The 287,251-nt window shown below is 40.2% G+C and overlaps 3 protein-coding genes, 1 long non-coding RNA gene and 3 other non-coding genes across 18 annotated transcripts in view; 5 read left to right on the top strand and 2 right to left on the bottom strand.

Annotated features, from left to right (window-relative positions):
• Positions 1 to 2,932, top strand: part of LOC113951863 — a 5,647-nt gene extending 2,715 nt beyond the window's left edge. For 2 of the 4 annotated variants that reach the window (XR_003529304.1, XR_003529303.1), the window contains exons 2-3: positions 2,261 to 2,419; positions 2,607 to 2,932. This is a non-coding gene — a long non-coding RNA (uncharacterized LOC113951863). Of the gene's footprint in view, positions 1 to 2,075; positions 2,184 to 2,260; positions 2,420 to 2,606 lie in introns of those variants that run through there. The other 2 variants (XR_003529301.1, XR_003529302.1) reach the window with 2 other exon arrangements.
• TRNAD-GUC lies at positions 1,653 to 1,724 on the top strand. Its single transcript has one exon. It is a non-coding gene; the product is annotated as a tRNA-Asp (tRNA).
• On the top strand, positions 2,120 to 2,193 carry TRNAI-AAU. The gene has a single exon. It is a non-coding gene; the product is annotated as a tRNA-Ile (tRNA).
• TRNAD-GUC lies at positions 2,468 to 2,539 on the top strand. Its single transcript has one exon. It is a non-coding gene; the product is annotated as a tRNA-Asp (tRNA).
• A 256-nt stretch (positions 2,933 to 3,188) lies between the features above and the next one.
• CPOX (coproporphyrinogen oxidase) lies at positions 3,189 to 12,069 on the bottom strand. Its single transcript, XM_027653401.1, has 7 exons — positions 11,659 to 12,069; positions 11,429 to 11,572; positions 10,644 to 10,754; positions 9,552 to 9,693; positions 7,208 to 7,426; positions 5,343 to 5,447; positions 3,189 to 3,504 (listed from the first exon to the last, which is right to left on the bottom strand). Exons 1-7 carry the CDS (start codon positions 12,059 to 12,061, stop codon positions 3,417 to 3,419), a joined length of 1,212 nt encoding a protein of 403 aa, XP_027509202.1. The 5' UTR covers positions 12,062 to 12,069; the 3' UTR covers positions 3,189 to 3,416.
• Positions 12,070 to 43,907: 31,838 nt separating this feature from the next.
• ST3GAL6 (ST3 beta-galactoside alpha-2,3-sialyltransferase 6) lies at positions 43,908 to 102,209 on the top strand. Of its 7 annotated transcripts, none has more exons than XM_027653402.1 (13): positions 43,908 to 44,188; positions 63,414 to 63,480; positions 64,186 to 64,285; positions 65,054 to 65,122; positions 66,410 to 66,487; positions 68,579 to 68,682; positions 70,004 to 70,067; positions 76,279 to 76,374; positions 76,770 to 76,956; positions 77,560 to 77,697; positions 81,112 to 81,264; positions 101,329 to 101,408; positions 101,646 to 102,209. In XM_027653402.1, the coding sequence occupies exons 3-13, from the start codon at positions 64,197 to 64,199 to the stop codon at positions 101,716 to 101,718; spliced, it is 1,131 nt and encodes a 376-aa protein (XP_027509203.1). In that variant the 5' UTR covers positions 43,908 to 44,188; positions 63,414 to 63,480; positions 64,186 to 64,196; the 3' UTR covers positions 101,719 to 102,209. The 7 variants fall into 7 exon arrangements, with proteins under 7 accessions (XP_027509203.1, XP_027509204.1, XP_027509206.1 ...); XM_027653405.1 differs by lacking the exon at positions 43,908 to 44,188 and adding an exon at positions 44,938 to 45,004; XM_027653404.1 differs by lacking the exon at positions 43,908 to 44,188 and adding an exon at positions 53,330 to 53,490.
• COL8A1 (collagen type VIII alpha 1 chain) lies at positions 89,849 to 177,198 on the bottom strand. 3 transcript variants are annotated; one of them, XM_027653398.1, is made up of 5 exons: positions 177,098 to 177,198; positions 160,414 to 160,540; positions 122,064 to 122,179; positions 93,725 to 94,040; positions 89,849 to 91,941 (listed from the first exon to the last, which is right to left on the bottom strand). In XM_027653398.1, the coding sequence occupies exons 4-5, from the start codon at positions 94,035 to 94,037 to the stop codon at positions 90,035 to 90,037; spliced, it is 2,220 nt and encodes a 739-aa protein (XP_027509199.1). In that variant the 5' UTR covers positions 94,038 to 94,040; positions 122,064 to 122,179; positions 160,414 to 160,540; positions 177,098 to 177,198; the 3' UTR covers positions 89,849 to 90,034. The 3 variants fall into 3 exon arrangements, with proteins under 3 accessions (XP_027509199.1, XP_027509200.1, XP_027509201.1); XM_027653399.1 differs by lacking the exon at positions 122,064 to 122,179; XM_027653400.1 differs by lacking the exons at positions 122,064 to 122,179; positions 160,414 to 160,540; positions 177,098 to 177,198 and adding an exon at positions 118,514 to 118,682.
• Between the last annotated feature and the right edge of the window lie 110,053 nt (positions 177,199 to 287,251).

The following is a 287,251-nucleotide window of genomic DNA, read 5'->3' as shown; positions in this document are numbered from 1 at the left end:
GAGACACTTAATTCAGTAATGTTGTTTCTTTAGAAACAGAATAAATAATGCCCAAATACTTGGCATTTCTTATGTCCCGATATGTGAGGATAAGGATGAGGATGATCTCATGCAAAAGACTGCACAGGGAGATCAAACTCAGCAAAAAGCAAAAGTTTTAGATTACATCTGTTATTTCATCTGCCTATGGCATGCAAGATTACTGGAAAGCACTGTGTTTTATTGAAGTTGCATCACATTTTGTGGCTCCTGGCACACAAATTTGCAAATGCTCTTTCTTTACTGAGCAATCTCCTGCTTTGAAGGTCTTATCGCAGTGGTTCTGAAATTAGTTTACAATGAGATGAAGTCTACTCACAAGAGCAGAAACATAAAGTAAACTTTGCAGCTTCTCTCTTCTCTGACTAATGTTTTTGTTATGACACTTCTTGGTCTCAAAATTCTAACAAAATCCATCAGAAGTGTGTTTCTGAGCGAGCATAAGAGAGAGTTTAAAATCCATATTCTGCTTACAACAGGCCTCTTTATCTGGCCTCTGGAGTGGTTGTATTGCTTCAGTACTGTTTCCCGGAATCTTTTGATCAGCTTCCTGAGGGCTGTGGTCTCTCTGATGCAGAAAAACCTACAGTCTTGGAGTCCCACAGGGTTAGTGACCCAGCAGTGCTGCTGAGGGGCCACAAAAGGAAAACACCGCCTGTTGAATTTGGAGCACGTCAGGGTTGCTTTTTTAGGTATATGACTTTTTGCAGATTCTTCTAGGTCTGTAGCTAATAAAATAATTATTTTATGTGGATTGCCCACAATTTTTAAAGCCACTACATATCATTGGTAAATAATGCTTTTTCAATTTAGAAGCCGTCATTGTGTGGGTTTCTGTTTCTTTCTTGTTCGTGCACATCTGGGTTTTTCTGCTCTTTTTTTAATCAGATGTATCCTGTCCTATTTCTTCCTAACTAAGTGCATATTTTCTTGCACTGGATCTATGACTGTCTCCTCCTACCACATATTTATTGTTGTTGTAGTGGCAGCTTTGGGATCTTTTCTGTGGAGAGGGTGGGAATGTCTGTGTTAAATGTTGCCTGGTTTTGAGGCAGCTCTTGCATTGTCACGATACATTTATAAATGCTTTCTCTATGCAGACACTTGCCTTCTTTTTGGCTTCCTAGTGGTTTTTATTATTGTATTTTATGATAGGTGGTGTTAGTGGCAAACGAAACAGCAAAGGAGAGGATACTTGAGGAGTTCAGCTTAGCACTCGTACTGACAGTTTGCGAAGGAAAGGGCTTGGAATTTGGTGATGTCCTCTTCCTCTACAACTTTTTCACTGACTCACAGGTATTTGATTCCTAAGTATTTTCTACATTTTTTAATTTAATGTCTTGATTTTACAAGTTGTCCAATTGACTTACCACCTGAGGAGGGGTTCAGTTTCCTCTGAGAACAGGTGGTTTCACCACAGTAGAAAACAGGGCTCCCCATAAGTTTAGGAAATGTGCGTGTCCTTCCTTGGTGCAGCATTTTCCTCGCGATTCGTTATCGCAATTTTAGGGAAGGTCTTGGAGCGCCGGGGGCGGGCAGGGGTCTCACAAGGTGCGGGGGGTGGCGCAGGTGCCTGTTGGGGTGCGTGGGGAGGGACAAACCCACCACCGCGCTCCTCGTTAGTATAGTGGTGAGTATCCCCGCCTGTCACGCGGGAGACCGGGGTTCGATTCCCCGACGGGGAGGTGACATCCGCTTTTATCCCCCGGGACCGCTCCTGCCTCCTCCGGACCCCGTCCCGCGGCGTGCGAGGGAGGGAAGGTGGGAGGCGGCTCTTTTCGGTGGGGCTTCCCCCGCGCTGGGAGCTTCGTGTCCGTGCAGAGGGTGCGGCCGCGGACTGGAGGAGGGAGAGAGTAGTGAAAAACGAAAGGTTTTGAACTCCCCTTTTTTTTTTTAGCAGCACTCGTCGCCCCGATTAATGCCCGTGCTGCTTTGCCGCGGCTCCCTGGAATTACCCGCCGACGCGGAGTTTAACGAGAGTGGTCGTGGTAGCGCCGCGGATCCGGTCCCGGCAGGAATTCCACCCGCGCCGTGCCCGTAGTAGCGCCTCAGGTGCGCGCACAGGGGAGGGGTGCACGAAGGCCGGTTAGCTCAGTTGGTTAGAGCGTGGTGCTAATAACGCCAAGGTCGCGGGTTCGATCCCCGTACGGGCCACTTCTTTTTCTCCCTTAAAAATGAGGAGATGGCCGATTTAGCAGAATACTACTTAATTTTATTTTAGTGGCGGATGGTAACACGGAAGTGAACGCGGTGGCCCCCGGCGGGAAGCTTGACTTGGGCGATCAGACGGCGACAGCGACCTTGAGCCGACGCGGGACATGTCCCCACGCCGCCCGGGCGCAGGGACAGCCGTCACCCGCAGCTCCGGAACCCGCGACAGGTGAGGTCGTACGCCGTGGTGGCAGAAGGGGAATCTCGGGCATCCCGCTCCTCGTTAGTATAGTGGTTAGTATCCCCGCCTGTCACGCGGGAGACCGGGGTTCGATTCCCCGACGGGGAGGTGGAGCTGTCGTTTTTTTCCTCAGGCAAGGGGAAATTGCACTCGGCCTCCCTTTGCTTTTCCCTAGACGTTCCTCGACGAGGTTTGTGCCGGGAGTCAAAAGAACAATCATTCCGGGGCTGGGAACAGTGTGAAGTGCTATTTAGAGACCCTCGGGGCAATGGGCAACATGCTTCCTGATCCATCTCTGACCTCCTCGGCAAAGGAGCTGATCTGAGGCAGGGGTGTTATCCTGTCGTGACCACAGCTGAAATGCTCAATGCTGAGATTTTCTCCTCAAATGGACAGCCAGCCTTCCCCTCAGGTAACACGGTGCCCCAACCCGGATTCTCCCAGCTACTCATCGGCCAAGTCGTGCTACTGCAGCATCCAAATACATGTGATTAAGTACCACCTTTTCCACAGCTTCCCGAAAGCAGAGTTTAAGGTTTAAAATCTTATCAAATATTCCCTTTATTCTTTACAAAAATGTGTTTAAGCATCCAAACATTTTCTAAGGGTAAGCAGTGCTATTTAGGCACAGATAATGCTTTCATTTCACCGGGAGAACACTTCACAGTAATTTGCCATTTTGCAGTCAGTCACATGAGTTGAGAAAGTCCTAAAACATGCACAGTAGCCCTGTGGGGCCATCACCAGTCCCTTCACAAGGCAACAGCAACAGGGGGTGACAATATTAACCCATCAATCAATCGAAAAGAGTGAGTTCACGTATTTGCAAGTTGTAACAAGTCTACAGCATAATTAAGGCACCAGGCAAGATATAAATAGACACAATGAGACGCCATGCAACAGCAGTGCCAATGAGCTGGTTTGCAGGCGTTCCCGTTCTCTCAAATGGCTCAGTGTGAGCAATCCATCTTCTTCATGATCCGTGTCAGTGCACCCAGTCTTTGGGATTTCGCAGAACCTCCAGGATTTCTGCTTCTTTGGAGCTCTCTGGCGGGGTGTGCATGTACTCCCACCTGCAGGGAGAGGGGAAACTCACTCAGACTGCCCAGCTGGCTGCCACCTCTCCTGGACCAGGTGGTGTTTGGACTAGAGTTGCCTTTTTTGGGCATGCAAAGCTAAATACACAGTTGATACTCAGCTCAGGAGACATATATGTAAGTTCAGTAAAAACAAATATTATCAGCACCGGGGTACATAGGAAAAATGTTAGCTTCCAACTTCTGAAAAAGCTGGAAGAACAAGGATAAAGGGAAGAGCAATGCCCCCTTGCCCCAAAATGCATGCAGGTTGATTTGCAAAAATCTTCTAGCAGTCTCTTGTGACCCACTAACATCACAAGGAAGATGAGTAGCAAAGGAACCCACAGAATTTTCACAGTGAGGACACAAGATTTAGGTTTTCCGGAATATGGACTGGAAGCTCTACAAGTCCTTGTTGAATCTTGGTTTTAAAAGCAAAGGTGATGAAAGATCACTTTTTTATTGAAAAGGCAATTAAAAGAGGCGTGACAGAGAAAGCATCAGCAGTCAGAGATGGGTACACCCTCTTTCCATTTTTTTCACCAGTAAGGAACCATTCCTGATGTGAAGCAAGCTATTTACACTGATGAGAACAAGCAAAACCAGATCATCCTAGAAACGAAATCAAACTGGTGCTACACTTCCAGGTCAGGGACTCATGTAGTGTTGGCAGTGGGATGAAGGTATATGGTGAGAACAGGACTGCCTTCATGGTTAAGGGGCAGCAGGCAAAGGGAGGAAGGAGGCAGAAGGAGGTCACTAGTAAACTTTATGGAATTCATGATAGGGTCTGTGCTACTCAGTGTTACCTAAAAGCAACCTGAAAATGGGGGTAAACAGTAAGTGACTGAATTTGCTGATATTGCAAGAGTAAGCAAGATGGGTTAAAACAAAAAAAGCAGTTGAAAACATTTAGTATTGAGCCAAGCAACTGAGCAATAAAATGGCAGGTGAAATTCACTGTTGATTGGTGTGAAGTGATGGACACAGAAAAAGCTGTATACAGATTGAGTTAAATTTGAGTTCAATTTTATTGCCCAGAAAAGACTCTCACATTGTAACAGTTCTATGAAAAAGCCAGCTTAATGCTGAGCAGCAGTCAAAACCAGCAAACAGAATATTAGGACTATGAAAGGAATAATGAATTAAAACTTCATTATGCCACTGTATGATCTTGGATACACAAATGTATCTTATGGTGTTGGTTCCTTATCCCTAGTTCAGAAAGGGCACAGAAAACTTAAGCCTAGAGAAAGTGGCAAATGTGATCAAAACAATGGAACAGTGACTGTGCAAAGATTAAAAATACCAGGAATCGTTAGCCTGGAAAACTGGCAATGAAAAAACAGAAGTTTGTGAAATAAGCACAGTTATGGAGAAACACAACAGCAAGAAAATCATGTTACTCAGTGAAAAATCAAATGAAGTCATCAGAGGCAAGTTGAAAACGAAGAGGCACTTTTTCATACAACACACAGTTAAACTATGAAGCTCCTTGTCACACTTTGTCAGGACTGCCAGAATCTCACATGATTTCAAAGAGCTACTAAACAAAAATCCATGGAGCAAGGAGAGAAAAATCTATCAAGAGGTACTAAGCAGAAAAACCATCCATTTTTTTGTCAGAAAATGTCTCAGCCACACACTACTGGCAACTAGCTGAGTATAGGAGATCAGAGAAGCATCTGCATGTATTTGGGCAGTTCTTGTATCAGGCATGAACTAGCCACTGTAAAGTGATGGGACACCACGACAGACCTTTGATTTAATCCTATTAACTATTTTAATAAGAACAGTAACCTACCTGCAGTCCCACATAGCTACAGCCTTACCTTGCAGTCAGGGGCAGAGACATAAGAATGCTTTCAATCCTTGATCCTGGTGTCAGGAGGCCAAACTTTGTACCTCTGTCATAAACCAAGTTGAACTCTACATACCTACGGGGAGTGAAGAGATGCAAAGAAAAAACAAGGTTATTAGCAGAGGTTGGTTGTGCCTTCTTCAACTAGCAGATATCAAACAAAACTGCCTATCTTTCTGCTGTGTTGGGTGTCAGAATGAACCCTGTTTTGGAGTGAACTGTTCTTTAGCATCCTCTGCAGGAATGCAATTATCACCTTGCCACTCCACAAAGCACAGGGAGTAGTGACCTTGGCAAACAGACTAGAGCAGACAAACTGTTCAAAGGAGAGCATTCTGCAGGCTGCTGTACTCTGCTATGCTTCTCCCAGGCCTCAACCCTGCTGACAAGCTCGACACCATGTTTACCTTGGTTATTCTCTTTTGTGTGGTGGCATCAGACATAAAGAGGGGCCTTAAAGGAACTAAGAATAACCAGAGAAAGAATTCTACTGTGCAGTCCTCCATGCTGAAGGACACATAAGCAGAAAGGTCTGAACAGTATTTTTTGTTTCTTGGGGAGATCTGGAAAGAAGCAGATGTCAAACAGCTTCAGAATGCTGGCTGGGAGTTGTAATATCAAAATATACCACTTTTCTGCCCACAGTATAGGAACAGAACAGTGACAATTCATCAGGGATTATCTTAGTACTTAGTAAAGACATGTTAGTATTTAACAGAGATACAGGAAGGGAAGAGTTCTTACCTATCTGCAAAAATGGAAAGCTTTACCTAGCCAAACAACCTGCAAACAGACACAGGGAAATAGGCAGGCCTCAAGAGCTGGTTCTGGCTGCAGCTTAAAGAAGCTGTTCCCCCTTATAAACTCAGCAAGTTTGCTAAATCCCATCCACAGAATGGATCCTGGAAGCCCCACGTTCCCAGGAACAGTCCCACCAAATTAAGTACGCTTGCCTATCTGACTAATGGCTGCAGGCCAGTGATCTTAACTTAAATGCTTATACTCTTTCCACGCCAGTATCACAGATTTCACTGCAGAAGAGACAGGAACTGAAGACCCTACTTCTGCACAAAGTGTGTGTGTTCTCATTTCTCCATGTGCTTACACAATCACAGGATACAGGGAACAGAGTACAACTGTATTGACCAGTGTACTTAAGCTTTTGCAACATTAACAGTTGGTCACATTAGAAGCATCCTCCAAAGTCTTTTAAGCTACAGCAACTTTGGACCATGCCAGAATAAAAAAAACCAACCCTCTGTATCTTTACTCCTTTACAGAAATCCTCATTTCAATGCCAAGATCAGATGGAACAAATATGTGTGTAAGAAGATGAAGGTACTTGAGCACTGTTACTTCTTGACTTTGGGAAGTTTTCTTTCATTACTGAATAGGAAGCACAATTCCCTCACCCTCAGGCTCCTCATGTGACAAGGGTAGTCCTATATCCCATGTGATTGGGCTGCAGGAGAGGTCTGGATTCAGGACACCAAGCACACCCATACCCCTTTGCCTGTTGCACAGCAGCAACTTCTCTTGGTTTTTGAAAGAGCTGGAGAGAAACCGTGGCATTTTGTTTGTGTTGCTTGTATTCTAACATAGGAAGGTGGGAAATACAGATAAGGGCATGCTACTACCTGCTTTGCACCCCTTTTGGCAACTTAGTATTGGATTTCAAAATCAGTTCTGTGCACAAAAATGCTGAAATTCTCTGGTGAGCTTTTTTAGCCCACACTACAACAGGACATTAACCTGTAACCATGAAGAACTAGCTCAGTTTTTTTCTTGCCAGCATAATCCACCTCCTGTGTATTCTTTAGCTCCTTCAGTACTCACCGTCCTCTCCGAAGCTGCTGCCATAGCTTTTCCTCTGGTGTGAAGGAGTCGTGGCGGTGCTTTTTCACAATGGGAATGTAACAAGGCACAACAGCTTTGGCACAGCTCTTCACAAACTGGAACACTTCCTCCTTGGAGGGAGAGTCCACGTCGTCAAAGAATATGCCTCCAATCCCTCTTCGCTCGCCACGGTGCTTGATATAGAAGTAGTCATCACACCTAGAAGAAGTACCAGATATTTATTAATATGGTCCACAGTATTCAAAGCAATGAACAGAACTCCAAACAGCTACGTGGCTCAGGACTAGCACTGACCAGAAGTCAGTTCCTGCATTGCCCAGTGCCCCACTGTTTTACTGACTACCGAGAGCCAGGATGGTGCAGCACCCTCTGGAAAGCACTCCTGTGTCACTTACAGGAAAGCTCTGATTAGACGGTCTCTGCAAAGCTACATGTCACCACACAGTCACTGAACAGTCACACTCAAACACCATGGCAGCTGCACCCACATGGAGTGATCCAATCCATATCCTCTACCTACTCAGAACAGGGTCACCTGATCTCAAAACTTCGCCCTAAGAGCTCTTGCTAGATTTCATTCCCAGCATTATATGCAGATACCAAATTATTTGTACAGCTTTCAGTTTAATTCAGACTTGGAAGAGAATTTCTTTATTATTTTTGCCATTCTAGTAAAAGAATTGATTTTCTTCATCAAAACAAAAGGAATCTAAAAACCTAAGACCAGATAAGAAAGCAAGTGTCATGGCAGCCTTCTTTGGAAAAAGGCTTTTTAATAGTTAAAACTTGTAAGATTGAGTCATCATAGCAGTGGCTTTTCATGGCTCATGTCCAAGTATATAAATGTGTAAGGGCAGTTTATTCTACAATAGAAAGGCAATTAATCTCTTTTGTATTTACAGGGAGTATGTAGCTGTGCAATTACTATATATAAATGACTAATTGTATCCACACCCTATCTTGCTTATAGTTGCTTTATTGGGCAGTCATGCCCTGCAAGTCTTCACATGGAAAAGAAATGGAAGGAAAATAGGAAGCAGAAACCATCAACATTAAGAACACCTTCCCTTTTAGAACTAGTTTTCCATACATGTGTCCATCCTCAATTGTTCTCAAGCAATATATATGGCATGGCCAAAGCAGAAGAGACATGGAGATGTAACTGATAACCTAAGCTATTTTTTTATTCACTGCGACGATCAGCTTTTTTATTTTATGGCAGCAGGAAGAGTTAAGTAAAAAGGCTGAGTGAGAAATGCAAAAAGAGAACAAGCCTGACAAAAGTCTTAAACCTAGATCAGGAAGACAATGTGGTAAATGTAACAATAGCTTTTATCTTTGAGAAAGGTGGGAAAAGGTCTCTGACCCCCCACAGCTGGCATTACTAGCCTACTTAGGCTGCAAACAACCTGACCTTTAAAGCACATAATCTGAACTACCATGCAAAAACTCCTCAGAGAACAAGACTGTAATCTCAAGGTTCTAAGATGTATCTCCCTACTAAGTGGTTGCCACCCAAACTATAACACCCACTTTATCTCCTGTCCTCAGACGAGACCTAGTGCCTTACAAAAGGGTATCCCCTCCTTCCTGGATACCACACCCTGTGGCAGATAGGATTATCAGACACAGAGCAGCAAGCCTCTGCTCACTAGTGAAGGATCAGATCACTTGTATCTCTTAGCTCAAGAAGAATATTCAAAGTTTTTGCATCTTAGAGATTATGCTGTTGAACTCACAGTGAATTTGTCACCGGGGAAAAAACTACAGCATCTAAATCATGAAGCTTCTACATTAAGGACAATTTCCTTTACTTACCCAGAAAAAAACAGAAAAACAAAATAGGCCATGATGGTCAGAGTGAAGACAGAAAAATCTGAGTGGGATTTTCAGAACTGCAGCGCTGGCCCAAGAGCTCACACTGAATCATGCACATTTACCATGAGCTCACTGTAAGCAGGATTTGTGCAAGTCCATGGGGAAAAAATCTTGTCCTGGTTTAACACTAGAGGTTAAAAAGAATTTTTAAGTTACCTAGTGAAGTCTGTGTCTTACAACCGCTCTTGTAGAGTCAGCCTGTTTTTTATTTGGGCTATACACTTATGATCCTAGTTGTCAGCCCCCTAATTTGAAAAACTCAGGCTTCTGTAAATAAGAGATTTCTTCAGACTACATTCTGTCCCAGTACACTTCTGCTAATTTTTCTTAGGGTTTGCTGATACTTTTTAAAAGGCAGCAGAACCTACAGTTCTTAGAGTACACTTAACTGGCAACATCTAGTGCTGCTTTCTACTCCCCCCCAAGTGCATCTCTCTCCACATACCATTTCTTGTACTTGGGATACAGCTTCAGATCGTGCTTGTCACAGGCTTCTTTCAGAGTCTTGTGAAAATGAACGGCATCCTCTTCATTCAGGTAGGTTGGAGTGAGGTCAGTCCCACCACCAAACCACCACTGCTTAGTTCCTATAAGAGAGGAAAACAGCAACATTTTTCTTTTACGCTTCTAAACAGCAAGGTTCATGAAGCATTAACAACTACTTTTAAAATACAAAACAAAATCATTATTCAGTGGTGCCCCTAAGCCTCAATCATGAAAAATTTGACTTCAAGGTAGTGAACTTTCATTTCCAGTGACTAAAGGAAAATATGAAAGAAATTTCAAAGCAGTTAAAACCATTCATTCAGTATTTTGGACCACTGATCCCGACTACAGAATATCAGTTTCACAAGATGGGCTGGCAACTCTTATTCAAGAATGCAGAAACATTTTACTGTGTGCCAAAGAAAGGGAACATCGTTATTACATCCAGGGAAGTAACTGGCTAGAAATGATCCATAATGCTGTGGCAAAACAACTGAATGAAAACTCTCTTTGAGCTTCTGACAGTACATACACTGTCACAAGATACAGATGGCCCTTCAGTGTTTGACCACCTAGACAGGGGTCCCATTTCTGACAGTGCCAAGTTGCAGAAAGTTGGGGAAATAAGGCACAATGCAGTTAGTGATCAGTGTTTCTGACAGTACGTCCTTCCAGCTGCTGAGACAAAGGCACATCATGACCAGAATGTTTATCAGCCCTTCACAGACATTTCTTCTAAATTCTAGGATTGCTGCTCTGAATGTATTTCACATTAATTTACAACCTCCTACATTTTTAACTTCGATCTGAAACCCCTGGTATACTCTACAAAAAGGAAACCCCTTTTACTCTACCACATGCACTCATTACGCTCATTTTACAAATTCACAAAGGCCAGAGATAAGGAGATCCAATGCTAAACAACAGATTCTTGGCACAGCTGGGAACAAACCTGGACTGGTTCTTAACCTCTTACCCTAGCCATGCGTTCACGCTTCCTTCATGTGGAGTCATACATTTCATACGTGCTTCATTGGATTAAAATTCTTACCATCTGCTTCTTCGATTTCAAAGTATCTGTAGTTGAAGTGCATGGTTGGAACATGAGGGTTCTTTGGATGGATAACGGAGCTCACACCCATGGCACAAAAAGGCAGCTTCCCTAGATAAAGAGATGCACCATGAAAGCCCTTAGTTTTTCAAGAAACTTCATTTACTATCATTTAAGGAACATCGCTATTTTTCCTTAGGTTTCGTGACAGGAAAACTTCTCATAATTATTAGTAAATGTGCAATTCACTTCTCATTCATGCTCTTCTGGGCACCTTTTTTTTGGCATTAGTCCTAAAATGCAGCAACATGTTAGAGAACCCATTAAATGAAGACCATTTAAAACATAAGGCACTGCTAAGGGTTTCGACCACCCCCAGTCCTCACAACTGCCCTTTGCTACACAAACATGGGTTGAGTGCTCTTTACCCTTCAGGTGGTGTTGGTTCCCTCCCTTCACCTCTTTGGTACATAACTCCTGCACTGTTTCACTATTAAGCTACAGTGTCATTATTGAGAAATCACCCGTGCCTATAATACATTCCTTAAAGCAGCGAGACGGAGGGAGAAGCACTCTGATACATGGCTTTTTAGGGATACGAAAGTCCACCTGTCAGGCTTACCGGTTCGAAATCACCTTGATACAAATGAAACCCTTCGAGCTTTGATCAGTCTGGCCTTCCTCAGGTTCAGCTCAAAGGCCAGACTGCTTTCAGAGTCCCGCACGGGAATACTCAGGTGAACGTGTCCCGGTTCCCTACCCCACCTCCCGGCCGGACACCTTACCGTCCTTGGCCTTCAGAGACTTCCCCCTGCTCCGCATCTGCCGCGCTGCCTCCTCGGACAGGAGCCCGGACACGACGGACACATTCACACCCGCCTTCTCGAAGACCTCGCCGTCCTGCAGTACGCAGCTGATGCCGCCTCCGCCTGCCAAGGCCAGGGGCAGGGTCACCGCGGGGTGACCGAGCCCGGGGGGTCGGTGCCCGCGGCGTCCCCCGCGGCTTCCCCCGTACCTTCCTTCCTCTCCCAGGTGTCGACGGAGAAGGAGGCGCCGGGGTCCAGCGCGGCCAGGGCGCGGCACACCTCCGCCTGCGTCTCCATGATGAGCAGCTCCATGCGGCTCCGCAGCTCCCGTCGCCGCCGCCGCAGCTCTCGCAGCCCGCTCACCGGCGGCGCCATGAACCGCTGCCGCAGCTCCTTGTCCTCCTCGTCCTCCCGGGACGCCGCCAGCGCTGTCTGCCGCCGCCACAGCCCCAGCGCCAGCCCGAGCCCGCCCAGCGCCCCCGCGGCCGCCAGCGCGGCCCGCCGCCCTCCCCGGCCCGCCGGCCCCGGCGGCGCGGAGCTCAGCGCCCGGGCAAGAACAAGGGTGGACGGGCCGCGGACAGCCCCGCGGAACAGCCGCGCTGCCGCCGCCATGACCGGCACCGCACGGCGGGCGGGGAGGGCCGGGGGCCGGGCCGGGGCGGGGCGGGGAGAGGCTGCGCGCCCTGTCTGTGTGGGGAGTGGATTACGTGGGAAAAGACCTCTAAGATCATCGAGTGCAGCCCGTGACCCAACACCACCATGTCAACTAGACCATGGCACTAAGTGCCACATCCAGTCTTACCCTAAACACCTCCAGGGACGGTAAGTTCACCACCTCCCTGGGCAGCCCATTCCAATGTCCAATCACCCTTTCTGTGAAGAAATTCTTTCTAATGTCCAACTTGAAGCTCCCCTGGTACAGCTTAAGACTATGTCCTCTTGTTCTGTAACTCGTTGCCCGGGAGAAGAGGCCGACCCCCACCTGGCTACAACCTCCTTGCAAGCAGTTGTAGAGAGTGATAAGGTCCCCTCTGAGCCTCCACAAGCCTAACAATCCCACCTCCCTCAGCTGCTCCTCATAAAAATTGCATTCCAGCCCCTTCACCAGCTTTGTTGCCCTTCTTTCGACATGCTCCAGCACCTCAATGTCTTTCCTGAATTGAGGGGCCCGGAAATGGACACAGTATTCAAGGTGCAGCCTCACCAATGCACAGTAGAGGAGAAGAATCACTTCCCTAGTCCTGCTGGCCACACTACTTCTGACACAGGCCAGGATGCCATTTGTCTTCTTGGCCACCTGGGCACACTGCTGGCTCATACGTGTCTGTACAGGGTAGCCTGCCCTCACTGGGTGCCACGGGGCAGTGCGAGTGCCCTGTAACCATTCCGGCTGGGTGCCCCCGGAGCTGGGCTGCCTGCGCCGTGTGGATGCTGTGGCAGGGAGAGGCACCTGTAGAGAGAGTGCTGAGGTACTGCAGCCCGCCCAGCGTGGCTTTGGGAGAGCAGGTTATGCTGTGTTTGTGCCCATGAAACATTTCTGCGTACTGCTTTCAAATAACTCGGTAGGACCACTGCAGCTACTTGGGGCTGCATAGTCACTGTGTGAGTAAAGGCTTGTACAGGGCCAGGCATGGCTGGAATAGGGGCAGAGATATGTTTTATTGAGCTATCCTGTGAACCATGTGGAATTGCTCCCCTGTGTGTGGCATAGCTGGTTTTAGAAATTTAGAAACAATTTTTAGAAATTTAGAAACTCACAGTTTTTAGAACCTGACTACTTTGCGGGACCACCAGTTTAGTGCAATGGGAATATTCCCCATGGATCTTAGAGGGTGCATGCTTATACCTTCTTTGTTTTCTCTAAAGTTGAAGCATGTTTTCTTTCCTAATAAAATAGAGGAACTAGAGATATGTGTGCAGTCATAGGGCTTTGATCTCATTGTGATTACAGAGATATGGTGGGATAGCTTGTATGACTGAAATATTGTCATGAAGGGCTACACACTGTTTAGGGGAGGCAGACCAGGCAGGTGCAGTAGTGGAGTTGCCCTCTGTGTGACGCTTGGAATATATCGAGCTCTGTCTTGGGGTGGACAACGAGCAAGAGCTTATGGTTTAGGGTAAAGGGGCAGACTAGTAAGGGTGACATCATTGTGGGTGTTTGCTACAAGCCTCCTGGTCAGGAGGAGGAAGTTGATGAGGCCTTCTGTAGGCAGCTTGAAGCAGCCTCGCAGTCACTGGCCCTGGTGGGGGACTTTAACTACCCTGACATCTGCTGGAGAAGCAAGAGGCGACAAAAATTATTAAGGGACTGGAGCACCTCTCTTAGGAGGAAAGGCTGAGGGGGCTGGGTCTGTTCAGCGTCAAGAAGAAATGGCTGAGAGGGGACCTCATTAATTTATATAAATATCTAAAGAGACGGTTCCAAGAGGATGGAGCCAGGCTCTTCTTGGTGATGCCAAGCAGTAGGACAAGAGGCAATGGGCAGAAACTGATGCACAGGAAGTTCCACTTGAATATGAGGAAGAGCTTCTTTACTGTGTGGGTGCCTACACAGTAGACCAGGTTGCCCCGAGGGGCTGTGGAGTGTCCCTCACTGTAGATTTATTCAAGAACAATCTGGAAGCAATCCTCTGCAATGTGCTGCTCTAGGATGACCCTGCATGAGCAGGGAGGTTGGACCAGATGACCCACAGTGGTCCCTTCCAACCTGACCCATTCTGTAATCACGTGAAAATAAGAATTCAGAATAATAAAGAAAAGGGCTATGTAGAGCCAGATGTTGAAAGGTACTGCATAAAAAGGCCCAGGCCTGCAAGGTTTGTACTCTGGTATGGGACTGTTCCTTGGACACAGTGAGCTTCTGGCATTTCAGGACTGATTTGCACCTGTAGTACCCAAGAGTGGGTCAGTTTCAAAGGTGGCTCTGTGGAAGGCATGGAGATTGATCCCTGCTGCAGATCAGGGCTTCGTTATCTGCCTCTTTTCATTGTAGGGTAACTGGGGGGAGTGTCTGTCTGTATAAAGCGATAATGTTTGCTTGAAGGCTTGGTCTGTTTTCTCATTTCTGATCTGATTCTGCTCTTTGGCAGCAGAGGATGCTGCAAAGCTGCTGAAGCGCTGCAAGGAGGAATGGAAGATCTCTGAGTTGTGCTCTCTTCTGCCAACATCTGGAGGACAGGATCCCTGATGAGCCAGGAAACCTGACCCACTGGAGGTAGGAGTGAAGGAAGGAATGTGTTGTTATTTGCAGAAGAGATCTGTGGCTAAGGGAGAAAGGCACTACCATCTTAGGAGCTTTGGCTGCTCTAAGCAGGTCTTTCAACCATTCTTTATCCAGGGCTGTCTGTGATAGCTCAGTTTTTTCTTGAATTGCATCTAGTGGATTTATCAAAACACTTTCATGATAGTGTGCATTCTGTACTTCCTCTGCTACTTACTGTAGTAAAGCTCTGCTCTTTGGCTGTGGTTCTTAGATGCTACGGAAATGAAAAAAATAAATAAATGCTGAGGCCAAGACATGTAAAACACATTCATGCTGATTTAGTGTGTTGGTAGTTTTTTTCTGTATTAGACTGAATGCAAGCTTTGATTGATAACATCTGGTAATTCAGCTGGATGGGACCTCTGGAGATCTGTAGTCCAACCCCAAGGGTTCAGAGTTCCCAGGCTGCATGATGTTGCACAAGACTTTTCTTGTCCAGCTGCATTTAGGAAACCTCTTTTCCTCGTTTTTTTCTGGGCTCCTGCCTCAGCACTCCACCACTCTCCCTGGGAAGATTTTTTTCTCATATCTAGTAAGAATTTCCTTTGCTGCAAACAGGTTGTCAGATCAGCGTCTTGCTCTTGCTGCTGAAGCACAACTTCTTTACAGCCTGGTCAGGCTACACTCACTGGTGGAGGTGAGGAGGAGTGACAGAGTGTACGACACTCCTACTGTTTCTGTGCTGAAGCCTCTCACATTAGCTCCTTGTGAGGATCTCCTCTATAACAGCACCTTAAGACTGAAACTTCAGCCAAATGCCATGTGCTTTCACTTTGCAGCACTGGAGAAGGTGCAATAAGCAGACAGTGCATCAAAAATGGCACCATGCATAGGAGATGGTTTTTGTAGCCCTATTTATATGTGTACAACCAAATTGTTCTTGCAGGTGAAAAATAGCATTGTAGAGAGTAGTTCAAGCCAAGTTTTTCGCTCTTTGAACTCAATGTGGTGCTTCACCACATTATTTCTGGTTACTTCTGTTTAAAGTACTGAGAATAGGAGCATGTACTGATGTGTGTGAGATGCTCAACAGTGATATGAGGCAAGAAAATGACATCTTGCATTTTGATCTGCATTTGCAGTGCATGGTGTTGGTATGAAGGGTGGGCCTTTCTGTGGAAATAAAGGAAGAGGAAAAAGACACTCAGAGCCAAAAAGGAAAGCCTGGAATTCCTTCTTGCACTTAATTGAACAAGAATTGAATCTGAGGAATTGTACCTTGAGCTAGGTGAAATTCCAAGGTCTTGACCTCCGTTGAAATCTCTACGTCAGTTTTTAAAGCCTGACTGAAAATTTGCACGGTGAAATGACTTTGAATATTGTATCTCTCCATTTGAGTATTGTATCTCTCCGTTTTCATACCTGTATGTGTAGCGAGGATCTTGTGGTAGGTTTTCTTTCCAATGACAATGAAGCGATTTAGATTTGGTTTGTAGCCAAAACCTCTACTGATGCAAATGTGATTCTAGAGCAGGTTGTAGGTGTACAGTGATTTCAAGAAGATTTGATGAACTATACTTTTATCTACAGTTTTATGTAAGGTGACCTCCTATGAAGAAAAGAGTATTGTTAATTTTATTTCTTCATTTTTGTTGTCCTACCTATACTTTAAGAGAGCTCTGAAGCTTCTCTGCTGCTTGTATTTAGGTGCTGTCTACTTTTGTTTTCTTTTTTTTTTTTTAATGAGAATTTATGCACAAAGAGGATATTAACAAAAGAACAAGAGACAGTGCATGTTACAAGGTAACAAAGCACAATCAGGCCTGATTCAGACTGAGACAGGCACATGCTTTCACTAAGGCTGTTTGATACTTTTATTTTGAGCACTAAATCAATGCAGTTGCTTACCAGAAAATGGGAAGAAAAAGATGCGTTGAGAACAGGAAAATTCACCATCAAGTTGGCATTTCTGTTACTTTTTAAGTTAAAAGAACCAATCTCATCCAGTGTATTCTACCACACAAAGCATTTATTGTGACTTCAAAAAGATTTCGAGGGCTTGCAAAGTTAGACAAGCACTCTTGTTTAACAGAGGTCATCTCTAAGGTTTTGCATGGCATTACAAGCTGAATTAATTTATTATCTCAGTATGATTATAGTGAGATAGAAGTAAAAGCTTTGGTGACTGAGCTGAAACAGTAGGCGATGGGAAGGTTATAAGAGGAAGAAGAAAACCCTTCCTTCTACATCTGTCATCTCAGTAATTTGTGTGGAGGCAGGTTCATAAGAATCCCTCTTTTATTCTTTGGTTTTTTTAATCTGGGATTGATTCTCCTGGGTGTATGAAGGAGGGAAAGGACAGCTACAGAACAAGAAGCTGCTGTGCTGGAATTCCTTCAGGCTACCTCCTGGAAGGCATTGAGTTATGCAATGCCTTAGGAAAACCTTTCTTCTTCTAATGATTGATCACCTTTCCACAGTTAATAAAAGAGAAGTGAAAAAGTGAAATGTAGCATTGCCCAAAGACAGTGGGTCTCCTAAAGAGGTTTGCACTAACAATCAGGCTCCAAAATACGCTGTCTGCAGCGTATTTTGGAAATGTATTAGCACTCCAGATCAGGTACTACATCTTCCCAGTGATGAGAGATTTGCCCACTGTTTCCCAATTCTTCTGTCCCCTTCCTTCAGCTCTGTCTTCAGATTTACTGTTACATAGCATCATATTCATAAAACATCAGGTTTCCAAAACCGTATTGCAAACATACTGCATATGTGACTTCATCTAGGCTAAAAAGCCGAAGCACAACCTTCTCTTCCAGACTTCCAAGGAAAGGGAAAGAATGAGCAGGAGGGATCTGTTGGAGAGAATTCTTTTCTCGTACCAAGATCCAGGTCAAACACACTACTCCCCTGCCCTACTCCCACAATCTTTTTTTTTTCTTGCAGCCACTGTAGCTGTTTATGCACAGTAAATGCAATGTTTACCATAATGAAAGTTCATCCAGAAGCCAAAATACACACCCTTCCATTTTCTCTGGAATAATAGGTACATATTGTATGGTTAAGCTGAGTTAGCTCACAAGAGACGTGTCTGCAGCTCTACAGGGCTCCAGAGATTTATAGTCTCTGGAAAGCTCTTGTACAACTACAGAACTGAACTTTGAATTTGTAGATTTAAAATCATGTGCTTATGCTTCCCTAATTTAGTAATGCCCACCAAGAAGCCTTGATTCTAAGGGTGTCAGAAAGAACTACTCATTTCATTATGGTGTAAAATAAGACCTTTCCCACTGTTGCAAGAAAGATGCTAAAACTTTTCTCTGTGGTAACTGCAGCAACTTGGGTTACAAGAGCTGCAGTGCTGTCTTACTATTTTGTCTGTCCATAACTTTTCCTGGTGTAAGACATGGTGGCACAATGAAAGCTATGTTTTAGGTTCTAGTTCATCTTTAATCAACTGGACTAAATTTTTATCCCACCAATAAATTCTAAATTTCTTTTGTAGACTTTGCTGTGGTTTTCAAGATTTTTAAATCAGAGAACTTCTCAATCTGCACTTGCTGATCAGATTTCTGTGTGACACACATAAGTGAACGTCACATAGTATTCAGCAGGGTTTTTTAATAGTTACAGTTATCGAAGTAGAAATCTTGGGAAGGAAGTAGCTGTATTGGTGCCACTGCCCAACACAGGATTAGCAGGAAGACAGTGACAGGGAGGGTTATGATTCATATGTGGAGAATCAACAGGGGGCTTTAGGACAGGAAAGCAGTTTCCATGGAAAAAGATACTATGGTCACCCTTGCTGACAAGGAAGATGACCATTGTGAGAACTGTGGACAGTACACAAGACAGGTGTTGTGGTCGTTTTAAATCTGGCAGTTTGGGACTAATGATGGTCCCTGGCTGAGGCATTTTTAGCCTGGCACTGTGGGACTAGTTTACCACCTGGTGGAACTCCAGGCTTATTGCACCATCTTAATCTCACCCTTACACTGTACTGCAGGGGTAAGGTCGGGCAGGAATTTTACAGAAAAGAAGATAAGCTGTTTTTCCTGCCTTGCCTCCAAAACACTGATGGTAAGGCCTGTTTAGTACATTATTTGCTGTCAAGATACTCTTTCCTCATGCTGTTAGTTCAAAGAAGTTATAACTACAGGTTTTGCCATGGCCAATATTCAATTACCAGTTCTAACTATCTGTCCTGACTAAAAGCAAGCCAAATCCAAAAGCAATATGCCAGATGACACTTCTGCCAGATACTTTCCCAGACTATGCATGTTTTCACTTTAGGAATTTCCTGAACCTGGTGTGATTGATCTAGTTAGTGACTATAAACAGGTATCTTCTAAATGCTCGTTCAGTCTCAGTTGAGGATTTTCTGCACCTAGAAAATCCTCAGGCAAGGAGCATGGTGGTCTGTAGGGCTGTCTAGAACACAGCTTTTCTTAGCATCATTGATGACTCCTCATTCTTGAATATCTGAAAAGACAGTGAAGAATTTTTCCTACACATGCCATCAGGTCTCCCAAAGGTCTCTTCACCAGGATGGAGAATCCTAACCCTTTAGCTCCTTGAATGGTGACCACTGTCACCTTGTGCAAAGTATGTGTCAGGAACACATTGCTTACCTATGAAGTGCATGTATTTCCCAAGTGAAACACTGCAGATCTGCGTCAGCAGGTTAGGGGACTTCTAAATTAACCCATTGTCTTTAGTAGCTTTTTCTTCTCTCAAAACTCTGAGAAAGAACAACGTTTTGTTAATGCCTGGTTTGAAAAAGGGCACCTTAAAAGGCCAGTTGATGAATGTCTTGGCAGCACTCTGATTTCAGTCTTGCCTAAGAGAGAATCATCGTCTGTTGAATCACAACTTTCACTTCCTTCGTTTGCTGAGTTTCTTAATCTTTCATCTCACATTGGTCTAGCTCTGTGGATGGGGAAATGTCACCAAAGCAAAATAGCACACCAGAGATGAACCCAGGGACTGTAGAGGCAAGTCTAGGCAGGAACCTGGGGACTGGGCTGGAGTGGAGAAATGGAGCAGGCCCCATACAGATGAGGGTATTTTGGAGGAGAGCAGACAGCAAAGGCAGAGAGCAGAAGTTTCTGGGGGAAGTTTGTGACAGTTAGTTTGGAAACGACTAATGTTTTTTAAAAGTTAGTTTTCCAAAGTGGGCAACTACCGCAAGGGAGCCCTCTTGGGTAGTGTGGTTTGCAAGGACTGAAATGGATTTGAGTCAGTGTACTGAAAAACACAGAATCAATTCTTTACTGTCTGTCCAGAACTTACTCTGTACAGCTCCCTAGCAGAGATCTCAAAAATGCTGATAAGGTGTAGGATGTTGTAGGGCAGCTGCACCATCTCAGCATCAGACTTCCTTTTTTGTTTATTTATGTAACTTGGCCTTCTTGCCAGAGCACGCCTTGTCATGAGGCATTTAATTGTCTTTTCAGCTTTTAAATGAGTGTCCGAAACAATACTGGATCTCAGCACTGCATTATTTTCCCTTTTGGGAACTTCTTCAGTTTCATTCTTTTTCAGTGTAATAAAACCCAGAGCCCTGTCCTGATGCCTTCCTTCCCTGTTCTTCAAAACCACCTTGAAAATCCCTGGCTAGACTTATCACATGCTCATCACTGGTTTTCCCCAAGGGTCCTGTATCTTGTAACACAAGCCCTTAGGGTTGTTGTCTGGAGAGTACTTCTCATAAGAGAGCTGTTTTCTTCTCATTCTTGTGTAAAACTCCTGCAACTTTTCCTCTCCCACAAGTGTCAAACTTTTCCTCTCTTCTGGAGCTGAAGGCATGATGCACTAGCTGAATAGTTCCATTGCCTCACTTTGGTATTAGTCTAATCCTTCTCTATCACTGTGGTCTGTTTTGTTATATTTAGCTGTAAGAACAGATATTGGACAAACAATATTAAACTGTCTTAGAAGTGTGCATCAAGTCCTTGTGGAACATTATTTGCACTGTCCAATGTAACAGAAAAGTTAATTATTTTTAATACTGCTGTAACATTTCTCTAGATAATTCAAAACCGTAGAGAGTGTTAATACTCTCTATTAGTACTCTGGAATTGTGGAAGATACTGCTCTAAAAACATATTGACTCATTCCTGTTACGTTTTCATGGCATTTTTGTCAGCTTCATGAAAGCATGAACATTTTAGAGAGCAGACAGCTTCCTCAAAGAATAATCTTGGAATATAGAAAATAGGCAAAATTTTTTAGTTCTTATAATTTTTAAACTGACTGATTTCTTGCTAATTTGAAGTCAATTTTATCTGTAGCTCAGTTATTTCAGTTGCACTTTTGTAAAAGACAAATTACTTAACTGTTCACAGTTTTCTATGTTTTAAGTTTTGCTGCACACTTTCTTGTGTAATTTTTTGACGAGTTCTCCATAAACTCAGATGGCAAGTTACAGCTTGCATTGAACAGTTTGATATATTTAATTGACTTGTTCAGCACTGAGGAATTTGAATCTTGAAAAATGTCTCCACTAGCATGTTTTCCAGCCCTTCCTGGAAGTACTGGAAGGTGAACTCTAACAGCTGTCATTCATCAGCTCGAGCAGTTTCTTTGTTTAAAGTACAAAACCCTGGGCTTGTTCTGCAAGGAGACCTACTGGATCCTTGAAGGGTTTGGTTATTATTTAGTAAGTTCAGAAACTGTTAAGATTCCATGAAATTCTTTTTCTGAAAGTTTTCCCAGTAATTTGTAGGTGTGGTGATGGCAGAAGATAAAACCTATGTTTTATCTTATGTTCTTTGTTTTGTCTCGGTATTTCCTTCTGTGTTTCTACATCTAGTCCCTGCTCCACCAGAGTGTTGTGGGAGAGATAGTGGTGATAGTGGTTCTACTGCTGATGACCTGGTATTCAGCATATGGTCTGAGGGTGATTAGGGAGGGGATTATTCTATCACAGAACAAGAAGTCCGAGTGCCTATTGAAATTACCAGGCAGCAGGTTTAAATCAAACACAGGCAAGTTCTCTTTATATAGCACGGTAGAAATAAACCAAGACTGATAGGAGCAGGGTGTTACAGGCGTGCAAATGGACTTTAAAAAGGAAATAAACAGATCATAGAAAGGCTTTTAAAGGCACAGATGCAAAACCAGCCTCTGAGTCTGGCTGTCCCTGAACACCAAATTACCAGATCTCACCAGGAAGAGTCAACCTTGCTCTGATTTTTGTACTCTTTCCCAAAGTACCCATCCCTGGCCACTGGCAGAGGAAGGAGCTTGGCTTTTTATAGGTTTGGTCTGATTCATTGTGGCTGTCCTCATGCTACTGACCCCCTATATCTGTGAAGCAAGAGCGGAATTCATGGTTGAGTACACATCTTCTAGTGTGCAAAAAAAAAGAAATGAAAGTTGTCCTCAGTCACACCACAACCTGTTCATGCTTTTTTAATATGCAAGGTTAATGAGAATAAACACATCTCTTGACCTAAACACATTCCCTAGACTAAAAGTGCAGTAGATCCTGGGATGGTTTGAGAAGAAAGAGTAAAACAGCATCAAATTACTCTTAATTCTGCTGTGGTCTTATTTGCTTAGCTCACAAATATTCAGGGATAGCAAGAAAAAGTCTGGCTTCCAGTGCAGCCCAGTGCCAAGAATGTAATCCACAGTTTGTCCTTAATCCCAAGAGGATTGTCTCAAATGTTTCCAGTGCTTTTGGCAGGAATATTAAATTACAAAATCTAGGATACTTGCCAGAAATAGACAAAAGTAGGTTCACAGTAAAGGCAGTGCCCCTGCTCTATGCTTCTGTAGGAGCAAAATGGCCTGTCAATATGGACTATTACTTTGAAAATAAATTAAAAGGCCAACTTCTCATAAGTGTCTTACAGCAACCCATTCCAATTAGTTCCTAGTACTAAAATATGCACTGTTTGGTGCCTACTGATGACAATTCAAGGAAGTTAAGTGAAGCCAACCATCTTGTGAGTATATTGAGCTTTTCTTTTGAGCTAAAAGCACTTATCTGTCTCATTTCTGACTCAGGCTGGGACCTGAACTCCAGAGCCTGACTTCTGCTTTCTTTGTTGGTTGGAAGGAACTTGCAGAACACAATGGGGTGTTTCAGATTCACTCTGATACAACCAAGGCCAGAGTTCAAAAATTGCTGGTTTTGTTGAATTTACCATAAGAAGGTATTTATACTTTTGTAAAATAAATCCTGGACTATACAAGGAATTCCAAGAAGAGAAAGCTGGAGAATGGTAAGGACTTGGTGTATGTATGTCAAGCCTCCTTTGAGACTTTGAGGCATGAATTACATGCAATCAATACTTGCTTTATTTGTCAAGGTGAAATCCCATTTGTCTTTAGAGAGTGAACTTTTGGTTCTCATGAAATTGTTATACCAGAGTACTGGCTAGGGTACAAGCCCTCCACTAGCAAAAAGGACAAATTATAAACTCTTTAGTCAGTTGATATTGGAAAATTTTCATCTGACATCAGACATGTTGACTTTGACACATTTTCCTTATTTCAGAGACACTGGAACATTTGCACATAGAAGCTGTGGATGCCCCATTCCTGGAGGTGTTCAAGGCCAGGTTGGATGGGGCTCTGAGCAACCTGGTCTAGGAAAAGGTGTCTCTGCCTGTGGCAGAAGGGGTTGGAACTAGATGATCTCTAAGGTCCCTTCCAACCCAAGACATTCTACGATTCTATGATTCTCTCTGTCCCACGTGGCTGCTTTTCAGGGTCTGCAGAGGAGTGTCTGACATTCTCATCCCTTCTTGACTATCCTCCAGTTGTTTCTGCAAGAGATAGAAACACCAATTATTTATTTAGTAATACATTTGAGTTTTATTACTTTATTTGTATTCTCTTCCTCATGCTTTATCAAGAACTGTCCTTAAGATCAGCTAGTGATTTAATTTAGAAATTCCAGCTGTAGCTTACCCAAAACAAACATCTTACAGAATACCAAAAGTGTATAAATGCCACTTTATTGGCTATTATTTTAACATAAGAAGAGTCTGAGCTTCAGCCTCTAGATTTTTCACAGTGCCTACCCCATTTAGGTCCCCTGATTAAACAAAACATAATGTAGTTACAGGAAGCTGGTAACAATATTTTATTGCCACACTATTTAGCACCAATGCTAAGAAGTCTTCATGGACGGTGCTGTACTTTGCTGGTGCCTCCTACTAGACAAGTCTACTAACTCAGGCATGAACCCTGCAGAATCAGTCTCATATTCTGTCAAGAATGGAGTGGCTAAAAAACACTTTCCTCATTTGTATCAGACAGTTGTGGTTTTTTGTGGTGGCAGGAAAGGGCGGAGAGGAAGAAGTGTTGACCGCAGAGCTGCTTTCATGCTTCTCTTTCTTGCTTTTTTTGGTCTGAGGGATATTTATGTCTGCCAGCTGGGGCTCACCTGCAGATGCATGTCTTGTCTCACAAAGCTGATTGACTTCTTAGGTGCTTAGAAGACCTCTACATGCTGTTGAATTTGCACCAGCTATGTTGGAAGTCACATCCTGTCTTACATGCATACTTGCAGCCACAAATGGAAAATAGAACAAATTTTACACTCATTGCTCAAGTTTTGATAGATGTAAACATGAGACAGCATCTACCTTGTTATTTTGATCCTTTTTACAGCTCTGTTCAGATGAAAGGGTTTGAAAGAATGCTGAAACTAGAGGGAAGGTGACAAATACGTGGAGGAGCAATGCACACTCTCCCTCTCTTGTGAAAAAGGTTATGGAAAGCTTAGTAGGCATGAGGCTTGTTAAACCCACATGTTTTTCAGAGAAAGACAGGCATGCATTCAAGGAAATGTTGATGGCAACATTCAAGTTGCTTAAAAAGATAACAGCACTGCTTTCTAAACCTAAGTTCCTCTTCATTTTAGTTATAAAACACTAGTTTCTTTCATCAAAGGAAACTCTAAGATACATTTTTCTTGTTAACCATATACCTAGTGATATTTTTTTTGTCCTATTGAAGATTGACTTGACCCTTTGTTAAAACAATACCACAGGTAACTTGTTAGTGTTTAGGAGAAGGGAAAAAACAGTAGTATTGAGAGAGAAGAAAACTGAGGCTTCCAACTTGTTATTGTCAAAAATGTATGAGACCAAGTGACAGCCTAGTCATCTAAATTCCATACAGCGGTTATTTTGCTTTGTGCCCTCTGTTTTCAAAACCTTGAATGCTTAAGTTAAAGTATATGAAAGCAAGTTATGTACATAGGCTGAAAAAGATAGCTGTCAAAGGCTTTTGGCAAGGCATTTGGACCATCATGCAAACTCCAGTTCTTCAGTTGCAGTGTTTGCTGAGCATCTGTGAAGGAGCATCAGCTGCAGAAACAGCCATTTCATGTGCCTGTACTGCAGTGGTATGTTGGCATTGTAATGTGAGGGATTAAAATACATAAAAAATTGAGTGCACCTGAGAAAATCTGAGGCTAAAGTAGACCCACTAAACATACTGAATAATTAGCTTCACTGTAATCAGAAGCAAAATACCCAGCATTCAAACAAGAAATGCTGGCCTCTTTTCTGTGCACCGACAAAAAACGAAACAAAATTAACTGGAACACAATCTCAGATAGGCTTGGAGTCCTAAATGAAAGAAAGAAAAAGGAAAAGGACACAAATTCAATAACTGAATTCAAAGCCTCCAGTAGGTCCCAGACTCATCATGGGAGGATCCAGGAAGAGTGGAGCCCAAACCTCTTTTTGCAAATAAGAGGAGTGCCTTATTGAAGGAAAAGAGGGTTAACATAGCGGGTTTGCTTGTGTTAAAACATGTCTTTGAACTGAAGTTCTAGTTGACTTCAGTGGAGTTTTGCCAAAATACATCTGTATTAGGCACTGAATAGGATTTCAGGACTCCAGGTTCATTGATGTACTTTATACATCAGCCCTTGGGAAATTGTCTTAATCACTTATCGTCCTATTAAGAAATGACTCTGTAATGATACTCTCTGCTTCTTACTTTATGTTGTGCAGAGTTGGTAAAAGCCTTCGCACCCCAATTTTTAGTGGATGGTTGCACTGCTTAGTGCTGGCATGAAAATAAATAGCAGCAGTTTGGGACTCACGCTGCTTTTCTTTTTGTTTGTTTGTTTGTTTGTTTGGGGTTTTTGTGTTGTTCATGTTTGCTGTTGTTTCATTATAACAGCCTGGATAGTATGTGGGGTACTTTAACTGAGAAAAAATTGGCCATTCATACGTTTCTTATTAGCGTTCCTAAGGCATGTTGGTCAAATCGTACTAACTGTAAAGACTGAGCAATGATTAATGAACCCTTTGGAGAATGTAGATGAGTTCTGCTTCACATTCTGCTGAGCACAAGGACAGCTACCAGCATTTTCAGAATGTTTGCTAATGCTGTGAGCTTCAATATCTGGGACATTTTCTAGGCCCTATTAAAACAACTTGGTTTGCTGCTGGCAGACTGTATGCCGTAAACAAATTATTGCCAACCAGAAACTCTGTCCACAGGATCTCAGAATGCGTTCACTTCTCAAGCCTCATATTGAGGGATGCTGAGGACCTGCAGCCCTGGTTCTTATTGCTGAGAGCTATTTCCCCTTGGGACTTCTGAAAACTGGCATAATGTGTGCCAATGAGGATCCAAAAATGACTGTGTGATATTCGGTAATAAGCACCCTGGGGGCTCGACCAGTCTTCCTATTCTGCATTTCTGCAGTATGTCATATTATAGGGGTCTGAATCCAAGTGTCTCACGAGCTATGCAATACACTAGATAATAATAGTAGTCATAACTAAGGAATATAGTTTGGCTGCTTTCATCGGAGCCACATTTCAAATCTTGCAGAGCTGAATGTAGAAATCCAGAGTTTCTAGATCTCACCCTTTGTTATTTGAGCAGCAGGCCATCCGTTGCAGTAGTTACTCCCTTCTATACACAGCAGTTCCTCATGAAGTGAAATAAAAACAATGAGATGGAAAAAAGATACTTGATGCAATTTCTGTTGTTTTGTTTGCTCTCAAATGGCCTTTACAACTCTGCAGAGTGCAATTGGAAATGAGGCCTCCTACTGCCAGCTCCTGTGCAAGCATGCTGGAAGGAACCATCTTTTCCACACAGTTCTCTTAAAATGATATTGCCTGTAAAATTTGTATTTGGGCACTGAGATTATCAGCAGAGCTTAAGGAGAAGTTAGGAGATGCCACATTAACCAAGTGCCATCCATTCAAAGATGACTCAAAGTCACAAGATTTATTTAAAACATGTTATAACTTAGAGTTCTTCTCTATTTGCCATCTTGCCCAGGGATTCAGATTTTATAGCTTTAGATCTTTAACCATGCTGATGGAAAGACTACTTTTATAGAGGGAGATAAAGGTCATGGGTAGTCATGTGGTTGCATGAGTTAACCTTCAGACAGAAACACCAGATATTACAGTATTTAGCAAGATGGAGTAGAATTATTGTCCTTTTAAATTGCTTTTCAGCACCAGCACCATGGTATTCCTCGTAATTCTTCCTAAGAATATGAATGGGCCCCATTGTTGCTGTAATCTCAAGAAATAATAATGAGTCTTCCTTATAGCCTTAGGGTGATCACATTTTGCAGCATGTGGGGGCTAAAACTTTTCTTAGAGCAGCATGCTTGTGAGTAAATGAATGGTTCCTTAACAGTAAGCCCATGTTTGTTCACAAGGCCACATGTGTGTCAAAGCAGGACACACTCATGACACTGAAAAACTAAAAGTGAATGTTGCTGAGAACCATAAGGAAGAACATTATGTAACCATCCTCTTTTTATTCTATTCTTAATGGTTCATCCTCTGTAAGCAGCAGTACTATAATTTTTCATGATAGTAAAAATGGAGTCTGAGTGAATTGATTCCAAAATCTCCTTGCTGGCCTCGGTGTAGCCTAAAAGCCACACATATCTAAATGGTAAAATGCAAAACCTCTGTCAGCATTTCCCCTCTGCTGAGCCTTGCAGTCAGCACAAGTGGACCTCACAGCAGGTCTACAACCAGTCATGCTAGTGGCTTACATACTCAAAGGCACATAAGTCCTGAGTTCAAAGACTTGAACTTACATGAACCTTACTTATATAGGGAACGAGTATCATGACTGCATCTATGCTTTATTTCTATTCCCCAGTGTGCAGGTTAAACCAGTCTAGTATCAGAAGATGCTAGATTATTTAGATTAATATACTTTATTTCTCCTTATCGAAGTGAAAGTTGCATGCATACATCATTTATCACTTTTTTATCATTGCCCAAAAGATAAAAGTTACATTTATGCACCAGAAGGTGCCATATGATGAAATTACGTTGGCATGTACCTAAAATAACAGTGAAGACAGATTCCAGATAGAACTCAGTATAAGCATCTTTTGTTCAACTATGATCTTGTCTGTAAATTTTAACTACTGTAGCCAACCCAAGTTGCACTGGCTTGATGGCTGTCTTAACTCAAGATCCCCTTTGGTTTTGCAGTTTGGGTATGGGGTTCTGGGGTGGATTTTTTTTGAAAGGTATGTTAAAGAATCTAAATTGCTTTCATTCCTTATGGACAAAAGAAAAGCAATAGCAATTAAAAAAAACAAGATGGAGACTAGGAAGATAGAGAAAGCTACAGTTTTAAGGATGGGGAAGCTTGAAATCAGGGTGACATAACATTCTTGAGGTCACATCAGAGCCCCCAGCAAAGCAAGATCTCCTGGCCACTTTTCACAGTTTATTCATTCCTACGTTTGTATAAGTCAGGAAAAAAACATGCATGAAGGCGACGAGAGAGAGAGGAGGCTGTTGTATTCTCGAGCCTGTGTGACTATTCCACAATCAGTCTGTGGCTGTGCCTCCAGATGTTCAGATACACAGGGCTCAATTCTCCCTTTCAGTAAGCAGAATTTAGATCTAAGCCTGAGGATGTGTATGTTCCCAGACATATCCTAACCTTGGACCATGCATTGGTACATAATGCCAGATCACACAGGCAATCTGAAGGGATGTAGGGACCTCACCAATTGCAGAGCCTATGTGGCATAACCTATTCCCTGCAATGGTGAGCAACAGGCAGCCATGATGGTGGTAATGGCAGCAGAAAGCAGCCTGTATCCCAGGCTATCACAAGTGAAAAGTGAAATTGTTTAGATCTGCAAATTGTACTGACAGTTCCAGCCTAATAATCATTTGGGTGATGTGTTTGTTATTTTTGTAGCCATTCAGGTAGCAAGCATTATTATTGGAGAAATTTGGGAGTAACTTTCTGTTTTCTTCTCTCGTTTCAGTCTTATTCTTCTAATACATCTTCAGATCATGCACATTTTCCTCTTATCAGATTTTTCTTCCTTTGCTGTATCTCCTTCTGTCACTGTCTTTTCCCTTCAGCTTACCTCTGTTCACTCTGTTCTTTCTACTCTCCTGCCAGATCAGTTTTCTCACTACCATACAATAACCTGAGTATCCTGGGATGTACTGCAGGGATATGGCCATAGCATAATATATGGCAATATGTGAAACCATACGGTATGATGGAGAAACTGTGTAGAACCACGTATTTATTTTTGTTGCATGTATGTTTATGATAATACTGTGAGGTCTCACGTAGAAAACTGTTTTAACCCAGACATGTAACACTCACCTAGTTGTCCATCTTCTAGCTCTGCCATTATTCAGATTTTATTGATGCGGACAGACTGGAGAGTGCCTAGATCTGAAGGAAACCTCATTAAATATTTTCTCCAGCCGTCTGGTTGACAGTGAAGCAAGTTTATAACCCTAGTTAATGAAATCACACAAAAGCAGGCTTTCTCAAACAGTTAGGCTTTAAGTATAACAGTTTTTATGCCTTCTATCTCTGTTCATTCCACCTTGTCATAATCTCTTCCGGATTATCACCACATGCTGTCTAATTAGAAAAGTCTTCTTAGAGAATGGTTTTATCTTCATTTTTCCAGGAAAAATTCTATGTCATGGCCCTTCTTAAATAATACAGGATTGAAAAACCAGGAGGAAGATGATCAAGGAGTTGCACTGGTTTGACTCAATCAAATTATTTTAGTCAATGCAGGTGCCATTTGTGGGTATTATCCTAAGTCATAAACAGCTGAAGATAATTCAGTCCATTATCTGTTGTTAATTTAATTTCAGATTGTCAGTTTAGCTAAATCAGTACAACCTAGTCAGAGTAAAGAGAGTGAGTGGATAGACACAAATCTTGGCATGAGGATAATTGTTGAGATTCTGAAGGTAAATAAATGCATAAAGAATTAATCTTTTCCCATTCAGTCAATGACAAAAGCTACACTGATCAAAATAGAATGGCAGAAAAAACAACAATGGATTAGAACAATTGTGCAAAGACAGATCTCCTTCTCAGTCATTGGCTTTGGGAACAGCTTGTTGCCTTAAAGGTATGTTTTTCTCCTGTTTTGTTTTTTTTTCCAGGACCATCGTGGCTGCCTGTTGCTGTGTTTGGTACTTTTTATAAGACTTGAAATGTTATAGTTAGAGGAGATGTGTTTGATCCACTGATTCAGGAGTTGGGAATCTTCCTGACTTACTACGTCTACAGTAGAATATCTAAATTTATTATGAAATATTTCATAATGGCAAAGTATCTTTGGAAGTATTGTGTGGCTAAAAGGACTTATGGGTACTTTTGTTCCATTGACTAGAAGTGCTCCAAGTGGTATTACAGGACACTGCAGGAATAAAGCTAAAAGCCAACTGAGAAAGATATAGAGGATTTTCTTATGTGATATTTAACCATGTTTTTCAAACTTGCATGTGATAATTATGTTTGAATGCTAAAAGCCTTATTTTAATACTGCCCTCTGTTCCCACATTAACTCAGAAAAGGGCATTTGTCCCCACAGTTTTACAAGAAAGCCTACAAAGCAGAGAAAAAGCAATCCTTATGAAATCAATAGGAAGTTTTATCTGGTAAGAAAAACAAGAGCATGGTACAGTAATATAGTACTTGCATACTTGTGCATATATAGATCTGTCTTATCTCAAGGTGACTATGGCTAGGTCTGTGTTAATGAGTAGCACAGCACAGTGGGAATGGATTTGTGGAGCCAAACAGTGCTGAAGACTGAGTGTTTACACTATCTGCTTTTTTAAGGTAGTTAATTTGGACTGGCTCTGGTCAGGTCCCACGGGCTGACTGCCCTTTAGCAGCTGGAGTATCCAGGTTGAGCTCATCAAGAATGTCTTCCAATTTCTTTTTTGTCCAAAAGAAATTCAGTCCATGTGCTCTGGGGCCATTCTGTACCATGAACCAAAGTGCTGAATGTGGGAGCTATTGGGACACTGTCTGAAAAGCACCTTCCTGATTTTAACAGGAATGCTAATGTAGGCACCCCTCCTCAGCTGCCAGCTGATGCTTTCATTTAATTACAAGGCACATTCATCAAGGTCCTCACAGGAGTATTGGGTGAAATTCCTGTTTGTGATTACTGTCAAGGGCTTCACTGTTGACTAATTTCCCATTTTTCAGCCCAGGTGAAATATTCTTTAAAGATGTATTGCGAACTTTATACTTTGTACCTTTGTATCTTATTTTGTTCCTCTTTGTAAAGCCTAACGCTTAGTCCACCTGAGGACTGAGTGTTTCAGCGGCTTTCAAGAGACTTCCAGTGGTTTAGATCAAGCTCACAGGTTCTACACCATACAACAAAAACATTTTCAGAATTCTTTAGCATATTTTTCTCTTTTGTATCAAAGGGCTTTTTTGGAGGGCAGATCCTGGGATCAGGGGAGTCTCTTTCCAAGTGGCTGAAGAATTGGACAGAAATCAGGGACATGTGTGGTGAAAGGAGGACTGAGGAGGGAAGGAAGCCTTTTGTATGTGTGTTATTCTTTTCATAGGGAGAAAAAAAAAGATGATACTAAAGGATAAGATGCTTGAGAAGAAAAACTAAAGCATGGAATGGACATGCTTTAGGGCAGAACAGAAAGGAGGGAGCGTAGCAAGAAGATATGGAAGAGAACAAGACTACTGAAAGGGCATCCATGTAGAAAACAGTCACCCAGGACAAGAGGTAGATTGCATCTTATGGATGAGTAAATACAGAAATCATAGATTTGAACAAACTGGTACATCATGAATGTAGCTCTTAATTTGTGGAAATTTGTGGAATAACTTTACTAGACTTATCTGTTGGTTTTATCTTCAACTGCTAAGAAATTTGTGGCATACCAGCTGAACCTTAACCAAGAGATCTGATTTAAAACCCAAAATGGCTATAATGAAGGGAGGAGAGGGAATACTGGGTGTATGTGTGTGGTTCCTTAAGTGTGTAGTTGACTGTGTCCCATGATTGTGTCTTGTGGTTTTATTATAGAGAGCTAAAGTATGATCCAGTAGAGAAGGTAGATCAAGAAGAGTTTAAGGCTTTTCTAGATAGCTTAACTCTTTGTTAAAGGTGGCCACTTACTGTGTAGAAACCTTCAGAGCTTGCATTCCATGAGTGAAGGGAGAATGTTAATAGCCAGACTACTAAGTTTCAGATTTAACAGCAGTTTTGTCTCTGTTAGTTCCTTTAAACTTTGGCCATTCAGTCATCTGCTGTAGATGTTACTGGGAGATCCAAGCTCAAACAGAAATACCTGGGCTGTGAAGCTGTGCTGGCCAGTGCACCAAGGCTACAACAGAGAAACAAACTCACTCTCTCTTTTTTTTTATTTTTTTCTTTTCAGTTCATTGCAGTTTTTCCTCTCTTGAGGTGTGTGTGGGAACACCCAATAAGAAGCACTCTAAAAGCTGCTGGTGTTACGGAGATGGTGTTTATAGACTCTCACTACGATATTAGCAGCCAGCTGGGTCAAGTGTCACAGACCATACCACTCTTGTTTCCTGAAGGTGTTTTCATTTGTAGGAATCATTAGTGCAACTTTACACTCATTGAGTAACTCAAACAGTGAAAACTTGGACTGGTTTTGTAGCCACTTACATTAACAATGTCTTTTAGTTATTTCCTTCTCAGGACTTTAAGGAAGTGTGACAAATACTTGGTAGGTCACCCTAGCAATGCTTTCTACTATTGTTTGGCAGCTCTTGAAAATCTGAGTCATGTCCTTTCCTGTTTCCAATTTTCACTGGGGAACTCCCCCTTGGTACTTGACACTTCACCACACCAACAGTACCCATGCCTACTTGCATACCACAAAACATTTCTCATGTTATCCCAAGTGATCTACCTCTGCAAATATTTCAGTATTATAAACAGTCAAGGCCCATTTTTTGAGCAAAACTCTAACTAAATACTGAGCTTGCCTCCCTTGTTTTTTGGGGGGGGTTGTCGTTGTTTGTTTTTTTAGTGATTACATTCATATGAGCCAACTTAAATCAATTTTGAACCAAGACGCTGCAAAGAAAAGTCCATTGACTGGATACTAATCATTGTTTGTTTCTCTTTTTTTTACATTGTTAATTGCATTTTCTGTTCCTTTTTGGCAGGTATAATTATCAAATACACTAATCAAATGTCAAAGTGGAGATCTTTCATCCTTAATTTTTTTGCTTTACAAAAATAAGGGTTGCCTAAAGTTCGTAGTATAGTATTTAAACACGTGTGGGAGTAGAATTGTTTTAGACCACACCACAGACAAATACCAGAATGGTCAAACCCTGCATTTTGTTTGCCCAGACAGCTTGGCTGTCTCTCTGTTGTCTCTGAGGATTGTAGATATGCTTCATCTTAAAGATGCTGGTAAAGTAACTAATCTGATTTCATCTCTGTTGAATTCCAGTTTATGGTATTTGAGTTTAAGAAGTTATTTCCTAGTCAAAGCTATGGGTTAATTGTTGTTTTATTCTTTTCCCCTCCTGTTGTATAGGGAAAGCTGGTTTTGCTCAGTCTAATCAGCTCAACAGTCAAACATTGAATCTTCCACATTTTCAATAAAACTGATCCCTAAAAAAAGTGCTAAAGTAATAAGGTGAAACCAGTTGTGGCAGTGGTCATTCTAAATATAGTTTTGCAAATCTCCACATGCAGTTTTCTCAATGTAGTTTGAATATTTTTTTTCCTTTAACTATCTTCTATTTTCGTGGCAAATATTTTTGGAAATGAATATTTTTTTAAATAAAATTTTAAGCTAATAAGAGGCTTTTCCTCTTCAAACTAGCCACTGCAGTATCTGCAGACAATTATTAATTATCTCTTCTTCAGACTTCCATGTCTGTCTTTCCAAAGACACAATTCTGACACTTCCCAAACCAGAGGCAGGAAGGGAGAACAGTCAATTGCCATTGCAGATGACTCTGAAAATGAACTATTCTGTTTGCATTCCAAACTGCCAATGAAAGGTAATTGCTAAGCTCTCCACAGAACAGCAATCTGAAAAATGTTGGCTTGCTAATTTCAACAAATTGGGCCTGGGGAAGATTAAGAAAAGGTAGGCTTCCAATTTCAAAAGCCCCTGAGTTTGCCATAGAAGCTGGGGCTTTTTTGTTCCTTTTCAGCCCATGTAGTGGGATGGCAGGAGAGGGAGGGGAGCATCTGAGATTCTTTGATTTCTAGACTATGGGGACAAGGAATCTGAAAATCCTGGACACTCCTTCCCTGGAGGGCTCCTAATATTTCTGATTTTGAAAAAAAAAAAATAAAAAATCTGCCAAGGGGGCTGACTGTAGGCCAAGACAGCACGGAAGCACTCTCCAAAGTCTGTCTGCTGAACTTCTGAGATTTCAGTGAGTAAATCAGCAAGAGTTCAAGCAGGATCCCAAGGGAAAAGTGCCTCTTGACTTTGATTTAAAATGTATTCCTTAAAAGTTCCCTAACAACTTTAGTAGTAGATGAGGAAAAGCAAGCACTCTGCGTAACAGTAGCTGAACATCCCAGGGAACATTGCCAGCAGTGACTGGCTGCAGTCAGATGCAGCTAATACAAGCCTCCTCACAGAATTTCTGCCTCTTGGTGTCTCCCAGTGACATCACATCTGTACTGGCTTAAAACTAAACTGATCCCCTTCCTTAGTTTTACAGCTACAGCTTGTCCTGATCTTCTTATTCCTAAGCTCTGAAATGCTTTCAGAGTCATCTGACAGTTGTCCACAGGACACACTGATCCCAGCAATTGAAAACTGATCTGGATCACGATGTGTCTGAACTGAACTGCAGTATTGGCTCAAACTCTCCTTTTTCAAGCACTTTGGACATAGAAGTTATTGTCAAAACACAGGTAATGTTTGTTGAAAAATTAACTAAACTGTCAAAAACCCACCCTTTTCGACAATTTTTAAATCATGTTTTTCTTTCCCTTCATATAGCCTTGTCTTCTTCCTCTGTCTTTGGAAGACCTGAAAAATCAAGATGTATGTCATCACTTATGTGGCAGCAGTTTGGTGTCTTGCTTAAGACGTGACTGAACACGTTTTGAAGAGGGTAGACAAATCACCTTTTTTGTTTATAGAAAGCAAAAAGTTTCCACTTTGAATGCCATGATGTGCCACTCTGTTGCATTCACTTTGTAGAAGCTTCTTAACACTGAGAGACATTTTCATAAACTTTAAGAGAGCATTCTAAAAATATCAGGTAAGTTCTATTAACAAGTGATAAGTTAGTATGAAGGTTTTAGTAATCATCCACTTTGCAGGCATTTGAGATGGAAGAAAATCTGTTCAGAAAGCAAGCTGTGTTACCCACCACGCATGCTGAAACACTGTCTGTTCACAAGAAGACACAGCAGTGGATGAATCCCTTTTGGGAGAACAGCCTGTTGGAGTAGAGAACTGGAAACATTGGAAAGAGTAAATGAAGAAGCTCTGTCTTGAAAAAGGTAGTCTTACGAGTCCTCTTCTTTCTTAAAATATATATTTAATCCTTGGTATGATTTCTGCAAAGACCACCTCTGGTTCTGTCAAAAAAATGAAACTACTGCAACTGTTAGCATCCTGATTCTGTGCTATTCACCTCTTCTGGAAAGGTCAAGGGATCCTTCTTTCCATTAAAGTGGACCTTCTGACTTGCAGCACCACTGATTCAGATTCTGCTCTCAAATTGCTCTGTCATTATCTCTCTGTTGTTGTCTGAAAACAAGAGTGGCATGATAGTACTGGAGTAATTGTCATGTTTGTTCCACATGGTCATGACACTTCAACATGAGAGGAGTTACGAGAACATGCCCACCTGTGGGATGTGGACTCTACTGTTGATGTTGGATCAATCTTTGTGTCACCTGAAGGTAGATGTTCACTTTATAAAGCATTGTCTGGTTTATCAGTTCAGCTTTAAGTATATGTTTAAGCAAAACTTACTGGCAACACTCCACCACAGTTGTTTGCTGTCGGATACGTCCTGACAGCTCCTACCAAGCACAGTAATGGGAAATCCTCAACAGAGCCATTTATTTAATTAGAATTATTTTGAAATAACTATAATGTATGTACATTAGAGTTGATTTAAGTAGAGACTTATGACCATTCCATATATTGTGTTACCCAAGTTGCTCTAGCTCGTGGGACAACTGGATAAACTGGCAAAGTGAAGCTGTTTGTCACAGGCAATTTAATTCTGTAATTAGCTTTTCCTTCTTCCTATATGCTTGCAGGGCAAGAATCTGCTCTGGTTTGGTTACGTTCACAAGAAAGTGAAAAGGTCTTTTGGAAAACTGAACTGCCCAATTACTAAAATAGAAAAGACACAAAACTAAAAACAAACACACAAAGAGTCTTAAGAAGAAAAAAAAGAGGTTGTTAAAATAGGCAATGAGGTGGATTCTTTTCTTAGCTATATTGATTTAAATAAAAGTTATTTCAGTGACATGAAATCTAAATGTATATAAGAATAACTGAAGTGCAGCATCTGACTTTCATTGCCTCTGTTGCAGTGATAGCTGGGCTTCACTTGTGCTTGCTGGAGATAAAATACTTCCCCATGGTCATACCAAGTTCAACAACCAGCTCAAAAGCACAAGTAATGATGCAAGCATCAGCTGTGCCAGGGAGAGAGTAATATAACTGAAAGCTATTTACTTCTAGTGATATTTCTGTAAGAGAAAATGTGAGTTTGCAGCCTTTTCTTAGCTGGGTTGCTACAAACACTGTCCAGCTACAAAAATCTTTTTTTGTGTGTGTGTATTTGTAGGCATTCTGACTTAGTTCTTCCATGCTTTTCAGGGGAAGAAGGAGAGAGGTGAGATGCCACAGGGCTTCAAATGACGCCAATTATGTGGGAAGAATCCCACTCTATGAGGCATAGCCATGCAACTTTGCATGTTGAGTTTTTTGTTCAAAAATGTCCATAAAACATTTCCTTCATGCTTCACCAATTTATGTTGTGCCAAGGGTCCTTTCCGAGCTTTACAACAAACTTGAGGCTTGTAAGAAAAGGCCAAAGAGCCAAGGAATAATGTGCTACAGACAGAGGGGCAGAAAGCAGAACAAGGGTACCAACAAGTCTGCAGGTTTCTGTTATGCCAAGAAATGTGTTAAATTCACAGCCAGTTTGTATCCCTTTGTTCTCCTGCCAGCGTTGTTTAGCTGCTCTCACATGACAGACTGTCTATTCTCATCGTAACCCTTCTCTGCACCTTTGCTAGAACTGTTTTCCTCTCCAGAATGGTTTTCCTCTCAAGTGTGAGAGCACAAATCATATGCTGTGTTCTGGGGGAAGCACTAGAGAGCGTTTTGTACACTTGTGTTAGTGCTTCCCTGCCTCTACTACCAAAATACCATCTAAGGCATGTTTTCCTCTTCTCTGAATGCCTGAAGATTTTATTCAATCATCTTTTGCGTGTCCTAGCTCATTTGACTTTTGACAAAACCGGCCTTAATCCTATGCATCTCTATCTCTACACAACAGCTATCTTTGTTGACCAGGATTATTTGCTATTTCTGACTCCTGAGAACCACTCTATAGTGAAGTTTTTTTCCACTTATTCAGGCCTAAAATATTTCTCAGTAAGATTTTTTTTTTTTCTCGATGGGAATAGTTTTTATATCTTCGGTCTAGATATATTCCAATCTTCCTCCATATTCAAGTCTTTCATCTCTTTAGTCCAGGTAAATCTGCTAGTGAGTTTCCTTAATTTGACAGTTTGTCCTTTTGAAGCTGAAATATTTTATTACCAACTTGCTTCTCTTTGTTATTCTGTCCATAGAAATGCAAACAGTTGCTGAGTGCTCAGCCCAATGGAGTTTTTTATGACCAGTTCTTTTTTAGTGTCTTCATTACTTACTAATTTGGGGTTGTCTCTTTTTGTCTCAGTGACTACTGAGAAGAAATCTGGCAGCTATCACACACATGGCTGTCTGGGCCCAAGTTTATTATTAGAACCATGTTTCCCAAATAGGGTATCTGGGAAGTTAAAGTTGACCATGGCACAATTCCCAGTGGTGTTTCTTTAATAACATTTCAGTGACAGACTTCTTCTTGCACCATTGTATTTTAGCTGCAGACAAGAAAGGCCAGGTTTCAATGAAGTGTTCAAATCAAAAACAACCACTCCCCAAAAAGCAGAGGCTGTGAGCAGGTGGCTTGGGCTTCTGGAAGTGGAGCTCCCTGTTCCCATACAATGGGGAATTTTATGGTGAACGAAATGATGATGAGTTAAGTGACAGATGGCTTTTAATAAAATGCAAAGATCACTTGATGTTTTCCACTTGTGTGGATGAAATGGCTAAACACTTAAATAGAAGAAGTATTGTACTAAGATTGCAAATTACTTGGATATTGGCCTATTGATCGTATCCACATGGGTCAGGTCTGGCTTCCATTTGGAACAGGAGCAGAGCAGTAAAATACAAAAGTTTGATCCACAAGCTATTGTTCTCCTGAGTTACAGAGACCAAGCCAGCCTTTTCTGCCATAGGGTTGCTCTGTTCAGCCTGGAGTCCCATGGAGGGAGGATTCCTTCTCCCATGCCACCAGCTCAAAATTGAGTGGGTACCTACTGATTCTTCCGACCTGTTGCAAGTGACCATTTGCTCATTAGCAATGGGCATTACCTGGCAGAAGTTGTAAGTGGATAAGTCAGTCATGGGAAGAAATGCATTTAAAATTTTTGCACATTTTGCCTACATCCAAGAGGTTGAGTGCAACTTGAACTCTTAAATGTAAGAAACATGCAAAGCACTCTTCTTCTCAGTCCATGTCTGTGTCTCACTGAAATTATCCTGCTGTTTACATATGACAAGGCTTCTAGCAGCTTGTCATAACATTTCTGACTTATAGTGGTTCATCTAGCCTTCTCACTCTCCTTCCTGGAATCTAATCATAGCTATTTGTAACACTTTTATAGCCTGTTTTGTGTTCTGACTTGCTACATCATATTTTCAAGTAAAGACCCAAACTGAAGAGTACCTGGCAGAAAAACTGTGTACCTGTTCCAAGATCTTAGGCTGCGAACCAGTAAAGGAATCCAGGCCAGTTAACACTGGCCAAAATTCGAAGTGGAAAGGTTATATATCTGAGAGCTGCAGTAGCTGCCTGAGTACTTGTAATAATGACTTGGCTGTACAGGTGAGGCCAGCAGGACACAGGACAGAAACTTGGGGCCAGAATCACAGGCTGTGCAATGGGGAGCCAGCAGGAAAAACAGGGACGTCTTTTTCATAAAATGCATAGAGAAAGAAATAGGGCATTAAGCTGTGCTTTAAATGGCAAAGGCATCTTACCTATTGGCCTCTACTTAGAAAGGAAACAAGGAGAGTGGATTCTGGCATGGTACTGTAGGAATAACAGAGCTATCATAAAAGGACAGGTATTTCATCTTCTAGAAGCAGCTTATGTCAGTCATCTGAGCACACAAGGCCCAGTGGGTAGAGACCCAGAGCCACAGGATCAAGGGCTTCTTGTTCTCTCTGAGCTTGGAGCCCACCTGCATTTGGCACAGGGGATGTGACCTAGCAGCAGACTGCAAATAAGGGTCTCCCACAGCCCTGCCACCTCCCAGCTCTGCCCCGTGCACCCCCTCACCTCTCTCCTCACAGTCTTCCCTCGTGGCCAGATGCCACAGCCAACATCCTCTGTGAACAGCAGTCCACTGCATGCCTGTGAGCTACAGGGAGGAGCTGTATCCCATGCAGATGGGTAGGAGAACTGGATCTTGAGGGGTCTGTCTCCTGCCAGGGGAGGAAGCACCAGCTCTGGCCTGCTTTGCCTGAAGAAAGGGCTGCTTTCAGCACTATGAAGCTTCAGTTTGGGTCACCCTTGGATGCACATAGAGGTGGAGTCACACCAGTACACTGGCATCCATTGGGAGGATGAGGGGGCAAGTGGAGGATTTAAGTTCCATATGACACTGTAGTTAAATGGAAACAAGGCAACAATTGGTGGGGAGAAATCTGAGGTTTAATGTTGCTTTTGACCTAGTGAAAACAACTGGCTGCTCAGGACACATTTTCTCTATTTTTTCAAACCCTTTCCCCTTTTCCTTCCTGCTGTTTTACTTGCAACGCTCTTCAAGTGCGTGTGTTTTGACCTATTTCTTCTGCTTATGCCTAACAAAGTACAAGCATGCTTAGTGCCTATTAGATAATGTATTTCTTCATAGGTTTGCAGATGCTCTTATGTATAGACACATGCCCTGAAGGCTTCACTTTGGTTGGCAAATAGCACTTCCTAATGTGCTCACCACTTAAGATTGAGTTTGACTTGCTGGCAGGGAGGCTGTCTCAGCCTACCTGGGTTACCTCTGCAACATATTTTGCTGTCATATATTTTGTTTGTTTGTGTCCTGTCTCCCCGATGGAGTAGAGGACCACTGCACAGCCTGAGGCAGGAGAAAGCACCCTGCAATTCCCAGAAAAGGCAGTCCCTAAGGGACTGTGAAAGCAGTCACAGCCTAATGTAGTTCTTTGGTTGACCTGGTCTTGAAAAAGTGACCTTAAAACTAGGTGGGGGTTGCATGTTGTGAGCTCCAAACACTGTGGGTTCTGATTAGATGTGCTACAGCTACTCACCAGATTTTTTTTAAAGCTCCTGGGACAGGCAAGTTGTCTCCTGGCAGAGTCTCTGGAAGAAATATCATGCGACCACAAATCAGTCACTGGTGCTTACTACTACTGGGGCAGTAAGTGCAGCGGAGACCAGTCCCCAGTCACCTGGGGCAAGGGGATTGAGAGAAGGTCTACAAAACAGAGTTGTGCTCAGATTTTGGGGCTCAATAGCAGAGATTTGGGCATGTATGGGACTCAGGGCAGCAGTCATAGTGTGATGTAAAGATTAGGATCAGACTGTGATGGTAGATAGTAAAGCTAGAAGACGAGTGACAAGGGGATGTTATTGCAGTCTGTATTTCTATAAATGCATTCATCTCCCAAAGTAATTAATGAACGGTGTCAGGTCTGTTGCATTTTTAGCTCTAAGACCAGAGGTGTATGATAGACTGCATGGTGCATTGCCTACACAGACCTTCATTAGTCATCTTGCTTATTGGATTGTTGGGGAAGAAATCAACTTTCCATTCTCTTTATTCCTTGTTCTCCACTGTTTTGCTTTTCCTACGTTCAACAGTTTTTCCTGTAATTTACTGTAATAAATAAACAAAAGATACAGTATTTTATTTGTCTTACTGCAGTATTTTATTTTATTGTACTTTATTGTCTTTGATTTTGCAAGCTGGGGTAGAGGCTGCAACATTTTCTTAATTTAGTAGTGACTCAGGATGTACATGGTTTCTCCTGGAACTAAAATATGAATACATTTTATTTAGATTTATTTTATTTATTGCTTCACATTTAAAGGTTTGTGTGGCTTTTATGTTTGGTTTAGGGAGAGGTTTGTGTCTCATGAGAGTTGATTTTGACCCGAAAGAGCAAATCTGTTAACTTTTTGGTCACATGCATTGTTTTCACTTGCAGGAACATTCATTTGACTTCCTGCTAGTCATCCGTTTCCAAAGCATTTTGAAAGGTTCTTATTGTTGTCAAATCATTTGTGTGCAATAGACTACATCCCAGTGATTCCTTATGCTTTCCTTTTACTGTGTGCCAAATAAAGTCATTGGTGTTGCAGATTAGTTATTAACTTCTTGCTTGTACAGATTATTTGGAAAACACCTAGGAACAAAACTTTTTTTGCACTGTATCAATTATTCAAATTGCTATTTGAATCCTTGAATTTAGTTCAACATATTTAAATGACAACAAACATCAGCTTTCCTTCTGTTGCTGGTGTGGGATAGCTACAGTTGCCAGAAGAAACTGAAGTGAAATTACATTACTGCAAATTAGATTATTATATTACTTGACCAATATGGTGCACTTTATTCCAGATAAAGATGTAGTCAGCTATCTTAGATGCAATTCTTTGTATTTTTTACATGCACTGCCTTTAATGAAAGGTAATAAAACTGTGAGTAAACAGGTCCACTGTATCTCCTGTGGACTTTGGGCTGCAATTGTGAATGTTTAGCTCTTCCTAGAGTTAGATGCCTTGTGCAAGACTCCCAGAAAATGACAAGCACATAACTTGCAGCCAGCTATAAAATCAAATGGCCTCCAAGTCATCACATAGCATCACCATAGTAAAGAATATTGCATCTGTCTAACTAGCTTCAGAGATGCACTGGTAGCTCGAGTTGGCCTTTCTGAGCCAGTGCCTCAGTCCTGCCAACAGTACGGTCATGTTTTTCACCCGTGCCTTTCAGCCTGCCCAAAGGTCCATGCTAGACTGTTATCAATACTCAGGTATTAGCTCATGCCCGTGAACTCATGCACTAAAGATGCAGCTGCAGCACACATATCCTGTCTGGAACAGAGGCAGGAATAGCATCCATTTCCTCAAGGTTTCCTACACTCATCTGTGGTGAATAGTTCCAACAGCTTGCTCTGCAAAAATGTGGCACATCCTGAGAATAAGTCCATCCTGTATACTAAACAAAGGCAAGGCTTTGCAAAATAAAGCGAGGCCAGAAACAAAATAATACCAGACTATGTAATTTTAGACTGTCCTGAAAGTACAAGCAAGGGGACTGACATGAAGTCACATAATCAGTCTTCTGGTATTTCATGACTTCTAACTCCTTTGTTGTGGAACCTTAGTGATTTTTAAAAAAATTGGTTTTGTGCCTATTATACTTAGGTGAACCAAAGGGTAAGGACTGAAGAGATGAGAGCTAGCAGCAAAAAGGTATAGCAGAGTTAAATAAACTAACTTTAGAAGGCAGGTAAACTACGTAGGTACTTGGTGACAGCTTGGGTCTGTAAAGGCCAGGATGTGAAGAGGGAAGACCTTGGGAACCTCTTGGGAGAAGGGGAAAAGTACAAAGGTATTTTTAGCTCAAGGGAAGACAAATTACAGAGGACTGAACTTTGGTTCTTAGCCCAGAACACACTGAAAGCCACCTCAGCAGACTACAGAGTGGGATAGTCCATTAACAGACAATATTTCCAGGCTTTCAATCTGTTATTTTTACTACATGTACTCATAGGCTGTAGAAAACTGCTGCTGAGAATAGACTCCACCTATGGTCATTCCCAGTGATAGCCATCAAAAAGAGGAGTGGCTCTTCCAATAAAGGAAGCATCTTATTTGATACAATCCTAAAAACATACTGTAAGCTCACTGAAGCATCATATAGAAAACTTTCAGATTAGAAGTGATTAGGATTTTAACAATTGAAATAGGAGAGAATAACTAAATTATTAACAACACCTCAGATTGTTTTCCTAGCATGATACACTCCTCTACGTAAAATACAGCGTTGATGCAGTACAGAATTCCTAACAAACTGATTTTTTTCATCACTAGCAGAATTGTTTATTAACTTTCCTTTCAAATAGCAAGACCCAGCCCCACGCGGTTGGATCCTGAGGTATGGAGAGATTTTCCAGGAGCCCCATGACTCGCTCCTGCGTTGATCATAAAGTGTGAGGCTCCATTTTGCTCCTGACAGCAGCTCTACAAGGAGGTAGTTCTTCTTCCCCTGAAGGCTGTCCCTGGGGCTTGATGGCAGGGGGCAGAAGTGCTCGAGGAGGGAGAATCCTGCCCCTGAACGAGGTACAGTGGCTCTCAGCTTGCTTGGCTCACCCTCCCCCGCACCCCACACCTCGACAGGCAGCCGGTGACAATCAGTTTGTTAATTAGATGGTAATTCCCGGAGGCCGAAGAGGGGCTGGCGGGTAGGGCGTTGTTCGCTGCCCCCTGCTTTGCGGGACTCCCACGCCTTCTCGGGCCGTCGGAGGCGAAAGGCCCGGGGGGGGGAGGAGAAAGAGGAAGAAGCGCGTCTGCTGCTCCAGCTAGAAGTTGGTCCGAGACCAGAAACTCACTACTGAGAGTAAGAGATAGCAGCGCTTTATCTTTCTTCGCGTGAGTCTCTCCACCCCCTGGAAGGTATTGGTATAAACGGAGGAGGAATTTGAGCAGGCTCGAGCCAAGTAATATTTCTGTCTAAACACACAACGTGCTTCCTCCTACGTTTTCGCTTCCAGATGGGGCTCAGCTGAACCAGCCCTCCTCTTCAGCCCAGTCGTAAGCACCACCGTGTGGGAACCGGGCTGGAGCTGCTGGAGGCTGTAGCAGCAGCCTGGGCGGTCCTGAGCAGAAGCAACGAGCTCTGCCCTCTTCTCTGGGATCATTTAAAGATAAAATACCTGCTCTGTTGACGACCGGTAAGTGAACATCCCTGCTTTATAAAGTCAACCCTTGCACAGGCTGAGAGGGTGCTTGGATGGTGTCTGAACCCATAGGACTGGGTGCGGTGGAAGTGCTTGTTCCCGAATTCGCAGGACGTAGGATGGTTGTTGTGAGACGTTCGACGCTTGGGGGGTCTTTCCCAACCTCAACCATTCCATGCTCTTCTCACTAGGCTCTCGCGTCATTTCAGACGGGAAAGCTTCCTGTTTTAACCTCATGTAGAGTCTATATGCATGCTTCTAATTTTAAAACCTGCTTCAGGTGAATACTGGGTGGCAGCATCTGCCAACAGCATTGCTATTCAGTGTAAATTACCGCGTATTCAAAGGCAGAGCTGCCTATTCCGATACCTCAGCGTGTTCCTGGATGAAAGCATTCAAGGAATTAAATTGAATTTCCAGAGGGATGAAGCCTGCCTCTACAAGCCTCCTTTGAAGAGAATACAATTTTAATCGGCTTGAGAGCTGGTGAGATGAGACATCCCAGACCTTTCCCAGAGATTCCTGGGAACTTTCTGGCTAAAAGATTTTAACACCGGGGCGCAGCGGGGAGCCGGCTCCCGGTGGGGATGAGCCCGAAATAAGTCGAAGCGCCGCCGCCCCCCGCCTTCCCGGCGGCTCTCGGATGCACTTGATGCCGCGGGCGGGCGGCCGGGGCCGGAGGGCGAGGCCGGGCTGAGGCGCTGCCCGGGGCCGCATGTGGAGCCAGGAGTCGCCCCCGGCCGGAGCGGGGCCCCCCGGCGGGCGGCGGGGGAGGGTCCGGCGGGCGGCCGGGCGCCTCCGCACGCACAGGTAGGCGGCTCTGGAGGGCCGTGGGTGAGGGGAAAAAGGGCCGCGTTTCCCCGGCTGCTCCCGCCGTGCGCGGGGCGCGGGAGCCGCCCGCTCGTCCCCGGCCTCTCGGAGCAGCCCCGCTCGCAGGCCGGGGCGGCGGGAGGAGCCGCCACGGGGCCCCCCCGTGGGTCGCGGCGGGAGGCGAGTCCGGGGGCGGGAGAGTAAGGGGTGGCGGGGCCCGGAGCTCCCGGGGTGGGTAGGTCAGGGCAGGGTTGGGGGAAAGCGGGTTCATGCGGGCAGGACAGCCCCGCGGAGGGGGAGCCTCCAGGCGCTGCTGGCGGCGGTCCGTAAGTAAAATTTGAGGGGAGATTCGCGGCTTCTGCTAAGCTGCTTGGGTCGGGTAATCCCACCCGTGTTGCCATGGCTGCCGGTCAGGCAAGTTCGGATAAAGGGTTGCTTCTGGTGAGGGTACCCTTGGAAATGCCGAAGGCCTCAGGGAAGGAACAATGGCTCTGTGGGCAGACTCGGCTTTAAGCTATGCAAATCTATTACTTGTAGTTCAGGGAAGAAACAAACCTTGGAAGTTTCATGTTCTCTGCTTTTTTTTTTTAGTTATTATTTTAAATTATTTGGATTATTATTTGGCAGTCGGGGTGGTGTTTTCTATTTTAGGTACAGCAAGCTGTGAGATCAGTCCTGGTGTCCTTTCTCAAATTAAAGTTTACAAGGAGATGAACAGCTGATCTATTGGGATTTGTGGCTGTTGTGTTCTTGTTACCCAACTGAAACTTTCTGTCCAGATTTCTTTCATTTTTGTCTCTCTCTTCTTCACCCACGTTATGCTGAGCTATTCTTGCAGACAGTTGGGTTGCAGAACTATTAAAAGGATAAACTTTGTGATGGGATGAGATTACTTGTTTTAACCTGGTAATTCTGTTGCAGCTGAACTATGTAAAAATGTTATACATAAAAATATCTCTTCTGGAGGGTGCCATGGTAGTAGACTGGTCACTCCTAAACTCAAAACACTGAACTTTAATTTACTCACAGTAAATTAAAGTAAAAGGAAATATGTATGGAGCGGGGCTTCCTACCCATTAACAGGCAGTACTCTTATCTGATTAGTCTCAGAAGTGATATTTATGAAACTAAACCAACTTTCCTTTCCTACGTAATGTTGCACCAGCTGTATCTTTTTTTCCTAACTACATGAAATAAATCTGTGGATCTTTTTTCCCCAGCGTGATGCAGTACCTCCGTCTTTAGCACATCTGTCTCTGCTAAACTGAAGCAGTCCATTAAGTTACTCTTTAAGCTTACAGCTGTTTATTTAAGCAGCAGAGTGAAAAGTGGGTAAGCCTCATGGGCTCCCTGAGGGTCATCTTGGCTTTAGACGACCTTTCCCTCTTGTGGGATGTATAAATGATCCTCTGAGATTTCTGGAGGAAAAGTTCTCTGTAGAAGCAGTTGCCAGTTGGGGAAGTGCCCATGGGAGCAGCTGCAGAGTGTACAGTCACAAGAGTAAAACCTGGAAGCTGGCAGAAAAATCACGAGTCCTGAGTTATAAACAGGTGGGGAAATATGTGTTAGACATGGTAGACAGGGTGATTGGCAAGACATTATGTTGATGTGTACCGTGTGCCCTGCTAAGTAATGACTTAAATGATTATGAAGGGGAGTTTCCTCCCTGAGAAGGGAAATACAGCGGCTGATTTGGTGACGGATCCTGTTCACAGCAGGAAGCGCTTGAGATGCTTCTCCTTCACCACCTTCTCAGACTCTTGATAGCTTAACAGCAGAGACAGTTTTAGAGGATTTGTTATGATTGCTTTCTTCCTTATGTGATCATTTTTGGATCCTTCTTACGACAGCTTATTTGTGCCATTAATGTTTTTATCTGAGGCTTGTTTTCTTTGTTAGTTTCTGGGCACACCATGATTAGTGCCTTTCCATAAAGATTTGATCCATTCTCCCATGACAGGTTTGGAAAGGTTCTCATAAACCCACTTTGGCTGATGTGTGGTTTTCTGCTTCTCGCACGTTGCTTTGTAGTCTCTGAACCAATATCCAGGATATTTTGGCCTGGAACAGGATGCAATCAAATGGATCCTTTGAAAATAAAACTTGAGACCACCATGGGTCTCCTCAAGGCAGTCTATACCATTGACTCAAAGGTGATTCTGAGGAAAGGCTCTAATTTTTTTCCTTCACAGTATAGCTTGAGGTGTAGCACAGAATCTTGGTTTGTCTTTGTTAACATTAAGGTTGTTTTACTTATAAGCACAAAATGTTGTTTTTACTGTGGTATGATGTGGAGTACTCTGCTGTGGCTGCCTAGTTAAGTGCAGTTTAGGAATGATCTCAAGGTTAGTTGAAATACCTCTTTCTACAGACATCTTTCCTTACAGATGTTTGCACTATTTTAGCTAAATTGTTTGAAATGTGCCCTGTGTGTTGAAGAGGAGATTAATTTATCAGACTTAATGAAATCTACTTTGTAATTCATTTGAATAATTTGTTCATCAGTTTCCCCAGCTTCATAGAGGAGTTAGTAAATAATATTGGGAAACACATTTATAAGGTAACTGAATCTACAGGATTTTTTTCATAGTCTCTGTTTTCTACCATCTAATTACTCAAAATACCAGGAAGAGAATAACCCCCCCCGAACTTCTTTGTTAATCCAGTTTCTTCTAGTTTTGCTCTGTTTCGTGTGATTACGTCTGTGTGTATTCATAGCCTTCAAGGGAAATGAAAATAAAGCTACTTTTATGTATTATTTGTTGTGTGAGCTTCCTAAAGTGTCAAATCTTTCTTTTATCATACTTCTACAGGAGAGCCTCAAACTTCAGCTTTTCTTGATGTATACTGAGGCTGGGAGGAAAATATGATGTGCAGGCTGTTGTTTTCTTTATAAGTCACCTTTCAATAGTGTGTAGAAACTAATCTGCTCTCACTTTGCAGTTCAATGTATTCATCACTGGTAGCAGTAGCTGCTATCTGTACAGAAAAGGTAATGGACAGTGTGAAGCAAAAAGGGGTGAAGTGTAGCTTGCATGCAGTGCTCTTGAAAAATGGGTTGAAAAATGCAAGTGCAGAATGTGGTAAAATATTTTGCAGCCGTGCTTCTTGCTGCGTTCTGTACCTATCATCTGAAAATACCACGTCCTTTTAAAGTTGGTTTTGTTCAGGTGGATTGGCTCTTCAGTGCTCTAGGTTGGTCATCCTTTGGTCTTGAAGGCAAAAGTGAAGCCTTGGTATCTTAAGAGAAAACACCCTTTACAGTTCTACCACAGAGTGAGCAAATTGTGTCCCCCTGGTAATACCCAAAGTTTGTGTGTAGTGTGTTACCTCTTCTCCTGGCCCCTGCAGCAGCGTGGTGTGCTAGACCTGTTCTTTACATTCCAGTGTAAGTGGGGAGTCAGGAGAGGCAAGGCAAGAACTTGAATATCCTTCATTTGCCTTGGCTGAGAAGGAAGGCTGGAAAACTTCAGGAACCACAAAGCTGATCCTCCCTCCTGTTAGGAGGGCAGGAATGGAGCAACCATGGAAATGGTTTTAAGAGCAGCAGGAATGAAATGAAGATCAGTCTTAATCATTAAAGCTCTTAACATCTGTTGATTTTAAAGTGCAGGTTTTCATTCCCCTAGGAGGAATATTGCTTTCTTTTGGGCCACTAGCCAGTAGGAAACCTTATTTGTGAGGTATGTGGCTAGCAGTCTTAGATTTCCACAGACTCTTCAACTCACTTTTAAAAGAACAGTTTCTAGCCCTTGTGGGTACAGGTCGTAAACACTACAATAAGGATTAGCTGCTGCAGAGCTCAGAAAAGTTCTTTGTTAGGCTGGATCTGCAGACTGACCCAGCACAACAGTATCCAGACACTGCTTTCTGCTCCTGCTCTTCAGGGTCCTAGGCCGACAGTGAAATGAGAATTGTATGAGGGACATGTCATCAGCTTACCCAGAGCCTTAGGAGGGGAAATACACCCATGTGATGGCCATTTAATGGTACAAAACATGCATGTATAAAATACAAATGAAATTGTATATGAGATGGGGGAGAAGTCCCTTTCCCAGGATAAGAAAGGAGTTGAAGTTATGTTTTTGCCATTAGCTTTTTTTCTTCCCACTCCCGGTTAATGTAGGTCCCTCCTGGGCAGCTAATTTTTGCAGGTGTGTAGTGCTGACAGGGTTTTTCGGCTCTGCAATGACCTGTGTAGGAGAAATGATCTGTTTAGGGAAAGGAGCATAACAGCATTAGCACAAGAGACACTGTGGGGAAGGAACCTGTGGAGTTTTCTCACTGCAGTGAAGAGAGAGGAAGATATTTGCTGCTCAAGAGCTGTTGTTGCTGAATGAAACCTCGGTTATCATTTGGCAGTTAAAGTTGATATTTCCTGTTTCTTTGAAGTTCTGGAACCTGTCAGTCTGTGTCCTCTACCAGTGTCATATCTGAGCACCCCGGAAACATTATCACCTCTATCTTTACAGTGATTCAGGTAGTCTGAAGTCCTCCTGTGGGACTGAGTTCAGGAGGAGTTTAGTGGTGTAGGTGGGAGACAGGCTGTGGGATTTGTTTGAACGCAACATTTGCACAATGGAGCCACAATATTAAATCTACTTGGTGAAGCACAGGAACAAGTTAGGATTTGTCCAGATTGCTGAATGTGCACAAGCCTTGCTAGCGTGTAGTAGCTAGTCTTGATCGTGCCCCTTGTGTAGACAAGTTACTGCCTTCTCATTTGATTATCTGGGAAAAGCCTGAGGTTTTTTTGCTGGAAACAGTTAAGGGAAGACTACAGGTAGCTCTGCTTGCCCAAATGTTTTGCAGTATTTAACGAGGCAGGGTGACTATTACTTGCCTCACCTGAGAATCTGGAAGGCTATGTAAGCCTATCCTTCAATACACCCTCCTCCCCCCAATTTTATAACCACCCATGGCAGTTTTAATTCTCCATTTTCAGAAAGTTGAGGGCCCCAGGCCTGTGTCTGCAGTGAAGGACCCCATGGTTCAGCAGCTCTGATGTAGCAGAACCACTTCAGTCTCCTTTTGTGGGTTTTCTGTCCTTTTTTGTGCCCTGGTTCCACCTCGGTAGGTCCATAAAGGGATGCTAAAAGGAGCAGGCAGGAATGCTGTCCTCCAGCTCCTGTACTAAACAATTGTAGGTGCTGCAGGGGTAATGTGTGGAGGAGGGGTATGAAACATAAATTGACCATAACATGCTGTTCCTAAAGAACATCTCCCACTGTCGCTGCTGGAGACAGAACTGGGCTGGCTGGACACTGGTCTGACACAGCACAGCGTTCCTTGTACCTTCGTGGCTCATCTTGTGCTATGGAGCGCAGGCCAGGATCATAAACTGGGGTTTTGAGTAGCCAGATGATTAAAATACTGATTAATGTAAATACCATTTGTACTGTTTCTCAAGATTGACTGCCTTTTCTTGCAATACATGTTGAGGAAGTACTGTTACTTCATTTTCCTTGGAACCATTTGAATGGAATAGTTATTTTAATTCGTTCGTTCTTTTGTGCAAATAGCACACCGTAATTTGTTTTCAACTTGCGATGTTGGTTCTTAGATGGCTTAGCCTCAAACTTTAGGTTTTGTGTTAAAAATTTCTAATCTAAATTGAAACTCTTGTTTCAGAAATAACTGTAAAGTGAGTTAGAACATAATCTCATTCAGTTTTCACAGAGAATATTTCCTGTAATAAATACTGGCTAGCGTTGGAGTGACTTCTTTTGAAGCTGGGTAATTGAAGTCAGCTAACACTGTTAATTGACTGAAAAGGATATTTAAAATGTTGAGCATCATACAACCACTTTGGGGAATTTGGATACTTATATGTTTGTGCAAGGCTTTCAAAAATTTTAGCACTTTTTTTTTTCCGCAATGACTAGAGACTTTTATATCTCTGTCACACAGTCGTGTGACAAGATAGAATGAAAATGAATTTCTGATGTTTTTCTGCATGTACTTTCTGACCTTTAATGAAAAATGAGCTTATAGGCTTTCTTAATTCTACCCAGTCGGGTGTTTATTTTTGTAAAACTTGTGGAAGTCTCAAACGCAATAAGTTCCTAATCTCCTCTCAAATTCGACCGAAATAAGCCAAAGGGGTTCAGAAGTTCTGTAGGAAAGGAAAGAAAGGACATGCACGCATCCAGGGTGTGATTGCAGAAATCTCATTTCATGCTGAGACCACATGTGATGGAACAGAACAAAAAGCCCTTTACTGTATGGTATTTCATGCTCTAATGGAGTTCTGCATCGTCTGCGGCATGAATAGCAATCTGATAGGACATGGTGATGCTGGAGGCTGAGCTGGATTTGGCGTGGTCAGGGTAGCAAGGAAAAGATGACAACAGGCAACACAGCAGGTGCAGCTTACGGCGTGTCTTGCTCTAGAGGACTTCAAGTTTTGTGCTGAAGCAGATATCAGACTTTGTGTTTTATCACTGCTGCAGCATGGGCCAGTTTGGTTATAAAAGAGCAGATCTGTGTCACGAGGTCCATTGCCCTTCCGTGACTCACAGGGAGGTGAGTCCAGTCTTGTCTCAGGGTTTACTGGTTACTTTCACATGCAGCCCTGAGCATATGCAATGCTCAGCAAAGATCAGGTAGAGGAGGACGGCTAATCTGTTTAAAAATACTGCAGTCCTGAAGAAACTCCTCTTTGTTTTGCTGTAGCATTTAGGGACTGTTGAAACTGAGAATCAAACGGCAAGAAGTAGATGCTCTGTTTCACCAACAGCGAACCAGACTTGGCTTGCAAAGGAGCAAAGCAAACTGGTGGAGGGAGCTGATGATGTGCAGCCCAGAGGTACTTTGTGAAGTCATCACTGCAGCAGAGATTGGGCTTCGTGTCTGCAGCCTACCCCTAGTTACCTGCCAATGCCTCACTGCTCTCAGCTGGGCTTGGAGGCCTTTTGGCAACTGCAGTAGGGGGTCTCACCCCGAGTGAGGATGTGTGGGTGAGGTGACGTGCACCTTTGACTCCCCTCAGTTTTAGACATGACTGTCCTTTTCAAAAAACAGATGAAGACTGTCCTTTTCAAAAAAAAGAAGAAAAAAAACACCAAGAAAAAAAGTGATAGATCAATATTCAGATTTGGGGAGGAAGTGGGTTGTGATTAACCGTCAGTGAGGGTTGAAGTCTGAAAGTCATAAATAGTGTTTCTGTGTGGCACTGAGAAAAGCGTAGAAGCTTTCCCAGCATGCCATACTGACTAATGTAAGGCAGCTTTCCTGACAGACAGATGGCAATTGGAGATTACCATCAGATATAATTAGCTTTCCTCTTGCATAGGTAAGGAAAGTAAAGTGCATAATTCGGGGCTATGAACTCCAGTATAGGATGAATACCCACTAAAAGTTTGCACAGCAGTATGGACTGTTGTTTGCACAGAAGTATATAAATGAACATGTGCCAACTTTTCTGTAGGGAGCTGCATTCTGTTACAGCAACTAATAGTTGCTCTGTGAAGAATTCCAGTTCTGGTTTTACATCTTCTAGCCTGCTCCTTTGTCCTGAGTTTTTGTTATGTTTGATTTCAGCTTTGTTTAAATAAACACAGTTAATGATACTCTGAATGCTGAAGTCAGATACACCCTCATCTTTGTTCTCCTTGGAAAACTTACTACCTTACAAACAATGGTTTGGTTTTTTGGTTTTTGTTTTTTGGGTTTTTTTAAACACATGTTTCACTGGCAACCTTTCCCATTCAGAAAAGATGTCAGACATGCTGTGTTAAATATTCTTCAGGACTACACTTTTCTACTGTGCTCTGCATCTCGTAGCACTGAGTCCTCAGAATGTACTCTGTTTTGATATTGTGTGTGATGATTTTGTTTTTTAAATTTGAATACAGGAAAAACTAAGCACTAAAACTCTTTAGGGGATCAGGTACAGGCTCTGATGCAATCTGTACAACAGTTCTTTGTGAGCTCAAAAACATCCTATGTCTACAAAGCATTCTCACAGTTACAAAGCTGCTTATTAGACCTTTTCTTATGGGTGATTTTGTTGTTACTGTAAATAATGAATTTGAGCTTTAGTGCTAAGAAAACAAAGCTGTGCATAAAGAAAACTTTTGAAAGTAGCTTTAGTGTGTACAATAGTCAAGGTTTTCCAGTTTGGCACTGTCAGTTTGGGATTAGTTTTCATATGTTAGTTAGCACTTAAGTTGTGTATTCTGATTGATTTTCATGATCCAAAGGCAGTGTGAAATCTAAGACATTAAAGTTACCAGAGAAGCTGCTCAAACTGCTGGTGTCCTGCAGATTTCTTCTGAGCTGGCAGGGTTCCTGCCCTGAGAAACTTCCAAAATTTAGAAGTAGTGTGGGGTAAGTGGTACCACTTATCTCCATTTTTCTCCCTCTCTGAATTAATTTGTCTTTACACTTTTCACTGACTTGTTTTGCTGCATTCCTGAGAATCCCAGAGCTCTGCTTGGCACAGATGCATTGCAGGAGATTGACTTGCAGAATTTGCTGTTGGGGTGAATTGCATCACAGACAGCTGGGGGCTCGGGGTTTTTTTGGTTGTTGGTTTTGGGGCTCTGACTACAGACATGCTTTGCATGTTATTTAAATGAAAATTAAACTGTTCAGTTTCATATGCTGGCCAGGAGCACCTTCACACCTATTTTCTGGGCCTCTCAATCCACACAAACCTGAATAATGTAACCTATTGCTTTTTAAAATGGAGTCAAATATGGGCATTAAAAATTACCATAAAAGGAGCTGTGCCATCAGATGTTGGCAGACCCTGTGTGTGTGAGATTTATTGTGACTGGGGCTTGCAAATGCTACTGTGAAAACTGGTCATACAAAAAACACCTGTGTCTATTTAGGGACAGATTCTGACACCAGTAGAGATCAGGATTTATACTGTTGTGACTAAGTGGCAGAATAGTCTGATGGACTTGGGATTTGCTGTCGATGTAGATGGGGGGAGCATTTCATTCTCCAGGTGCTGGTAGAGAAGCTAGTAAATCAGCTCTCTCAGTTATCCTTAAAAGAAAAAGGCAACAAAAAAACCACAACAGAATATTATTCCCTCTGCACTTGAGAGCCCTAATTTTGTTCATGAGTAGGTTTTAAGTTTTTTGGTGTGCTTTCCTCTTTTTTTCCCTTTTGGTTGTTGTTTTTTTTGGGTTGTTGTTGAGTTTGTTTTTTTTTTTTTTCTGTGATTTATTTTAGTCTGGTGTTGAGATTTTTCTTTATTTTCCCTGAACTGACGGGTAGATTTGGTTTTGTAATTCCTAGCCATTTTTGTGAGAGCTGAGGTTAAATCACTAGCTCCAAATCAGCCAGAACTGGGTGTTTTAGATATCCTACACATTGTTAGAAGACAAAGAGTGTGCCTTGTTTTAGAGGTAAACTTAATGCTGTTGTGAATGTGCACATATTAAATACAGATCAAAATCATGGTTCTGGAGGAAGAACCTGAACCGGATATGGTTTGTAACTGAACTGTTTTGAAACCTGACTAATTTGCCTATTTCCAGCCATTTCTCCTTCTACTTTTTTCTGTCTTTTTTTCTCTGGGAAACCTAAGAAGGATTGCTTGTTTGACCTCAAACCTCTGACTCTGCAGGCACTCACGGACAAAGAACAGTGCTTGTGAATGAGTAACTGATGTTGTACTGGGATGCATATCTTTGTATTAATTTTCTGTTTTTTCAAGCATTGTGTAGTATGTCCGTGGTCTTTGTTGTTTTAAAAGGAGGTGGAGAATCAAAACAATTCAAAACCATGATGCTCTTTTCCTGCAAGTTGACAGAACCCTTTTCAGTTGTGCAAGTCAAAGTACAAGAAGGAAATGACCTGAACTCTGACCCCCAGAACATGTTGCATGGCTTGTTTATATTCCAGTCTTTCTGGAAGAAGAGTTCTTTCAGAGAGAAGGGAGAGGGGAAACAGACTGAGAAGGAACAGTGTTGTCACCACAGCATGCAGGAGGAGCTGTGTGGATTTATAGCACTCATTTTCTGTTTCTTTGTTCTATTATGTATTATACTGACACCTATGATGTGTAGTGTATAAATAGCAGTCCATCTTAGGCTGGCTAAAGCTTTAAAGGTTAATCTGTGAGAGTACAAGAGAGCAGGGAAAAAAATCTAGTAGCTAAGGTTGTGTTACTGAATTTTGAATTTGTGCAGGTTTTTTATATTTTTTTTTTAAAGGTGTAGTTAGAGCTGTACGTGTTGTTTGTGTTTGGGCATGGAGGAAGCAGAGCTATCTGTGCTAAACTCATACCTGCTTTTGACTTTGCATGCACAGGTTAGCTTTTGACCAAACCCAAAATAGTTGTTTGTGTACTGCACTGCATCTCCATGGCCGCTGGCTGTGACAGGAACTGCTGATCTGAGTTCATGTGCATGGGAGGAAGAAAGAGGAAAAGAAGTGAAATGTGTTAGGGGAGGGCTGTATAGGGGCAGGACAAGGGAAAGCATATGGAAATGTCTGTTCCCAACTTCTGTTCACTTTTACATAAATTGACCACTTCCTTCTAGTCCTCATCTCTATGCACAAAAGCAGGCAAGAAGCTGACAGTGTGAACTTGATCTTACTCCTGATCATAATTACAGGCAAGGTTTCTGGAAATCTGTGATACTTAGAAAGCACCAGCTAGATGAGAATCGAGTAGTTATTGTTGTTCTTCCCCTCAAAGCCATGAGTTGGATTTGGATCTACTCAGGGCTGACTTTTAAGCTTAAGTTAGCAGTGTTTAACTGTGCTACAAAAAGTGTGTCTGTTGTTGGAATGAGCCCTAAGCCATTTTGGAATGGTAGATAATGTTTTCTGTCTTGGATGGAAAAAATGATTAAAACCAACACTCACCAGCTGAAAAATATCAATCCAGCTATCTCTTTTGTGCTTGCAGTTTTAATTGTGTGTGTGCACCATGCAGTGGAGCCTTGAGCTGGTGCCAGGGATCCACACTGCACTGTGATAACCAGCCAAAATACTGGCTTGGATCTCAAGGGTGGCATAGCAACCCTGTGATAGCCCCAAGCTGGAGGTGAGGTGTTCTGCCTCTCAGCAGGGCTGAATAACTCTGCTTCAGACATTTGCACTGAACACTGCTCCTATTTGAGGGCCATTTCAGTGATGCCTAATGCCCGTGCCCCCTTGTATTTTGCTCATCAGGGTTTTCTGGCAGGCTGCACTGGCTGGTGGCTTTGTACTTGTGTTTTTCATCTGTGGAGCTAGTATTTCTTGTCAGTGTAAGTGACATTAAATTTTGCACTGGTAGGCCCAGAAGCCTTATCTCTGTGAGACAATGCACGTAATTGATTGTGGTACCTCGGAGGACAGGATCACAGCAGGTTTTTTGCAGCCAAATGTGGGACTGTTTCAGTAAGCTTTAAAAAGCCTGTGGTAACCTGACCTGGGCTTGTACACATGCCTTTTTGCTATCCAAGAAACAGTCTGAGTGCATGGAGCCTCTCTTTCTCTCTGGGCTTACAATTTCTTTCTGTTTCTGCCCCTACTGTGGGGCACATGTGAAAGCTTCTGGCTCCTTGGGCAGAGAGAGGGAAGAGGAGTGAAAAAGGAAGGAACGCACCACTGAACAGATGATACCTTCTTTCTATCTAGTGCAGTTAGAACAAGGGAGTCTAAGCATGGTGATGAGACTGTAAGTCAAGACCTGCAGGCTTTCTGTAGCTTTTGCCAACCTCTCTGTATTGAGCCTTCTTGAAAGGCTACAAAGTCCTGTTCTTTCAGATCTTGTCTGAAATGTTGATGGCCTTAGGTTTGGCTAGAACAACCCCCCATATCTGATCTCTTGCATTTAAAGGTGGCAATGGGAATGAGGCGAGAGTGTGGGGCTGAAGATAAGGTTTGCAGGGGTGTAGGTGCTGTGTTGCAAGTTACGCTGTGAACTGTACTTGTTCCTGAGCCTTTCTGCAGCCTTTGGGAAGGGAGCTCACCTTCCTCTGTCACCACATGTGCTGTCTAGGTAAATAGGATTGCAGGGGGTGAAAGTACAATAAATTTAATTAGACTTGAATTCTTTATCAGTATCTTTTAGCTGAAGTATATGTCTATGTGGGGAGTTTCTGAGGATATAAATAGGTCTGCAGTCACACAAGAGGAAAAGTGATGCAGAGATCTTGAAGACTTTGTGCAGAAGCAAACTGAAATGGTGATCATCAATGAAAAATACTGATTAAGTTGCTTTTTCTTTTTACTTGAGCCAGTGAACAGTTATGTGCTGATGAGCAAAATACTGTTGTCGATTCTTGAAAGGCAAAAAAGGAATAAAAGAATTATGGATTTTTCACAATGTAATAAATGTACTGCTGTATCTTGTGGTACAGAATATGTTGCAGCAGGATGAAGAAGGGAAGAGAGACAAGCATTTAGGCCCTAAAACCAATCTATTGCAATCTGTCTTGAATTACTGTGCAGCTGCACAAGAGGTCAGAGATGGACACAGCTCCAGTATGTGTCTCTCTCCAATAGGTTATAGTGTCAACAGAGGCTACATTTCCAGCTGTAGGAGCTGATGAACAAAGACTAAGTCTATTAAACATTACTACTACTGTGATGCCAAATCTACTGGACATCATTACTTGCTGTTGAGTACTTGGAAAAAAGATTATCTTACAGTTTCTTTTCAGGTCTGCAGTAGTTGGATAAAGGAGAAATGATAGGGGAAACACTGGAAACCTTCCTTAAAAAGGAGAAGCTATGTTTGGAGAAAGACTGTCTTTTTCTTCAGTTACCTGGTACTGTTGAAGTAAAATGCTCTTGAAGAGGAAGAAGGCTTCAGTTTTCACAGTCAGCAAACTGTTCTTCCACTGCTTATCCCCACATTGTTGAAAGAGATTAGGACAGAAAGAGCCTGAAAACATCTTACCTTCCAGTGCAGGAAAGACAACTTTGTCTGCAGTTCAAAATGTGTGTGGTGTAATGGTGGAAATCCCCAATGACATTTTGACACAGTAAAACCTTGAGGTTTTTGGTGTCATAGTTTGTGCAGACTTTCAGAAACAGGACTAACTGCTTTGGTTTGGTGTGCGGCAGGACAGGTTAGCAAGAATCTTTTCCAGTTAAGATGATTTAGACTTACAACTTCAAAACCAAGTCTGTTGTTGGAGAGTTAGAAATGCAGTTTTAATCCTGAGCCACTTTGCTAGGATAACCCAATGTATCTCTTTTAAACAATATTTCCGAGGACGTTTGTTTCTTAATAAAATCAGAAAGAGTATTGGAAACCATGAGAATTTCAGGTGCATGTGAGGGAAGGCAGTAGACTGAGTCAGCCACTTCAGTGCCTTTAAAACTCTACAGCAGTGCTGTAGAATCAATGAACCATGCACACACATAGAGCAAGAACTGAACTAGAAGACTGAATGATGAGTAGTGGTTAGATTTGGCAGAAGAAATATGTGCCATAATGTGCTCATGTTTTGACAGCTTAACCTGAAAAAGATGATGATGTGAGAAAACTCCTTCTTCAGTTGTCCTTTTGCTGCATAGTTGTTTCACCAGGCATGTGCTGCACCCTGACCAAAAGGAAGCAGTGCTGCAGATGGTGATCATAGAATCATAGAATAGATTGGGTTGGAAAAGACCTCCAAGATCATCAAGTCCAACCTCTGGTCCAACTCCAATTACTATATCATGGCACTAAGGGCCACATGCAATCTCTTTTTAAAAACCTCCAGGATGGTGAATCCACCACCTCTCTGGGTAGGCCGTTCCAATGCCTGATAACCCTCTCTGTAAAGAATTTCTTCCTAACATCTAACCTAAACCTCCCCTGGCAGAGCTTGAGCCCATGTCCCCTTGTCCTATTGTTGGTTGCCTGGGAGAAGAGACCAACCCCCACCTGGCTATAACCTCCCTTCAGGTAGTTGAAGAGAGTGATGAGGTCGCCTCTAAGCCTTCTCTTCTCCAGACTGAACAACCCAGTTAGTGATCACAAGCAAAACCACAAAATACTGACTACATCTTAAGAATCCCAATGTTTCTTTTAAAATTTTTATTAGGATTTTATGTTCTTTTTCTGCTGTCGCTTTAAATTTCAAGGTCTGCTTAAGGCACATTTTCAAGCTCACTTCCTCCCCCACAATACAAGGCTTAGGAATTTGAGGTCTGAGTGAGCTGACATTTTCAGGCTGTCAGTTAATTACAGTTGCAAGAAGTTACCTAGTCTTGTGACAGTTCAAGATTGTTTTAAGATGAGTAGTATTTAATTTAGTAGTAACCACTTTTTAGTTAAATATTATTAACTCTTTGCTTTAGTAGTAGTCAAAGGTACTTTACAAAATACATAGGACAAATGGAAAAGCCTACTGCATTATGTTATTAACAACCTAATTTTTAAGGAATAAAGCAAAAGGAATAATAAAAATTATGGAAAAAAAGGTGATTATAGTGTGGTCGTTTGATTCCCCAGTCCAACAGCTGTAGATTCCTATGGGGTTATTTTATTCTGTGGCATGGCTGCATCAATAGCGTGTGTAAGTTGGAAGATAAACAGAGGCTCTGAGATAGTGGCTCATACCATATTCCACCAACACTGTACCAGAATAAAGATGCAGCTCTGACAAGGATGTGGGTTCCCCACTTCCACCAGGGGAAGAAAATATTAGCCTTGGGTCTTATATAGCTAATTGCTCATATACCCAAATCAGTCTTTCTGGTGGGTTGATGGGAGCTGAGGCAGATCTGTCTCTCAGTAGGAGATACAGGCTGATCTCTGAGGTCTCTTAATACTATAACAAAGTCAGTCTTGTCTAATTCTGTAATTGTAGCTCTGCTTTGGGAGAAGTAGGAAACAGAGCCACAGAAGTTATCTTAGATTCTTACTAAAAAATGCCCATCAGTCTTTTGCAACATGCATCCCATTGCTTGCTTGCTTTCAGAAAACTGACCAGCTAATACCGTGATCATCAGGCTGTTGTGCTCCTTGCTCCTTCCATTGAGGAGGTCACTGTAGGCTTTTTAGAAGGAGGAAGGAACTGAATAGTTGAGTTTCAGCTTTGTCCTCCTTGTTTTGCTTAATCCTGATTGACGTTGACCTAAGGGCACCATGACCTCTGACATTTGGGTTGATGGGCTTAAATCAACATGCCGACTGTTGTATTGACATAAATAAATTGGAAGGGATTGTTGTTTTACATCCGAACTGTGTCTTCTCAAATTGCCTGTTCTCTTGCGTCTCTAACTGTGGGAATTCTCTAGTGCAGTATCTGCATTGTAGGAATATGTTTTCCTTTGGTTAACTTTCTGTAACACTCAGCTGTTTTAAAATAGGAAGGGAAAGCTGGAAAATTCTGTCACCATTAAAAATACACACAGAATAATTTCTTCTGTAAACAAGGCAATGGTTTTGTTTACTAAACCAGATTAAGAAAGTCTTCACTAAGAAGATCGCCTTTCTTGACTACAGAACTCTCTCTTCAAACAGGGAATGAAGCCAGGCACCGGGGGATGGGATGGTGAGGAGACACTTGTATAATTAAAGACCGTTTTATCTTTCTAACAACTGAGTTAGGTGCTCTTAATGATGGGTTGTTTGGAGCTGGGGTGGACCCATTATCATGTGTGTGCTGGGCTGAGTGTCCTACATAAGACACTGAAGGTTGTTACAGATCCCTTGTGATTCTTTGAAAGAATGCTGCTGACTTATGTTCTCTTATTTCAATGATTTTTTTCTTTCTAGGCTGTACTCACAGCTTTATAAATATTTCAAGTGGAACAGTTTTCCCCCCTCTGTGGATAATACTGTTACAAATAATATTTTTGTTTTGAAAAGACTCTTCATGGGCACCTTTGTCTTGTCTTTTCTCTGTTTTGCAGCTTGGTCTGACTCTTCAGCAAGTTTCTTTCTTACACTGAAGTCACCAAAATGAGCAATTTAATCAGTTGTTCATTTAGCAACTTTATCTGAAGAGCTACTTTGTTATATTCTGTTTAACTGAGGTTTGCGTTGATTGAATTAGGGAGTAAAAAGTAAACAGTTGATTTTCACTTTAGTGGGATGTTTTGGCAAACCTTTGCAAAGCAGGAGGTGGTAAAGATACTGACAGTGAAAGGAAAAAAACTAAAGTGCAGTAAATAATAGAATCACATGGGTTTGGAAAGATCTTTAAGATCAGGGAGTCCAAACATTAGCCCAGCACTGCCACATCTACCTGTCAGCCATGTTCCTAAGGGCCACATCTACATGACTTTTAAATACCTCCAGAGCTGGTGACTCAGCCACTTCCCTGGGTAGCCTGTTCCAATAATTAACAACTCTTGCAGTGAAAATATTTTTCCTAATATCCAATCTAAACCTCCTCTGGCACAACTCAGGGCCATTTCCTATTAGCCTTTGACTTGTTGCCTGGGAGAAGAGACAGACTCCCATCTCACCACACCCCCCCATTGAAATGGTTGGGGAGAGCAATAAGGTCCCCACTGAACCTCTTCTCCAAACTCTTCAGCAACTTTGCCTTTCTCTGGATGTGCTCTGGCACCTCAGTGTCTTTATTCTCCTTCCAAAACTGAACATAGAATTCAAGATGTGGCCTCACCAGTGCTGAGTACAGAGGGACAGTCGCTTCCCTTGTCCTGCTGGCCACACTGTTTGTGATCCAAGACAGGATAATACTGGTCGTCTTGGCCCCCTGAGCACACTGATGACTCGTGTTCAGCTGCTGTCAAACAGCACCCCCAGGGCCTTTTCCATCAGGCAGTTGTCCAGCAACTGCCCCAAGCCTGTAGCACTGCATGGGAGTTGTGAGCCAAGGACAGGACCTGACACTTGGCCCTATTGAACCTTATAGCATTGGTCTTGGCCCATCCTTTTGATCTGTCCAGATGTTTCTGCAGAGCCCTCCTATCCTCCAGCACATCAACACTCCCACCCAACTCTGTGTTGTCTGCAGAGTGACAGTGCACCCTATCTCCTTGTCCAGACCATTTCTTGCTTTTAAAGATATTAGACAGGACTGGTCCTAACACTGAGCCCTGGGGAACCCCACTAGTGACTGGCTGCCAGTTGGATGTAACTCCGCCACCTCTACTTGGGCTTGGCCAGCCAGCCAGCTTTTAATCCAGTGGAGAGCACACCCATCTGAGCCATGAACAGCCAGTTTCTCTAAGAGAGTGCTGTAGGAAATGATGTCTAAGCTTTACAAAGGTCTAGGTAGACAGCATACACAGCCTTTCCCTCATCCTTCATGCAGGACACTCTGTTATACAAGGAGATCAGGTTGGTCAAGCAGGACCTGCCTTTCCTAAACCTGTGCAGGCTGGGCTTGATCCCTCGGTTGTCCTGTACATGCTGTGTGATGGCACTCAGGATTATGAGCCAATTGCTGTTAATGACACTTGACTGAACCCAATAGGTGAGTTTTCTTGTAATGTTATTGCACTTTTAGGGAATGATTCTTACAGAATTATTGCTAAAACAAAGAGATTGTGCTAAAAGTTGAAAGTGACTGTCAAGACAAATTTGCAGTGACCCTTCAAGAAGCATCAAGGGAGTTGGAGCTGAAGGGAAGCAATGCTAATTCCCAAGGAGGCCTGAAAGGTTGAAGTTGCAACAGCTGCAACCTGTGAGTATTTTGTCTAGAACAGAGTAGGATAGCCTGGAGAACATACTTAAGCTTGCTAGATTCTGCCTTGTTTGTTGCATGGCTTTGTTACTGATATCTCTGACTCTACTGCTAAAGCCTGGTGAAGAATATGGGTGATAAAAGAATAAAGAAGTGGTGGGTTCTTACACTCAAGTAAATGTAACAAATAGTTCCCTGTCAGGTATTTCCTCAGGTACTGCCACGAGTGGCAGTAATTTACTTTTCAGTGTCTAATAACAAAAAAGCTCTCCAGCAGTTTCTTGGCCTTTCAGGTGGGATATCAAGACATTACTAGCATACAGCATATTGCTATAAATCATTTGAACTATATCCACCTTTAGTTTTATTGCCTTGGGGCTGTTTAAAATAGCAGCAATTCTAAATACTCTAAGAAGCAAAATAGAGTTAAAAAGAAGAAAAATTAAAAAAAAAGTCAAAAGAATGAACCATAAAGGCAGGTGTTTTGCTCTGGAAAATGCAGCAGTATGTTTGGATATGACTTATTTTACTGGACAGCTGTTTGTTATGTTCCCTTTAAAATGCAGATAGGTAGGTAGGTGTATATGCATTGTGTGGTTTGAACCTGCTTACTGTGAATGGGGAAGGAGTGAAAACAGTGCAAGGCCGTAGCTGTCAAGTAAATTTCCCTGGTAACTTGTGCCCAGAATGGCTATTTTGGACTTTCATGAGATTGACCAACAACAGTTCATTCATAGCTTCTGAAAAGGCAGCTCACTGTCTAGATGTGAGCAATACAGAACTTGATTTCCCCTCAGTATGTCTTGCCAGATGCATGCATTTCTGATATTTCTCTGTTGTTGTTTTTTTACCAGACTGTGCAATGAGGTGCAAGCTCTGTTTGAGAAATGAACACTTTTGCTGATATTTTTCCATGACTTAGTAAGTTTAACTGATGAGATCCTAACTTTTCTTCCTCACTTAGCAATGTTTGAAAATAACATTTTTCTGTCACTTGAGCAGTGAAGTTTGGCCTATGTCAGGAGCTGGAGGCTGTACAGGCATAAGCAAGTAGCTTCAGTGCAATTTTAAATGTCAAAACTGGACTTGAAGAACATTCAGTCATCCTAAAAAAGCCAGTAGAAATTTGGGGCAGCTCATACCCTGTTCTGTTTCATCAGCCTATCTGCCTCCTGGAGAGTGCCAGTGCTTGTTTAGCTGTGTAATTATGGAAACTGATAGCATGTGGCACAAGAAGGGGGAGAAGCGTAGGTGCCTATAAAGGCCAGCTGCTGACCCAGGAGTCTAGTTTGGTTGGGCTGCTAGTGAACAGAAAAGAGTTTCTACTCTTGACATGCTTCTGGAAGAGCCCATCTTCCTCCTGTGTCTTCAGCGAGAACCTGGAGGGAACCCCTCTCAGAGCTTCTGTGCACCGTGGCCACATGTGGTAGGTGCAAAGCAGCATTCAGCTCCTGTCTATGGTGTGTCAGAAGTCAAAGTGAAGTGATCTCCAGTCAGATCTGTGGTGGTGGAGAATGGCTGTAATAATAATACCTTCCTTTTGTAGTTTTCCAGATGCTTTAGAAAAGTTCATGTAATAGCTTATCTTGGGTTTAAATTTCTTGGTTTGTTTTTTTTGTGTTTCAGGTCTGCCAGTCATGAAACGAATTCTTCTGTTTTTTATCCTGGCTGCTGCTGTTATGTATGGTATACTGCATGGAAATCTGTGGAGAAATAACCTCTACTGGTATGGTGATGTTTTGTTCAGACACCTCATGGCTGTATGAGAGATGTGGCTGTGAGTTGCTGTGTTGCTCTTTAACTGTTTACCAGTGATCAACAGAAGTCATTACTACTGTCTCTGTGTGTTTGTTCTGTGCCTGGGTTTTTTTTGTACTGTAAGGGAATCAATATGATCATTCTGTCCCGTCTCCCCTTGTGTCACTTTTAAACCTAGTAATCAATTTGAGCCTGATTGTATGGAGAGGTCAGGACCTCATAAATAGGGAGCCCCTCTGAGGTTCTTGAAAACAGGTGTTCAGGTGAGGAGATACCTTATCTCTGTGTGTCATGTGTCCATATCTCCCTGTACCCCACGCGTGTTTAGTGTTAGTTTGTTCTTTAAGTGTCTGATAAGTGATGTGGGAGAGGCCTTCTCCGCTCATGGGAATAACTGCAGGTGAGGTGGGCACCTTTTGCAGAGCTGAAATTTGTTGAGGCCCAGTGGCAGCCCTTGTGGGCAGTGAGCCTTCACTGTCTCCAGGCTCACGGAACAAGTGGCTTGGGACCTAAAATTCAGGGCACTTATTTGAAGAAGTCAGGTTTCCACTGGCATTTACACAGCTGTGACCAGGACTGACCAGAGTGTTATGAAGGTAATAGTGATAGCTTTTAAAAGTAGTGATTGATGTACCTCCTTTTATCTTGTTTATAGCATACAGTTGATACAAATAGCTTTCTATTGTGGTTTCTGTTCACAGCAAACCACACTGTTATGAAATTTCCCTTTTTACAGGATTAGCTTTTATGGACAGACTTCCTCTGTGGGGGCTTCTCCTTCCTGTGAGACTAGTGGAGTTACCCAGTAAGTTCAGCAGTTGAGTATTTTTGTGGGTTTTATTTTTGGTTGGTTTTTGGGCAGGTGGGAGGGATTGAGGCTGAAATCTGTAGCCTTTGTCCATAGGCTCCCTGTTCAGTTGGTTATTGTACAACTGTGTCTGGTGGCTGTTTCTGTTATGAGCACAATGGTAACATGTCTGTCAGAAAGAAATTTGTCTTACCTCATGTTTCCAGTGTTTGTTTAATATTAATGGCCACTTCCAATGACTGTCTGTAACAAACAGTGAACTGTTGGAAGGACATCGGTTTACACTTTCCAAATTTTTGCAGTTCTGAATTATACCTGAATAAAATCAGCAGAGCTAAGAGGGCAACTTTTGTGCTTAAAATGTATTAAATCAGAGGTGTGTTTTACTTGCGACGTGCAAGTGCCTGTATAAGCAGATCTTGTGCTAGTGAATTCCTGCAGTTAGCTTTGTGAGACTAATGAGCACCTATGTTAAAGCTTAAAAGCAGTCATCTGTTCTCTCTGAAGCCATGCTGCAAAATGCCATCTGTGAGGCTGATGCTGGGAAGCAGCAAGGTGGCGAGAGCTGATAGATTTCACAGGGTGCTTTCTCAGTGTCAGTATTCACATGACAACTTGAGGTTACCAAAAGCAACTAACCTTAATGGTCTGTTTGGCTTATGGTTCTAAAGTGGTGGTTTCATCCTTCTGTTCTTAATGAAGCCCAGATGCACACGTTGCTCACATTGAACTTTACCTTCTCTTCTGGGTTTCATATTTGTGATTAATTGGGCTAAATCACCAAGGCGGGAATGTGCTTAGGTGTGTAAATCTTAGCCTTCTTGTGAGAGGAATGACTTATCCCCAAAGAATCTCATTTTCCTTAAAGTACCCTATGTAGTGCTGTCTGTTTCCCTCTCCAAACAAGACTCCATCTCTTCTCTGAGGAGCGCTGGGGATGCCATCTTGTATGGCTGCAGGGGTGATTCAGCCTGTGTGTCTTGCTTCTCTGGAGGTGGGCCTGAGTTCTCTGCTCTGGTTATGCCTGCTTTGATACTTGCTGAGCAAGGGAGGTTACAGACCCTTTGTAACAGCACTGTGAGATAAAAGCCTTTACTAGTAAAAGTAGTTGTGCTGCAATGAGAAAGTTCCGTCTTTACAACACAGGCAGAGGGAGTCATGAAAATTTGGTGTGACATTAGCTCGGTAATCAGCTTTTACTACTTTAGTTTGTCCAAGTTTCCCTACCTTGTTTCTGCAACCCATTCCTGTTCTTACTATTTCTTTGAAATTCTTCTTTTGCAGGCTGCCACCTACAGCTGTGGAGAGAAGGAGCGCGCTGGACACTTGTCTCCTGAAACCAGCATTTGAATCTTTACTGGGGTGAGTCTTCTGTGGGAACTGGGGGGGGGAAGGAAAGGCTGTGCTGATTGGGCTATTTACATGTTTTGGAGCAAACACTGAGTAATGTCCTGAGAAAGCTTGGTAAGATGTTTAGACCAAGGCCTGGCTGAAGAAGTCTTAAAGCTCTGCACAAAGACACCATGGCTTTTCTTTTTCCCCTGGTACTTTTTGTGTACAAGAAAATGTGTCTGTCACGAGTACCGTTGTTTCTTTTTAAAGAACACGGAAGGGTGTAAAATTTGTCCTACCCAAAGCAGACTTGTAGTCTGTGAGTTTTGGTTAGCTCCTGGTCCAGGGAGGTGATCCGAGTTCCCCTTGCCCATGGATTTGTACCCAGGCTGTCTAATGTGTTGGGCACAGCAGAATAACTGGTGCTCAGCAAGGGTGCAGGAATGAACTCAGAGGTGCACAGCGAGAAGCTAGACACAGAACTAGGGCAAAGTCTTTGGTACATTTCTGTAGCTCCTTTACTGAGACAATTTGCATGAGCTGAAGATCTGTTCTGTGCACTTTGGTAATAGCCTGGGGAGGTTGAAAGGATTTTTAACCTTGCAGAATTATTTGTTGGAAAGGAACCAGAGCTAGAAGAGCTAGAATTAAGAATCTCTTTGCAGTAGGTAAATCATTTATTATGTCTAAGGTTACCAGCTGCTTCTGAACAGTAAGGCAAGTTACTAAATTTAGTATGAGTGTTTAGTGCATCATGTCTCGAAGTTAGTTGGTCTTGCTTAGTTAACCTCTGGCCCAGTTCTTGGTGTGTGGGCTGTGGTGTTTTGTAGTTTGGGTTTTTTTTCCTCTTTATTGTTAGTATCTTCTGAATATGTAGATTGTAAAGAAGAAGAAGAAAATACTTGGTTTGTGAAACTGAGAGTGAAGGTTTTCTTAACAACTGTTAATGTTCTTCATAGAAAAACAAGTCTGTGGTGGGTGGGGGTTTTTATGATTAGCACTAGGTTTTCTCATGACTGTATATTTCTGTGTTAACATTTTAATGTAAGACCTAGTGTGCAGGATCACTACAAAGTCAACCAGTACAGTAAGTGTGTGCTTAGTTAATTCAAAGGTGAAGCCAAGGGCATGGTAGCATGTGACATTTGTGTCTACTGTTCATTCATTTGCCTAGACTAGGCAGATAAGGTAATAAGAGTCACTTCCCTGCTATGAGATATTCCTTGTCTGTGGTTCCTGTCTTTTGAAGAAAGAAGTGACCCATTATTTTTATCTTGATGCTTATAAGGCATCATGCCATCGTGTTCTGGTTTGTGGGAAGAATGTGCTTTTGAGGCAAACGTCCTTGTGATCCCCTCGTGTCATGCTTCTCATCCCAGGGTAGCCCTGCCATGTGTGCCCTGGGCTCCTTTCACATATGTGGTTAAACCAGAAGATGCACTGCAGGACCGTGCCTGATGTGCTGCAGCTGCTAAGGAGTGTTCAGTCCATGGGACCGTATCAGAATTAGTCCAGAATAAAAAATACTTAATATGCATGTAATGTGGACATGAGAACTCCATACTTTTTTGTTATATGGATATACCCATGTTGCCTCAAACTACTTATTAATGTCAACACGGCCATTGTTTGGAATGGGAGTGCATCTCAAATCAGGAGATGGTATTTTCAAGTTAAAACACCTTGTTTCAAATCCCATTCTTACTTATTAAATTGCCATATACAATACTAACTCTTAATTTTCCTTGCTTGCCTCTGTTATGTACTTTTCAAACTGAAGTTACTCATTGTCTTCCTGGGGTTATATATTCTCTTGAATATATGGTCTCATGGTGTGCTTTCAGTCACACAATTTTGATGACGATTTTAGTGACTGTATATAACTTCCACTAGCAGACAAATCTTTTTATCTCTTTATGCATATTTTCTAAGATCTTCCTCTTTTCTGTCATCTGCTTGCTTTCCCTGTGTTCATGAATTTCCTTCTTTTAAAAATGGATGCTGGTAATAGGATAAAAATTACAATAGTAGGATAAAGAAAGCTTTTTACGAAGCAATTGCATGAATTATTTGCTTATGCAGATGCATCATGTGGATTTTTGAAACTTCTTTCTTTTTCAGTGTTGACAAAATATACCCATTCCTGTGTGCTAATGATTTTATCAGGGTGGCAGAGTTCCAAGGGAGCGATAAGTTTGAACTACCTTATGGAATAAAGAGAGCAGGTTAGTGTTTCCCATGTACCTTGTTTTTAAACAGAAATTCGTAAAAGTCTTGTAAGCCCCCCAAATCTGGTCCTGGTCTTTCCTGTTCACTGATGCCAATTCTTTTGGGGGTGCCTAGCAGTGACTTAATGATTTCGTTTAGTCCCTCTGACCTGACACCTTTCTGTTTCTAACAAAAAACCACGGTGTTGGGGTTGCCCCCTCTCAGCTCCAAAAAGGTGGGAGTGAGGAAGAGTGGACCTTATTCAGCTTCCTTTTGTTTGTATGTGGGCTGGAGTGCTAAAGATATTTAGCTAGTGATTTGTTAGGTCAGATATTAACTGGGTCAGTGTGATGGGCTTCATTCAACACCTCTAAGATGACTGGGATTTAGTGTCCTACTGAGGCAGAAGTCCTCAGGTTGGGGTAGTTACATCAGTGAAATTTTCCTTTTACTGTCCTGGTTTTGGCTGGAATAGAGTTAATAGTCTTCTTAGTACGTGGTACAGCGCTGTGTTTTGGATTCAGCATGAGAATAGTGTTGCTAGCACGTGGATGTTTTACTTGTTGCTAAGTAGTGCTTACCCTAAGTCAAGGACTTTTCAGTTTCCCATGCTCTGCCAGCGAACAGGTGCACAAGAAGTCTCAAGTTTTTAACACTGAATAGTGCACCTTCCAGGTACCCTGCGGGTCCCAGCTTTAGATTCTTGATTTGGCCTTCATCAGCGTAACAGGGGTGGTGCAATTTTTCCCACACCTCTGGGTTTGCAGCGCGGAAAAGCACATTTGGGAAAGAGTTGAGGCTTCCTCTCAGAGGCAAATTGAATGTCCATCAGGAGCCTGCCCACCGAGGGAGGGCTGGGAAGATGCCTCTGCCCAGCTTTGCCAGTGAGCACAGGCTGGTTTGATGTTGTCTCCCACGATAGGTAATGCTTTTACTGTCCCTGCGTGTATGACCCCTCTTGGGTCAGGGCTGCTTCTGTTTCATCTGAAGGTGGGTGGAAGAAAAAAAAAAGTCAGTGAGGATGTAGGTCTTGGAAATTCTTCCAATTCTTACTTACTGTAACTAGGATTTATTTTTTATACAAATCCCATGATATTTTCCAACAGGGAAGTACGGGGGTAGGATGAACTAAGAGAGGAGCTCTGATAAACCTGAATTTCTTTGGCATCATTGACTGACCTGTGGCCCTAAATTCCAAGTATTCTTATGTTGAGTTTTTTATGCACAGTGAATGTAAAACTGATAGGTATGAAAATGCTGTAGTCAGGGTGACATGCTTATTTTTGTATCGACAAATACTGAATGTTTTCATTAATCTTCTTTATATTTGCCTTCTAGAGCAATTTTTTCGTTTAGCCCTTTCAAGACTGGAGAGCTGTGGACTTTCCAATGAAGATGACAAGTGAGTTCATTTATTTGATACTGTTTCTGTTAATTGCATTTTTTATATTTGGTACTTACCTGAAAAGGAATGTCAGTGGTGTTATCCTGAAATTGCCCAAGTTAACCAAGATACAGATCAGACCGACTGTGTAACCGACTCCGAGATTTAAATAAGCTTCGCTTTACACACATAGCACCAGCATTCAAGAATAGTTTTTCTGTGAAGGAGTTTAGAGATTTCTTTTTGTAAGTGTGTTAGGAATTTGCTGGCTGAATGTGGTCCCATCTTCCTTAGTATCTTTTTATTCTTGAAAGCTGAGTGTGACCTCCGCTTTCAAAGTCGTTATTTGCGTAACATGGACACTGTTTGAGATAAGCAGATGCAAACCAATGGCTGCTTCTGTGTAAAAGAAATCTTATGCATATCCCTGTGCCTCTGCATCCTCTGGCTGCTGCACACCCTTCTTTGTACATGTGCTCAGCTTCCTTCCCTTGTGAATGAGAGAGACATAGGCAGACAGGAAAGGCTGTTCCTGAGTTTTTGGAGTAACGAGGGTGTGGCATGGAGCAGACCGTGCCTTAGATAACTTGCTTCCCATGGATTAGATTGCCTTGATTAAACCTCTTGTTAGAAGCCGCTTCTGCTAGGATTTTTTGTTTGGTTTTGGAGGAGCTTTCTGTGTGTGTGTGTGTCTTGTTGGGGTTTTTTTTTGTTTTGGTTTTGGTTGGGGTATTTTTGGAGGTAGTGTAGTAGTGTTGGCAAGTAGACTAAAATCCTGTGTTTACAAAGTGATGCAAATGACTCATTAGATTTGCAATCTAGCAAACTGGCTGACAACCTGCCAAATATGTTAATACACAGACTTCTTAATAGAGCTGAATGCAAATAAGGCTGAAGTTGGCTGTACTTGGTTTTGGTCTTTTTAATTCAAATCATACAAGATTGCTGCTTCAAGCCAAACATCAAGATCACATTTTAATGTAGCATGGGTGGAATATGTTCACACCTAAGAACTGGTTTTAGTAACCATTTTTTCTTTGCCTACTGTACTCCATCCTTTCACCATGTTTAGTATCTGGTTCTAGGATGTTCAGGTTTATTCTTAAGAAAAGGGAAAAAAAAAGGTGACTCCCCCTATTTACTATCAGGAGAGTGATAGTTGGGGAAATTTATACAGAACTGACTGAAAAAGCTTGTCTTTTGTCTGAAGTTTGAAGGAGAGTGCCAGATGTTGTATTAGAAATTTTCTGAAGTCATAAGTTCAACTCTGTAATTGTTCAGGCTGTAAAGCAGAGATGCTTCCAGTACAGCATAGTACTTTTTTAAATGTATTTCTCCTGTAGATGAGAAGCAAGGTAATTGGTATTTATCCTTTGATGGTTCTGGGAAATATGCTTCATTTTATTAAAAATAATGTAGTTCAGTGGTACTGAAGCAAAATGAGAGGTATTACTATTTAATAGGCAGTAGGATAAGCAAATCAAGTGCACAGTGAGTTCATACTTTGTATTCTTTCCAGATCCATCAGGTTTTGTGTGTAGCACTCTTAGGGCATGAGTCACTGTAGTAGGGAAGAGCTTTTATGTATACATTTCACTGAGATGCAATTGCTTTTAAAAGTGAAACGTTTTGGGAATTAATCCTGACAACATTCTGCAGTAATACAGAGTTATTAGGCTGTTGCCTAATTCAGCCTTCTTGTCAGAACACAACCCAAATTTCCCTTTAAAAATTTTTGTAGCCAGGGTGGGGGAATCTGCTATAAACTGTTTTAACAAATACTAGGCTGTATGAGCACTAAATCTGTGGCTGTATTTGTGTACAACTTACATAAAACTGTATATAATGAACTACAAAGGATTTTTTTCCCAAATAGTACTGTTTTCCAAACTTAGGTCGAGTTCTCACTGTGTAAAGGTGTAGTTCTCCAAAACTGTTTGGAAATGAACAGTGTCACTGACTCCAGTTCAGTTGTGACTTCAGTTCCTCTCTGGGTACTCTCAGGACTCTAAGCTCAATAGTTATTACAAATGCATTTGCACAATCCTCAGTCAACAAAATGTGACCTCTGCATCCTCCTTTCACCAAATAACCTCAAAGGAAATAATTTGCATTCCTCAACTGACTATAAGGGGGGGGGGTGTTAAAGGATCTGAGGTTGAGATCTTTTTCTTTTTCCACAGAAACAGTATTTCAGTGGAATGTGGATGATGCAAGCCTTTTGACTTTTAAAGGCTACATTTCCATTTAGCAGTATTTTTCTTTTATAGACTAGGAACATGTTCCTTTTAGCACTTTACCATATAAACAAAATATGTAAACTAACACGTGGCCTTGAGGTTGAGGCTCTTGTACACCACATGAATAGGGTAGTGGTTTGAGTGACTGGTGCATGTAGACATTGGAGATCAGTTGCCATGCTGTTTGCATCAGGATCCATTTATACTCTTAAACAGATCTCTAACACCTAAAGGCAATCCCTTAGTTACTCAGACTTTTGCTATAGCTATTTTTACAGCCAAGGTCTTACTATTTTTCATGAATATTGTCATGAATGTTGTGCTGGTGGTTGTAAGTTGAACCTCCAGACACTTCAGTCTGTTATATTTCACTCGTAGCACACCTGATGTTGTTTAAGGACATCTGAATTTATTTCTCTTCTTGTCTATTTATTGCCTTGGAGAAAGGGTGAGTGTTTGGGGGTTTTTAAGTTGAAAACATTATGAAAAAGGAAACTTGTAAAAAGTGGGGTTGGCAAAATATGTGGGAGTAAGACATCTGCTGAAAATTGATGTCTTGACTTCTGTGATGTGCAGTAAGTACAGGTCGGTTTGTTTAACTTAAGTATCTGAATACAATCCAACCTTGCTGTATATTCTTTATCTCCGTGTCATATGTTAGTTTCTGTGATATTATGTTCTATTTTTTACATAAATCATTTTCCTCCCTGCTTATTGTTGTCAGTGGACTCTGTTACTGGGAACTTAAACTTACTATTGTAACTGAAGACACTTGAATACTGGGGGGGGAAAGGGAAGGTAAGGGAAGCAGGCAATTCCGAAAGGGCACATTTGTGCCACATTTCCTGTTTGACTTTTCTGTTAAACTGCTTTGACTCCCTGAGCTTGGTAGAGATTCTGATTCGTTTGTTTGTATTTGACTGTATTCAAGTACAATTCTCCAAGAATATTTGATCTGCATGTTGACTTTATCCATTTTAAAAGTTCAAATACCAATGTTAGATGTTTTATTGGGTATTTGAAGACAACTGATAATTTTAGTTTTGAGTATGCATGTTACAAAGCGAACTGGAGTTCAAAAGATTAATCAAATTTCAAATTTGACTTCATTTTCTGTCCAAGTAGTTAACTCTTAATCACAAACAAAAAATATGGTCTGCATCTGTCAGTAAGAGGAAAGAGAGTTTGGATTTGACCTGAGAGCAGCAGCATAGCTTCTGTAGCTAAGTGAACCTCAGTTGTTCAGCTCAAATCATGTTTTATTTTGCCCTCCCTGCCCTGAGTGTGTCCTGTGCATCTTGACTGTCCAGTGCAGAGAGGAGAAACCAAAGAGCTCTTCAGTTGTATGCCAGACTGAAAGGCATTATTTCAATAGCTAAGGATTAACTCAGTGAAGAAACTTCTTAAAGTAGAGCCTCTGCCAAAAATTGGAAGGGTGTAATAAAGAATCTCTTTAATTCATCTCCAAGGGACAGAAAAAGCAGTACCTCCTCGAAAGTAACTTTGTGGCTGCTTGTCATGGTCAGAATAATACAAATCACTTGTAATGGAGTTGACACCATTTTTGTGAATTTGCACCAAGCAGTCAGAAGGCATAAAAGAAAGTATTCGACAAGATGAAAAGCAGTTTTTCTGGCTTTTTATTGAGACCTGACATGAGTTCATGCATGGTGTGTCAGTCACTGTCGCTCCAGGGTATCCACCAAGCATCAGGGATGGATGCTGTAGCCAGGAGGGAGGAGGAGGGGATGGAATATGAGTTGCAGTTTGGGTTTTGCGTTGTGGAGATGAGGTTTGTGCCTCAATTACCCAGGTGCAGCCACGGGACTTTTGGTGATGGTGAATTCAGAGATTTGAGGTGATTGAAACTTTCAGTGATTTACAGATGCGCGCTGTAAATGCCAGGAAAACACGGTACAGCCGTGTGCTAATTCTGTGCTTTTTGCCCCACTCCCTCATTCCACCTTCATCACTTACTGATCAAGGTTTTTTGTCCAGTTTTCCTTTTTCCTTCCTTACTTTGAGCTCTACGCTGTAGCTGTTAAGTAACAAAGTGTAATTCAGGAAAAGGGCAACTTCTGCTTTCTCCTGCTGTCAGCTTAGTAAGAGGCATATGTTTGTCAGCTGGCTTTCTCAGTGTATCTTAAAACTAGATATAAAAACCAAAATGGAAAATGAATGGGCTGAAGGAGTAGAGAGGTGGAGAGGTTTTATGGGTGTAGAGGGATTGGGCATACTGAGGGACAGGATGGTGTAACAGGTTTTTACCCCTCTTATTTCAGAGGTGCCAAGTCACATGATTTATGGTATTAGCTGGAAATCTTTTTATGAATGCTTGCCTTCTACTAAGCAGTTCAGGAAACACTAAAGAAAGGTGTGCCGGTTTTTTCCATGTCACCCAACCCTGAAAGCTGCATTTAGAGCACTATTTATATTTATATACATTTAAAGGCAACTCCCTCTGCAGATGTTGTTAGTTCTGTGGGAGGTACAGAGAATTGCTTTGTACATTGAGATGTTGGTCAGTCTCGGGTGGAGCAGGCTGTTTTCACTGATGTTGAATAATATTCTCAGCTGAAAAAACAGGTTGGACTATCTGAGGAGAAAGATGTTAATTAGTGTGCATAAAGTGCCACACTGGGCATTTAACACCAGTTATAGTATTCTTTGGGACACATTCTTGGTGTCCCGAACCTAGAGCAAGAAATGACATAGAGGCTTTTTCTTACCTGTAGAAAGAATCAAGAGGGTGGGACATTGTGAGGTGACTCATCCTCAGTAAACAAACAAACTGTGAGCTTGTGTCTGAAGAAAATGCCAACATTTTCATTTTCCCATTGTTCCTGCTGCAACCAAATTGAATGGCTTTTGCTCAAAGAAAGAAGCATTTTCGCAACAACAAAAAACGCTGTGCTTATTCTGTAAGGAGGAGTTTGCAGTCTTATACATTGAGTGTAAACCTTCTCTAAAAAGGCAAAATATCGAGTAAAAAAACAGCAAGCCTGTCTGTGAGCTCCCCCTTATTTTTATTTTAAACAAAGCAGACATTTTACTAGCATTGTAATAAGGCATTAGAAAGCAAAATATGCAGGTAGAAAATCTGGGATAACTTTGAAAGTCTTACCATTAGAATTTACTTTCGTAAGTTTAACATCTATAAAATGCCTTTCTTGGGTGCTCTTTAGCTCTGAATATAATGTAAATTCAGAAGGAATTACAGTTTTGATTTGAGGTCATTTTTAGGATCTTATTTTTAACTTGCAGCGTTTTATATATTTAGTGGTGCTGTCTGATTTGAATCTGGTCATATGAGAATGCAACTTCTAATCAAGTGAATCTGCCTTGTTACGTCATGACAGCATGAAATTCAGCACATGTTGAAATGTGTTTAGACAGCACTTTTTAAGTAAAGGGAGAAAAAACAAGATCCTATGCATCTGAAAAGCCATCACATATCATTGGGCGAAGGTTTTTCACATGTACAGTCTGTAAGGTAAATTGTGAACATAAATCTTGGTGCTTTAGCTCGTGTTGGAGATCTCCTGAGTTGTGGAATTATACAGTGTTGTGGAGCACCTTAATTTGAGTTAGTTTTTCCAGGCATACTCTGTCCTGGTTGATACCCCCAGACTGTGAAAAGTTTGAAGCGCTGTGGAAGATAATTTATGTAATGGCCCCCATATCACCAGCTGGTTAGATGATCTTAAACAGCAAACCACGAGAAAAATGATGTGTTTAAAAGCAGTTTCACATGAGAGAAGCCAATTCCTGACTTTGTGAGTCCCTGAAATAGTGCAGCTGCTTTTTTTTTTTTTTTTTTTTTAAAGCAGCTGTAGTGGATGATACAGGATTGAGTCTGCTTTGTAGGGGCTGGGACTGTAAAAGATACAGGACCTCAGTTAGAAAATAAGCCAGTTAAATGCAGATGTATAATTAATAATATGAAGCCAGGGAAGTAATGGCTATTAAAACTTCCATTTGTTCCACAGCATTGCCTGTCGTCGGTGTGTTGTCGTCGGTAATGGAGGAGTACTTCGAAATAAAACATTAGGGGAGAAAATTGATTCATATGATGTCATAATAAGGTAAATGGTATCTCCTTTTCAAATTGTGTGCATGGAGCAATGGGTGCTTCTCCACGCCAGATATTTTCTTTGCCCTTCTCTAGTTTCTGTGTTTGAGCCAAATTGGAAGGCCTTCTGCTTGAGTGACACATGATAAGCAACTGTGTGATTGTATTCTAAACCATCTTGGCCAAGATCCCATATGTGCTTGATCCCTCTGAGTTTACAGGGTGAGTGCACCTGATAATTGCTCATCTACTGTGGAATGTGATAAGTAAATGCTGGGCTGGTAAACTTCTCTGTCCCTAGACATGCTGTCTGTGCCACGGACTAATGTAGGTGCCAAACACCACATGGTAAGTATATGGTGGGGTAGTCACTGATGTCTGTGTGTCTCTGTCCTGTGCCTTCTGCAGGATGAATAATGGCCCTGTTATAGGGTACGAAGAGGATGTTGGGAGGAGGACGACTTTCCGCCTTTCTTACCCAGAATCTATGTTCTCAGATCCGATCCACTACGACCCTAATACAACTGTGGTTTTCATTGTCTTCAAACCACGTGACTTGAAGTGGCTTTGGAAGATCCTAAGTGGTCAGAAAATAGTGAGTTCAATTCTTCATGCACCTTGGCTCATCTTACCACACGTCTCTCACGGAAAATACGTTTGCTTTTAACCTCAGTCCTCCTAGCTCAGGGGAGCACTTGATCTCCTAGTCAGTCTGTTTAATATCTTTCCCATAAATGCTTCTGTCTCCTTTCTGATGCACATATTTGATCAGTTCCCCACCACAAAGCAGTTTTCCTCTGGGAAATATATTTTTATTCTCTTCCTAGCACTGTCTGATATTTTGCCATACATGCTGCAGACAGTACAAAGTACTTGAGAATGATAACTTCTGTCTGCCTGTTGTCTGTGCTGTACCTAATGTGTCCAAGCACACAGTGAACATTTACTGCTTCCAGGGCATGCTGTTGGTATGAGTTGTTCATTAGGGATCTTTCTACTGTTTTCCAGCCAACTGGACCCAACCGCTGCTGCTGCAGTGGGTTATCCTGTTGAAGGAGCAGGTGTTTTTGAACTTCTGGAGGTTCAACACTCCTCTTCTTCCTTTACCTCATGCCCTCAGAGTTTACTTTCATTAGCTACAAAACTAAATTCAGCTATTTATAGCCATTAAAAATGTATATTTACTTACCTGTTACAGAGTGATAAAGGCTTTTGGAAGAAACCGGCTAAGAATATGATATACAAATCTAGTCAAATCAGGATTCTTGATCCCGGCATCACCAGGAAAACAGCTTATGAGTTGCTTCGTTTCCCAGCAAGGTTTCCTAAGAAGGAGGTAGGCTCTTTTCTTCATTGCCTTTTAGTTTTGTGCCACCAAATGTGTACTTAGAGGCAATTATATCTTTGTTACAGTGGACTCTCTCAGGGTTGCATTAAAGTGGTTTGCATTTAGACGGTGCTCAGAAAAGATGGGAAAATGGAATCCAGAAAGAGAGTGGCTAGCCTTGTGTGCCAGAAACATGTTTTTATAGATTCTGTAATTGGTATGACGTGAGACCGCTTTTCAGATAGACATAATGTCTTTTACAAAATGGGGAAAAATGGGAAGGTAATGGAACATGGCAGATCCAAAGAGCTTCTAGAAATAGTAGGAAGTCTTGAATTATTGAATGTTGAGTTTTTTACAGTGTTTCTTAAAAACAAAACAAAACCCACCAAACCCCACAAAACAACAAACAGGAAAAAACCCCCCAACTAAACCTCCCATGAAAAAACAAAACACCAAAAATAACCCCACGCCAAACAAACAAAACCCCCCAAAACCCCAACAAACTGGTAATTCTAACACTGCTGCAATTTCACACTTCTGAGGAGGGACTAGGGAACATACAGGATATTCCAGCCGTGTTAATGACATATGTCTTAGCAGCATTGTTGTGCTTACTGATTTGATGCCAAGCATTGTAATGAGCTAACCAGCAATTTGGACATAAAAATACATTTTAAGTGTCAGTTTATGACTGAAGAATGTTTCTGATGAAAGGTAAGGCTTCAAGCTGGAGACCTCCCTTGTGCAGTCAGGGTTGACCACGTACTGTTTAGCACAGATACAATTCCCTGGGGTCACATCACTGTTTCGTGGGCACCAACCAACTGACACGTGTGGAAATGTTTGACAGGCTGTCACTGTGCAGTATCTGCCACAACTGTTTTCTGGTTTAATCTTTCTAATCTTTGAGGGAGTGGAGATTTTTTTGTTTGTTTGTTTGTTTCTGGGAGTTTCTGTGCCTTTTCTTTTCTCTTTTCAAAATTTCTGTCTGTTTTTTTGAGCGCAGTAGTGGCTTTTTTCTCCCTTATTAGCTCTGGAACTGGAATAGCCATTTTAGCTATGTGCTTGCTGAGGCTCCGTGGCGTTTCAGGTTTTCAGCAGAGGGTGGGAAGAAAGCAGTGTAATAATTGGATGCCTGACTATCTCCTAAATGGCCACAGATGTTCTATGGCCTCTATGGGTCCAGAAATCTCTCCCATCTCTTCTGGTGTAAATGTTAAAACTGGTGCTGTCACTGAGTCAGAGAAATGTGCTGGTATCCTGAAGCTGGTAAAGAGGCAGAGGTCCCTCCGTCACCCTTTGCTTCTCTGCTGCTCTCTAGGTGCCCCTGCACAGAGCTGGAGTAGAGTTTGGAGCCCTCTGTGTTTGGAGCCCCCTTCTGCCACCTCCAGTTCCCATTTACTCCATTCCAGGGGTTTTGCAGTCCCTTGTCCCTGGGGCAGCAATGATCAGTCTAAGGCAGGCTCTTCCTCACTTTTCCTCCCATCCTAGAGGCGGGCCGTGGCTGGGAGCCTGCACATCTGCAGTGGCCCTGGAGCAGCTTGGTTAAGCTGCGGGTTGTGCCTCTTGGGTTCCCGTGGGCAGGACAGCCTTTTGCAGGATTCACTTCGGGACCCTCTGTACCTTAGTGTGTCCCTGGGGAGGGGTGGTGCTGCCTTCCCTGTCCTGTGCTTCAGCCCCCTCTGCCTGCGGGAGACACCAACGACTGCTGCTGCTCTCCCAGCTGTCCCTGCCTCTTCCATTAAGCCAGTCTCGAGTTCCCGGTGTGCACATTTGTCCATAGCCAGCAAGCATTTCTGATTTTTAGTAGAGCCAGGAATAAAACTGGATGTGTTGCCTCAGCAGCACTGAAATCAGAAAGTGTTGCGGATTCATTCCAAGGCTGTTCCTATTCTCGTTAAATGTGACTGGCTAAAATAATTACAGGCTGAGGATATCTGGATGTTGCTAGAGTGGTACCATGATAATACATTTTAAAAATAGTTGCCTTTTAAACTATATTCTTTTGAGGTGAATTTTGTGATAGCCAAAGGTGAACAATGTTAGTTAAAAACGTGATATTCCTGATGTTTCCAAATAGCGCTAATCCTGAAGTGTAGCATTCCTGCCATAGTTTTGAGGTCCTGTTGAGTATGGATGTTGCAACAGAGTCACCACTAAGTTTATGAAGATGGGCCCCTAGGGCAGAAAGTTATTTTGCTAAGTTGGCAGGAGTGCACATTTTAAAAAGATGTTATTTCTGGAGTACTCTAAGAGTTGTGTAAAGGAACAAAAAATTGTACATAAAAGGTGATAGTTCAGTTCTGTGACTTTAGTTAGACTTACAGACCTGAGAAGAGTAGCATTTTCCTGGGGATTTTTTGTGTTATTATACGATACAAAGAAATACATCGAGTGCATCTGCCTTCTCTCTGCACAGAGATGTCCAGTACTGGTTTGTCTGCTTCATTTTCGGAGACAAACAAAGTGAGCCTTTGGTAACAGTTTAAAAAAAAACACATCATTTTGTGCTCAGTTTGACATTTGATTGCAGCTACTGATAGCACATAGTTCATTTGGTCTCTGAGAAAAATGTTATTTTAGCTAAGAAGAGCGTTGGTGCCTGAAAGTTTTGTCCATTTCTGTGGACACTTTTTCACCTTAGCTTCATCTATTGGTTTAATGAAAGAGTTCACCTCTTTCTAAAAAACCTTGCCTCATTTACTTCCCCAGATCATTTTAGCTCCTGCTGCTGAAAAAAATCATGTACTTGACCACAAGATAGGGCAGATGGTTGCATGGAGTTGTTCTCTGCTAGCTTTTCATTGGGTGCTCTTAATCTTACACAGTTAAAACCTGTTTATATCCTGCTCTTGATATTTCACATAGCATTTACTTCTGAGCTGTTCTTACTATAGGGAGAAATAAGCAGTTTTACTTACAGGTTTCTCTTCTTCTAATGTGAATAGTGGGGGAAAGTCTAAAGCAATGGTCTTCTGGAATTTCCCTGCTTTGAAAAAATTTAAATTTAGTCAAATTTGCGTGGCAGTAGCATTCCTGCTTTTTTACTTTGGTGCTATGAAGGTTTGAGGCATGTCATGTTCTGTTCATCTGGGTTTCCGTCATCTAGAAACTTCTGAACACATCTGGTAATTCGGTCATATTAGATAGGTGAAATGGTCTCCAATGTAATGAAGCCTGACCAGTTTCTCACTAGAAACCAGAGAATCCCAGGGAAGGCTGACACAGCAGACCCCCCAGTCATGGGAAGTCTGTGGGCAGTACCTTCCTCTTTTTGAGACACGAGGGGATCAAACTATGAAACCAAACATCTGTAGAAAACCCAGGCTGCCTGATTTACCTTGTCTTTGTTATTAAGTTTGCTGTTCCCATTAAGCTACCAGGTATTTATGTATATGTTATCTCTGTGTTTTGTTTTAGAAACCCAAGCATCCAACAACAGGGCTGATTGCCATTACACTAGCATTTCACATATGCCACGAAGTCCACCTGGCAGGCTTCAAGTACGACTTCACTGACAGAAACAGTTCTTTGCACTACTATGGCAATGAAACCATGTCTCAGATGATGCAGGTAACTATAACTTGTTTGTGCTGAGAGAATTATAGCTGGTAACTGGGGAAGGCAATTTAATATAGATAAGAAGTGTCGACTGCAGGTCAGAAAGCCTCCTGCCTTCTCCTGGTTCAGCTGCTTGCAGGTTAACATTGCTTGAATCTCCTCCTCTCTGCTTTTATTTTTGAAGAATGTAGATAATGATATTTGTGTCCCTTGTGCTACACCATATTCTGCAATGTCTGCATGAGCTATGTCCGCTTGTGTGTTCTGTTTTGCTTTGCTGGTGTTGTCCTTAGGTTGCACATACAGTGTCGTAGAGATGTTTTCATTAACACTGTCAGAATGTGAGTGGTGTTGTTTCTGTTTGCACTCTCTTTTTCCTTGGCACCTGCTTGCACAATTTGTCATAGCTGCCAAAGCCCTTAAAGGACAGAAAGAAGAGCAAAGGGAAATGGAAGGAGTTAAGACCTATGAACTTGCAGTTAGGAAAAGAACTGAATTTTGGAAATGGAAAGCAGAAAAGAGAAGCAGCTCTTGAAGGAGGATAGGAAGAGAAGATAATGCTTTCAGGATGGGGAAACCACAATTCAACAGGAGAGGAAGCAGCAGGAGCCTGGCAAACATCAGGGATGCCTTCTCTCCTCCCTGCTGTTTTGCTATGGTCATGTCTCTGCTCTTATTTTCAGTTGCCTTTGGCTCTGTACTCCAAGCAACCCCATCTCAGTCCTTCACCTCAGTGTGAAGTTTTCTCTTCCATTTGCCCAGAGCATATGGGGACCATTTTCCTCTTCTTCCTTTTCCTGAAGAGGGTGGGTAGGGACAATGCCTGTAAGAGCCTCTCATGTCTCTCTCAGGACTCCTAGGTGCCTGCTGTTCTGAGATAATTTTCCTCTAACACTGAACTCACCTTCATTTTGAGGCTCCTCTCTGCAGGTGATGTTTCCTAAAATCTTTAAGCTTAATGACACTGAAGAATTAACAGAAATAATTTTTGTTTAGTAGTTTGTTTTTTTAAGTTGTAAATATTAGGCTACATATGTGTAGTATTTAATGCGGTATTTGTATTCTATTCATTTTAATTTACTGGATTCAGTGCCTAAGTAAATTTACTTTCCTTGTGCTGCCCTCCACTAACCTCGGTGGTCTCCTCTGTGTCCAGGATCTGGGTATAGCACAGAAGATGGGTTGGTTTTGGCTTGCTGAAGCTGATTGGCAGGATGCATCTGATGTGCTTTTCAAGAACCTCTACTGAGTTTTGAGAATTACTCATTTTCTCACTGCTTGTGCTGTAAATGTGGTCCCTCAGTTTTTCTCTCTAAGCAGAGTGAGAAGTTGAGAGGGTTAATAATGGAAGGTCTTCTCTGAGACCACATCTCACCCATTCTTGCCACCAAAGGATCATCCTTTTTGGTTGTGTCCTAATGGAAAAATCTAATGTAGTTTTGAGCAATAATCCCTTGTTTTCTTGAGAGACTGTGCTAAGCCTTTGCTAAAGAAGTCTTTTCCCCAGAACTTTCCTACTCTTAGCATCTTCCAAGTATCACAAGTAATAGAAAGAAGATAACAGTGAAGTGGTGCTTCTGATTATAATTTGATACTTATTCTTTTTTATTATTCCCTCACATCTTTTTAGAATGAATATCACAACATCAGTGCTGAGCAGAAATTCTTGAAGAAGCTTATAGACAAGAACTTTGTGGTCAATTTGACGTGAAAGCTGAATGGAAAATACAAAGAAGAATCACTATTTTCAAGATTTGAAAAATTTTTATTTTTTGTATGACATTTTTATTTTTTAAGTGCAGCATAACTGTTTACTGTTTAAAAGGAGCCCAGAAACCTCACCAAGGCAGAAGCTTCTTCTAAGCCTGAGGGTAATGGACTACTGCAAACAGAGTTAATTGAATTTCTGTGAAGCTATTTAATAGTGGGAAAACCGTGAAACTTTCAGCTGAAAGTATCAGGGATATATAAAAATGTGATGCACATCCCTTATTTATCAGTGAGAACTGTTTCCAAATGATGGTGTCCTCCAAAAGGGTTCCACTATCAAGAGACTGAGATGACCAGTGTTTAATGAGTAGATGGATGTAAAGTATTGAGTATCTGTCTCGTAGTATGGAAATGACTTTAAAACTATGCCTATAAATAATTACTGTATGTTTTGGGGAAGGGTGGACATACAGAGTGTACAGGTTTTGCTCTGCCATACTCCTGAGGAGAGGACGTCAGCAAAGAAGGAACGATCAGCTTGTGCGCTGCCCATCGACTCTGAACTGCTGTTTGCCTTTGCCAAAGGTGAAGACCCTTTGGTCCAGTTTGTGGAGATGTTGATATTACAATGCTTGTGGTGTACCCATTTTATGGAAGAATCATATTCCCTGTGCTGTGCATCCAGTAAATTTTACAGTTGCTGACTTGACTTACAAAAGAGGGAGTATGAAGACCGAAGAGTTGTCCGAACTACCCGCGTGTCAGGCACGCACAATGGAAACGTGAGCTGGGACAGATGTTCATGCCTGAGTTTAGAGTCAATGCTTGTTGGATTCCTAGGTCTCCAGGGCAGGATGTCATGTATTTTTCTGTTTGCTCCCCAAGAATTGAGGTGGATTTTTCCAAATGAGCACAATCTCCTTCTTCGGATGCTGTAATGCATTTCCACCTTTGAAATGCATCAGTACAAGCAATGAAGACTCCCGTTTTTGGCAGTAGAGTGTGGTAGGAATATCCAAGATGTACCTCAGCTGAATTACCATTTGGCATCTGTTTACCTCTCCTGTCCTGATGTTTAGATTTAAAGTATGTGGCTGAACTAAATCATTTAGCAGTGGGAATTTACTTGAGATTTTAATTCAAACATTTAATGGGGCGTTTATGTTTTCTGTATTGGTTTGTTTCTGACAAACCTGCTGAATAAATTAAGTCTACCTGGGAATGCACTTGACAATTGTCAAAGAACAACAACTAATATGCTGTTCTAATTCTTGCACAGGGCGTGTATATGAAGTTTTTATTTTAATTGTGGCAGATTTGTTGGAAGATTTTGTGGTTATCTTAATCAATCATATCTAAAAAAATACAAAGAAGTCCACTTAAAAAAAAAAAGTTTAAAGTTAGTTTAAAGTTTAAAGCAGTAAATACCTTTGCTGCTTTTAAATAAAATTATATAGGTAGTGCATTTAAGGGTAATGCAAACAACTGCAATATGAATACAAACCTCTAATAGGTCAAGAGCATGGTATTTCTTCTTTTCAGAAGCTGAGGATTACGAAAGTACTGAACCCAATTTCTTTGCTGCAGCAATGTAGAGGAATAATCAATGAAGTAACCAAAGAGTCTTCTTTCTTTTTTCTATTACTCTTGGGGAGTAGGTATTTAAAACAAACACACACCTTCCCATAGTTCTGATTTCCATCTTTAGCTCCTTGGCTCTGCCATTTGGGAATTAGCGAGAGCGGTGTGATTTGGAGGGGTGCCACAGCTGAAGGGGAGGAGGCTTGTGTTTTCACCTGAGCTTTGGTCTGATTTAGGCAAGCTGGACATGCCTGAAATAACTCTGGATATCAGAAGAATCTGTGGCATGGGGTGGGGAAGGACCCAGATGTGTCCCCAGCAAGGAACAGGCTGTACTATGGTGTCTTGTCAGCTGTGTGTCCCTTGGGCGCAGCTGCAGTCCAGCCATGTGCAGGGCAGCAGGCAAGAGCGTGGAGGAGAAGGGAATCTGGGAGGTCCTAGGGCACCAGAGCAGGTAGTGGAAATGGAGGAAATCACAATTTCTTCACCAGGTGGCAGAAAGGCTCTTACTCAATTTTTTATGTCTCTTTTTTTTTTTTCCCCCTAAACGTGCACATTTCTGAGGCTTTTAGGAGAACTTTCCTTAAAAATCTGAATACAAACAGAAAACAGTGACAGTGCTGTCTTCGTCTCTGCCTGCATTTATTTCTCCTGGTTATTTCAGTTAATTAAAAAGGTTTGTATGTCAGTCTGCAGCCCCAGACCTGCAGTGATTTAAACTACTGGCAGTAGTAGTAATTCCATGTGAGAACGATGCTGTGGTAAGGCTGTTCACAGAGGTTGCAGTGTTGTCCAAGCTCTTGTTGCATAGAAGTCCTTGGTAAATCTTAGACTGTGTTGAGAACTGAGGCAGGCAGAAGTGGGGGGCTGCCTCTTCGCTCTCAAAATCTACAGTCACTTCCAGAGCTGGGGCCCCCAGCTCTCCCATGGCTGCTACCATGATCCAGCTGCATCCATGTAATATCTCTTAGCATGCTGTCTGTAAGGATTTTTTTCCTGGAGAGCTGTTGGATTTGCTCCAGACACTGTGAGGAGAGTGCTTGTGGTGGAGCAAGCTGCTTCCCTCTGCTTCTCCACCCGTCTCCAGTGGCAGGAAGTGGGTAGGGAGCTCTGCTTTTGAGGATGTGGTTATTTTCTCTGCTTTATTTTGTCTCCAGTGATATTCTTCCCATTAGTCTAAACTGACTTTGTCTCCTGATTCTCCTAAGAGGTTTTCTGCTTTTCGTGGGAGGGTGAGGTTTGGATTCTAACTATAGCAGAACAAACAAAATAACTGAAAAAAAGACTTCATGGCAAACAAGTGGTGTCTCCCAAACTCTTTGTACTTAAAATAGATCTCTTTTTTCTTAATCACATCAGCTTTTTCGGTTTCCTCAAGACACATTTTTTTTTTTTAAATAATGCATTTGGTATTCTCATGGCATTTAATACACTGTCTACAGTTATTTATCTATATTGGCTTCGCCTATTTATTTTTTACAAAGTCTCTCTGTTTGTATGAGTGACTTATTTTTGAAATTAAGCAATACTCTCAGGGATATTTTTCCCCCACTTCTGGGCTCCTGCAGGGATGTTCAGTCCGTGTATGCCACTGTTACTGTCCCAGGGTGACTGCGTAACATTTAGAACCAAACCTGTGTACTTGGGACCGGGCCAAGAGTGGATACTGTTGATGAACCACAAAGTATGAGACTACTTGAAAGCCCATCTTGCAGACCAGTAGCTTTTCTCTTCAATAATAAGCAGTGAACCAAGTAATTAATTTTTCCCTCCATAAGATGTTTTAGTAGGATTATGTGTAGGCCAGCCCTGCTTCATCACCTGTTTCACATAATTTCTGCTACTCTGCCTCAAGGACAGGTGTGGCTTTGGCACTGATTTTGTTCAGGCAGGAATACCCATGTGTAGTGGGTTTCTCAGCAATGTTCACAGATCACAGTGTCTGTTCTGTCTGGGCACACATTTTTGCAGGTGTACTGCAGTACCAAAGACTTTACTTTGGGCTTTTAATGAAAAACAATAATGCTAACTCCAAATATTTAGATTGTTTCTGAGAGTGAGGTGCTATAAAGAAAGACTTTCTTCTCCTGTTTTTGCCATTCCTGAAAGTGAAATCTCTGCACTGAAACTTCTATTAATAAGCTATCCAATTTTTTTTATCACATCAGGGGCAAAGCTACCAATTTTGGATCCCAGGGTGCTGCCAGCTTTATTTCCACATCTGGTAACAGTGTCTGTATAGGTATCCAGTGTCTCCTATAATTTTTCTTTCTCTATCAGTTGTGAAGTGAGATGCTCTCCTCCCATCTTACTCTGTCCTGTTCCCCAGCAGCCTGCTGAATTTCAAGAGAGCAGCATCTTACAGCAAAGGTGCTCCTGCATTTTATCTGCTACCCCCCTCAAAAGAGTGCCCTGTCAGAAAGACCCAGCTCTAAGATACCAAAATATGCAGTGAACAGGCAGGATGACACGTGTCAACTGAAAGCTTTGTTTGGCTCAGACTTTCAGGTTCGCTTTTTTTTTTGTTTCCTGTTGGGAAAGTATTTTTTCCTCCATTGTAATAATTAAGGGAAGTACTGAGATATTTTAAGAAGGAAGGTCATGGACTATTGCACTAAATGTGAATCTGAGAGTGCCTAGAAGATGTTACTAAATTACATTTCCAGTGACTGTGTTGGTGGTGATAATACAGAATCGAAACTTTGATGTTTAAAAATTAGCATATGGTACTTCTTGTTTCCTATGCCATGCTTTCCTTTTTAATAATGCCCTGGGGGGTAGTATCAATAGCTTAACTTTTAAGTGGACTCTGATTTTTAAGAACATACTAAACTCAACGTGGTTTTGGTATCAGTAAATACTTATTTTATTTGCCATTTGTCTTAAGTTTTATACGCCTTTAAAGTGCCAGCTGTATTTTGAAGACATTCTTACAGTTGTTTCAAGTGAAATTTTGAATGCTAAAAATTTAGAAAGAGATTATTTTCCTGTGAATAAACTGTTAAAAAGACAGTGCCCTCAGACTTATTTTTCCAAGACCACTGCTCTGTGTGTGAGTGTGGATGTGTGGGTATGCCCAGCCCCATAACGATTGGTGTGTCAGATATGTATCAGATATGTTGTCAAATATGGTATCAAGTTTTGGAACAAACTTTGATGCTTAGCGGAGCAAACAGCTGAAAATTTTTGAACCCAGGTGGGCTGAGTTGTTCTGTGGGTGGAGATCTCACTCCAGGCTGAGTACAAGCAAAGCTGGGACAGGGTTTTGGTGGATAAGGTCAAGGGCAGCTTCGTTGTGATTTGAATTTTTTTCACGTTTTTTTGAATCTTGGTTGGTGTGTGACAAAAGACTTCAAAAAGTGAGAAAGTGAGATAGTGAGAGACACTATTGTGGTACTTTGTTCACATCAGGAGAACCAGGGATGTGATGAGCATCTCTCAGCCTGGGCAGCCAGTTCTGACTTTCTAGGTGAGCGCAAATCCTTACCAGCAAGAGATCCCTTGGCTTCATTCTTGCTGCCCCTCTGCCTTTTTAAGCTGCACTCCCACATCGATTTGTGCTGAGCAGGCGCCTGTCCTCACGGGCTGCTGGGGGAGCCCCATGCTCTGTGCATCCCCCCAGCCCCTGCCGAGCCCTCCCACTAAATGTGACTCCAGGACAATGCATTCCCCCAGCACCTTTGGGGACATTTTGCTGGGAACTAAAGAAAAGGATCTCTCTCTTTTGGTTTTTTCCTCGCGTCCAGCTGTCAGTGGTTTCAGAGAGTCTTTGTGGTCCGATACATGAATTCAGCAGATTGAATGTTCCTTCTAACAGTTCTGAATGAAGACGCAATTGTTTTTTGGTTTTCTTTTTAAAGATATTTAATAAGATATTTTTTTTTTCAAATCAGTACAAAAATTTTAAATACAAAATTATTTGCTTTTGACATATCTCATATATTCTGGGAACATACTGAAGTCACCAGTGTCTGGTAAACTGTCCGTCCATTCTTGCCACCGTTCCATAAAATTTCTGAGATAAAGCACCACATTATATCACTGGAGTCCTTAGTCAATGTTAGACTGCATTAAACTCTGCATTTAAATAATGGTAATGCCAGTTAAATCCAATCTGAGTTCTGCATGAAAAATCTAGTTCATTTTTCACTCAAAAGCGGTAGCGTTAGCTAAAGTCATGGAAGAAGTGATGAGTATTTAACTCAACTAGCGCAGCAGTGTGTGATGTGCAGCACTGTACAGGGAACCACAGTAAAGTACGCTGCCCTTTGGAAACGGAACACTGTTGAGGTGAGAGTAGCACCACTGATGAGCAGACAGAGACTTCTTGCAGAGAAGTCGCTGTCCTCAAGTACAGGAAAGGTTGAGGCCTGCAGGTTCTCCTTGACAACTGGTAACATATAAATAAGGATTGGAAATCAGCTTTTAGATAGAATGAAGTTCTTGGATAAATTTGAGCGATCAGCATTGCTGGTAAACTTATCGGTTGATCTCAAGCAACAAATTAGTTAATTAGCAAACAGAGCTACTTCTGCTTTGCCTAGTCATTGAAGAGCAAACTGATTTAACTTTTGCTGAGTGGCAGAATAGGTGTTTCTTCTGACAAGCCAAATGGGTTCTTAGTATAAGCACAGACATCCAAGCAAATTTGTGCCATCCTGTGCAAGCCAAAATGTCTCAATGACATGGCACAAAGTAAATGGGGAGCCCTTCATTTTTGTCTCTGATTTACCTCATCTACTTCAGCTGTGCAAATAGAGATGGAGACATTTTGAGTGCTGTGGCCTTTGGAGGTGAAACCAGTGCCTGCTGGAGTCAGTGGCAGCATTTTGAGTCCAGTGACTGCTGGAGAAGACTCAGGGGAATTGGTTAGTTACAGCATCAATACTCCTTTTCCATCATAAATCATTCAGGAAAAAAAACTACCTGCAGGAGTATTTTATATGGGGAAGGGAAATAAAGGTCTTCAGCTACGAGAACCTTTGCTTTGTCAGGCAGACCTGCTGTCAAAAAAACCAAGAAACCCCCCACGGAGACAAATAAGCCACTCAAATTTTTTGTTATAATTAGAGACTGACCTACTCTGGTTTAAGTCACTGTTTTTCATCTCATAACTATGATCAATGCAACAGGAGTGAGTGACGTACACTAATTTGAATTTTAGTACTGAGTTATTGTGAATGAAATTAAGTAAGCATGGCATTGCAGAAATATATAACGTACAGCTAATATGTCCCCCTTGGGTGCAAAACAACTGCTTATGAACCTGATATGCATCTTTAGATATGTTCACCACACCTTTTTGTTTTTATAACTAGCTGTGCATAATGTTAAACTTTGTATTTATTCTTTTTTTTTGTACAAGATGGTCCAAAATGGTCATAAAATGCATCTTTTGTGGTATAAAAGTTGAAGCAGAGGAGAAAGGTTTTGACTTCGTGTGTGTGTGTGTGTCTGTGGGTTGTTGTGTGTGTGTGTCTGGTTTTTTGCTTTACATGGGATACAATAAATATCCTGAAAAAGATGAATGAACGTATTGCCCGGCATAGAGTCCTGCTGCCTGCTCGGATGGCATTTGAACGTAAACCTTGTCTCCAGGCATGAGCTGGACCACGGCACTGCCCGAAGCCTGGTCCAGGAAGCCCTTCTTGTACTCATCATAGGTGTACATCAGCGGCTCGTTGTTCTTGAACAGAGCCACCCACACGTTGGCCCCTTTACAGTGGACGTGGTAGGCGAAGTAGTAGACGCCGGGAATCTCGCAGGTGAAGATCCCCGTCTGGGGGTTGTAGTTCTGCCGGCCATTGTAAAGGAGCTTGTCAAACTTCACGGGCACCCCAACCCGGGGGAAGGGGGTGAGCAGCTCTGCCGTGAACGCAGGCATCTCGTAGACAATGCCACCAGCCTTGCCTTTCTTGCCCTTGTAGCCGTAGGGGGGCTTGACGCCGTCTATCCCTGGCCCCACCTCAGGCAGGTACTCTCCCACAGCTGGTGGAGTGGGTGGGATGATGACTGGGGGACCTGGGGGTCCGGGGGGGCCCGGTGGCCCCTGGAGCCCTGGCTGGCCAGGAGGACCGAGTGCCCCAGGCTTCCCTGGGGGTCCCTGCAACCCTGCAGCGCCTGGTTTGCCTATGCCAGGGAAGCCAGGGGGTCCAGGCATGCCTGGCTCCCCCTTCGCCCCTGGCAGCCCTGGGGGGCCGATGGGGCCGCTGGGTCCTGCAATGCCGGGGATGCCTGAGGGGCCCTGAAGCCCCTGGGCACCGGGGAGCCCCGGCTCACCCTTTGGCCCCACGAGCCCTGGGACACCCGGTAGCCCCGGCAAGCCTTTGTGTCCTGCTTCCCCCTTGGGCCCTGTGGGGCCCGGCAGCCCCCGCAGCCCAGGGGCCCCCACTTCCCCAGGAAAGCCTGGCTTTCCCGGAAAACCCTGCAGGCCAGGTTCTCCCTTAGGGCCAACCGGTCCCGGTGGCCCCACAGGTCCACCCTCTCCTTTGGGTCCTGGGAAACCAGCAGCCCCTGGGGGTCCCATGATGCCTGGCAATCCCGGCTGGCCTGGCTCCCCTGGCGGCCCCCCCATGCCAGGTGGTCCCGCATGCCCCTTCTCCCCCTTCGGCCCCAGGGGGCCGGGCAGCCCACCCACACCTCGCTCACCTTTGGGCCCCGGGAAGCCTGGCTTCCCAACCCCAGGGGGGCCCGGGGGCCCTGGTAGGCCTGGCAATCCCTGCTCTCCTTTGCCGCCCGGGAAGCCCGGCTGGCCAGGCATGCCGTCCTGGCCTGGTTTGCCGATGCCAGGTGGGCCAGGAGGGCCTTGGATCCCAGGGGCCCCTGGAGGCCCCTGCAGCCCTAGCTCTCCTGGGGGTCCAGGTTTACCCAGGGGTCCCTGTGGCCCAGGGAAGCCAACCATGCCTGGTTTACCAACCCCTGGCAGCCCCACGGGGCCAGGGGGACCAGGCAGCCCGGGTGGACCCTTCAGACCTGGCAAACCTGGGATCCCAATGCCCTTCTCCCCTTTTGGCCCTGGGATCCCAGGGATTCCTGGTGGCCCCTTCATCCCAGGCTCGCCCTTTGGCCCTGGCTGTCCCTGCAGACCCGGAGGACCTGCTTTCCCTATACCGGGAAGCCCATGAGGTCCTGGTGGTCCTTGTGGTCCAGGTATTCCCATAGGCCCGATCTCCCCCTTTGGTCCCATCTCCCCTCTTGGCCCCGGGGGCCCCATGACCCCTGGTTTTCCTGGCATCCCTGGCAAACCCGGCTTTCCAATTCCTGGATATCCCTGTGGGCCTGGTTTTCCTTTGGCTCCTGGCACGCCATGGCCTGGTAATCCAGGTGGCCCCGGTGGCCCTCTTGGTCCTGGCTCACCAGGGGGGCCTTGCTCACCCCTCAGACTCCGTATGGGCATTTCTGGGTTGGGAAGAAAAGAAGAAGAAAGGGGAAGGGAGAGAGACAAAAGATGATTGCAGTCACATCCTTCAAAAAACATAAAGGCAGTTTTGAATGGAATGTGCTTGTTACGATGCCTCATGGGTTTGTGGTATGTAGAGCCAGCTAGCCAGTTACAGGTTGGTCCTGGGAATGAAGAGGATGTTGCAACTGTTTTGCATACCCCAAACTTCCATGCATGTGTCTGTTTCCATAAAATAATTACTGTGCATCATATGTAAAAGCTATTTGTGCTTTACTAGTATTCTCCACCTATACAGTCTTAAACAGCAAAATCTGCACGTTGTCCCATATTTGCTGTACATTAATCTACCTTTAAGAGTTTTCACAAGACACAGCAGTTGCTCGGTGCTTTTGTTCTGTAGGAGGAGTCCTGGCATAAAAGTACTTTTGCTGGAGGGCTTACATGAGAAAGATCAATTAAAAAAGATTCTGTCAGTAAGGTTTGTATGTAGGTATGCCTGTATTCACCAAGGCTTTGGTTCCCATTAAGGTATTACTGGAAACCAACCTACGTCCTTAACCATCTCTTCTAAACGTTTTGCAAAATCATTCTATTGTCCAAACCCACATTTTTGTGTATGTGACCACTTAGCATTGCAGGTCAGGGAGGGAGTTTCTGTGTTTTGAGTGTTTGTGCTGGGGTCAGTTGCTTTTCAAGCTGCAGGTTTTTCATGTTAAGTGGAAAATCTCTCGAGCTCTAAAAGGGATAAAAAAGTGAGAGGCTTGAGGGAAGGCAAGAGATGAGGTTTCAGGACAAGAGAATTAACTGTTCTTTGAGAGGCAGAAACCCTTCCTCTCTGCACATGTTGTGTTTTATGCACGTAGAAGATCTTTGCTCATGAGATGGGTTGATTTCACAGCTAGTGATGTTTGTTCAGACAGTCCAAAAGTATTCCATTTCCCTCTGAAGCCAGTGGATGTTGTGGTTAGCTGAAGCCTCAGTAAGACAAAGGGTTAACCAGCTTGTCTGAAGTCACACAGACGCTGGCTGTCCTCACAAGGATTTTATGATACTGGGTGTTCCTGGTCACCCTTTGTATTTGGACTTTCTTTCTTATTTTGTTAAATATCTTAATACTGTCCAAACTTCCTTTACTGAATACAGAAAGTGCTTGTACGTGCAGACTTGTGCAGTAAACCTCTGTACTTTCAATCTTCTGTTACACCCATAAATAACCTATAGAAAGAAAGAGGACTCCAGAGTTGGAAGAGCAATTGTATGCTCTTATCTGCAAACCTCTAAATCACAGAGTCTGGGCAAATTCAGACAAAACTGTGATGTTCCCGTAAATTCAGATCTTGGGGCTGTTAGCTGTTATGTCTGGTTGCTGCAGTTAGAGTGAGAGCAGATCCAGGCAGGATCCTGGCCCATATACCTGGGGCATCCTTTGAAACCCCATCAGAGAGACTTCTGCAGGCAGGTGGGATTACGAGGTTTCTCCTAACCTTGAACAAGCACCCAGGCAAATCTGGGGCCAGCCATGGGTGCTGGAGGCTCATCACAGGTAGGGCTGCTCAGAGGCTGTGCTGCAGTCCAGAGGATGACTGTGGCCTTGTGCTGGTGCCCCTGAGCTGCCCCACAGCCTGTTTTGTTTACCTGTGGCCAGGTACCAACCTGGCCAGTCCTTTGGGCACAGGGGTGCTGTGCCCAGCCTGCAGCAGCCTCCTCCAATGTTCAGGCCCCCCCTCTGGCAAACAGTGCTCTGGTGCACTGGGTGGGGGAGGGACATGCCCAGCCTACCTTTCTCTTTCTTGGGAGCCATATCCTTGCCAAGCAGGGGCCTCTGTGGGATCTCCTTCATGTACTGAGGCAGATGGGGGTACTCTTTCCCGTACTGCATGTGGGGCATCTCCTTGCCCATGTGCTGCATTGGGATGCCTTCTTTGCCCAGCGGCATGTGAGGTACTTGTTGTCCAAGAGGTTGGTACTGGGGCACCTGAGGTGGCAGCTGCTTGATCCCATAGTAGGCACCTCCTTGAGCAGACCTCACCAGCTCCAGGTAAACGGTGACAGCCACTGCCAGCAGCTGCACAGGGAAGAGCAGCACGGCCATCACCTGCAAAAAAACACCGCAAAACCCACAGTTGGCAGAAGATTTTCATGTTATGTGTTTCCCATTAGGGCAACATGCTCTCATTTTCTGCAGCAAACTGGACCTAAACCTCCGCAAACTGGCTCTGGTTTGTGCACTGCCCTGAAGGACATGGAGCAGCAGGCCTGTATCTGGTTTATTGGAGGCTCTTACTCAAACAGCACTAATACAGTAAATGTCCTTACATGTATTTAGTTTTATGCTACCCCAGGGGTGCCCTCTGCAGTTTCTTCACACCTGCTCCCAGTTTGCTGCTTTCTCACTTGTGTCAGCGCCACATCACAGGTTGGGCAAGCTCTGCTGCAAGCTCTGGCACAGGGGAAGAGCAGGCAGGGGATGTGGGGGTCTAATGAACACTTTCTGCCCAAGGAAGCTAAATTGTGAGTGCCCCTTCCACTCTCCACAGCAATGAAAGCTCAGTTTCTGCAGCTTAAATCTGTGCCTATGCCCCGTGGCTGCAGGGTCTGTTCCTATTGCAGGTCTTACCAGCTCTCATCTTAAAACTGGGCTGGGATCCTCTCAGCCTCTACCCAGAAGTGGGCCATCTAAGGGCTGCCTGAGTCATCACTGCTCCAGTCAGATCAACCAACCCAAGACTTTCTCTGGGAATGTTAAACTATTTTCTAAAGGTCTTCTACTGTTTTCTAAAGATGGGAATTCTTGTCCCATCTGCTGTTGGCTTTCCTTTCTGCAGTAAGGGCATTTACCGGCATGTAAACTCCGGGAGGAGTGCAAACTGGGGAGAGCTTATGGTAAAATGAGACTCTCCATGTGTTGGAGTATTATATCCCACAACCGAATCCTGCCCTTTTTGGCAATTGCCAGGCCTGATGGCTGTCCCTCTGTCCCTGCTTTTCCACCATGCAAAGATGCCTTGCACCCAACCTGGGCACCTGGAAAAACCCCCATGCTTTTCCAAGTCACTAATGCTGCAGAGCTTTGCCAAACTGCCTGTTGGGACTCACTCCCAGCAGCTGCTGCACCCCGGTGTGATGAGGGCATGTATTATCATTACTGAAGGTGTAGTGGAGGCTAAATAAAAATTATGTAGTTGGAACCACAAGCAGAAGGTTTTTATTTTCAATAATAATTCTATATAGACAAATGAACTACAGAAAAGATGGAACTGTGTGTTAACAGCGAAACAAACGATTTAAGAAAATGAAATATTAGTGAGTAAACGCTAGGTGGAGCATATGTTGCACAGCTGAGTTTCTGCAGTCACTTTCTCTCCCAGGAATTCAAAGTCTTGGATGTAACCGGCTGCCATGTGGCAAAGTGCAAGCACAGTTGCTCATCCTTGTTCAGCACAGCATTTCAGCAAATGCTTCTCCTCCAGTGAGTTTAATGTGGCTTTTAGCCCACAGCTGGCTGTGCTGCTGTGAGCTAAAGGATTAGGGCCTTAGGACGTGGTATTTCTGCTTAAAGCCCAGTGGCACTGGACTTCGAGGAAAGTCTGTGCATGATCAGTTACTGTGGCCTGGCTGGGACATGGTAACTTATTAACCCACTGCAGCTTCATCTGGGCACATAAAACACTAAGCAATCTTTTTTTTTCCTTTTTTTTTGGGGAGGGGGAGATGTCCCCATTCTGTCCTCTGTTGGCCTTCCTGCCCCATTCTATACCATAACGAGTAACTTGCAGCAGCTTTGCCTTTCTGTAGTGTGACACCTGCCTCAGTTTGCAGGGAAAATCCCAGCTACTGGAAAATTTGCACCATTCTGTGCATCTCTCACAAAGGAAAAGCATTGCCCATATGAAAACAGAAATGCAGCAAAACCTTTAAAAAATTAGAAGATATTGGATGATTTAGGACTGTTGTTGAAATCTACAAGTATGAAGGGCAGGGTGGATTTTGAAGAATGAGGTTATTATATTAGCTTCTTGGCTACTTTGTTGTTCTGGTGACCAGTTTTGGGGGGTTTATTTTTTTAAAAAGATAACTTCAGTGGAATAAGTAGAGAGGGAAATAGGTAGAATTCCTTTGGATGAGATTTTGTCCTTGTTTTTATTACAAAACATGGGCTTTGTGTGCAAGTGGGAGGTATTTGAAATAACTGAAAAAATTTCCTTCGGGGAGACACCAGCCTGCCCGCAGCTCAGGGTGAACTCAACCTCCTGCTGCTTGTGCTGGGCTCCCTTGGCCCTGCCAAGCGTCACACAATGCACCTGCAGTTTAACATGAGATGTTTTTGTGGGCCCATGTGGAAATTTTGAGGGAGATGAGGCAAGACTTCTAGAGATAGGAAGGCTCCAGAGAAGGTGATCTCACTACATCTGTGTTTCCTGTCATGTTTTTTGACTCATCATAACCCAACCAGTGTGGCCTGGAAATGACAGATTGCTTCTCATCTATTGATTTTGGCTGGGGCTGGTGCCTGTGACTTGCTGAAGTGGAAGGTGGGGGCTTATTTACTGAACAACCTTGTGCTTAGATGGGACTTGGCTGACATCTTTGTGGGAGGAGGTCAGAGCCTCCCCAGTGGCCTTGTGAACTGCCTGGGTCTTGGGATCTGCCGCAGGTACTGGAGAAGCAGCCTGTGTTTGGTGCCGGCCGTACAGCTCATCTCTTCCCCACTCCCAAAGGAAGGAGGGATCAGACAAAACTAGTCTTGATGAGAAATGTGGTAGAGTTGTGTGTGCTGCTGCTGGATTATCCCTAAAAGATGCTGTCACTGTAAGGCAAGCCTGCCTGGCAGCAGGAGGGATGCCGAGGATAGTCTTCAGTATTTCAGCTCATTGCCTGTCTCATCCAACTCAGCTTCTCTAAAAAGTTATTTATGTACTGAGGGAAGTTGAAGGTCTTATTTTTTCTGCCTTGCAGTTGGTTTCTGAATACCTGGGTGCACAGCTCTGGTTTGAAGACCTCACCAGGAAACCACTAGCATCTTTAAATGCCTAAAAGCTACTGAAAATCTTGTTCTTGGTTTTCAAAAGAAGCCTATGGATCTTAAATGTTGGGCTTGTCTTTCAGAGTTTATGAATAGCAAAGGGACAGTTTTCCCAGCAGTGTCAGAACTTTAGGAAAATAGCAGAGTGAGGAGGAGAAAAATCTGTGCAGCCAAAGTGTAAGACTTCCCACACCTTTCACCCAAATCCCAGCAATTTAGGGATCATCTCCAAACACTTTCATGTAATGCAGTCTGACATACTTTCTAAAGTGTGTCTTTTAGTGGAGTGATAATTTGGCTCTGGATTGGGATATTCCTGTGCTACCAGAAATATGGCATTACAGGCACTACAATCAGTAGCTGATGCCTCTGAAACAACTCCACCTTTCCATAATGTAATTCAAAAGCCTGATGAATCTTTTATTGACTTTGCAGAACGATTAAAAGAATCTACAGAAAAACAAATAAAGGTGAAAGAAGCACAAGATGCCCTATTCCTGAAGCTAGCTATCTCCAATTCAAATGCACAGTGTCAACAGATACTCAGGAGCCTTCGTGACCCTACCCCCATGGATATGGTAAAGTCTTGTAAAGATATTAGCCCTAATGACAAATTAGCAAATAGCCTGGTCCAAGCTCAGGTGTCAATGTCAAACCAATTAGTTGAAGCTAATACACAATTAGGCAACCAAATTGCAGAAGCAACTCAGCAGATGGCAGAAAAAATGACCCAAGTTTTAGCAGCAGCCCTAGACCACTCCAAAGTGATATGCCATAATTGCAAACGTCCAGGTCATATGAAAGCTAACTGCCCACATTTTAAAAACCCCAATTCTCAAATTCCTGGGTTTCTGTCAGAAAGTAATAGGAATGTGTCTGTGTATTTGTGCACCTTAGAGAAGCCAAAGGCTTGGAGAAAGTGAAATTTTACCTTACCTTTTTTTGATGTCTGAAGGGAGATGGAGGAGAAGCAACTATGCCTTCACACTATGTGACATGTCATTTTGCACCAGTCATTCAAATTAAGCCACAATAAACATTTTGCTTTACCTGGGGTGAGACAATCCTGTTGAAGATGAGGGAATATTAACCTAAACCACAGTGTTCAGCTGCTTGTGTGTGAGTGCATGTGGTTGGTCTTGTGGGTGAGAGAGAGTCCCTGAAAAAACACATTTTTATGGGCAAAGCTCAAGTGAAAACATTTCTCAATAATCTCTTTGGTGGAGCTGTTCTCCTGAGAAAACGAGAAAGGACCTTCCTCTGACTGAGTTTTTCAGTAGAAACTGAAGACAAAACAAAATGTACCAGCAGTCATAATTCTTAAATTCTTAAGTTGGTGTGAAAAAATAATGGCTGGTTTAGCCTAATTATGTAAAAAATGTATGGAAAGAGTGATGATCATCCACTTGGGACTTGAAATCATAGGTGGTCTTGCAAAAGGTGGAAGCCAGATCTTGATTTATTGGTTCTTACAGGAAAGTCATCACTCTGCAACAAATGTTGGGTTTAGCTGAAGTTTACCCACATCTCAGAACCTCTAAGAGACTCAGCCAGAGACTACTCCTATGGGCTTAATTTACCACACCTTGCTTTTTGCTGTATTTACCAAATAGGCATAAGGCATGAGTAGATCTCAGTGACCTGAAGTCTTCTTCCCTGGGGTCCCTTCCATAGGGGCTGCCTGAAACTGCAGGACCAGATGTCCACTGCAAGGGGGGATGGTCTTGCTAGTGCTCAGGTTTCCACATGGAAAATCACTTCTGCAAAATAAAAGTTCTAGTGACTCTAGAGATTTTGTTACCAGAAGAGTGCCACTAAAAAATTTGATGATAAAAAGCTAAATTCTCTAGGATGTTTTTTGACTCAAGATCAAAAGTGGTTAGGAACACAGCTAATTTTGGGGTGAGCTTGACATATAGAGATATGCAGGAACAGCGTAACTCAATGGAAATCACAAATAATGTGTCACCACACGTAAGGAGCAGCAGCAGCACGGCGTTGCAGAGAGCTGATGGGTCAGCAGCACAGTCACTCTCTGTGGGGATTTCCCTGGCTGGCCCCCACTCCATATGCAGAGGTACATGGCAGCTCTTGGGAACTCAAAGAAGGGCTCGTAAGAGAGAGCTGAAGTCCTCACAAAGTGATAGCAATTTCTTTTCAGTTTTCATTTGTGGTGCTACTTCGGAAACAACCTATACTGTTCCTCTTTCCTGCAGTATGGATCCATGAAATCACTCAGTTATACTTGCAAGCATGTGCACACCCCCACTCCATGCATATTTTTGTTAAGGTTTCCACCACATGAAGAGCATTGAATTAAGCACTGGGCATATAAGTTGGGGGGGTTTTCAGCATTTGTAAACTAATTCTGTTAGACAGCTAATTTTCTTAGAAGAATTTTTAGCACAAAATTAGAAAAGTACCTATCAAGGCCTTAGTTCCTGTAGTGAACTAAGCTATTCCTATCCAGTGACTTCAAGTGAGGGGTGTGAAAAGTCCACCAAATGTTGATTGTTGTTCTCAGCACCAGTGCCACTGTGTAGGTGACTTGAGCAGCGAACTTCCCACCACAGTTTTCAAAGATACTGTTTCAAAACTTCATGGCAGCTAGAATTCATCTCTGGATCATTAACTCCTTTGAGGACTAACCTGTCAGTCAGTGAGTACTTTCTGAAGGTTTCTCCCTGTACTGTACAGAGACTGAATTTTAGCGGTAACTCATGTTTTCAAGGGCAGGAATAAACTAAACCTTCTTGCCAAATCATTTTGTATATACTCAAGAGTTTTGAGTGCCATTTAATGCTCACATTACCGCTTGCATATAAAGCACTCTTCTGCCTTTCTGTGCCCAAAAAAAGTTCTATGTTGTTTTATGTTTTCAAATTTGCTAGCAGACTAGTTAAATACAAGGTAGGGGGTTTATTTTTGCAAGTTCAGTCATACTCCACATAAAAGCAGGGAGTGAAGGCAACCAAATATAACTTGACAGGGATTTCCTCTGAAAACTAACCAGTTTCATAACACAAATTAAGACTAGCTACACTGACCTAATCTTATTTTCAGCAGCGAAGAGCAGGAGGACAGTAAAGGAGAGCGCAGCCCCTGTGCGAGGGCCCAGCCGTGCTGTTGGCAGGATGCAGTTGCTCCGTGCCTGACTTTGGCCCAAGCAGGTTTGGGGTTCCACATAATTTTGCTTTTAATGGTGCCTGCAACTTCATTGAAAGCTGTACTTGTTCTTGAGTAGGTAAATAGTTTACCTTGCTAAAGGGTCTATAAGGACCTGTGCATTCAGTAGGGAGGAAAGTAGGATTTATGGTAAATGTAATCCTTCTTCTTGCCTCTTGTGAAACTATCCCACAGAGATCAGGTTTATTTTTTTTCCCTTCCTCCTTTTTACTGTCCCTTCCAAGGAAACCAAGTAGTCTCAAGTGTCTGTGTTCAGTTTAGATTACCAAGAAATAGCTATTGTTTAGTATGTTAAAAATAAATCATATTTTGCTCAAGGTCTAACAACTGTGTCTGATTATCATGTGGTATTTACTAAATCTGAGGCAGTCATAACAAGTATTGTCATAATAAACATTTTAAAATGCATGCATGCATAAACCTGCTGCTAATGGGAAATATTCAACATGTGGCAGATGGCTTGCTTCTAGGTTGTTTGGTTTTTTTTAATTCAAAATGGTGCCTGCAGTTTCTTTCTTAGAGAAGTGTGAAAACATCTAAATAAATGCCTTCACCTTAAAAAATGATGATCAGCTATAAGCTATCTTTGGCTTCACTGATAATTATATGGTCTTCTATTGCAATTCCTGGGGCGGTCTCTGTTATCCATTTGTAAATGCATTTCCAAAGATGAAGCAATTGCCTCTGCTCCAGTCTTTCTGCAAATACATTCATTCATGGGCTCAGTCTGGATGTTCACCCAGCTCTCTGTGGGCACCCTTGGACTTCCCATGTTTCTTGCTTCCAAACAGTGTATTTCTGCATGTGGGCCTGTATCTGTTGCTTGTGTGCAGGTATTTATATGTGCATATCTATGTGAAAATATGTCCTGGGAGTGGAGGCAGTCACAATGAGAAGGAGATTTTAGCCCATGCAGACACATAATTAGATTGCCTTTAGTCTTCTCCCTATGCCCAGTGTGCTGTGAGCCTACCTACGTGGGCCTGGGTAGGCATCTCCTTCTCTCTCTGCAAACCTGGGCATGATTAGATTGGCAGCTCCATAATCCCTAACTCCCAGGCACAGGGCTCTGCTGACACAACACAAACATGAAGCTCATGATTTACGATGATATTAAGATGCCTGGTGCTAGTAATTGATTTCCAGGGGAGTTCATCTCTTGCATGTTTTTGAGGATCTGGCCCAGATGCTGTTTGCTGGAAAATGCCTGAAAGCTACTTGGAGTCAGATGGCAGGGAGCCGTGACAAGGATCAGTAAGTTGGGCACCGCTGGCTGGGTGACCACAGTCCCCGGGGATGCAGCTCTCTGGCGTGGTGGCATGTGCTTGTTTGCACGAATCAGTGTCTGACCTTGGGGTGGGGATGAAGGACCAACGTGGGGGAATGTTTGCAGAAAAGCATGCGACTTTAATTATGGGATTAGAATTAATTATAGGTAGGATTTAGCAAATACCTGCCTTTGAATACATTTTCCTGTTCTCTGCCATACAGCATGCACTTGAATCCTCTGCCTAATGCTCTCTTCTGGGCAGTTTGCCTACAGTCTTGGTGGCAGGCAGATTGATGGAGGCACTTTAGCAACTGTCACCAGCTCCCGGTTCAGCGACCGGCTGCGTGAGGCACACAAACCTGGATCCAATAACGTGGAACACACAAAGTGATCAAAGCCTAGAGCTGCCTCCCCACTTATCAGCACGTAACCGCCCTCCTGGCGCCGAGCCCGAGACTGGCCACCAGTGCATCTGAGCACAGACTGGTTGTTCAACGTGGGAACGGGACTGAGGGCTCCTTCTCTGAAGTGATGGTGCTACCCAGTGCTGCAGAAGGAGCTCCCTGTGGGGCAAAGGCAATGACACTGTCCAAGGAATTTGCCTTATCAGATGTAACAGGTTTGCTGTGTGCAGCCCACTGGAAAGGAGGCTGGTTTTCATGGAAGTGCATTTGTAGGCAACCAACCATTTCCTAAGAGAGCTGTTGGTATGGAGATTGTTTTGGCAAGAACGCTTTGCATCTACTGCCAATCCACTACCCCAAAATAAATGCAAAGACAGACAACTGGTGATGTTCTTCAGACTGAGGTGTGTGATCCAGTAGGCTGAACCTCGAGGTGTTGATAATGAACTATGGTGATTTCTGGTTGCAGAACAGTGTGAACAGGGAACTGCAAGCTTTCTTTGGAAACCTCCTTTCTCAGCTGTCACTCGTCACTCTTGGCCTTACTCTGCCCTGGGACAGGTTGTGCTGGCTGCGTGCAGTAGAACCCTCCCAAATTTTTATGGTGCGATTGTTTGCATGTTATCATGGTACAACAGTTTGCAAAGTGTATCACAGCATTTTGCTGTTTTAATCCAAAGCAGTGCCTTTAGGCGGTGCTGCTATGAATTAGACTCGCTGGTGAAAGTGTAAATAAAGTTTCCATTTCACTACCTCTTGGTTCAGCCAGCTACAGCTTTGTGAACAGGCCATACACTAGCAGTGGGCTCTGAATGACAAGTAAATATTCTGCACAGTTCACTGTTAAACTCGTTAATCAGTGAAATGCTCCATCTCATCAGATGTGTAGGGGTAGACAGAAATGAGGGAAGATTATCTCTTTTTGTGACAGTAAACTGAAGCACATCCTAAATCTTTGCCCAAATATATGCCAGTGCCAGAATCTTATTCTGAAGGTTATCTGTCAGTTTTACTGGTCAGAGAACTCTTAGTTCCTCATTTGATTAATCACATTATTGTACTAAAAGCAGAAAAAATAAATTGTTGTCTTTGTGGAGGTGCATTGAGTCCTAAAGAAGCACGAAAGATCAACCCCAGCTATGTATATTTTATTCTAATACAGTGTGGGTTAAAATTTTCTTACATGTGTCTGGGAGGACTGCTTAGAGAGGGAACATTCTGTGAATTACTAGATCTCAATACCTTTAGGAAAGCTTACATGTGCATCTGCAAGACACAGCTAGGTGCTAGAGTGTGTATTTTTCTTAAACACTTCCCAAGAGGTGACAAAAGAAAGACAAATCCTGATTATAGAAGTGTTCTTGGTAATGACAATGACTGATTGTTACAGATGTGTCAGGGAAGATAATCTGTCTTCTTATCAGTTTAAGTGTTACATAAAGCAGTAGAGCTGCCTGCAGTTGTAATATTCATGCAGGGTGGACTTTTCAGTCTAAGGTATACTTAGTGCCAAACCTAAGGAGACCAGGGGAAAGTGGCCAAAAGCTGCTCTTGTGCTTCTCTTGATCCTGAGGCTGTAGCAAGTACTATTTCAGTTGCCAGTGCCACTTGATGTCTGACTTGCCCTGCATGGCCTGTGGGCCACCCGCAGCACCCTGCTGTGGTGTGACGTCCTGCCACTGTCACCATGCCTTCATTGAGCTGAAAAGGCTGCACTGTGTCCAGGGTGGATAGAACCCAGCCACAGCTTTGGGAAAGGCAGGTGTCTGTCTGCTAATAACACTGAGGTCTGGCCAGTGTTCTGCCATGGGACATTTTGGGAGGTGAGGGCTCCTGGCAGCTACAGAGTGCCTGAGGCAGGCAGGAGGGATGGCTCTTTGTAAAGAGATAAGTTTTAGCTTTTTGTTATCAGTGATGAAGCAGGGACTTCTCTGAAGTTTAAAACTTTTTAGCTCTTTTTAGCACTGCATACATTCTGATTAAATATAAGTGCTTTACAGATCTAAATGGGAGACGTTAGACCCTACCAAGGAATCAAGATCATGAAATCTCATTAAGAACAAGAGACTAATTCTGGGTGCACGGATTCTTTGGCTGAAGTCTTTTGGTTATAAGGAAATGTTATTTCATGTGCCCCTGTGTAGTGATCACACTCCAGGCTTTGCAACCCCTTATAGCATTTACTTTAACAATCCTGGGAATTCCTGCACTATAAAGCAAGAAATGTGTGCCAGACTCTTGAAGTGCTTGGCCTGATCTTAATTTGAAATAATTTATTGTTCTCTGTGACTCCTGTTGCAATCCTGTGGCCTTATGTGTTGTCTTCTTGCCATAAAATTTGCTTGATTGCCTCTGTCTGAAACTGGCACGGCACAGCATTTCTGTTCCTTTTCTCACTTTGATGGTGTACAAAATGTGTTTTCTTGGCTCTTGCCCTCATGCTATTTCATGACTTTTTTTCCTTTTTTTTTTTTTTAATAAAAGCAAAAGGCTTTGGAGGCTTTATTTTGGAGACGAATTGTTGCAATTTGCAATATTTCCGTTCACTGTGCTTTGATGAACCTGTCAAGAGAAAGAAAGAGCAGCCTCTCTCTCCCTTATTTTTATTTGCTGTGCTCTAATTCTGCAGCTTCCCGGAACTCCAAAGACCCAGTCCAAGGGAGATATGAAAACAATAACAAATGTCTGTAAAATATTTTTCTTGAAAAAACTTCCTCTCAGACAATTTTTATTGGAAGATTATTTGCCATTAAAAGAATTCCTGCCCTTTACATACTTTTCCTACCTTTGCTCAAACAGTGGAAGAAATAATCTTACCTTAGAAAGTTAAACATACTAGACTACTCCACCCAGACAGAAATCAGGAGCATGTTTTAAAATTATTTACCAACAGTTATTTTCCTATTTTATTATAAAATATTGCAGATATTGTTGTATTTGTTAGGATGTGCTAATCATGACCTGATACTGTTCCATTCACAAAATCAAGCAGATCTTACCTTGTGATCGTATTTCCTAAATGGGTGAATTATTTTATTTTTATGCTGTTTTTCTTGATGAAGACTAAGAAAACAATAACTACAACTGAACACTCACTTGGTTAAAATTATTTCAAAACTGGGAATTTAATTTTTATGAAAGACCCTTTGTGCTCTGGGTCATACCTTTGGGCAGACATGAAGGTGGAAGTCACTAGATGGTTGACAGTGGATATGCCAATGTATGTCTTTCATAATCTGAACTTGGGTGCAAATCATGACCAAAACCCACCGAAAACTCAAGTGCACTCCTCTAACTGCCATGGCTGAACTGCACACACACATCCCTGTGTCATGCCAGAATAGATCTGCCCATAATGACCTTCTTCCTCTTGTGGAGCAGGTAAGAAAATGCATCTTAGTTCAGTGTGCTTCAGCAACATAAGCACTTGACTAGTTGAGGGGCAGGGAGGAAAAGCTTGAAATCATTGTTACTTCTGAACAAGTGTAACTTGTACAGGCCTACACAGATACCACTCTGTTCCCACTCTACGAGTGCAAGTGCAGAAACAAGGGTAGCATGACAGCCTGAGTTGTGAAGTACTCCCTATAGGTCTGATTCAGTGAATACTCATAACAAATGTTTGCTACGTCTCTCAAAAGCACATAGAAGAAAAAGGACACTTCTGAAACACATGAAAGACCCTCCCCATCCCATTCACACACACTTATCCTGCATCCATGAAAATATATAGTCATTGAAACTCCAAAAATGTCATGAGGGAAATTAATTTCCTATATGCAATCCAATGTACTGTGGTTTAAAGGACTTAAAATTACCATATTTGTCACCCTGGAACAACCCAACCAAGGCCAAAGGAAAGCAAAGCCAAGTGCTGAAGAGCAAACACTATCAGTCACTCACTCAGGTCTCTCAACTCTACTCCAAGAGAAACAATCTGAAAGGTTCAGTGCAGCCATTTGGACCCATGATAACTGTGAGACTAGCAAATATTCAGGCTGCAAAGCTGGTCAGTGCTCAACTCCCAGGGCTAATGGTTATAAAATAGCCGCAGTGGGAGTCGGCACTTTTATTTCATCAGTGCTGCATCCAGGATGAGGGGCTGTGCCAGTGGGGATAGGCTGTCAAACACACTGCTACCCTGCTGCTCAGCTGGATCCAAGGCAGACACCAGCTTCCCTTCAGCTGCCTGCAGAACTACATGGCAGACTTGGGGCTGAAAGGATATAGGTTTAGAGCAGGGAATTAAAGCACTTCAATCCATAATCGAAATCCAAGCCCCTGATCAGGTACTGATTAGCTCTTGCCTGATCTCTGTCTCATCACTGAAATCCTGCCCAAAGTAGTGGTCCCACTGGTCCCATAGCTTTCTCAGTGCCAGGTGTGGAGTTGAGGCTCCCTTTGCCTACTGATGCCTCCCAGTCTTTCAGACATGGTCTCATGGGCTTTCCCTCCTCTCTGTGGCTTCTTGGGTCTGCTGTGACCTCTGCCAGCTCCTACCTACCTCCTGGGAGCTGATGCCTGTAGCCTGCTGGCTCAGGCATGCCTAAGGGGTAGGAAATATGAACTTAAATGCCTTCTGCTAAAGGAAGGAATTAGACTCCTCTTCCTCAGTGCAAGGAACACTGCTGATGGGCTGCACCGAGTTTGAAAGAAAAATTTGGCACCTGCCAACAAAAGAGTATTGTGAGCTATGAACCGAGAGTAAAGGGACTTGAGCGCTTGTACTTCATTCACCAAAAGGCACTTAAACCCAGGAGAGAGCAGGATTTAGGATGAACTGAAATCTTACACTTTTCCTATTTGGCTGGCTTAGGCAGCTCCCCAAACAGTGGCTTTTGTGAATCCCCCTCTGAGGCACTTAACTTACACACATGCATGGAGTCTCAGCATCTAATTCAGGTATGTGGACTCCATTATGGAGCCAGATGCAAACTTCCCATCATGGATTAGTATCTGAAAGGTTCTATGTCCTGTATTGTCAGTTAACTAAGGCCTCCATTCCCTGCCCAGTCCTCCTTTTTTGTTTCAAAATCTGGATTACTTTTAAGGAATTATGTATTTTAAAAAATTATTTTTGTATCTATGCAAAGGAGTAGTTAAGGCGTGTACGGGGTGATAGAGTTAGGTCAACAATGACTAACAGATGATACAGTTAGGTCAACAATGACTAACTTCACAAAATCTGGCATTAGAAAAATCAGTGTACTTAAATGACATCATATCCTTCCCCACAAACTTTGTCCACCAGATCCTTAGTGCTGAACATCAGAACCAAAGGTTTATGGCTACCTACAGGCCATGGCTCAGCCAAAATCAAAACTAAATCCATTAGGGTAATATTTCTCTATCAAGGAAAAGGGTATCATGTTTCTCCAAACAGCAGAGTGTCTATCAGCAATGCTTACAATGATTTTCATTTCTGTGTCTTGTTTGAGATGGGGCACCTGTGTTAATTCCAAGTTAATTTTGTCTTTGGTCAAGAAACCTGCTCAGATTTTCAGATGTTAGTGGAAATCATGTATTCTTGATAGAAATACTTCTAATCTGCTTTGTGGCAGGCTTGTTTAACCATGCTAAGGAAATAGATGTTCTTGAGTACATAATTATAGCCCACAGGCTCAGAGTTTGAGAGGGTTTTTTACTTAGGTCTGAGCAGTATTCCCTGAAAATTGTTGCAAAATTCTCAATAAGTTAAACAGTAAGGCTGATCAGATCCTACAGGAATGAGCTCCTTAAAGGACTGTACTCACAAGTTCTACTAGTAAAGTCATCCAGGGGCTAATGTTTTCAAAAGATGTGTTTGCAGCTTTGTGAGCTCCAGAAACCTTTCAGAGAGACTTTGGCAAGTACCAGTACTGGACACAGGGTGCAATTTTGGCTGTGTTTAGAGTAGGAGCATTTTACTGCTAAAGGAATACTAAATGTCAAGGCTAGAAGCAGCCATATGCACACAAATGAAACAATCCATAAAATAATCAAAAGCTCCCAAGTCAGCTTTGCTGGTATTTCTGCATCTATGTGGTGGCATAATTGTTTCACACTGCTGACTGAGGGGACCCCAGAGCGCAGCAGCTTCATGGCAGGCAAAGGAAGAAGCACCTGGAGGAGAGCTGGATTCAGAATGGAGGGGAATGTGTGAAGGAATTAACTGACATACCAGAGATTTAACAGTGCTCTGCTTGGAACTGAGGGGTAATCCAATGTCTTCCATCGTCACCAATTTAAGCTTTAATAATGAATCAGAACTGATTGTACTGGACAAAAATCTAAGAGCTTTTATAATCAGTGGGATTGTATGGCATCCATGTTTGCTCTTTCATTAGATGCTGTTTTCATTACAGGTTTTTGAAAATAACATGCAGAGAGGCGAAGCAAGGCAAACTTAGGGAGAGTTTTTGTCTTTTCTTTTAAGACATAGTGGGCAAAAAGTACAAACTGCTGTCACATGACAATGCCATTGCCTTTAAATGTTTCAAATAGTATCTGTAGAAATAGATTATCACCCTCCTCTTTTCATTTTCAACCTAAAAGGCGACACCAGTAATGAAAATCACTGAAAAATTGAAAAAAAATCCTCCAACTTGGTGTCTTTCATCTTTTTTGGCAATTGTATTTTTTTTGCCTGTTCAGGCTCTAGACTGGATTATCTCCTAATGTGTGTACAAATCTCATTAGTCACCTTTGAGAACTGCTGTTAATTCTACGCATGCCTCTCCTTCCTGAATTCCTTCTTGTTTTATCTGCCTTCTCTTTATTACTAATACCTATACCTTGTTTTATCCTTTCTTCTACCTTCTACTTATATTTAGTCCCCAGATAATGCAGTCCCTTAACCATGGTCTGTTGAAAATAATTTTTTTCTTCTTTTGGTAAGGATTTCATGCCATTACGTCTTTGGTTTGGAATGAAGTCCTCATCTTGATTAAATGTGACACCTGAAATGAGGACTAAGCCATGACAAGTCATCCAGAGCAGGGGGAGAGATTTGTGTTTTCCTTCACTTGCAGTCATCAGTATATTATGACCATGAAACACTGATGTGGCATTCATAACCTAGTGATAACTGTTATGGAAGAGAAGACAAACCTACTTATTTTTCATTTGGAAATGCAAAATTATTAACGCAATATTGTTGAAGAATTTGCTGGCTAGTTTTCCCTTGACTGCCTCAGGCTAAAAATAATTGCTGAAGTTTAATATTTTATGAAACCTCCTGACTATGAAGGTCTAGTAATTCTCCTTGGGAGGATCTGTGACACAGATAAAATGCAGAAACCTGAACAGACATGATGGAAAACTACATGCAGAAGAGACTGTAACTTTGAGAAACTTGTGTCCCTCCAGTGCCTGTGCATCAATTGTACTGGTGAATATCTATTTTTTAAAGTAAAAGAAAAAAAAGGGTATTTCCTAGAGTTCAGTAATACGGGCCTCCACAATTACAAAGAAAAACCTTACATGATCTGGAACAGATTTTTCTGTAGTAATTCAATTAATTGCTTCCATATAACAATTAGCAACATTAGAAGCTCATGAAATTCAACAGTCAGGGAACTGGTCACCTGTGCAGACAGGTAACTTGACATAACCCCATTAATTTTGATGAGAACTGTAACCTGTATAAAATTTGCTAGTTGTTAAATACTTTAAAATGGATCTCAACCTATATATACCCAGGCAGTTATCCATGCAATAGACTGCAGCCCGTTTTTCTTAATCAAGCACAACTACAATGAGAATTTTGCTCAATTAAGAACAGAATAATTTGGCTGGTTTTTGTTCAGTTCTTGGCAGTAGAAAAAAAGTGGTCTTTCCAACACTAAGTGCCAGTGCAAAATATTTTGGCAAGGAACAAATGTCAGTTTAGATCTATGAAATTACATTTCCAGGCAGTAAAATTAGAATCACTCTGGTTTGTATTAGCTTAAAAATGCCCAAACCCTGGCCAGCTATTGTGGAGCTAAGTAAACAGGTATCCACTACTGGCCCAAATTCTATTCTCAGTTATAGTAGCATTTTGACTGCAGGGGAAGTAATTCTGATTTTTAAACAGAATAACCAGTATCACTGAGTCTTAACTTTTCCATGTGCTTAGTTTATTGATATTGGTATTCTGTTGTAGAAATTATCACAGTGGTTAAATGTATCCTGTTTGAAGTGGACAACACTGATTGGTTTTGAGTCTATTTTACTGCATCTTATCTTGCCAATGATGACATTTAATAGGATGTCCCAGATGAACAGCTTCACTTGTCTAGCCCCTCTGAGCTAAAAGGAAATTTTCCAAAGATGGAAGAGTTGGAAGATGAGTGGGAGTGTTGCTTTCCTTTAATTATTTTCTTTTAAGGAAATGTTTTTCTTATCATTCTTTTTATCTATTCAAAACTATCCCAAAGTCTTCCTGGAAACTGGGCTGGAAATGTCATGAGAACAGACATTATTTCATATATCTGATTTTTTTTTTTTTCAACTGGCGACAAAGATCCCATTTAATTAAATGAAAGCAGACTTTGGATGTCTCTGTTGATGTACAGACCTACAGGCAGTAGGAGAACGAGGGAAGAACCTGTAACGTAAACCTATCTATTACATTAAAAATACATACTTATGTTCAGACTTGACTGTTGTTTTACAAGGAACTCCCAAGAAAACATGCATGTGGATCCCATTTCCTGCAGAAGTTTGCTTTTAATGCTCATGTAATCAACATATCATACTTCAAAGATTTTTTAGTTTAGCTAGAAATAGGGCTGTAAATGTTCTACTCATATCCTTCCCCGTGGCTTAGCTGATGCTACCAGCCAACCCACTTCATACCTGCAGAAAAGACTACTCCTTGTTGGCCTGCTAGGGAGCTCTGTGGGCCAAGCATCAGCTCTGCAATCAGGTCTATAAATCTTCTAGATTATTTGTGTGCTGGAGCTTCTCTTGCCATTGTGATGAAGAAATAATTGAGTTGCAAAATTCTACCAGTTACATATGAAGCTCATGAATTTTGTTCTCTAACAAAAGCATTATTTTGTAAAGAGGGGGGAAAAGTATAAATGTAAGCAGATACATATGTTTTTAGTACTTAAACCCATTTAATTACATTATTATTTTTGCCAAATAAGATGACATGGACAAGTTACATGTTAGCCTTTTTTGTGAATTTAACCAAAGTGATCACGCATATTGTGTGCTGGCTACACACACTATTACCTTTGATCTTTGTCCAACTACAGCAAATTAGTGCAAAAAAAAGCGTGGGAGGACCCAGGGCTTCCAAATGTATTAAACTCATTACTAAGATGCTTTAAACTTACTCATCATTCAGCCTTATTCACTCTTGGTGATGATGGCTCACTGACTAAAAGTAATAATCCTAAATTGAATTGTTTTTTAAAGAAATGCAGTGGTGCCTCTGTAATTACGATATAGATGATTCTCAAGAAAAACCCATTTTGAAGGTTGCCACAATTTAAAATGCATTTCTATAGCCTTGCTCAGCTGTGGGCTGCCAAAGGATGTGCATAAAAAATGAGTTGAGGTGTCAGTGTCCAGAAAAGTCAGTGGTTTTTTCTGCAGATAGAACTCAATGTTTTTTTCTCCAGATAGAACACGGACTCCCACAGTTGCTGTCTCTGAATGTGAGGCTGATGCTCTGAATCAGCGTGGTGAAACAGGCACATGCTGAATGTTTACCGTTCTCTTAAGATATTCTTTCTTTCCTGCAGTGCTGGAGGGGAGTGGGTTAGAAAATTATAAATGTAAAATACTGTTCCTGTCTCCTATGAGGACACACTGCCTAGAGAACTAGGGACATACTGACTTACGTTTTTTCCCAATGAATTCCTAAGGATAGACTTAGACATGCTCGTATCTCTGAAAAAGACTGAAGAGAGATTATAAACTGTCTGGTATTGTTGAGTTAACTAATGGATTGGGCAGTAGCTCTGAGAAAAACTCCTATGCTGGAATTGAATCCTGCCTGCTTGCTCACACCATGGGACTGCAGTAGGGGGTGGCAGAATTCTGGTTGTGAGCCCTGACCTGGTATGTCCAGACACCATCACTCAAGCAGCAGGCTCAAGTTTTAAAAGAACTAGAGATTTTTAAGCATGCGTGTAAGGTTGTTCTAAACTACCTCTATGACCTTGGGCAAGTTACTTACAGCATCATTTTTCTTTTGATGCCATGGAAAAGGCAGGCCTGAGCCAACATATACATATTGCTTGCTGTCACTCCACAGCTCCTGCTTTTTGGCACATTCTAACCGCCGCTCACAAGTTTCTTCCACCTTGAACACTGCAGTTTCTGTTGGAGATGGAAAGAAGCAATGGACACAAGCAAAACAATGGGCAGTGGAGTGTCTTGTAGTGTTTTAAAGTCCCTCAGTTCCCATGTCTCATTTAGGACACCTCTGGAGTTCAGGACTCCAGATGAGGTCTACAGCACAAGAGTAGAAATGAGTTGGCAAGCCAACCTGTGATGAGCATCCAGATGGTGCAGCCTGACTGACAAGGGTGTTCATGCTACCTGGTTTGAAGTTAAATCTTTGGGTACCTCTGCAAGACATTGCATATGCTTCTGGGGCTTCTGTGTAGGTATTGCCATGCTTTGCTAAATCTGCTTCAGTTCCTCACTTGCAAAATGGGTCTGAAACTCCTTACTTAGCTCTGAGTGATGCTGTAAGAAGTCAAGCATCTAAAAAGAGTCAGCCTTCTCTTTCTCGTGCTTATGAATGTGTAACAAACTAACTTGCTTAAGTGCGGTGGTTAGTGGCAGTAAGCTCTTTTGTGCACTGTGTTGTTTCCAATAGTTTCCAGACCCTGCAGTTGACTGTTTACAGGTCCCTCTGAACCTCTGACTTCAAATACAGCTACACAGAGACCGCAAGTCAGTCTTGATGAGCTGACACATTTATTCGGGTTCTCTTCAGGGCTATGAAATGCAAAAGAATAGTTTCCTGAAAATATATTTGTCAAGAAGATGAGCACTCAAGATAAACAATATAGTGGAGGCCAAAAAAGAAATTGAAACAGGACATCCCCCCACATTGTTTGCTTAAGCAAAATCAGATGGATTTGTCTCTGGGGACTCCAGGACTGGAGCTACATTTTTTTTTCATGCTAGGTGGCATATTTTGCCTGCTCTTTTTTTCTGGCCTTGCTTTTGTGTATATCAGAGTGTCTTAAGCAATTATTCACTTCAGTTGTTCTATTTCATCCATGCAAATTAGAACTGTAGTTGCAGTTCATATGAAACTGTAGCACTATTCGCATTTTTTCTTAAATCCTCAGTGTGTTACTCAAATTCTACATGCTAATTCATTGCTTGGTCTGACTACATACAATTTGTTAACTTGCTTTAAACCCTCACACAAGCCTTTAATTACAATGTCTTTCAAGAACAATTCCCTTCACAGTCTATGATGTTATTAAGAGATTGAATAGTGCTTTACAATTAAAGGGAGACATTTCTTTGTCTTGACATTTTGATTTTTCCTGGATTAGGTCACTATTATTAATGAAATTATCTTGCTTCTGTATTTATTTCACTCCAGTATTAAAATCACCAGAGCAACTTTTTTCAGAGTCTTTTCCAGAAATTCTTCAGTCCTAGAAAAATGCATACTTCACTTAAACCAAACCAAACAAAAAAACTATAAGAAATGGGTCTTACTGGAAGGAAACTTTACAACAAGTCCGCACTTTGTGAAAGAGGAATAAAGCTTAGGCTCTGATGCTCATCTCTCAGTAATGTAATTGAGAAGTATCTTCCTTTGCATCAGTGGCATTGTCCATGTGTAAAATTGGGATAAAATGGCTGAACAAAACAACTTCTTCATGTTCGTAGCTAGTTCATCTCCTGAGAAACAGCGGAGGAGCCTTCCTTACTGCCAACTTTCCAATATGGCATTTAGCATGACTGTAAAAGTCTTGGGGAGAAGGAGGTGAAGAGGGTAAAGAACTACTGACGAAAAATGACACTGGCCTAATGTGCATTAGTACATTAAAAAGAGAAAAGAGTGTAATAAGGTTTAGAATAATTTTTTGTTTTAATCACGGAAGTCCTTGTCATGCAGTAAGCAGCTGAGTTTGCTTAAGGAGGACAAAACAAACCAGGGCATGATTTGTGTGAACTGCATGGGGAGGCCATGCAGTTTTTGTGCACTGGCCTCCAGCCACAGGCTGTTTCCAGTGCTCCAGCTGGGTTGGGGGGATGCTGCAGTCCTTGTGTCTTCACCTATTCAGATTCTGGTTCCTCCCCCTCCACCCTCTCCCAGGGTGGCAGAGCAAGCCAGCCTGGTGCCTGCTGTCCTAGAGGATTAGCCCTTTGCTTTAGGGGACTGGGAGAAGCACTCCTACCACCATCAGTGGCCTCCACCTTCAAGCTCAGCTGCTCAAGCTGTGACCTGCTTTTGGAGCTCGCCTGTTACGACTTAAGGACTAGGTAGTGCTAATGAGTGAAAAAAGAGCTGAAATGGGTGATTGAAATGAGACTCTGAAAGCAGTGGAAAGGAAGGCATTTGCACAATTCTGTAAAGGAAATACTGTTATTCCTAAGGAAAGGGTACTATTTCTGCAGCTCTAATTTAAGACATTTCCTCTTTATCACCAAAGCTGCACACTGGGACTCATCTAGGCTTAATGCATCGGGCAGTTCAGGGATGGTCAGCTCATATGAACAATTGTAGCTTTGTAAACTTTGTTTGGAGTTTTATTAGATTCCCTACTGCAGTCTTCAGCAGTCAAAATGGGCTGTGTATTAAACCCATCTACTAAACCCATCTTGTATAATTTTTCTGATTCCTGATGTAGTAGTCACTGTAACTAATTTGTGGCAATAATCAAAGGAGAATCAGATGTTTATGTATTCTTATTTGTAACAGGGATAAAAGAATGGATTGTTAGCAAGTATATTTATAAAAACAAGCACACTGAATGCCAAATGGTGTAGCATCAAATGTTTCTCATCGGTGTATATGTATTTAAATACTGACAAGTGCTACAGCCAATTCAAATGTCTGTTGGAGCAATTTTTGATCAGTATGGAAACTGCTAGGTTTCCATGGGAAGGCCTTGGGAGGGGACACGTCTTGGTACTGACACTGCCCCATAGGTGGCGTGAGCCGTCCACTCAGCACAGACACAGGTCTAACACTCCTCTTGCATTTAAAAAAAAAAAAAGAAGCAAAATAAAAAAAAACATGTCCACATGATTGTCCTTTATATAGGAGCTATGGCCCATATTGGCTGGTGCACAACTGCTTTATATTGCCTTCATGTCTGAACTATCACACTGTGATAAATGAAAGATAGTTCTTTCTGGTAAAGGTAAAATATTATTTTAAGACACAATGTTTGCCTGTGCCTATGAATGAGGAGAGTCTTCCTTTCTTCCATGTACTTTGATCACCTACAGACAGCTCATTATGAACAGCATATTCCTTGTAATGGCCAGGGCAAATATGATACAAGCTGAGCATTAACAAATGCCTTTTCTTTCTGGCTTCCTGTCATTTAGTCTGTGTTTAGCTTTTCTGACACTCTCTCCTTTGTCAAAAGGCAAGGGCCTTTGTTTTCTAGCTATCATGGAAGTGTATCATGTTGGAATATGCTTTACTCTGAGCACATCAAAGTCTGCAGATTTTTCTGCTGGTGGGTAGACAATGGTAAGCATCAGCCCTTTGAGCTTAATCATTCTATATTTAGGGAAGAAAGGGAATGAATCTGGAGTGTGTCTGCAGTTCCTACAGATATATAACGCCCATTTAGGGGTCATATTCATTCCTGGCTGGGTTTAATCACATGTGAAGTTGTGTTTGTATTCCACATCTGGCCATGGCTGGACAAAGTAACATGTACATTCAAGCATCTATTCTGCTCCGTTCAGCACTACTAAATCTCAGAGCAAAGTCATCCATATCTAGGTAAAAAGTGAGGGGAGAGAGGAAGTTAAAAGGAGAGGGAAGTCAAAGGAGGACTGTCTGGCGAGACTTTCTATCTTTAGGTCTTCACAACCACTGCATACTTGCATTGGTAATGATTATACTTCCAAGGCGGGTAGAATGGACATCAAGTTTCAGGTACAGTAAAGAGATTTGTATCTCAAGGTGCAAAAATATCTGTCTCAAGAAGGATATAGGGGAATATGTTGCACAACAACTGGAATAGGTATTCTGCCTGAGCCTGAAGGACAACGTGTGCCAAGCATGCAAGCATCTGAGATTGGAAATAGATCCCTCATGGTATTGTCAGGTATGCCTGTAGGAGGCACAGGGAAAACCCCACCAGGCACCTTCAGCACCTACAGACACAATGTGGGCTCAAGTGTTTGGCACTCCTAGCATGCACAACAAACTGGTCATGCTGAGATACACCAGGGGTTGTGAACCTACGACCGCAAAAAAAGAGCTCACCTGGGAGGTTAAAAGAGTACACTTTGCAAAAAATTTGGCCAATACCTGGCTCACCTGCTGTCCTATTTTTACTGTTTAATCCCATTCACACTCCTAGGTTATCTCTGAATATTCTCAGCCCAGGAAAGATGCACCCTAAGAAAAGATTGGTACAGAAGAGTTTTTTCTCGTTTCAGCAGCACAGGCCTGAATACTAGAAGCAATGATTTAACAAAAAGCAGTGGTTGCACTTACATCTGAGGTACATAGGTAATAAAACTCTTCTTTGGGTTTCTGAGGTTACATACCTCCAGGAAAACAGTCTCCACTTGGTTTAAATTTAATTGAGTTGAGGAAATAAAAAGTCATTGTCAGTGTTTCACAGGCCCAGCTAAACTTTTCCTAAAGGAGATGTAAATAATATTCAGAGGAAGGAATGAACTCACCGCAGGCAAAAATTATAATAGAAATAATAATAAAAAATCAGACTCCTTCAAGTCTCCTTTGGTTCAACTACGGATTGTAGGAGATTTCTCATAAAATATTTTAATGATATTTTAATGTGACTGTACACTGGTTGGGAAAAAATGAACATAAATTATTGAGAGTATTAGGACCCTTCCTCATCATGATAAATTTTTAGCAAGAAAACTGCAGGCCACTTGGCATAGCTGAATCTGGTTAAGCCTTTAGCTTATCAAATGTCACATGAAAGGCTGGAGCCGAATAAGTGTTAAGGCTGTGTTAGGATGGCGTGTCCTCAAATAATTGTAGAATGCCAAACGCAGAGCTTCCCGTGTTCCTCCAGGCTGAGCAGGGATGCCAAATATACAGAATTGGAAGCTGTCTATCTGGGGTTTTTATTTGCTTGATATTGTGCAGGCAGCAGAGACGAAATACCAAAAATGCTTGAAATCCTTATGACCTTTCTCTGCAAACTGTGAACTTTGTCCGCTAAACTCAAATTTCTATTTACACTGTCAGCACAGGCTCATGCTTTTGCCTTTTCTTTGCCTTTTCAGTTTGTCATGTAGCAAGGGACAGCTTTACAAACATTGCACAAGAGGGGGGACCTGAGCACATTCCAGACCTTTTGCAGCTTCAAAATACTAAGTCTCCGTTCTGTGGATTGCTTAAAAGTAGCTGTAATGCCAGGAAAGTAGCATGAAATATGCTGTTTGCACCCAAAGGAAATATTCTACATAAAGTCTTTGCCATCAGTTGGCATGGCTCACATTCCCAACTTGTGTCCTGACTCCATGCTTCTGCACAGCTGACTCCCATTTACATCAGGAATACACAGGTGATGGCTGAGTAAATGGTCTAAAAATGCATTCAGTAAAGTAGAGCATCACCTTCCTAAGCGAAACATCCCTGATTTCAGCATTGTGCTTCAGTATTCATCCACCCCTTTTAAATCATGAGCCAGACTGCTGCAGAGAACAAGTACAGGGGAAATTTCAGATGTATAAAGTAGAAATTGTGAGAATGAGTAGAGGAAGTAGAAAAGTGAGGGTGACTAAGCACTGACATGGGTTAGAGAGTCTCCATCCTGGGAGATAATTAAAAAGCTGTCTGGACATGATCCTGGGCAACTGGTCTAGGTGTCCCTGCTTGAGCAGGAGAGTTGGACAAGATAAGCTTCAGAGGTGCCTTTCAACCTTAACCATTCTGTGATTCTGTGAAATTGTTCCTATAAGTCTACTGTAATATTTGTCACTATTTGCATAACTTTTGCAATTAAAAAGGACAGCCTTAACCAGGTACTTAAATAAACCCAAAACCTACATAAAACTCCTTTGAAACTAAATATTAGATTGAATTATATAACAAATATTTTAGCTAAACTGTCATTATTAGCTGGGCAATTCTTATGACTGTATTTCAAATTTCATTTCATACTGTAGTACCATTCCTTGAACTTTACAAGGCAAAGGTATTAATAGAGTTCTGTCTGAACTCTTTAGAGTCTAAAAAATTGTCTTAAAATGCAACATTTCCTGAGAGACTCCTGCATGGAAAATACATTGGTGTTTCCAAAAGAAGCTGAATGAGTGCACAAGGAATCATTACATGGATAAATCATGTCAGTGAGGCTTTTGAAAGAAGATTTTTCACTTCATGCTACTTTTCCCTGAATGTGAAAGCTATGGGAAATGTGTGGAAAACACCTGTGAAGTGATGATAACAGCTGTATGCTTTATATGTTGCTGTTAATGAGCTACCTGTTAATAAACCATGTGCTTCAGCATAAAACAGGAGGATTTATGTGTAACGCAAAATGCATAAAAAGACTTACTGTTTGGTACAACTTTTTCCTAAATCAGAGAGGCACATTGCTCTAGTCTTCCATGAATTTCCTGTTATGAACATAAAAATCTGCTGCTTACTGGCTCGAAGTCTCTTTTCACATGAGTTTGTCTAGGAAGTAGGGGACTAGGGAAAAAGAGAATTTAACAAGCAGCAGGTTCTTAAGATCTCTGCTTTGCGTAGCCTGGGATCATAAACTTGTCATCATGGTTACTAACAGCAAGCAGGAGGCATCCATAAAATATCTCCAATTCTAATGATTTGTGGAGGCAGGTTCATCTTGTTCTTTTTATGTGTTCTTCTGTACTAGAGCTTTATGTGTCAATTATCGCTACTAAAGCCCTAAACAAGCCCCTCTTCTTCAAAACACAGACAAAAGCAACCATTGGGTTTATTCACAATAATGCTTGGATTAGTTAAAGAAACCACATTCACCAACAGGAAAAGAGAAGTAAATTTCTAAGCTATTGAATAACACTGCTATGTTTGGAAAGGATTTTTCTTTTGTAATTCTCCTTTAATTTCCTCCCATCCAAAGCTGCTGAGAGGAATCTGAAGCTAGGTTTTCACGAGTGACTAAAGGATCTAGCAACTGACTCCTTTTTAAAATAAATGATCCTGGAAATGTAAGGTAACATTTCCATAAATACTCAAGTAATTTGAGGTTTAGGTTCCACTAAAAACCATCCAGTACTTCCAGCTCCCCAAGTGAGACAGGGAAAATTCAGACCAGTAAACTAATCCTTATTGTCAGATAAACAGGGATTGAATGGAGGAAAATAAAGCATGAGAAAATTAGGAGAAGACTGAGGACACAGGAGATTACTATGTTCAAGAAGTTTATACACTAAAAGGCATAAAAGGCAGTTCAACAGGAAAAAGGATAGACAGAATATCAGACTATATAAATCAAAACACTGCTTTTAGTTACTTAGGTTTTCTTTGGATTTTGAGATACGACCTCAGTAAATCCACACAAAACTGTATAACTTTATCACCTGACTCAGTGCCTCTAAATTGAGCACAATATTTTTTTTTCCCTTCTGCTTCCTGATCAGATTAGAAAGTGTCTGAAGTTAAAGTGTGCATTCTGGTAACCTTTCTGGATAGTTTTGCTTTCTTCATTTCAATTGTTGTTTTTCAATTTAAAAATATTAAAATACCACATTTGGGTGGGTAGTGACTACCATGACACTGTGTAGAAAACCAAAGCAATTTGAAGCAAGCTAGACATTCTGAGTACATTTTTAAAATACCTTATTGCTTAAATAAAATAAATCCCTTAGTCTAGCAATTACTTTCAGATGTTTGATTGTTTATTTTTAAAGAACTGTCATATCAACCATTTAGAATTGATGAGAACTACTTTGATATCTTCATGACTTTTTTTCTGGTGTTTCTCCCCTCCTTATATTGGGGGCTGTGTACTCATCTTCATTGTCTCTTGTATTTATCTTAATTTTGCTGTATTTTATTTTATTAGAGGAAAAACTTAGCAGAGCTGTTTGTGGCAAGATTCAGTTACAGGAAACCCAACAGCTAAGCCCCAGTTTCAGCTGAGACAATTAGACTGTTGATTTTGGTAGCAGCTCAGGACTTCTACTCAACCCAAATGCCTTTCAAGTCTATCTGCCAGTTGATGCTCAAGTCTGAAAATTTTCTGTATTTTTGCTATAGATAAAGGGCTTTGTTTCCTTTTAATTTGAGGGTTATTTCTATGCAGATCTGAGTGTTTTGCTGAAATTCTTCTCCATTCACTGGAATAGGTTTAAAAAAAAAAAAGAAATAACAATATTTTCCAGATCTTTCGAACCTTTTTTGAAGTTTTTTTTCCTCCTTAATTCTCTGTTCCTTAATATCTGTGAATTGATGAGGATAGTGTTTGTTTCTCTCAAAGCAATTTTGCCATGCATGAGAAGTACTAGGTGCTAACTTGTAATGCTAAGCTTAACCATTGCTTTTTTCTGTCCAGCAACTGTATTTAATAGCTCATACTTCTGTTTCACCTGGTAAAGGACTCTAAAATACTGAACACATGATACTTCTTAAAAAGTGATCTATATTATTATATAACACCAGAAGATATTTATCAGAAGGTTTGAAGAAATTAGTAGTAGAAAGAGCAGTGTTCTTTTACACTCTTTTCATTGACTGCTACAGAAACTTTGCAGCTGAGTTATCAAAGTCCACTGCCATTCTTGGATGGATGTTTTTTTAAGTGGACGGGCTCTAAAACTTTCTAAAACTTTTTTTTTATGGATGCTCTGGGAGAATGTAAGTGCTAGCTGAGAAGCGGTTTGTTCTCTGTCAATATTTTGTGGGCTGGAGCCTTGAGTATTTTTTTCCTCTTTTGTTTTCTTCTTTGTTTTTTTTTTTTTTTAGACTTTTCTAGCAGTCAATATAGGGTAGGTCACAGCAGCTGATGCTGGGTGAAATGGTTACCAGGGACAGCTCCAGCTGAGGACGTGGACAGAGATCCTAAAATCCTGGCAGTGCACCAGTCCACCCCAGTGCCTGTGAACCCAGTGAGTTCATAGTTCAGTACTCCCCAGTGGGTACCCACCCCAGTAAACCCTAGTGGGTTCACAAAGAGGGGTCTTTGCCAGGGCTGATGCTCTATTGCTGCATGTTTGTGGAGTCATGTTTGTCTGATTCTACTGGTTTCATTTCAGACAAATTGTGTATGATTTCTCTGCAAGAGAGAAACACTATCGAATGTGGCATTCATCCTCCTTAAAAGATGTCCAGAAAGTCTGAGGAATTTACATGATTAATTCTTAACATGTGGATTCTTTTAATTAGCTATCTAGAAACCAAAACAGAGTGCAGGACACTACTGCAATGCAGCTTGTTATGCAATAATGCATTTTTTCTTCCAAAAGTCACACTTGATAACAAACAATAGTCATAGGCATAAGATGACTGTGGGCAGTATGAGCTAATGTCTAGTTGTCAGAAACTTTTCCATTAAGGCTCAGAATGATGTTTAACATACTCTTCCCATTATTGAGCTAAACTAAACATTGTATTAAGTATGGGTTTCCCAATGAACATTACTGCTGTTTATTTTAACATGTGCATACATATGGAAGTGGACACGTGTACATTTGGGATATCAAAAGCACATCAATAGCATGGCTCACTCCGTTTCCAGGATATAATGTTTTTTGACATTTCTTTTTTAATGAAACCTGTCCTTACCCTTTTCTGACCATAGAAGTAGGTTTAAACCAAGATTCTTTAAATAAACACAAAAGGCCAAAATTACATGTTCCCTCCTATTAAACAGTGGAGAATGACTGAAAGGGTAGATTTCTTTATCTAGGAAAGAAAATGCTGCTGAGGATGATCACCAAAATTTATGTACCATATACTTTTCCACTCAAAATTCAAAAGCTCTGGTGTATAGCAAACACTTGAATAACTCATGAAATCCTGAGCAAGTCATAGCTTTAAGACAACTTCAGTTTTAAGGCTTTGCACTTTGTTTTTGGCATTACATATAATTTGTTTAGGATTTCAAAGCTGAATATACTTACATTTAGATTTCAAGAAAGGGCAGAAGAAGGGCAGGTTGTTTGCTTTTCACTTTAAGAGACCTAGATTTCCTGATTGTGTTAGGCACGTTGTTACTTTGTTGATTTTAAGTTGGTCCCTAGGGGGAAAAGAAAGCTTATAAGAAATGTATGAGCACACTATCTTTTTTTTTTTCCCCAGAAATATTAAGAAATATTGGCCAAGATTTTCAAACAGAGTGGTTTAACATAGTCTAAATTCTATATTCAGGCTACTTATTCAAGGTCTACTGTTCAGAAGTATGAAAACCTGGCAACTCATTCACTTTAAGGAGCCTTTTTAGTTACTCAGTGCTTGTGAAAACTGATGTAGCAGTTTGAATATGGACTAAAAATCATGGTGTTTGGTGTTTTTGTTGGCAATCTTGTGATAATTATGCTGTAAATCAAAATATGGTTTTGGATTTCAAAAGCGCCTTGAGTCTTGTTCCCACTCTTCTGCAGAGACACTGCATAACTTTTTCAGATTATAAGGTATAAAATTATCGGTTTGAAGTACAGATGAAAAACTAATGTCATATTTCTTCACATGTGTTGCGCCCCTGAAAATGCACATACAAACCCTTTCATGCAATGCACAAATAAAGTCATTAGCTCCCAAAACACTTAGATTAATATGATGTGCTTGGAACTACCAAAGGACCCAAGCATTACTGCACTCATAATGTGAGAACACTAGCAAGGGGAGTCACAGAAAATGCTAATGTCCTATATAAATATAAAATATGCATATCTCTTTTATAGGCTAATTGTTCTCAAGCAGCTGCTACCAAGTCCTGTGTGCCTCGCCCGACCCAATTCTCACTGACATGACTGAGAAGAGTCTCTGTGATTTGGTGGGTTCAGCTGCCATTGAGATATTTAGAGTTCAGGCCTGGATGGTGAATTCTGGAGAACTGTGCTCCAACTGGAGTGAGCACGTGCTTCGGTGATTTGCTGGATCAGAGTTCAGGAGGCCCCTGTGCCTCTCTGCACAGCCCCTGTCCTCAGCTGCTGACCACACATTCCACTTGCTGCTCAGCATCCATCCCACTTGAAGACATGGGCTACTAGAAAACCAGCTCTTTGATAGGCAGTGATGCTTTTCCTATTCTGATTTGCTTTGTGGTTGAAAATTGAGATATTTGGCCCAAGGAAGACCTTGGGCCTCTGTTTTCACTCTCCAGAGACATTGGTTTCCCACCAGTCAGAGTAACTCCAAAGAGCCAAACACACCCAAAGGTATCTCTCTGCTTACTTTTAGCATTTTATCGGCCAGGGCAAAATTAAAACTCAAGAGCAGTGGTTCCTAAGCTCTGTACAGCTGAGCTTCAGCAGTGCCATTGTACCCCAGGACTCAGTGGGCCCCAGGCAGCTGTGACCTGGGTGGCCTGGCCACCATGAGACTGTGCAAATCTCAGTGGGTGGAAGCATTTGAAGAGGAAGGTGTACAAGAGAAACCTGCAGGTAGCTTGACTGTTTTACCTCAGATTTATTCAAACCCATTTGAAACATGTCCACTACCCTGTTTCATCTGAATGCCACACCTGGGCTATTGTGAGGTCTCTCGCTTTCAGATCTGACAAAAGAATTAATTAAATTATTTTAAAACCAGTACATTTTCACAAAAGAAACTTGAATTTTCTAGACAGAGTAGCATTTTCTGCCAGAAAGGACATCTCCGAACATCTGCCCAGGTACCTCCAGGGTCTGTTGTTGCCACCCATCCCTGGAGCTTCAGGTCTCTGGAATCTGTTTCTCCCTTTCAGGTGGCTCCAGCTGCCCACCTAGTCCCAGCACGGGCTCCAAGAGCTGCCACATGAGCAGCCAGGTGGATGCCTTCCTCACAAAGCCCAAAGCCCTTTCAGAAAGTAACTGGCTGCTTTCCAGGCCCTTTGGTTTAGATTGTGGATTAGATTAATGATGACAAAGCCTTCTGGCCGCTGGTGTCAAATTTATTTTAAAAAATCCCTTTATGATTGCTGGCTCAGTTCTCTGGCAATACCAGATCTAGAACTGGCCTTCAAACCACCTTTGTTTCAGTAGATAATCTGAGATGATTTTCTCCTGACTCCTTCCATCTCTTGCAAGCAGACCCCTGTTCGGTTTGTGATGCAGTTTAGCAGATGTGTGACCACTTCAGAAACCAAGAGGAGATAATGTTCTAGTGCTGTGGATTATTTGCAATTCATTGGAGCTGTACAAAGAAATGTGTATTTGGCATCTTTCTGAGAGGACTCTAAAGCCCAGAGAGTAGAAATTGCCAATGCATTATGCACAACTTCATTGCCATTTGCTTCCTAGTTTTTTGAAGAGTAGCTTTTCATTGTTTATCCTGCCAAACAGGCCTTCTCCTTCAAACAATGAGTCAGTAATTCAGAACACATCTACACCCTATCAGCATTTTAGAGATGCCTCTGTGCTCCACGGTTCAGCTCAGGATACAAGCTTCTCTCCAACTTGCAGATATTTAGGTTCGGGGCTTTGGCTCAGCTTCTTGTGTGAATGAGGGGAAGTCACAAAGTCAGAAGTAGCTTTGAATAGCTAGCAAAATGGCGAGCTGCCAGACTGAAGGGGATGGCGAGCTACTTTGCCTGTGACTGAGGAGAGAAGGATTAGGCATTTCAGCCAAACAGCTCATTCCTGCCTCCTGTTTGTACCATCCATGCTGCTGTTACTGCCTTTGCAGGATTAGAGAGAGGGTAAAGGAGTGCCAGTGTGTACCAGAGGGTCCCAGTACAGCAGCAGCAATCACATCTGCCCTTTCTACCTCCAGAAGCAGCAGGATTCTGCCTTTCTGTCCTGGTCCTGGCCTAGTTCCTGTCCCTCCAAACCAGTATGACCCCTCCTTGACAATCAAGAAAGAGCAGAAAATTGTGTAGATGGTGATGATGGAGATAGTGGAAGTGAAGGGAAGGTCTCTCGGTGTCCTCACTAGAAGGAGGAGGGAAAGGAAGGAAAAGAAGGGGTCACAAGGAGGAGAAACAACTTTAGAAGCAGAAAAAGTGCCCTGTCCCCCCAAAACCACGCCACACAGAGTCCATTCAATCCCTACCTTTTTGACATATCTTTCCCTATCCCACACTGTGACTGCTATCCTGCCTACCTTGTGTGCTCCAAGCATTCCCTTGGCTGAGAGTTTGGTGTTGCTACAAGTGTAATAAAAAAGACAAATTCTAGCTCCAGTAGATCACTCAGCAGGCTCCCACTGATTTTTCTGAGGGGAATTCCTGGCCACTTTGAGATGTTCTCTTTAAAATTCATCTAATATTATTATTATGCAGCTCTTCATGTCTTGAGATCAGTCGCTTCATGTGCATTCTTCCACTTCACTGCTTTCAGAACCGAAAACCTATAATGGTGCAATAATTTTTTTTTAACAAGAGAAAAATAATCTCTTGAAAGATTTACTACTGATAAAATCCCTGTCTTCCCTGTGTTATTATTTTATTTATATATATATGAGCTATTTGGAGAAGTTCCAAGTACAAGCCATGATGGTGAGTAACGTGAAGCAATACAAGGCAGTCTTTTTGTTAGGGAGAAAATAACTTTCAAGAAGGCTACTTGGAGAAGGAAGAGACGGAGGGAATATGAAAGAGACGAGGATGACAGAAACTATTTCTTAGAGAGCATTTAAACATTGAATTTCCTGACTGGTAGAGTTTCATTTCATTGCTCTCTTTTTAAGAATTACTTCGTGCAAAGCTGTAGCTGAAAGGAGAGAATTTGCTTTCTGTGTAGTACTTACTTTCAAATAGCACACACTCTCCTCTGCCTTCTACTTTCCTGACTGCAGATATTAACTGGGTGTGGAAAACAACATTTTGTTTTCAAGTGCAGAAATACAAAAGCAAAAAGGCAGAAAATCACTGTATTTTCTCTCTTAGCACAGAAACAGCATGACCCCTGGTTAATTTAAGTAGGCACATAAATATAACTTCTATTTTAAGCATATGCTTAAGTCCTGCTGATTCAATATTCAGCCCAAATGCAAATGACTTTCATGGAATGAGGTTTGCATTGAACTGGATTCACTTAGTAAAATATTTCAGTCTAGTGTTTAAGGGAGAAAAGAAGACTCTGGCCAACTGCTGGAAATGCCTCCATAGCAAAATCACTTCTGTACTGATTGATTGTGCTGCTTTCCAGTGAATTTTTAAGTGCTACTGTGGGATGGAAGGCTGATCTGGTGAAAAGTCACAGGGGATGTATACAGATAATTACATCTTTTAGGATTTCCTAAACTGTACCAGAAAACATTAACATCCTGGAACTGACATTTGTGATTTCAAATTCCAGCTCTCCAAGCATAATAAGTGTCCTAAATGTTTCAGTATCTAATAAGTGTCAGTAAATGTTTCAGAATCAAAATTTGGACTCACTTTGGATTTTTTTGCATTTGTTATTTCCTTTTACAGTGTTCCAGAGATGACAGCTGTGATATTTAATACTAAGAAATAGTAAATTGAAATAGCATGTTTTAAAGTATTTATTACATTTGATTACAATATATATGAGTTGTTTTCATTTATAATTCACTCTTTTCTTCTGACATTGTTCTCTTTTTTACTTAAAGTACCTGTGATTCCTATCCTCTGTTATACAAAATACACAAATACTTTTACATAACTACAGCCTTTGTCTAGTCACACACCAAAATAGAAGGTAGAGGATATGAAAATTACTTATGACAGATGAGTCACATTAATATTTTCTTCAAAGCCATGAGAAAAATGAGACGGAAGGGGTGGGAATCAGAACAGATCAAAACCCTTAGTGCTTTATGATCCAAAACCACAACTAGCTATTGAGGTGCAAAATGTTCTTTTTTAAATAAAATGTGAGAAAAACACAGAGTTTTGTACTGCAGATGCTGGCAGCACACGATGTTGCAATTATTCTCAATATTTTGAGATGTTTGAATCATAACCAGAACTTTGAGCAACACTGAGGTGAAAACATTTTTGTGCTCCTTCATAACACACATACACACACACAGACAAAAATTTTAAAAAATTGGGTTTGTCACAGTTACTTCAGAAATGGTGCACCAAGTTTCTACCAGTGACTGAGATCCAAAACAGAAGGGAGGGATGTCATGACATCCTCCTGCCTGTTTTATTTTTCCAGCATAGTAAATTCAGAATCATTCAGATAATACTCTGATTAGCTTTATCAGATTTCTGTGCTGCTTAAAAAATCTTGTATATTCTTTGAAAATAATCATTCTGACTGCCTTTTACAGGTAATTTACTATTTCAGTACACGTGACTAGCTTAGTCTGGATGTGAAGCATAATCTTGCTTCCTATTTAGAGGACACTAATTAGGATCAATCACATTGGGGAGCACTCTCAATAAGTTACCACTCATTATCAGACTTTAGAAGAAACATTACTCACTCCATCTTATGGGATCAGGTAATATAATCTAAAATTCAGCTCACTGTTGGGTGAGCTTAGGACCTAAGTATTCTCTTTTTTTATTCCCTCTTCTTGACCCAGTATCCAACAAAGAGCTCAAGTTAGCAAGATGGTAAGCATCCTTCATGAGCTTGTCAGCACCTCAAGCCTTAGGAAAGGATATGCTTTTTTTGGTCCCTGAGGGAGGCAGGCAGGCACCTTGAGGGAAGTCTATACACTATAATAGTTTCCAGCTTCCCTGGCTGCACAAGAAGCACTTCAATATGGAAGACACTTCAGCCTGCCAGGCTCCAGTTCAGCAAAATACCAGGGAAGGACCTCAGCATCCATATGGAGACATGTATTTCACTAACTATGATCACTTCAGTGTAATTGTATTTGGGCTGTAAACTCTGTACAATTACTCAATAGGACTGAAGTTGTGCTGCATTTCTCATCGTGAGAGTGAATTAGATAGATAAGCTCTGCTTAATGGTGCTTGTTTGTTCTTCAGTCTGTTAGCAAGGGCTCTGTTCCTACCCACTCCCCATTGAAATCTGTCTTTTCCTTGTTCCTCATATGATAACAAAAGTAGCTGTTCACAGTGCATACCATAATGGGCTGGGCTGGTTTTATGCAACTTTTTCATGCTGTGTAGGAGAGATCAAATGTGGAAAGTGAACAGACAATTTATGGATAAAGAATGAAAATTTAAGAACTAAATGAGTGGTCTTAACCAGATAATTCCCATGTACTTTATTCAGAGAAATTCAATTCTGAATAATTAAGAACGAGCACAATGCTTTGAATATCTAGCTGTAAAGGTATTCCCTTAAGCCAATAACAATAAGTTCTCCTTTTCCTCCATTTTTAATTTGCCTCATCATGCCTGAGGAATATTTCTACCTTCTTAGCTTATGCAATACTTTGGACTTGTTCTATGGGTATAAAACACATTTCCTATAATCCATCAAACGTCAGTAACTTGATTCTTTATGATTAGGCTATTGGAGGCTATTAGGGTGTGGTTGCAACTTGTTTGCAAATAGGTATAGCTGTTGCACTTTGTTTAGTCCATGGAAACTCAGTAATTTAGTTTTTGCTTGACAGGCAATGTGTGAGATACATGCCTTGAGGTAAACATAAACACATAAACATAAACACATTTCTTTAGTGATACTGGAACTATCACAAGATGTGTTTCCTGTTAATATGGCTTATAACTGTGATAAGCTTCTCAGGATTTTCAGGCAAAGCAATTCCTACAAAACCACCTCCCCAGAAAAGGTTTGTTGGAGCATGCTCAACATCAATTAAAGAGTAGGCCTCTGAGGGCCAAGAGGATTATAGAGGGGTATTATTGGTCCAGTCAGAAATATTGCCAGGCCTTCAGGAAAGAGTTTTGTACCGCTGCATGTTTCTCTCTGGTATATTTCTACACCATGAACTTGTACAGAATTTCAAATTTATGATGAAATCTAAACTCTGTTAAGACTACTGAACTCCTGTTTTGAAATTTTTCCTGATTCTAACTAATACGTAGAAAGATTTGCTAGTGCAGCCAAGATTAGCTATTTCTGGGAGACGTACCTGTAAAAGGCAACAGTAGGTATAAAGACTATGGTGTCATTTTAGTCAGGTTATTTATGCCTCTTTAAAAAAAAAAAGGGGGGCAAAAAAAAAAGCAAAGAAAAATAAACTTTCCAGTTCCTTACTGCTGCCAATCTCAATAAACCAATTCTTTATCCATCCAGGAATTTTTATCAGCTTAGTCTCATATTATAAGGAAAAATGAAGTGAAGTGCACATTTTTTTATATAATCTAATAAAAAGTCAGAACACATAGCTTGTTAATATGGCATGGAATGACCCCTGTGCTCTATTTACTACAGGTACAGGTAGTGTTCCTTACCCTGATTGTCACCAGGCAATTGTTGCTGCTTTGTTCATTTGTTTGGCTAAACTCCCTGACCCACACCACGTGCTTTCGTGTAATTTATCTTTAAAAGTTAAGTGACAGCCATAAGGACTATGCTAACTTCCGGATAGTATATTTGAAGAAATTGTTATAAACACTATAATTATAACCAAGATGAAAAAGAGCAGAGCACAACCTTGATTGTCCTCTGCATGCTGTGCATGGGCAGAAGCAAACAAACAAAAGTAAATTCTGTCTTTCATTACTGATATCCAGATAACTGAATATTAGACACTCCATGCTTTTTGATTTTTGGCAAATGGAAAAAGCTTAAAGGAGATGAAATTAAGAAACAGTTTCTACATTAGCATTATAAAATCTCACATCATAAGAAAAGGCAAAACTTTTCTATTTGTCTCCAGAGCGCGAAGTTGATGAAGTAATTAAACATGTACCTCATTTATTTTTGAGAGCAAGTGTTATACGTTGAATTATGTACATGATTAGTTTCTTTGCTGGATCAGGGGCTTACATTAAATTGATAAAAATGCCCTTGTACTCAGCAGAGAGTAAACTACCAATTGCAGGAAAGTGTGGATGGTTTTCTTTTTCAACATACTTTTTCTCTTAAGTAAAATCAAATCAATTAAACGTACTCAGGCGTGCTTTATACTCAAGTTGGGATGAGGAAATGTAAAGGAATCTGGTCTACCATTATTAATCAAAAAGGCAAAATGATATTTTGTATGTTTCATCACAGAGTAAAATGCTTTCAGGTTTACAGAAGAAAAAGTTCTGAGAATATGTTCGAAATGCTACCCTTGGAAGTAAAATGCCTATGTGGACTGTAAAGTATGACCTCCCCTTCGTTCCCCTTAGGGATTCAGACTGTTTGTTGTCTGTTCCTTTTAAGGCAAGATTTTAGGAGTTTCCCATTACAGGCAAGCAGGAGAATTCCTGCTAATATAGTACCCAATAAGCTCATGCCAGTGGCTTATTTGGTCATCGTTACAGTAGTACCTAAATATTCACATATTTATCTTCAGAGTACCTTGTGAGGGAAGAGGTACTGCTTCCATTTTGTGTCTGGAATGAGACTAATTCCTCTTCCCAAGGTTGGTTAGGAGATGTGTAAGAAATGCAGGGCATAGGAAGGAAGTATTCCCTGTCCCAGGGTAGTCCCTTAGTGGGTCAGCCTTCCTTTCTACAGGAATATGGAGCTTATCCAGGACCAGCAGCACAAACACTGCTTGTGTGTTTGAAGGAATTATGACACAACCCACCACTTGAACTGTGTTGCACTTGGGATATGTCCTATGCTCTCATGTTCCCCTGCCCCTTGACTCCCTAACCTCAAAAAGCATAGCATCCACTTTTCCAAGCACTGAATTATTTTTATCTTATGAATGTAGTTAGCTAATTAAAACCTAGAGTACATACTGTGTTTCTACCATCCTTGGAATTTCTGCTGCAAAATTTCATCACTTGATGTGATTACATGGGTGGTATTTATACATGTGACTGCACTAGACTCCCTGCTCTACTGCTATGCAAATTAAGCAGCTATACAGTGAGGTGTGTGACATGTCAGAAATGGTGCTCATGCATGACTCATGAAATAAACATTTCAAATGCCATTGAATATATTTAATTAATAAGATGGGCTGGTAAAAATGAGAACATTAACTAATCATAGAATAGCCTGGGTGGGAAGGGACCTTAAATATCATCTAGTTCCAATCCGCCTGCCATGGGGCATTTAAAAATATTCTCAGTTTTATACAATAAGAAACAGCCCAAACACCACAAAATAAAGTAAGTACTTTCGCTTAGCTGAAGTCCTACAGACAGTCTAGCAACAGAAAGAACATTTGGATGGAAATATAATTAAGCAGAGATTCTGCAAATATTTCAGCTATAAAAAGCCACAGAAGTCCAGGCTTCGATGAATTCCTGAGACCATTTTATAAAGAATAAAGGCATTTACCTAAAGCTAATTCTAAAGAAGGATATCTCTCCTGACTTGAACAGAAAGATTTTGGTGATAGAATGTTTCTAATCACAATTCTAACACTTCTGAAATTAAGAATATGGGTAGAAAGTACAGACCCTGAATAAAGATGGATTGTAAGATGCTGACAAACATTCTCACCAGCAGAAAAGAAATAATCTTCTCAAGTATTAAACAGATGTATCACTTTAGGTTAATTAAGAACAAGTTCATAATTATGTTAGTTCATTTATTTAATTTCACTTTCTTGTAAATGTAGAATTGAGGCTAATGTCAGCCTTTTCTGGATGTAGAAAGAATGATTTTGATAGATTGGGATGGATTGGCTAAATTTAAACTGTTGTCCATAGTGTAGCCATCTGAACGTAGCAGTATAACTTCTCTGTTCTAGAGTTCACACTACAACTAGTACCAAAATCAAATTTGCATGCATATGGTAGAACAACTCCAGCAGTTAACCCCTCTTTTTTTTTTTTATCCCTGGTATTTTAACCTGAACTAATTTGAAGTCATCTGCTACATCAGTTATAAAATCATTTTATAGCTAAATTCCACCTTTCTTCCAGATGACATCAGAGTGACACCACAGTCAAAGTGATCCATACAGTTGTAACTTCCAAGATGGATCTGCCCTTACTGTAGATAATTTATATGTTACATGTGATAGAAAATGAATCTGTCTTCTGTTTTTGTGGCTTAAACATGGAGGATTTAACAGACTTAAACACCTTCACTGGTGTCCAAGTCATAGGGAGATGGGGATCATAGAATCATAGAATATTAAGGGGTTGGAAGGGGACCTTGAAGATCATCTTGTTCCAACACCCCTGCTGTAGTCAGGGACACCTTCAACTAGACCAGGTTGCTCAGAGCCCCATCCAACCTGGGCTTGAATTTCATTGGGACTTAAATATTGATTTCATGTGGGATGTTGTTGCCATGTTTGGAAGTGGTAATCCTAGCCTATATGTAAGCGTTAAATGGAATCTTTAGCTCTTGGAAACTGGAAAAATACCAGCCCTTTCTTCCCTCAAAAACTGACAAATTCAAACAAAAATATGAAATTACTTACCTTCCCCAGCAGCTGCTTAATACCTTTAATTTCTTAGGCAATAATAGGGCAAGGTTGACTGGGGTAAGTTTTATGTCTGACAAACATTAAAAAGATATTTCAGATCTTAGCAGAATAGCTGGCAGCTTTAGTAGATACCATATTTGGTTATGAGAACAGTAAAACAAAGGATATGATTATTTTAATTTAAAACTGGACTTGAATAAGATGAGATCTGATGAAGGAAGATGGGTCAAATTATAAGTCTGTGTTAGTGATAGGACATTAATAGCTGCACAATTATGTTGCTAGTTTTGATCTCTATTTTTAGGTGAATTTTTGTCGATGAAAGAAGTGTAAAATATCTGAGTATAATGGGATGATATGACAAAGGAAGGGGAAAGTTAGATATGCTCTGACTCCCAAAAATGACAAGAGAAAATGAATATTTCATTCTTCTAAAATGAGCACTTATTCAAAGAAAGACAGAAGGACATCCCTGTGTTGCTTTTTCCCCAGAGATGAAATCTTCATTAATTAGATGTATGGATTCTTGCAGAGGTCATCAGCTGAGTGAACATAAATGTCTCTGACAGAGGATTGAAATGTGAGGGTTTTAAGAAGCCATGTATCACCTGCATGGTAGATCCTATTCTGAGACAAAAAAAAATATAGGGGTAAATTGAGCAGAACACACAGAGATGTGTTGTCAGCTTATCTTCATCTGACTTTGTTTGCTTCAGAGCACATGAAATACAGTCTTTTTAGGTATGGGATCCACCTTCCACAGAAGTCACATCAGCCCGCGGCCAAGTCATTTGACAACTCTGTGCTAATGTCTTTCCATCTGTAATATGATTATATTAACATTTACCTACCTCATAGTGGAAGCTGGAAGAGCTTAATTAACATGTGTAGTTATTTAAAGCTCTTGGATTGAAAGCTGCACTAGGGATCCAAGTTATTTGTTAATATTATTATTTCTATACCCAGATGATTTACTCACATTTGCAACGTGCCAGCATAGAAACCTACTGGATGCAACACAGTATTGGAAAGTTCATCAAGTGAGAAGATGAATGGCATAAACAATAGTGCTAATTGGTGGAGTGCTTTGGAAGATCCAACCATCTTAAGGCTTTAGTGCAACTCTTTGGCAATATAGAATGTAAATCAGCTTCAATTTATGATTCTATTAGCTCCAAAACCACTAAGGAACAGAGAACTAGAGTCTGGAACAGATCTGGAATTTCATTTCAGCAGTATGCAGTCTTATTTGGGCAGATGTCACAACCTCCACCTTGGACTGAAAGCTCAATGTGAGCCAGCAGAAAATACAATTTTAATATGCTGGAAAATAAGGCAAATGCTGTTTTTTGGAACTTGTAGCAAAGACACCTGCTGACTGTTGGCATTGAAGGCAAGACACATTGCAGGGGCAGAGGCGAAATCTGATCCTTGTTGAAGTGAAGGGAAGTTTTGCCATTGAATTCAAAATTGCCAGATAATTAAGTGTATCTATGAGGTTATGGGTAGTTCATGAAATTTTTATACACAGGCAGATATCCATAATGTCAAATAATGGGGATGCTGAGATACTAAAGAAATATAATTAGCATAATAAATACCTACTAGAGAAAAAAAGAGAGATCACACCTTACATTAAAAATTGATTGATTCCAGAGTTTGATATCATGCCAAACAAAAGTGATATACCAGACCATTCGATAATATTGGTGGTTGGTGAAAAGCACTTTTCAGTGTTTAGATGTTTGGGATTTCTAGTGGCAAAAAATTGTCCAAGAGTCTAGGGAGTAGAAAGAATTCCCGTGCATTCACTTCATGCAGCAAATACTTCATGCAGCAAATAAATTGACTGACTTCTCTTTATATTTTTGCAAATCCATGAGCTTTGATGGAGATCAGAAATAACTTATGCAAAGCAAGCTCTGAGGAGAACCAGTTCTATTTTTTGTTCATGTATTTTGCCAAGTGTCTCTTTCTTCCTCTGTATTTTAGTATTATCAGTCTCCTGTCTAAATTTTTTTCTTGAAATTAAATTTTAAAAATTGAAGCTTTAATAACTTGCCAATAAAACCTCTGCAGCTGAGTCTGTTAAAACACCCATGTTTGTTCTTTAAGGGGAGCAAATTTGCATACGGGTTTTTGAGTGTGCTGGGAGAATGTTTCTGTTGAAGTAATTTTTTCCACTAAAATCCCAGGGTGCTTGCTCAAGAGCCTGGTTTGACAGATGAACTTTCTCAAGCTGAAAAAGTTTAGACTGGTTGTGTGTTTCCAGTGTATGTATCACTGGCCCAACACACAGACACGTGAGGTTTTCATGCAAAGCCTGGACAAGAGCCTGATACCTTATTTCAAACCTTGCACAGTCAGCCATCAACCTGTAGCAGTAGGGAGCCAATCTGCTATAATGTACTACAGGCCACTGTGGTGTAATGTACACTCTAGAAAAATATAACTTTCTACACATGAGAATACAAGCCTGAAAGGGTCAGGTGGAATAGTCATGCAACTCCCTTCCTGCAGAAGGGTCAGCGGCAAGGACTCCCCCTCCTGGTGCTTCAGGAGTCAGCTAAAACTGTCAGTACCTTCTGTGCATGACTGTGGCCTTTGGATTCTCTCTGTCTTTCTGCTTGAAGATGGAAAGGTGCTGGAGAAACTATCTGCTTACTTGTACTAAAATCCAGGATTTGGAGGAACTCACAGTGACCAGGCAACACCACAGCATTTATAAGGTACTTCAATGTTGGTGACTAAAGCAGAATGAAAGCTTGTGTTCTCATGACGAGTGGAAACTGAGTTGACTCAGAAAATTTCTTCCAGAATGACTATTGCAAAGTGATCCCATCTCCACAGTGAAGGCACTAGGCTGAAGTCTGTGTTGCTGTGATTCCTCTGGAAATGCAGCAGCTGCTGTCCTGTCACAGTGAATGTATGGCAGATGAATTCACCAGTCCAGTTTCGGAGAAAAAGTGGTGGGTAACTGGTGTTTAGGAAAGCATAATATGGTGGTTTGCAGTCCATGAAATGGGAGAGAAGAACCCTGTGATGCCTGTTTTCTTCCTCTAATGTAATTGGTGGTGATAGACTTAAAAGGTGATCGTGTTTTAAAGGAAAGTGTAACTATAATCAAATGTCACTTTGCAACATGCATTACATTGCGTATACAGGTAACACGGTTCCACCTGCTTGTATCTGATGCAATCACATCACATGTCATAATGTCTTCTAAGTTTCAACAAGTACTCTGTTTAATTTTTTCCTGCTTTATAGTATTTTCTTCCTAAATCTGCCTCTAGATCCTGTAATACTCTTAACATATCTGCAAATCTACTACAGTAGCTACTTTATTTAAATAACAAGACTCCCCCTTTACTGAGGAATTAAGCAACCCTTGTTGGCAGCAGTCTGGTAGAGTGCTTAATTCTGTAAAGGTTGTGCAAAAGCCAGGCTAAACTATTGAAAGAATGTTTAAAAAAAATCAGAACTGAAGGTTTGCTCTGTTGCAGAGCAAATAAACTTGCATTAGCTCTTCAAAACAGATCTCATTGTTCAATGTCTCTGAGGCACTGCTGCTTTCTCAGCAGAAATGCTTGTGATTCAGTTTGAACTAGTCCTCTGACTTTTTTCCACTGCATCAAACTATATCAGCAGAGAACTCTGTGCTCTACATGACCAAGAAAGCATTCTACGACATTTTAAGTCTGTCTTTACAGCAGAAAACTATCAGAAAGTGACATGAGGAGATTATCCCTACTTGGCCCACGTTAGTAGCCTACGCAATGCTGTCACTTCTCTCAGCCTGAGCAATTCTTTGATTATTAATTAATCTCAGTGCCTCTCATGAAAGAACTTGATCAGGGGAGTGATCAGTACAAGGTCAGTGTGAGCAAGAGAAACAAGGTCTTTCTTTAGATCTCATGACTTGCTGTTGCTCAGCAGCAAGCTGATAACTGCTGATACATGCAGCCCGATCTCAATCCCACTCGATGGAAAAGCCTGTGAACCGATAGTATAATAAGAAATGTATCCAAAGGTGTAAACAGCCCACTGAAAACAGCATTTGGAGGTAAGACTGCTGGTTTTCAGTCACAGTTTAAAAACAATTGGAAGTGGGTATTGCTTCATTTGTGAGCATGCTGAGGTACCACAACTGGAGAAAATGAAATGATGTCTCTGTTCTCAACAAAATGAAGTGCCTAACACAGCTAATTTTGTAGTAATGCTTTTTAGAGCTGAGCACTTACAGCCACAAGAATTTCTAGGACAACTATAACTCAGTTTTGTTACCACCATTTTAGAGTTAGGAAAACAAGGGAAATTGGAAAGAATCATTTGCCCGAAGGTTCCCAGCAAGCCATTGGCAGTGCTAATCTTTGGGCCTCATGACTTGTTGCTTAGCTCTGTGTAGAGGCAAGTATCTCTTTGCACAGAGATGTTAGCAGCCCAATTTCATTCCCACTCGGTGGAAAAAGTCCAATTCGTGTCAATTTGTAACTTGGCTTAGGTCACAACTAGACACTAAGTAACAATTTCTTTTTTTTTTTTTATTGTTCAATTCTGTACTAAAAAGCAGACTCAAACTTTATGTTTATAATGTAGTTAAAAAACTGCATATACATATCAGATTACTATACATGCAAACAGGCTTCAGCTTTTTCATTTTCCAAGAATTTGAGTAAATTCCTCATCTGTTGATATGCTGATCAATCTTTCATTACCAACATTTATATAAAGAGAACACATATAGATGATCTGTATCATTAAGTGATATGTGTATGTTACCAAGACATATAATTTTGAAGGTGCAGCAATTTTGAATTTACCATGCCTCGTTTCCCATTAATATATTCTAATTAAAAAAAAAAAAAAATCCTTAGACCCTAGTTCTCTTTCCCCATCCTTTAAAAAAAATTGAAAGCTGCCCTTTGAAGGGCTGGTCATGTCAGATTTTAGGGCGTTAAGTTGGGTGTCCTTGGTTTAAAGTTGTTAATGTCTATCTCTTCTCTTTTATCATCTTCAATTTGTTAACAGTGTGTAGTAATATGTTCGATTCATTAGAAATGAAAAAAGGATGGTGAAAGCAAGTAAATATGTCAGTTAAACCCCATAAGTATTAAGTCACCTCAACTTGTTTGTCTGGTAAAAACTGGGCTCTCACTGGGTGAACTGAGGCCAGCTTGATTCACCATCAAAATCTGGAACTGACATTGAATTTGCAGATGTGCATAAGAGAAATCCCTCGAGTTTTGAAATAATTGACTTTAAGGAGAGGCAAGAAGAATGTAAACAGCATTGTTAAGCAGACTGAAGGTAATCAGTTACTGTCATTACTACTGACATCAGTCTCAGTTTGACATCATATTGATTTTCTCATTATTTTGTCTAAATAAAGATTAAATTTTTTTTTCAGTTCACTTAGATTATACAAATCCAAGACATTTCTGAACAATCTTCTTGCTTATAAACAACAAAAGGAAGTGATATCATACATGAAAACAATAAGTAAGGAGTGAAGATTTTGTGTGTGCAAAAATTTTAATTTTAGAGCTTTCAGGGGAGAACAAGGTACAAACACTGAAAGAAAATCAGCATGAGTTGGCATGAAGAGTGTTGAAAATATCAAGCATATATGAAAAACCCCAAGCATGTAATTATATGCTGTGCTTGTAGAAAGGGTTCTCTAATTGTAAATTTGGGCTTTTGGAGGCGATCATAAAAACAATGCTGTAGTGAAAAAACAGGACAATGTCTCTCTTTCTTGCTTCTCTGTTTATGTAGGCTGTCATCCAAAGCTGTCAAAGAATCAAGCCCTCTTAGCAGAGCTCTTCCAGGTGCTTTCTGTCTAGTGGAAGTTTACATACAGTCAGATTCAGAAGTGCAATGACTACAATTGAATTACCTATGTCCAAATTAATTAGGCTTCTGTTCTCTGCTATTCATTTGAGCCACAGAGCATCTTATGGGTCATTTAGATACACAACAGCCCTTCTAATGGGAGTGATGTACTTAACATGTCAACACAGACTAACTTATCTGGCTCATATTTTCTCTCTTGGAATGCAAGACTTAAAATAGATGCCATTGTAATATTTGGCTTTGATTTAAAGACCCATCTGCTGATGCCTGATGGAAACATTTTTAAACACTCCATTTACAGATAATTTTGGTCATATGGTATAGATTTCTTCTATTCCTCTTTCTCCATCTTAAACCAGCAGGAAAAAAAAGGAATTTGTCTGATTAAGATTTCTGTCCTTTATTTTATTAATGGCTTTAGGGTGCTGTAACTTCCAGAGCAATCAGTGATACTGTCACAAACAGAAAATTGCACCTGGTTTTTAAAAGCAGTGAACATTTATGTCTCACCTTCCTTTTTTTAGACGGTAACTCTACTATTATACCTGATACAAATGATGATAACATGCCTAAGTTTTGAAAAGTGTCTAATCCTCAATTTGAGACACTATGAGGCAATCTTGTTCTCAGAAATGTGTGGTCTGTACTTGGTGAAGGTTGGTCGTGTTGTTCTGTCTGCAGTTGGTCATTTGGAAAGCCAAACATCCAAAATCACTCTCTCCTTTGAATGTGTGTTCCAGTCATCTGATGTGTGTGGAATTTGAAGTAGCTAAATATGTGACCACAAACTGAATGACGGATTGCAAGAACAAAAATTGAAATCAGTTTTATAAATTATCAGTGATTGTTCAAATGAAAAATAAGTTACAATCTGAGATCTGAAACCAACCTAAATAAAAGATTGCTAAGGAACTCTGTAAACATAAGTCCGTCTTTAACAAATTCAATCAGTTTTATTATCACTGTTAACAAGATTGTGGCAAGTGGTCATGAATTATGGAGAATAGCCAACAGAAAAATACTGTCTGGAGTTAAAAAAACAGTGAAAGCTATGATGGCTAAAGGGATATTTCTACTTTTACCAGAATGATGCCTAAAACAATTTAGAAGGAAAGAAGCATTTTCTACAAAAGAGAAAAAAAAGGTCAAATGTCATGTAAATAGAGTGTGTGGGCCTTTTGCTTTTCTAACAAATCTTCTAAAAATTCTTCCATTATTGACAGTGCTGCCTGTCATGCTGGGAAAAGCATTATTTTAGCCCTGAGATATGTTATAAAGGACTTCAGTTATTTAACCCATGAAATGGGGAAAACAAAACTTGTGATGCTTAAAAAATAAGAAACAGAATCAAGAAACCTCAGTTCTATGTGCCTTTGCATTTATCAGTCATCCGGTGGACTCCTCTCAGCAACCTCAAGCTAATGTTCTATTGACATCAGATCCTTCTAATCAAAATGCTCCTTTTGTGTGTATCTCAAGCCTTCAGCCCACACAATGATTGCTTGTTTGCTTTATGTTTACAAAATCCTTTAACAAGAGATGTAGAGCTCAGCCAAGGAGCTTTGGCCAACATTTTCCAAATGTCATTGCCTAAAGCCTGGCACCTTTTCAGAGGCACTGAGCTTCAAAACTTTCTAGAGACTTGGAGAATAAATTGTTATGCTCAGCATTTTGTGGCTAAGCATGGATTTAAGCACCTTAGGTCAGGCACTCAGTATTTTCTGTTAGGGTTAGGGACTAGATATTACAACACTGAGCTACAGAGTTTCTATCATATGCATACATGTTAAGGTGAATGTTTAGGTTATACTAATGATCTGTGATGATGACCAGAACAGTAATACTTTATGAACATATTACCCACATTATATGTGGATAAGACTAGCTTGTCTTGCAGGTATTTTTGCATTCTGTCTGTCTTTGGAGGAGATTGTAGGTGCTAATTATCTGTCAGGAATGAGTTCATGCATGAGGACATGAGTCCTCCATGCATGAATTAATTTCTAGTGGCAGAAGGAGTGACTTGCCTTAAGTTCGATGACTTGGAAAAGTTGTTTTAGGACCATAACTGTTGTGTGAACAAGGTTGGTTCAGGGATCAGCATGCGAGTTATTTGATTTTTTCACCTTACTCTATCTTGACTGACCCATTGGAAAAAAAAAAAAAAGTCAATCCCTGCACTGATGGCACAGAAACCTAAAGCAAATCATTAATAGCCACATGCACATGGGATCAGCTCTTCACCAATCCAACTATGCTAGAAGTAGGATGTACAGGGGTCAGGTTTTATAAGGTCGGGTCTGAACTGTTTTATGGAACAGCATTAAGCAAAAAAAACTGCTTTTGAGTCATTATGGAAGAAGTGAGGCTAAGTGGAAGGAAGAGCTTGACTTCTGATTTCATGTCTGAAGCCATCAGAGGTCAGGATTGTTCAGTGTGAGAAACATAGAGTTCATGTAAGTGTGACTAACTTCAGGATTCAAGCATGGTTTTAGAGTAGGAGTGTAAGGATGGGAAAGTGTTTATTGCAAAATGTTATTTCATTCAGATTTCAAAGTTTGCATCTCTGACAAGTTTTGATTCCTTTTTTTGTGTTTTCCTGCAAAATTGTCTTACTTGTGTAACAAGAAAAGAACATCCTCTGAAAGTCACTGAATAGGAGTATGACTCTTGGAAGAGCCTTTCTTGAGACATAGGTTCTTATTTTATTCATTCTTATTTTCATTGAACTTCAAACTGCAAGCATCACTAGTCTCCTAATAAATTTGTTTTTCTTTCATGTTCTACCTGTCAAGTGGCCCCTTCACAGGAAAAAGTTCTATAAGTAAGAGGTCTTTGAAGTTCGGGTCCTCCCAGGCTTAGGTGGTAGCTCTGTGGTGGTTTTCAGGGTTACAGTTTCAGTCAAAAGTATGCATGTTGCAGGTAAGCCTCATTTTGTTCTGTAACAGGCAAATGAACAACTTCTTGGAAGATAACGTGAGTTTTATTTTTTTTCCACAGTGCCCACGCAGATACATTTATCTACTCCCATTTTTCAAAAATAAAATCAAATGCCTTATTTTTGCTGAGAGAGAAAGCATCTTATGTTTACTACTGTGCTTGTGTATGGGCAGGTATCCCAAACTAGCCAAAGCACTGCAAGTTCATTTCCTAGCTGACCTACCAGTCACTTCTCTATGTGCAAGTGCCCTGACTCCTGCATGGAATTAGGCCTAACTTTACTCAATTTTGTCTTAAGAGATAATTTTCAGCTACTTTCCAGGAGCTTATAGAAGCTTTTTTAGTTATTAACTAGCTTTAAATGTATTTAATGACTTGGAACATGTACAGCATTTGAAAAACACTGGAAAATGTTCTTGATACTGAATAAATAACAAAAACAGACCATGAAAAAACAAAGATGCAGGAAGAAACTTACAGTATTGTGGTGATAGAAAACACTTGCTAACTCCTTCAGCACAAACCAAAGCCTTTGTAATGAGGTACACCTGGACTCACTTAACCCTTCCCACAGCCGGATTTCTGTGGCAGGTTATTGCCGTCTCCCTCTCGTTGAAGTGATTCAGAAACTGGATGCAGGAGGATTGTTTTGATACTTTGTGCTTGCATTTCTATGCAAATATGTTTTAATCAAAAAGATCTGGGTTCTTTGTTTTTGTTTCTTTTCTGTTTCTAAATGTAAAAATCATATAGTCTCTTGAGGACATCTAGCTTTTAATGAAAAATACCATATCTGAAAATTGGCAAGACTGCAGCAAGAACTTTTTTCTCCCCACTGTGTTTCTTTTGTGGCTTTCTCTTCATTATTGGTAGAGCCAAGCAGCTACAGCCCTAGAGGGGCCATTTTGGAGCTGGCTGCAGCTTGCTACACCTCCTTCTTCCAAGTGGTAAGTGCTCTTGATTCCTGCTGTATTTTTGTAATGGAAGCATGAGTTTCTGAACCAGAATGAATGCTAAGGCTTTTGAAGTGGGTTTATATTTGTTGTCCAAGTGTAATTCTTCTGGGGGAAAAGCAATAATGAGCGTGCATGTATGTAAATGGTTTCTAAAATTCATGTTGATAACATTTTCTGCTGTACCATACTTTGTAAAAACCCACTAACTGAGGAATGTTTTTCTTTTAATACTTGGAGATATATAGTGTATTTCTGTTTCTATGAATTTCTTTAGTTATTAGTGACTTAGGTGTGTATAAATAAAAGGGAATGAAAACTCAAATTTATTTACTTGAGTTTAAAGGTGTCTTTGAAGTTATCTGAAATTATTTTGTTTTTAAAAATGTTGATAGTTAAAACCTCTTGATTTTCTGTACCTTTAGGCCTCTAAAAAGTGCTGCAGTTTGGGGTTTTTTGGGGAGGGGGAGTGCAGGGAGAGGGGAGAAGGGGAGGTAGGATGAGCACTTAATCATTTCTGAATTAATTTGCCAGCTTCCCTGTTCTCTATCCTATGCATGCATACACCTTTCCACATCCTGTATCTGTTAATAAAATGAAGGCAGAGATGTTACAAAGCTACTGCTTAGCTCCCCATCTCCTCAAATGGAGGGGGATTATATTAGAATTTAACATCTTATTTAGTAAATCTGCTTGTGAACCTCATATTTCAGGAAGGCTTGAAATAACCCCCAAAAATATGAATTAAATGTAACTCAAATGCAGTAGTTTTTGAAGAGGTTAAAAAAATACCTTTGAAAATTATCAACAGCTTTATAAATTTTAATGGCATGTCAACTTCACAAACATTACTAGTGCTACCTCAGCAGGTGACTGTAGAAGATGGAGCACATGGAGCTAAACCTATTGTGTTTACTTGATACATATGTCTCTTCCCAGGGCTGGGAGGAAAAGAATTTTGTGTTCCTACTCTGAGAGGATGTCTTTTACCATCCTATAGGCAAAGTAATCTATCTGGTTTTTCCCATGGTTTTCCCATGTTTTTCTGGACTGTAGAGGTGGATTTACAAAACACAAAGAGCCATGTTGCACCAAGGCTCTTGAAATGCCCTGATTTGACACTACCTGCCTCCTTACTGTTATAATTTTGAGTTTGATAACAAGATGTGATGTGATGAAGAATAAAGCATTCATAATTATGATGTCTCTATTTTGAAACAGTTAGTTTAAGGAGCACAATTCCCATTTCTGTTTTTCATTCTGAATAACCTCCAGTGGGAAAGCATTTGTGGATATTGCAAATGGTGTCTATTCCTGACTGTTCATCTTAAGCAAACTTCCATTTTTAAGTAAGAAGGAGTGTTATCTGAAGGTAAAGCGGTAAACTGGGCCCTATGTGGAAGTTTTCACATTTTAGTAAAAGCATAAGAACTTAATACAAATGTTTGAAAATTGCAAAGCTTGAAATATGCCTGCAAGGGATGTAGATAAGATTCTAAACCACAAAAGTAAGACAGAAAGGACTCTGACAACGTGTTAAAAGGAAGTGTATGTCATGCTGTAAGGGGCAATACTGCTTATGTCATCTGGTTCGTTACAAATCTGAAGTGTTTTAAATTGTCTTCCAGATCAGAATGTTTTACTAAATGGCAGGTTGTGCATGAGATAAAACAAATGAGCAGTGTAAAGGAACTCATTCTGTTTTTAAAAAGGCAAAATATCAGGCTGTTATTCTGATAAACACAAATTCTGTGTTTATCTTAACATTAAACTTGTACCTGGGCAATGTGTGTCCCTGATTTGCCATGCTGAGGATGGGGACAATATTTGAAGGAATTTGCCTATGAAAAACCAGCTGAATCTCATTGCTGAAGGTGAGTAAGCAGTGGAAGGATCAGGTGCTAGTATGTGCACTGCAGAAGAATCAACAATTAGGAGGATCTGAATAATTACCTGTTCTCCTAATGAATTCAGTGGGGCACATATGCCACTAAGGCAGGATGATGGATGCAGACAGTGCATAGGAAGGGAAGCTAGAGAGGAATGTGGCTATTTCAGCATAATAGCAACAGCCTGGTGTATATTTTGTCTATGCCATGTTCAGTGGTATTCTTAATGTGGCAGCTGATTTTTTTTTTTTTTTCCCCATTCAGCTACCCTGGTAAGTCTGTCTCTCTGAATGGGTTGGTTTTTCTCCCCCCAGATCTGATTTAGAATAGTTGACATTCAGATCCCTTTAATAGCTTTGAACACCTCTCCTTTCCCCACAGGACAGAAGCTGCTCTAGGTCATTCTGTCTTTTTATTCAAGGGAACATGAAAGCTGAGTCAAAACTAGGTTAACCGATGGACTGAAGTTTACGAATAATTCCATAATGCTCAAACCCAGTGTAACATCCATGTGGCTGAAAACTGAATCCAGTTTGTGAGTCATTGATGTTAGCAAAAGCTAGTTTCAAAATGCAATATAAACTCCTATCCCTATCTGCTCTTTAAAAATGGATTATTCCTAGAATTTTTTTTCCTTAAGACCAGCTTATCTCTATCTCTCCTTTACTCAGTCTGCAGCCTAACCAGGAAAATATCTCCTTTGTTAATGGAAGTTACCTTTGGATGACACCCCAACAGCTGTAGTCTAAGTTAGCATACAAGAGAATCCTAGTAGGATTTTACATGACAAATTAAGCCAATGAAAAATGTTATAAATCATTGGGTTTTTTTCTTCTTTTTTGCCATGTTGATCACCCTGCTTCTTAAAACTGAATTATGTGTTTATCATTTGCTCTTCAGTATCATTGGTCTAAACTGGGTCCTCGAGGAATAGTCTCATAAAGCAAATATTCCCTAAAGAACAATCCATTATTCTGGAACACGCAACTGTCCTGTGACACTTTAAAACAAACAAACACCACACAAAAGAACCCAACCACAGACTGATGTTTGGAAGATGTGGTGTCAGAAAGGGATATGAGAGCAAGTTCCTAAACTGTATTGTTTCACTATATTTCCACTGAGATTCTCTTCCTACCTCAACCAATAATGAGGAAGCAGGATTGGATCTCAAATGGTTCCTTTACTGTGTCACCCAACTGGATTGTCCAAGTTGCTATGTGAGCAGCAAAGCCAATGAATTTTGATTTCTTCTGGATTTGCATTCTTTACTTTCCTTAGGCTAAACTGAATGACTAACAGATGAATCTTGTCTGCCTTTCCTTCTGAGAAGATGCCAAATTGTGTCTCTACCCACTGCTTGCCCACTGATTTTCAGGAACTTATGCAAGGATATAATTTTCTTTTAGATTTCTTTCAGGATGAGTTTCAAATTGCCCAGTGATCTCAAAAGTTATTCAGGGGAGGGAAGGAATAGATGGATAGACCAGGAAACATCACACTGAGATAAACGTTTCTTTTTAGGAAAAAAAAACGAACCAAAACAAAAACCCCCAAGCACTAAAAAACCAAACCATACAAACAAAACAATAAAAAGAAAGGTAAGCCCTGCATGCAGTTCTTCTCACAAATAACCCTGTCTACAACAGCATTAGGGACTTCTTGCATACTAAGTCCTGCTATCCATGTAGAAGACTACAAACACTAGGCGTGGTATCTGGCACCAGTGAACACACAGGTTCAGCCAAGGTAGTGTATGAACTATCAGAATCCTTCAGCATTTTTGGTAGGATGGTGAGGAATTACAGATCTTGCTGTTGGAAATGTGTGTATACTGGTTTGAATCACACCTACGTGCAGACGCATTCCAGATCTTCAGAGCTGCCAAAACTTTTGCTATCTAGCTTAGTAGATATATCTTGTCACTTTTCTCTCCAAAGTAAGCACTTGGTTTAGCTTGCATATACTATACAGTGATTTAGCATTTTTCTTAAAAACTGGGTTTTTTAACGTATTGATGTAATTACAAAAGCATATGTGTATCACTTAATCCTTTAAACCTTTCCCCTGAACTGAATTACATAGCATTTCTACAGCCAACCTTATGATCACTTTAACACTGCATGTATATGAGGGTTACTGCAATAAATCAGACAACTTGTTGGATACTTTTCCCCCTGCTTCTGCTTCAAAATAAATTTCTAGTGACTTTGAAAAGGTGACAGCATATGCTTGGAAATGCAATGGGTGCAGCAAGTAGCTGTTCTAGTAATACATTTTAAAAAAGGTTGCTTAAGGTAAAGATTATTTTGGTCCTGTTTATGATTCAACCTCTACAGTGTAGGAAAGCCGTGCTTTGAGGTAAAGGAGATGAGTAAGGCAGTGTTTCTTGTGACAAAAGGTGTAAGCCTAACTCAAAGTCTTCCAACTGTGGGAATGTATTTAGGGCAAGAAGAGACACTCGAAGCCAAACACTGCCAGAAAGTTACTTGTAGGACCTAACCTACTCCTCTGCTTTACAAAGGCACTGGACTATGACTTCCTACACCATTCTTACCCTGGCCAAAAGTAGGAATGAAGTGAAAAGTTAGAATTGCAAGGGAAAGACTTCGAACCAATCAAGGGCCTTAATCTTGACAAATTAATTGTATTTCATGACTTACTGCAACCTTTTCTCCTTTTTCTTTTGGTGTTTATGTGTAAATGTGTAATGATTACCTCTGTGCAAATAAAACCACTGTAGATATATAATGATACCAGTGGAATTGTTGGTGCTTTTCCTCTCCACTTCTGTTACTCTAAGTACTTATGCATGAGCATGCTGTAGGGAATTAGACCCTTTTAATTCCAGCTTCATATCAGGGGAACCTGCTAAAATTACATGTCTTGCAAGACTAAAGCACTGGTTCATTGTGTTTGCAAGGAACTCTGAGATCAGAAACAAAGTTAAACATTAAGGGCTATTGATAAACTAGACACTGAAATGGCAAATACCTGGAATCTCAACCTCTATAGCCTTACTCAGCTGAATACAGAACAGCAACACAAGTTAATTCTGTTGCTTTTTGTTATGGATGCAATGGAATCAAGAGAAGTGATTGTCTCCTTTTTTTTTTTTAAGTTGGGTAGCAGAAGAAACATCCTGAAAGTGTACCAGAAGTGATTGCGAGAAGGACTACAAAAACGTCTGCTAACTCAGTGTTTATTTCCAGATATCCTACTATTATTGCATTTTTAGCCATTTATCTTTTTCTTTTCCAAGATGTGACTCACTGAAGTATGTTTCCTAGCTGCACTACAATCTTTGTAGTACAAAACAGAAACAGAACATGTCTGGGTTTTACTTCAAACTTCATCTCATAAACATTGTGCAAAGACCCCATATAAACACCCTAATTGAGTTAGCATTTGAGCTTACCATAGATTTATTCTTTAATAAATTTAAGATCTTACAGATGCCAATAAACCAGTCTGTTTCATGAGCAGAGCAAACTGAAGTCTGGGTAGAAATAAATAGATGCTAACAGTTTCACAGTTTCATATCCACAGAAAACGGTGAATGGTATCCCAACAAATTATGTGGAAATCGTTGTCTGATCTGTGCTTATCACATTACAAAGAAGGCTTTTGCCTTCTCTCAGGGAGCACTTGTCTAGTGGGAACTGTGCTGTCCTATTTTTGGCTACATTTATGATGGGAAATTAACAGAGTATCTAGGAACAGGGTATTTTGGTTTAAATGCAAAAATAATTACTAAATAATTACTTGTACCGCTTTTGTTGTCTCTCTTAATTATTTCTTGCCCTGTCTTGTATTTAGCAGTGGAGGTAGCTTGTTTCCTTTTAGAATTTTTTTTTTTTGTCTGGCGAGGAAGTGACTCAAAACACAAACATATTGGCAAGTCCAATGACCTGTGAAATCAGTCAGAAATCATAAGGAATTAACTGCAGGAAATTAATTACAAAATATTAAAGCCTTCTCATTGCTGCTTTAGCTGTGTTTCTGCATTAGAATCTTTCTATTAGATAATTATATGAAAAGCAGAATCTGAGTTCTCCTACCAAACCAATAAAACAAATGTGAACTATCATATATGAATTTACATACAGTTTAAGAGAAACACTTAGTTTGAAATGTTCAATAGACCTTGCCATGGAAGTGGGAACCTGCTTTAAGAAACCATATACCCTATTTCCAAAATACAGCAACTTTAAAACTTGGATAAAATCATAGGATAAATCCAAGATAGTTTTAAAAAGGAAGGAAGAAGAAAGAAGGGAAGGAGATAGAAAGATGAATGACAACTTAGTTGTGTGAGAATAGGCTTGGAGTTCAGGTCTGTATCTTTTTTCTTTATGCTTTTTAGAGACTTCGCATCTTAAAATATCCTTAAAGAAGAGAAAGCAGTGTTTCTGACAAATTATGTCCTCCTGGTTCAAGTGAAGTGTTCATGTCAAATGAACACAAAGAGGGAGCCTGAATATCATGCAGTCAAAGACACTACTATCTGGGGAAATTATTCTGCAGAGACTGATTGTGCTGAACTAAATACTGTCACTCATGTTAAGCTCGCTGGACAAATATTACTTTGTAATATGCAAGCTTTGGTAAATTAATGAAAGCGGTTACAAAATTGAAGTCTTCCTTCTCTGTCAAAAAAAAGCTATAAGGTTTCTTTTTCTCCTTCTCTTGGAGAAACTCTGTCTTGACTGCATGGATGAAGGGTGGAGCAGAAGAAGCGATACCCGCTAGTAGCACTGCATATTTATTTTAGCAACTGTTGGGTGGTTGGCAGAGCTTAAGTGTCATATCTGACGGAGAAGGGAGACCAAGTGTTATTAGCAAGTAACACTATGTTTGCTTTGTGTGGGAGCTAAAACGTCACTGAAATTTTTTGTTAGAGGACTTGGCTATGACCTCCACAATCAAAACTTGCCCTCTGCTCCTCACAGTTAGGTGCTGTCACCAATCTTTCACACCTGAAGAATGACAGTGGTTCATGTTGCTGTTTGTAGAGCTGGGGGAGCTGTCGTCATAGCAGCATTGCTAAAATACCTGACAAAGCTCTGTGGGCCAAGCTGGTGCTGCAATGGACAGCACAAACAGCAGTGAGGTTTTCATGAGCTTTCATAGTCTCTACTGCTTGTCACAAATTGCACTTTCTAGTGAGCTGTGTTCCATGATGTACAGCTGCTAAATTAGCTGGGATGAGGCAGCAACTACAAAATAAATGGCATGGAATATCAACTGAAGCTTAAATGGAAATGGTTTATGTCAAACTGACTTCTGTTGGAAGACAGATACGAACAGCTGCTTAGCCACAAAGGTTTTCAATTGCTCTGTTCAGTGTAAAATTCTCCAGGCTTGTTAAAGAAGGTAGTTTGCACACATGTAGTGATACAGAATCATGAAGCTGCTCACAACTGAATTTGAAATCATTTGCCTCACACAGGTTCTGTCTGGTGAATGTCTTTTGCTGTCTCAAGAGGGAATGAACCAGTTTGTAATATGGCTCTGCAGCAAGTCTTTCCAGGAACAACATAATTGCATTATAAAGTTATTTTACACGTGAAAAAAATATTATAAACAAATCACAGTTGTATTTACTTGATTTCATCTTCTTCACTGGACTCTTTCAAGGCAATGCCATCACTGAGCTTGGAAGCTGTTGCAAAGTATTTATTAAGATGCCTGACGTGCTTATTCATGAGAATTTGGACTTAGGTTTTTTTTTCCTCTGCTTCTATCAAAGTAGTAGCTTGAACTGTGGGATTATCTGTCTCAGTGAGAGAAGGAAGCACCATCCCTCTCCATTCTAAAGGATAATGAGAGGAAAACAGGAAATGTACCTCAAGAAAATGTTTCTCCTGTGTTCTAACACACAATAGCTCATTAAACCAGCTTCATCTATTTTGGATGTGCTTGGGTGCAAATCAGATAGCTTTAAGCAGTGTTATATTGGTCATCCATATCTCTGTTTTATACCTACCTACTAAACTCTGATTGTGGTGTATTTGGGGATCTGTGCTTTCTGGGCTTTTTTTGGGGTGTTCTAGCTTTTGTTTTTTGCTTTTGTTTCTTTTTCTGATTATGAATTCCAAAATGAGCAGATAGACAAATTATTTGATTTCTATGAATTAGGAAAAAAACTTTTGCTTCTTCTGGATGGGAGTGGAAATTGTGCAAGTGCCTAGAAGTCCTCCTCTTTTCAATTTTATGCATCTTGCACAAGCACTGGCAAATATCTGACTGGTTTGGTGCTTATATAGGAGAAAAAGCCTGCAAATCTGATTTCTCTCCCCTCTGACTTTTCAGGGGAACTGTGCTTTTTAGTAAATTTTCTGTTTGACTATGCCTTTGATGGAATAGATAGAAGACTGTAACTTCCATGCATAGCTCTAAGGAAGAGATTCTTTATTATAATTATAATTATTATTATTCCCAGTTGCTGTGACTGTTGATTCAAAAGGAAGTTGAATATTGAGTAGATATTAAAAGTCTTTGCAGTACTACTACTGTACTGTCTTTACCCTGAAGCTACTGTCTCAAGCTCTAACAGGAGACTTGCCCAAGCTGCAATCCTATCCATAAACATCACCTTCACCAGAAGTGTATGAATGTTCTTTACTTGACCTCCTGTCAGAGTGTAGATTGAAACTTAATTTAGGATACCTTATAATTTGCTTCCTCCATCCATCATAATGGATGGAGCTTGCCCCACTCAAATGGGACGTTTTCCATTGCCTTCCCAGAAACTATCTTTCCACAGCTTAGTAGGAAAGAATTAATTGAAAACCTAAATTTGCCAGCAAGTGAAACAGCACAGATGTGTCCAATGGGACTTCATTGCCCCTTCCCAGGGAGTGCATCACTGAAAGCAGGAAGTATTGTGTGCTGATGGGACCAATGATTACTGTGTTGCTAACCAATAATAATTCAGCCTTGCCAAATACTCTGAATTATTTTTTTCCTTCTCTTAGAAGCAATAAGTATATATTTTTCTACTCATGTCACAATTAAAAAAGCTCTTTTTATATGACTGGCATAACTTTAAAAATATAAATTGGATGTCATTTGATGACCATCCGGTTTTCTGTAGTTCAGGACAAACATCTTGCACTTCACAGGACTTTTGTTCTGCTTTTCTCCTTTGTGAATCTTCTTACAGTTCTTTAAACAAAGTCTATAAAGATCTAATTTTTGTATGTTTTTTTTTTCACTCCATGTTTGCTTGTCTTTCACTTATTAGCTTTCACTCCTCAAATTAATGCTGCTGAAGTAAGCAGCATCCAAGATAGTTACACTAAAATATGAAGTAAAAGGAAGACACTGATTTAGCTCTCTGAATTTTAATTGAAATAAGGTACTGATGCACCTTTTCTGACTCTTTTTTTTTTTCCTAAAAGAGAAGCAAAAGATTTATTAAAATGACATTGCCTTGTATAAGTTACAAGTTATAGATACTTTCCAGATTTCCACAAATTACTTGTAGAACTATTTCCTTTTCTCTTCTGGATGCTTTAAACACCTTCAAGAACCATTACATTAAAAGAGAAAGTTCCTTTACTGTCAAAGGGACTCTGTCAGAGACACTAGAACAAATTGGGGCTGAGACAGTTTGGAGGAAATAATACTCCAGCTTTGCACTTCCATTTGTAGTCGGTATAAATGTGTCAAAACAAAGGACGCATCCAAGAATATTTCTGTCCCTTCAAAGAAACAGACAGAATTACAACCAAATTCTTTCATCATTTCTGTTTTATATTTGGCCAGTCTTTTGAATTAGGTAACGGAAACTTAATCTTTCCCTGCTGCAAACTGTTTTGCAAGACCAGTGACTATGAAGTCCACCTGCTCAAATTTCAAGAACAAAAAGATATTTCACATTTGTTGTTCTTCTAAGAAAATATTCCTAAGTGCCCTTCAAGAAAAAGCTAAACTTCTGGTTCAAGAATTATATTTATCATGACCTATAGTACAATGTTTTCATCAAGACAGCAGACTTGAACTGCTTAGGTTAAAAGGCTGTATTACTCAATCTGACAAGCTTAACACTTCCACTCAGCAAACCACACTTTAAATTCCTGTCTTGACTTACTCTTTAGATGTCTAAAATCCCGCAGGCCATATTTGACCTGTGGTTCCTTATGAACCACCAGCTTTTGCAGGAACTACAGAGGGATCTCTTCACAAGCACATGTGAGGATTTCATGATGCTGAGTCTGCACACAACCTGCTGAATGGTAATAAATCCTTTCCAACAACTGCTTTGTCAATAACAGAACTGCTTGGAATGAGCTACCACGTCTATAGCATGACTGTGAATATTGTACCTATATGTGATAGTGTCCTGAGTACATTCATACAGCACAGATGGGTTTGTATTCAGTCACCACTGGGTCAAGAACATCTCCATATTTTTTTGCTCTTTCTTCAGGCCTTCTTCTTGTGTCCACTTAGTGAAAGGGACATATCACTAGTGACATAGTACTTATTGTTCCTTGCAGGATGTTAATTCAGCAGTCCTTCCAGCCTGGTCTGAGGCAGTCAATCTCTGGTTTTAACAGATACTCTCCCCAAAGTTCATACTGAAGAATTATCTTATTAAAAATGTTCCAACGTGGTTAAGCACCTTTAAGGTGAATTCTTCCCATCTGACACACAAAGAGCTGTCAACAAAAGGAGCCTATTAGAATGTTCTCCAAAAATTGTCTGCTATAGATATTCCATAGTGTGGAATATACTATTTTGGGAGTATCTGTTCCTGTTGGCAGTGTGTCCCTTCTGGATTTCTGAAGGGCCCTGGCACCAAGGAGGAGGAAGAATGCTTGAGCGGAAGAGGCAATAAGAAGAGACAGGAAATGCTTGGCTGGACAGAGGAGGAAAAACCTGCCTGAGAGAGTTTGCCAGAATGTGTCCAAAAGAAATGCTGGAATCTCCCTTCTCAAGAGGCTTCAAAAGCTAAGCATTAGAAAATGTACTGCAGGGAACAATACTGCATTGGCAGGAAAATGAGATGGATGATCTAATTATTTTCCATCTTTAACTTGTCTAAGTCTATGAATAATCCAGATCTTTTTAGCTGCTCTTTTTCTTACTAATTTCCAAAATATTGTAATTTAGGAATTATTATTTTGAAAGAAATCATATTAATAATTATTTCTTTTAATCCATTCATTCTGAGGCTCAATAAATTCTGTAACCTGTTCTACTTTTCAAATTTGTAGCCAGGTGTAGCACTAAGCTCAGGCAAGTTTGTATAGTTACAGCTGGTTTCTATGGTGCATGTCTGCAGAGTTTTGGGACCAGTCATACTCAAGTTTTTGGTGGTATGGTATGAGTAATTCTGTGCAAGTGGGTAATAATCTTTGGAAAGCCTTGATGTTGTAATTTCCTTCATTCCCTTGCTACCAGTTTTTTCCTGATACAATGACAGCAGGTGTCCCAGTATGTATATGGATGTGATGTAGCATGAGTAGAGTTTGTTAAAGACAAGAATACACCACCCATGGGTCTTTAGCAGACTTGGTAGTATTGATTCATTTAATAAGGGAACAAATATATACAGGATGTTTTTGCTGAATTGTAAATGTTATGGGTTTTGTTGTGCCGTTCACCTAAAAGGTTTAAGGTAATTTATTTGCATGAAGAGCCTTCATCTTTCCCTTATTTCTATAGCCCAAATACAGTGTAGTTTGTATTGTTCCTATATGATTTTTGATTTTTACTTGAAATGTTTTATTGTGCCTTTCCCCCAAAAGAAACTTTTATATATAAGCATGTATACACTTGCATAAATATAAGATGAAATATCAGGGAGACACTTAATTCTGTCCCCAGTGTGAAAAGTATTACATAAAGATTTGCTTTATCTACAGTCACTTCACTGATTGAGTTACCTGTAGCTGCTTTGGATCAGCATCCTAGGACACATAAATAGATTAGGTAAGCAATGGGGATGTCTCTTACAGTGAAGTAGGAAGCTTGTAAGTTCTTTAGGACAGAATTCATGTAGCCCTATCCTTGAGTTCAATGAATATTGCTAAGCATTCTTCAACATGTCATTAGTTTACAAAATTACTTTGTCATCATATCTCCTATGTAAAGCAGCATATTGTCAGCATGTTTTCACAAAAAGGAATTGAAGCACACAAATAAAACTGTACTCAGACTTACACAAGCAGTGGGCGGCCTTGCTCCTGATCAGTGGAAGTATTCAGGGGAGGTTATGTGCCTGAATAATGTGGGTACAAATCTTGCATCCAAATCCTGCATTGAAATGTAGACCTTCTTGGCACACATGGTAACTTGACCCCAGAAATGCCTTGTTTTATAATTTACTCAATAAGAGAGCTCAGTCTAAAAGCAAAATATCAGCATTAACTTTCACTTAGAAGAAACAGCATTAAGAACCTACATCTATCTAAGTATCTACCTGTAAAGCAGAGTTCTCTTTTGGATCCGAGGTAATACAATGACTTGTTTATGAAAGACTTTCAAGCCTGCAATTAATGCTGAGAGCCACTAGCTTTTGCTAAACTCATAAAATTGCTAGTCCCTTTGTGAATCTATTATGGAGAACTTGTATTAGCCATCATAATGAGAAATAAAATTTTCGAAATGTCCATTCATGATGGTATTCATGAATGCTATTTAGAATAGAATTCATGATGCTATTTAGAATAGAATTCATGATGCTATTTAGTAATTTGAGAAAATAAGCTTTCATTTAGCTCCTGCTACAATGAAACTAGTATGACACACTCAAAACAAGAGCATCCAGCAATAAAACAGTATGTTCCTAATCGAGACAAATTTACTGTGAGCTTGGGTAAACCTGTCCATCGCTATCTGTGTTCAGCAGTTTTGTATGTTGTGGCAATCCTTACATGAAAAATCAGTCAATTTTAATTTAGCCTGTAAACTTCTGTCCCATATGGCATAACTGTTTACGATTCAATTATTTTGTATATGTTAAATCTCTTAAAATAATGTTGTTATAAATAGATATAGCTGGAAAAAAATATCGGTTTTAGGACTAGGATGGCTAAACTAATGAATAGTTGATAAAAATGTGAAATAAGTGTTAATTCGTCTTTTACAGTCAGTAACAGTAAACTTGTACCTGGAAGAGCTGAAGAGAGGAAATAAAATTGCTGAGTTGGTTTCAGCTCTGTGTAACACTTGTCTAAATCACTGACCTTTTTTCTAATAGACCTAGCTCTATTTTGTCCTTGGACATTTCAATAGTTCTTTGGGTTGGAGAGGATTCTACTTTTGAATTGAAAACATTTTCAGTCTTTTTAAAATTTCTACTACTTTTGTGCAGTAGAAGTTCAACTATCCTGAAGCACTTCAGTGAGAAAAATACTCCTCTGCTTGGTCTCAGCATATACAAATTTGAAAACCTATGCCTAGCAACCATAAAAATAAAATGCTATTGCGTTTTGAGATTTTTTTAAAGTGATAATTATTTTCAGTATTGCAACTCTAAATTTGAGCATCTGATGGAGGGAGTATAACTTTTTAATAAAAAAATTATTTTTGAGTCTAACCTCGCTCTAGAAAGTGGAAGGTTTCAGGCTGTTTCAAGATATGTACTTGAATCTTTAAGCATTTTGACAGTCTTATGTGTTTTATCCCTGCATATGCAAACCCACAACTTTCTTATTGAGGATGTGATCCCAAGTTCACTGAGCTCACAGACTTTGAGTATAGATTCAAGCTCTTAAAAAAGGTATTTACCCTGAAGAATGTGCAGAACCTTTCTTAAAATATGCTAATGATTACTAAAAGAAAGGACTTTTAATGTATGCATGTGAAATATTTAATAGAAATGAACTGCTTCTCCAACTCTGAAAAAAAGACTGCACAGAGAAGCTTTGCCAGATGACACCAGGTCGAGAAGTGCTTTGTGAGAAATGTCTTGGCCTGTTCTAGTCACTGATGAAATTCGCTTTCCACTTCAGTAAGGCCAAAATTTCACAGTTGGATGATGCCCTAGAGATTATCAAGAACACTAAGAAAAATTTCCCATCACCGCTGATTAATTACCCAGAGTAACAAGTGTTCCCCTGGGCAAATTTTTGCCTCAGTTATAGATAAGCAATGCAATGTGAATTTTAATGAAGTGCGAACTCTGCAACAGGCAGGATAAAGTCACCATTGCACCATGTGTTCCTGTTGGCACCCTGGTAACATAAAATCTAGAATTATAGTCATTGCTCTCTAACATAATAAAACTAAGGACTTTAAGGTTACTAATTAAAGTGTATTTTGGGGTGGGAAGGATAAAAGCAGGGAAGAAACACACTGAGTTCCAGTAGAAATTAATTTCATGTATGAGAGTTATTTGTAGAGGAACTCAGAGAATGATACTGGCAAGAGCATGGAATAAATCCATGAAAAACCTCCGATCCTTTCTACAGTACAAATACTGATTTCCTTCTTTTTTTTTACTATTCCTATGTACTTCTACCAATTACTGCATTTAAAGTATTTACTAATGTGCATAAGGATATATAGTCAATTATCCAAAACAGATGGTTTTTAATTAAAAAAACTATTCCTTTGTTATGATCAATATTTTACAACATGTAATTATCTCATGAATATCACGGTCATATCAGGTTAGTACATTGGAGATGATTCATATAAGTTAGATCTCTGGGAAGATTTGGGATCCATGTTCTTTGTCACTTGGTTAAACAAAGCCATTTCCTTTCCCAACATACCTTGCCTCACTTATATTCTCACAACTGAATAAAAAAAAAAAAGGCATTAGTTTAGCTATGCAAATGAAAACTCATTCGGGACATATTTTTGTTCTGCCAATTCATGTTTTTCAATGTCCTCTGCCCTCCTTTATAGTCCTAAGCGAAGAACTGCTTAAAATTGGAGAGTGTATGTATTTTTGAACCTTTTTTTTCCTTTTTGTTACTTGTACAGAATGTGAGTTTGAGAGAGCTGGAATAACGGAGACACAAGTGTCTCTTAAAAATCTGCATAGTTTCAAAATTTTGAGTGGGCTTGTTCATAATCCTCTAAGAAGTCCTCTGTGAGTAGGGTAAAGCATAATTTGTTTCATTATATAGATAGTAAACACAGAAGAGAAAAAGCTACAGAATTCTAAAAACAGACGGATGGTCTCTAATCCTTGACTTGAAAAAGGAAAAATGGTGGTGGTGGAATTAAAAACAAAAAAAACAAACAAAAAAAACCCTAACCCAAAACAACTGCCAGCAAACCTATCAGGTTTACTGCTGAGTTTATGCAGGCAAAAGTTTTGATGAATCACAAGTGCTTCTTGAGTTGCCAGTCTTTTCACTTCACTTGCTGTGCATGTAGTGCTGCCCATCACCTGTTGTTAATTATAACATCCTATAAATCTAATGTTAGAAGACACAGTGACTGCACTGGCTTAATGGACACTCTAGGAAAAAAATAATTTTTCAAGAATTTATTCCTGGATGAGCTTCTATGAACCTGGCACTGTCATGAACTGATATTTCTATTAAGAAAAACACTAGTGAATGCCTTTAAACAAATAAGGTCCTGGCTTTATACAATCATTGTGGTTTCAAGCACCATATCAAAAAACACTATGATGGGAAGCTATCATTTAATAAATCAAAATAACTTGCTTGGTAATAAATATTTTTCTTAGAAACCACAATATTCTCTTTTCTATGCATCATATGACCTCCCAATTCCTGACTTTTTTTTACTGGAGTTACAAAGTAACGTGGGAAATAACTCTGCATGGTGAAATCATTCAGTAAAGCTGTGCCTACACTGTGGTTAGAACAACTTAAAAACGTGTGATTTCAGGCATAGATGGTCAAATCCTTCCACTTTTTCAGGTAGCTAAAATTTGGCTGAACTGTGCAGTGCTCCCTTTCTGAGATGAGGAAAGTGTTCAGTTTTGACTAAATCATTTCAATTTTATTTCTCAATCTTTGTATTGTAAAAAAGGGTGAGCAATATTTCCATCTCACAGTATGGGAAAGAGTTTCTTGCCTGTATAGACCCTGAGCATTAAAAAACCCACAACAGACTAAAAAAGGCCATGAATTGTTGCTGTTGACTCTGTGTTCTATGTTGGCTGCTGTTCAGCTAACTTCCATTTATATTGATAAATCAGCCTTTGCAGTTAGCAGTGAAAAAAAGCCATTATTTAAAATAGAAAAAAACCCAAATCAAACAACTATACGAAGATGTATACTCTGCTGTCAGTGACAGCTGTCTAAATCCAGACTGGGTCTAGACACAAGTCCTATAAAGACTCGCACATAAATAACATCTATAAGAAATATACCGTTGCGTTTACACACATATATTCTCACATGTAGAATAACTTGCTGACATAAAATATCAAACTGACTGGCACCTATCTGTTGCCATTACCAAAGACTATAAATTGGTCCAAAATATTTAGTGACAGACATTGCTAAAAACAGACATGCACTTGCATACTTGCACACTTAGTGCCATGGTCTAGTAACCACGGTGGTGTTGGATCAAGGGTTGGACTTGATTATCTCGGAGGTCTTTTCCAACCTGGTTGATTCTATGATTCTGTATTTGTATATGACATCATACATAAGTAAGTTTCACTTAAAGAATACAAGTAATAAACACTTTTGTAAATAATACTGCTCTATACAAAGTCCTTCAAGTTTTCTCATGTCTGCTAAGAAAGGCATAAAAAAGTTTATGCAAGTCTGAAGATTCACCTTGTTTTACTGGAATCCCTTTTATGATGCACTTCTTGGGCAAAGATCACTGTATTCTTCCATTTATTTGTTCCACAGTTATTCAGTATTCTACAGCAAGAATGTTTGTGTTCCTGGGTGTGAGATTCTTTCTATAATGAAGTGCAATGTGGATATGAATATATTTGTATAGCTTCAATGACTTACTGGCTCTGCTTGCAAGTAAAAATATGGTTTTGATTATCCTTAAAACTCCTGATTCAACCTACTTTGGGAAAGTTGAGCTATACTGCTTTTTACTGTTCACATGACATAGTGTGCATTCTAGCAGAGATCCAAAGTACTGTACAGTGGACTTGCATCAAAAGAGAAACTGTTGCAGCAAACCTTGATTGGAAGCTGAAACGTAACTTAAGGAATATTAATAACAGAAAGGTATTGAAATTGGTGTTCTGGCTTCAGGCAAATGATTTCTCAGTGGTTCAAAATGCAGGTTTAGGAGATAGATAGGACAAAAATTGCTGAAAGTAAATGAGAAATATCATGAAACCTTGGAAAAAAAGGCAAAAATTGGAGTATCATTTGTTTAACAGCCAGACTTTAAATGACCTCAAAAAACTATGTTTCATGTTGGTTACTGTCTTGAAATGGAATTCCATTACTTTGAAAGCAAATGTGGAGCCCATGACAGCTTTGTTAGATACACTAAGGAGAATACAACTATCCTCTAGCTGATCTTCCTGTGCACCTATCTCTGTATTTTTTTTTTTCCTTTTCCTCTTGTCTGTAGTGGTGATTATAGGAAAACCCATTTAAATCTTATCTGAAGCATCTTTAAGATTCATGGTAATATATTGTGGATGTTGTGTGATTCTGTTAGGGCAATGGACAGAAAACTGACCGTTACCTGATTACTGATATGCCAGGAAAGGAAGGGATACAGTGAAGCCATGTGAGGGTAGAAAACTTTCTGAAAATCTTTTTTACATAGCTTAGTTCTGAAGATAGTTGTGTCTTTGCATCCTTGTGGGTCACCTGCTTTGTTTTATTTTTTATTACAATTCTGCAACTGGCTGCCTTCCCATCTGCATCCTAAGTTGCATGTTCCTATAACATACTGTGACTACATCAGGCCTGCGTTGTGTGCAGTTCCTTTCTTAAGGGAAAACATGATGCTATTAACCAGTGACTGGTTAAGTAGGCTTTCATAAATGTAGGTTTTCATGCTGAGTGAGTAATATTTATGAAATAACCTCCTGTATGGATACTCATCTCAGTAAATAGAAACTTATCTCAATTTGTGTATGAAAAGCAGTTGATGTCCTTGGCAAAGGCCCTCTCTCTCAGAATAATATCCTGACATCTTCTGGCTTTGCTGAATGGAGAAGTTCTCTCCTCGTCTTTGACTTGAGGGCAACATTCTCATGTAGCTTCCAGTCTTTGCCTCTTAAAATATTTGACAAGATAGATCCTTTTCAATGGCCATATTTTTTCCCAGGAAATGAAACTTTGAAAGACATGTTAATTGCATTGTTTCAGCATTAGACTTTTTCTGTAATTATGGAAGAAAATTACCTCAGTTTAACAGGAGAGTGCTTCACTCTACCGATTCTGATATCCAGACTCAACATCCAGCAATGAGGAGATCATAACAGTGCTGAGTATCAAATTTGAAGGATTCTTACAATCTGCATTTTCTTTTCTAGAAAGAGAAGAGAATAAGATATTTTTTACTTTACTTGAATAAATAAGCTACATAAAGTTTATTTTATTTTCTTATTTTAATATTTTTTGATGTGATCAGATGTTAATACATTAAATAAACATGAAACAGCGCAGAAAACCCGTGTTTAAAACTGTTGCTCACATTACAAAGACACCATGAAGGGCTCACATTTTGGTTTGTTTTATTTTTGTGAGTAATATCATCTCTATTCCCCCATTATGCTTCTGTGTAGCTCTATAATTCACAGTCAACTGTGAGTTATTTTCTCATTAGACTACTTTGTATATTACAAAGGATTGTTATTTCTAGTTTTACATAGCTAATTTTTCTCTCCTCAACATCAGGCAGTTTCAAGCTTGTTCAGAATTTTGAACAAGCAAAAGCTGGAAAAATGAGAGAAAAAACTGAAATACTTCACTGTACAGTGTAAACTCTCTGGTATATCACAAAATACCAGACAACAAATTGCATCAACCAAAGCCTAAAACCAAAGTAGTTTTTCCCCCGCCTCATAAACGAGTAACAGTCGACAGCTCTGGAATGTGCACTCCTCTCCCATGAAAACATTTTTCCGCTCTGCCTTTTCCAAAACTCAAAAGTTCAAAGCTAAACTACTATATGTTATAAAAGAACAAATTTACCATGACACTTAAACAAAGACATGAGTCAGTGTATTCGAATTTCTTGAGGGAGGAAGGAGTTATGTTTCTTGTTAAGGCAAGGTTTGCAGTAAAGAAGTTATTTTTATAGTTTTATATATCTCCTTATAATTATTTATTCACATAGAGGTTCTGTTTTACTGCACAGTTAAAGTTGTAATTCATGCCCTATTTGTAATGGATATATTAATTGAGGTTTACAACATTTCTCCTCAGAAAACAAAATACTAACATCCTCATTAAAGAAATGGGCAAATGCAATCACAGACATTAAGAAACTTGGTTCACTGTTATTTAGGATATCTGTGGCAGTCTGGGAACCTCAGCTGCTGCTCTTTACTCTGAAGAGTACTACTTTTGTTCTTGGGAATAGTACAAGCAAGATGACCAGCATATATGTTGAAGACAGAGACAAAATAAGATGGCTTAGGACTGCTGTGGGGGGAAAAGCTTATATCTGGAACAAAAAGCATGTGATTTTGTGTCCTCTTAAATGTGACGTGTAGAACATAATAGATTAAGCAGCTGAATTGCTCTATGTAGTTTTTAAAGCTGTCTAGGAAACTTGGAACACCATTTCTGTTTCTTTGGAACAAGTGGCCAACTCATTTGTCTGCCTTGAAAAACCTTTACTTCTGTTCCTGACTGAAGTAAGATGGATATTCTAAAAGTCATTGCTCTTGTGAAACAGGAAAGAAGTACAGAAAGCCACAGAGCTCCTCCTAATACTATGCCTGGCCATTAATATGTAATATTGATTTGGAATATATTAAAGGATTCAAACTTCTCCTAGGTACTGTAGTAGCTTTAATGTGTCCCTTCTTTCAAGGAGATTGATATTTCAAAGTCTTGTTCATTGTGGATACAAATTTGAGATAGGTAGATCAAAGATCTGCTCTAGATTCGGACCTTTGGCACTGAATGTTATATTCACCAGAATGGAACCAAAATCAGAAAATCCTTGAGCATGGAGAAAGCTGACATATCGAAGTATATCCAACAGCCCACACACACCATCAGGACTTAGTTTTCCCTTATTAATATGTAAAGATTTATTAGATCATTCTCTAAAAGCAGCGTTCAGCAACTGTAGAGATGATGTGTTCAAACCGGGGGACACATTTTTTTTCCTTCAAATTCAATTTTTTAAACGATATAGCTTAGACATGAAGTAGCATAATTTCTATAGCTGCCCCTCTCTGTCGTTTCTGCAAGATGATGTTTGAAAGTACCTTACCTGGTAGTACCTATAGTCATAAGTTCTCTTTAGCCTTTTTAAAATACTAATATATTTCACAGGGAAGTGCAGAGAGGCTGTAATGCAATTAATACAAAGGGGGGGGGGGTTAATTTTAACTTTTCAAATGGAAAGGTTTTGAGTTTTCATTTGTCTGTTTTAGAGACCCTTAACCAACTGTGCCATTGAATTCAATGTTGGTTATGAATGAGACTGTAGAAAATAGAGACATGGTCTGTGCCAAGTACATTTCTAGTAAGGGAGAGTGTCACAGTCAGTTTTCTAGGGTGCAGGCATATCACACTAGTCACAATGGCTAGAAGCACCAACTACTAAAGAGGGGAACCTGCATTAAGTGACCTGCTGGGTAGATGACCCATGTTTTGATAACATCTGGAATAAGGACAAAAGTGAACTCTGCTTGACAGACAATAAACCCATTTAATTTTCAGTCACCATGAGCTAAACTATAATAGTTACTATGAAAGCCACACCAGGATACAAATGTCATTGAGTAGTAGGACACAATTAGGAGGCAGTAGCTTGACAGAAAAAGGGCAGCTGATTTATGGCTCATAGTGGGTACGCTGGCTGCCTGTGTATAAATGAGGGTGAGATGGGGTTTGCTCCCCACTTTCCTTGCAGCCAAGCATAGTCCTCATCTATGTGCTGCTTCCTCTGGCTACACAGGCAATACAGGCAGCAATACCTTGTATGTTCTGTAAGAGTCAGAACCACAATTCGTGCAAACTTGGTACCAGACAATGTAATAAGTATCACACAGGGCAAGTATATATTCCCTCAGCTTGTGCTTCCACCTCCCACGTTATGCAAGTGAGCAGGGAAGAGACTTTCACCAGAGGTTAGGAAAACTGTGATTTATAGCACTGGTGGCAGGTGGAACAGGGGAGACTGTGAGACCAAGAGAGCCAAGTATTTTAAGCATCTGTTACAGGCCTGTGCCAGATACAGGATACCAGACAAGATGTGCCATTTGTCTGTTCTTGAATGGAATTTCCTATGTCCCTAATACCAGGCAAACTCTGTTTATTTATAATATAACTACTTCTGGTTTTGTGAGATGATATACAGCACATTTCATTTTTTCGCTTTCACAATGACTTTTAAACACTTAAGAAGTGACTTATTTTGCTGTGTAAATTCAGTCAGGCTTGGAGGATGTTTTTGCTGTGTCATGGGTGAACCTGTAAGGACTGGAAAACTTCTCAGTTTAGGGAGGCTGCATTGTGTAGTTTTCAGAAGTGCAGTTTTCTCTAATGCTTGTCTGGATTAAGAACAGGACCCAGGTTCTTACAAGACCTATGTCAGTAGGCAGTGATTTCAATTGACAATTTGCATGAGCTTAAAGAGAAGAATGATTTGGGAAATGCTGAATGTCCTCTCCTGACAGTGGATTTTTCCCCACTTCTAAGCAATTATACTTAATAAGTGATTCCAATTACTTCCCAAAGGAATAAGCAGGAATTTCTAAGCAAAGCTTTTTCTCAGAGTACGTCAATTCAAAACTACAGCTTTCTAATGGAAATGTAATCATTAATTGTAAAAGGAAATGGCTCTCATTTCTTGGAGTGCATTTCTAGACAAAATTTGACAGAAACACAACCTTCCCAGAGTAACAGTATCTCACAATGAGACTGATTAACTTGGAGTTGATTATCCCACCTTTTAGTCTCTGTGCTACCTCGTAAATCCAAAAGACACAAACCCCAATTATGCTCAAGACCAGGAGGAAAAGCAGTGCTGATATATCTAGGTCTAAAAGGAAAATGGAACAGCCCTACAGTCCCAAGACCTTGGCTCCAGAGTAAGCCAATTGCACAGAAGGGTCCATCTTCTGCACATCAACCTTTATTACTGTCAGCACCCTTTCCTGTCAGTGCTGGAATCCCCATTTGCTCTTGCTCCAAAGGCACATCAGGCTAGACTGTCAAACCTGCCAGCCTTTCCCAGGGGCCTTTACTGGTACCTCCACTCCAGCATCATATCTCCCAGTACTTTATCAGCAAGCTGTGTCCTGACCATCTCACTACTCTCCTAACTAAGACCTTTTTTTTGACTGTTGCTAATTTTTGAGTTTAGAGGAGGTGATACCCAAGACAGACTTCCTGACCTGGGCCTTTAGTTGACCAAGGCTTTTCCACAGAAATGCCTTGGTTTCTCTTGGACAGGACAAGGGAATTTAAAATAAACAAAAGTCTGCAAGATGGAAAAAGTGAAAAGTTGTAGTGATGAATTTACTGGCAAAACCACGAAGGCCCATAGAATTACTAATCATAATCCAATTTCCTCTGGTGATATTCCCTCTAAGGTTTTAGGTCACAAGGTACATCATAGCACGTCCAATTAACTGCCTGCATACATGTGCTGCATGAGCTCATCCCTTTCTGCCTCACTTTTTCTGTTTGTAAAGCTGAGGCTGTGTTATTAGACTGGGGTATAGCTCTGAAGTCCAGCTTCTGGCTAGAGTTGTTACTACAATAATTAGTGCAGCAGATGTCAGAATCAAGTGAAAGCAGCCATTTGACAGTCAAAGCACAAACCACAGTCATCACTTGCCTTGTGTTATTGCAGGTATAGAACCAACAAGAGCAGAAAAATGTTCACACTTGCTCCTAGATGTAATCCTCTGTTAGCAGACTATCTCCCCTCCCCCTCTGAAAGGTTTTTCCAGTACACTTTGCTGTTTTTAGCTGTAGCTAGAAAAGATACAGCTGCGTTTTTTGGCTTATATAACTTGAGCTCAACCCTCAGCAACAACTTAGTCTGAGCTATTTTACAAAACTATTTTTCTGTAAACATTTTCATTCAATAGTTACCATGTGATATCTATGCTCCCTTAAAACACACTAGTGACTGGGTGCCTTATCTTCCTATTAGCAGACTGGTCAGATACTTGGGAGGTGGTCTGAAAGCTGGGGACAGAGGTGAGACAGAAAGCATTTCATGAAGGCTGGACTTGGACATAAAGTCCTGTGATAGACAGTCCAACAAGCTGCTGCTGAGCGACGCAGAAAGCAGTGTCTCAGTTGGCAGTTGAATGGATATAGTCAGCTTGGAGAGGAATTTCTAAGCTAGCCTTTAGCTCATGGCTTTGGAAACTGTCATTTGCAAACGGACCTCACACAAATAGGGCATAAAATAGAGGATCCAGGCTGGGGTTTGGGGGTTTTGCCCATATTTACACTGTCGGGTACTCAGAATCTGGAGACAGGTCCTTGCTTGAGGTTCAGGACAACCTTAAATGTAGCTAAATCATGCAGTGTACAGAGGCTGCTGTAAGGAGGCTGCTGTTTCCCACAGAGGTAAAGCCTGGCCAAGAATAGCATGTGTTTCCTCCTCTGCATCTAGCACAACTGCAGCTAAGTGGTTGCTTATGTTCAAAAATGAATGAAATATTCAATGAAAACAAGAATCTTCGCTGACACGACCACTGTTTCTTAATCATTACACAAAATAGTGTTGTCTTGCCCAAGCATGCCTGGCTCTCTAAGAATAATGGAGACAGTGCAGTGTTTGGATAGCTGCTGTTTTTTCTGAAGAGTGGGGAGGGTGTGCCTGTTTGAGGGCATGTTCACAAAGGTTTTAGCCCAGAAAGAAATAGGTACATCTGGAAAGAGCATAAACCAGGTTGCCAGACTCTGGCACTGCTACTAGAAATAATCCTTTCTCAGGAAAGTACCAAAATGTGGCTGTCTGGTTTGCCCACAAGTATCCGGGCATTTAGCTTGGCAGGCATGGATACTGGCAGTTGTTTGGCATTTTGATTGCTGTCCCAACTAGTGTCTATTCTTTCTCTTCTGAAGATGAAAGAATACAGTTGTGGTTAAATCACTGGCCTAGGGATTAGGCAAAGTGTGTTCTGCTCAGATTTTAGTCTGCATCCTTGGCCAGGTCACTTAAGCAAGAATTTTGAAAAGTGCTCAGCACCCACAAACAGGATCAGATTTTTCAAGAGCTCTCTGCTTCCACTGAGGCAGTGGCCAGATGATCAAAGGAACTTCTCAGAAAATCTGGCTGCAAGTGTCATTGCTAGAGCTACTGGGTGCTGAACCCTCGTGAAAATCTGGTTCTCACTGAGGTGCCCAGATGGGAATCAGGCTCTCCAACTAGCTCCCATCGTGATGGGAAGACACTTGAGAATCTGGCCAGGAGCAATCTCTTGAAATGCTACACTAGCAACTTTCTCTGTGCCTCGATTTCCTCTAAAATGAGAGTGATGTGGCCAGGGTGTGTGTAAGAATAAATTCATTAATCTATTGTATGCGGTGTTCCTGGATGCTTCTGCAGCCAGGAGAGGGAGGTGAAGCATTTGTAATATAGTGTCTTTCCAGACATACCAATCATCTGTGTAAACAAGAGTGTGTTAAAGTGACTGGAATAGGAGTCCCGGAGCCAGCTTTGCTGTATGTACAATTTACAAGCCTTCAGATCCAGGAGCTGCTGCTCTTTGTTTGACTCAAACCCTTGATCTTGAGTCAGGGCTTCACCATGCTAGGGGATGTAACAAATAGATCAAAAGGACTCACCCTGAAAAACCTTTGTGCTAAACAAAGGAGGACAGGGACAATACATTGTAAAGAAATGATAAAGCTGTTCCATTCAGCTGTTTGGCTTCTGAACTCCCTGCCTGTTGAGTACAGTAGTTTTATCATTTCCTTTCGTCACAGGATATTTCTTTCCTCACATCCCACCCAAGTGTTTGGTATTTTTGGGGGAGTTTTGAGGGTTTGGAGTTTCAATTATACAGGACTGGTTACTCTTCTTATACTAGATACCCATATACAGTAGTATTTTTTGCAGGTGGGATTCTTGGATTTTAAGACCAAAGAACCTTAACTGCAAAATGGGATTTTAATTTTTTTTTAAAACTTACAGTGGCCTTAATTTTGCCTCCAGATGGGGAGATCTGAAAGGTCCTGAACCTCCTGTGGTGCGTGCTGGAGCAGCCTTCCTTCTCTTTCTCAGTAGCCTCCCCTCACATGATGCGACATTTTCTTTCCAGCTGAGAGTGGAGCCCCCCCGCCGCCCCCCTCATTTTTGGCCTTCCAGCACTGTCCGCATCTGTGCGAGCTAATGTTCCCCAGATCCTCCTCAAAGGGGCACCGAGGGCTGGCACGCAGAAGCGAAACCCCCGGGGCTGTATCTCCGAAACCCAAGAAACCTCAAATGCATTGTGTTTCCATAAATGCTCCTCAGCTGACTGGGCTGTGGGGAGTTTCTGCTCTCTTCAACTCTTGCCTCTCCTTTGGGAATGGGAGGCACAGGCTTTAAATCAACTTTCTGGGTGTCTGCGTGCAGAAATGGCGCTAATGTTAGAGCGTGACGGAACCACAACACGAGGCGGCACCAGTATGGGGGGGCCTCGGCTGACAGATGGGGGGGCCCTGAACCACGGCTGCCCCATGGCTTGGGCTGGCCCTGCCCTTGCCCACAGCCTGGTGAGGGCGAGCTGTCACCACCCTGCCGGGCAATGGTAGCTTTCCTCAGGACTGAGGAGTCCTTGGCCTGTCGATCAGGATGGAGCCCCCAGGATGCCCTGTGGTTTTGTTTTGCTTTCTTTTATTTTAAAGTAGACTACCACATTAGAACTGAATTGTCACTAAATGGAATTGCTTGTTGCAAAATGCGTAATAGGTAAAACTTTTTTAAGAAAGGAAGTTCTTTAATGTTGGATCTTTGTATACTTTCAAGCCTAATCAACAAGAAGGGGGATTTAATCTTGAAACAGAGAGCAGCTAACAAGGCAGCTCTAAGTGATAGCCAGGTGTTAGAAAAACAGATCACTTGTTGGTAGAATTGCCTTAAGGTTTAAGGCTTGATCTCAGACCTAGGGGGAGGTTAACAAAGCTTGGGGAGTAGGATGACCACTGATTGTGGACATAATGAATGCAGAATTTATGGGCTACAAGGACATTAGTGGAACTCCCAAGATAAGGAAGAAACTAATAAAGCCAAGTCAGCTTGTGCTGAAATCAGCTTCAACTGTGTACAAGGTAGTTCTGGCAGCGGCAGATTGTGACCACTGACTCACAGATCACCAACCTAAGAAACCCACCAACTCAAAATAAGATAAAAACTGTGCAAGCAGACTAATTTGCATGAGAAATGACAGAATCATTAACCAATAGAAGATAGAATACTGATTAATAAGAGGACTATGTAACTTGTAGCCAATGAACACTAATTCCTTTGTTTGCTAAAACGTGCAAATAGGAAGAAGTTTTAATAGTTGATGTGCCTGATTTGTGGAATTCCACCGAGCACCTAGGCTTGCACAACTCTGAAATAAATAATCAGTGTCTCTCTTGAGTGAATAATTATTGACTTGTTGCACACTGGGTAATGAATCTGATTTTTGTGAACAACAGGCTGACACAAACCCCTCCTATCTTGATAGCTTTGGGGCATTAGGTACAATATTTTGTGTTTTCCTGCAGTCTCAAAGAGACTTCAAAGGAGTCAAATGAGCAAAAATATTTCTCCTCCTCATCTCTGGTGGCAGAGAGGGAGAAACCAGGAAGGAAGGGTTTCTACACCCTGAGCTGAGGTCTGTGATGCTGAGTGCCCATGGAAAGTGCCATGTTATTTCTTCAGTTAGCTCCAGCTTTGGTAGGACTTGCAGGAGCAGCCTTCTGTCTCACAGATGCAGTCATTATTTTGAAGGATAAGGCTGTGTGTATGTTGTGAATGTTCATTAAGCTAAAATTCCAGTTCTCAAAATGTGCTCAATGAATGGAGCATTGAAAACATAATAGGTTTCTGCTCGCTTATTTTTAAATACTTGTTTTCATGAGATAAGGAGTCAGTAGAAAGTTCAAAGCACATGTAGAAGACAAAATGCCCCTGAGAAATCACAAATTCAGTTTCTTCTGCTTGTGTTTCAGTCCTTTTGTATTGAGTTCTTGAGAGTGTTCAGCACAGGAGTGACAGATGTGATGTTGAAAATACAGGTTATTTCAAAAGAATGATATAAAATATTCAATGCAAATGAATTCTGAACTCAGTGAAAGCAGTTTTTGTGCTTGAAATTTGCATCTCAGAGCTATCTTCTCCTGACTATGGAACAGAAATATACCATAAGAATCACATCCACAAACTAAACATTAGCTTGGATTTTAGATATGAAGTATTTGTAGCTAGTTGCTTAAGAGCAATCTAAAATAGAAATGGAATGAAGATGATATTACAAAAGACAGCTGAGATAAATGAATTTCCTTTAAACTACAATTTAAAAGCCGTATGATAATTTTATACCAGTACATAAATAAAAAGAAATTACTTCTGCAAATTAATCTTTAATCAAGTATGAGGATTCAATGTTAAACATACAGTTTTCTGTATGAACAATGGTTTTAGGTGAGACTAGTAATGCAAGCCTAGGGAACAGTCCTAAAATGTTTTCCATGTTTCCGGATGTAGTAAGTTATGCTCAGATCTCCAAAAGATAATAACAGTCTGTAGGAGTTCCTAAGCATAAAAACTAAAAAACCACCCTTGCAATGGCATTTTGGACTGCACTGCATAGACCTCCTAAACTGAGGTAGGCTGGTTGAACAGGAGGAGAGCAGGAATTCCTGTAACAGACACAGAATATCCAACTACTGCGCCACTTTCTTCTGTGAAAGACAGAAACTGCTGCTGTGTCTGCACCTATGTGCACATACAGCTAAGCAATTTGGAGGTCTCGCTGCCTGGACTTGCATGCAACTTGTGTGCACTGTAGGAACTGAGTTCATCATGTTCACCTTCATCTTTCACTGGAGCATATTTTTGGAGCTATTAATCTGTAAGGCTGGGATAGGATGGGACAGAATCCTGCCAGTTGTTGCCTTGTTAATTCACTTACAGAATCACTACTTAATAAATAGGCAGGGTAGCTCCTGTGAACTGACATTCAGCCTGTGAGTTACACACTGAAGTACTGAGGCTGGTCCCGTAATCTGCAGCAGCATATCACAAGATGTACCCACAACGACTACTGCAGTCTTGGAATATGTTCAAGTGGAGCCTAGTAATGATTACAGCCATTTTTGAAAGCACAGCTGGATTTTGCTAAGCTCTGCCCACCTTCAGCAAAAATCTGTTCATTCATTGGAGGGCTTGTGCTCTGTTTCAGAGTGGGTTTTTTTTGGTTTGTTTTTTTTTTTTTTTTTTTTACCCTGAGTTAACCAGAACTTGGCTTTGGTCCTTTAAATCCTTCTCCCTATCAACTCAGCAACCACAGAGGCAGTTTATTACTGAAAAGAAATCTAAGAATCACTTTTGGCCAGCATTGTCTTGGAAAGTTCATTTTATTAACATGGTTTTGGTTTTATTTCAAAAACACTTTGACAATCACTGACATTTTTGGAACCAGTAAAGCACAAGAGACTTACTGCTAAAGGCCTAAGCTTTGCATTTTTCTGCAGCAAACAATGTGATGTGCTACTATGGTAAATTCAATTCAAGCCACTGGCCGAAAGGAAATAAGTACTGAATGTTGCCTTTTTTTCTTCATTTTCTAAAATATGTTTTGTATGAATGCTAGTGCTTCTGAGATATACTTGTTTAACTACTCTTAGCTTATTTGCTTTTTATCTATAGTGGAGGTGACAGATATATCAATATTGGCAACATAAAGTTTCCTCACACGCCTGCTTTTATTGTTCAACTTTGACCTAAAGTAACTATCTCTTGACTTTTTGCTGAGATTTGCCAGCAAGGGTCCCAGTTTGTGTTTTACATTAATGTCTATCAACTGAGAGTTCAACTAAGATCACCTAATGCACCTAAAAAGAAATACTGGGAAATATCTGAACACTTTCTTTTATTTTTGTTGTGGGGGTTTTTTCTGTTGTTTTTTAAGGCAAGCTGAAGGAGAATTTCTGGTCTGCAAGCTGCATAAAGACCCTTTTTCTGATATTTTGCATTCGCTGGAACTCCATACGTGGTGGGAAGAATGCAAGGGCAGTACAGAGGTAAGTCGTGTGCTGGCATAAGCAGACTTGACTGCTAGATTTTTCAGTGGATTATATTTGATTATATTTGGTTTATGTGTCCCTGGGTCTGTGCCATCTTCCATTCTGTCCCTTTGAAAACTATGTCGAGTAACTGAGAGGCAATGTAAGCATCTCCATTTCAGTGACTGCAGTATATTATATACATGTGTTGTTGCTTCACATCATAAGTGGGTTTTGTTAGAAACTTGTTTTACTGTCTGAAATTTTCAGTTGCAAAAATGATCAAATGCTTTGTTTGAAGTTCCCTATGCAAATCCACAGTGTGCTACTGTCAACTTCTTACTTTCAGGGAGAAGAATGCAGCAGTATTTTGGTCTGAAGAGAGTGGTTGCTTTTTTAGTTAGCAGGAAACATATGCTGCAGATGTTTCAAAGTTTTGGCTTTTAATATAGCTTTGATATCTACTATGTCAGACTGTTAGTTTTGACTGATTCTCCTTTTATTGGGATGGGTTTTATTTATGCTATATGTTGCTGTGATAGATTCCTAGGAGCTGAAGTGAACTGGCATAGCTGATCCAAGAGTTTGTGATTTTTAGTACTATGGATATTTATTTAAAATAGAAACTCTTTCTTAAGTTTGCAATATATTCTTTTTATCTCGACTTTATTTCAAAGTGACTGTGTAAATTGTATGACCTGTTTGTGTAGTTGTATAACCAGGTTATTTCCCTATAAGAATGGAAAAGAACTAGTTAGGTTCTTTTTCTGTTTTGTTTTGGTTTGTGGTGGGTTTTTTTTTCTTGTTGTTTGTATTGTTGAGGGGTTTTTTGTTTGTTTGTTTTTTTAAGGTTGAAGTGTTCTTTTTGGTACCGTTTATTTCTTACTTGCAAATGTATTATGAGTTCTCAGAAGGTGACATTCTGAAGTGTTAAAATTCAGGATTGCCAAAAATATATGTGATAACTGCCCAGATGTCTTTAAACTGAGTGTAACGAACACAAGCATTTTTCTTGAGGAGGTGTAAAAAGCAAGGTGTGCATATGGTGCACAACAGAAGGATGCTCTGGCTGTGCAGTATTATGAATGGCATAGCTGCTAGCAGGCTTCTCAGATCCTAAGTGGAAAGTTTCTTACCTACCAGGAAGCCCATATTATTTTTGAGTGCCCTCATATTGAACTCAGTTGTAGTTGTTGATGAGACCCTACAAAGAATGATGTCCACATACGTGCACAGACACCATAGTCATCAGTTTACCGCAGGCACACAGCACTGGGAATAGAACTTCAGACCTTCGCCTCCGCAAACACAGCTGCTCATCTGGCCGTGGGCTTTGTAGCCAGCAGAGGGAACTGATAAACACTCTCATAAGGCTGCTCTATGTATTTTTTTCTAACCAAGAGAGGGCACTTTCACTCCCTTTTGAAGAGGGTCCATTTCATGTCACCCCTCAACAGTTTCACCTGCCATTCAAGAAAAAATGGACTTATATTCATCTTGGTTTTGCTATAAAATATGGACTTGCATGAAGAAGTTTTAATCACCAAAAGATGTCCCTAGGCTGCACAGTGGTATTAATCCCCTGCAGTGCAATTATGAGACATAAAATTAATTACACATCAAGACAATTACAGAAACACTTCCAACATTTCAGGAGTACAGGGAGAACAAGCGCAATTGTTTACTGATGACTACAGAGAATAGCCACAGTTATTGCACAAGACCTACAAAAGGCTTCAGAACCAGGACTTATCATTATCTTTTTGAACATATATGGCTCCACAACTTTTGATGGAGGGGAATTCTGTTAGCATAAGGAATAGATCTCACTTTCTGGAGGGAAAACCACAAAAAAGGAAAAAACACACAAAGCTCTAGGAAGTGTGAGTGGCAAAAATGAGAACTTTTGTACAGTTAAATGCAGCTGTTGGTTGTTTTTTTATGAGACAGAACAAGCAACCTCTGATGTTTTTGTCTTCTCTTGTTTCTCACTACAGTACCTCCATTGAACCATTGCTCTTTTAGAAATATGACAGTAGTGAAAATTATAAATTATATCCCTGTGGAAGGAAAGAACTCCCAGCTTAGAATAATTGGAAGGCCAAAATAGTAAGGGAAAATATAGGGATATATTTAAGCTTAAGAGATAGAACTTAATCTTATCTCCCCTGAGATATATAGCAAGACATAGAATAAGTGAGCAGAAAATTCTGCCATGTAGTTATGCTCAGGGATATAAGAAAATTGTCCTATCTTCTACAGTAGGTAGTGAGATGACCATTAATGGTTCTTTTTCTAGTCCTCCAGTTACCTCTCACACGCTCGCTACCTCATCTATGAGCAATGCTTGCTTAGCAATAGTTTTTAATTTGAAAGAATAAGAGACAAGGCCTCCATCCATACAGCAGTAACTCTAGAAACTGAGCATCAGAATGTGCTGGGGTTTTTTTGGTTGCTTGTTTGTTTCCTTGAAAATGAAGTATTTGCAAGGCCACAGGAGCAATTACGAGCCTGTACCCTCATAAATTAACTCTAGAGTTAAAAACTGAAGGGATAGGGCAAAGCTGGTGGTTGGGTTTTTGTTTGTTTGTTTTAATGGGCGTGAAATTATATCCTATACGTTTATAGAATTGGCACATGATTGCCAGTGTAGAAAAGAAAGGAAGACTTTCTTTTATATTCTATGCCCCCTGCAAGATCCTTTGAATAATTTTGCTTATGCATCATATGCTTCTCTTTGAGCTTTTACTGCTACTGAGTTACCAAAACTGAGTTCTTTTAGTTGTTGCCCATCATTTCTAGTCTATGTCAGTAGATTTCTACTTCCACATCCTTCCAAGAGTAGGTTGGTCTCCTTTCACCACAGGGTGTAAGAAAGAGCTGGGCATTTGGCTATTTGTTTATTTACCCTCTCCAAGAAGGGTTTATTTGTAAATCCTGTTAAGGCGTTTGTAAAGGGTTTCCCAGGAAGTTTGAAAGTGTTAGGAGTAAATTACCTCTCTCAGGATTTGTCACTGGAATTCTCCTTGCTGTTCAGCCCTAAAGAGTCGTGCAAAGACAGATCAGCTACAAAGGGGTGGACTTTATAAGGCTGAATACAAAATGAATTGTGGAATTAAAGTGCTGGCCTGGAACCCAGAACTGCTAAATCTGACACTCTACCATGAATTTTCACTGTAACCATAAGCAAAAGAGTTCATATATTTAGTGGCAGCATGGCCAGAGGAAAACATAATCTCTCCCTATAGAGAGTTGTGTGAAAATAAATTCATGAAGGTAAGAATGTTTCACAAGCAGTGGTGGTGGCAGAACTATGCATAGATAGCAGACAGTGATATGTTTATCCTGTGTTTCTAGGTGTCTAGTCTAACACTCTAGACAGCACTGGAAGCTGGTGGCTTAAGTGGATATTAGTGCCCTAAATAAACACCTAAAAAACCTAAGCATAACTACCAGGAGAAATAGCTGAGCATCCCTGCTCAGCTTAACTGGTCTGTTGCTGAAAAAATTGATGTCTCTTTACCTTGACTTTATTATTTAAAATTTTATGATAATTACTCAGAAAATCTGAATTCCTTGTTCTCCCACTGATTCACTTTTTAAAAGTATTGTGGTTGTAGCATTATTTTAAAATTACAGTATTTTTATTTTTCATTCTAACATCACTACACTTTAATCTTGCAAAAAGGAGATTCAGATCAGCACAGAGGTCAATAAATGCATTCCTAGACATCTCAGTTCTCTTGGAGATCTTCTGGGTGTAGTTTCCCTTCATCCCCTGCTGCAGAGTGATGCTAAGATGAATTATCTACTCAGCTTAAAAGAGAAACTGCTCAGAGGAGATTCTGATCTAAATTAGATGCATTCCTTTGAAAAGAGTTTTCTTAATATGTCCTGCAATCCATTTTTCAAATGCCAAACCATTACATTTCACAGCAAGCTTTAATAAAAAGTATTTTGCTATAAACACATTTCCTGTGGCAAATGCATTTTTTTTTCCATGAACATTGCTCTGTTAAAACTTTTGATTTATCTGATAGAGTAAAATTCTGTGTGAACAAATGAGGCTTAACTGCCAGATTGTAGACCTAAATTCTGTATGCATTACACATAAAATCACATATTGTGTTTTGCAACAGGGGTGTTTTTGGAAGGGAAAGGGAGGTTTGCTATAAAAATCAGATGTTAGCTAAGGAATAAAATTTTGTGGCCAGTCATGAGGAAAACAACTGGGCTCTATTCCTGTTTTCTGTGGGCAATTTATATGAACTCCTGGATGCAGAAATAGTTTTGCTCTAAGTCTGCTGCAGAAAGCACTGCACTTTGTTTTTTGAATAGTTAAATTTGTTTGGGTTTTGGATTTTTGTCATTTGTTTGGGTTTTTTTAAAGATACTTATGTAATCTTCCAGGCAAGTAGCTGAAGGCAGTATTTTCTTTTCCCCGTTAGTTAGAATAGATAAGATATAAAATACATAAAAAATCTTAGATACAGTATGAAGAAAAGGGCACTTTGAGCAGAGTTCTGCTGTTGTTATACAGTGCTACAGCTTAAAATATTGCAGCTAATATGAGTAAAGCTATATGTGGATATAATTCTTAGAGAAGGCTTTTTATTTGTGGAAAGATCAAAAAAGAGTCAATTTATAAAGAAAATTGGGTATTAAATCATTCTTTACTGCAGAATGTATTGCATATTTACAGACAGCATTAGCTGCTTGCTTTTGGCAGTTCATGCTTTCCCTCCTCTCTGAGCACTGGAGAGAGGCATTCTAGGATTAGGATTTCTATGATGGAATTTCTTTAAACAGGTGACTGTGTGTTAAAAGTGCACTGACTCACACAACATGACAGCCTGGTACTGGTCACTAATAGATTCATCTCAGTGTGGATGGATAGATGCATGGATGGGAGTGCAAATATAATTTTGAAACCACCTATTTTTTAAAGTTTTAACTGTTCAGTAGCTATCTCTATCCTCTAGCATTAGAAATGCCTATGTAGGCAAACTGTAGGTAAAATATAAACAAGCTGATATAAAAGTTTCATAGAGACACAAGGTCTGTTGTTCCAAGAAACAGAACTTTGTTGGTAAAATATGTACTTTAAGCATATTTGGTGCCAGATGATGAATTACATCAGCTTTATTACTGTGCTTCTGTGCGGGCTTAAGTTCCATCACACTTTTTTTTAAAGGTAGTGAAACATGTAAAGATGCACTTCAGTCTGAAGGTTGTCTCAATCTGGCTAGTAAATGATATTAGCAACAAAAACCAATCCCTTCCTTAAATTAGCACTAAGCTTTTTTTTTCCCCCTCAAACAGAATTTAAGGAAGCTTTGCAGTGAATTTTTTTGATAACTTTGACTGGACTGAGAGGGGAACTATTAAGAGGGATAATAAATTGTTATAATTGGTCTGGGTATACTAATCTCTTCAAAATCAATCAGAAAAGGAGAGAAGACCTTTTCTAAGCCACAGTGTTTCCCAGCAAGATCTGCTTTTATTTCATTGCTAAAACAACAGACTGTTACTAACTTAAATGTCAGATGACACTACATCTGAAAAAAAAGGGGGGGTGGGGAGCCAGCACCACCCAGCAAGGCAGTGCTAGAGTTCACATTAAGATTTCCTCACAATAGCTGGTTAGAACAGAAACCTGAAGTAGCAGTAGTCTTACCTTGAGTATACAAGATCCAAGAAGAGAAGATCACTGGTTCAAAACACTGGAGGACTGAGAAAGTGCTCTGATCTGCTGCTGGTAGCATGCACTTGGCTTTTATGTGCAGGTGGGAGGAGCTGCTCCCTACGGTAGGTGGGCAGTGAGGATAGCAGGCAGACAGCCTTCAGAAGGCATTATACAGTAGGTTTTTGCTCTTTGGGGACAGAGAGAGGGAGAAAAAGCAAGCTGGATGGCATTCACATGAGAAACAGTGTTGGATTTATTTGCTGGGTTTTTTTTCTGTCAGTCTTCAGTTAGCTGAAGATTTTCTACCGTATTTGTTTCTCTAAATCTGAATCTCTTAATTATTCCAGTTGCAGTTACAATGCTACTAGGTCTCACTTCGGATTTTGGAAGGATTTTTACAACAGTGAGATAAGAATGCAAAGTCTTTTTCAGAAAGGTCGGTGTTTCCCTTTCTAAAAAGGGATAGCTATGAAGAATCTGCCCCTTGATCCTTGAAGTTGTCTGTTTACTCAGGGATTAAACTTCCTTTATATTCCAAATGTCTACTAGATCTCAGCTCTGGAACCCTCCTAAGTTTCTGTTTTGCTGAGCTACACAGCTTTTTCTTGATGCAGCTGTAACATGTTCCATCTACACACTGACTTTTCTAGCAGCTTAGTTTAGAGCACTTTTATTGTTCACTGTGTCTGAGTTCTAAACAATTTTCCCAACTGGTATTCTCAAAAGGCAAATGTAGCCAAAAAGACAAACCAGTAGGAATATGCATTCCTGGTGGTTTCTGTGTAAAATCATTCATTGTTTATTTTAACTCATTCATTGCTTTCAGAGCACAGAAGAATGGATGGCACAGTGTCCAGACACTGGCTCCTCCAGGCAAAACAGACAGTTGTACCTGTCTCAAATACACTAATTCTCTATTTGCACTTATTTACACATGTTCCTGGATGAGGCATCTGGGCCTGTATTATTCACCATAAAAATGAGTAAAACCCATGTTGTATTCAAACATTTAATGGGGGGAGAAAGCTGGAAAGATAGAACAGGAAGGGAAAGACAGTGGTGTGCAATCAAAGGAGAGACTAGAAGTGCATCCTGACTTAAAATCCAGAGAGGACCAGACAGAAAAATGAATGAGAACCTTAGTTCCAGAGCTAAGCAAGTTTGTAGCAGGGTTTGTGGAGATGAGATATGATGCATCCTGCTGCTTGAACCAAAGGGCTAAACTGGTCACTAGATAAGGAGGTATAAGATGCTTTCTTAAAAAAACCCCTCTACTAATTGAGTTGATCAGACATGTTTAGTTGCATACAACTTTATTTGGTTTTGTCTTTTTAGAAAAAGGCTTACAAATCATGCAGCCATCAACCTGGATGTCAGTGTTATGTGGCAAAAGCAGCTTCATAACCTTGGTGACAGCCTCTGTGAGATTTGGGACTGTCAAGCTGAAAAGAACTGGTGAAATTGCTATTTCTTACAGGTATTGGGTTGCTGTTGGATAGGGCATTTTCTACATTATGCAACTATTATTAATATATTATTAAAAATGTATTAATATTAAGCAACATATTGCAACTAATTGGGAAAAGAAGTCCTGTTATTTTGTTATTTCTGCAGCACTCAGTGTATTTCTACAGTTTTCATTAAGAAATGAGTTTCTGCTCTGAAGAGATTAGTGTGCTTTTAGAAAGGCTACATGAAGTAATTATAGCATGGGAATAGGGAAAGCAAGGATACTGCAATAGGTTTATGTAATTCATTCAGTTAAGGCACATTGTAGTGATTCAATGACTAAATAATATACGTAAAGTGGAATTCTACTCAGCTAACATCTAACCAATCAGATGATTTCATACTTAGAAAAATCTAAGTTGAGACTTTCAGAAAAAAGAAAGTAAATAGGTACCCATGTCCTTATCTGATGGTTAAACTTTTCTTACCGTCTCAAAATTTCTGAGCTTTCTGTAGGTCCCTTCTAAAATCAGAGGATACTTCTATAAACTCAATGCCATGTAAAGGTACCTTCTAATGATCAAGCTCTCTTTTTAATTTTCTTCAGATCAAAACTTTAAATGTAAAGGACTAGCTGTATGTTGATATATTTTTGTTTTGTTTTTTTAACTCTTGACCATAAACTTCAAGTGCTAAGCACCACTTCAATTCTCAGAAGTGAGTCAATACTCAAACCAGCTGTGTAACTCTTCCCTACTCAGTGGGCTGTGCATACTGATGGTGTATCCTGCTGTACTGCAGGCTCATGGATAGCCTTACCTTTTTATACTTCTAGAAGAGAATAATAAAAAAGTTTTTCTTGAGTTCTGTCCTTTGGGGCATCTCAAAGCACTTTACAAGTATTAAATAAACCTACCAACACATAAAATAGGTAAAAAGTATTAGACTTACCTTAATGATTATTAAAGCACTACCATAATGCAATTATATGTAAGATTACCTGATGAGGTTAGAACATTATGCATATATCTCATAGAATTATAGAATATCTTAAACTGGAAGGGACCCACAAGGATCACTGAGTCAACTCCTGGCCCTGTACAGGATCACCGCAAGAATCCCTCCACGTGCCTGAGAGCATTGTCCAAGCACTTCTTGAACTCTGTGAGGATTGGCGCCATGACCACTTCCCTGGGGAGCCTGTTCCAGTGCCCAACCACCCTCTGGGTGAAGAGCCTTTCTCTAATATCCAACCTAAACACCTCCTGACGTCTTCATGCCACTCCCTTGGGTCCTGTCACTGGTTACCAGAGAGAAGAGATCAGTGCCTGCCCCTCCCCCTCCCCTCAGTCTCCTCTTCTCCAGGCTGAACAGACCCAGTGATCTCAGCCGCTCCTCACACAGCTTCCCCTCAAGGCCCTTCCCCATCTTTGTTGCCCTCCTTTGGACACTCTCTAAGAGCTTAATATCTTTCTTATATTTCAGTGCCCAAAACCGCCACAATATTCAAGGTGAGGCCACACAAGTGCAGAGCAGAGTGGGACAATCCCCTCCCTCAACCAGATGGTGATGCTTTGCCTGATGCCCCCCCAGGACATGATTGGCCCCCCTGGCTGCCAGGGCACTGCTGACTCATATTCAACTTCCCACTGACCTGGACCCCTGGAATCTCTTTCTGCGGGGCTGCTTCCCAGCCTCTTGTTCCTCAGTCTGTATATACACCCACGGTTGCTCTGTCCCAGGACCTGTGGGTTTCTGGTCACTGCAACATTTACCTTCCCTAATGAGATTTTTAGTAGATGAAGCTTTATCAAAATATCTATGGGAGATTTGATTTAGGTCATCACATGATCAGCTGGATTTCAGGCCACACTACCGGGCTGGACAGTAAATTCAATGTGGACACATGGCAGGAAAGGTTCCTACAACTAGGACTGATGTCCAAACTCTCAATTTCCATCTGACCTTTAAAAATAAAATCCATTCTTGTCTGAAAGTATCTAGCTTTGCCACGAGCTTCAGAGAATTGTCTGAGGCAGCCTGTGCTTTCCAAAATCTGTATCAGGTGTTTGCTTTACTTGATGGTAAGGCTATACCTGTAGTGCAGAATAGAACTGTTAGGAAGGGAAACAACTTCACGAAAGTACCTTAGACTTAGTTAGATGGTTTGACCAAAGTTTTGAGAACAATGCATGTTTGGTTTTCAGTGAGTTTTCTGTTAAATTAAATTAATTAAAGAATTAAATTAAATTAATTAAATTATTAAATTAAATTTGTTCCAGCATACAAAGCGGATGTCAAAGAACAATTATTAACACAGGTGGCATCGTTCTTAAAAGACAAGTTAAAACTATAGCTGTCCAAATAATGTGCACTTGACTCTCGATTTTTTAAAAGGAGATAAGCCGAAATTCCTGCATTTGTTCTATAAAGGAATTAAGTGATTACTCCTTGTTTGCCCTGAATGTGACAGAGCTAAAATAGTGTGGTTGAATGTGTTAGTAGTAGATGGAGAAGGAATCAGCGTGAATAGACTGGGAGGTTGAACCTTTGCAAATGAATGACCATTTGTGTAGCATCACAGCAACAGCTCAGGTAGGTGGTACTTGCTCTTTGGCAGTATTATCAAAGGAAGAGGGTCCCCAAACAGGTAGATAACAGGGTGATGGCAGAAGATTAGCTACTAAGATCAAGGTGTCAATGTTTTTTTTTTAAACACAACCCAAACAGTATTAGAAAGAGACCTCCTAACATAAAGTGGGATACAACAGGCAATAGCAACCTCGTGAAGTAAAAGTTAACTCTTCCAAGTATCAGCTATAAATGTAAAAATTCCATTATTCAAGAAACAGGAAAACATTTCAGAGTTTTGTATTGATGATTGTTGATCGAAAAATATTCTGAAGAACCTACAAGCAAATTTCTGTTAACCTATGCAACCTTCATGTAAATATATTCTTCTTTTAATCTTATTTGACTGTAGGACCACAGACACCAACAATTTCTCCATTAGAGTAGTGTTATATTTTATTAATCTAGGGTTTCAGGCAACATTCTATCTTCTGTCATACTTCCCATCATTGTCAGTTTTATTTAAAGTCTTTCCAGCAAATTTGCCTTTTAAAGAATTAAATGTGACAGTGTTGCAGTTTTTATAGAGCATTTTTGGCTGATGGCGTTTTCTTTATAGTAAAGATTCACAGACTTAGAGGGGAGAGTAATGGGAGAAAGTGAACAGTTTTCAAAGTACAGCTCAATTAAATTTGTTTTCTCTGCATGATACTTAGAATCTGTCTGATACTACCTTTCAGATTTGCATCTGTACATTAATGCCAGTCGGATGGACTGGCTACAAAATCACTGTACGATGCAAAATCAGGATGCATTTTGGAACTGCAGATCTTGCATTCTAGGTGAGCATATACCTAAGGCCTGACTGTGTGTGGAGGCAGCACATATTTACCTCAAACAATGTTTCCTCCAGTATTACAAGGTTCATTCTTTAGCAAATAGCTGGATGGAGGCAGAATTGAAAAAAAAGAAACAGAAAATAATTGATACAGACCATCCTGTAGCTGTAACTAATGCCATTTTGTATGTCTTGACTGTGCTGATTCTGTTGTGTCCACCAGTGAAAAGGGAATGCAGACCAAAGTTGCAAGTATCAGTTCAATCAATCCAGCCTCCGAATCCATCATTTATCTCCTATATTTACTGAATTCCTTTATCTGTGTGTCAGCTCTGGAATTTCCACTGCGATTCACTAGCTGATGTTGATGCTTACCATACCAAAACAGAAAAAAAATCACATATTTTTTTAATGGAGCAACTCTCTGAAGTCTTAACTTAGAGGCTGTCAGTTTTTTTAGAAAGTATGTGATATAGCATAAGCCAACTTGAACATACAAAAGCTAGGAGCTCACAGGCTGGGGAAGCAGTTCTGCTGAAACAATGGGAGAGTCTTGCTAGACAGCAAATGGAATGTGAGCCAGTAGTAGTTTGTGGCAGCAAAAAAGGACAACATTCCCTTGGACTGTAATAATAGGAGCACAGCCAGTAGCTTTGCAAAGTGATTATCCCTCTCTACCCAGCACTTACTAGGCCATATTTAGAAGAGTATGTCCAGTGTTGAGCTTCGTAGTGCAAGAAAGGTGTCAGTGAACTGAGCCCAGTTCAGTGGAGGGCCCCTAACATTATCTTTGGGGCAGCAGCACTTGAACTCTGGGGTGAGGCTGCAGGAACCAGGCTGGTTCAGCCTGGGCAACACTTGGTTTTGGGGGCCCATCAAACAGCAACCTCCAGTATGTATGGAGAGGTTATTAAGGAGGTGGAACTGGGCTCTTCACAGTGTTGGAAGGACAACAGACAGCAGGCCTAAGTCAAAAGAAAGGAGGTTGGATATAGGAAAAAGCTAATTTCCTCCAAAAGCAGCCAGGCAGGGGAGCTGGTTGGTTGGTGAAACTGCAGGCACCAGCCTTGGAAGCTTTCAAAAACCAAGTAGATAAGCCTTGAGCAGCCTGATCTGACTTCATGGCTGACTCTTCTTCAAGCAGAGAATTGATTTGATTAGAGAACTAAGATTCTTAATTATGCTACACTCAGATGTTATTGTACAAAAATAGTAAGTTTTCACTCAGGTGATATTGTACAAGGGTTCAGATTATCTGGGTTTCAGCTCATCTGCATTTAAGAGAGTGGCACATTGGCCCAGGGGATGATCAAAGCCGATAAGTTGTCCTTGTATTCAAATTTAGTGTTTGTACATTTCTGAAAAATAACCGAGATAAAACATGGAAGTCATAACTTTTAACATATGATTGAGGATTAAATAAGACTTGTCTTCAGTTCCACCAGAATGTGCTTGGTGGCAGTATTATGCATTCCGTGTGTGCATTTTGAATATTTTTCTTTTAAATAAGCTTCCTGAAATTTTATTTAATGAAGCCAAGTGGCACACATTTTGGCTGTAACATATATATATTCTTTTGATACTTTCTGCCAAAAGATTGTATAGTATTTTTTATTACAGAAAGATAATTTGTGCTCTGTTTCAAATGAAATATAGCATCCTTGGGAAAATATATTTCTGATCAAAGGAAATACTTGGCCCAGTGACACTGAAGTTAAAAAGAGAGTGAAACAGAACTTGAATAAAAATGTTCATGTTTTCTAATCCATCTCTACCACACAGGCCTTATGTCTTATCTCACAGATATTGCTCACTTTTTAACTACACAATTAATCAATTTTGAAATAATACACAATTTTGCTGCCTTACATCAATAATAAATTCCTTCCCCTTCTGCAAAAAAAAAAAGGCATATAGATACAGAATTAAATTGTTTATTTTGATTAATGTTCAAACTGCTAATATTATGAGAAAATCACTACACCATAAGAATTTGATCCTAAGCATCATAACTATTTTTCTTCAGGACTGGGGTAAAAGTAGTTTTATTGCATATTTAGTTATCAGTAAAATGATCAAAGTCTAGTAACTGAGATTTTTAATTTTTTTTTTAAAACTCAAAAGTGGCATAAACCGTTCAGGGAATGGACACGTGGGAACTTTGCAGAGAACACAAAAAATACATCTTGTAGCAACAACCCTAATTTTCTTCAAATTGCATCAAATTTCAGTGTTGGGGGGGACAGAGTATTTATTATTCACCCTAACTCCTGAGAATACAGTGTGACAGAAGCAGGCCGGTTTCTGCTCTCGGTTGTACCACAGCAAAATAGGAGCATGAGCAGCGACATGATTGGCAATGCTCACACAGATTTTGGTGGAGTTGTTTTGCAATCCTTCATTCCATTTCAGTCTTCTGACTTTGCTGCAGTAGATCAGAGCATGGCCTGTGGAGTGTTTAGCAAAGAACTTGTCAGCTCAACGCCATTTGTAAGTCTTTCTTTGATTCCATCATTTTTATTATATATATTAAGTTGTAATCAGTCTTACGGATTTCGGTTCACAGTTTATTGTTTCCACTGCTCTCTTAGTGCAGACACTAAACAATGCTAGCTCGTTCCCAAGAACCATAGGCTCAGTTCATGGAAGTGAAGGACTAACACAGTTTTCTTTTCTCCTACCTTGCTTTCCTCTCACCACATTCTGCACTTTTTTTTTGACAAAGTACTTTATTGAACTTCTAAAACAGCAATCAACTCTAGAAACAAGTCCTCTGAGTTCATATTGGCATGGTGATGAAGAAGACATTTGAATGCTCTGTCCTGTTTATGCCTCTGATCTTTTACAGGAAGCCACTGAAATCATTCTTACTGAGCAGCAGCTACATCAAAAGAAGTTCTAGTGTGGACAAAAAGTTTCTCTGACATTGTTGCTGAACAGATAACAACACAAATAAATTTCAGTACTCTTAAGCTTTTTCAAAGTGTTGATTTATTATCAATTAAGAAATTGACTTGCCACCACGTTCACCATGAAGAGAAAAGGAATACAAACTGAACGCTTCATGATGCATCAGCATTTCTGCATGCATTCCCAAATTGATACTTCAATCTCTTTTTTCCCATGGCATTTCATCTGGAAAAAAAGCTCTTTTATTGTGAACATTCATAACATTACCTTGAAAGAATTAATAGAAAATTATCATTTCTACGTATTATATTCTGGACAAGGGCCTTTTCCTACTGTAGAAATTCAGACAACTCTTTCAGTTCATAATAATTTAATTGTTTTTATAAACCTGTCTCATTGTGCATAATAGATACATTCCCAGGGTGTCCCCCTGCTCATGTTATAAGTGGAGGAGCTAGATCAGTGTTTACTATTTTTATTTAAATTATATCCAAAGCTTTAGGTAGCCTTCATTAATACACTCTAATGCATTCAGTAATGCTAACCAAACCAATGACAGGAAAGCAAGTTCACCACTTACTTAACCAACACCTTTTGCATTTAAGATGATACTGGTAAGCTTGTTTTTCACTTGTGTTTGTTTCTTGAAAAGAGCTCAGTGGCAACCTACCAACCAACCTGAAGAACAGATTTTCCAGTTTTCCTCACCTCCGATCCCCCTTTGGCCTAGATATTAAGAGAAGCTTAAAAGAATATTGCATGTGATCAACCAGAGAATTTTTCTCCTACTGCAGACCAATTATATTAGTGTCAGAGGGTAAGGCATCTATAATTGTCTTATCTTTGTAGTAGCAGTGCACTGTCACTGCCACAGAAGCAGATCAGTGCATAGTGCATGTAGTACAGACCCTACATTCTCCTGTGGGAGATGTGTAGACTTATGCTATGCTAGCAATGTAGCCTTTTTGCACTCGAATACTTTTAGACTCTTTATCAAACTGCTTATAGTCCTATTTCCATGTCAGAACTCAGTGCTATAAATTTCAAAAAGTATAGAGAACTTGACATTGTTTTATTTCTGTGAGTGCTCTGTTCAGGCTTGTTTATTTTACAAAAGTACAAGAACTCTTCTAGCTGGGATCTGTCATTCATGCACTTGCAATAAGAAAAGGCAGGCTGAACTTCTGAGGCTTTAACTCGCAATATAGCATGTTATGTGAAAGCCTTTCTACTCCATCCAAATGCAAAGGCCATTCATATCTCAAAGCATTTATTTCTATTTATGTTGGACTGGATGGAGTGTCCAAGTGTTACTTTTTTCTCCAACAGTTCAGTGTTTGTATGTTACTACTAACATTTGAATAAATGCTAGCCAAAATGATTTTGTCCCACCGACATCAGATGAGGTTTATGTGAATTAAAAAAGCTTTTTATTTGTATATATTTGGTTGGGGGTTTTGTGTGTTGTGTTTGTTCTGTTTTTCTGAATTAATGGAATCGACTCTTTGTAGCTCCATTAGACTTCTCAGCAACAATTCTAGAGTAATTCCTCCCAGAAATCTTTGTGTGAGCTGGGCATACACAGTGGACTACAGAAGGAAGTAGGATGCTTGGCAAAATAGCTGCTGCTTGACAACTTCTATCTGCATATTCTTACCATGCAGGAAAGGTGAGGTAATTCTGGACAGAGAACCATTCAGGGAAGAGAAATTTGGAGTAAAATGCTGACAAACTTGCTATCCTGCATTCGTGTGTCCGTGCCATGGTTTATCGCAATTTTGCCTGATAAAATGTTATCTAACCATTCCAGAGAAACTCTTGGGGTAAGTCCATGTTCAATTTTTGGTTTGGATAGTCAGCTCAAGTCAGAGGTGCTTATTTATACCATCTGATTCAGGAACAATGGAAACCACTTTCTCATAGGATTATCTCTACTTTTCTGGTGCCGAAGGAAATACCATGACAGCAGCTTTTCTCAGGCTTTTATGATGAGTAATTTTGGATGAGGAGGACACTGTTGTATGTACTTTGTTAATGATTTGGAACTATCAGCTGGTTTTCTCCATAATTTTTCTTTAAGAACATTTTTTTATTAATTTACACACATAGACATGTATTACTTGTTTGCTTAGTATTATGGAAGCAAGAAAATCACAGCACAGTTACATGCTGAGCTGTTCTGCTATGTGCATCTCAGAAGATAAGGTGCATTCCTGGAAAAATACAGTTTGGAAAAGACCTTTAAGATCATCAAGTGCAACTGTTACTCCAGCACTGCCAAGTCCCCCACTAAATCATGTCTCTCTCTCATCTACATATCTTTTAAATACCTCCAGGGTTGGCTACTCAACCACTTCCTTGGGCAGCCTGTTCTAGGGCTTGACAATCCTTTCAATGAAAAATTTTTTCCTAATATCCAATATAAACCTCTCCTGGCACAATTTAAGGCCATTTCCCCTTGTTCTATCACTGCTTACCTGGGAGAAGAAGCTGACTGCCACCTCACTACAGCCTCCTTTCAGGTGGTTGTAGAGGGCCATAAGGTCTCCCCTGAGCCTCCATTTCCCCAGGCTAAACAACCCCAGCTCCCTCAGCTGCTCCTCATAAGACTTGTGCTCCAGACCCTTCACCAGCTTCATTACCCTTCTCTGGACACAGTCCAGCACTTCAGTGACTTTCTTTTAGAGAGAGGCCCAGAACTGGACATAGGATTTGACATGCGGCCTCATTAGTGATGAGTACAGAGAGACAGTCACTTCTCTGGTTCTGTTGACCACAGTTTTCACGAGCCAAGATGCCATTGGCCTTCTTGGCCACCTGGGCACACTGCTGGCTCATGTTCAGCCACTGTCAACCAGCACCACCAGGCCCTTTTCTGCTGGGCCATTTTCCAGCCACTCTTCCCCCCACTGGTAGCACTGCATGGGGTTGTTGTGACCCAAGTGCAGGACCTGACACTTGGCCTTGTTAAACCTCATACCGCTGGCCTCAGACCATTAATCCAGCCTATCCAGATCCCTCTGCAGAACCTTCCTACCCTTCAGCAGATTGACACTCCCACCCAACTCGGTGTCCGTGAACTGACTGAGGGTGCACTCAGACATATTTTGAAATCACAGTCAGGTTGCTTGAAGCAAATGAAATTTTTTAGTGTTTCTAGAATTATAGTAAAGAAAAGAAATTAAACTGGAATGAAGTCACAGGCTAAGTATTGCACATTTTTTTTTAAGGGAGTTTAGGTTTTGCACAATTTGCTTAAGATTGTTTTAAAATTCCTTACTATTTTCTTGTCTCACACTATCTATTCCCATTCTCACCCTCAAACTCATTTCCTCTGCCAGCAAAAAACATTTTATTTTTTCATCCCTCTATACTACAAGTGGTAAAGGAATACAGCAACAGCAATCACCACTGTGTGGTAACAGCAGAAACTATTCTATTTATGTTTTTCATGGTGTTCAGTTAATGAGGACCAGTTTCCACCAGGCCTTTCCAAGCCATGTCTCTGTAGGCTGACTTTATGATTCTGGAACAGCAAATTTCATGGTGAAGTTCATGAGAACTAGGGAAGAAGTGGACTTGATCAAAGCTTCTGACTATGGAATAATCTACAGAGAGAGACAAGAGAGAGCCAGCATCAGATAGCACTCCAGAAATTTGCTGATCCTGTTATTTTTTTCTTAATTTTTTTTTAAGAGTTCACAACTTTCCAGAATGACAACATGAGTATTCAAATATGGCTGTACTTCAGAGATGTCTTATTATTAATAATTTATTTTCTTATTAGAGAGCACCTTGTGCTCTTTTTGTTTGTTTCTGGGGGGGGGTGGTCTGTAAATATGATCCCTACAATGGGTCATAGCCCTGTTGCTCAAGCTGCTAAATGTTTTGTAAACTTTGTTAACAAAACTATAAACCTCTCACATTAAAAAAAATCCCAACAAACTAGAAAAAGGGCAAATTTTGGAGAGGCACTGTGCAGTACCAATATATTCTCTCAAGTAAAACTAATCCAGGCAGAATTCACAGAATCACAGAATATTCCTGTATAATATTTAGGTTCTGTAGAAATTCTGTCAAAAACTCCTAGCATTAATACATCAATATAATGTTTCTTGTCAGTCAAAACAGAAGTCCTTATGTGCAAATCTGAACTCAGGTTCCTGCAGTGTATTTTTTTCCAGACTTATGAGAAGGAAATAGGAGGGTCCTCAAGAGAATTTTTTTTTCTTGTTTGACTGAACTTAGGATCTTTAGGAACGGGAACAGAATATTCCAAGCATGACTGTCTGGTGGGGGAACTTCCAATATATGTATTAATTTATTTACTTAAAAATGAGAGTTGGGAACCAGTCACAGTCTGTAGATTGGTTAGTCAGTAAAATGGGAATGCAGTTATATTTAAATCTGTCATTTTAAAATATATGCACTGTGCACACTGGCTACAGAAGGAGGATCAAGGGCGTTTACTGAACATAAACATTTAACTTTCTTAATGCTCCCAAATAATGCTTCATATCATAATATTTTCCACATTCTTGAAGACAATTGAGAATAAATTATACTATATATGAGGAAAGAATCTGTAACATTTTATAAGAACAAATATAAGGTTTTGAGTATTGTTTCAATGTAATTATTTGATTTAGCACTGGGGATGTGGGGTTTTTTTATGTATGCATATACATATGTAGCTGTCCTATACTGGGTTGATGCAGAATGGATTAATAGTGAGTTATTAAAGAGGTAGCTTACAGCTTGTAATTTACCTCCCCAAGTACTAAACACCCTGCTATTCTTTAGGTGGAGCATTTGAATTTTTGCTCAACAACTTCCAAGGAAACTGGCATTGGCTGATAAGTGCACAGTAGTGAGATGGGTCCAATGCATTCCTCTTGATTCATTGTCATTCATTTAGTGCTTAACAATGCAGGTTGAATAAAATAAAAGCACACTTTATGGATATTCAGAGAAAGAAAATTAGTTTATTTAAGCTAAAAGAAGTCCAATTCTGGCTTTAATCATCTGAATATTTGGGGTACCACCTTCTCTCTGTTTGCATTTGTTTGGTCACATAACACAGTGCTTTTAAAGCATGACAGTTTCTGCAAAGAAGTGTCTCTTCATATGCAAATGTTCATATTCTCCACAGAGTGGACTGGCTCTCCACTTCAGGCACCTGGCTTCTAAAATATGATTCTATAACACGAGAGGTTTCAGAACACATGGAGAAGAATGATTGGAGATCTGTGACTTCTTTTCCTGTAAGGAAATGTAGGAGAGCTTGGGTGGTTTGGTTGAATGAGAAAATTTGGGAGAACACTAAAAGCCTTCAGAAGTATGTAAAAGAGATTTGCAAAGAGGAAGATGCAAATAAATAAAAAATTTGAAAGTTGGATTAACGAAAAGCAGAATTTGCTATCATATAAATTTTTTATTTGCAGCAGGATCTCAACTAGTCTGTGTGTTTATGTTGGAACATTTTTACAGTCAACTTTGAAGACTTCTATGTTGTACTGGGAGTTACCCAGACAGTGTGAGAATCGGTATCAAACACTTTAAATGACTGATCTCATGCTTTGAGGAGCACGTACTTAGGGCCATTGTGATTATGAAAATTTTGTGTGCAGGTCTATAAAGTAGAATATGCTCACATAAAGAGTTATGTAAATAATTTTGAATGAAAATCTGTTCAGGGATCAATTCTGAACTAAAAGTGTCTAAGTTATTGAACTGAAGGGTCTAAGTCTATGAACTGTCCAGCCACACTCAGTATTTATTTTTCCTTCTAAATCATTCAGTATTACTGTTTCCAGGTTTTCCCATGCCTTCAATCCATGTGTTTCAGATTATTTCCTCTTGCATTAATTTATTTTTAAAAAATTATTGTTATTTTCTGTTGTCTCCCGTGTCTATCTTCTTCTATATGTTTCTTTATGTCTCCAGTTGCCCCTTGTTTGCAGTTTATGCCCTTTGCTGGTAGAGCTGTTAATAAAGATTAATGTGTTTCTTGGGAAAAGAAAATATGTGCTGAGGATCTTTTCCAAGTTATATTTTAAGATATTTCGGAAACATTGGCCCACTTAACATTATCTTTCAGTGGCACAAAAATCAGATAAATCCCATAAAATTAAGAAGCAAAAAAACCACTGTTACAATTTCTAAATGAAATTTCTAGATGAGAGGGGTACTTCAAAACTAGGCTTTTCACATATGTAATGAATACCCTAGTTGTAAGGCATACAGGTGTGAAATAGGAAATCAGGACCAGTATCAGAACATAGTAAACAATTATAAAATTTTTTAAAAAAATAACTTTGTTTCTGAATAATCTCTTATTTTCTAGAATAAATTATAAACTGCTGTAGTTCAAAGTTACTCTGTGTGTGTGTGTGTCTGCTTGAAGAGATTTCTTAGAAGAACAATGTAAGTTAGCCATTTTTTTGTTTAACTGAATTGTCTGATGGTTTGTTTGTTGCTTGCCCAGTAGCAAGGTAATCAAACATGGCAAAGCGTAGCAAACATTTTTGAAAAAGTAAAACTTATTGCATCTTTGTTTATGTCATAAATTTAGACATTAGTCTGAAGTATGCATCTCAAACCATGTTCAGACAGGTTATTTGCAAATACATTTGCACCTTCCATTATATCTGCAATTCATTTTTCTATTGACTTAAAACTGATTCTTTGACATTTTATTAGGGAAAGGTTGTATGTACTCACAAGAAAATGGCTAGTAAAATAAATTAGTGTAAATACAGTTAAGTAAGCAATGAAGAATCATTTAGAAGAGACATTTGGGTTGCACTTGTGTTTTGGGGCACTGTACATCCTCTCCGGGAAGAATCTTAAGGAAATAACTGTCCTTCTAGCCTTTTAAATTATCTAGAACTGTGATTTTCAGTTATGGTCTCAATCACATGGGAGGAAGGATTTTTCATACAAAATGCAAAGAGGAAGATGAGGAATAAACCATCATATAGAAGTTGAAGCAACGCTAAGTCTAGTATCCATAGTTAAAAGAGAACTGAATAAATATTAGGAAAAAGGCTGGTAATTCCAATGGTCTGTCCATCTCTTTGTTTGGGTTTTTCTTTCTTTAACTTCCTTCCTCCTTGTTTGTCTTCCCCTCTGCCATTTTCTTGCTGTCATTTTCTTTCTCATATGCATCACGAAGGTACCTTGTGCTACCTGAGAACACAAACAAAATGTTGCATTTGCTGTTGTACTCAGTGGAGTAAAATCTGAACTAACTTGTTAAAATTTCTGAAATAATGGTTAAATGGGGGAAAAGAGGGAAAAGAGTGCTCTTTAAAAAGCACTGTGGAGATACAGGCCAAATATGATCTTAAATGCCCAGGTGTACAACAGGGCTGTAACTGCTGTGGAGACTTCCCAAATATTTTACTGGATTACCTGCTCAGTCTGTCAATGAGCAGAACATCTGGGGGCTTGCTGGCTACCTTTTTTCCTGTGGACTCAATGCTTGCTTATCAGAATCTGATTATTTTTTTCCCAACTATTTTCAAGATATAAATTAGACAATGAGATGTGTTTTGCCATTCTCGTTTTTAACTCATCTCGAATACAGCTATTGCAATAACAGCTATCATCTGATTAGCCATTTTTAAGCTTCTTCTCAAAAGTCAAGTTCTGTTTGCACCTGTTAGAGACTTGAGTCTTATTCTGTAATGCTATCTCTTGTGTGGAGTCTCATTCCCTTAAACAAAAAAAAAAAAAAACCAACAAAACCTGTAAGAACCTATTTCTATGTTGTGACTGGGCAGAACCTTATCTGTTTTCTCCAGAGAGCTTCTAGCACATCGTGCATGTATTTCTGAAACATATTTTGGTTTTCCCAAATGCTTTTAACTTTTCTTGTTACTGCCACCACCATCCAAAGAATCTGAATCTGAACAAAACTGTGCCCTATAGGTCTTGTGTGGAAGAGACAAGAAGAGCCATCATCATTTCCTTGTAGCAGCCCTGATTTTATGGACCGCTACTATAATCTCTTTCAGCTATCTTTTTTTCCTAGATAATAATCTGTAGGCTTCACTCTAGAGAGCACTATCCACTGCTCTCTGGGTGAAATATCCTGGTCTGCTAACCAAGGTGCAGGGTTCCTGATCACATCTGTAATTGCAGGCTTGTGAAATCGCCTGTGACATGCACTCTGACTTCAACCTGAAGTTTGTATTTGTGCACAGTGATGTGTATAGACGCCTGATTAAGGTAGGGAGGTGGTTGACAAAATAAACACTGAGTCAATTAAGTCATCTGGATATAATTTTGTGTGTTACTGAAAAGCCTGTAGGGGAAAAAGCTCAGTGCAGGACAGTCATTCCTGACCATCAGGCAGTTGAAAGAATAGTATACTGGAAAGTATATTATTAAAACAAGCATGCACAAAAATATACACATGCAAGCACTTGGAGTAAAAAAAGCCCTGTCCAGAATCTTTAAATGTGTTTATGGAATCATTACAGTAATGAAAATGTCACTGAAAATATAGTTAAACCAGTGAGTATTTAGAAGAGAGAAAAATACTTGAATTTCTGTACATTTGGGATATTTGCAGACCTTCTATCCCAGGTGTAGATCAGTTACCCCTAGATATGGATGCTGAGTCTGAACCACAAAGTTGAGCATGTAAAAGAATGATATTTAAGGGCAATATAGGATTGTTAGTAAGGGGAATGATGTAATATTATGGCGCAGTTACAAAATAAATAGTGCTTTACATTTCTCTGAGTGCACCCTGGCTTCTCTCTGAGCCCTGCTCTGGACAGAACCATGTGTCCCAGTTGCTGGGGAACAGAGGATAACAGGGCAGCCTTTCCCTGTTTGTTACCCAGTTGTATTGGCTTGTTCAGTTTGGCACTTGTCAGCCCCTTCACTGTGGGAGGACATAGGCCTGTAACTAGGGAACAACCACAGGGGACTTGGAAATGTTCTTTGTTTTATCCTTTTGACATGTGCAGGAGAAATGGTAGAAAGAGTAAGATGCTCATATGCCTATGTCTGTCTTGTATCCTCATCTTTCCTTGCCTGCACTGAAATCCCTTTCACATTAGAGATTATGTCTATTTAAACCTCTGAAAGCCTGATTCCTTCTTCTACACTGAGCTGCAATTTCCTAGCCCCAACACAACAAATTGTTGTAAACGGTTAGAGGGGTAAGATGACCTTTTCCTTGTGTCTGAATGCCAGAGATGCCACCAAGCAAAGGCATCAAGATGCTTTTCCTTGCAGAAAGACTTACAAGTCACTCTGTGTCTTTTAGGTAAGAAATATAAATACTCTGCACTTTTTTCCCTGTTGGTCTAAAATAGCCTGCAAAGGAAGATTTTCCAGGCACACTGTTTATAAAAACCTGGAGAGGACTGAATGGCACTTAAATCTTTAGATGGTCCTTGAAAGCCAATATCTTGCACAGTCAAAGTAAATTTGTATTATACTGTATGCAGCTGTAGCTGAAACTCTGCTACATGTGCTAGGGGCCGAGATGTGATATAAGGCATGTGTGTTTAGTCTGAGGAATTTCAAATACTTTTCAGGGGCATGTGATTCCTTTTGCCCCCTTTCTTTAAAAAAAAAATGGGTTGAACAGATTGTTGAACTTCTTTGTCCTGTGTGTTACAGTTGCAATATAGTGATGGATGTACAAGAGGTCTTTCTCTGGGAAGTTTCTGTTGTCTTGATAGCTGGATATTAATGCAGGCTGTTCCCATGCATAATAAACCCTCTGTGAGTGAAAACATCTGTGATCTTAATAACAAATTATATATAAAGGAGTGACATGGTAGGTAGGTCCTAAGCTCTCCATGATGGGTAAGTTGTAGTTGTGTTTTTTTCTTATGAGAGAAAGTCCTGTGCATTCTTACATAATAAAAAAGGTAATTATTATAGTTTGTCTTCCAACCCAGATTTTGAAGATATGCTTGTGTGCAAGAAAAGGGGGAGGGAAAGCAATCTTTTTTCTGAAGTGACAAGTGACAACACCTCTTTTTTTCAGTACACTTTCCCAGGGATCTCTTGTCCAAGTGGCCTCACACTTTCCCAAAATAATTTCCCCTGGCTACAGACCAAACACAAGAACTTCAGGCAAAAAAATGTTTCTTAAAAAAAAAAGACTGAAAGGGTATCTGTTGTGAGAGGAAAAAGATTTTGAGACTTATCATGATAAAAATGGAATTATGTTTAATAATTTTTATTTAGCACTTAGGGCTAATAATTATATGCTAAAACCAAATTTGGATTTTAGTATGGCTGCTATAGATTAGTCCTCTTTCCAGTTGTCTGTATACATACAGCGTGAAGGAAATATCAGATAGAAAGACCTCAGTGACATGTCAGACTTATTCCCAACCATATTCTAACAGTGTTCTGTTCCTTCACCATTGGCAGAACCCCTTGCCAAGGTCTCTGGTGGAAGGAATTGGCACTGTTCAGGGCTTGCTGCCCTCATTGTGGTTTTCTCTTATGGGAACAGCAGCTGGTCCAGTAATAGGGTGGTGTAACCCTTTCATTCCATTGTTTTGATCACTGGCTCTGTTTCAAAAATGTTGAATTCTAAGCCTCTAAGGCAGAGGTTTCAGCTGTTGCTTATTCCAGAAACTTCCACAATAGCTGCATCCTCAGAATGGACACATGCCAGTGGCAAAGGTGAGATTTATGGTTCAAGTCTTTTTGTTTTACAATAATGCCTAGATTCCTTAAGCTAGATCAAATCCTCTTTGTTCTTTGCCTTGTACAAAAGAGTAATATGAAACAAGCCATCCCCTGGGAAGTTTAAAATCTTGACAGATTTGGTAATCTAAGTATCTAAGAGCACAGCAATTGCACTCTTCTCCTTTAGAGATTTGCTACAGAATGAAATAAAACACTCACCTCCCAGTCACTATTTTCTTGCAGTTGGGGAAGGATGAGGGGAAGGATCTTGTTAGACAGAAAAAAGGAACTTCTGATTAAAACAAGAAGATAGCCAGCATTTAGATTTCTCTTCACAAAATACTGGATGGTCATGAAGTTGAATGTCACTGGACTGCTCTACATATTACTCTACATATTAGCAATGTTAACCTTAAAAATAGGAACAAAACTATTCTTTGGATCAGCTGCTGAATCTCACTTTGTTTTTCAAAGATCCAAGCGGACACAAAATCTCTTTGCTTGGATTCTCTTTGCCTTTTAGGGTTAGATTTCCTATGACCTATAGCTTTGCAGGAACAGCATCTGTAGCTCTTTCCCACTTGTGCAGGGAAAGATAGACAAACCCTGCTGTCTGTCAGAGCAAGCTATTTTGAGGAACTGCACAAGTAAATATTCAGCAGCAACAGTGCAGTGTCAGACTGCTGCATGTGTAAAGTGTAACAGAAGGAAATGAGTAATGCAGCCGTCATACTTACAATAGTTTTGTCACATATGTAAGCAATAACTAGACTCAATCAATGAAAGTTTGAATGGTGTAGAGAGGACTTAAACCTTCTGATTACAAAGGAGGTTCCATTATCTTAGGAGTGTACATATATTGTGGCTTAGAGTAATTGTTTAAGTAGTGTTCTATTAAAATGGATAATGTGTGTCTGTCTGAGCTCCTGCCAAAAAAATTTAGTACAAATTACTCGTTTTCTGATAGACAAATGCTACTTTCCATTTAAATTTCCTACAGATGTTATCTTTAGATTCAGTAGTGTCCTAATTTGGGCATAATAAATATCTTTCCTTTTTTAACAAAGAAATTTAAATATTAAACAAGCCAGAGGTGGGATTGTTTTTCTCTGCCTAGGCCATACATATGATGTCAGTAACTTGCAAAATGCATCAAAACTTCACAGAACGTGGATGGCAATGGATGCTAGTGGGGTTAATGTCTAAGTTTGGTGGGGAGGTGTGTTTGTTTGGGGTTTTTGTGGTGTGGTGTTTTGGGTTTTTTAAAAATTGATTAATAAAGTAGATCAGAGCCTGTCACCTGAAAAAGGATTATGAACTGAAGGAGACAGGATGACATATTTCACAGGTCTGAGCTTTCAGCAGTTGTAAGGCATCACTAGGCCATTATGCTACAGGAGAACCAGGAGGGGTAGGGCACTGGGGGTTTTCTTCCAGCATGGAGGCAGACACTGCAGAAATGCTCTCTGCATGCTTTCCTGGAATTGTGCAACCACCTTGCCAGGAAGGGAAAATGACTGCAGCTCATGCAATCTCTGCCATCTCTGGTGGACTTACTTCGGTGGGTGTTGTAATGCAGGCATTTGTTCTCTTACAAGTGGAAGAAGACACATTTAAATGATATCTTTTGAATGTGTTATTAAAAAAATTTTCAAAGAAGTAATTGTTCAGAATAGCTACTCCAAAAGCATCTTGCTTTCCTTAAAAATTTCCTGGGGCTTTTGTTCTTGTTTCTTTGTTTGTTTGTTTTCTTGAATGCCCACATTTCTCCCCCCTCCCCCCAAAAGATTCAAAATTACTCTGTAGCATAGCAGAAAAAAACATTCAAGGTGGAATTCCCCCAAAATGTCTTTTTTGTCTAAATCCCAGTGAAAGTCAATGGTGTTTGCTCCAAAACCAGGTAATTCTTTTAAAAATCCTGCTTAAATAAAAACAAATTATCACCTTGGTTTTACTGGGTAACACTTAGAGAGCCTGCACGTAAATTGTCTATTCAGAGCAGGGGGAGGACAAAATGTTTTTAGAGTTCTAGTTTGAAGGTAGGGTTCATGTCAGCTGGAGCAAAAGTAATCAGTATTTTTCACTCCGGTGTTTGTTGGATGAATGAAGCCAAAGATAAAACAGTGGTATATAGTCAGCTAAATGCTAGTAGCCATGGAAAAAAAAGGCAGCAGCTGATTGAAACACGAGTCTTTTTTTGGTTAGACAGTTTTGTCCAAGAAAGTAAAAGGCATGTGGTAACAATGAGTATAACTAATTTCATTTTTGTTGTGAGATGGTTACAGTTACAAAATACCATGCCATTAACTGTTTAATCCCAGTATTAGAAATGCAGCAGGGCATGATGCGAAGAAAGCAGTTTCTTTAATGCATAAATGATGCATAGAAACCTTATTCTTGCTGTCTTTCAAAAATTCTCCTTATTGTACACTTTCTCTGGGAGCAGAGACTTTGAACTCTGCCAAAGGCATCACAGGACTGGTTAGCAGTTGGAAGGACTCAATGATCTTAAAGGTCTTTTCCAACATAAATGTTTCTGTGATTCTATTCTATGGTTCTACCTAACTTCTCCGACAGCTTTCCACTTCTCAGTCTGGCACTGCAGACCCAAAGTGCCAATTCAAGCCCTGTGTGTGATGCAAGAAAGCAAATATTTGCCCCACTAAGTAGAGGTTTGGGAGAGGAAAGGGACTTGTCAAGTTACAGAGTGGAATCCTTTCATCCTGGCACTCTTGAATGGCTTTTGGATCTAAATATTGATGCTTTGAAACTATGTATCTACAGAAAGGAGTAAGTAAAATTGAAACAGGATTGGAAAAACATCTTGGTCAGAATTTCACTCACAAAAACTCTGAAAGGAAGCAGTTCATAAATATATGCTAGTATAGCTAAAGTTTTCTGTTCAAAATAAATCCATAGGGAAGAGAGACATAAAAATTTTGGAAGTTTTTTATATGAAAGACTTTGAAACAAAGCATTTCATGAAAAAAAAAATGACAAAATAAAAACCAACCAAATACTTGGAAGTATATCTTCAAAACCATTGTCATTCAAAAAACCCCCTTCATTAGAACAACACAAAAATAAACACATCATCCCTTTTGATTTGCTAAAAACTGAAGACATTCATTGTTTTAGATTGTTATGTTGTAATTTTTGCAGTTGTCAGCAAATGCAAAAGTCATCTGTACAGCCTTGATTAGAAGTTCTTAGATCAGTATGAGAGCTCACTGATACAATAATCTCTCTTTCAGGTTAATACCTCTCTGACACACTATGTTTTTATTACTGTGATGATGATTACTACAGTTGCAGACTCTAGTTTGGCTGTTCATGTGCCTCTCTGAAGTCGAAGTAATATGGTGGTTAGATTATAAATGGGAAAGGAAATAAACAGGATTTTGATTTTTTTTCCCCCCTGGATTTTTAAAGGAAGTAGACAGCTATGGAAAGATTCCCTCAAACCAATGTACCCTTTGAATTTTACAGAAGTCCTATTTAAGAGCTGAAGTGGAATATGGGTTTTGCTGGTTACTTTGCATGGAAGTTAGCTTTACCCTACATTCATTATTTTATTCCATGTGGTATTCAGCTGTTTCTGGTAATGGACATTAGCCAAATCATCCAATTAACAGATATTTTCAGTTTAAATATGGAAGGAAAAAGAAAGCCTGCCTTTCTCATGTTGAAACATAGTTTCTTAATTTTTTTCTTATGACAGTGTTTAATTGCATCCTTCGTTATTTTTGACAGTATTTAATTTCCTTTTTGCTTCACCCTGTGCCTGGGAAAATAAAAGTAGCAAAGTAACTTTAAAATAAAACAAGTAGGACAATTGATGGGGAAAAAAAAAAAAAGAAAAGAAAAATCAGTTTTAAGAGAATTTTGTGTCTCTGGTTATGGTCTAGTTTGTCCATAACACCAAATCAAATATCTGGTCTCACAATTACATGTGAAGTTTTAATAGGATAAATGGATTGATTGAAAATACATTTTGAAGAGGTTATGAGAAAGGACTTACCTAGTAAGTACAGCCAAGATTTAAGGCATTATTTCAGATGTGAAGCATTTGGCAACAAGAGATGATTTTCATCAAAAAGCGTGCCCTAATTCATTACTTCTGGTCTGAGAATAATTTGGTGCTTTGTTTAATGCTACTTAGAGTACCAGCAAACAAAAATTATATAAATAGAATGAAAATCCATTTTTTTCTTTAATCAAATAACATAGAACCTTAAAGGAATTAGTAACATTATTTTACAGTCATATGAAGTGTGAGATATGACCTGTTAATATACAAAATTGACGCACATCCCCCATGCAAAATCAACCTATTTATTTCTGAGTGAGAACTGGCACAGTTGGCCCAAGTGACTGGAAAGCTAAGTGGCTTTGCTTGTTTATTATTGCAGTGCAGCATAGTTTCCACTGGATAGCTAAGCTAAACTGAAGTGACTTCAGTGCAAAGATGTATATACAAGTGGATAAACCCACTCAGAGGCTTAATTTGACTTTACATTTAAGTTTTTTGATCAGAGCTTATTAACTTATCTGAGCATCAAGCCCTCCCTTCTTAGTGCATACATCTAACCATCCCATCATGCTAGGAAGTAGTTTGCTCCTCTTTCCCCTCTTCCTTCCCATAGTACAATTACTATAGACTCTTGAGTCTTCTGATGTTGTGGTATTTAGGTCTCTCTTACTTGACCAATTCTTTTGGGAAGAGAATTGTTTTGTTGCTGGGCTCTGGTGCTTGCTTCAGGGAACCATGGAAATTCAGGAGTATTCTTTGGCTTCTCAGAGATTCAATTCTGTTCTACTGGATTTGGAGGATTTGACTGCAGTAAGAACCATGCCTGTGGAAAAGCAAACAGACCTCAGAGGTCATTTTTTAAAGCAGGAGCACCTTTGGAACACAAGCTCTGACAGGGTGGGCACAGAAGAGGAGGAAAGAAGGGAGCCAGAAAGATCCATGACTAATGCAACAGTAGTCCAAACAGATCTGAATCTTACAACAGACTTCAACTATGCCATGGACTGGCTTAACTCTGATCCCATTGAAATCAGACTTCAGGGAGGGGGAGAAGGGTACTACTGATTACTTTTATATCATTCTGCCTTTCAGTCCAGTTCTGATCAAGTGCTGGAGTGTATTTAATGCACCCAGAAACTACATCTAGGAGTATCTTACTGCTACTGCTGATGATAAATTCATGAAATAACATACACTTCCTGTGCCTTGTGTGTGCCAAGTTTGTGCATGTCTGCATTCAAATACAGATGAAAAATTAAATTTGTTTGGCTCGAGCAGTTTTCACTGATAGCATAACTCATTCCTCTTGAGTTTCTGGATAAGCTGTAGCTGAAACTATTTGTTCTGCTTTCACTGCCCAGTGCCTGAAAGCTGGGGTTAGAGCTGTCTTGCTCTAAATCAAAGCTGTGTTGAGACACACCAGCAGCCAGGACAAAGGCAGTAGGCTGTCGCTTTCCCAGTCCTCCCAGTTCACCCACACTTTAAAAGGAGACTTTAGAGAAGGAATAGACTTAGTTGCAGATAACATTGGGAATTCCACATGACTTTCAGTAACTACATTAAAATGGGTTTCTTGGTATTATTTTTTTAATCGTCTGATACGTGACAGTAGTCATAGGTCCAGACATCCTTCCTTTTTCGTGTTGGAAATACTGGTAACTTCATGTCTTGCAACAATGGTAATTGGAATGAAAGCATAGTTATAAGATCAGAAACTGTCAACCCATCTTTGTTGAAAGCATGTCTATTCTACCTTGACAACTAATTTACCTCAGCACTTTTCCAGGATCAGGAGACTGTCACTCCAGTTAAACAGAGACTCCTCCCAGCTAACAGAAATGTTAGTTAGCATTGGCAATTGCACCAATTCCAAATATCATCTTGATTTTAGAAGGAAGTGTGAAGTTTTTAATCCTCCCTATTGATCAAATAGGGTGACTGTCCAAGAAGGAAAAGTGGGGAGACTCCCAGCTTAAGAATCTGTCTTTAAAATGTGTTCAAAGCTTTTTGCAAGCATATGTAGTAAATATAGAACCTGTTCTGGTTTACAGGATAATTAGTGACATTACTCTGAAAGCATGAGTTGGCCATAAAAATGTTACAAATCAATTAAGTCCATGTTCCAACCCTGTAAGTTGCTGCTGGTTGAAAAAGGAAAAAATCTCATAAATGAGATTTCTTAATTACCAACATTCTCTGGCTGGATTATTCTTTTCTTGTTCTTGACTAGGAAATTTTTTTTTTATTAATATATGAAGGTATTTGCTTCTGTAGGAAGACAGTAAGCATGCTTACCAGTTTTTTCAGGTGTTATTAGTGCTTTGAGGTGCCTCAGTTTTCAGGAGAATCAGAAAGGCTTCAGGGTATATTAAGCTGGTACAAAGTATCAGCTGTCACTTTTGAAGGAGCTGGCAGTGTAGCAGATAGATGCACGATTTTTAATTTCCAAAATTTGTACTATGACTTTACTAAAACATAATATTTGCAGCCTTAAATCCTACATCTTCTATGCTTACTTATTCCTTTGGAAAATACCTTTTTATGGCTTACTGCTTCCAGTGCATTGAATACAAACTTTTTCTTTGATATTGCAAGTTTTCCAAAATACCAAAGCAATGCGAGAGAAACATCATCTGTGTGTTTTGCCAAACAGATTGGCTTTGGCTACCCACATAAATTTTTTTGGATCTTTTGATCAAATCCTCCACCCTGTTGCAAATTTGGAATTCATGCCAAATATAGCATCCAGCAGTGAGATAAGTCTGAATTCTTTCATGTGAACTACAGTGGTTTGGGGTTTTTTTAATTCTTATTTGTGATAAATATTCTGTATATATTGTTAGAAATGATGGTCAATTTATTCCTCAAATAATTTGAAAATACTGTTGTCACTTTTGAATTCAACCAACTTAACATGCATTCTCAGAAAAGTTGCATTCCAATGCTGATTACAAGTACTACTGCTTTTCATTTCATAAATGTTTGCAAATACATATTGCTAGCTTTTGTTATTATCCAAAATTTCAATAGTTGGGAAAAAATTATATTTTTACTGGAACATGACGTCTGGTTACTGGAAAACAAAAAGCAGACAGGGCTCACCCACTGAAGGCAGTGAGACTTTTTCTGAAATTTCTATTTAGCGTGTCTGACAGAAATGGGCTTAAATGCATCATGCTGCTTCAGTTCAAGATATTTCCAAAAACATTGTTGGGAAACATTGTGGCTGATAGTTTTCATCAGGAATACTAAGTACAGTCAGATTACCTGTTACTTAAGAAATCGTAATTAAAAAAGAAACAGGTGTAAAAAAGTGTTTAAACTGTCCAGGATTGGAAGGATCCTATAGGGGAGAATAAGAAATCTTAGTCAGCATGGTCAGGCAAAACAAAAAGAGAGATATGACTGTATTATATAAATATATTTGAAAAAGTGCTATTTAAACTAAGGGAAATGCTGACACAAGGACAAATGGATAGAAACTATTTGTGTACAGTTATTCTGGATTTAACAGTGTTGCTAATTCTAAAAGAAATGAGAATCTATGACAGCTTTTCCCTAAAAGTACCAGGAGCAAAAAAAAAAACCCACCAAAAAATCCCCACCTCTCAAACCAAAAAATTTCTAATTGATTATAAGCAGACCCTAAGCAGCATATGAAAAAGATTATATGGCATGGCTGCCCGCAAAAACAAGGGACTGAACTCAATGACCCAAGAGTCCCTTCCAGTCTGCTGTTCTTAATTAGATATATGAGTATCATGGGAGCTCTTCTAGCCTCCAGCCTGTTCCTGCAAGAGGATCCTTTTATTTATGTAACTTCTCGCTGATATCCCTGCAAATCTGCAGATCCCCACTGACATGTAGGTGATATGGATTCTTGGATCAAATTCCAGGGAAGGGTTCATGATCCCAGAAGAAAATTCTATATCTGGCTTCTGTTTTCCTTCTTGGTTTTGCATGCAGCTTCTGTTTCAATCCCCGAAGCTCCCTTCTCTTCATTGCTTCATTTTCATTGTGAAGATAATATCTCTTCTTGAAGAATGATTTAAAGGCTAATAAACCATATATTTATAGTTAAAATTTATATGGCTGGAAATATTTTTACATGCAGGAATACCTGTTGCCAAGACCTGAGTGCCCTTGTCACCAAAATCTGCGCAAGCGGAACATTTAATGGTTTTTAGACCTTTGAACCAATGTTATAACTTTCATCACCACGGGTCAAGTCTTGTGCCATAAAACTTGAAACACATACTTCTCATGGGATCAGTGGGTAAATGTTAAGGTAGCCTAAGCTTCCAGTATCTATGGAGAAAAAATTGTAGCGGGACCCTTGAAAATGAAGTTCTTGACCTGGTAGCATCATAGATCATCACAACAGATGCCCTTTATGGTGCTCCATAATGCAGTAGGTTTTTGAGATGAGATCCTTATCTTACCACTTACGATCAATTCAAAGTACTTGCTGAAGTCTTTCCTTTACACAGCATAATCTGGCCTTTTTTGCCTCTTGCTTCACCTACAAATTAGGATAGTGTTCTGAGGATTGAACATACTTGCAGGGAACGTCTGGAGTCTCTGATAGAAAGTCCTACTTGTAAATTACTATGATGATATTTCCTAGAAATAAAACATTGCATTGCAAGTTCTTACTGGCTGCGATGGCAGATGGGAATGGAATGATTCCCATTCATTTGGGATGGCTGGTAACAAAGCCTGACAATTTCTGTTACTGCTTTCAATTAGTCAGGTGTTCTCTAATGTGCTGTTTTCACAGGGAAGTTCGCCATGACAAAACCCCAACAGTTCTGGCTGTTCATGAGCTTGCTTTATGAAAGCCATGACCTCCAGAACTTCTGAAGGACTCTCTCCTCATACCAGGAGCCATAGCAGGTCTGACTGCCAGGCACCCAGTGCCAAGAGAGAAGTACAGTACCAGGGCCTGAAAAGAATGCAAGCCACCCTCAAATGCTGAATAAAGATGGCTGAAATTTTCTTTGCTCTTCATTCTGAGTGGAAAGGATTTGATTCTGGCATTTTCCTTTGGCAGTGTTTTATCCTTGACTTTGTACTGAGAATAGTGTATTCATATTCTGGATGCTGTAATCAATAATCTTAGAATTTTATTGTATTTTTAAAAATATGTTATTAGAGCAAACCTCTGCCCTTGACATCATTTGTACCATTGTTAAAAGCTTGTTAAATTCAATCCTGACCATTAAGCTGATGGAAAACCTGTAATACCACTACTTCACTCTGCACTGCAGAAGGTAGCCGGGTATCTTATCTCTGAGAGTCTAAGGCACAACCACTAATCTGTGACAAGAACAGACCAAGAACAAGCTTGCAAGAAAAAAGCACAAGCCAAGAGGTTTCTATAGCCATGGGCTTGCAAACTTCTGCAAACACCTGTCTACTCAGAACCTTGTAGCCTGTGAATGGAAAAGAAAGATCTTTTACCTAAAGCAAGTCAGCCTGAAACTCCTACTGCCTTGTAGCTGTAAATTGGAAGCTGAAGTGTCTTTCATTGCTGTGTGGCACCTGACATGCTGCTCTTCTACTCGGCCTTTTTGTCACTGTTATCTGTACAGATGACAACCTGCAATTTCTCCAGTACATTACAATAAACAGCAATTGCATGTGACTTAAATTTAGACAGTTAAATGTTTTAGGAAGGCAAACTATCTTCATTTTCTAGTTAGTAGAAGAACTGAACTCATAAATATTACATTATCTTTGTTTATACAGAGAACATGGGGAAAGGCAAGACTGTCTACCTGCAAGACATGTCAGGACATCCTCCTTGCTTTATGTTGTTCATGCTCTTATTTCCCATTTAAAACCACTTCATAATCTGTACTGCTGTTTACCTTCAGAGACTGTCAGGAATTTTAGTAGTTGGTAGTATAATCTTTTGAGAATGCCACAAAATCTTAATTCCAATTTAAGATAGTTTAAACCTATTATGTAAATATTGTTGCCCCTCTTTCACAGGTATGGAAAATCACACCAAAGAGACTGTACCACTACCTGTTCAGTATGCTCGGTTCCAGACTTTTCAGATGGGTATTCAGAAACATTGAAGAGTAACATCTCAGTTAAAGTTAGTATTAACAGTGATGAACATCTTATGCTTACCAGTCTCAAAATTTCAGAATTATTTACATTCTGGTAATCCCTGTGTTTGGGTCTCAAAGCAAGCCATTTTACATTGCCTTGTATTCCAAAGCATTGAGTACCAGCCCTTTGAGGATCCATGCTCCTTCTCTTGATGGTACTGAACATGGGGACTAAGATGTTGTCCTAGTTAGAACAGCTGGGACCGATTCATCATTGGATGGGTGTAGCCCAAAACTGTGTATTCTATAGCCCTCCATGCCATTTCCCAGAAACTGTTGTCAGTAGAGGCCTGCGAGGTGCCCCCCCCCTCCTGACTTACAATCTCTCTTTTGAGTTAAGTTCAGCCACCATTTTTTAGCTGGACTGCAGCAGCTCTCCCACCAGCAGGTTTTTTCCCCTCTCCCTTTGCTTTGGACTCAAGGGGGGCCCAGGGAGCACTGTTGTGTTTGTGCCCTGGGGTGCCAGGTTGTACATTTGGGTTTTGTGGGTTGATACCAATTGCTTGTCTGTGTAGTTGTGCTTATTGTATTATTTTATTAAATTGTTATTCTGACTTACAATCTCTCTTTTGAGTTAAGTTCATTTCCCCTGCTGGTTAACTTTTAAACCAGCACAGATGTGTCAGAGTGGGACCCTCAGAATGAATTAACACACTTTGGAAAAAGGAAAGACATTAAAAGACAGCAGAATTCACTGTAATTATGGTCAGAATTAACATAGAAAATCAGGAGATTGTCACTCATATTGTAATTTTTGTAATTCTTTTCTCCATGTGAAGCCAAATAGAATCTCTGTGAACAGAGACTTTCACAGATACATATTTTCTGCCTGAGGCTGATAGCCTGTGTCTAAGGCATGTCAGAAATAAGTTGTCTGATCTTCTTTCTCTGTATGATCCAAAATGTGTCAGCAATATTTTTCAGGTTCGATAGGTCAAAATACATAATGATGCTGACCAAAACCAGAATTCTGTACTTAAAGTCAAACAAAAATAAAAAAAGCCGAAGATCCCATATAAGAATAGACTTTCTGCTGTTGATCCATTTTTCTTTGCAATTATGCCATCCCTACTGGGAGACAAGGTAGAAAGTGGTCTATCAAACAGTAGTGCCAGAAGTTAGAGAGCTGCACAGAGGTTTATAAGAAGTTCTGCTAAAATGTTGCTTACTTAGTATTTCTGTGGACACATCCATGAGCAAGAAATGTAGGTGGTGAAAGGCTTCTGTAGGAAACGATGGGAGAAAGAATGTTCTTTTTTTTAGACTACTTGCTTTATACTCTTCTAGGGTTTGGGGGGTAGTTTTCTTGTTCATTTTTTGTTTGTTTGGGTGGGTTATTATTTTTTTGTTTGCTTGTTTGGTTGGTTTTGAGAGGAAAAAGGCAAGAAAATTTGGGTAGACACAACACAATTTTTTAAGGGTTTATGGATTTCAAACTGGGACTGGCTTCTGTCCTGCCTATTCAGAGTACAAGCAGAATGAGATTGGGTCAGTCTGCACCCACTGGGGTAGACATATTCTAGGTGGTGTTTTAAGGTGTGTATATGTTTGTGTTACATAAGAATGAAAGTCATGGCAAATATTCTTGTCTGTATCTTCCACTGTATAAATAATTTTGACAGCTTTGTTGAATAAATCAGGGTTGATTTAATATATACAGTCCTTGAACACTTTTCAGATGTTGCCATATAAATCTCTTGATGACCTGTTCATGATGATCTCTTATGAAGCCACCTGGTTGTAGTGAAAGCTTCACTCTCTGCCTGTAGATGTAACTCTCTTCAGTATGAGAGAAGTGTAAGACTTACCAGCAGCACTATTGCAGCTTCTGCAAATGAAGTATCCTTTATACCATCAGACTGTTAATAAGGATAGGTGTGCATCTTTTCTTCAAACCAGGGAAAAACCACAGGAATTTGATGGAATGGATCTGTACAAAGGAAATCTGCATATATCACTACATCAGATGTTTTGTTATATGTTATTTTAAACTGAATGCCATTTTCCTGCACATGAGAATTTGTTGCAGCTGACATTTAAACTTGTTTTATAGACGGAAAACTGCAGACAGCTGTACATAACTTGGCCAAAACATCTCTGCTGGAGTGTCATCTCATAGGGCCTCATCTTTTCCCAAATTTCTGCTGTTTGTGGCTAGGGGGAGAAGGAAAACATTTTTTCTACTCTGTTTAACTAAAGATCCATTTGATAAGGTTCAGCTTCAGTAACCAAATCACTTTTGAGAATGAAAGAAAATAAATTTTTCATTCTTAAAGAAAAAGTTCACAGTCCTTTTGAATAGCTGTACTGCTGAGGTGGGTGTGGGTAGGATGTTGAAGTTTGGCAGGAAAGTTGCCAGAAAGGGCTTCATGGACTTGAATATGCTTAGGAAAAAAATAGCTCTTAATTATTTTTTTTTTGTAAGGTGGGGTAGTGGTTAAAGAATATTCTCATTAGGTTATTTTCCTCATAAGCTAAATGCTGTCACTTTGGCATGATTCAGGTCTGTGAACAATGCAAAGCTAACCTGCCTTTGAGGGAAAAACAGAGGCTATCTTCTTTCTGGACTTACAAAGCCTTCAGGAGGAGCCTAAGACATGAAAAGAGCTCCAGAGAAACTCTCCTTCACACCACTGTTGCTCGTGGGATTTACAGTCCTGGAGCCTGCTCTTTGTCCTTTTTATGGTAGGGCAAGCTTCCATGAAAAGAATTAGGAAACTGTTGTTGTACTGTCCTGAGTTTGGGGAGAAAAATGCTTTTTCCCTATAAGAAACAGTTCTTACTTCCTCCCCATTCTCATCCTACAGAATGAGTAGGGATATAGGAACAAGGATCAATACTTCCTTCCAAGATTATTCTTAGGATTTTATGACAATCATGAACAAATACAACATGTTATGGCATTAAATTTTTGCCTCTGCATCTCTATAGCACAGTGTAGCAACTATTGAACTTTTAATACACCTTCATGTAGCATTTACCTACCCTCTGTTGACCTCTCCTCCTGTCACTCATCAAACTTTCTAGTAGCTTGGGACAGCAAAGACACTCCAAAGTGTGTGTGTGTATGTGTGTGTGTGCACTGCTTAACACTAGAGTTATTTCTGTTACATTTCATACAACCTAGAATTTGATGCATAAACCAGTGAATTAATGTGTTTCTGGGTTCTTTCAGGGTCAGTTTTTTTGAAGCCATACACTTATGTTTGGAAGATTGATTCTCTTGAACTCCAGAACTTTAATCTCAAGGGACATCTGTATTAAAGTAATTTAGTATTAGAGTTATAGGGTTTGTTTACACGGGGAATTGATCAGCATTGCTACAGCAGAAATAGCTTTACTTCAGTGTAACTCCCCCATGTGGACGTTGTGCTCTGGAATAAAATGGACTTATTTTTTAAATAATTACTCTTACTAATTGTTCCAGAATAGAGTGTCCACAGGAGGGAGTTATGCAGAAATAGCTATAACAGAATAGTTACAGCTCAGCTGATTAAATTCACTGGGTAAGAATGCCTTGTGCAAGGGTGGCATGAGATTTTCAAGGGTAAAAATGCAGTAGTTGCAATCAGTTCTGGTCTTGTCAACCAAGTGGGTTGCTAGTGTTAGCTGTTTCTCCTACACAAAGATTTGTAGTTTCCACACCGTTCTGGGAAACTACAGCAATGTTGCTTTGATAGTGCTCTCCAAATAACTTAATACATTTGATATAAAATATAGCTTTGTGTCCTCCCTCCCTCTCCCCCATTTATTTTCACTTTCTAAATTCAATTACAATTTGGACATACACTCCTGGGTGAGAAATAAGTCTTTTATTTTCTTATCCTGTTCCCTGACCTGCTGGTGTTTGTCAGTGCACTGACCCTTCATGCCTCTCATTACCTCTGAATTAAAGAACACTTTCTTGAAAGATCTCTTCACCCTTGTCGCCGTATGGTCAGGCTTTATCACCAAAAAGGATGTCAGTATGTCTGGGTTTTTTGGTTGTATTCTCCCCTGTAACAGCAAAGGGTTGTTTTCTAAAATGTATTTCAGACATTGCTGATAGCTGCCTGAATTTGAAATGGCTGGGGAAAAAAAGCAAACCACAACAAACCAGAGATGCAAGATAAAAGCAAAATTTTAACTTCTTCCATAAAACCTGCAGTTACAAAATAGATTTTGTGACTCTTCAGAAACTTTAAGGAATTGAGGTTTTGGGCAGTTTTGTGCAAGCTTGTTCTGTAAAGGTGAGAATTGTACGTTTTAGTCTTAGCTCTGCTAAAGAAGCAGTATGTGGCCTTAATAGAGTCTCTTATGTGCCACCATTTGCTCTCTCTATGCACACGGACACACTACACAGCATGTCTTACAGTTCAGACCATCAGGTAACAGGTGCTGTGTCACTACAAGAGCTAAACACTACTTTTTACTGCTAGACTTGCAAGTTCTTAAAGTATCATTGAGGGAAGTGGCTTAAATTGGAAGCAAAGGTGCTGAAACTCCGATAACCTCTTTGTGATTCATTGTGGGCAGTAAGGAGCTTACTCTTTCAGGTCTTCAAGACAATTCAAAAGTAGATGGTTGCATTGCCACAGAGATGAGTATGAATTAATATACCTCTTTTTCCAAGATGTATCACTGTGCTAACATAGTCACTCCTGGTGCACAGTAACCTGTCTACCTCTAGGAGTGCTGGCCCAGGAGGCTTGCAGCCAGCCAGAATATGCAGTATAGACATTAATTACAATGGTTCCTCTGTGAGGTTTGCAATGGGTTTGAAATAGTCACCCTCACTGAACCTTTTAATTCGGTTTCTGATTTGCAGAATCAGTGTATTGCGAAGGAAGGAGTGAGTGGAGAAGAGGCCTGAAAAGGAAGGAAAAGTTTAACTACAGTTAAAATCAAGGATAATTCAGAAAAATAAGGTTTGCTGGCTCGCTGTTCTGAGTATAGCAGCATAAATGTTTCAAATCAGTGACAACAGTATAGAATAAAAGAATTTGCACTAAATCTAGTGAGAGAAAGTCAGTAGTGAAAAGGACAGAACATGCCAAGGTTAAATTAAATTCTCATGGAATCACAGCAAAGCAGCTAAACCAGATGGTTTCTTTCCCTTTGCCGCAATAAATAGCCTGTCCCTCTACCAATGCTATTTCCAATGAGCATAAAAATCAGTGGAATCCTCTCCACTCTGCAACAGCCCTTTATATATTGAAATATTGCTGTTTCTTCTCCCTTTGGTTTTCTCTTCACTGGAAAAAAACTATTTCAGCTTACTCAGTTTTTTCTCATAGGTCTTGCTGTGTAGATCTCCACTTGTTCTTGTTGCTCTCTTCTGGACTGTTTCCAGCAGGTTCATATGTCATTCATTCACAGCACTTGAGGCTTTACCTGTACCTCACCTAGAGGCTAAAGGGCTACTTCATGTATTCTAAGTACTTTATATATTCTGGTATGTTTTTTATTTGCACTAGTTTTATGTGAGGAAAGAGAGGCAAGTGCTTTTGCAAGTAATCTAAACTTACTCGTTCTTATTCAGACTAACACTCAAAGTGAAGGGGGGAAATGGGCTAGACCTGGGTTGCTACCAAACTTAACAGAAGCTGTGAATAAGGAGTGATTTCCTCCCACAGAAACAGTGTAAGAAGAGAACCAGGAAAATGACAAGAGAAAGAGCAGCAAATTAAAAGTGAGATTCTCTCAGTCAAAGGCATCAGAAAGATCAAGCAGCACAGGATTAAAATGGTTGTGCCTTGATGTTGGAGCTACAATTCTTTTGCTTACTCTAACATGAGACCCATATGCATCATACAACTGTTAATTCAGATGAGGTGTTTCTAAATTGGATTAAGAGGTAATGGAGGCATGCAGTCCCATCTGTATCTCTACACTGACTGTACTGTGATTGCCTGCATTCAGATCAGGCTACTGGAGGGAATCTTACTAAGTATCACTTGTTTAATTGTACAGTGTTTAATAAACTTGTTTTGGCTGGCTTGATGTGGAAAGAAACAGAAAGTAGAGTGAGGATTAAAGAGGGAGCTGAAGCAGATCGAAGTAACCACGCGGTCAAAAGGACTTATTTTTATTTTCTGTTATGGAAGGTATATTCATTTTGCTGTGACTTAGACGTCATGGCAAAAAAGGGGCCCATGTATTATTCATGCAGCAACTTTAGCAAAGCTCTTCAAATGTAATATTTCAGGGTCACTGTGAGTACTTTTGTCCAGCACACTCTTTCCAAGGATTTACTGTAGCAGCATATTTTGTTTTTTTCTTTTAAAAGTGTCTCAGCAAATATGAACAAAATATTAAAAAAAAAAAAAGCTATAGGAGGAACTCAGGTAGAGCAGAGAAATGTCTTATTATGGCCATGCAGTGCTGATCTGTAACAACTGAGGCTTTGAGCACTGAAAACTTTTAATGCCCCTACTTCTAATCTAGTGCAGTGCCTCTGTGGGGAGGGAACTCTTAAACCTGCACTTAATTCTGAGAAGTTGTACTGAGGCATTGAAGAGATTTTTGTAAAGAAGGATGTCAGATATCTGTTTCTTTGCGCTGACTGTTGAGTTACTGAATTCTGAAATTAGTTGTCTACCTGTCTAGTAATATAATACTTTTCAGTCACTGGATAATTACCTCTGCAGAAAGAACAGAGCAAAGCATTATCCCCATCCTCCCATGTGCCCTAATTTCTCAGCAGGTTTGTGGAAGACTACAGCCATTACCAGCAGTACAGTAAAGCCCACAAAAATGGGTCACTACTGAGTGCCCTGTTTCCAACATGTGACATTGTGGCAGTGTGAATAATTCCCTGAGGGAATATTTACTTCAGATTGATTAGCTGGTAACTGTAACAGTTAAACCAATATGCTATTTAACATTTGTCTTCCTTAAACTGAAGAGACAGGATGTTTATTAAAAAGGAGAATGTTTCTTCTAAATGAAAAGAAATTGTAATTCAGACCAAATGCCTGCCTACTAGACTTTCACAGCTGCTATGCTGAAGTGAGGGGATTCAGTGAGAACTGGTTTTGAACAGCACTCAGGTGGTCAGATTAGTCTCCAGGGTCCTGTCCTGAAGTACTGCACTGCAGTTCTTTCATGTAGCAGCAACTCATGTTAAAAAGTGCCTGGATATTAGGAAGAGGACAGTGGGCACACCATTCCATCTATCTGCCTGGATGCAGATCCTGGATAACATACAGAGGATCCCTGGGGTTTTTTTCCCTCACTCCCTGTGCAACTCGGAAAGCAGTCAGCCCTGTGCTTCCTCTCACCTCTCAGATTGCTATCTTCTCTAAATATCCCAGTCCAACATGAAAAGCTGGTTTAGTAGTTAAAAAACAGTTTGCAGTGGTGCCAAATGAAAAACTCCAATGTGAAGCTGTCCTCAGAGGGGCTGCAAGATCTGATCTAGGGGGTAAAGATTGGTTTTTCTATCCTCTTAGCCTGGCATGTGAAGCTGTTTCTTAAAGAATTTAAACTATGTAATTGAGGCTCTTTGTTTTGTTTTGTATTTTTCTTGAAACAGGACTAATATGGAAATTTAAAGATCTAAGTGGTCCCTTCTGAAAGTTCCTAACATTGCTATCAGTATCATTCCTTTTTATAAACAGAACTGTTACAGTTCTAAGAAATAAAGTATTCAAAGAATGCACTCATAAAAGATTACGCATACAATGGAATTTTTTAGCCTCAATGGGAACAGTAGGCTTTGTGAGAAGTGTTTGTGTGCAATGAACAAAATGTTTAAATCAATTTTTAAGCTGTTGCTAATGAAACACCACCGTTTGAATAAGGGGCTACAAGGCATGGGTCTTACAGATGCACAGTGTATCAGTTCCTGCCTGGCATATCAAGACCCTAGGGGCTTATAGTGTGAAACATGTGTTCAAAAAGAACCATTCTAAAAGGGGAGGGGAGGAGGGAAAGAGCCTGAAATGCAGCTTGATGTGAGATTTATTCCCTTAGCTCGTGTTTTCCGTAGTTTCATCATATGATTTGGCAATTCTGCAGAGCTGGTGTTTAATACATCATGTGGGAGTGCAACAGAGCCTTGGCCAAGTGACAGACCTCACAGAAAAGTAGTTACATGACAGTTCGTACCTGTTCCACTTTTGTAGTTCAGCTTTTATTTCTTTTGTGGTCTCCAGTCTGTTTCTCCCATCACATATCTGATCTAACCACATCAGGGGTTTCCTTTTGGGATCATGGCTACTGACACTGCCCCTGCTCAGATTTTTCGATGAATGGGGAGGTTGGGGCCTTCAGCTTCATCCTCCCTTCAGATACTTTATCTGCTGCTAGAAGTGAAGATACCCTTCATAACTCAACCTCAGCATTGCTCAAGTTCAGCAATACAGAAACACAGTTTAGGATTACTTGGTTATTCTGAAGTGTCCAGTGAATGGTTCATATGGGCATGTACATTCTAGCCTGAGTTGCTTCCAAATCATTTCTCAAAGAACTGTGAAAGCTGGTTGAGGCTGCCAAAGGGTTCATTGCTGGACAATATGGATTCTTGGTCTTGAATGGATTAACTCTCAAGCTTAAAATGAATTTTCAGCATAGGTATATGAATGTTTCCATTGCAGATAGACCTTCTCACAAACATCTACAAATCCTTGCCATCACAACTGTTCTATTGCACACGTGTTTATTTCTACAAACTTTCATGAATTAAAAGCAAAAGGAGACATACACACAAAAAACCACCAAGTGCATTTAATAATTTTTATTCAAGTGAATGTTTAGACTGATTTGCACAAAAGTTGCCTAGAACTGCATGGAGCTGAATATCTCTGCTATGAATTTATCTCTGGAATTTCCACAGGTTAGCAGAGTTTGTTACATGCCATTTCAGCAAGGATAACTCACTAGAAAGTACTGGGAAAATACTGCATCTAACTAGACCTTTCTTTGGCCTATTTTTATTTATGGTGTTTTTGTTTAACTGCCACTGCATCTGGTGAGCACATTCAGACTGGGAAGACCAAAAAAAAATAAAAGGCACAGAGAGCAAGTGAGAAGTTCTTGGAATATTACAAGCTGCTGTGTAACTGGGAATGGCAAGACAGGTAGGCAGAAAGCTCCTCTCTCCAAAGTTGACACTACAGTGAGAAAATCTGATACTTATTAGAGGGTGAACTGACTGAAGGAATAACTTTGAAGTAAATGTTCAGTTGCAAAAAAATACTGCACACAAATGCTCCTCTTAGTTTCTTTTCCCCTTGATTCTTATACCTTATGCTTTTTAAGATATTCTTTCTGAATTCTTTGAAAGCTTATGGTCCAGATGGCATTATGTTTTGTAGACCTAGGGGCAACTGTACATCTTAAAATTACTTTGGTCCCATTTAGACAATAAACCAGATTTTTGTCTAGTTACATATGCCATTTGGGATGAAGAAGAGATTACCCTGTATGCATTAAAAAGAGAAATTATTTCACTATTGCATCAGCAACAAAGTTTATGTGCTGAATCCTCAGAAACAGCGAAGCCTGGTTTCCATGCTGTTCCTGTGCACCATGTTTTCCAAAGATGCTGTCTTCTGGCACATAGAGCTCCTTCAGCCTCCAAATGTGTGTAAGCTGTTGCCTAAAACAAGAGGATGTATTGTCCTTAAAAAAAATGTGAGAGTAGAAAACCTCACCCTCATCCTTCACACATGGACTTATTCCATTACCAGGATTGCATAAACAAAGTGTGTCTTTTTCTAGTCTTCCTTTTTGTTTCCCTTAGAACTTAGTTCTCTGAAAGCTTTTCAAAACGGGGAAAAAAAAGCAACCCAAAACTTAAGGGAGCAGTTGAGGGGGTCTAATTCACACTGACCATTTCTAACCTTTCCTTACCCATCCCTCAAAGGCCTAACCAGGACAAGAATTACCTTTAAATTGTATTCTGGCTGGATTCATGGCTTAGAGCCTGATTCCCAAAACCACTGGATAAAGAAAGTTATCTTTCTTGACAGTTTAGGTGTTCTTAATATGACTGTGTCGCATGGTGAGCAACAATTTTTGCTTCATGACAGACAAAAGTAATACTAAAAAGATTCAAACATTACTCATTCCAGTCAAAGTTGAACATGGGGAAAAAGAGAAGAGATAAACAAGGCATTAATCCATGCACACATACCTGCAGGTTTCTGTAAGATCTGTAAGATCCATCTTCTTGTTATGAGTGCAGACCTAATAGATGCAATGAAGTCTGTAGAGTTCTTGTGGTGTGTAAACAAGTGCAGTCACTTGGTCAAGTGTTGCTCCTCATCCGCCCTCCACTCAAGTGCTGGTAGCTGCTTCAGTGACTGAAAGAAAAAATGTTCTGTTTTTTAAACCAAATGTGCTTTTTATTTGTTTAAAAAACATTAACAGATGAGTTACAATGTTTTTGGGGTGTACCCAACCGCAGTGATGGTTGCTCCCCCCAAACTCCAAGCCACAGGGGCTGGTGACAGCTGGGACTGGCATCCATTTTGGTGCATGACTGTGGTCTGGTGTTTCGGGCACCAATTCCATGCTCGAGCATCTGAATGGCTTCTCGAGCAGCACATGTCCAGGCATCTGGAAACCCAGGCGGCACAAATTCACACTTGTCTGCACCTGAGTATGCAAACATCCCTTCTGATGCTGTCACAGCCTCAAAATTTCCCAATTTCAGTGGAGATTAGCAGCTCATCGTGAATAGTTTGCAACTGCTTTTTCTGACTTAATTGTCACTTAGCATCAGCTGAAAGCAGGCTGGCCAGCTTGTTATCAACGCTTGGCCTGGAAGGGCTGTAAAAAGGAGGCTCTGGAGTGCTCGGACAGGATGCTGCAGAGTTAACTGCTGCTTTTGAGTAGAAACCTTTCCTACAGTCTCCTATGCTGCAACAAATAAGGTTTGGGAGCAGAGGAGTCACAGACGAAGGCCCGGCTGCTCTAGGAATCGTTGCCACAAATCTCCGGTGCCACCCAGCAAGGCCGGGTCACCGGTGGGATTCAGAGAGGCTTTCACGCAGACAGTTCCATGCTTGTCCCTTAGCGCTGCAGAGACAAGGGATAGCGTGGTGCTGCGTAAACCTGAGGCACGTTTAATTTGCTCCTTCTCCGGTTCTTACACAAACATTTGGTCACACGAGAAAAGCTGCCTTTCCGTACACGTGGGAAGGGACGTTTACGCAAACAGCCCCGCCTGCCACCGAAACAGGCGCCGCCCGCGGGCAGCCAAGGGGTGGGAGCACCGTCTCCTGCGAGAGGCGGCGAAGCGGGGCCGGAGCGTGGGGTGACACCGGGGCGGGGGGCGAGCGCCGGGAACGCGCCGGGGGCGGCACCGGCCCCGGGCACGCACGTGCGGCCTCCCGCGAACCCGCCAGGTGGCGCCGTCCCCCGCCCGCGGGCGGCGCGGCCGCTCCCGGGGCCGCGGGTTCGCGTCCCGGAGACTCCCGCCCGGGCGCTGCTGGGGGTTTGTCCCGCGGGAGAGGCGCCTGGGAGCCGCGGGCTCTGCCTCCCGCGTCGCCTTATCCCCGCCGGTGAGTCCGGCCCAGAGGGAGGAAGGCCCGAGGAGGATGTTCTGCCCTGGGGGGAATTGTTCCGTGTCTAGACAAACCTATGATGTGGGGCGAGACGGAGGAAATGATGAGAGTAGCTATTCACCGGGAATACGCCTAATCTCCTCGCACCCTTACGGGTGTAAGTCCTGCAGGGCAGTCGGAGGAGATGGGGCGGCGTGTGTGCCGCTGTAGCTGGGTCCTGGGAGGCTGGAGATGGAAAATATTCAGCTGAACAAAAAGTGTCCCTGTTATTCAGGAAGAGAAGCATGTCAGAAGTGTGAATGTTCCAACAAGCTCTTCCCCGGGAAAACTTTGAAGACGGAGAAAGAGTGACATTATATAGGGACGCGAGGATGGGCGACCGGGTTCGGTTACGCCTCTGCTCAGAATCGGAGCAAGAGCACGAAACTGAAAGGCCAAATCTAAAAAAAACCCTAAAAAATAAAAAAATTTTTTTGTAATCTAGCGGCCTGCCATGAAATGGAATTATTGTTCTTTTGGCTGTCATGGTGATTGATTGCGTTTTTTCCTTATCACGGTGAGAAAGCTCTGATTTCTTATCAGGCTGCTGTATTTTTGTGTGTTCTATATCTGTTGTATTATTTGCTAGTTATCATAAGAGCTGAATTAAAGCTTGATTGCTTGACAGCTGTTTACAAGTACATGGAATACCCTTTTCATAATTTTTAACAAATATTGAAATGTATATATGAAACGTTAACTACTTGAGTCTAAGACTCTGAGAACTACAAGAATATTGCAGGTTCTTGTCTCCGTTTGCACTAATTTTACAGTGACTGATAAGCACACTATTGTATTTCTTAGAAAAATCTGAACTTCCCAGAAATGTCTGAGGTATTACAGTGGCAAAACAACTCAGTTTTGCAGACTTTTGATGATTTTGAGTTTGATGACAAACACAGATGCAATTGTGTAATGCAATGCCTAATACAGGCCCTCTTTAGTTCATTTGATTCCTCTGATGTGTTTTTGCCCTTCATTGCTGGAGTTATCTTTCCTGTAACCATTCATAGGCAAGAGACTTGTTAGTACTTTTCACTATTAAAACACAATCGTGTTCATTTTGTCCAAGACAAGAGGCTTGAACAAATTCCTGGGAACCCACCACGTTGACTCCCCATAGGACTGTGAGGAAGTTGCTTCTCTCTACCTTATAGTGGGCTCAGATGTAAAACAGGAATCGTGATATCTTATCTGTGAGAGAGGTCAAGACTTGTAGGTGAAAAATGTGACTGTGAATTCAAACCTTTAGGAATAAATGAATTGGCCTTATGCTGTGTAGAGAAATAGAATGAAAACCCCACCCTTTTGTGGTGACTGATCCAGTTTCTCTGAAGTCTTTTGGAAAAGAACTGACTTATTTCACATGTACAGAAATCTACACAAAGGCTATCCAAGCTTGTAAAGAGTCAGATGGACCAAGCTCACTAAAAACGTGCAAGATTCCAAAAGCACTCTGGAAAACTTGTTTTCCTTCCACTGGCAACACTGAAATTTTCATATCCCTGCATAAAAATTGTTTATCATGCATTAAGTTATTACTGCATGGCATCTGTAAAAATTATTTCTTTTCTCTGATTACTTCAAAAAGAAGGATTAATATTATCTATATCTAAAGGATAGCTAGATATGCTTTATCTATACTATTTTTTGCTGTTGAAGCATTCAGTTTATACACTATGAACATCCTCTAATCAAAGTAATATATAAGAACATATGTGATCATGATAGAAATATTTCGCTAACAGTAATTTCTATAATGGTTGATTAAATAGACTCCTGTTGTTTCCACAGGTTTTTATAATGAGAACAAGGCTGGTGATGATGGTTTTCAGTTAAAAGTACAGTTAAAAGTTATTTTTGTAATTCAGAAAGCTGCTTCTTTCAGATACTCATAACTTTCAGAGCTCTCAGGCAGAATTATTACATTCTTGCTTATAGACAAGTAAAAATTTATCAGGAGGTTTTCAACAGAACATATCCACCCTTTATAAGTCATACTGGTGCCAAGTATTAGAAACCGCAGCCACAATGAAGAATGCTTTTACTGCTCCTACCAAAACATAAATGTGCACGTGCCTATCTTAACAGTAATTTAGATGTATGTAGTATAACTTGCCTTTTTATAGCATTCACTGAGTCCCAAAATTTTGAAAATAGGTTTTAAACTTATAACTACTTGCTTAGATTTTTCAATGCCCTATTATTTGCAAGTAGCGTCAAGGACATAGGTAATACTATGCTCTGTATTTATTTTATCTTGGCATGGTTGGAAAACTGTAGAAGGGAAGGAGCAAATATAGCACTTTTAAAATGTATTTTTTGTCTCTCATGCTGTCATGTTTATCTTCCCTCTGTCATATTTAGCTCTGATTTGCAGAGCGCAGAGAAATGCTTTTGTGCGATTTAAGGCTTACAGGTTCTTTAATATGTTTTCATAAATACTTCAGGAAAGCTGTGAGCTTTGGTGCTGCTACTGATGTACTCAGTTAGGAGACTTAGAAGAAGAGTTAGGATGAAAGCTTCCAAGTTCTGTTTCCCACTTGGTTTTCATCCGGACATACAAATATTTCTGTTAACACAAATAAATAGGCATCCCTGTGGACTGGTTATTACAACCATTTCAAAGGGGGGAAGACAGAATTTCATGAAAGGATATGGGTGCATAGGGATATATGTGTGAGGAAGGAATCGACATCTGAAAAAGGATCGGGTCTACCATAACCAAAATTTTAACCCTGATATGTTAGCTGTTTATTTACCTCCAGGTAAAATTTCTTCTTCAATCTCTGCTCGATTTTACCTGGAAATTGAAAAAAAAAAGTGATTGAAAGATAATATCAATCAGTTGTTTATTACAAAAGTCTTTTTTTTTCTTATTAGCTCTTTTATGTTGACTGTAATAAGATGCCTAAGGAGGTCACCATGGTAAATTGTAAATTAATGCATTATATAATGCAAAGTTCAAGCGCAGTAAGTTTCAGTACAGCCCATGTATTTTTCCTATGTGGCTCTGTCCTCAAGTTTCAAAGAAATACGCATGTAAGCCAAATTCGAAGAAATTTTTTTTGGAGCTTTCACACTGAGAAACTTATTCAACCTTTCCAGCAGCTTAAAAAACCATGCTTTTGAAAGTTTTTATGTAGATTCCACTTATATTGACTTTAATAAAGTTGTTAATCATTGCTTTTCCTTCTGGTCTGAATTAGAATGCTGCCCTAACTGCAGAGCTAGAAGGTGGCTCTCTTGAATATCTATGCTATTTCTTTATTTTTCTTCTGCTGTCCCACCAGTGTCTCAAAAAATCTGTTTTAGTATACTGTCTCTGCAGGGCCACCTAGTTTGTCCATGGGCTGCAAAAGATGAAGCAGGGACACTGTAGTGACAAACTTGTTTCTTTTCTGTCAGTTTGCTTGTTGTGACTAACTGCATATTGAATATGTATATGCCAGTTTAGTAGCACCATGAAAGATTTGGTATTGTACATATCCTAGAAGAGCTGTCATAGCCTGTCCCTGCTTCATTTTGGTTGTGCTGCATGTGTAATTTCATAAATAAACATTTATTCACAGAATGTAAATTTGGCTGAATCATTCTGCATATGTGAACCATTTATTCTTGAACAGAGTAACGTTCCGTATTCAGTAACTTAAATATTATATAACCACTGCAAAGCTTGTCCATTTGAAGGGTAAAAGAAAACACAATTTTCTTCTGGCCTCTTTCCTTCATTTCCGTAGAAACCTTTTCAATTGTGACTCTGCTTTGAAACACAAAAACGTTAGCTCCATTTTATTCAACAGAGATTTAGATTGTGTTTATCAAAGGCATAGTGGAAAAAAAAGTAACTGTTTACTGCCTTTTGCTTCTGTTATCATTTAGACATGTTGTGTCACATGCAGCATCAAAGCTGTTTACTACATTTTTAGCATGTGCAATACAGGAGCAAACCCACTGCTGGAGGTAGTCACTGAGTCCCGGTAGGAATACTTTCGTGTGTCCAACCTCTCTGGTACTGTCAGCAATATATGAGATACTTCACATAATTTGCATAGCATAGGTTGTGATTGCACAGTGTGTGAATGGTTATGTGTAACTGTGAGTCACTGAATGCAGTAAGCAGGGAGCTTCATGGAAATACCAGGGTCCATTTTGCAAAACCAGCTGTGGTGACTAACTGCTGCCATCCAGAGGGACATTGACAGGCTTCAGAGCTGGGCCCAGGTGAACGTCATGAAGTTCATCAGGCCAACAAGGCCAGGTGCAAGAATCTTGCACCTGGGTCAGGGCAATCTCAAGCACAAATGCAGGCTGGGTGGAGAATGGATTGAGAGTAGTTCTGAGGTGAGGGACTTTGGGGTTAGTGGGTGAAAAGTGAAAAACCTGGCAGTGTTTGCTCACCATCCGGAAAGCCATCTGTATCCTGGGCCTCATCAAAAGCAGCGTGGCCAGCAGGTCGGGGTAAGTGATTCTCCCACTATGCTCTCTCTCATGAGACTCCACCTGGAGTGCTGCATCCAGTTCTGGGCCCCCAGCATAAGAAGAATGTGGATCTGCTGTAGCAGGTCCAGAGGGGGGCCAGGAAGATGATCAGGGGGCTGCAGCACCTCACCTATGAAGATAGGCTGAGAGGGTTGGGGTTATTCAGCCTGGAGAAGGCTCCAGGAAGATCTTTTAGCAGCTTCCTAGTACCTAAAGAGGGCCTGGAAGAAAGCTGAAGAGGGGCTTTTTACAAGAACATGTAGATGAGATATGAGGAGTAAATTCTTTACTGTGAGGGTGGTGAGGCACAGGAACAGGTTGCCCAGAGAAGTTGTGGATGCCCCATCCCTGGAAGTGTTGGATGAGCCTTTGAGCAACCTGGTCTAGTGGAAAGTGTCCCTGTGGGAGGGGGGCTGGAACTACATGGTCTTTAGACCCAAACCTTTCTATGGTTCTATGATTTGCACATGTGAGGTTTTATATTAGGACAATAGCAATCAGACAAAAAGCTGCAGTTCAAATATGTGGAGGGCCTTGTCTGATAAAAGACAGGAAAAGCTGGTAGCTCAGTAGCACAAGCATGATTCGCTCATGTAAGCAGCAGTGACCCCTGAAGTCAGTTTATAGGGTAACAGGTGGAGGGATTTAAGCATCTGAGTCTTTGAGTATACGTTTCTCGACTATTTTTTTCTTCTGCTTCTTCTCTTTCTCCTTCTCCTCCTCTGTCGTGTTCTTCATCATCTTCTTTTGTGTAACAAGGGGCTTGCTGATAAAGGATCGATTTTCCTGTGCTTCCCACCTAGTTTGCCAACAGTTTGCTTTTATAGAGAATGAAAAGCTTCGTAAGTTCAAGGAGATAGACTGTAACTGTTCCCTCCTGAATCTGCACAAGTACCCCCTAGACATGTACAAAGCCTCATGCATTCATATTTTTTTAAAATTTTCTCACGGTAGAGCAACCTGTCAATCAGTTGAGCCTACCCAGCAGGCTCTCATGTATTTCTGGTAACTGTTCTTCTCTTGGACTAGCAAATTTGTGACTGTGAATAAAGAGGCCAGTCTGTCTAAGCTAAACTGTTGTATAATTCTAACAACAGGGGAAAAGCATAACATTAGAGAAACAGGATATTAAAATTATACCAAGTCTGTACGTAGTTCACTTTTCCAAGGACCTGACTTTCCTCTTCCTAATAGGTCAGCATTTCCCTACATTTCCCCTCATACAAAAGAATCTGATTTCTCAATCTCAACACATAATCTTTCTCACTTTATCTCAAGTGTGCTTAATGAAAAATTCATGAATTCCTGGATTCCTGCTCTCCCTGAAAGGACTGTTTCTCTCCTGGGGGAAAAAAAACCAAAAACAAACAACTACAATTTGTCTATTACAGGTTCTATTAAAAAAAAAAATTAAACCCCAAACTGAAAAAAACCACAAGCTTTTGCCTTATGTAACAGATGTGTGAAGAGTGTTAAACTAGCCTCACCTTCATTTTCCAGCCTGACTGTACCACTATTATACTAGTTCAGTATCTGTACACAGTAAATCAGTATATAGGATTCAGGAATTATCATGGTCAGATCCAAATTTTTGTAGAGGAGAGGCTTGTTCTTTGCATTGAGTCAGAAAAAGTAAATGAAAAAAGCAAAAAAAAGAGATATTATTGGTGTTCAGTCTCAAAAGTAAATTGAAGTGGGGAAGATGTAAATACTTAGTCTGCGTTCAGCTTCTATATCTTTCAGGCTCAGCATGAGATTTAAAGTATCTAGGTGATTAAAATCAAGACTGTTTGAGACTTAAGGGATTTTATGGATTTAAGGCCTCTCTGTACACTTTGGGCTATCCTTTCAGGCTATTTTTTTCAGTCCCTAATGGTAGAAAAACTGGAATGTAACAACCTCTGTGAGCTAAACTGTATGCCTACTATGGCACTGCAGGGCTGAGAAGCGTACCATAGGCCAGATGCATGTCTAATGGGGCTAGGCTCAATGATATAGGATGTGGTTTGATCCAAAGTGAGAGATATTAGCTTAATTTTCCGTCTGCAAAAGAGTTCCACTGTTCTGTTTATATTACTTCTCTGAGCCTTTTTCAGCCTGAACACTTGGTACAGTTCTTTGGAAGAGAGTAATTTACCCTCTCCCTTCATAAGATATTTATCTGCAAACTCTCAGGTCTCCAAGAGCCCCCTCTGTTCCCTCTTACTTTACCTTTTCAGACGTTGGCACACTGCTAACTATTCTTTCTGGCCAAAAAGTTCTGGATGTGGCCCTAAGCAGCGTCATTCAACACTGCTATTGAGTCAGGCAGAAGGATGAATACAAAACATGTGCTGCTCCTGCTCCTTGTTACACAAGCCTCTGCTCTTCTCAACAGAGGTTACAGTGCAACTCCTATTTAATGAAAACATCTGACAACAGAATAAATTGTCTTATCAAGTTAAGATTTTAAAGATGCTCTTTAAGCCGTTCAGCTGTCCCAGACTCCATCTTATTTGATCCTCTGCTGTTTCAGTAATAAACCTTCTGTTTCTGGAGCCTTATCCAGTTTTCTGTGATCAGCCTTAGGAGGAAGGAATAGGTAAGGAACTAGAAAATGTTCTTTGCTTTTCCACCAAGTAGGCACCTGTTGCATTTTACTCAGCAGAAACTTGATGCTTTTCAAAGGTAAACATTTGAATAAATATCTTTGTGTCACTGTAAGGAAGGTGGTTCATCTGTCTTAAAAGACAGGGAGAAATTCATCAAGGGAAAAGAAATCTCCAAGGTCTTCATAGTTTGAGAGAACAGAGGTTTGTGACTGGTGATATTCAGGATCCCAAAGAACTTAAGGCCTTCTGTGAGTGAGCCTGAGCACAGTAATAAAATTTAAGTCCTCTGCAGTGAGCTGGAGCAACCTCAGGAAGGGAGCACGCTACCTGCTCAGCCCCACAGAGGGACAGAGCTGCCACTAGCAGCTCTGTGGAAGGAAGAGAGAAAAGAGTTGCAGTGAAGAGGGAAAGTCCAGAAGACCAAGCAAAGGTGCTGAGGCTAGAAGGGGCCATGTAGAGTGAGTAAGGAGGGGATGATAGTAGCATAGAAAAAAATACCGTGAGATTTTGAACCAAGCATATGAATGGCATCAACAGGAACACTGCAAAGAAGGGGAGAGGGCTCTCTGCAAGTTGTATAGCCATGCAATTGAGAACACCTGACTTTTACTGCTGGCTGTGTAACCATGCCAGAATCTTCTCCTTGTGTTTGAATTATTCAGCTATAATCTGGGAGCTTGTCTCATAGGGAGTATTCATATCGTTTTGGTATTTGCTATGTAAAATGTAAGAAAGAAATACTTAGTGAAACCTTATCTTCAGCAAAAGCCTTGATGAATCTGAGAATTATATTGGCAGACACATAAGTACTATCCTGTCATTGACAATATATTTTTTCGTGCAAAAGCAATTGATTGTACTTACTCTAATGAGGTTCTTTATCAACCTCATTAATTTCGAATGTACTACATATATTCACAGCTCAGATTCTGTTAAATCATTTCTGAATTTTGCAGTGTTCTTGCTTCAAGCTCATAGGTACAAGGAAAATCCTTTATATTTTCCATTGTGTCAGGTGGGGCAGACATTTTTTTAAAAATCAAAGCTTTCACTATACCACTTCCCCTGCCAACATCCCTGAATGCTGAATGAGCTAAATTTCATATTTAGGAGCCAAAATAAATATTTCTGCCACTTACTGCTGGCAGTGTTAGTCTGATTCCACTCTAAGCTAGAGTAAAGATGTTCCTGGAAAAAGAAATCATGTCTTTCAGAATGTATTAGAAAGCTGGATGTATTCTGACCTTCAGGAATATAGGATTTAGCTGAAAATAGATTAATAAAGTTTCTATAGTGTTTCTGTAGTGTGTCTATGTAGATGCCAACATGCTGGGGAATATTTATTTCAGCTAATACGAGCTGTCTTACAGTATAGGCAATTAGTCTGGCTCCTTATGTAGGCTTTTTGTGCAGTCGGCAGATAAACAGTTACAGAGGCAATTATTCTACTTACCTTTGTCATCTGTCCTGGGAACTGGTGAATTTCCCTGAAGTGTCTTGTCTCCCTTTATTGGCTACAGAGGAAGCCTCTATAATCAGTCAGGTCTAGATGCTCAAATGACTTAAGTGACTACAATTGTCTATGATAAATTAACCTGGTACTGTAAGTATATGTACAATATACAGCACAGAAAACTTGGAACAGGAAATACAAAGTAGTGTGATTGGTGTGGCATAAAGGATTTATTGTTATACACAGTACACAGACAATTCTCTGTCAACTGTGACTTATCCCAAATTTGTCTCATTTTTGCAGCGTAGAATCTTGCCTTCCAAAGTGGATGATAACTATTTAACCACAATCGCACCATCACACATCACTGACAGTTGTTTCATCTGCTGTGTGATGTAGAAAATTTTAAGTGTCTATGCTCAGGTATTACCAGCCATGCTCCAAACTCATGCTAAATTAGCATTTAATCACACTGCATCTGTTTCAGAAAACATGTTCTCTGTCTGTTACCTGGTTGTCCACAATCTGTTTTGAGTAGTCTGATGAAATGCTGGCTGCTTTTGCAGATATGAAGTTAGTTGAACAGGATTCTGAGGTAGAGAAAAAATTCCTTCTGGAATAAAACCGAACAAAACTGATGAAAAAAATAACCTTATATTTATCAAATGTCACAATCTGAATTTTTTCTGACTTTCCTAGAACTAGGAAAAAAGTGCTTAATTCTGCTCAAATGAGTTTTGGTGGACACCTTAAGAACGTAGTGGTGACAAATGCTAAGTAGTTGTTCTGACAGGCAGAATGATTGCTACCTAAAAAGAATGGTAACTTTCTCTCTAGGAAATTTTCCTTGCAAATTTGTTTATTCTGCATTTATGCTGCAAGCCAAGGATTATGCATAGAACTGAATACAAGTAAAGACATATGTTGTACACTGTTGACAAAAGAAGAACCCCATATCTCATCACTAAGAGAATAATGTCCAAGCTGTTCAGTACCTAGTCCTAACCAAGCAAATATGGCCCAGTCCTCTGAATTCCTCTTCCACTGCATTTTTGCAGAATCATAGAATCATTTAGGTTGAAAAAGACCTCCAAAGTCATTGAGTCCAGCCTCTGACTGATCACTACCTTGTCAACTAAACTACAGCATTGAGTGCTATGTCCAGTTGTTTATTGAACACCTCCAGAGGTGACTCCACCACTCACTGGGCAACCTATTCCAATGCATGGCAACCCTTTCCATGAAGCAATGCTTCCTGATGTCCAACCTGAACCTCAGCTGGTGCAGCTTGGGGCTATGTCCTGTTGTCCTATTGCTGGTTGCCTGGGAGAAGAGACCAATCCCCCCCTGGCTACAACCTCCTTTCAGGTTTTACCAAAGTCCAGGTAGACTACATCCACAGTGTCTCCCTCATCCGCTAGGTGGGACACCTGGTCACAAAAGGAGATCAGGTTGATCCTCCCTCAGAATTTCTTTCAGACTGAACAAAAAGCAATTTATTAAACAATACCCATTAGCTAAGAGAATGGAGCAAAAAACAGTGAAGATGTAGGTGGCATGGTTTTGGGGTTTGAGGGTTTTTTTCAGAGAAGTGAGAGAAATGGCATGGAGTTATCCAGTGTTTTTGTTCTCTCAAGAGATGAAACGGTATGACAGGTTTAGTAATCCCAGTTTCATGCTTCAACATGACAGTAGATCATGTTTAAAATAGTGACAACAAGGGGTGCCAGGTCAAAGGGAACAAAATAATCAAGCTTTGATAAGACTTGGTTATAATTTATTTAAAATGGGCACTTCCAAAGAAGGCTCAGGTGAGATTTAAAGATAAAGGAAAAACAGTAACATTGGCCTGGGAAACCAACAAGTGGTTGGTTTAAGATCAACCAGACAAAGACAGCATTTTGAAGGAATGGCTAAGGTCCCACAGTGCTCACAGCCAGCATGCCAAGCAGAGAGCGAGGCACTGGTTTGTTAGCAAAAAGTCTTTTCAGTGATTGATTGGGTGAGTATCTGGTAAGTCTGTCCTCCAGATACAATTGCTATCTCAGGGACAGCAACCTACAGTAACTCATTTATAATCGTCACCAATTTATAAATACAGGCTCCAAGATTTTACCAAACAGTGGAAATTCAATTGGAGCTCCGAAGAGCAACCCAGGGTGTGAATTTGTTTTCACATAGTGGTGGTGGGAAGCAACTGTGGGTTCATACACAAAGTGAGAAGTTCTGAAACTGCAGAAAATTCCCTCATGTTGGTCTTCAGTTTTTGGTGGGACAAGCCACATGTGGTGATCTTCCTCCTCTCCCCTCCCCCTCCCTTCCAGTTTATCCAGAAAAACACTGTTCATTACGGGCTATTCAAATGCCAAGTTTCATGTTTTGTTGTTTAGCCATCCTGGAATAGTTGTCCTGGAAAAACTTTGTAACAATGGGCAAAATGTTCAATACATTTATTTCTCACACACATATCTCAGAAGTGTCTCAGTAGATTTTTGGTTTGGTTTGTTTTTCCCAACTGTTCTCCAGAAAAAATTGCCTTTGGTCCAATATTAAGCATAGAAGACTTTGGCCAAAATGACCATTATTTTATGAAGGCAATGGATTATCATGGAAATTACTTGATAACCTATGCTAAGATAGTTATTAATGATGTCAGCTATAACATGACAATGTCACAGGTGTGGTTGGTAGCACTGTCTGCCTGCCCCCCATCTTCCCATAATAAGACCTTGCTTTTCCTTGCTTTATAACTTTGTTGAACTCACATGGTTTAGGCTGAAAATTTCCATGTCAGGTGTCTGCCCAAGGCTGATTATTTTGGAAAACTCAATTCAACCATTTCCAAAAATAAGACTAGAAGAAAATATGTTGGTTCTAACTATGTCTAAAAAGCTGTGGCAAACTTTTCCTTGAAAAACTCTAGAACTCCAGTGCCTTAAGACACAGATATACCATTTTGTAGGGTGATGAGGCTGAAAGCAGAGGAAAAGCTTTGTGTCAGTAATATAACTTTTGTTGTTCCACTCAATGCTAGGCACATATAGTCAAATTATAAACCTCTAGGAGAACACATTTTACATGGGCTCTGAAAAGGCCTACTTGAATGTAATGGTTTAATATTCCTAATTTATATCCCTCTTCAGACCATTTTGCACCTTAGGCTTTGGCAAGACTTTCTTTGCGACTACAGATGTGTGCTACGTCTGATCTAGGTACAAGCAAAAGAAACACTAAAAGTAGGGCCCATGGCAGAAGATGGAAGTAGGGATCTGAACAAGGAAATAAATGTGAATTATATTTTGGTATATAGATCTGGGACAAAGGAATTATCTGTGGCTAGTCAAGGAGACAGGAATAAGGAAAGAAGACCTAAAGGAATGAAACTATGAGTTCCCGTACCAGGAAGTGGGTGCTAGGTTTGGAGTCCTGAGGAATGGCTTCAAGGAATGAACTAGTGAAGGAAGCGAAACTGTGCAGATTTGGCCCTAAACATAAGTAAAATACTTAGAAAAGCAAAGTCCATTTACTTAACTGCTTATTTTGCTTTACTGCTTACTTTTCCTATGCTAAAGCCATGAAAGGTTGACTGGCTTGTGAGGATGATGAAGCAGGAGATGGGATATGCAAAGCAGCATACATTTCTCCTAAATCTCTAATCTCCCAGTTTCTGCAGGAGCAGGATGTCCTACTCTTCGGCACTCATTTTGGTAATTTGACATGGGTCACAGCTGTTCTTCCCAGGCCAGCCATGAAAAAGTACTGACATTGCCCCAGCATGGCAACAGGTAGATGTTGTCAGGGCCCTAAGCACGTCTCTCTTTTCTGTGCCTTTGGCTGGCTGGGCTCATGATCTTGGAGCATTACACTTCGCACTCTGCTAGGGTAGTGTCCGCAGCAAGCCTTGAATCAAAGAGAAGCTTTGATGAGCTCTTGTCTGCTTTTCTCAGGAACTGTTTTTAAGCTGAGGGTTTTGCCGTTGTTCTGCCTGAGCTCTGTTGCAGCTATTCCTGTGCCTGACTATGTTTCTTGCTCATCCATACCTGAAGACTTGACATCCTGGCTTGGCTTCAGACTAGGGACTTGTCTGGCAGTCTGGGCTCTTGACAGAACCTGGCCACCATCAGCAGACCTGCTTCTGTTTGGATACTGTAGGACTGCACCCTTTCTTGGCCACTCTACCTGCTTGCCTTTCTGTCACTCCAGCTCCTGACTCCCCTTCCTTTATGAATCAGCACCACTCTTGTTACTCTCTGGCAGTTTTGAGAAATCTTCAGAGGTCTCTGGACATCGTTGAGGATGTTAGAGGAAATAGGATTGAGATAATCACAGTCAGGGAAGACAGGCAAAGGCTTGACCTCGATGTAGAGTCTTTGAGAGCTTGAGCTGGTACTAATACTGGAGTTTCAATATTCCTCTGCTGTCAGCAACTACCTGTGAAATGCACTATCTTTTCTGATTATTTTTTTTCCTTGAAATGGAAATCCTAGCAGAAATGCAAATACTTCTTTTCCTGTAGAGAATTAATATCTATAACACTCTATAGCTGCCTAATCTAAGTTGTGATTTTCTTGTTGCATGTCAGTTATCCACAGTAGGAAAAATGCTGTTCAGATATATATAGGATAACACCACTGAATATTAAAAACACACAAGCCTAAATAAGGTAGGAAAGTGAACCTGCAAGTAAAGCCTTGATATAATCTATACCAGTCTAGCAGCTAAAGCTCACGAATGAGATTGCAGCACAGTATTCTAATTGCTGTGTATTCTTGCCTATGGAAATGCAATCTCACTGAATAAAAGAAAAAATAGGACAGGGAGGTGCAAAACCATGTGAAATCATCAGGATTGAGCCAGTTGAAAAACCAAATATTATCTAGTTTTTCTGGCTCACATCTGGTTCACGCTGACAGCAGACATGGACATGAACAATGTCATAATCTGAAATATTTGCCATTCCTAGGTGGTCGAAATTGCTGTTATGTATTTATTGTATGTATACCAAGAAAACTATTTCAAGAATGCGCTTAAAAATTGTATTTCTAATTTAAAATAAAAATACTAAGAAATAAATAGAATAGCAGTGATACTAAAATTCAGAATTAGATTGGAGCTGGTACTTAAACAGACTTTGAAATATGTGGATTCGGACCGCTCAGTTTGGAGGCAAAACCCACAAACATAAAGCCCCTTCCCTTTGGGACAATTCAAATCTAATTCCATAGTGTCTGGCTGAGGCCCAGATCTATAATACAGTATTTGCCTGCAAGCATGTACACATAGGAGAGACAAGTAAAAGGGAGATCCTGTTTTGTTACACCAGAGATATCTGGGATAATACAAGTGACCTTGAGATTAGCTGGTTACAGCATGGTGCTAATAACACCAGGGTCACTGGTGCAATCCCTGTACATTCACTTAATAGTTAGACTATCACATATCTAGAGCTGCATGCCTAAATGAACACTATGATCCATGGTCTCCAGAGTGCTAAAAAAAACACCAAACAAATCAGGGCAGCCTCTTGAAAGTTCTCTCTGCTTTTATCCTACTGGAATTATATAACATTTAATAATCCCTTCTTTATTTTCAGACCTATTTGTTAGGTCCAGGAATTATTATTTCTTCTTGGCAACAGCAAATCCATCATTCTCTAATTTCCTCACCTTGGAAATTACATTTTTTGTTTTATAGTTGGCATCATCCTCAAAAGAAAACAAACAAGCTGGTAGTCAGTGAAAGAAAAAGGACAAGAAACGTTAAAGAAAGGAAAGGGAAAAAAAAAAATCTTCAAATCATGTTTAGCCCCATCTGGCCCTAGAAAAACATGGAAATGGGTGATCGAGTACAGATTCCAGGATGGGCTGCCTTTCAAGGGAAACAAAATCTGGATATTTCTATGTCTAGACCACAGAAGAAAAAATGCTTTGGTGCTAATTAACCCATTAAAAGCTTACAAACCCTGAGTGGTGCCTGGCAACATATGTAGGGAAGTTAGCAGATTTAAGCTGCCAAAGGAAATGTGGAAGGGTGTAGCCTGGGAGTCAGGAGATCTGGGTCCTGCAATTTACTCTACCCCTGGCTTGCTCTTTCATTTTTGGTTGTATCAATAGTTTAGCTTATCTCTGCCTCATTTTTCCTCCCTGTAAAGTGGTATTGTGACACTGTGCTCCCTCCAAGAGCTCTCTGATACCAAGAGAGGAAAAATGCTATTAAGCCAGTGCTAGGTCTTGCTCTTCTATGTAGTATGTAATTTATCTGGATGTTTCCTAAGAAGAAACCACAGTCTATAAGGTTGTTTGCTGTAGTCAGGTATTAAGCAGTCAGCAAGTAAGCAATCCTTTAGAACCAGCTATATTGCTAAAAGGTTATATGTGTCTGAAAGTAATATATTCCATGCTTCTCTCTCAGTGCACATGCTCAGAGGGGAAAATAATGTTTGTTTCTAAGCAAGGGTTACAGACATTACTGGTATTAGCCTCTCAGAAAGCTAATATGCTTTAGACTGAGGGGTTTTTTAACTACTAATGAATATGCACCCTAAGTGTGTCCCTAAAAAGTAGTTTCAGTATGCATGGAAATGAAAAGGTAGAAACAGTATTTCACCCAAGCAGGTGCTGCCTTTGATTCTTTCCATGCTTCTCAGCTCATCCCTGCAACCACCTGCCATTCTGGTCCTGCTGGTTGGGAGCAGAGTGGAAATTGTTCCCATATGACTGCTTTTTGAGTTAAACAAGTAGCTGCTAGAAGACAGAAAAAGCCACATTACTTTCATCAAAGAGAAAAAAAAATCAAAATCCAGGCCTGCCTGGGTCTGGGAAATATAGTGATCATCCAGAGTTTTACCTCTTGCTCCCTGGTCAGCTCCCTCTAATGCCTTGGCAACCCTCCCTGTTGCCTGTTACCACAGCTGCCAGCTTAGATCTTGCTCAGGTCTTACTAATTTCACTGTCTGCATTACCCCCATTCCCATTTGGAAACACATGTTCCTCATTTGTTTACATGACACCTTTTTCCTGGATTGGTCTGACTTTCACATACAGGAGATTTCAGAAATTGCTAGGGAGGGAAGTGGAGTTGATGAAGGCTTCTTTGGTGATGGCTTATGGGAACTATGTTACAGCTTCAAAACTTAGACAAATCTTCAGTAGTACAACGAGGTAATTAATTAATGCATACTTGGGGAAGGAGCTTGGGAGGAAAGAGTCAGTATCTCCGTACCAGGCAGGGAGCAGCTGTACAGGATCAGAGCATTCCTGTCCCTCTGAATGGACTGTTGTCCTTACAGGACAGCATGGAGGGGGTTACTGCAGTGTTACTACTTGTCAGAGTTGGTGGGGAGTGGAGTAAAGGGTGGGGAAATACGGATTAGTGCAGGTGGAAACAACAGCCAGAATATATACAGTCTTTTTCAGACCTTATGCAGATCTCTCTACTTTCAGCAGTTTGGCACTTCCATGTTTCTAGACATTTCACACTAATAGATGAGTTCAGTCTGTTCCTTAGCATCTACCTAGCTGATGTTTGGGTTGTCACCTAGTGATTGGCAGCCTGAGAAGTGCCCAAACAGTCTCCCCAGGTCAAGATGCCTGTTCAGCAAGAATGCTGGCTTAGATGTTTAAGTATTGGTACCTTGAGGTTCTAGATTTTACTGATAAGATTTCCTACCATGCTTTTCTCCATCCTTTCCTCTGTATTGCCTCTTTCTCTCTCCAGCTTCCTAAAATGTATTTTTATCCTCCATCCTGCATCATTTAGGTGTGTATTTTCATTCATTCTTATTCCGGATCTCATCTCTCCTTCCATGCACCTGCAGTCACTCCCTTATGACTTTGTCACTGAATCACAGTTACACCAAGTAGATCTCTGAAGGTCTCTAATCCAGTCTGCCTGCTCAAAGCAGGCTGCTTAGGGCTGTGTCTAGTTAGGTTTTGAATATAGCCAAGGCTGAAGATTCCACAACCTCTCTGGGCACCTTTTCCAATGTCTGACCACCTTTAGTAAAAAAAATTATTTTTCTTTCAGTTTCTTTCAGTTTCTTTCTGTATTTCAGTTTCTGCCCATTGCCTCTTGTTCTGTCAGTGCATCCCTTTGAGAAGAGTTCGCTTCATATTTTTTATTCCACCATCTCAAGTATTTATACGTATTGATAAGCTCCCCCCTTTCTTTTGATAAGACCCTTCTCTTCCTTTTTATAGTCTCAGTTGGTTATCATATCAAACCTTAGACAGTGAGAGGACCACTGCAGTGAAAAAGCCCTAAGAAATGCTGGCTGATTACAGGATGAGACTGCTGGAGTCATCAGACTGCCTGTTCTTAGGAGACAAGTGCCCCAAGGCAAATGTGTGTTGCCAGGGGAGGAAACAGGCTGAGCATGGGCAGGAGCTCTCTCTTGGACTCCTCTGACAGTGGTGACAGGGAGTTGAACTCAGTATTCAACTCAATATTGGCTTAAAGCTGGAGAAAGGGAAACGGTGCCAGAAGAGTCTCCCCTGGAGAAAAGGAGCCCTAGACAGAAAGACAAATAGCTTAGAGGCCAATAGGGTCAGACATGTTCTTACTTCTCGGTTGAGATAAGAATGGAACATGGGTTGCTGCTTTCATAGAGTAGGTTGCTACAGCTGTCTGGATGGTGGCAGAAATTTGAAGTTCATTTGGGGGACACAGGGAGAATAGTATCCAGACCCTTGAAAATACACCTATGCTGACAAAAAAACCTAATGAAAGGAGCTTTGATAATAGAACTTTGATAAAAACTGGCATTACAGGGTACAGGACACATTGCTGCAACAAAGGTGTCAAATACCAGCTGCAAAGTTCATGTTTAGCTTGACATCCATTGCTATAGCATATTTTAGCATTTCATCTTTCTTCTTCAAGCTAGTCTCCTGTCTTAAGATATGACAGTTAATGGCCCTTCCAGAGGCTTCGTAAGTTCATAGAAGTGAAAGCTTTAAATCATATCCTGCTAATACTCATGCCAGAAGTGTGAATAAAATGTGAACCCCAGAGGAGACAGTAAAAAGGGAAGTCAAGTCAGCTGACCTTTTAAACCTGGTAAGCAGATTTTTAAAAATATGATATGATTTGATAATATGAAGGAAACTTGTTTGAATTTAGTGCTTTGTTGCAATTTATCTTAACTCTTGAGTCAAATGAAGCATGTCAGCATATTAAATTAAATCTTCATAAAGCCAGACTCTCAAATCCACATTGATTTATAACCTGCAAGATTATAAAATTACAATTAAAGAAAATACAAACTTTGAACAGTACAGCTCTGTGTTCAGCTTTGGTTACTCAGGTAACCTTATCAGTCCTTATCAGTTCAAAAGCATTTTCTTGTCTAAATGGGAAAGATTTCTCTTAGATTAAGATTCAAATATATAACGTCATAGTTGAAAATGGAAATATTTTGTTATTCTTTGTAGATAGACGGTCTTTCTACTCTTCACCAAATATAGTGTGTATGTGTTTGTAGTACATATATATTTCCAGTGTAAACCCTCATCAAGTTAGTCTTCCATCAAATAAAATTACTAACTTCAGCTCAGATTTCCTCTGCTGAGGATTATGCTAGCAATGGATTTTTGGTTTGATAGATGAATATTTAAAAAGTCAGATCTAAATTGAATTATCTATTCCTGACCAGTGTGAATAAATGACGGGGGTTTTGTGGGTCAAAATAACTTTTTGGCATTTAAAAAGAACAGATAAGTGGAGATGAATGACTAGACTTGAGGAATGTGGACAAAACAGGGAGGCTTTGGGGCTCTGAGATAAAAAAAGGGTATTCTCTTCTTTGGCTTTTTCTTTGCTTTTTGTACAACTGTTGCAGAATGTAACTTTCTATTAATGCTCAAATAAAATGTTCTTTGTGCAGGAAAATGCTTATTTTTCCCAGTTTTCCTCTAAAGTGAAGAAAGTAAACAAGAACTGGTTCAGTCTAATATTTAAAAAATTTCCTGTCAAACAAAAAGCAATTATTTGCTCATTCCTACTGACTAGCTTTTTATAATTGGAGTGGAAGTAAGAAGGTCCATGAAGCAACAGCTTTCAGTAGTAATTTCCCAACTGTGCACAAAGAGCTAATACTTGATTTTGGGTTGCTTGAAGAAGCCCATCATTCCCATAAAATTTCCCATGTCCTATTAGCTTATTATTTCTTTTTTCTCTGAAAAAAGTCACACTACACTATATAATTATGAAACATCATTCCTGTTAATGTTTTATAACATTGTATAGAATATTTTATAAGTATCTATTTTTTCTTCTTTCCAGATATTTTAATATTAAGTAGTCACAGTGAAATTAAGCAAACTGTGTTTTAAAAAGTGAAGTTCTTTCAAATGATGTTGAAACCCACCATGTTTTGCTCATATAGGGTCATTCTGTTAACAAAATAAAAAGACAAACAATAGCAGCTCTGCTTATAAATCTGGTTTAGTGACATGTTTGTGTAAGTTTATCACTTTCTGAAAGATGAAAGCATTCCACAGAAGATTTGGGAAAAGACAAATTAGAGGGCACTTAAATGGTTTGGTAAGTGGAATTCTAACATAGTGTTCCTACTAATTCCATTGGAACCTAATTTCATTAGAAGTAGAAATATGCAGATTTTATGCAAAAATATTTTGAATATCTGTTTGAGCAAAACACTGTTTTGGACAGAAGTAATAATGCCCTCTACTATTATTCCAACACTATTTGTACAAACCAAGAAATTTGGTGTGGAGATTGCTGAACAATGTCATAAATTGTGAACATTTGATACGTGTTTCAAAACTCTCACCAGAAGTATTCAGATCCCACTTTTGTACATGTTTGTTTGGAAGGAGAAGTAAGGTGAAACAATGTGACTTGGGCAGCCAACACAGTAGAGGAATGAAAATATAAAGCAATAGTTGTTTCAAATATGCTGTGACCAGGCTACAGGTCAACATTAGTTTGCTTAACCTATTTAATGACATGGAAGGTCTCTACAACCTGTGAACCAACAAAAAGTGCTAATTCAATTGAATTCATAGCCCTTTGTGAATAGTTAATACATCTGAAGAAAGACCAATGTTTAGCCTTATCTGTGCAGGTTGATTAAATCATGCTGGAAACCACTACCATTGCTGCTTACTCACTGTTTATAAACTTAGGTCTTTTGTGTAGTTCTGATTTTTCTCTCTCACATACCTCTCTAATGAGGTGTTGAAGTTACTTTGTGAACTACTGAAGCTGAGTAGCCAATTTCTTAGCATTCCAGGACTAGCTAATATTTATACTTCTACCATGTGTTCCTGAGTGCTAGTATCTATTCCTTGTTTTACTTGCAGCCTGTCATTCTACTGTACCACTTGTTTAAGTCACATCAACATAATTAATGGGGACACCATTTTCCATTAAATAGTCTGTCATTAACCTCTTGAGTATCCAAATGCTGCAAGGAGTATGGATTGTGTTTTTCACTTTGTTCGTTTATAATGTTATTGATTTCCTTTCTGTCTGGAAGAGGTTTAGAGGTTGATAGGACATAGTCCTCTTGAAATTACTATGTTTTGCATCTCACCACATGATGTCCAGCTGTTTTTTTCCCTTACTCTGTCATTCATTTTCCCTTTGTGATGTAATGGAGTGACAGCTGTATGAGCAAAAAATTCTCTACATAGTCAAGACTGTGTGAAATCACCATGTTGTATTTCTTTGGTAGCAGCCCTGCTGTAAAATGCTTTTGAAATGTGCAAATAGAACAGTGGGATTTCACTACACTAATTACTGCACTGTTCAGGATCTTTGCCTTTCTACCTGAATAGCAATCTCTGCCATAATTTCTGTCTTTCTGGAGCTTAAACTGAAAAAAATAGGATGCAGAGGGACTCAAAGGACTAAAGTCAGAATGACTTTTCTATTCCTGATTCTCTTGGAGTCTATGAGGGTGCTTGGTTGATGTTGCCATGATACTTCCTAAGTCACTCCCAGTGCAGTATTGTGGAATGAGCTGTATGAAGATAGTTATCTAGATCTAAAAGAATTTTAAGCATCTGACTTTAGGTTTTGATTATAATATAAAAAATCTTGTAGAGAAATAAAGTGCAAAGCATATTCCCAGGTGGTTATTTATCACTCATCACGACGAGTTATACATCAGCGGTTTGCATGGGCATTTCTGCCTTTTAAACATTTGTTTTGGAAACTCTTGCCCCATTGTGCAGCACAAAAAAACACATATTCCTGTTCTTCATTATTGCATAGCCTTTGGTATTGCTATTGATATTGCTTGAGTGCCACTGTGTGGCTGGTGCCCTTCTATCATGAGGGAAAATTGTTGTGACTTCAAATGCTGTAGCACATGTTTTCCCAGTGGTCGAACTGCTATTTCTCTCTCGGTCTTTCTTTTGTATTTTTTGTTGGGCTTTCTTTGTAGCATCATTGGTTTTCTCTCCAGAAACAAGAGTGAGGTCCTGGGCTGCTTGAAGCAGCTAGAAGTTTTGCTTAGATGTCAAAGAATGTGTGAAAGAAGATTTTTCTCCATAGGGAGAAATCCTGATAAAGTGCAGTTGTGTTTGTTCTTGTTATGAGTGTAGGGTAAGATTCTTTCTGGATCTCCTGTAGGATAGTGTAATGAAAAAAGCAAAGAATTGTGGTGAGATTTTTTAAAAAAGGTCTTGTTCTGTTAATGTGTAGGAGACCAAAATAGGTATCTGGTAAACCTGAGAAAGTTTGTGCTTGCATTAATAAGGCTTTTGAAGAAAAGAAACTCAGGTCTGTTATCTGCACAGCATTGCAGAGAGATTGTGGGCCTGACAGGGAAACGTGTATCATTTTGCTACTCTTGTGATGCAATGGCATATCTCTGGCAGAGGTAGCCCAGCAGACTTTTTGGTAAGCTTTGTTATTAGAGATGCTAAAATCTGTGAAACTAACCTGAATCAGAAACTCATGGGTTTTCTTGAATTGTTTGTGGGCTACTACTGAGCTCTTGTGTGTAAAATCTCTAGGGTCCCTAACTGTAGGTTTGCTAGGGCTCTGATGTAGTATTATACCAAATTGGACACCAGAAACAAAGTGTCTGCCACAACTGGAATTTTTATAAAATCTTGAAGATCTTGTTTGTTATCTCTGGGCTTTACACTCCAGATAAAGTTTGTAAGCTCTTATTTCTAAAATCCAAACTATGTCTCATAGTGATTTTTTGCACGATAAAAGCCATATAAGATAATAATTATAATAAAAATAATAAACCCCAAGTACTTCTATTTCTCTTTGCCTTATGACAATATATAAAAAAGCACGTTCATCTTTCTGTAACTGTGCTTAAATGTTGCAGATGTACAGGGAATGGTATCTTGTCTGACTGACTAAATGAAGACTGTTACTTCTTTTGGACATGGAATAAATGAAAACAGTTTTGGCCCAAGATGAAAATGAGTAGAGCACAAACCAATATGTTATATTTTCTGCAACAGGATGTTATTAATAAAAACCAACAGCAAGAATTACTCAGCATTACAAATTCACAAATATTGGTTGAAAAATCTTAGTCCCCATTAAAATATGTCCTTGACATCGTAATACATTCATTGGAATTCATTGGTAAATAAAGCAATTATATGTGATTAAGCAAGCCTACAACAATCTCAGTCTACCTTTCATCATTATTTTAGATTTTCCATAATGATATTTTGGCAAGTAAACTTGAATTTTGTCTTCATAATAAATGCACTTTGGTATGATTAAAGGCATACCAAAATCTCTGGTAGGAGCAGTCAAACTTCCCGTGTTTATCTGGCTGGCTCCATAACAGGAGAGGAGAAGGGAGCTCCCAGAGCCAGGTTCTGTCTGTTCTGGTGGTTGCTCACAGCACAAGTCTTAACTATCACAGCTTGTGCTCACTTCTAGAGTTTACTTTGATGGCTGTTTTAATTTTATCCAATATTAAGCCTATATGACTGGGTTTATTACCATTTTCAGCAATGTTTTCCAATCCTAGCAAAATAAGTGTCTGACTATTCGGAAAGGCTCACAAGTCTTCCTAGAAGTTGCAGGTGTATCACAGACGTATGTTCCTGCAAGGAGTGCTGTACTTGGTCTCATCAGGAATATCTACTGTTGCAGCAGGACAAAGGGAGAAAATCTGCAGAAAAAAGCTATTTACTTGAGAGGCCAACAGCAGGGTAATCCTGGTGGGCCAACCAGCACCTGACTTTAACCGCGCGGAACTCAGTGAACAAAAGCAACAGAGCAATGCACTGAAAAGGATGCAGAGACACTTCATAAATCTGTAATTCAAAGAACAGTTCACCACACATTCTAGGCTGACATTCAGACGAGCTTATTCTATTCAAACCTTTTCCTCTCTCTTCGTCCATGCCTTTGTAAAGTTGCATTCAGCAAGCACCATTACTAACAAACGGTTAAGGTTATAAAATGTCTTGGACTAAGCTAATCCTGTAGAGGAACTGCTGATGCTTAGTCTCTGAGAGTGTTGAGAGAACAGAAAATTGGTGGGATGATGGGTTGGAGGAAGACACAGAATGCCTTTTGAGTATATTGCTTCCTATTCAAGTTCTCAGCTGGATGCCATATCAGGAATGTACTTTTTCATTTGGCCGGGAGAGTCAGTCCGTTTTTGATTCTGCAAGTGGTTGTTGGCATGTGAACCTGAAATCGAAAGAAATAAAATGGAAGAAGCCAAGTACTTCATGTAAGATTCAGAAAATAGTGTTACAGGCACGTACAGCATTACACAGTTACGATACTTTTGCAGTATTCTTATAATACAATAGAGAAAAATAAAAGGCCCACATGGTTACCAACTCTATATCTGTCGTGGGGATTTGGTGAAACAAGTGCAGTTATCCATCAGCAACCTGATTCTTCTTCTATTGAAGTCATATGGAGTTTTGCCAATGGCTTTAGTAGGTGAAAGAATAGGATCTGGTAGGCTATAGAGGAAGAAAAGCCAGCACTTGTAACATTTTCTCAGCATGTTATTGGATAAGTGCCACTGTCTAGAGGGCAGTGGGTGGCCCAGAGAGGAGGAGTTTCAGAGAGAAGAGATAGAAAGCAAATTCAAACAATTTGGAGAAAAAAAAGTCTTGTATAAAAGAATAGACCAGGATTTTGAGGGAGACATCACAGGTCTGATCTTTCTATTTACTAATGACAGTGGAGTAGTCCACTGCATCAGAAAAAACAAACCAGTAACAAGTCTAGGTTTGAGTTTTTAAGTGTGTTGTTTTCCAAATGGGTAGTTTTAGAGAGGTGCATGAGACAAAACAAAATGGATTTGGATGGCCAGTGAGTGTTCATAGCTCTCAGCCCAAAGAAGCCAGACCTGAAGTGAGTGCATAGGAAGATGTGCCTTAGAGACACACCTTGTGCCTTGGAGACTTTTGTTCCTATATCCTTATTTTAGGAAAAATAAATTTCAATCCTTGTAGACTGGTGTTAGGATCTGGTTATTAGAAGATGCCTCTGCCCAAACTAAGGAACAAATGAGACCATATGCCAAAGTCAGTAGTATGGTTTTATTTAACAGTAAATATGAAAGAGAGAGAGAAATAGAAAGAGAGATGAAGGGAGGGGAAGAAAGAGGAGCAATTGAGGTCATTTGGCTTGTTTGGCCCTAGAGACCTAGTGTATAGTAAAGAACCTGAATTTTCTTCTTACCAAGTTTTTAATGTTTACAATGAAAAGGTATGCATCTGGTCTACAGACTGTGCAATAAGCACTCTTGGATAGATGAGCATAAGAAAAAAATTGGAAGGAACGAGGACTTCTGTTCTACTGGTATCTCCTTTTGGGATCCTTCCAGCAAACATGTATTTAAACACTTCTATAAACCTGCTGTCTCAGAAAAAATATCAACACCAATTGCATTTCAGCCTCTTTTACAACCTGATAATTGTATGTGCTTTTTTAAGGACTTAGGAACCTCTATTTTAAACTAAAATCACTGGTTTATATTGCTTAATGACTTTTCCAATTTGCTTTGGTTAAATCTGTTATTAGCACTGTGTGTGAACTTCAACTGGGGGTACACTGCATACACTGCTATTACTACATATGCAGATTGTTAAAGGACATCAGCCTTAAGTCTTATTGTAATGTCACAAATGTCTTCTTACACCAAAGAATATGGGAAATGTTTTTGCTATGAAGTTTCTTAACTCTCTAGGTTTAGATGCACAATGAGGCCACACAGTTAAGACAACACTGAGCATGAGAAACATTCTTTGTTCTTTACAAAAATACCTCCTTTCTGAAAGCCCATGAAGATAAGGGAGTTAGATGATTTTACCAACAAGTTTACTACACTGCTGAAGAGCTGTGCAGTGGTTTGAACCTTGTTTTCCCCCAGAGGCTGAAAAGTGGTAACCCCCAGGGGTGGAAACCCCTGGAAGTTTTGAAGTTCTGCCCAATGAGCGCTCCTGCAGAAATGAAAACATATCACAAGCACCGGAAGAGAAGAGTTGTAGTTTGTTGTTGTTAGAAGAAGTAGCCATTGTTGTAGGAGCTTCGAGGAAAGGGGCCCGGAGCACCTCCGGGCCTCTGGGGCCCCCCAGCCCCAGTTGGGGGCTACAGGGACCTGGAACAGCATAAAGCTGGGCTAGGTACCTGTAGTTGTGAGCTGGGAGATGTTTTCTCCAAACTGGACAGCGGCCGGAGAAAAGCAGTAGCCGAGCTGGCACTGACCGGAGAAGCGGTGGCAGAGAGCCAGAAGAGGTAAGACGGAGCAACAGAGACATGCAGCACCGCAGAGAAGACTCCTGGAAGGAGAGTTGAGGAGAAGAGAGCCCGCAGCAGAGCTTTGGAGTTCTGGGGGTAGGAACTGTACCAAACCCCTAAAACTCCTTTGAGACCTCCTGGAAAGGAGGAAGATGATGGACTCTTACTTGAAAGAGCCTTGAAGTGCAGCATGCACTGCAGAGAGGAGCTGAGAAGCTCAAAGGCGTCCTGAAGCTGGACCGGGACGGAGAAGGAATGCGGGGGGGTTGACCTTGGCCCCCCTCGCTGCTGCTGCTAAGCTAGCAGCCTTGAGACAGAGCACGGAGCTCTGCAAAGGGGAATTTGAATCCCCTGAGGAAGGGACTTTCACGAAGATGCCCCTGCATTTCGTGATATACCTGTGGTGACGCGAGTCTGGTCCCTGCTGGCAGCCTACAGGTGAGGCCTTCCCTTGGACCGAAGGAGAGCCGAGGGGCTTGGAGACCCCCTTGTGTGTACTGAACAGAGATCCAGCTACAACAATCCAGTTACTGCTGCATGCATGAGATGAGGAGAACCTGCTGCCTTAGAGGAAGCTGCTGCCTGAGAGACTGGAAGGGATCTGTCCTTCTTTCCCTCCTGGACTTTTATTTGGAGGGGAGAAGAGATCTGATCCATTGTAAATACTATATGTCATGGTAGAGATAGTTGTGATTTTGTGTATAATGTGTTATAGTATTTATTTGTACAGTCATTGTAATATATTCCCTTTCCCCCATTCTGAGTCTGGTTGTGTTTTGTCTAGAAAAACCCATCTCACATTAAGTTGAGATGTGGGAGGGGGGATGGAGCTAGGGAATCGGATTTTGGGGCTATCTCAAACCATGACAGCTGCAATGGGTGCCTGAGGAGTAACTCTACTAAACTTACTGATTTTCAGGTATACATGCTGGTCAGGGAGATGTGCTAAAGGAATGAAGGACACATCGTGTGGCTCTTGGTGGTGTCCACCGAGCACATACTCTGTTCAGCTGTAACAAAAAGTGGCTGCACAAATGCATAACACTCGCCATCACACCAGATCTCTGTTCACTTCTGCAAGCAGATCCAAAATTAACACCCTCATCCTGTCTTGGTCAGATTGTATGGATCGTTTCAGGCTTCTCTCAGCTCAGTTCTCTTGCTTTCTGTAAAAGGTTCAGTAACGGAGTGAAACATTAAAAAAAAAAATCATGATCCAGAGCTTTTGTTTATTTCCACAAGCAAATATGTTTGCTGAGGCTGCACTAGGTGTTCTGAGAATGGTAAAGAGGTCTATGCTAGTGTGAGAATCACTGGCAATTGGTCTCATGACTTAGATATATATATATATATATGTATATGTCTGAGGAATGGTGCTATCAATAGCATAGCTTTCATAAAGAGTGATTCTCTTTACACCAGCTCTGCAGAACACACCTTTATGCACATACAATTTCACATACACAACTTGAGATGGATTTAAAAAGGACTCAGGATATTGCTTTAAAAAATATATTACTCCTGAAAACAATGCTAATTAAGGCTATCCAGATTAATCAGATTGTCATATATGGTAGAATAAGGGAATAATTTTGAAGTAGAAGTTTAATATTCTTTAAACTCAAAGTCTCAACTTACTTAGGAATATAATTTTATTATTTATCTTGCAAACAAAGCTGGTAATGCGCTTGGTCTTGGGTTTGGTTTTTTCAATTTCTTTGTTTTGTTTTTCCTGCAAAATATAAAAATAATATTCATTACAATACTCAATTTAGAATCTCTAGTATTGACAGAAAAAATTATGTAGTCTCTATGTAGACACTCATATTATGGTAAAGAGAGTATTACAACTGACACGATTGTATCATGTACCCTGTTTTTTTTATCTGAACCTTCTTTTTGTGTAAGGATTATAGAGGCATGCACCCATTACATTTCCAGGCAAACACAGGTATACAACCTCACATACATGTTCTTTGGTTCATGTATAAAGCATATGAAGTTGGATTCATTGTTTTTGTTGCCTGAATAATTTCCACATGCATTTTATTCTGTGATATCTGAGAGGAGGAGTTGCTGAGGGAAAACTAGAGGCAACATGATGTAAATGTGTCATATAAAGTCATATTGCAAAAAAATTATATATGCCAAACAGAAAGTTTCTTGAAACTATGCTTACCTTTAAGCACATGGTTTTCCATACAAAGTGACTGATGTCTAGTCTCCCATGAGAGGAAAAAAATATAGACCCCAAATTACTTGCTATATAGACCCCAAATTACTTGCTAAATTTTGCTTTTGGATGTAGAAGACTTGGATGCCAAGCATGCTAACTGTAGCCCACCTTCAATATTTGGCTGAAAACACTGATGAGCACTGTGAGGAGGAAGTTTTATGCCAAGCAAGCCAACAGCAGCTTAAGTAAAAAGGAACTTAAGGACGGGATAAGTGAAAACAGACACTAATACTGTTTCACTCTCTGCTACAGAGCCATGTGGTTCTCCAGGAATTGTAACAAAGACACTTATATATGACCTTATTGCAAATCAAGTACTGCAATTAATGGAGTAATAACTTTAAGACTTCTTTTTTTTTTTTTTTTTTTTTGTGAGGATAAAAACCCATTTCATAAAAAAGAAAAGTTCACACACTTGATAAGGAAAGCCTGTCTCTTGACAAGAATTAAAAATACTTTCTATTGGACTTTACAATGGCTTTGATTTTTGCTTTTATAATGAATTAAGTAAGAGGAAATTTTATTTGTATTTTCCAAGTTGCACTGCCAGAGACTTATGATAAAAACAGACTTTCAGGAATGCATTTGAAGGAAGTATATTCCACTGGATCTGTAGGACTTCCATGCTCTGACAGAGAGACCGGCATTTGTTGCATAAATGGGGAGGTGGGCTCTTCCCTGATTCAACAGGGAATCTACTTACAGATCCCATTCTGGAGGATTCAGTACTTATCTGTGAGAGCTGGACACGCTGGCCTGGGTGTGCCAACACTGTTTACACAGGAAGATGAATTTACCCTCCTTATTATAAGTTCATTTCCTGGCCAAAAAAGTGTATGGAAACAGCAAAATTTAACCAATATGAAGAATGGCAAGAATTACTAGCTTGCAGGTTTAAGGATCTATACTTACCTGTTTATTGTGGGGCTTATAGTGGCAGACATATTTCCCCTGATTTAGATTCTATGTTTTGTTCATCCTACCAGGAAGCAGATATATATAGGATTATTAGGTACATGGAGTAAGAAGGGACTATAATTTCATTGTCCTAAAATGCAAATGTTTCTTTCCTTTTCTGACCTAAGGCAACAGGTCTTCAAATTTTATGAAAGATATGGAATTTGCTTGAGCTTCATTCTTTACTGCAAGATTCACTCATATTATCACGAGACATATCTTTTACTCTGGTATCATTTAACAGGTCAGCACTGTGATTTTTCAGAGACCTCTCTCCATGCTAATTGGCATTTGATGTTGGCCAAGTGCTGGTCATGTAAGTCTTATAAGAATAATTCCTCTAAATTACTTAGACCAGGGCCAATAGCTTCTTGTTGGCTTCAGGTGAGATTGATCTCTTTTATGTATCTGCTTTAGCTGTAAAGAGAGAAATCATAGTGCCTTGATTAAAATGGCTCTGCTATGAGCTAACCACTCTAATAATTTTCAGGGGTAGGATTTAGGGATTCACTGTTTTCCTAAGAGTAGGTCAGTGAAGTTTTGCCATTCTAGGGTAGCCAGACATACACAGATACTGCTTCATTTTTTTGCTGCTAACTCCCTCCATAAGAGTGAAATTCCATGATAGCTTCCTGCATGCAACTACAGGGGGAGAAAGCAAGTTTCCAAGACAACCCACTCACCACATCCAATATGTTATGGGGTATTACAGTCCTGAGAATGAAGAGCATCTTCCCACTGGTTTAATTCCCCAGTACTAGGTACTTGACTGCGTGTCACACTGCTTAGGCTGTGTGCTGGGTACCAGAACAGAGGTTGTATTAGAAATAGATTTTTTTTTCTGCAATATTTCTGTAAGACTGGGGTTTTCTTAAAGTCTGTCACCATTCTCTGTGTCTCCCAGGACACTCAGTAGACTTCTTTTTTCTGGGTTCATAATTCTGTCTGCTCTAAACATGATTATCTTCTTTTATGTATAACATAAAAGATAAGACAACGTTTAGCTCTGACAGATACTGGAGTTTGTTGCAAATGCATTCCACTTAATACTTAAAGCATTTCTAAGTGATTTTCCTCTGAAAATTTTTAACTATGTGTATCTGGTAGATTTTGCTGTTGCGTGTTCATCTGTTAAGATGGAAATAACGTTTGAGCTGGAGAGTCCTACTTGTATATTTTCAGTGGCTTCTAAGCTAGCAAATGCATCTGATGTGTTGCCAGTTTGTGGCAATATTTTCTTCTAGACTTAAACGCTCACTCATGCAGATTACTGCCAGTAATTAAAAACTGACCCACTCCTTGAATTCCTTAGCTTTTTAAAGTAATGGCTGGCTTTGGATTTCTGAGGTTTTCATCAGATTTGTCTTTATTTTGTCATTACTAATCTCTTTTTTCTAAGTTTCGACAATCTTTTATTTTTTACTTGCATCTAAATTGAGCTTAGAAAGACCATACCATCCACAAAAAGTTCATTACACATTTCTGTGGTGCTTGTTATGTACAGGTATTATACTGAGGTTTTTTTAAGTAGTCTTTTTTTTAACATGCAAAACTCTTAAATGCCCCCCTCTTAAATTCAAGTTTTTCTAAGAATTCTCTTTATAGGGATCTATTTTAATTTGAACTTGCTTTGCCAAATTTGAACTGTTTATGCTGATGTCTTCCATGTTGGTCTTAGCCTGAATTTTTGGTTTTAATGTTTCAGATTAAATGGTACAGATGTTTCCAAGAACAAGATTAGGGATAAATGCATCGTTTTTATCTATTGTTGATCTTTTTTTCATAAGTCAATCAGGAATCTCTAGAGCCTTTCATTCTTTGGAACAAAGATTTGAGGCATTAGGATTAAGAGGAAAGCCATGAGGAAGAGATGCAAAAAGAAATGAAATGGAAACAAGCCCTAAGGGATCAAACAGTCTATCTAAACAATGTTCTTCTCCTGAATGTTGCTTTGGACCTGTGAGTCCCAAATGTTTCTTTCCTTTGTTCTCGGCAATTAGTTCTGGCATTTTGGAAAATGATTATTAGCCTCTTTTTATGTGCATGTTGATGTCGCTTGGGCAGTCTTCACTATGGTATTTCTTGAGGGGTTTTTTAAGCTTTGGAGTATGACTAACGTGATTTTAACCTTTTTTACCCTGCATTTGTATGATTATGCATGTGGTTTATATCACAAGGATATTCCAAAGGCGGTTAATGCAATGCAAAGTTGAAGAAAGAAATGCACTTCCATAAAAAGCTCGTGTTTTAGTGTGAGGACTGATGAAGCATAGCAAGAATAGTAGTGCAGAAGGTGACAAGGACAATACAAGGACTAAACAAAGGATGTTTATAAAATAATTGTTAGGTTTTTTAATATAGAGCTATCACATAGCTGTAGATTCTGCCTAAGGAAAATGGAAGGCTGAAAACAGGGCTCATATGGGCATCTGTTTACACATGGCTTCTACCAGCATAAGAGACTGTAATGTCATGTGTAAATAAAACTTTGTAATTCCTGCATCCATCTCTGACCAAAAAAAAGAATTGATTTATTTTTAAGCTTTCTTTTACTTATGGTAAGATAACAAACCCTAGTGTGTATTATTTTTGTAGGGGACATTTTATCACATTGAGTTTTCTGTCTTTACAGAACACATAGTCCTTTGCAAGCATAGACTTTGTATCTTGCAACATATCACATGCTCTAGTCAACAGAATATCACTGTATTTGCAGAGCTTGGTATTTTTCCCTGGCAATTCTCTGTGACACATGTGGTTCTGTCTTGCAACCTTCACTAATTAAAGTTTCCTTCCAAAATATATGTGTCAAAGCACTAACCAGCTGCATACGGGGGCGAGGGGGGGTAACATTTTTATAGGACAAATGTAATGGAAATTTGTCAAAGAAACTGTTTCACAGATCTAAAAAGATCAATAATGCAAAGCATTTTTTGCATCCTTGGCTCTCACAGTCCCCCATGAATGCAGGGAAAAACCCCTGGTGCTTAGAAAACATTTTCCCTTCATGTAATCCAGCATCACAGATCTACATTGCCACAGATCATAGCCAAAGATAAGTAAAACTTATATTTCCTGTGAGGAAGATCTCTGAGTGTGGAAAAGGTTCAGGAACACATGGAGGCCAGAGTTCATATCGACTGAACACAATTTACTAAATCAGATGCAGAGATAAGACCTGCAGTCCTAACAGAATCACACCACTACCCAAAACAGTTGTGTCCCATGGTGGCATTAGAGCAGCTCTCTAAGTTGCTCAGACTAAGGATAGGCTATCCATATATAATGAAAAGGGCAAGCCTGAAAAGCCAAAAAGAAGGAAAGAGCAAAGGCTGGGAAGAAGTCTTATTGGGAAAGATGAGGCAGAAGGCAGGAAGATTGAGAAGACCTGGCAAAGAATCTGTAACGATCCCAGGAAAAAAGATACAATCACATAACAAGGCATGCTGCCATCATGCACATGCAGAATTAGACCAACTTGCTTTTCACATTTCCCAGTTTTTGAGTGTTTGACTCTAAGATTACTTTCACAAGTTGGTGGTTGTTTTTTGTTTGTTTGTTTTTAATTTGGAACTATACACACGTATAGAATGAATCAAACTCTCAACAGAGAATGTGAAAAGCGTGCATGCTGCTTTGGGTTGACATGTTTATATGAGCAAGTTATATCTGTAATATGCATTTTCAAATGGAAGATCTGAATGAACGTAACAGAGCAGATGTGGATTTGTTGCGATTTCAGCAGGAGTGTATCTTATTTTGTACGTCTAAATGTTCTTCCCCGTGCTCTGCAAAAAGACAAAACAGGCTGAAGATGTGTTAAAAAACCTTCTAGTGCAACAAGCAGGAAAGGTTTCTGAGCACAATGGTTAGAGATAACTCGCCATCTGAAAGAGTGTACCTGAGTAAAAAGCACAATGGAGATGTTTTGGAAGTGGAGGAGAAGACAAGCCATTAAGGACAGCCTGGTTGCTCCTTTGTCTTGTCCATCTGGCACAGAGCATAACTAGTTTAAAGTCCCAAAATACTAAGTATGACACAGACCCATCCTATAAAACTGCCTTGTGTACCCTGCCCTTTCCCTGCTCTCGCTTTGGTTGAGTAAATGAGAAAAGGCAGAGAGGTAAGGAGTGTCCATGCATCAGTTCCTCTTGCCTGTTAACTAGCTAGCTGATGGACTAAGAACTTAACTCATCACAGAGTTCAAAATCATAGGGCAGTTTTTGCTTTTAAATCCAATTTATCTATTTGGCACAGAGTGCTGTATGTCTGTTACAAGGATTAAGATAAACTGCAAGCCTATTCCTCCTCCTTTTTCTTCTGTCCCTTTTTTTCTCTTTGAAACTTTCTAAAATGAATACCAGACAGTATCCTTTGACAAAGGGGTAGAGCTTCCTGCAGTTGTTTCAGAAGCAATTTTGAAGTTCTCATGGGAAAATCAGATTGCACATAGAGTCAAGTGTTTAAATAAATTCTTATCTTTTGTTCTAACATTAGCATCTATCAAATACAATAAGTTGTTAAAACAACATGAGGAATTTGAGACTGAAATTATTTGTTTATAGGGAATAATTTTTATTTGATTTGTCGTAGGGTGCAGGTACTGTTAGTGAGTGAATGAAAACTGGAATTTGCAGATGGAAGAGGCTGCCAAATACCCATTTTGGTGAGATTCGAATACCATTAAATCAATTTGAAACTCCCACTCATAGTTCTTATATATATTGTTTAAGTCTATAAATATTAAAAGATACTCCAAAGTTTTTAAGAAATATGTATTTATCTAAAATGATAAAGGATCTGGGCATAGGAGAGTAACATGAGTTCAGTTCAGGTATTTTTTCCCCCCCCATATTTGCACACAGGAGAATAGGGCTGTCCAAGCCCCGGATTCTTCCCCCTCCAATCCAAGCAGTCCCCACTCCTTTCTTCCAGATGAATATACAAGACTTCACATCCAGGCTTTTTTGCTGTCCATCAACTTATAACAGACAGTCAAGAAAATAGTGTGCCCTAAATGTCATATAAATGTTAGTCTTAATCAGCCAGCCAAATACAATATTTTACTGCAGCTAAAAATGACTTAAAGAACCTGCCACACACACTTCTAAAAATTTCCCTAGAAAGGAAGGTTTAGGGAAAGTTCAAATGCATAGAATAAGTAGAACATAGTCATAACAGGATATGCCTTTTGTTACCCTTTGAGGAAGGGTCAACATCCGGGAGAAATGATACCTGTTTAAAATGTTATGGTAGAGGGGAATCCATTGATACTGGATAAGAAGGCCTACCTGTCTGTTCTCCTTGGAGAATATGCAAATAAGATAAAAACCCCCAAAAAACACCAACCCAAATGATCTCCATTTCATAGTATAGAAAACTAAGAAGACTTGATATCTCAAGGCACTGTGAAAAAAAAGTAGTGGTAGGGAAAACTGTTTACACCATTTCACTTCCACATTATCAATAACTCTTTCACAAAAATTGGTCACAACCATCTTTCCTTTATCATTATCCTTTGGCACTGTGTTAGGGGTGGTGGTTGGCCCCTTTTATAGTAGAGGTACCACTGCAGCAATTAAAGCATTCTCTGTTTCTTAATGGTATATGATGAACTTTGCAAACATCTATGCTATGAATTACACTGTATTCTGAGCAACCCAGTGGTTATCTGAAGGGGCAGTCTTTCTCTTGATTAGCAGTTCCCAGTTCCTGATCAAGAAAGTGATAGCAAAAAATGAAACTGTGTCCTTTATTGGGTCTCAGTAATTTTCAGGTCAAAGCTCCTTCTGGCCAGTTACTGAATAAGGTTTTCAATCTGTCCCCATATTCAGTCACAAATGCTTGCTTTGTGTGGCACGTGTGGCACTTCACACTTATGATGAGTTGTAATCATGTGATGTGATACCTTTCACTTGTATTCCAGTCAGATCTACTTGCTGACTTCGGTTTGTTATTATGTTCTCACTTTATTTCCTCCTGGGACATTGATAATTAGGTGTCATTTGGTATATTTGATAACAGCTTTTATTGGCTCTTGTGGATATCACTACTCTTTGCAAACTGCTTTGGGGTGGAGCTGAACAGCCTTGCTGTGATTATAATCTGAATGTTTTTGGGGAGGCTTGTTATTTTTCTGTGTTCAATACAGACTGTAATACATTAGCCTGTTAGTTGTCTGAATTTGTGTTCCCTTTTTAATTCATGCAACCAAATAGCTAAGCATATCAGCTTACAATTAGTTTCTTGTAGGGAGAATGAGAATTAACAAAGTGGTTTCCTGTTGTAAGGAAAGTTGATAACCCTCTTTAAATGCCAGCAAATAGGCAATAAAAAGTTCCTATGTGTTATTTCCATTTGGAGAAAACAGCCTGATGATGGTAAAGTACTCATTTGGAGCAGTCCTACTTATGCATAAGAGATGTACACAAATCATGTTCATCTGACCATATTTGAACAAAAGCAGTTACTTGGCCTTTAGCTCCATGCCTGTCTTTCTGGCAAGCTGTAACCAAAAAGCTGGTTCTTTGCCATGCCGTTTGTCTCCTCCTTTCTGTTTTCCTCCTTGCTATTTACGGTATGCACCTAGAGTTGAATGCATCTCCAAGTCCTGATGGTTTCTTTTGTTTTCTTGCTTAACAAAAGGGCACTGAACCTTCTCTGGTTTTGCCTGAGTATATGTGGCTTCTCCCACTTGATTAACTGTGGAGGGGTTTGTGATTTCCTTTAAATCACAGACTTGTCAAGTGGTGACGAATCAACCACTGATATTCTGGGCAATTGTGAAAAATTTTGCCTATCAATTTCTTTCTGTATATTTTTCTTTCAGTATCATGTAATTCCAGGAGGAAAATCAGATTCCAAGCCAGGATCCCTTCTACATAATTTGTTGTCCTTCAGTCAAAGAATTGTTTTGGGATTTTGGCAGTCAAACAAGCTAATAATCCAGTTCACTTAGCCTGAAAATGAACTCACCCTCACTTTTTCTCTGCCTGGCTTTAATGGTGTCAGAGATACAATGGCAAAAGGCAGGTTTGTTTCCTTTGAACATGAATTGTTTATACAAAAGGCTATAGCTCTGGCAACACTTCAATGTGTCACTTTCGTAGTATGTTGCCAGAACTGGCAACTCCCATGAAACTACTGTGTTTGCTTCATTCAAGCTGTGATAAAGGTGACTCCACCACAGTATAATCCTCCAGACAACAGTGGGTAGAACAAGTCTTAACAAAGTTCAAAGCTCTGGGTTTTTTTACTGAAAAGTACCTGTTTTTATTATTTTGGCATTAAAACTACTTATTTTTTACTTTATTCAAGTTTTTTGATGTAAGTAACACTGACATTAGGTTGAGAATGTATTACTGTTTCGAGAGAAGAGGTGAGAAAGAGATAAGAAAACTCTCAAGGTATTAATTTGACAATTAGTATTTGAAGTCTGGATACAAATATTGGCTGCCTTCTCTTGTTTGCTACTTATGCTCCACTTCTGAATAAGAGGTACATTTGTCTAAAGTTTGTTATGTGATATATACAATCATGTATACAATCATGTGCCATTTTAACTATTCTCTACCTATATTGTGAATATTTTTACTGATTATAATAGAGACTTAAAACTCATCCTTCTTTCAGTTGATATATTCAGAGATTTGCCTTTTGCCTTTGATGCATGATGTAGGAGCAAAAGCTAGTTTCATCCACCACCTTTCTGGGCACTGGACTGTTCAGTCTGTTTTCTCCTTAGTCCTCCCAGTAGCGACTGTGGACCTATGTTACTCTCCTGAGAAGATTTCAAAAATCAATATTCCAGAAGCAATTCAGACCTGCTATGGGCCCCTAGTTTATGTAGGGGAATTTTATTGTCTTCTGGAAGAGTGAAGGGCCACAGAGAATCAATGTGAGCTAAATTCACTTTAAGTCTTCTTCATATTGCCTAAGCATCATCAAAAGATTTGGAATTGGATTCTCACATGCCTCATAGTTCTTAGGAATCTTCTCTGTTTTCTCTACCTAATGGAGAAAGATGGTTCAGCTGCACAGACCAAAGATATGCCAGGATTCTTTTAGAGGCAGAGTGTTGCACTTACAGGTGGGTCTGCAGCTGCCTGCAGTCAGCCATGTCCCTCCTACTTCCGACCCTGGTGTCTAGCTGGCAGAGTTTTGCAGTTGCAAATGCAGAAGACAACGAGGCAAAGCAATGAATCCTAAACCTGGCCAGTTTCTCTCTTTTCCATTTTTAATTCTTTCTTACCTCTCTGTTACAGGTCCTGCTCAACTGCTATGACCTTCAGCCAGGCATTCCTACCTCATACAATGACCTCAGCGCTTCAGTATGATAACTGTCCTGGCTAGGGAGGACCAAGCATAACGGGTTTGCCTCATGCTAAATCCCACTTACCACTGTTCTTGTTCTTGGCTCCTGACTGGTCATGGGCCACAGTAGGGCCACTCTACCTGTAGACCTGGACTCTTTGTGCCTTACAGCATGGTAGAGCTGTCAGTGTTTGCCTGTCCTGCGATTCTTCTAATCAAGGGAAAAATATCCTTGGGGCTCTGTATGGGTGTCTTGTCTAGACATCAAAACAATCCACAGAGAATAACACGCATTATCTGCTGTCAATGAAACAGAAGTGGGAGGTCCACTTGTTCCTCCTGTTAAAAGGCAAGAACAATATCCCTTGCTCTTGCATGTGTAACCTGCACAGCTGTGTATCTGTTAGTCTTGCCTTTGCCCACCTATGTCCATAATGCAGCTCTTTCCTGGTTTTGCAGAAATGGCATGACACTTGCATCTAGAAGAGGTTATACAACTGGATTCACAACAAGAAGGAGGCACATCAGATGTGTTTTTTACTGAGCGTTTCTTTCAAATTGTAACTTCCTTTTCAGTTCTTGACTCCTAATCCTTCTGCTGCATAAAAGCCTTGACAAAGTTTGAGAAGGACTTGTGTGTTCCAGTGCAGGAGCCAGGAGGACATTATCTGATTGGCAAAATAACTTAGCAGCAGACTATCTCATTGCAGGATTCTCATCACCTAACACATTTACCATACACAACAATTGTTAATACACAGTACAAATGAGATTTATGAACTCTCTTACAGGATCCTTTTGCATGCAGTAGTATTTATGTGAGGTTCAGTGTAAGGGACTGTGAAAAACTAGAGCAGTGCTTTCCTTGCACTTTGAAGAGACCCCAGTTTGCCTGTGAAGTTCACTTCAAGGTACAGCATTTACTAGTGAGGCCTCTTTCTGATGGCACAAGTACATAGCATGTGTCCCATTGAGTGGGCCAAAGATCATCTGTATTAATCTCTTAGGAACTGAGAGCTAAGATGAAAATTACAGTTTCCAAACCAGACAGGTCTTGCTGTTACTTAATACACTTTTAACACAGAGGGGCATTTGTTACATGTGAGTCTTTGGCAGTGACTTCTTAACCGCCTTTTCCTGAAACTCTCACAGTTGAGAGTTGCTTTCTCAGACTAAGACTAAATTACTTATGAACACACAAACATAGTTATTTTGTTAATGCTTTGGATATTAGTGTGAATGATAACATAGCCCTAAGCAAATTTCTCTTCAGGTTTTAGACTTATGAAGGAACAATAAGACCAATGATTCTAAAAGGGTTATTTATTGTAATTCTTACGTTGTGTCTTTGCAGGGTTTGCTATTTTTACCAACTAAAATGCAGAGAAATTCTCAAAAGCAGTTTAAAATAATAAACTTGTCTTAAGAACAGATCCTGTCAGCCTTGGCTCCTTCTTCTGTTTTGAAAGGAGCAGTGCTGTACCAGCAACCATTCTTCTGGTGTGAGTTTCCCATGGGTTTTCACTGTGGTCAATCTCTAAATTTTGACCAGATCTTAGACAGCGGCATTATTGGAATTAACAGCTTATGAAGGAGTCCTATGGAACAACATTTGCGTGCTTTACAGCTTGTATGACAGATTAGTGTAAAGTCTTGACCTCCTAAGACTGTTTTCCTCATTCCATCAGATGTCACTGAGAAAGGGGAGAGAAAATAATAAAATAAAAAAAATCCAAACCAAAAATCCCCATGTCAGACTGTGTTGGATTTTTTTTCCAAGAAGTGAAATGATCTACAAAAAATTGGTGATGCATGTACATGACATCTTGACTTTATATTGCAAATTTGTGTACCATGGAGATCAAAATACACAGCATTGGCGTGAAGAATGTATGCTTGTCCTGGGGACCTTTCACACAGAAAGAACTCACAGCAGTGTGTGATCTGTGGGCTCGTCCTGTACCGTGTGTGGGGCATTTAGCTGCTGCTGCAGTGCTCCTTGAACTCTGTCTTCTTGGACCGTAACAAGTTTACCACAAGTAAGTCTGACAATAAAGTAAGCCATGTGATTGAGGGCCACCAAGAAATCTCACAAAAATGCTTTTATACAGATTGGTAGACAAATTCCAGAAATGTGAGCATAAAGGAGGGTCTCCCTACAAGCTTTGTTGCGAGTCCATACAGGGAGGTCCACATGCATCTGAAGCACTTTAGCCATATCCCTGGACCTAACTCATCAGTTACTGCCTTTGTTGCATCCCTGTTGGTAATAGGGAGCAATACAGCCTCAGCAACCTACTATCCAGAAAGTGGGATGTCATCCATACTACCAAAAAAACTGCCTCTAACTTCATCCTACCTGGAACAAATGGCATCCTATGACAACTGACTCACTGTTCCTCTCCAGTACATCTCTGTGGAGGATGGTGGTCAAAGTGGCTTGCAGATTTTGCATCCTTACCTGAAGTGGTGCTGTATCAGACTTGATACAGGAAAGTTGGTGTCCCCAGCTCCTGAAGATGCAGACTTAGCTCTGACTTAGATACAATCTCTTTGTTTCAGTCTGCACTATTAGTGGGACTTCAGGCTGAACTGTGTCCTCACAGGCATGTGCCAACTCTTTTTTCATTTATCAAAATTACTGATAAAGGAATTACTCCCAGAATGATATATTAAACATATAGAAACAGAAGAAACACAGAAAACACAGAAAAGTGTGCATGTGCACATGGCAAATCTGCTTAGAAATGGAAGATCCATCAAAAACATAAAATCACAGTGGCAACTTTTAAGCTGTTTTTCAGCACAGACCTACAATAATGTTGTTTCAGAGATCAGGCCAGGGTATGGTGATCAGAGCAGGCTGGCTGTGGGTATGGATTCCTTGGTTCTTTTCCAGATCTGTAGTCAATCCTCTGGATCCTCCTGCAAAGGCAACAGCATCTGCAATAGAAATAGTCATGTATTTGAACAGAATATTTGGATTAGATCCCAAATGAGCTCAGACAAGTCAATTAACATACTTGCTATGTCTCATCTGCATTTGGTTCAGTAATACTTTTTATACATGGTAGCTGGGAGCGGTGATTAATGATCAGAATTTGTTCTTGAAATTCTTGAATGAAAGTGACTACATCAGTAAAGTGTCTAAATACGTCTGTCATATTTTTCTCTCAGTGCCAGTATTTTGTACATTGTAAACTCTTCAGCACAGCATGGAACTCCAATCCTATTAAATTTTATGGAGCAACTTAATAAAAATGAGTTAAGTTCCAAAAAGAAAGCAAAGCTCAAGTACAGGCACAAAGAGTTTTGTAAGCCCTGTTGAGGGTCCATGCAAGGATGCCTGGGTGCATATGGAGTCCTCCTTACTCCATTGGTGCAGGCTACCTGTTCTTGACACATAAGTGTTTAGCACAAAAAATAGCTACAGGAGATCAAATTATTTCTTCTGTGGCTTGTATTATAGCAGCAGTTCATGTTTGCACAGGCAAACCTGCACTAGAAAGCATTCCATGTGCTCAAAGCCTGATTTGCAAAGAGAGACACGGAAGGCAAGGATTGTTAACAGACTTGCTGGTTCCACTGCTGAGGTTGCCAGAGAAATTCTGAGTTCCCAATTTGTTAAATGGCTTTTGCCATGGGAATGTTTTGTGGCAGTGAATTGGTCTGAGGCTCCTGAGCCCAGTTTTAAGCCTGCTGGTACCATTCCTAACAAATTCAATAGATTTGGAGCCAGTAACCTACAAAGAGATAGAAGTGCTCCCAAATCCAAGTGTAATTCTTTAGGAAGACTCTGTACTTCTTTACATACATCTAAAATAATGCTGACCAAGTAACAAAAGGATGTTTCATAGATATGAACCTTTCCTAATTGGTTTTAATCTCTTTTTAATATTTATACTCTCTTTTTTGATTGTTCTTTACTAACCTGTAAAGTCACAGAACTCATGGGCTTCTTTGCTCATAAGCCTATCCTGTGATACTTAGAGAGAGGCAGAAACAGCTAAAAATAGTGAAACTCTCCTCTACACAGCCCCCTAGGAAAATATTATGATAAGCCCAGAGAGCAAGCAGGAAGGCTTGAAAAGGAAAGTAAGACATACCTCTCTGAATCTGTACAAACCTTAGGAAAGCATGGCTTAAGAAATAGACCACATTTAAGCTTTTATTTTATATGAATCAATTTGCCTACCCAATGTAAAACACATGTCATAATCCATTCAGGTAATAGGAACAAGGAAAAATCTCTTTCTGTGATCTTGCTGCTTTCTCTGCACCCAGATGTGACCCTGGCAAATGATCAGGGACTTGTTTTACATTTTGTTGGTCAGTACTATACATCAGTAAGGCTGTCAGGGAGCTGCTGTTTTTCCTGCTTGCATGTCCACAATGAGGCAGAGTTGCCTGAACCATGGGGCGTCCACAAAACAAAAAGTTGATTTCATATGAAGCATTTAGAGATGGGAAATAGAATACACTGTGACTTAGATTATCAAGATACTCATGATTTTTGGGTGCTGTACTCTCATGATGAGTAGTATGATAACACCAAGGGGGAGAAAGGGGGTAGAAACCAGGGAGCTAATTTTCTGGGAGTACACACTACTTCAAATTGTATTTCAAGAGTATTAATATCATCTGATTTCAATATCTAGCTTAAGTGGGGTGCCCACTGGAAGGTCAGTGCCTACAACATAGGAAAAACTGACTGGCAGGTTCTAATCACTTTTGCTAACCTTGTTCAACAGGTTTTGCTGTAGTTTCAAAGGAGAGAAGAGACCCTTGCTTTGCAACCCCTTGTATGTGTGGTGACAACAACACAATCAGAATTTTTGCACTTGGGTCATTTTAGGTGGCATTTTATTAGCAAATTCTCTTCTTGTAAGTTAAGGACAACTTCCAGTGTTACAGGTGAAAGCCCATCTTTACAAAATCGTGGCTAACTAATGATATACACATAGTAATGTGTATATCAGTTCTGTGAATCTCAGGGGAGGGGGTTCCAAAAAAACCAAAACCAAACCTAAGCTGCTTTTCAGACTGATTCACCATGAGTACAGTGAGCAAGAACACGTCTGCAGGTTGGTACCCTCATCTTTCAGGCCTGCCTTGAGAAAATTTAATGTTACATAACTCAGGGAAAGCTGGGTAATGGCTTACCCATCAGGAAAACATAAAATATTATATGCTTCTGTGAAGTTTTGGAAAGCTCCCCTTTCCTGTGTGTTTTATGTTCTGTTCACTAAGGAGCTCATGTAACCAGACATCATGCCATACCCTGGAATCTGACTGAACAAATGTAGCAAGTAAATGGCTGGCAAAGTACAAGTGTTGTATTCAAAACCTTATAACAACCAAAAGAACCCTTAACACGAACCCTTAAACAAATGAAAACCAACCACCAGAACTCCTGACTTCAAGCACAGTATTCTAAGGACATTTTTCAAGAGGACTGTTTTCCTACCAAGAGAATTGGAAGACATATTAAAAACCCAGATCAATATACTTTGCTCAAGGTTGAAGTGAACTTTGATATTTGTCCTTAACCCTTACATTCAGTTCTCTCACTCACTTCAGTTGCATACTGATCTCTCCACATGGTTTCTTATCTGTTAAATGTGAAGCATGCTTTCAGTGGGGCCACTCTAACACTTTAGGGTTTTTAAGGACAAAATATATGTGCTAAGTATTGCACATTTAACAGGAAATTAAGTCATGAAGTGGTCTTAAAATACTGTTGACAGCATAGAAATAGCTAAGAGTTCCCACTAGGAGAGTATTCCTTAGGTCACAGTTCTTATTTTGATCATGGTACATATGGAAAACTCATCATATATGCACAAATGCTGTAATTTACTGGAGAAATTGTACCAGGCTGGTGTGGAAGACGCTTAACAGGGTGGTCAAAGTGAGGCACTCACACAAGATTGCTCAGAAAAAGCAAGGCATGCTTCTTAGCATGTTCAGGAAAGGCCTGGAGTAGAAAAAGCAGAGCTCTAGCCTACCTTTCCAAGAATTTTTAATGTCAAGTGAAGCCTGGAGCTATAAAAACATTTTCATACCAGTCAGTCTGTTATACGCATAAAGCTGGTATTTTACAGGGCATTAAATATTTTTGCCATATTTGAAGTAATTTTCTCTTGTTGGTGCCAATTCAAATACATGCTTCATTTTCTGATCTTTGTTACTTGCTCCTGACTAGCTCCCCGTTCATAACTTTCCTTCCTCCAGCCTGCAGTTCTCAAGGGCATCTAATTTTTTACTTGTTTTTCCTCTTGGTATTTCACTAATTTGTTTTCCATAACATCTAGATCATTTTCAAGTTATTGGCTTCATCTGTTCTTTTTGGTCTGTAGTCACTTTTCATCACTCCTATTCATTTATTATGTTTTTTCTTATCAAATTTGTTTTCTATTTTTGCCTTGTGAAATCGGTATTTATGCCTTAACCTCTCTCATTTAGTATTTTCCTACCCTGTCTAAGGGAAATATAGCCATGAGATAATAGGGCACTTCTGTCTCATACATTCCTTTCCCAGGAGACCAGGATTGTTCCCATCAGTGCAGGACCTGACTTATTCCTTGCTGAGATCATTTGTATACCAAGTTTTCAAACCCAATTTTCAATCCCTGAAACAGAAGGAACAAATCTCATCTCAAGTATGATTTCTTGTAATGATCTAAAAATTTGTTTGAGATGGTAGTCTCATATAATTAGTGGGTTAGTGATTGATTAACATGGGTAAAGGAAAACTAATGCAAGCTGAGGGATAATCTAGAGGAGTAACAGCCAAGAAAGCTGTTGCCAAATAGCTGTTATTTCCCTGGTGTCCACATGGACACTTGCCTTCTAATTTCATTAAATTTTGGATGGAAGCTATTTTACTACTGTGAAGATTTTGGAGCTGTGTTACAAGTGGATTTTTATTTTAACCAACTGAAATGGACAGCTAAGTGTTTCTAATCTTGCCCTCAGAAGGGCCAAAACATTTAAATTTTAAATTCAGCAAACCTAATTTCTGTATTTATACTGAAACACACGCAGTATGGTCTTAAGCTCTGCCAGGGCAGGTTTAGGTTGAATATTAGGAAGAAATTTTTTACAGAGAGAGTAATCAGCCATTGGAATGGGCTACCCAGGGAGGTGATGGATTCACTGTCCCTGGAGGTTCTTAAGATGAGAGTGGATCTGGCACTCAGTGCCATGGTCTAGTAACCACGGCGGTGTTGGATCAGGGGTTGAACTTGATGATCTTGGAGGTCTTTTCCAACCTGGTTGATTCTATGATTCCCTTATTTATGTAAATTTAAGCACACAAACTTGAACCATTCATCCAAAAAACCTCAATACTAAATGAAATCCCTAGGCTTTGCAGCCCTTCTCTTAACCAATGTGCTATAAGTTGTTCTGTCCTGAGACAAAAGTGAAGACTACAAGAACTCCCTCTTTAAAACTCTGCTAAAGGCAGGCACAGCAGCACACTCAGAATCTCCTATCTTAGGCACTTTCAATGTCAGCCCTCTTATTGTAGGGTGTAGGTGAGTGCAGCACAACCATCACCTCTTGATGTGTAAGGTTAAAATGGCAGAAAGCAAAGAACTATTCTTATTCCCTGACAGAGTGGATGGGAGAGGGAACTCTGCAATACACAGAAATAGTAAGCCTGGCAGTACTGCCACTGCTGCAATTAGTTTTCCTCAGTGCTGGACTAACTAAATATAGGGCTGACAGTTGCATGGGAGAGTTATGCATGAAATATAAAGTGCATGGAGGCTTTATAAAATGTCCTTGCCAAGACTTGCCTGGTAACCTCTAACTACGTGTGTACAGCAATGCCTCGTTACACAGGGAAAATTATATATGTGAAAATCCCCAACTCTACCTTAAAAAAATTGTTGCCAAAGGGAATATGGAATAGTTAAGAAAAGCTCAGTCAGGACTACTGAGCATGTCTCACAGGCGAGCTCCCCTTCTGTTCATACCTCCTTCCCTCCCTTCTGTTGGACCAGCAAAATCATTCTGCCTCTCTGTATGTTTGGATAAATATTGTTAAAAATTAATTGGAAGTTGCAGTTACAGCTGTCTGAATAGGATGTATTTTTTTATTATTTTTCCCTTTTCTGGTAAATGTTTTCTTTAATTTATTACTTGAAAAAAAATATAGCTGTATATAACCACGGGTGCAGACTGCAATGGTAACTCCATCTGCTGCATTTGTATCAGTTACCTAGAGCCTGACACTGCCTTAAGGAAACAGCAAAGTTTGCATGTGCAAGCAAATAAGAGAAAACTCTTGTAGGCTTATCTAAGATTAATTCCTAGCAGAATGAACATTATGCCGGTAATGAAAGCCTCAGTAATTAAGGAGTCCTTAAGATATTTGTTCAGAAATAGCTTCATTGGCAGATGCATCACTTCAGGTTCTCTATATAGCAGTCATTATACTTCTGAAAATACAGAATCTGGGGTGAGGAGGGCTGGAGGAGAAGGTGAAACAAACTCTGGTGTTTCAATAGTAAATAATACAGTACAGGAATAACATCTAGCCCCCAAGTTAGACCTAGGAGATACAGTTTTCAGAAAACTGTTGCAATTGCAACCTTTCTGAATAGTGCTTTATTTTCTGTGTATTTGAGAAATAAGGGAGTTTATCACTTTGTTTTAAATTAATGGTATTTGGGGTTATTTTTAGGTGTGAGCTATTTAATGTTTTAGACATTGTCTTAGAAGTGTGGAAAAGTTGTTTTTTAAAGGCAGTAATTAATATTTTACTTGAGGAAAAACTTGGAAAGAACATAATGTTGCTCTTATAGGGTAAAAGTCTTGGGATTGGCTTTTTAATTTTACCATAGCAAAAGCAAAATAAAACAGCTGAGATTTTGTTAAGAACAGAACACAGCTGCCAAAATCCGGTTCTGTCCCCTCAACATATATGTGTAGTTTAGAATTGTTAATAAAAAACCTCTGATAATTCGAGTTCTGAAACTTATCCAGTTACCCAATGCTAGTAATGATGATGACTGAAGACATTCATATCTCCCTTTTGTGTATCACATATTATTCAGTTATGACAGATCATCCAACTGTATTTCTTGTAATTTTGGTTATCTGAAAACATGAAATAATGTTGAAAGAATTCAGAATGACAGTGATTCTCACTCTGTTCCACATGGGCTAGGAAACTGATTTACGTCACCAATATTACAAGGGGAGGAAGGAAATTGTATTAAAAGTATGTAAGGGAGAAAGTACATGAAAAGGGAAAATTTTGCCTATGCTTAGAAAGAATGAAAAATCTAATGTACATCTCTCTTTGGGCTGTCACTACTGCAGTCTCAGTAGTACATGAAACATTTTCAGAACTGCAAGGAGTAGAGTTTTATTGGCACCGCTGCACATACACATACAAGGACTCCCTTGTAAATGTCAGTGTCTTTTCTGGGAAATTGGGTACATCTGCAGATGTTTTAAAGAGCGCTGACAGAAAGTTGTTGCTTAAACTTCATTTATAATACGGAAGTGACAAGTTCTGCAATAAGCACAACAGTAGGCAAAATGTTCTAATTCATGCTGTTCCTCTTTTCTTCTTGAATTCAAGGAGGGATGAATGTACTCACAACTTAAAGATGAATCCTGAAATCGAGTTTGTGTCAGACACTGTGACAGGACTAGGGAGATGATTAAGTATTAATGTGCTAATGGACATACAGGATCAAAATTTATAGGTAATTAAAAGAATCCTGTTGCATCTGGTTCTGACTTTAGACATGTTCAAATCTCTCACAGAATATGTTTTCTAAAGTCTAACATAAGACTGTGTTTGTGTTAACAGAGGTACTGCCCTTGTGAGGTGCTGAAAGTCCCTTGGACTTGAAGAGTATCCCAAATCTCCACTATCTTCAGCAAGAGAAGAAAATACCCAGCATCAGGTAGGAAGTAAAAGATACCTGATTTTCCATCTGAAAAAATGAGAAATCTTTAGATATATCAAAGCACCTTGCATTCCAAAGTCTTTCAAGTCCTCGTGAATTCAAAATGAGGTTTCATTGTTCCATAGGTAAAAAATCTTAGAAACATGCTTGTCATCAAGTCCTGAATTAAGTATTTCTTATTATTATCTGATTGTATCCATATTAGATTGCTCTCTTGGCTTTACATGTCTTCAGGGTGGTGCCAAGTATTCCTTTTATTTCCCCTTCATATTTTTAATGTTAGCATAAGTCAGAAGATAGGGGTATAGAGACCTAAAATTACTGAATTTTGCCCTTTCTACTCCTTCTACCCTGTGTATATAGTACATCCAGTCTCACCGCTGACATTTATAGTAGTTATGGTGCACTGCTCCAGATATTGGAAAATCTCCAGCGAGGAAGCTTGCTGCATATCTGCTCCTATTCCTAGCAAAGGATATGGGATCATGCCAACATAAATACTGATACAAGTTCTCTCAAATAAGGGCATCTGACAGACAACAAGTATTTCTTTTATTTGTGGACGGAAGTAAAGCTCAAGTGGCTGTTAGGAGTTCTGAATCTGGGTTTGGCTGTATGTCTTCAAGAATCATCTCTCACAAAGTGTGAACTATGCACCAGGTATAAAGAGTTGCACCAGTCTTTAAGAGTCTGGAATAGACAGTACAAAACACATTTAAAGTGCTGCCAATTAGTCAGCTAATGACAACACACGTTTCATTGCTCACAAAAACCCTTTGGGTTGTGGCCTTGCTAGGATGCAGTTAATCCCCAGTAGTTCTATAGTTTATCTTCACTGTGGAACCAAGTTGTTGAGATCCCAAAGCAGAAATGGATTTTCAGAAAGGTAAGGAGTTAGCTGGACATAAAGCCCAGCAATGCTATGCTGGTGCAAGAAATAAGTGCGTAACCTAACTACCTAAAAAGTGGAAAGTTATATTGTTTAAATTGTTATTCTGTTTGTATCAGAGGGATGTGGTAATTCTTTAGTAGAGCATGGGAACTGGACACAGAGATCTCAGATGGTCTTGACTGACCCTTTAAATTTTGCAAGCCAGAATGGAACTTCATGTGTCATGTCAGTCTTGCAATGAGGCAAGAGCAGAGGGCACAGCAGAACTGAATGATGGTGTATCAAAAAGCTGAAGTCAGACACAGAGGGAGCAAAGAAAGCAGCTGTCTGGCATGGAGGGAAGTTAGTGTTGGTTTCCTCTTTTTTCCTGGCTAGCGTGAATACCTAATGTTAAAGACTGGGAATGAAAGGGTTCTTATCTATGGCCACTCCTATGTTCCTGAATGTGCAAGTAAACACTAATTAAGGATAAATGCTTAAGATCTGAAAGTGAACTAGTGATTCCTTAGTTAGTAGTGATTCTTTTGGCAGTAGCTTTGGTCAGTAGCCTCTTCACAGCAGAGACAGTAGAGGAAATGTTGCTGCCTGTCCTGCAGTCTGGCCTCTCTTAATATTCCTTCCAAACAGTCTGTGAGAACAAAAGGCCAAGCCTGTAAATAGAAAAACTCCTCTTGCATATCATCACTACTTGATAAATATAAATGTAGCCTGTTCACACTTAACTCCTGCAACAAAAGTCTTATGAGTGTTTTCCATATGAGGGAGTTTATAGCACATGTACAGAAAAACATAGCACCTGATTTTTGAAATGCAAGTAGCAGGAAAGAAGTTGGCTCATTTAAGACTATGTGGCTCTAAGACACTTCATAAAGAGTCTCCAGTGAGATAATTTGCAGTAGAATAACAGAAATCCTCCTTCAAAACCCTCAGGGAATTCAAAGCTGCACTGACAGTAGACTTGTATAGCTTCCTATGGGCTGACACTTATTCCTGAGAGATCACTGTCCCTAGGGTCTACTCTCCATGTTTTCCTGGCAAACTTCCATACAATATGTGGTTACTGAAAGCTGTCCTCAGATGATCTTCAGGATTTCCCAGGCAGGAATTCCTGAAACTGAACTGGATTACAGAATAGCTAATTTGAAAGCCCAGCTATGGTTTAAAATAAATTCAGTTCTGTCCTCAGTGCTTCCAATTTTAACTTTTACACTCAAGTGGTACGAATTATTTTACCACAGCCTACCAGCTGAGCCTGTTGCCATGCAACTTTCTGGCTCTTAAAAAAAATAAAGTTAAAAGGTAGCAAAGAACCATCACAGAACAGCAGGAAACTGTGTTTCTCGGAGTTTACAGTGTGCAGATGTGGAAGGGCAGCATACTCTGGCCTGCTGGTGCTAGCTGATGAGGAAGGTGTCCTTGGCATGGGATCTGGACTGCTCTTCTAAATGTAATGGTAGCTAACTGGTCCAAATAAAGTGGACCAAGTCACCTGTTTATTTAAAAGTGAAGATTTGAAGGAGTGCAGCTCTGGGTTGGAGACTAACCCCTACATTACCTGAACGAGGAGAGAGAAACCTGTGTTTATCTATGTTTACATGTGACTACGACAATGGGTAAAATGCAGAACAGGCCTTTTTCACGCTTCCTCCTCTTGCCCACAGTCTTCAAAGGCCAGATGTGGTCTGATCTTTGATCTGTGTGTGGTGTGTCTGGAAGGGAACCAAAAAGAGCAGGAACTCTGGTGTTCTGCTGTCTGGGTTCTGCCATGGGCTGGTAAAGATGTAAACAAGGGTGGGGAAGGAGAGAGCTTTTGTCCGTCTCCAATCTACTCTCAGGAAGGCAGGATGCCCAAAAGCTGAAAACATTGCAGCATTGTCTTTTGGAATAGACTGAACATGTGAAAAATCACTGCTCTAATGATAAACACTGTAATAAATATTGGCAGGACATGACTCCAGCCTCTGTAAAAGCTTCTCTTTTTTTTTGTAATTATAAAAGCAACTTGAATCACATTTTTCTTTAGCACATCTTTTTAAAGTTTGTTATCCTGCACCCCTCTCTAGATTACCTGCCATATGGTGAAAGAAATGACTCTTAAAATTGTTTTCTGTAGAACTGTAGTAGACATGAATACCAAACAACTTTACAAAACCACTAAATATTTGGCAAACTCCTAGTCTACTGTAATTTTAAAAAAATGTTCAAGACAAATGTTTATGTTGAAGGGGCAAAAGTCCCCAGGATAGAGCTGTCAATTAATAGATAATTTCAGCTTTCCTATATAACCCTCTTCTATAAGTCATACTTCATAAAGAGTGAATACTCTTCTAATTAAACTTTTCTAAACCCTGAAAAGCATTTGAATTGCGAATGGATGCTGCTCTGGCTTTTCTGGCATGTTACATGCAGGACGTCTGGCCAATTCTCCAGTCTTCTCTCAGATATGTTACTGGTCCAAAATATTTTCACCAGACACCCTGAAGTGGAATCACAAGTTTGCCAATTTCCATTTTGTGTATCTTCCTTAGGAAACTGAAAATTACAGCTCATGAGCACTGGCAGTTTGATTGCTCGATGTCCAAACTTAACTCACTGGAACAAAATAACAACAAAGGTGCAGAAGATGGTGCCTGGCCTCTCAGAATAAAAAACTCCAAAAGTTACCTTATTTCCAATTCAGGAGTTAGGTCAGGGAAAACTGATGCTCTTAAACCACCTATGAAGTACAAATCAACAATTATGGTAGACCTTCATCAGCAAAGTTATTGCACTGTTGCACTGACATTTCCCTGAACCTACCCGGGTCTCCAAAGCAAAAAAGCAATTCTTGGTATCTTTACATTGTGTAATTTTCAATTTTCTGAATTCTTTGAGGTTCCAGTCAGCACTTTTTTTGAGAAACATATATGTTATAAGAAAAGTTCTCAACAAAGGTCTCATATTCTGATTTCCTTGGACTTTACAGCAAGATTTCAAATGCTGTTGAAACTGCCAAAGAAGAAAAATGTGTGTTATAGTGTTACAGATGATAACATAGTCCAGCCTGGATTTTTTCCTTCTACCCAGTGGTGTGGGAGCTTAAACAATGTTATTTCACTAGGCCAGGAAGTCTAGGCAGAATTACACTAAAATACAGTTGAATGACCTGTTACATGAACTGAGCTCCACAAGAAAGTATTTGGGAGTTTGGCAATGTAATAGTCCTGCAAGTTGGTTCATTATTCACTAGAGCTCTAGCCTATGGCTTGAACATCTCTTGTCCTCTGGAAATGGATAATCTTTCCTAGATGCCCAGTAAGGTCTCTGGTCCTCGTATTGAAAAAATCTACTTTGGTTCAAGTAAAAGGCTTGAACTCCTTACCTATCATCCTCACTCCTGCCTGCCCCCTCCCCGCTCCCCAATTTATTCAAGAAAAATGCTAATCCATCACCCCAGCCCATGTCCTTACTCGTTCCAAGCTGGGGCTATGTGGTCAGACCACTTCTTCTCCTTCCAGAAAATAGTTTGGGTGGAAGGAATACAGAAAATGGAAGAGAGCTGTGGCTTTAGTAGTGAATCCCACAGGATATATAATGCTGTGGTGATCTGGCTTTGGAGGATGAATATCCAGCTGATGTTGCTAGAAGCACTCCAGGAAGCTGGTACAGATTATAGCTAGGCCAGGTCCTGTGCTCCAAGTATGATTGCTCAGAATTACAGGATACTTAGATCTGAAGCCAAGGAGGTTAGCCTTTTAGGAACAAGTTCAGATTTGCAGAACTGGAGAGTGAAATGATAGCTGTTTAGAAGGATACCACAATGCAACCAAAGCTCCTAAGTTCCCTAAATTCAGACTTTGGCTGAGATATTTTGTCCAAACTCATGTTTTGACTTTGAAGGTGGTGCAAATCCCATGTAACTATAGTCAGTGAGAGTTTCTAGGGAAATCCCTGCTAGGCAGACCAGCTGCAATTTGGAGGAAGTGATACAAGAAGATGAAATACACATAAAGCCAAAAGGTGTATCAGATCAGGAGGGCACCATCTGAGTTGGTGTATCGTAGTAGCCTGGCTGACTCTGACATTCCTCAGCTCTTGCACCAACCCAGTTGTTCTCAAAGCCTGAAAACTTTTTTCCATCCTCTCTCAGTGTAATGTAGCCACTCCACCATGAAGCCCAGGAATTGACAGGGAGTGTATGGGCTGTTTCCAGTGAAGGATAACCAAACATGCTGTGAACAGTAAGCTTTACACAGTGAATATTGTACTTGAAGCAGAATAATATGATGTGTTGTGAAGGAGGGACTTCAAGCCCATAGGCAATCATCCAGAATTGTAAAAGAAGGCTATCTTTTATAGTAGTGTATATCAGTTTATAAATATCATCAGAGGGTTAAAGTAACTTCTTACAGACAGGTCATCAAAATAAAGGAGCCCTGAGGGGTTCCAGGAGCAGCTTCAGTGGTAGGAACACAGTGTTTTTATTTGTACTTAGAGACAATCTATCACTAGTTCAGCAGCCTCTTAATTTTGTGCAGTATAAAATGGGAGGGAGCAGTGTAACTTCTGGCTGTGTCATCCCAGCAACTGCTTTGTGTTCAGTAAAGGGCGTCACTCATAAAGACTGCCAGATCAGCACATTTCACTGAGAAAAAATAAGACATTACTTTAAAATGTTAAAAGCTGTCCTGGCCAAAACATGATCTAGGGAGCAGTAACATGCAGAAGCAAGATGGATATCTTGTGTCTGACTCTCTCCCTTTTTTTTCTGCCATCATGAATTTCTGCAAAGTAAGTGACCACCAAATTACGAAAGTAAAGTATGAGCAGTTTGTTCATCCGGTTCCAAGTGGCCTAGTTCTGTTCCAGCCACTGAACTGCTGCTCATTCAGACTGATTCTTTGGCCCATCTACTCTGAGGTGACAGCCTGTACCCCTCTTTGCACAGTTATCAGCGCCTATGTGACAGTCGTGCCATGCTCCTGTCCTGGCCAGCCTCCCAGTCAGAGGTTCCTTCTCCTCACTTGACTGGTGCAGGCAGAATCAGGCTACCCTACAGAAAAAACAGGTGATATGGGGGATTATTACAGAGTGTCCAGCTGGAGGTTTGCAGCTGCTAGTAAGGATTACTGCATCTCAAGAGGCTCACATTGCCTTTGTGAAGGTGTCTCATAAGTAAAAGTATCAGGGAAGTTTTAATTCAAATCAGATTATTCCTCCCCCAAATCACAGAACAGGCAAGTTGTCATTTCATCCTCCTGGATTGTTTCTGTAGAGCTGCCCCCAGGCCTGTGCTGGGGGTGAGTGCCAGCAGAGTGCTGGGACTGGCCTTCTCCAGCTGCCTCCTGAGCTGCCAGTGCTTTGGCTATTCTAGTATTATGCTGCTTGTGTGCTGTCAAAGGGGAAATTACACATTATGGGAAGACCAGAGAGAGTTGGTGACCCTAAACCACCAAACAGAAGATTTGAAAGGGGTTTTTAGAGCCAGAGCTTTCAAGCACACAACCTGAAGTTAAACATTTAAATCTGTGTTTAGGCATCAAAATAAACAGGAGTCTGATTTTAGAGAGTTGTGGAACAATGCGGGTTTTCCACACTGTTCCCCAGAGTCTGTAATTTGTTCATTTCTGGCAACCTCTTTAGATCTTTAGGAATGGAGTTGCAGTCCCGGCAATCTGGGGAAGCCTCAGAGCATCCCTCAAAGCTTCAACGAGTAAGGAACTGAGGACTGAAATCCAATATAAAATGAGGCTCCTAGTCTGAAACACAGCAGGAATCTGGGTACCTGTGCTCAGGAGCAAGACAAAAACAAGCAAGCGAAAAAAGAAATAAAAAGTAGATCCTCTCTATTTACTAACTTCCTGGCTTTGCCAGTCTTGTATGGCTTTCCTAAGCACTGCAGTTTCCACACCACGGCTAGATCCTTGGAGCTGAGATTGCTCCCTTGGGAGAGGACAAAAGTGGGCTCAACCCCCCTGGACCTGTGAGGCTTCTCCTTTATGAGCCTGTGTTCCACTCCTTGTGCTGTGATAGGAAAAAAACCACTGTTCTCGTCTGTGTCCACTTTTTTTTTCTCTAAAGGAAACAATAGCAGGAATGACAGTTGCCAAAAGGGACCAAGCATGCAGCAAAACCTGTGAGATTTCTGCTTTCTCACACAATTATATAAGTGGTGGGACTGTAGCTGCTCTCCTTTTTTGATCATTTCTGTTCATCTGGTTTAGGCAGCTCTTGCTCAAAACACTGTTTTTTCTTGTTTTCCTGTGTGCTTAACTCTTCCCCATTCCCTGAGTAAAGTACTCACTCGGGACTGTGAATTCCTGTCCTGAAAATTCTGCGTCTAAAAATCACGGCAGCAGCTACATTCTCCTGTAGAACAGATCATGTGACCACGAGTCCTAACACCTAGTTGTCATCATCTGAAAGGTGAATGTGTAGTCTAAGATGCTTCCCAACAACCTCTCTGAGATCATTTGAGAGAGACAAAGGCCCCTGGTAAGGGCCATCCTGGCCAGGAATCCCAAATACCTTTGTGATAGAAAGGATAAATTGAACCCAGTTTATCACTCCCACCACTGACAGTAGAGGAAACCTAGATGAGTAAATTGGATTAGATACCTAATGTCAGCCTGAAGATGAATGTCAGTTGTCACAGTGAGTCATTAAATAAGTGATGTATGGATGGAGCTAGGACAAGCATTTCCAATCAATGCAACATCTCTCTTTGCACACTGTTGTAGAAGGCATTAGTGAAGAATTCATCTGCACTCCAGGAAGATGAATTCACACTGGAAGTCATGTAGAGGAGAGTTGGTAAATAATTGGGAAGTGAGGAACCTGTTTTAGGAGGGAAGTTTATAACAATTGTGTTAGTTCAGCCTAGTAAGATTAAATTTGAGAGTGGAATATGGTTATTTTCACATACAGAAGGGGAAGAGTTGCTTAAGTTAAATTAAAACATTGGTAGAAGTACAAATTGATATGAAGAGATCACAAATGCAATGTGTTTCTGCTGACACAGTAAACACAGATAGAAAAATACTGCATCCTCGGGGCCCCTACCATTTAGATGGCCTCCTGGATACTGTTCCCAGTCAAGAAAGAGATCACTAATCCTTGCTAGGCTTCACACTGAAGTGGCTGCAACTTCTGGACACTGTAACTGTTAGCTTGATGTGCTTCAATTCCCTGCTTCCCTTTCTGCATCATCAGTGTCCAGGGATACTGAGTGTTGCACTAAGTCTAGCACCATGGCTTTAACTATTCCCCAAAACTGCAATAAAAATGAAACAATCCAGCCAATACTTTGATGTCTTTTTCTTACTAAATCCATGAAAACATGACCCCTACCAGCACTGGAAATTTTCTCAACAGCCTTTCTGACAAAATGCATTATTTTAGTTGACCAACAATGCCAACTTTTTAAAAACTTTTTCATAAAAATGTGAGAAAGTGAAATGTATGTTCCCACCGGTATAATTAATTTCTAGGTGGCTAGAGATGAGTTTTACCTGCATGGAGCAGGGTCATGAATGGACACCTGAAGAAATGGGGAATTCTTGCATTTATTGATAAAAATATAAAAAACAAGTACTCTTTTCTAATGGGCAAAAAAAAAGCTTGAAAGGAAGACAAAGCAAATAATTCCACTCATTCCTTCAACTCAAAGGATAGGTCAGTGTGCAGACATTGTGATGAACAGAAAGTTCTCCATAAATATTTCAGGTTAATGGTTTTGCAGCATTCTGTCTGGTACAGGCTTCCCAGTGCTCATTGCCTTTATGTTGTAGATTGACACTATGAATTCTTGATAGTTGAAAATTCTATTCTCTATAAGATAACGCACCACAGCCCACAGTTTGGCCAAGTATTTATTTCAGCCTTGAAAGAAAAAGGATCACAGCTCTGGGAGGCTGTACTCTTACAGCCCCAATATACTGGCACATATATATACATATATATATACATATATATATATATATGGGTGTATACATACACCCACAGCTGGCAACACTGAGCTGTGCTGTATCTAGCAATTTATAGAATCTATCCCAAGACATGAAGACAGCAGAGACAGCTCAAGAAATGGGCAGTACTGTGTTGAGGACAAAGCACAATAGACAAGGAAGGTTAGTTGATTCAGCAGATGTCTGAATCCCCCTCCCTTTACAGGTGGGATTCCTTTTTAATCCCCTGGATTCAAATCAGAAAGGCTCGTTTTGTCAGAGCCCCTTGAATAGAGAGCAACTCTACTCACACTTACTTTGTTATGGTACACAACTTTTCTGTTGCTGTTGCTCCTGACTTAATAAGAGTCTGTGTGAAACCTGAACCCATGCAGTGCGACTTCATGACCAGGCCAAATGCTTTTGATCCCATTCAGTAGAATCTCAACTCAGAAATAATTTCCACATCTGTATTGTACATGATCACACTATCTGTTAGATCCATTTTTGCACCTCACAAATGGCTGACATTATGCCACAGGAAAAAAAAATGCAACAAATCTGCATTTAGAGTGGGTGGCTTCTGATCATTACCTTGCTGGTAAGTGGGCACTTGAAAACTCAGTAGAGAGAAGGTAGTCATGCAATCACTTCTCTAAACATGTTAAGAAAGTATCTGTACTAAGAGAGCTTGCTAACAGATCTGAAAGTGATGATGTCTTACATGAAACAATCCTGGAAGAAAGAATTTTTCCCTTGGCAATTATTTTCCTCTTGCTGCTTTCAAGCATACCAGTTCTCAATTGGTTTCTGAAAGCCCTCCACAAAAAGTTTTTGTCTTGCAATTTGTGACTTCAATTGTCACTTTGCAAGTATTCAAGAATGAGTGTCTTCTGAATATGAGAATGTGTACTTACATGATGTTAAAATTACAACTAACACTACTGGAACTACTGTTTCTATGGCTGCTACTAAGTAATTTTGTTAAAATACATTGATCAAAAAAGCCATGTCTGCCCATAGTTGATTCCATAAAGGCCAGCTATCACAGAATCACCATCCTAGAAACCCAACTTTGCTGAATGGGAGGCAGGCAGCAATGCACTTTTTGAAGGAGTTCCTGACGTCTGCATGGGCCCTTTTTTCCCCAGAATTGTTTTAGTACAGCCAGCATTTTTCATGTGACAGTTGTCAAATAGCATGCTAGTGCCATCTTAATAGTTTTATATCAACTAAGCAAGGGGGTTATGGGCAGAACACATGGCTTGATGCAGTTTCCACACAAATTCTGGAATACGGCTGAAATTCTGTATTTTCCTATATTAGCTTTAGCTGGTTGTATCAGTCATTAATGAGTCCTCTGTCAAATCTTTATGATTGCTTTCCCTGTTTGTTATCTAGCTTTGTCTTAGGGTATTAGCAATATCTAGCTTGTGTATCATGCTTTAATCAGCAGGTCTTGTGGTCCTTTGCTGAGAGATCAATGTCATTTGCTCTGAGAAGTGGAGGGATTCTGGGAGTGAGGCAGTTGCATATCACATGATGAAAACAGAAATTCAGTATTTTGTTTTAATGAAGTTTGTACTATCCTTTGTGTCCACTGGAAGAAGACAGAGTTTCTGTGTGGAAATTATAATAGATGACCTCTGATTAAAGGTTGCAGTAGAATGTATGCATGCAGGAAGGTCACATTCATGTTGATCAAGCAACAATTGATTCTGATATTCCCTCACATTTTAGTTCCTGATATTATTGTCTTAATAGGGTTATTTCTGGATATTTTCTTTAGTCAAAAGTTGAGCATTCGTATGGTGCCATGTTTTCCTAGTTTAAATCCACTCAAGTGAAATATAACAGCTTAAAACTGGAAAAATAAACAAATCTTTTTGATATGAGTGAATGATAAACCAACACTCAGAGTAAGTTTCAAAATATCATTTGCTTATAAGTGCAAAGTGCCACTGAGACATAGAGACTTCTGGTATTTAGAGATGTAACATTTTCATAGCCTGAAACATCTCTTCATAGAAACTCCAGTTCAGGAAAATGTTACAGCATGTTCTTAAGTCCCACAGAAGACAAAGCACATTCTTTTCTCAACCAGGACCAGAAAAACTGTCTCTTTCCCTCTTACCCTCCCATTCACAATCACATAAAGTCTCTGTACCAACTCAAAACATTGTATACATGGAAAAATATGTGTGTTTCATTACAGGCAGTTATGGATAAGTGGTTCTGTCCGTTCTGAAATAAATGAATCATCCTGTCTGCATTTGTTCTTGATTTCATCTGCTTCTCCCATCTGTTCTCTTCCTCTCTCTCTTCCAGCTCCCTCTGTTTTAGCAGAGTTTCTCAGTTCAACTGAGATCAGAAGTTGGCTCAGCACGTGTTTTCAAATTTTTTTGTATGTGTCTTAGCAAGGTTTTGTTCAGAGGTTTGTGGTTTTTTATTTCTAAAATCTCTTTCTCTAAAAATGGATGCAAGTTCCAGGCCTTACGGTCTCCCTTTTGTGGGAAGTCATAACGTTTTCCCCTATGGGTGGTGAAGTGACAGAGGCAGGGTTAGCAGAAACCTGACTGATGAAGCCTCTCTGAGCTGAGTAATCTGCTCAGCTTCTAGTTTTCTGGACAAGAGCTGCTCAATAGACTGGCACATTTAGGGAGCAGAATGTGGGGTGTTTGTGAGACAGGGCTTGAGGACCTTATGTCCCTCTCACCTCATCCAGAGGGAACTTTGCACCACATCAAGTGGTTTGTATGTACTCCTGAGAGTATGGCCAGGTGTGGCAGTTTTATTTGTTTTACTTAGGTATACATACTCTATTCATGTAGCCCCAAATACCAACACTCATCAAAGGAGATTAAATAGACTAATGCCATCCATATTGAAATAAAGCTTCTAAGTTATTGTTTCAAAGAGGTTTCTAATTCAAACATTTCTGTATGGTTTAACCTGTGCAGTAAACAACTGGTTTGCTTCTTTTCTTCATCTGCTATGAAGTTACCTTCAATATAAAGAAAAATGTAGCAAAGTAAATATATCATTATTCACTTGGGACATGATTTAAAGTTTCTGAAGGGTCATGTATTTCTGCCCTGTTCTTGCTAAAAGAATCCTAGTCTGCTGCACATACATGACATTTGAGAACTGTTGTAGGTTTGTAGAACAACTTGGTGTGTTCCAAAACCTAACACATTCGTTACAGTCGTATGGAAAGCCATAACTCTCACCGGTGCATTTGGAAAGCAGAAAGTTTTCCAGTGCAACTGAAAGATCCAATTCTGCTCTTCATGCTGCCACCAAAAATTGAGAGTAACTCCACTTGAAATCAGCAAAATTCTTACAGTGGAGTAATATAAAAATCAGACATCACTTTCTAGACATAACATTTTTCGGTTTTAACAATAAAACCAAGAAAAAAAAATCCTTGAAATTTGCAACCCTTTTGTTTCTTTCCTGATCCCACTGACCCTGCCTTCAGCCTTTTATCTCTCAGTTTTTTGAGTCTCTCACAGGCACTCAGTACGGATTCCAGTCTGCCACTAGATTCATTACTCTCAACTATTCTTTTTTGTCTCATACTGTCCAGCACACATCACTTCTGAATTTGCTTCTGTGGGTTTCTTCTTCCATGGTGTTAGTTAGTGGCAGTCATGTTATTAACAGAGAGAGAAAGAGGCTCCTTGCTTAAAGTTCTTGTTCTAGAATAATTTTGAGCCACCATTACTGTCCTGACCCTAATAACCTTAGCCTGGCTTGGCAGCACAGCCCATGTAGTAATCACTAGGAGCAAGGAGCAGTCTGACCATGCTCTGTAGGACAAGAGCCTTCAGAGATCATAACTACTAGAAAATCAAGGGGTTTACTAAGTGTGTGTGAAATGCATTTTTAAAAAAGCTTTCACAAAGACAGCAAAAAAGTCTCCTGGCAGGAGTGCCCCTTCCCCTGCTAAATTTTATATACATTCTTTAAAGTATTAAACAAATTGCCAATAAGAAATGGTCTAATTTTTTTATGTGTGGGCAAACCTTACTTTTCTGTAACTTTCTTCTTAGAAACAATTGAACCATGACTCTTGAAATTTAAAAACACTTGAATAACAACAGCCTGAAGCAAACACCAGGCATGGAAAATTTCAACTGAACTTGTAAAAGTTTAACTAAGTTATAACAGCATCTTATAACATGAAATGTCAAAAAATCTCTTAATAACAACAGAATAAAGGTGAAGCAAATCCAGTATTTATTTTTGAAGGGTTAATTAGGGCACATATAGCATCACAGGAAGAATAAATGGAAATAAATGAGTGGCAGGTAGTAATAGGTAGCACGCACAAATTATAAAAGTTGTAGAAAAGTTTAGGAAGCACTTCCAAGTATGTTTTTCTTAATATATTTTTTCCTAATCATAAGAAATGTTAGTGGCAGATTTAATAACAGTAAGAAAAATATAAAACACACCGGAAGGTTGCAAAGTGATGATAAAGCGATGAATGCTTTCAAACATCCAACTGTTTTCATGGGTGAGGAATAATATCTTGGGTGATCTTTTGACTTTGTCATTCCAGTCTGATATTTTTGTAAACCAGGTCAATGTATGGCAGTCTACTCTGTGGCAGCCACTCCCATTGCAGTGATATTAGATCCCATTCCTCCCATCCATGACAAGGAAAACTCTCCATTGCAGGAAACAAAACGACATGTAAATCAACCTTTCCTATGCATTGTAATGTATGGTTGTTAGCTATGGATGACATTACTAGTGTACATCTGGGCCATGCCACAGATGAAGCTTTCTGAAACCCTCTCTTGCACTTGGTTTTCCCACCTATTTCACCCACAATTCATGTACCTCTTTTCTGTTGCTGAAAAATGAAGAACAGCTTTCCTTTCTTTGCTCTCCAAAAGGAGTTTTGCGTCAGAGCAAAAAATAGTTAGTATTCATGAAGATGAACAGGCTCTAGCTGAAGTTCTTTGTCTAGGAGCTTACAGGCAGTCTTTCCTTCTGAGGACCAAAGTGTGTTAGCAACAAAGATGAGGTAACCATCTGCTGTCATGTTCTATACTATACCCACACAATGGCTTATGAAAGGTCATCAGTCCCTGGGGCTGTCAGTCCAGAACCTACAAAACCCACTGAATTACCTGTTTCTTGGGACCTGCTCTTGTGAAGGATTTAGGAGTAACTCTAAACAGTTTTTTGGTCCCTCTTGTTATCTGCATTGGAGGTGATTCATATGGATGTGCATCTGTAAAAATGAGACATTTTGGCCTTCTTATTAGTAATTTCTGGGGTAGAATAAAATTATGTGGGATAGCTATACACCTGCTTTCTCATATATTCTTGGAAGAGCTGTTTGTGTCTTTAGGGGAGGATCAGCTCAGGTTGGTTCCTTCCAGGCATTCTGTTCCATCAGCCAAGTTTGCTCCCCTATCTTATACTATGGGGTTCCCCCCACATCCTAGAGGTTTATTTTACTAGACAAAAAACAGCAGTTACCCAAGACTCTGTGCAATCATATATAAATCCAGTTGGACCTTAGAATAGAGGTGCAACTTTCAGCATTTTCAACATTAATGAGCTAGATGATATAACGATACAAAAAAAATACATGTATTTTCATTTGTTTAAGTAGAAAGGAATAAGTCCCAGCCTGTGCAGGGTACAGTCTTTTGAGCAGCATTGCCTGTCTGAAAGTCTTAATGAAAACTAGAGCTTTGTGGTATGCCAAATACAGAACATTCTGACAAAAGAGTAGAAAAGCATATTCCAAAGAAAGGAATGCAATTATATTTAATTCCCTGAGAATATTACTCTGAGTTTGGGCTTAATTTGTCCTCCAATATATTTTTCCCCAACAGGCTTAATTTAATTTCATACTGTCTCTTTAACATGAAACAGTGGACTGCATCATAATATTTTCTCATTTGCCAATATTTGCTTTTCCAAATATGTGCATTTCTTGAATGAGGTAAAACCAGATTGCTTTCTGGTTAGGCAGCAGACATTGTAGATGTCTTCAGAAATTCCCTGGTAAATGGCTAGGACTCAGTAAATCCTACGTGGTGTAGCATCCAAGGTGTTGCAGGGAGGGACAATGACACTCTAAGGAAAATTTATCGATGGAGAGAACTTCCAGAAAAATGGTTAGTTTTCACTAGATTAATATGATACTGACCTAGCCAGACATGACACAATACATTTCAACTCGTATTCCAGACAAGACATGTTAATTATGTGCTCATTTATTTAGACTATAATTATCAGTCAATGTTGTTATTTTCCACCCTCAACTGGAAAGATGCATTTCTGTGAAATGTTGTGAAATATTTTATTGTCATTTTTAATCCAATCTAATGTTGATGGCAGAGGGATGATATCCTTTTTATAGTGTTTTCTGTTATATAACAAAAAAATATTACACGAATCAGGTAGCCTACACAGTAATGGTTGCACACAGTCATTATTAGTGACAGCTACCATTTCAGGAGTTGATATCCCTAAGGACTATGGTCCATTTCATCATAAAAAATCAGGGGTAGGGGAAAGGACTGTGGACATCAGTTTGAAAAAACCCTTCAAAAGGAAAATATAAAATAGACAAAAATTGTAATCTCAATTTGTAGCTTTAGTTGGTCAAAAATCTCTGTGCTTGTTTCTGCTTATGGAAAAAATGTCTTCTTGCAGGAGAGTTTTTGTGTATATGCATCTTCTGTTTCACATGCTTTTAAAGCCTAAGGCCTTGCTTTTAGTTTCACTTACATTTGGGGTTTACTTTAGCGGGCTAATTTAAACAAATATACATCTGCTGTTAATGGGTCACATTTACTGCTGTGTACCAGGAACAGCAAGCAGCCATTAATCCAAGCTAACTTGTTATTTAACCCAGATTTACAGCTGCATATTGTCAGTGGACTTCCCCTCTCAGCTTGCTTGTGCTACAGCAGTGTTTTTCAAAGTGAAGGTCATGGTCCCTTGAGGGCTTTGGAAAGGATCAAAGAGTGGGTTGGAAGTTGCAGGAGAAATGGTGTTAATCACTAGCAGCCCCAGCTGAGGTTCCACTGGGTTTGCTTTGACTGCAGTGCTGGTGCAAGTATTCCTCCTATCTTTCCTCTCTGCTGTCAGCTCCTCTCCTGCACATCAGCCTCTGGGTGGCTCCCATATGGGTCTATGGGGTCACAGCACCCTGAACCAGATCGAGGGGTCGACCTGGCTGCTGAAATGCTCTGCCACACAAACACACACTGACACAGCCAAATCTGTTTCCAAGCCCAGTTCACCATGCAGACACAAAATACCAAAGTGTCTGTTGGCTTCATGCAGGCTGTGGCACAGGGTAAGAACAAGCTGTGAACACCAGGTTAAGCAACATAGCCACCAGCTGGGAGCATGATGTGTCAGGTCATTCGGGGTCGGGGAAAGAGGAGGCTGTAAATACTTGCTACAGTTTTTAACTAGCCAGGAAACTACAAATTGACTTTAATTGCAGACAGTTTGTCTGCATGGAAGATGTGATTATTTAACTAATACAACATATATGAGCAACCATTCTGAATCAGAGCAATGTTCTTATTAGCACTGTATCCTGCCTTCAACATCAGCCAAGAAGTGCACAAAGAATGCAGGCATACACAGTACTTTCCCCAGATACCCTCCTTGCTGCCAGCCACTTGCAGCTCAGGCATTTCTGAGCTGCATATGGTTGAATTTAGCAATCCTCAGTAGATTTCTCTTCTATGAATTTCTATTTCCCCTTAAACCCATGTAAAATTTTAGTCTCCACAACATCCAAAGACAGTTTATGCCTTCATATAATAGTGATCACAGCAAGTCCTTGTTTCTCTGCCTTGGAGAAAGTTACCTACAGGTCATACATGGAGTCACACCAAGACAGATGAGCCAAAAGGAGTGGATGGGATTACCACAGTTTCAAGAGGTTAAAGAAAACTCTTTTTATTAAAAAGAGCTAATTTGATCACTGTGTACATAAGTAGTCTCTTCTAGAACTTAAGAGACCAATCCTTTAGCTGGTGAGCGTGGGTTTATCTTTATAGACTTCAACAGCAGCAAATTTCAGTTGAGCCATCATCAGGCTTGTAACATCTGCTTTTGCTGTTGAGGGTGTTCTGGGCAAGGGAGTTGAAAGCAGTACTCCATGCATAGCCATTACAAATCAGAAAGTGAATAGCTTAGATTGGCATACAATGAATCATTGGTTAGCTAAACAGCGACAGAGCTCTCTGGTCATTGATCAAACATTTCAATATCCAGAATTCAATGTTTGATTTTTGTTCATTGGATCAAAGCCCTGCCAACTTAATTTCTGCCAAGGATCAATCAAGCTTTTGTGCTGACCACATGTTGCAAACACGCTGTACAAATTCTCCCTGCTGAAGCATTTGTCTCTTTCTAACAATGAGTATCAAATGGATAGGTGTACAGTCCCAGCATAAAACCTGTCTCATTGGGCTTTCAGTTTCAGTAGGTTGTTCATTTGGTTTATCGGATATTGGTTGAGGTAGAATCAGAGAAGCATTAGGATTGGAAAAGGTACCTCTTAAGTACACAAATGTATACTAGCTTTCCTTTTGGTAAATTCGCATTACAGCCTCAATTCCGAGCTCACAGTAGCAAAAATGTGCCCTTCAGAGACTCATTTACTTTCTTTAATGTGTATCTAAGACTGTGAAAAACAGCATTATCTGACATGTCACCCATGTGGACAGAAGGTGGGATAGCTCAGAAATACCAAGCTGATGACTTCTAAGCACATCTGAGCTATGACATGGTAGATGTGCATGTACAGTGAGTACCAGAGAATAAACGTCTACTGTAACATGCATGTTAGAAGGTGTTGTGAGTTAGCCCTGGCAGGCAGCTCATTCCTACCCAGATGCTCACTCACTCTCTCCCAGCAGGAGAGAACTGGGAGGAATAAAGTAAGAAAACCTGTGCTTTGCAGTAAAGACAGCTTAATAATAAAGGCATTTGTGTGCCCAAGCAAAGTAAAATAGCAAATTCATTCACTACTTCCCATGGACAGGCCGGTATTCAACCACCTCCATGAAAGCTGTGCTCCATCAGGCATATTGGTGGCTTGGGAAGACAAATGCCATCCCTCCAGATGTCCCCTCTCATTCTTCTCTCCCTAGCTTTTATCGTTAAGCACATCACATTTTGGTGTGTATATCCCCATGGTCAGTTGGGGTCAGCTGTCCTATCTGTGTCCCCTCCCAACCTCTTGTGTACCCTCAACCTTCTCGTTGGTGGGGTGGTGTAAGAAACAGGCTGTGTAAGCACTGCTCAGCAGTAGTTAAAACTTCCTTGTGTTCTCAACACTGTTTTCGTTACAATTCCAATACATGGCATCACAGGAGTTGCTATGAAGAATATTAACTCTATCCTATCCAAAAGCAGTACAAAGTCTGTATTTTCTCCATACACTGGGCTGGGAATGCATTGATTAGCTTAGCAGTTCTAGAATTTTACCACCGGGAGGTCAGTACATCCTAAACATTAAAGAGAAAGAGAAAATAAAACAAAAAATCCAGCAACTGTGTCGAGTAAAAGCCATGGAAGTATTAAGATGTTATCTTCACCAGTTATCTTTTATCATGCAGGTTAATTAGCTGCTTCCTTAGTTTCATTAGTACTTCCTATCAGTATTCAGAGAAAGGCTCCCAGAGGGATTGATCCAGAGCACTAATGTTCTGAATTGCTTTCAGAAGAGCTGCACTGTCTGTTCTCACCAGAGGGAGGACCTGGGAATGCCTTTGGCCTGCTATTTTAGATGCACAGAGCTGGGTGACTTTATTCCCCCTTTTTCAGAGGGTCTAAGTGACTGAAAATCACTTTAAGCATTTTCAAAATTGTATGTGTGTTTCCAGTACAGTATATTTGAATTTAGTCTGTATTACATTACATACGTCTGTAAACAATGGCTCTCCAGTCTCTTTGTGTAATTAATATATGACACACTTCATCACAGTACCTCAGAGTCCTGCAGTAGCACACCTAATTTATGCAATGATAAGGCTGCCAGTGGGCTAGGGCGCTGGAATAGAACCAAAAAGATATAAGTTCTCTTTCCATCTCTGTTGCTGGAGGATAGCAGAAGTGTTGCTCTCCTCCCGCTGCTCATTTGGCTTTCTGGTCTGTGGAATTCAGATAAGAAGAGTGTATCCATAACCCTCATTGAAAAGTATTAATGGAAAATTGAGATAATAAATTTTGCTGTAAGGTTTAACATTGCATACTATTTGTGTAGGTGCTCTCTCATCAGTCAGAACTAGAATAACTTCTCAGCTCTGTGCCCTGTGTACATGCTCTGGCTGCATCCTGACTCTCAGGGATACACACTGTCCTCCTCCTTGTCAAAAATTCAGGGAACTGTGGCTGCAAGAGGATCAGAGCCAGGTCACCAGGCTGAGCAGTCAAGGTATGAGGACTGTGAAGAGTCCTACAGAATGGCCCTGATACTGACATTGACTGCAGTGAGCATGCATGCTAACTGCAAGCACATCCACACATCCACACTGAGCGTACACACATATTAACACTCTGCTTTTCTTAGTAGTTGGGTCCAGAGATCAAGACCCCTGCATTTTCACCACTGCCTTTACTAAAGGATCTAGAGAAGGGATGCAATTATACTTGTCTTTTTTTCCTTGATGGCTGTAAGTGGCACTTTGTTACTGTTGTAGTATACCTGTGGCACAGAGAATGTGTTTGGCAAATATCTGATGTACTATCTTTAGGGTGGCAGCATTTGAAGTCAGCTTAAAGTCTTGCAGACATAAATGATACAGCTATAGCACAGCTGCTGTGAGCAGCCCTTTGCCTGTCGGACTACACAAAAAAAATGCCAGCATCCCCTGTGCTGTAGAAAACAGCTGTCCTTTTGGTAAGGATCACATGCTAGGAGAAGTTCTCATAACTTCTGGGGCCTGAGTTGTGCAGATTGTGGACTCTGAAGAGCAGTGCATTTGAGAGGGCACAAACATTTTGGATGCTGAAAAATAATGTGTCTGTGCTGAAGGTAAATGTAATTTCATATTTTAACTGCCCTTGGTCCTCACAGGACCAAGTTATCTTTTAATCATAGGGCTTTTTTTTTGTCGTACCAACCTGGGATACTTCCCATGTGTTCTTTTGCTCTAATCTCTAAGGTAAGACAGGCAATAAGCAAATCTGAACTAATGGCAGATTTCATATGCAGTGTCTCACCAGAGCTAGACATGGAAGCTTTCCAGTACTCTGTGAGATATTTAATAGACTGAGAAATCTCCAAGAACTTAAAGAATGAGTCTATGAAAAAAAATAAATTATTTCTCAATGTTTTTTTAAAAAGTTTCCAAGCTGTGGTAACTGGATTCTACCTCTGTTTGAGATCCATTGTATCTCTAGATAGGAGAATAAGAAAATTTTAAATCCTCAACATACTTCTTTTAAAATGCAGAATAATCCTTTGTTTATTTTCCTTCAAAATGCAGAATAATCTTTGTTCGATCATACAGAATACTTGATATTTAGCCCGATAAGTTGTAGATTTTATCTGTACCTGTTAACTCACATATCTCACGTAAGGTTGACAACTTCTAAATACAGTTGGGAGCATAATGGCATTTTTACTTGGTGCTTAGGTGGAAAAAGTTGAAGAAATATTATTTAGATTCAATTTGGAGGGCTCAGGAATATAGAAACAACAGACAGGTGTTTTTGGACAACTCCAAATATTTCATTTATTCTAAAATAAAACATTTTAATTCATTTTTTCATCATCATCATTGCTTCTTAATAAGCTTTTTGTGCTTCCTTTCTTATAAGGTAGGTCTTTCTAATGGAAAAAAGACATTTTAAAACCAGAAGTAAAAATGTCAAAGGAGACCACTCTGGCTCTCCCTAGACAAATATTTCATACGAAGAGAACTGGGGAAATTGCCTTTTAGTCTTCAAATTCTTTTAGTTGATCTTGGAACAAATTTTGGTCTGTTTCCTTGCCTCCAGAGCTCCATTTCTTCTACCACATCTACTGCTCACCGCAAAAAAAAAAAAAAAAAAAAAAAAAAAGGGGAGGGGAAGTGTTAGTGCCTAACTATTCAAAATAAACCCATCCAAATTCATGCCAGGAAAACCTTCTTGCCTTAGCACTATCTTCTGAAAATCTTCTCATACAGGTACTACGTGCTATAATGATGCAGATTCTCTACAGCAGTTGTTAAAATTGCTTCATCTTGGTCTAGAGTCCAGGCAACCTTTGAGCAAAGCTGCAGCACTCGTGCATGCACAAGGAACCTGCCCCATGGGGTGACCCAAGGGATATAACCATCTTCTCTGAAACTCCTGAAGTGTTTGTGTGGGAGCAGGCAGCTGCTGCCTTGAGCACAGGGTACACAAAGCAGCTTAACCAGAGCTTTGCATCATGACTCAGAGCACCAGCTAGTCTGATCCAATACCTATCTACCCACTGAAGTCAATGACTTTGAATTAAATGTGGTGAAGAGAAGCACAGTAACACAATAACATGCTCCAAAAGAAGCTGGCCTTGGACTAAAGGCAACAGTGAATGTTTTGCCTAAGGAATACAGCAGCACTTTTGGGAAGATCCATTCCACAGGAAAATTCTAGGGTGACTTACCCAGCCCACTAGGATCACTGTCTGTCTGAAATAAGACAGAATGCAGCCCATACAGCTATGTCTATTATGGCTGAAACAAAGAAATTTGCTGTCACTACATACTGCATCATAAATATTTCTTCAATTCTGATCTTTCAGGTGCAGATCCTAAAATTGCATGACATCTTGAGCTACTTCTTGTGGGAAATAGGAGGTGTCAGATAGACTTGCCGTATTCATGCTCTCTCATTTGAGGAGGTTGCTCCACGTGTGCGGAAGGGAGGAACTGGATAGGAAAGATGGTGTTTTCTAGAATACTTGCTACTTTCTTGAACCCTTATTAAGACTGTGCAAGTGGTGCATCTTCTTCACTCTTTCCCCAAGATGTGGGTTTTATGCTTCGCTTGCAAAGCACTGAAGAAAGCCCTAGAGAATCAAAAAAGCAGACATGCAGTTCTACTGAAAGAACTGGGAAACAATAATCCTTTTTCTCGAGTCTGATTATCGTCATTTTACTCACCTAATGAAATGAGAAAACATGTTTTCAAGTGGAATTATTTGGAATCAGACTAGATGTGGGATATATATCATTCATCTGAGATGTAGAAACTTCTGGACTTATTTAGGAAAACATTGCTTTAAAGGGAGTTCCTCAGGAGAAAGCAATTAAATGTCATTTAGGAAAAAAATGCATATTGCAGCATAAATGATGAAATACGATTGCAAAATGTATATCTTTCTCTCCTAGATTTATTTTTTCTGGTTGGACCTTCTCCACAGACCTGGATGTGTCCTGAACAGCAATAGCTAATCTTACTGAAATGTGGGAAAGTTTTTGGTGGTTTTGGGTGTGGGAAAATACCTGCCAAAAGGACAACTTCTTGTTGCTCAGATCAGACTTACAAAGTTCTGATCTGACTCAAATTCCCAAGGGTAAAAAACAAGTGCATTGGGAGCCCATAAAAATCAATGCCAGTCTTTCTTTTTATTTCTCTGACCTTTAAAAATGACTCTGAGGTTGAAATCCTGCCCTCACAAACTACAGTGGTTCTTGGATGACATCCACATAAAGTGTTTACTACCTTCAGACCATTTCTTCAAAAAGTGGGGAGCTTCCCTGTGCTTGCTACATACTAACCCCACTGGCAAAGTGGAACCAGAACTTGGACAACTTTACATTAATTCAAATGTATTTATTGATGAAAGTACTTTGAGCAGTCCTTGTGAATATCTTCATCTTTTCTATCAAAATCATGCAGACACTGATGGGTTTTTCCCCGTGCTTGATTCCACCTAAGCAATTTCTGCCTTCTTCCTCCATGGGGCTCTGTGCAGGTACAGCAATCCCCATGGCTCTCTGCTCCTCAAAGGTCAGGGCTCCTGACTGTGGGTTGGAAAGGTATTGTGATGATTTGAAAGATTTAGTGACCTGCTTTTTCTCCCCTAGGGGTGGGGGTGAAAACCTGGATACTTTTCATAATATCCAGTTATCATATAGAAAACCCCAAGAGACTGAAGACTGCATTTTCCCCTTAGATTTAAGTAAAGTACTGTCTACCCAGAAACAACTAAAGAGGCAAACATAAAAAAAAAAAATCTGTCTGTACACTTCTATTAGGTTGATTCCCTATGACTTTCGTGGCTACTACAGAGAATGGTATTTGTCTGGTTTCAATATTGAAGCTTTGAAAATGTATTAAGGTACTAAATATGAAAGAAGAAATGTGTCAGCCTCAGCCCTCCATTCACTTGATCACCACTAGCTGGGACAGCAGTTCATAAGCTTCAAGTGGTTGTGGTTAAAAACGCTTTTATGTCTATCTAAAGTTACCACCAATAATGCAGGCCCTCTACCAGCACTGTAGCAGGGTACAAGTTCTTGGAAGCTGTAATAA

The sequence above is a fragment of the Corapipo altera genome, unplaced genomic scaffold (genome assembly GCF_003945725.1).
Source record: "Corapipo altera isolate COAL_440 unplaced genomic scaffold, ASM394572v1 61, whole genome shotgun sequence".
NCBI classification, from domain to species: Eukaryota; Metazoa; Chordata; class Aves; order Passeriformes; family Pipridae; genus Corapipo; species Corapipo altera.
This window is presented reverse-complemented; position numbering and strand designations above follow the sequence as displayed.

Excerpts from the sequence above, each read along its gene's own strand:
- COL8A1 (XM_027653398.1), bottom strand. The coding sequence starts at position 94,037 with ATGGCCGTGCTGCTCTTCCCTGTGCAGCTGCTGGCAGTGGCTGTCACC. Across the intron at positions 91,942-93,724 it reads GGCTCCCAAGAAAGAGAAAG|AAATGCCCATACGGAGTCTG; the intron begins GTAGGCTGGGCA and ends TTCCCAACCCAG.
- ST3GAL6 (XM_027653403.1), top strand. The coding sequence starts at position 64,197 with ATGAAACGAATTCTTCTGTTTTTTATCCTGGCTGCTGCTGTTATGTAT. Across the intron at positions 66,488-68,578 it reads GCATTTGAATCTTTACTGGG|TGTTGACAAAATATACCCAT; the intron begins GTGAGTCTTCTG and ends TTTCTTTTTCAG. Across the intron at positions 68,683-70,003 it reads TTATGGAATAAAGAGAGCAG|AGCAATTTTTTCGTTTAGCC; the intron begins GTTAGTGTTTCC and ends TTTGCCTTCTAG.
- CPOX (XM_027653401.1), bottom strand. The coding sequence starts at position 12,061 with ATGGCGGCGGCAGCGCGGCTGTTCCGCGGGGCTGTCCGCGGCCCGTCC. Across the intron at positions 7,427-9,551 it reads TATCCCAAGTACAAGAAATG|GTGTGATGACTACTTCTATA; the intron begins GTATGTGGAGAG and ends TACTTCTTCTAG. Across the intron at positions 3,505-5,342 it reads TCTCTGCCCCTGACTGCAAG|GTGGGAGTACATGCACACCC; the intron begins GTAAGGCTGTAG and ends CTCTCCCTGCAG.